Source organism: Podarcis cretensis (genome assembly GCF_951804945.1).
Source record: "Podarcis cretensis genome assembly, chromosome: 1".
In the NCBI taxonomy this organism is placed as follows: Eukaryota; Metazoa; Chordata; class Lepidosauria; order Squamata; family Lacertidae; genus Podarcis; species Podarcis cretensis.
Window position 1 is genome coordinate 92,393,103 of NC_137170.1, and position 282,291 is coordinate 92,675,393.

General features: G+C 41.6%; 5 protein-coding genes and 1 long non-coding RNA gene across 13 annotated transcripts; 4 read left to right on the plus strand and 2 right to left on the minus strand.

Moving 5' to 3' along the window:
* Window positions 1–13,510: 13,510 nt before the first annotated feature.
* On the plus strand, window positions 13,511–99,587 carry PTPN4 (protein tyrosine phosphatase non-receptor type 4). Of its 3 annotated transcripts, none has more exons than XM_079968751.1 (27): window positions 13,511–14,268; window positions 41,550–41,704; window positions 44,342–44,449; window positions 48,236–48,278; window positions 48,392–48,470; window positions 53,432–53,476; window positions 54,113–54,165; window positions 56,011–56,131; window positions 56,828–56,915; window positions 58,375–58,463; window positions 61,618–61,681; window positions 63,570–63,742; window positions 65,052–65,120; window positions 70,592–70,726; window positions 72,513–72,671; window positions 74,837–75,002; window positions 75,925–76,008; window positions 76,090–76,146; window positions 76,788–76,944; window positions 81,433–81,599; window positions 84,389–84,479; window positions 84,570–84,631; window positions 85,306–85,452; window positions 86,142–86,270; window positions 87,549–87,697; window positions 89,709–89,861; window positions 91,630–99,587. In XM_079968751.1, the coding sequence occupies exons 2-26, from the start codon at window positions 41,567–41,569 to the stop codon at window positions 89,818–89,820; spliced, it is 2,685 nt and encodes an 894-aa protein (XP_079824877.1). In that variant the 5' UTR covers window positions 13,511–14,268; window positions 41,550–41,566; the 3' UTR covers window positions 89,821–89,861; window positions 91,630–99,587. The 3 variants fall into 3 exon arrangements, with proteins under 3 accessions (XP_079824877.1, XP_079824878.1, XP_079824876.1); XM_079968750.1 differs by having other exon boundaries at window positions 13,513–14,268; window positions 89,726–89,861; XM_079968752.1 differs by lacking the exon at window positions 70,592–70,726 and having other exon boundaries at window positions 13,512–14,268; window positions 89,726–89,861.
* On the minus strand, window positions 87,706–106,278 carry LOC307212477. The gene is made up of 3 exons (XR_013837005.1): window positions 106,194–106,278; window positions 105,523–105,666; window positions 87,706–87,811 (listed from the first exon to the last, which is right to left on the minus strand). It is a non-coding gene; the product is annotated as an uncharacterized lncRNA (long non-coding RNA).
* On the plus strand, window positions 106,176–162,462 carry EPB41L5 (erythrocyte membrane protein band 4.1 like 5). The gene is made up of 26 exons (XM_079968805.1): window positions 106,176–106,300; window positions 110,858–111,042; window positions 115,618–115,722; window positions 120,349–120,391; window positions 122,141–122,219; window positions 123,509–123,553; window positions 124,287–124,339; window positions 126,997–127,117; window positions 127,642–127,729; window positions 128,943–129,031; window positions 129,645–129,714; window positions 131,177–131,346; window positions 132,526–132,632; window positions 133,499–133,526; window positions 134,802–134,844; window positions 135,113–135,228; window positions 145,857–146,029; window positions 146,410–146,498; window positions 150,336–150,464; window positions 151,589–151,650; window positions 153,213–153,326; window positions 154,924–155,017; window positions 156,194–156,271; window positions 157,177–157,218; window positions 157,988–158,121; window positions 158,739–162,462. Exons 2-26 carry the CDS (start codon window positions 110,863–110,865, stop codon window positions 158,794–158,796), a joined length of 2,310 nt encoding a protein of 769 aa, XP_079824931.1. The 5' UTR covers window positions 106,176–106,300; window positions 110,858–110,862; the 3' UTR covers window positions 158,797–162,462.
* Window positions 162,463–162,728: 266 nt separating this feature from the next.
* On the minus strand, window positions 162,729–183,058 carry LOC307211973 (leucine-zipper-like transcriptional regulator 1 homolog). Its single transcript, XM_079969117.1, has 8 exons — window positions 182,810–183,058; window positions 175,757–175,983; window positions 174,278–174,357; window positions 171,661–171,739; window positions 170,375–170,421; window positions 167,764–167,884; window positions 166,379–166,559; window positions 162,729–165,245 (listed from the first exon to the last, which is right to left on the minus strand). The coding sequence occupies exons 2-8, from the start codon at window positions 175,917–175,919 to the stop codon at window positions 164,534–164,536; spliced, it is 1,383 nt and encodes a 460-aa protein (XP_079825243.1). The 5' UTR covers window positions 175,920–175,983; window positions 182,810–183,058; the 3' UTR covers window positions 162,729–164,533.
* A 14,072-nt stretch (window positions 183,059–197,130) lies between these two features.
* On the plus strand, window positions 197,131–228,767 carry RALB (RAS like proto-oncogene B). 5 transcript variants are annotated; one of them, XM_079969553.1, is made up of 5 exons: window positions 197,131–197,280; window positions 223,349–223,505; window positions 224,805–225,013; window positions 226,006–226,183; window positions 227,207–228,767. In XM_079969553.1, the coding sequence occupies exons 2-5, from the start codon at window positions 223,392–223,394 to the stop codon at window positions 227,324–227,326; spliced, it is 621 nt and encodes a 206-aa protein (XP_079825679.1). In that variant the 5' UTR covers window positions 197,131–197,280; window positions 223,349–223,391; the 3' UTR covers window positions 227,327–228,767. The 5 variants fall into 5 exon arrangements, with proteins under 5 accessions (XP_079825679.1, XP_079825680.1, XP_079825682.1 ...); XM_079969554.1 differs by lacking the exon at window positions 197,131–197,280 and adding an exon at window positions 214,775–214,904; XM_079969556.1 differs by lacking the exon at window positions 197,131–197,280 and adding an exon at window positions 215,017–215,157.
* A 28,128-nt stretch (window positions 228,768–256,895) lies between these two features.
* On the plus strand, window positions 256,896–269,826 carry INHBB (inhibin subunit beta B). Of its 2 annotated transcripts, XM_079995923.1 has the most exons (3): window positions 256,896–256,910; window positions 259,854–261,720; window positions 267,027–269,826. In XM_079995923.1, the coding sequence occupies exons 2-3, from the start codon at window positions 261,306–261,308 to the stop codon at window positions 267,800–267,802; spliced, it is 1,191 nt and encodes a 396-aa protein (XP_079852049.1). In that variant the 5' UTR covers window positions 256,896–256,910; window positions 259,854–261,305; the 3' UTR covers window positions 267,803–269,826. The 2 variants fall into 2 exon arrangements, with proteins under 2 accessions (XP_079852049.1, XP_079852048.1); XM_079995922.1 differs by lacking the exon at window positions 256,896–256,910 and having other exon boundaries at window positions 259,706–261,720.
* Window positions 269,827–282,291: the final 12,465 nt, after the last annotated feature.

Sequence of the window (282,291 nt, forward strand, 5' to 3'; positions counted from 1 at the left end):
AGGTGAAGCCTGGAAGGCTTTTTGTGGGGGACAGGTTTCCTGTGCCTTTAATGCATGCATGGAAAAGTACATATTGGGCAAGTGCCTCTGCAGCCTATGTAATTATTAAAGGCAGAGGGGGCTGGTTGCCACATTTAAGTTTGCAATCTACCACCCTGGTGTGCAGATGACCTCCTCATAATAAGAGCAGGAAGAGAGTCCTGCCCCCAGTAACCCTGGATATAAGGGGAAAGATTAAACACAGAACACTGAAGAATTAGAACATGTGCAGAATGCCCTTCACCCCCCATACTTGGCCACCCAGCAGAGATCAGCTAGTCCTTAGTTCATTCTGCATCCCCACAGAGTTCAGGGTATAGCGGCCAAAATAATTCATTCACGTAACTATAAGTCACCATAAGTCTTGCGAGTTCTACTCTAAAAGAACTGAATCTCCCAGTGTGATTCCATGGGGATGCAGTTGGCTGGCAGTGGTATTAAAAGGCTACATCTGATGGCACCCTAAGCAAATTTAGCCAAATACTGAAGGCCTGCCAAAGCAGCATCTGCCCAGTAGCCAATAAAGCATTTGTTCTCTGCTCCATTTAATAGAGCAGCGCTTTCAGCTCCGTGAAACAAACGTCTCAAAAGATGGCCCACAATCGCCTTATGGTTTCTGCTGTACAACTTAACAATCGAGGCAATTATCTCTAAGGTACCACAGCTTTCACCCACAATCACTTTCTTATGTAGAGAAATGAGAGTGTGGCAAATAAAATATTTACTCAAATACAGTACAGTGGTACCTCAGGTTAAGAACTTAATTCGTTCCGGAGGTCCGTTCTTAACCTAAAACTGTTCTTAACCTGAAGCACCACTTTAGCTAATGGGGCCTCCTGCTGCTGCTGCGCCACCATGGCACGATTTCTGTTCTCATCCTGAAGCAAAGTTCTTAACCCAAGATACTATTTCTGGGTTAGCGGAGTCTGTAACCTGAAGTGTCTGTAACCTGAAGCATCTGTAACCCAAGGTACCACTGTATTTATTAAAATAGGCTACTTGGAGTAATATCAGCTCCAAGGAACATCACTGGATGCTTGATCCTCAGTTATGAGCAGTGGCGTAGCGTGGGGGGTGCAGGGGGGGCCGGCCGCACCGGGCGCAACATCTGGGGGTTAGGGTTAGGGGGCGCAAATCCACGGGTTAGGGGGCGCAAATTACTTGCCTTGCCCCGGGTGCTGACAACCCACGCTACGCCACTGGTTATGAGTACAAGGAATTAGAAGGGAGGGGAGGATTCCCTCCCCTTTACTTGTTCTTTGCAATGTTACAACTGGTTCCCCTTTACCAAAAAGCACCTGTGCATAAAACCATATCCCCAATAAGAGTTTTATCTCCCCCTCCAACCCCCACTGAGCTTTGCATTTGGAATCTGGACCAGGCTCTGGGCCACTACAGCATCTCTACAAAAAGGACTGATGACCCTCCCCATACTATAACCAAAGACATGGCCATTCAACTGTGATCACCTTTATGTTGTTGTTGTTGTTCAGTCGTTTAGTCATGTCTGACTCTTCGTGACCCCATGGACCAGAGCACGCCAGGCACTCCTGTCTTCCACTGCCTCCCACAGTTTGGTCTGGCTCATGTTTGTAGCTTTGAGAACACCGTCCAACCATCTCCTCCTCTGTTGTCCCCTTCTCCTTGTGCCCTCAATCTTTCCCAACATCAGGGTCTTTTCCAGGGAGTCTTCTCTTCTCATGAGGTGGCCAAAGTATTGGAGTCTCAGCTTCAGGATCTGTGAGCACTCAGGGCTGATTTCCTGAAGAATGGATACGTTTGATCTTCTTGCAGTCCATGGGACTCTCAAGAGTCTCCTCCAGCACCATAATTCAAAAGCATCAATTCTTCGGCGATCAGCCTTCTTTATGGTCCAGCTCTCACTTCCATACATCACTACTGGGAAAACCATGGCTTTAACTATACGGACCTTTGTTGGCAAGGTGATGTCTCTGCTTTTTAAGATACTGTCTAGGTTTGTCATTGCTTTTCTCCCAAGAAGCAGGCGTCTTTTAATTTCATGACTGCTCTCACCATCTGCAGTGATCATGGAGCCCAAGAAAGTAAAATCTCTGACTGCCTCCATTTCTTCCCCTTCTATTTGCCAGGAGGTGATGGGACCAGTGGCCATGATCTTCCTTTTTTTGATGTTGAGCTTCAGGCCATATTTTGCGCTCTCCTCTTTCACCCTAATTAAAAGGTTCTTTAATTCCTCCTCACTTTCTGCCATCAAGGTTGTGTCATCTGCATATCTGAGGTTGTTGATATTTCTTACGGCAATCTTAATTCCAGCTTGGGATTCATCCAGCCCAGCCTTTCGCATGATGAATTCTGCATATAAGTTAAATAAGCAGGGAGACAATATACAGCCTTGCCGTACTCCTTTCCCAATTTTGAACCAATCAGTTGTTCCATATCCAGTTCTAACTGTAGCTTCTTGTCCCACATAGAGATTTCTCAGGAGACAGATAGGTGATCAGGCACTCCCATTTCTTTAAGAACTTGCCATAGTTTGCTGTGGTCGACACAGTGAAAGGCTTTTGCATAGTCAATGAAGCAGAAGTAGATGTCTTTCTGGAACTCTCTAGCTTTCTCCATAATCCAGTGCATGTTTGCAATTTGGTCTCTGGTTCCTCTGCCCCTTCGAAATCCAGCTTGCACTTTTGGGAGTTCTCGGTCCACATACTGCTTAAGCCTGCCTTGTAGAATTTTAAGCATAACCTTGCTAGCGTGTGAAATGAGTGCAATTGTGCGGTAGCTGGAGCATTCTTTGGCACTGCCCTTCTTTGGGATTGGGATGTAGACTGATCTTCTCCAATCCTCTGGCCACTGCTGAGTTTTCCAAACTTGCTGGCATATTGAGTGTAGCACCTTAACAGCAGCATCGTTTAAAATTTTAAATAGTTCAGCTGGAATACCATCACTTCCACTGGCCTTGTTATTTGCAGTGCTTTCTAAGGCCCATTTGACTTCACTCTCCAGGATGTCTGGCTCAAGGTCAGCAACCACACTACCTGGGGTATATGAGACATCCGTTTCTTTCTGGTATAGTTCCTCTGTGTATTCTTGCCACCTCTTCTTGATGTCTTCTGCTTCTGTTAGGTCCTTTCCACTTTTGTCTTTTATTATGGTAATCTTTGTACGAAATGTTCCTTTCATATCTCCAGTTTTCTTGAACAGATCTCTGTTTTTCCCCATTCTGTTGTTTTCCTCACCTTTATACCGTGAACTAAATATTGTGTCATTATACATGCAGAAATGCTACACAGGGGGGCAGAAAGTCTCCGCCGAAGAGCACTGGAATCCGAATCTGTTTTTCTAAAGCACAAAGCACTTACCGTATCTCCTGAAAATCTCCAGCAAGGCCACACCCTGAAACATTTCCCTAAGTGGCAGTGTAGGCAAAATTATGCAACACTAGAGAACATAGTTTTCCTTGATCATTTGTATAATGCTAATGACCCAGGAGATTTCATTGAATGCAACCTACACTTAGTCATATGTAGGTTGCTTTCTGATATGGGTATAGGAGTGGCTGAATGAGTAAATCCTTTGAACTGAGGAATGTCACATTCCATTGTAGTTACAGATATGGGGAAATGGGTCTTCTTGGTGGATTATTCCAAACGTTTGAGACTGGCATACAATAGACTTCCATCTGACCTCCTCTCAGTAGTATCATGAAATTTATAACAGCTAATTTGTTCCAGGCATCTGGCCGTTGTTGTACACAGCAGAATAAGTGGCCTTGTAGTAATCAGACAGTTGGTATATCTAGTTTAATCCTTTCTCCTCTGTTTCAGGAAGAGATTTTCCCCAGCCCTGCTACCCAAGAATCTTCATGGGAGAGGTTAGGAACTGAAGCTTGGATTTTATTCATGTGCCCTACACACTTGTAAGCACAGGGGGAACAAACTCAAGCTTCCCCACTCACATTTTATCCAGTCAGCATTATCTCCTGAATCCTTTCCAGTCTTCTATCCTTCTCCCCTGTTTCCTGCATCTTTTCCATGGTTTTAAAAAGTATCCTCCCCATTCTATGTAACATTAGAACAACAGGAAGGGACAATATATTATGTGATAAAAACTAATGGAAGTATTCCACACCCTTTTTTCATCTGGTTGTATGTATGGCTTGTAGGAAAGCTTTTATTTCTCTTCAGCTGTCTTTAGTACAAAGTGAAGTGTGTGATGCTGAAGTCAGAAAGGAATAATCCAGTGAAGCCCAACAGGGCTCACCTCTGAGTAAACTAGCATAAGTTTGGGATTTCTCATCGGAGGCAATACATGCAAAAATGGAAACAGCTCTCTGTAGCTCTTGACTAATCGACACACCCAGTTTTGTGCACTGCCACAAAAATATGCAGGACTGAATTAATCACTCCGATGTTGCAGCAATTGATCTGACTGACAGACATATGGGAACCAGATCTACTGGAACACTGAATGCTTCTGTGGCTCTTAGAACTAGATAATAATTAACAATGGCGGCTGCAGTTTGCTAACAAGAACCGTCCTTCAGAATACACAGCCATTAATAGTAACCTGTATTTTTGTGAGAGTTCAGGTAGCGATTTTGGCCTTTCCAGTGCACCTGTATGTATGCTACATCGTATTATGCTCCTTACCTGGAATTCCAGCCTCTTGTGAGACTACCTTTTACTATCTCCTTAAGCCTGTGTTCTTAAGTGCTTCTCTTATCCATTCATCTTCCATGGTATGCTCTTTTACGTAACAATGATCCAGAAGATGTTAGGTGTACAGAGTAGCTAGCATTATGACCAGGCCAGTAAATGTGTGCAGGGTGTCTAATATATTTCTTGATAGAGATGATATTATTATTATTATTATTATTAGGAATTTTAAAATACATAAATACTCAGGTTTAAACAACCACATACTTAAATTTCTTCAGAACCATTTGAGTGATTTAAATATGCACATATTACTTATCGCCATGCTATACTTCTGCACTGGAACCACATAAAAGCTCATAGAGTTTGTGAAGCTACTATTGTGGTATATGGAAAGTCATTACAATTTGCCTCATATATTTTTGACTGTATGCGTGCAGGCTTTAACATACCAAGCACAAATGTAATACATGGACCACTGTGATTTCTGCCCTTAGTGTCCAGTCCCAAAGAATAATTCCAAAGCAAATGTTGGTGCTTACGTTATTCAATTGAATTTCGATGTTAGTCCTTACTGTCATAAGGAGCATATGAACGTAATATGTGAAATGCTATCTTAAACTGAAGATTCAAATTCTGAATTATTTTGGCAAAAAAATAAATAAATCCCTAATAGCTGAAGGTCACTTTCAAGCTCTGCAAGAGGATTATAGGCTGAAACGATGGCTAATTTAGCTCAAGAAGAACCATCGCTAGTTTGAAGGTAAAGACATTATTCAACCCTCTTCATTATTCTCTTTCCTCTCCTGTGGATTGACATGTGTTGCCATCTTGGCTTGCAACCAGCTTCCCTCGATTTCCTGACTAAACTGCAACAGCAGAGCAACTAACATCGGGGGGAAAGGAACACATTTTCTTTCATGCTGTCTGCAGTTTCCTACTGATGTCAATGATGCCTCACTAAGCCCTGCATGAGAAATACAGTGGAAGACAGATCACAGGATTTGGCTTGGATTCCATCTGGCAGAAGACCAGCACTGTACTGCGTTCACTTCCACCAAACCTACCAAAAGGAATTTAAAAAGGTTGGTACATGAGAATGCGCAATAGATTTTTTAGTGTACGTCTTAACTTTAAAGGAGAAAAAAGTTGAGCTTTTAAAAGATAGCTCCGCCCTGAGGGTGATTCCCTGCAGTGTGGTCAGTGCCGGATTTATGTATAAGCTAAACAAGCTATAGCTTAGGGCCCCACTCTCTTGGGGGCCCCAAAAAAATTTAAAGGGGGGAAAAAACTTGGATGTACATTTCCGAAATATAAGATAAAAAACAAATAAAATAAAACCTACATACAGCAACAGTGTTTTGTGTTGTGTAGGCTCCCATGATGTAAGTAATGGCCCCCGCCTGCTAGCCTGCTCCCTAAAATAGCACTGATATTAGATACCTATTAGGTCCATAAATTACCATATAGCATATATTCAACACAAAAAACAGCGACAAATTGTTGTTGATAAAGGACAGCTGGACATATAAAGGGCCCCATTACCTTCAGTGGCTTAGGGCCTCATCAAACCTAAATCCGGCCCTGAGTGTGGTCCACAGGTATGACTGAAATGAATAATATTAGGGTATGCTGTCCAATCACCTGTCCCCCTTAAAAATTGTAACTGGTTCTGATTATCAAAATCACATGAACAGGGCATTCCCCTTACTAAACGGTACCCGCAAATCAATGTACTCCAAAGTTGAAAATCTTGCACTACAAGGGGTTAGGCTAAATGATCCTTGAGGTCCCTTCCAACCCTACAATTCTGTGATTCTATGATAAAGAGTTTGATCTCTCTTCCTTATCTTCATATTTTCCTGGCCTGCGCATTTTTGAGCTACCACAGTATCTCTACAGTCTCGTAACAAAGACATGGCCATTCACCTATTTCCCATAGTAGCCTTTTGAAAAGGAGTGTAAGTGCACAAATAGTATGCTGGGGACTGAAGCAATTAACTGAGAATTGGCAGCACGTGTTTTATCTACAAGGCTGTCTTCCTGGAGGTATGCAAAGCCATTCGATTTTGTTTAGAAGGAATAAAACACATTTCAGATGGGAATTAAGAGTTGCATTGCTGTAAAATCATAAAGACAAACATTTATTGTTACAATGCAGGTAATTATTGCTTTTAAAAATTGTCTTCTGCCACATAATCAAAGCTCTCTTGCTTTTATTATTCTGAAGATTATTCTAACTTAAAAAAAGAAATCCATTCAGTTTCATTTCTTCCAAATCAATGATCATCAGAAAAGAAAGAAACATATAGGGGTTTTTTTGTTTTTTGTTTGCAAAGCCTTTGAACCCTCTCAATGCCCAAGAGCAGATTTTCAAGGGTGCAAGAAAGAGGCTGCAGCGGGAAGGAGCCATCAGTGAAACCCTCCTCTGCTTTACAGCTGCAAGTGCATCTGTTCAAGAGACACTCAGGATTCAAAAACCATTATGTGAAATGGGGGAGGGGGCAGCTGAAGCACCAGGTGGATGGGGCCCCTCCACATCACAGGATCATTCACCATCAACTGCCTGATGAAAAGAATCCCAGGAGATTCTTGCATGGAAGCACGCGAAGTTTGGTCCTGCTCCAGCATATCTGGTATTGTTTTGTTTTATGTGCATAGGTGTGAACTGATTTGCTTCATTTTATTAATATTATGGCTGCACTGTTCATTAAACAAAACATCTTCTGCAGCTTGCTGCCAACACATGCATACTTTCACCACTGATCTAGTGGTATTTTCATATGCCTCTTGACAATACAAGCAAATGGTGTTACAGTGGTACCTCGGGTTACATACGCTTCAGGTTACATATGCTTCAGATTACACACTCTGCTAACCCAGAAATAGTGCTTCAGGTTAAGAACTTTGCTTCAGGATAAGAACAGAAATTGGGCTCTGGCGGCACGGCAGCAGCAGGAGGCCCCATTAGCTAAAGTGGTGCTTCAAGTTAAGAACAGTTTCAGGTTAAGAACGGACCAGCGGAACAAATTAAGTACTTAACCTGAGGTACCTCTGTATTTGAAAATGAAGTTCGACAAAAGCCATTTTAGAGCCCTGGCTATTGTTATTATTTATTAAGTTTGGAGTGTTTCATGTGAGACAACAGGGTTCCGGTGCTACTTGTTGGATGCGGCAGCACCTCCTTCACACGCACTGCAACTCTGTATATCCCTCAGTTGCTCCAAGGATCTCAAGATGGCATGCATTATTCTCCCCCTCCTCACTTTATCTTCACAACAACCCTGTGAGGTGAGTTATGTCAAAAGACAATGACTGGACCAAGGTGAGCTTCATGGCTAAGTTGGAATTTAAACCCAGACTCTAACCACTAACCACTCTACCATGTTGGTATTAGGCCTAAGTTCAATGAGGCAGGTATCTATAAGGCAGCTTGCATGCAGAGATGCTGTTTAAGATATCATCACCTCAAAAAAGTCCACATTTTGCAATCATTTTGGGACAAAACCGATACTATCTCTTTGATTATGAAACACCAGGTGCAAGCTATAAAGGATGACTCATGCTAAAGGTAAGTATTGCCATTATAACAGAGCATACTATTATGCTCTGTTCAGTGGCGTAGCGTGGGGGGTGCAGGGGGGGCTGGCCGCACCGGGCGCAACATCTGGGAGTTAGGGTTAGGGGGCGGAAATCCACGGGTTAGGAGGCACAAATTACTTGCCTTGCCCCGGGTGCTGACAACCCACGCTACGCAACTGGCTCTGTTATATATGCTTCATTTCACTGATGCCTGTAATATTCCTTCCTACTTCACACAATAAAAACAAACCATCCCCATCGTCCTACATGAGTTGGAGGAATACCTTCTTCAGCAAGGAGTCTGTTCTTATTGTGCAAATTCCCTGTACAAATTACAATCCTGGAAAATCAGAGTTCCATGTTGCACAGTGAACCAAAATTAGGGTTGTTGTTTTTTGTTTTTGTTTTTTTTGAAAAGGAGACAGAGCTAGCACATTCATCTTTGCATGTTGATTTAACTCAGAACTAGAGTGCTATGGCTTCATTATTTATTTACCGTATTTTTTGCTCTATAAGACTCACTTTTTCCCTCCTAAAAAGTAAGGGGAAATGTGTGTGCGTCTTATGGAGCGAATGCAGGCTGCGCAGCTATCCCAGAAGCCAGAACAACAAGAGGGATCACTGCTTTCGCTGCGCAGCGATCCCTCTTGTTGTTCTGGCTTCTGAGATTCAGAATATTTTTTTTCTTTTCTTCCTCCTCCAAAAACTAGGTGTGTCTTATGGTCTGGTGCGTCTTATAGAGCGAAATATATGGTACTTACTACAGTTATATCCCACCTTTCCTTCAAGGCGATGTACATACTCGTTGTCCCCATTTTCTCCTCACAACAATCCTGTGAGGTTGGTTAGACTGACTTAGTGACTGGCCCAAGGACACCCAGTGAGTTTCATAGCTGAGATTGCTTGATCGATATCTTAATTTTGTAAACCAGCCTGGGAACCACCAAGTGAATTCCCTTTAGCCTCTGGCTGCACACAGTCTGCAAAACCAGTTCACACAAGGTGAACAGAGAACCATTAGCAGAGACTGACCTGCTGTGGTAAGAAAGAGAAAAATATAAGAATCGATAGTTGTGCTCAGAGCACAGCCTAGCCACCTGTCTCCAACAACAGCAAACCCTAGTAGTAGGAAGAAACATGCAAGAGTGATTCATCCCCCATTTCCCTTGCAGCTGTCAAACTTCGAAGGTTGAAAGGGGCCCTAAGCACAATAACCACATTTCATGGTCACATTGTTTAGGCCAGCCATGGAGAACCTGTGGCTGTCTAGTTGCTGGTTATACTTACCATCCCTGATGGCCAAGCTGTGCAGAGCTAATGGGTCTTCTGAGTCCAAAATATCTGGAGAACCACAAGTACCCCATCCTGGCTTATATTCTTCACATATCTTTTGAGGCTGCAATCTATTTTAGCAAAGCAAATTAGGAATTTCAGCATGCATAACTGCAAGCTAAATATATAACTGATTGTAACTAAGCTTACTCAGAAGTAAGTCCCACTGATTTTATTGGGAGTTCCATCCAAGTTAGTTTTAGGCACTGCAACTGTAAGATTGGTACTGGCCACCCCAATCTCTGCTGAGCTGGTGCACAAGATTCCAAGGGGCCTGGGTTCCTTTGGGGGAAATGAGGTGTGGAGGAGTCTGCAGTGTCTTTGAAATATGATTTATTGACACATATTTGTACAAGAAGCTTTCAATGGAAAAGAGATTTCGCAGCATTCACATCTCAGCAGGAGCCCGTCCTTCACAACAGCTCAGCATTGGTTTCCCAGACACCTCTGTGCCTCTCTCCCAGCCTGCCCAAATGGTTACAGAGACAGATTTAGGGGATCAGAACCAGTTCGGTCGCATTGGAGCCTCAGCAGAGCCTATGGGGTGCTGCAACTATAATACAGAATGGAAGGTGAGAGGAGAGGGGTCCCTGAATTTTGGCATCACACAGGGTGCTGCTGAAATGAGACTCAAAGGTCCACCACTGATGGTTCTGGCCTTCACAGCAGCTCATAAGAGCTCTCCTCCTTCTTCCCCAACTTCTAAATTTCAAAAGGACACATTTTTCCTGTGTGACATCATGACCCCTGCCTCCATGGCAACCTCCTCCTCCCACCGGAAGAGCCTCCAGTCACTGATGAGTTAATGACTTGCTTCCAACACATTTTGTCAATGACTTCTTTCTCAGGTGAGGCCCTGGCATCTTCCCTTCAATACTCATATTACTAAATTCTGCAATTTATTAATTTCTAACATTCACAGACTCTAGCAGTTATGGGTGCCTTTGCACCTCCAAACTCTGCTACCTCAGATGTGTAACAATATTTTAAGGAAACATGATACAATATTGTATCCTACATACGGGCATTTGTGTGTGTGTGGGGGGGGCGGAATCTCACATGTGCCTGGTGTGAGACCTGTTGGCTCCCCAGCACTCTTACACAACACCTGCCTTGGGAACTGTTTTTTGATCCAAAGGTAACCAAATATTAGCTTTAGAAATAAACTGTAACAATGACATGTCATGGAAATCCTAAAGTACCGTAACTGTAGCTAATGTTAACAATGTTTTGTTTCTGAAGACTGTTTCAGAAAAGCCATAGCTAATATTAACTACAGTGTGTCAAGTTCAGATGACAAACTAAGCAAGACTGGAAGTCAAAATTTCTGTTCTTCTTGCAGCTGCACCAGAGTAGGAGGCAAAGCACATGAACCTAAGGTTCACTGTGGCTTGTTCTCATCATGCTAAATTATTGCCATCCCAACCAGAAAAGTCTCTATAAAGTATAGAGAGGCAAGGCAGTATTTTACCTGTTTTATTGTGATCTGCACTTCCCAGCCCAATTTAAGGTGCTGAGTGGCCCTAAGTGATTTGGGGGCAAGATATCTCTCGTTATGTATGCTGACCTGGTTGCATTTTTGTACATTATTTTCAGCTATACATGCATTTTCATGCACACTTCCCTTCAAATTATGCATTTTGGTATTCATGACTTGACCAAAGCACTGCACTGCAAAATTCAGAGAAGTGTGAATTTCAAAGGATTTCTGCATTTCAATTCATGTATTGTTTTGGCAGGTTCACCCTCAGAGGCAAACTGAATTGAATCTGCCCCACCATCCTTAACAATAGTAACAACACAGTCTGCTCCAATTCCCCACATCTGTCCACCCAGCATTTGTGGGGAACTGCAAGCTGAGCATCGCACAAATAATGCTGTTGCCACAAGACCCTAAACGTATCACAATATATTCCTGTCCAATGCAGCAAAATACAGGCAATCCTGCTGAGCTCTCTGAACTTTCATTTTAAGGCAGCTGAGTATTTCAAACCCATCACACATAAATATGGAACTAAAGCACCTTTGTCTGTTTAATTTAAATCGCTATTCATTACATAGTGCACCGCTGTTCCTGGGTTCAAGTTAAATCATGAAGTCCTCATGATTTTACCAAGGATTCTCACATGGCTCCAGAGTCACAATCCTAAGATTTGAATATTGGACATAGGTGCAACTTGGGAATTCTTAAATCAGTACTTCTGCACAGTTGAGCCTGTCTTTAGGATGTTAAACATGTAGGCTACCTTTGAACTACAACTAAACCAGAATGCAGCAGCTAGACTAGTGACTGGGAGCATCTGCCGAGACCACATAACACCGGTCTTGAAAGACCTACATTGGCTCCCAGTATGTTTCCGAGTACAATTCAAAGTGTTGGTGCTGACCTTTAAAGCCCTAAATGGCCTCGGTCCAGTATACCTGAAGGAGCATCTTTACCCCCATTGTTCTGCCCGGACACTGAGGTCCAGCTCCGAGGGCCTTCTGGCGGTTCCCTCACTGCGAGAAGCCAAGTTACAGGGAACCAGACAGAGGACCTTCTCGGTAGTGGCGCCCACCCTGTGGAACACCCTCCCTTCAGATGTCAAAGAAATAAACAACTACCAGACTTTTAGAAGACATCTGAAGACAGCCCTGTTAGGGGAAGCTTTTAATGTTTAACAGACTACTGTATTTTAATATTTTTGTTGGAAGCCGCCCAGAATGGCTGGGGAAACCCATCCAGATGGATGGCGTGTAAATAATAAATTTATTATTATTATTAATAATATTATTATTGGGGAGGACATAATGTGTGGTAGAATAAAGTATCAGGATTTTTATTTATTTATTTATTATTATTATTATTATTATTATTATTATTATTAGCAGCTATGGATCCACTTTCACTGTGTTTTACATAAAAGAGTTTCCCTTCCTATACCTGCTTCCTCAAATTCTTAGAGAGCTGAATAGGGCTTATTTCCATATCAGCATGAGCATCATTACAGCGTAGGAGCGCAGTCCTACAGATGTTTACTCAAAAGTGAATCCCATGGTGGTTTTTACAGCGTTATACTTGGAAGGAAGAGTTGCAGCTTCACCGCTTAACCCTATGCATGTCTACTCAGAACTCACTCCCAGGGACATGTGTCTGCAGGGTGGCAGCTTCAACAGCTTTACGCAAGAATATATTATGGCGATGTTGTAAACACGTCCCGCAAAACAGGCACATATTCAGCTCGCCCGCCTTTGCAATGCACGGTGCCGCTTTTTTTACACGCGATTCTGACTACAAGAAGAAGAAATAATGAGGCTATGCGAGTTCTGCAGCGATTGCACATCACAAATAAATGAAAATTGTGGACAAAACACCTAAAAAAGAAGGAAAGCTACGACGATCCAAAAGCACAGCCGTAACGAAGGAGAATGATCACAAGAAAAGAAGGGCGGGGGAGAGAACTGCGCTAGATCCAAAATAAAAAGCTGGTGAAATGCACAAACTGCGCTTCCAAAAAGAAAAAGGAAAAGAAGAAACACCCGCGACCCGCAAAATAAAAAAGCCCAGGATGAAATTGCCAGCAGGTGTCACTACAGCTCTCATTCAAGCAGCCGCTCTCCGTCCCCTGCCTTTTGTAAGAGCCTGGCGAAATACTGCAAAAATCCACCCTTGGTTGCTCTGAATGAAGCCTCAACTTCGGAGAGGCTTACGGCCGTGACGGGCGCAGTCTCTGCCCTTGCAGCGACGGACGTCCCGGCCAGCCAACCGCCTGCCTCGGAAAGGGAGACGGGCGGGGCTTCAGCCGGCGCAGCCAACCCCGTCGCGTGATTCGAGCCAGACGCTAGGCAGCGACAGAGGAGAGGCGAAGGGGCGGGGGCGCGAGAGCGGGCAGAGTTCGGGCGCTTCTCGCGAGAGCTTGCCCCCTTCCCACTTTCCGCTGGGTGACTGCGCAGCTGCCATGTTGGTTGCTATGCTGCTGCCTGTCTGAAGGCAGGCTGGAGGAGAGGAAGGAGGGAGGCAGGCTCTGGGGTGGAGGAGGGGGAGGAAGACGGAGGAGGTGGCGGCGGCGGCGGCGGCAGCTGCTGCTCGTTCTCGGCCCCCCGCTCAGTGCAGGCAGGCAGAGCCCCGGTGTTTAGCTACCGCCTCTCCCCCCCCCCAGCCTCGGCCCCACGGCTGCAGGAGAAGGAAGAGAGGGGGAAGCCTCCTTGCGGGGCGGGAGGGAGGAAAAGGTCCGGGGGTGCCTTCCCCTCAGGCAGAGGGGGTGACTGCTTGAGACCCCTTCCCCCCTCTCCCCCTCCCTCTATTGGAGGGGGTGCCCAGTGGGTGGGGAGGGGGGGAGGCTGCATTGCCTTCCCCCCTCCCTCCACCTGCTCACCCACCCACCCACCCACCCTTGCCTTTCTGTCTGCGGCAGGAATGTGGGGGGGCTTTGAGTTGAGAGGGGGGCGCTCACTGCAACGGTTGCTGGAGACCCCCATCCTATTCGCTTGCTGCTGCTGCTGCTGCTGCTGCTCGCGGGGTGCAAGAACTCGACTGAACTGAGCCTTTTCTGCGGGTTAAATTGAGCCTTTTGTGTGTGAGGTGTGTGTGTTGGGGGGCAAGACCCCCTTCCCACCTCCACTTTACCTTTTGGCTTCCCTTTTCTGGGTTGCTCCCTTGCTCCATTTTCATCCTCTGGAAGGACGTGGCTGTTATATGAAGGTAAGAGGATATTACTGGGGGTTTCGGTTTTAAGTTTTCAAGTTAGAATGGGGGGACTCCCTCTCTTCCAACATTTTTTTAAAAAATAATAAAATTGTTACATGCTCTCATTTCAAATGTTGGCTATGTGATATCCTTTAGGTTAAGGATGTAGAGTTAAAAATTACCAGTCCACCCCCTAGATCGCTGTGGGTCTGAGTGCTAAATGTTGGACGACCCAATAGATGCAGAGGAATGTGTGGCAACAGGAAAGGAGGTGGGTGGGTGAATGACTGTTAAGAGTTGCCAAATCATAATTATCCAAAGTATTGATCTGGGGAGTGTAACATTTATTTACAGTTGTGGATTTGTTGAATTATATAGTGTATATGGTGCTCCTTAAAAATGCAATATGCCTTCTTTGAGTGTGCTGTTTGCGCTAGAAAGGGAGTTAAAGAGATGGTAATGTTAATGTTATTTTAGGTCAAGCTATTTTTCAGTTCAGTATTGGTTCATTGAAGATTGGGAAGGTCCTGAAGTAAAGAGGGTCTTTCCCCCCTACCTTTGTTAGTCAAGCTGATGTATTTACAGTAGATGCAGACTGGTAACATTTGTATAAATGGTTTCCTAAACCCAAAGGTTGTGCATGGTTGACTGGGTTGTGTTAGCGTTCTATTATGTTAGCTGAAGAAGCAGCAGGATTACGTTATTCTTAGGGGGAGTGGAGCCATGACAAAATTAGGTTGCGTGAAGGTGTGTAAGGGTCCTGTCTGGGTTCTTGATTGCATCGGTATTTGAAGAAATGCTTTTCTATCACCAAGGCATTCAAATAGGTTCTGAGATCAAAATGTTGCTCTGTTGTATTCCATTAATTTTTTTGCAGAATTATGATGTATGAAGTGTTACGTTACATTTGTGTATTTTAAAAAACTGAAAAGGCCAGGCATCAGTTACTTTGAGGTATATTTCCAAAAGACATTCTGTAAGATCAAAAGTCAAGCTAGAATGTGTTGCATTGTATTTTCAATGGGTAGTTGCCTGTATAAAAGGTAAAGGGACCCCTGACCATTAAGTCCAGTCGCGGACGACTCTGGGGTTGCGGTGCTCATCTGTATATGTACAGAAACCGAGGTTCCACTGTAGTATGAATGATCTTGTATCTATCCTGCTTCTAGCAGCACAGTTAAGGGTGCATTACTGTGTGTCAATCTCAAATCAGCCATTCCTATAACTGTATGCATATACTAAATATGCAAGATAGTAACTTTGAAAATTAAGAAATTATAATTAAAGGCTTTTGCAGCTTTCTTTTCATTTTGATGTAGTTCCAGATGATCTTAAGAACCCTAGGGTTACACTTCTTTGGGGGATATGACACCTGACATATCTCATGTAAAACTCTCATTTGGCATCTTCCCTTTGAAAAAGCTGTCATGCCAAATCAGATGCCAAGGTTTAAAATGCCATTCAGAAGAACAATAAGGATAGTGGTAGTGTTTTCTATTTATGGCCCTAATTGATTTTGCAACTTGATTTTGCTTTCTGAAATTACTTTTAAAAGTTCATAGCATAGATTCACACTGATGAATTGGACCAGGGTTTCATATCAATAAGGTGGGGGAGAGCTCAATTGCAAGTTACTTTGTTTCTAAATTAGTGTATACAATTATCTTATTGAAGGGGTTTATGTTATAACAAGCAATTGTTACCTTTTCTATATCTTCTGAATATGCTCTTGTATGTCACCTGCAGAGGAAAGAATGTTCATGAAGGTTTTTCTACTGGCTAGTTTTTAAATGAAATATAGTTTGACGTTATCGAATAAAGTAGCACTATTCATGTAGAAATAAAAACAATAGAGTTATATGCATGTAATAAATTGTACACGCAGGTGGCGCTAGGGACGCAGGTGGCGCTGTGGGTTAAAGCCTCAGCGCCTAGGGCTTGCCGATCGAAAGGTCGGCGGTTCGAATCCCTGCGGCGGGGTGCGCTCCCGCTGCTCGGTCCCAGCGCCTGCCAACCTAGCAGTTCGAAAGCACCTCCGGGTGCAAGTAGATAAATAGGGACCGCTTACCAGCGGGAAGGTAAGCGGCGTTTCCGTGTGCGGCTCTGGCTCTGGCCAGAGCAGCGATGTCACGCTGGCCACGTGACCCGGAAGTGTCTCCGGACAGCGCTGGCCCCTGGCCTCTTAAGTGAGATGGGCGCACAACCCCAGAGTCTGTCAAGACTGGCCCGTACGGGCAGGGGTACCTTTACCTTTACCTTTAATAAATTAATAAAATTTGCAAAATTAGTATACTTAACATTTCTCTTGCTTTTTATGCTTCTGAAATCTTAGGCTTCAGCATCATTCCAGATTCAAAATAATTCTTTAGGCATTTCCTCATCTCATGAATTACCCAGTCTAGAATACTGTAGTAGATTTATTTTCTTCACCTTTGTTTTGTCAATGGTTAAGTAATGCTTTGTAATGTTGGAGTCAATATTTTCTGATACTGTCAGATGTTTTGTAAGCCAGTAAATCACCAGTGTATTACAATGATATGACTTTGTCAAATGAACATTTCTGGAGCAGCATAGCTTTACTAGCTAGCACGCTGCATAAAGATAACATAGCACTTACTATAATTCTTCTGTCCAATGTACTTTTGGCATCCTTATGCTTAATTTACTTTAGTTTTTCCCCCCTTAATACATTTTAATGGAATAACAGATGGTAGGCCTATTCAGAAGTAAGTCCCACTGAAGTAAGTGTGCAAAGGACTGCACCCTAAATCCAGAATCTGGTATGTTATACCATCCCTTATGATGGTATGCATATTTAGAATGTCTCACTTTTTGATTGAAATTCTGTCCTGACTACTTCATTTAGGACCTATCCTGGGTCTTGCATGCCAATCAATAAATGTTTAGTATGGGCTAAATTAATTTTTGGAAATGCACAGTAGTACAGGCCATTTAAAAAGAACATAAAGACATTGAAAGCAGATATGTTGGTTGCATGTGTTTAAGTTCAGTCACGTGCTACTTCGATCCATTAAGGGGTAATTCATATGTGCAAGCAAGTTTCCATGTACAAGATGCCTCCATTGCATACTCAAATGGTTGTTGTGGTCAGTGTTAGAAACTCAGGTAGACAAGTTTGGCGCCACATGACACCTGAAAACTAGGTTGCGGGTGCACTAACAGAATGTCTAGGTGATTTTATTATTGTTGTTGTTGTATAACAAGATTACAAAGCTGCAAATGAATGAACTCCAGCCAAAATCTTATGTTAATTTTTCATATGATCTAGTCCTCATCTGAAGACCGCAGAAAGCTCCCCTAATATTCTTATGTGGGTCCCTTCTCTAGTCTTCAGAGAGTGGTTGTAAGTGGGAAGGCAGAAAAAGGTACTCCATTCCTTCCACTCTGCAAACAAGCTCTTGATTGTCCCTAAACCCCTTTTCCTTCATATTATATAATTTTTCTGGCAAACAACAACTAACACTTATTGCAGGCCTACACAACTGATAGCATAGACATCCACCTTGAGTGACCAGTTTGCACAACCTAAGACTTCAGTGTCCCTCAATGACCCCACTCCAAATTTTATTTAGATTTTAAGCACTACTGTGATAGTCTGAGGTAAATTGCACTTTAACCGTCATAAACTAACCAGATAGTATATTTCAAATTAAAAGCATATCATATATTATGCCCCACGTACATTAAACCAGGCAACTAAAACTTAACCAAAACATGTTGGGTTTAAAACACAAACAAAAAGTTCTGGAAAGCACAAGCTCAAGGAATGAAGTTTAATCCCCAAATACCTTTCCTTCTCAGCAGATGTTATCTGATATTGTTCCAACTTCCTGGACTCACCAACCATCCTAATAATGGGGTGTTACTGGCAAAACTGTCTCTCCCCACCCCCAATAGGTACACACATAGCTCTTACATGGCACCTAACCCCTACATCCACTACTAACTTTTGCTTCTGCCAGAAAGCCTTTAGATAAACTCTTAACTGCTTCCCAGTGCAGCATCACTCCTAACATCCATCATGCCTACTCACGTTCCCTTTCTCATCTCCAAGCTGACTCCTGGAATGCCAACATATCCTTTCCAGTGAGTTATTCCACATGTACCCCCCCCCAACTCTTTCTTTCTCACACATGACAAGGCTTAACACGACAGGTGATAGCTCAGTTGGTTTAATCTTGGTGCTGATATTGGTGCTGGCGGTGCCAAGGTTTCAGGTATGGGACAGCTGCGTATTCCTGCATTTCAGGGGGTTGGACTTGATGATACTTAGTGTCCCTCCCAATTCTACAATTCTATGATCCCTTCATGTTTCTCCAAACCACATTGTCCCCACATGCTGATACTCTTCATTGCCCTTCCTCATGCTCCTTCCATGTTTTGTCATGTCTTCTTGGCACTTTTAATAGTTGCCAGCTTTAAGAACCTTACCCCACAGAGGTGTGTGCCCCATGGGCCATTATGGCATGGCTGCAGCCAGGCTAGGTCCCTGCAAAAGTCCCAGGGCCGGAGGAGGAGGAGCAGACAATGCCACCAAGGCAACCAGAGTGGGGAGAGGAAACCCACTGCAGCCAGCCATAGGGAACTGAGCTGGGTGAGGAAGTGGGTGGAGGCAATGGAAGTCAGGCGCTCCGAGAGCACCCCACAGAAAACGAGAAGCAGTGATGACTGGCTGGTGGCTCAGAGCAATCTGCCTGGCTCTACCATCAGAGCCCAGCCAGGCCCTGCAATAGGGCAGGGGGAGGGAGGGAGAGAAGCACCTATCCGGGTGGCCTGGCCAGTTCAGTGTGGCTGCTGTGAGATGCCATGCACTTTGGCTCATGCTGCAGCGTACACTGAGGAAGTTTCCCTCAGCAGTAACAATTTTACTTGTGAGTCGCACAAGGCTGCATTTTGAGTTCTGTGCTGTTCGCAGTGCTATCCGGGTGACTTACGATATGGTGCAAGCAGGGGTAGTATCTAACAGCAGTAATTTTACTTGTGAGTTGGGCAGGTCGGCACTTTGACTCTCACACCGCTCACAGCACCACCCAGGTGACTTGCGCTGCAGCATGCGGGTGGGGGGCGTTTTACTCTTGAGTCTCATACACCATACTCCATGATGCAAAATGTTCTTAGTACCCGGGGAGTTTGGATGCTGGTTGTGGTGGTCCAGGATCTCCCTAATTCCATTGCCTTGTCCTGTACAGTCTATTCTGGACGTGATCCAGAAGAATGTGTAGCAGGAGATTGTTCTGCTGCTGTTCTTGGGGAACTCCATTCCTTCTGTTGGAAGGAGGGGAACATGGTGCAAACACCTCCTTCCTGCTTTTCGTCTTTTTGGGGTGGAGAGGGGAGAGGACTGCAAGTGCTGCTCTAGTCATAGAATTGTGAATCTATAGATGACTGAAAAACTAATCCCACTGATTTCACTTTGTGGTTTTCGTGCAACTACAATATAGTGGAAGGATGAGTAAAGACAACAGTGTGCCTGGGGAATGCCAGTGGCTAAAAGCCAAAATCTCATTTGAAGAAGCTGTGTATACATGGTTATTTCTGGCAACATTTATGTGTCTTTCTGGCTTCACGTAGATCTTTTTTTGGGGGGAGGGGGTTAATTTACCTTAGTGGTATTGTAGAAACATCTGTATTCCTGAAAAGCAGAATGAGTGATGTTTTTGTGCATGCACATTTCTTTCCCTATCTACTTTTCTGATATATTGGGCTTGGATAAATTTGTATTTAAAAACAATTGTAGTGCTACAAAAATATTGTGCATAGTTTTGTTGCTCTAGCTTATGTTTACCTTTCTGATTCCCAGTTTTTGTAGTTCTTCAAGCTTTGACATTAGAAGGGTAGAACTATCACTCGGTATAGATATCTCAAGTACACCATGAACAATGTCTGGATTTTATTTGACTGACATCACTTTCTAAACATGAAAATGTCACTTAAGGTTGCATATTGGCTAAGGATGTCTTTTTGGTTTTAGCCTCTGTATTGCAAAACTCGTACAGGGTGTATGTGGATTTCATTACAGCATCTCCAGTTGGGTCTCTGCTGTAGGCACTCCTACATAAACAGGCTACAGAGATTCCCCATAAGTACTGACATGGGGAATCTCTCTGGCTTCTCCTTATAGGAGATCAGGCTACGCCATAAGTGGCCAACTTGCAACAAAAGCTAGTAAACCAGTGTAGCATGGCCTGCTTGCCTGATACTGGCATGTCATGACTAAGTGCTTGTCTGCCTGTTCATCTGGCTCAAAGAAACAGTAAGAGGCAGAATGTCAAAGGCAAATCAGGTTGCATATGTGCTTCAGTATGTTCATCTAGGATAGCATTATCTCATTGTTGGAGCCTGACTTGTGGCACTTACCCACAATAGTTGGATGGGGATGTTATAGCATTAACATCTAGGATTTGGTAGGATTGGGTGTAAGCTAGCACTGTAAATACATACTTTTGTGTCTGTGTGAAATTTCATTGATTTCTACACATACACATACATGAAGCTGCAAAATATTAAGACGGATTCAAATATTATGTATTTTGGTGCACAAATAGGCATATAACATGTTACTGCAGCAAATGTGTGTCTTATGCATATAGTCATCATGAATCCAGAATGGGCTGCAACTCCATGTTGTATACACATGCTGGCGAACTAGTATGTGGAATGGTCCACACCTAAAGCAGTTAAAGCCATTCCATGAAAATGGTGACTTACACAGATGTGCATTTTTATTCAATATTATAGCATTTTTAACAGATCCTAGTAATTTAGAGTCATTGACTATGATAGTAGGTTGTAAACAATACATGAAACAGCATGAGCTATAAGTTAAAGTGCATTTGCAGGGAGCAGTTCTGAATACACGGGACCTTGTTTATAGCTGAAATATAACAATTCTGATGTAGCTAATAGATTGTGACTATTGTGTTTTAAGGGGGAGGAGCAATTCATTATATCTCAGAAAACTTTGCAATATTATTATTATTATTATTATTATTATTATTATTATTATTATATCCTGCCCACTCTGGACTGCTTACAGCATATATAAAAACACAACCAAACATCAAAAATTAAAAAACAGAATATTCTATGCAGACAACAAACCAATAAATCAATGGAAATCAATAATAACAATAATAACAGCAATAATAAACAGTTTACAGTTATACCTAAATTAAAATAACCACAATAACCCCAACTAAACATTTAAAGATCCCCAGCCCAACAAAAACAAAAAAAGAGGAACCAAAATTAGAACCATCTAAAACATTGTAAAACATTTTGGCCAGCTGCCCCAACCCAAGAGCTGTTCTTGCAATGTCTCAGTGGCTTCCCAGGAGTCTCTTTTGGCTGTTCACTGTGAGTCTGGGCCCTGCCTCCTAGGCCAGGTAAAAATGGGCCTTGCAGCAGGGAGCAGTCTTCCTTCCAGCACTCATGGCAGTTGCTGTATTGGCCTTGGAAATAAGATATATTTTAGTCATATGTGACTAACGCCATTAGTCTGGTTCCTCAAGTTGCAGTACAACTGTGAGGCCCTGTTTTTGGTGATCTGCTGCTTACTACTTACTTTGGTGATCTTAGCTACTTGGATTTCTCATCCTGAGTGCTTACATTTTGATAAGGGATTGGGTGATATACAGTATTTTTGATACTAAAAGCTAGGTATGCCAATGGTTGATAACTGGCCATCCTTCTATTCTGGCTGGTTAAAATTCTTTGTAACTGAGATACTCATAAATTGATCCAGCAAAAGGTATTGCTTAACACTTTTTGTACTTGGCATTATTGGGTTGGATCCAGCTTCTACTTCTGGAAGCTGCCTTAGCCTGATTTTCAGGGCTTCTCCCTTCCCCCTCAGTCCCCATGCCACACCCCATCATTTTCAGCAGGTTCTGCTGACCTCTGGGAGAGCCTTTATAGTTTACAGGGAACTGATAGGGGAGGGGGGAAATCAGTCTGACATTGATTTTTCTCTGAATCCAACACATTCTTGTATTATTAAATTGGCTTAATGTGTATCTTGCACTAACAAATATTCATATGCTGTAATGTTGCTTTTGTCTAGGCTGGCTGCTTGGCTAAGAAGAGTTTCACACTTCCAAAGTTAAAAGATGGCTTGGATTCTCCAGAAATAATCCATTAAGAGTAGTAGTTTGAAACCATTGGCTTTAAACATATATGAAAACACACAATCTGTTGTTGAGGTTACCAGGAATTGATTTATGCCACCCTGCTTTTCACACCAGTCCTTTTCTGATTTTCTCATTTACTGATCATGAGCCTTTGGATTTTCTGTAGTACCTACTGTCCAGGCTCCCCCGCCCAAGCTACAACATGGTTGAACAAGCAAATCTTTCTTTTGAGACAAACAACTGTTCTTTCTTTTTGTACCATGTGCATTCTGGTGCCATCACTGCTTACAAAGTGATGGAAAGTCATCAGTTAGTTTCACCCTGCCTTTACTCAAGCTGCTGTGAAATTGTTATGTACAGAAATAGTCATGCTGCAAGTGTGCAGCGGGAAACTGAAGAGTGTACTGTGGTGTCATGAGGAGGGACAGGGTCACAGAAAGGTGTGGAACTAGGCAGCACAAGTAAGCACAGCTGCTGCCTGTCCCCTAACACTATTTGATGGCATTGCTATAGCTACAGTACGTATGAAACAGTGATTCATAGGCCACTTATGATAATGTAGTCTTATTGATTTCAGTGAAAGTGCATCAGAGTAAATAGTTTGCATATGCCAGGGATACCTTGTTAGCTCTTCGCAGATTTTAAAGAGTACAATATAGTGTTGGCCATTTGACTTGCAAAATGAATACAGTAGTCAGTAATTCAGTCAAATACTGGTCAGTTATGCTGTACAGTACCTGCAAACAAGGAAGAAGAGGAGACTTCCTGATAGATTTTCTTACACCATCCTCATCTTTCCCACTGGGGTGAGGGAAGCCAGCAGCAATGTTGTATCAGCTGAGCAGGGTGGAGGGAGTCATCCTCAGTACCTTAAGGTAAAAAACATTCATTGTTTTCCCTTTTTCTGATAATGGAGGCTTCAGAAAACTTGACTACCCATAGCAGTTTACTGGTACAGTGGTACCTCTGGTTGCGAACGGGATCCGATCTGGAGGCTCATTCGCAACATGAGCAGAACGCAATCTGTGTGTGCGCGGTTTTCCACTTCTGTGCATGCACGTGGCATCATTTTGTGCTCATACGTGAGCGGCGAAACCCCGGAAGTAACCCTTTCTGGTACTTCTGGGTCGCTGCGGGACGCAGCCTGAAAACGCTCAACCTGACACAAACGTAACATGAGGTATGACTGTATTGGTACTTATCTTAAAATTTTAAATTATTCTTTTTTTTCTATAGAGAAAGTATAGGTTTAAATAATTACTGAAGACAACTCCCCTGAACTTCAGGTTTAACAATTTTCGCAGTAGAAGGAATTGTAATTATGACTTAGATGAAGAATGATCTGTAGCTGTACAGAGGAATCTGGAAAAAGAATTCTCACTGATGCTTTATCAGTGTATGAGGTACTGGGAAGAGGAGTTCACGACATCTTTGTATCTCCCCCTCCCCTCACCAGATTAAATAGAAAAGGTGGCTTTATTCACCATTTGGGTTGATTGCTAGTCTTGGGAGTTCTTGGCACAATCTCCTCGTTCTTGAAAGCCTTTTTTTGCTTCTTTACATTTAGCTTTCCAAGTTCTCTACAGCATCTTCTTGTCCATTATTTTTTTCCTTTCCCCCCCATTTGACCTGCCTTGTCTCTCTCACTAAAGCAATAGAAAACATGTTGTGATGTAACTTACCTTTATTGTGTTAGCACACCAGTGACTTGTTAAAATTACTACTTTCCCCTGTGATAAGTAGGTAGGATTTGGTAGCTGATTTTTTTAATACTTTGCTTAAGAAGCAAGGTCTACAGTTACGTTGTGATTTCTAGGAATATTTTCTGTGAACTTTCTTGCTAGCGAGAAGTTCAGTTGTACTCTCAAGTCACAAGTGAAGTGTTGTTTCAATTCATTCTTCAGTGAATAATCAATGGATTTTTAAGAGGATGCACATCTCTGGAACACTGTCAGACTTATAAATATTTATCATGTGGAGGGAAAGCACAGTGGTTGTGCTAGTAATTTTTAATTGCTTGGCTCTTTTTATAGCTTAAAGTCTTCTGATTTCAAGCTAATCAGTTAAAATTAAATATTCTTGTGGAATACCTTCTCTTCCAAATTTTACAGTGTGTTTTATTATTTCTAGACTGGTCCATTTCGGATTTGTTCCATTGTTTACATGTACTGTTTTGAAGTATGTACAGTTTTAGTGATTCTTCACTTACATGGGAGATATCCAGTTGGTGTCCCTCTGCTGGCAGAAAGCATCTACAAGTTGCATGGGGAGGGTGACAGTCTTCAGCAGTTTCCCTCCCCCATCTGCTCTGGATAACTGCTCAGCAGATGGAGGTTGGGGCAGGGAACTGCAGGAAGAGAAGGAATTGCCAGACATTGCCTCCTTTCCTGTTCCTAGATGCCTTCTATAAGCAAAGGGACACCAATTGGATATCTCCCTATCTGTCATTTCTCGTACTGCAAGATTTCTGGGGATAATAAATTTTGGATAGAGAAGAATAGAATGCTAAAGGTGTCTTTTGGCACATTCAGGATATGTACTTGTTAGGAAGAGCAGTGCTGATATAAACAGTATAAAATTTCCACGTCTGTATTTGATAGTTGAAAATTGTTTTAGAAATTTGCTCTTACTTCTACTATTAACCCATATGTGTGCATCAGCATCTAAGTACACTTCTCTTAAATGAGTCACACTGATTTCACTTTGAAAGAATGGCATTCTAAATAGAAATCATCACAATGCATTTATTCATTGCTAGTGCTGATTCCACTAAAATATTATGCAAAATAAATATTCAAGTAAAACTGCAGCAGGTATAATTTATTTATTCATTTTGGAACCACCCATTAACCCAAAGGTTCCCATCCAAAGCACAGTGGTAATATATAATACTGATATTTCAAGTCCTGATAGGTGATATCTGACAAAGTAAGTTAGTGCAAAGACTTCTGGCTGTGCAACAGAACTTATTGTTCCTGCATGCCCACTAAATTTGCTCTAGGTTTTCTCCAAGCCCTCTGTAGCAGATTATAGAGAAGTGCAGGTATAGTTGGGCTAGTGCAACAGGGCTTTCCTGCCCCTTCCGCTCCACTGCACCCTAAAAATCTCTGGAATGACATGAGACCAGCAGCAGAAAGGGAGCTGTAAGAATTCCAGTGATGCAAGCCATCTTTTGCATTCAACCCATTTTGCCTTAAATTCTGGCTTTGGTATTTTTGTGTGTCTTAAAAGTATTTATAGATTTGTGTAGAAATCTTAACTTGGTGCATTTTATTGAATTCAGATCAGTTTAAAAATATTATTGGGATTTCATAAGCTAATCACTTTCAGAAATGCTACCCTATCCAGAAAAAAATGCCAAATATATGGCTATTTGTTATGCTTAGTGCTTTTTTTCCTAGAAAAAAATGGTGCTGGTACTCACTGTGAAGTTGTTACACTAAGTGTCACACTTTGAACAGTAAGTACAAGATTTAGCTCCAACCCGCTGCACCCAGGGTTCATCTTTTTTCCTCCTTCCACGCCCATTCTGACCAAGAAATACTGAAATACAAATTATTCCACACCTAGAGACTTATAAGTATAAAGTTGAGACCAACAGGTTGAGACCATACATCAGCCATACCCAAAATAATGTGCTTCTGCCACCCCTGATCATTTGTCATGCTGGCGAGGGCTGATGGGAGTTGCAGTCAAGCACATTTGGATGGCTGAGGAAGGCTACTTTAAGGACATTTATTTCTGTGGGTCTATTCTGACTATGGGTTAGGTGGTTAAAACCACATAAAAGTAATGTATTGGCCAGCAAGGCATTAATTCACAGCTTAAAACTCTCCCTGTAGCTTGTTAATTTAAAAAGAAGTGTCTTTGATTTATAGTTAACATGGCAGTTTATGAAAAAGTCAGCGCAGACAGAACAATTATATAAAAAAATACATTTTGGGACTAGAGGAAATCGTGCATATGCCTCAAAATGTGTTAAGCAACAGATTTTTGGATCCTCTTTCATGAATGCAATATCAGTATCAGTTCATTGGAAGTCTGCTGTTCAAATAAAACTGTTCCAACATAAAGCAACCAATTGCTTATCCTAGTATGCACTTGATTTTTCTTAGATTAATACTGGCTCACTCACCTAGTTGCTATAAGTCTTTTTGCATCAGTAAAACTAGTAGAGGCATTCTATAAAGCATTTGAGGATCTGATGGCCCCACATATGACTAAACTATATAAAGATATTCTAACCTGGGGGCCCATTACCACCAATCTGGAAACAATTGAGAATAGTAGCAATCCCCAGATAATACAAGGAACCCCTCAAACGTAGAATCTTACTGTCCAATTTCCTTATTTTATTTGGATTATAAAATTCTTACAGCAATCGTGGTCAACAGAATAAAAAAAGGAAAATATATTCACCTGGATCAGGCTGGTTTTGTTCCAGGATGTGAGATTACAGACCCAATTAAGAAGCTATTAAACATAACTTATTATAGTAAACAGACCACTTCACTAGCATGCCAATCATTAGATATATTTAAAGCATTTGATTGTGTGGAATCAAAGTAAATTTTTAAAATGGATTTGGCCCTAAATTTACTAAATCATTAGGGAAAATTTACGATATAGCATCTGCCACTATTGGAATAAATAATATAGATTCACCAAAATGTCTTCTTGGCTGTGGGCAAAACAAGGTTGCCCACTATCACTTCTCTTATTTGCTTTAATTTTAGAACCTATAGCAATAAGGCTGTACCAAACTTTAGCTGGAAAGGGGGTAACCATTAACAGATAGGAATACCTATTTGGACTTTATGCAGATGATATTTTATGTACATCAGATCCAATCAATGCTGGCAGGATATTAAGGGATAAATTAGAGGCTTTCCCCACTGTTTCTCAACTTAAAGTAAGTTTTCAAAAAACCAGAAGTAATGTTTTTCCATGCTTCACTACAGAAAGAATTATAATTACAATTTGGCACATTGTTCAGAGGACTCTTTTCTCTTGGGTTTGAATTTATTTGCTTCTGTAAAAGGAAATGGCTGCAAGGTGCCTTTGTAGTGTGATTATTACTACAATGACAGATAATGGTTTTTGACTTTATTGTGAAGGGGGAGAGAGTAAAAATATGAAATGTGTTACATAATAGAGTAGGTAGACCATGGCCATGAAGAGGCAAAAGCAGCTTGTATGGCAAAAGCAGCTTGTATGGTGAATTTTCTATAGCTTGATTAAAATATGGTGGGAAGTGTAAGAGAAACTTGCAAAAAGAAATTTCCATTACAACAAGTTCAAAATATATATTGCTTTTTAGTATGTGGTATATAAACTGCAAAGTTCATCTTTATAACCAAGGGTTTTGTGAGGTCATTTTTAAAATGAGTGATTGGATATGCTTATACTGTTTCTGTCATAGAATCAAGTACTCAAAATAAAACACAGGTATACAGATGAAAATGTACAGGTCTTTCTGTATGGCCTGTATATTTTCAAGAAGGCAAATGTTTCCAACGCATTTGTTTCTGCTTAGGTTTTCTTCCTTGTAGTTTAATAGATTGTGATGAAGAAGAAAGCAAAGAGAGGGGATAGATTAGAATACAGTGCCTGTAATCCAAACACTTTCATCTGAACTAGAGAAATTTTAAGTTAGACTGAGATTAAGACAGGCATGTCCAAAGCCCGTTTCGGGGTCTAATCTGGCCCGCTGGTGGTCTAATCCAGCCCCTGTGGAAGTTTATTTTGGGGGGTAAAATCCTTTAAAAAACCCCACAACTTCTAACTTCAATCTTAAAAAAAAGCTCAACTTTGGTTGGCCCTTTGGCTGGCCCTCATGGCCATTCACTTCATCAAATCTGGCCCTCTTTGAAAAAAATTTGGACACCAGTGGATTAAGAGCTTTATTCTGATCACAACAATTGAATCAATTAACACATGTGTATAGAGGCCTGTGACTTCATCTAAATATCTAATTCACCTGATATATCCAGTTATATCACTGTTGCTGCTTTCAAGTGATAGTGTTTGATCAAGTATCTAGGGCACAATAACTAATTTTTGCATCAGAAAAAGTATCCCAGGACTTAAGGATATGTGTGGAAATCCGATAGTTGGATTCTACCCCAGATTAAAATGAAACAAAGCAAACAACCCCCCCCCCCTATGTGACGGGGAGATGTCTAAGTGCGAATTCCTGCCCTTGGTATGGTAGTTTGTTGCTTGTAGGCGAATTTAATTGGGGGGGGGGAGCTTTCAAACACGTGCTTCTTTCCCCTGATTTTAAAGCAATGATGAGGGAATTGTTTGGCTTGATTGGTAATTGGGTTTGGCAAAATAGTCTCTGATTGTTGCCACTACAGCAGTCTAGAGGTGCCACGAAAGAAGGGACAAATACAAAGTACTTTTGGATCCCAGGAAATAATGTTTTACAGGGCACCTGATGTCCATGTTAAGGATTCAGACATCTTGAAAACTACATTTATTCGGGCTCCTGGTTGTTGGCATGAGTGTAGAAATGAAGCAAATGACTCTCCAATGACACTTTGGAACCATTGCCAAGAAAGCTATTAAATTTCCGGTTTTGGCTCCCTTTTTGAAACATAGTCAAGCATTGACTTCTGAGTTGCGACCTAAAATGAAAACTTTGGGACACTACTATTCCAAAATGGAGCTGTTGCTGGAGAGTAGTATTACATGCATATTTCTTCTCCATGAATGTTTAGATCAACTTTCAGGTACTATGTGTATACCAGCCTATCATAGCTGGTTTTTGTTTTTTAACCAAATACCAGTATCTGATAGCTTTCAGTTTAACCTTTTTATTAGACTTTCTCCACCTGTACAGACATGCACAGTCCATCAGCATACAGATTGCATACAGTCTAGACACCATGAAACATCAAGTTTATCCATCAGAATAATGATATTATTAAAAATATCCCAAAAGGAACATGGATGTGTATGTGGAAAGACATCCTGCTGTATGTATGAATCTTAAGGATATATATATATATATATTTTTAAAAAGGTATTTAGGTGGCATTTGTCTCTGTTTAGGTTGAGCGATATATACAGATAACTTTTTTCTTTTCTTTGTACAAAGGAATTGTACAGAGAATTGTGTGTGTACATGTTGGACGGTTTTCTCAATGGAACATTTCAGTCTGAATGTTTGCACAGGTCACAAAATCACTATACAAATGTGTTTTTTCACAATAAAAGGTTTCTAGGTATTTTCTTAAATTTATTCTTTCTTTTCAACCTATTTATTTATTTAGTCTTTATTTATTTAGTCATTCCCCACTTCTCCCCCTGACAGGGATTCTGACATTGTATACCTTCACAAGTAACATGTTTAGCAATCCTGAGATACAAATTTGGACTCACTTCTACCATATGAAATAAACTTTTCAAGTTTATTGAAGTCCTAGTTTAAATGATTTTTTTTTTGTTTGGATTTCTCTTTGTATTAGAAAGCACATCAAGCACAAGCTGTGATGTATGTTTCCAAGATCATATAGAGTTCACAGTTCATACTAAATCTGTCACTTATCCCTGCTGAAACAAAAGTGATCTTACTATCTTTTGTTTGGTTCTTAGCAATTGCCTATTGGCTTGTGTCTCCCCCCCCCCCCCCCAATAATTCATGGGATTTAGAATATCTAGTAACATGCAGATATTTAATTATTCAAATTTAAACAACTCCATTCATCCTGGGAAATATTTACTAACATAATTGGGAAACCTTGTAATAATAACAACAGATTAGATTAGGAACAGCTAAATCTCTTTTTTTGCTTGATCTCTACACCTTCAATTTTCTCTCCCCAGTTGAGTTCTTTCAATAATCTCTGTTAATGTTAATGGGAATAAGAAAATGAACAGTAATTAAAAAAATTGGGAGAACTCAAGTCTTTATAGTTGAAATTCTAGAATACCAGTATAATTGAATTCTTCTCCACCTATGAAAAAAATTCTCAAGTTTTTGAACATGGTCATAATTTTATGCATGATAACTGGCATAACAGGTGAGAACCGAAAGTGCACAAATATTTTGAAAGCCCGAAAGGAGGATTTGCATATGTCATGTACCATGCATATTGTTTTCAGATTCCCAGCCTTCCTCCAGGATCTCAGGTGGTGATTTTCCATCTCATAACTCTGTGAAATAGGTTAGACTGAGAGGTAATGACTTGCCCAAGGCCACCTACAGAGTTTCATACTGTTCAGGGATTTGAATATGGATTCCCACAAGTTTAACATTAACCACAACATCCCACAGTGTCCCAATGTTATATTGCTCGACAGGAATAATTGAGGAGTAGATTAAAACAGAAAAATCACTCTTTGACAGTTTCATAGAACAGGAATCTTATGTAGAGAGAATCATATGCTTAAGTAATATAAACGTGCTCTCACGGCCGTACCTTCTACTGCATGTTTATTGGTAACTACTAAAACTACTGGGGACGCGGGTGGCACTGTGGGTTAAACCACAGAGCCTAGGGCTTGCCGATCAGAAGGTCGGCGGTTCGAATCCCCGCGACGAGGTGAGCTCCCGTTGTTCGGTCCCGGCTCCTGCCCACCTAGCAGTTTGAAAGCACGTCAAAGTACAAGTAGATAAATAGGTACCGCTCCAGCGGGAAGGTAAACGGCATTTCCGTGCGCTGCTCTGGTTTGCCAGAAGCGGCTTAGTCATGCTGGCCACATGACCCGGAAGCCTGTCTGCGGACAAACGCCAGCTCCCTCGGCCTATAGAGCGAGATGAGCCCGCAACCACAGAGTCGGTCACGACTGGACCTAATGGTCAAGGGTCCCTTTACCTTTACCTTACTAAAACTACAAAGAAACTGTTTCCCATATGGTAGTGACTATTGCATGGGAAACTTCATTTGCAAAGCAGTCTCAAGATATTACCTTTGTGTGCAGAATTGGAAAAATATTCTAAAATTGGCTGGATCAGCCAAGTGGCCCATCTAACTCAGCACCCACTTCTTATGGTGTCCAACCAGATGCCTGTGGAAAGCTGTCAACAGCACTCTCCCCTCCTGTTGCCCCTTGCAACCAATATTTAGAAACATATTGCCTCTTACAGTGTAGGTAGAATATATCAATCATGGCTAGTAACTTCTGATAGTTTTATCCTCCATGAATGTGTCTAATCCTCTTGACACAGCAGGAGCCAGTGTGGTGTTCCACAGATACTGCTTGACTACAACTCACATCATCCCTGACCATTGTCCATTGACCATTGACCATTGCTGGCTGGGGCTGATGGCAGTTGGAATCCCAGCTACGTGTGGGAGGTACCCGTCCCCATTTAATGCCATTAAAGCAAATGAAATGGAGCTGTACACTGATCTTTAAAATTGTAAACCACCTTGAGTGCCTTCGGCAGAAAGGTGGTGTATAAATGGAATGAATAAACTGAATGAATGAATGAATCTTCAGTTAACACAGGAAGTTTGAATTTTGTAATGATTGCAATATAGTCAGAAATAATGTCACGTGTGTGAAGTGGTTCTTAACTGAAGCAAAAATATGTGCCTCCATCAAAATTATATTAACCACTAAATCATAGAAGTATAGGGGGAAATGTACATTGCAAGGTTCGGGCACGATCCCTATGTATATTCATTTTAGTTACATGAATGGAAAATGGGAGACTAATCTGTATACAGATGTAATGTTCAAAAATTTAAAAATCACAAGATCAGCAAAACCTGACATCTACAGAAATAATAGGCTTTGTTTGTTCATGGTAAATAGAAATATGAACTGCATAAAGCATAATAGTAGCAGAAGCACTGTTTCAAGAACTCATGACAACAAAACATCTGTAGCTTAAAGTATGCAAATAAAAACATGGTTTATGTCTGAGGCTTCAAATCACTGAATTTGAAGACTTTGGAAGAATAGAACTTGGAACTGGCATTCTAGTCAGTGTCTCGTTATTTAAGCAGACTGCACTAAACTTGAACATGCCCAATCAAATGTCTTAACTGAGAGCATCATGCAGCAGAACCTAAGATGTAGGTTTATTTTCTTGTTTATTGCCCCCCCCCCTTTTTGCTTTCTTGTACTCCTAGCACTTTCCCCATTACTTTCCAGGTACTGAGTTATGCTTGTTCTCTAGAAGTGCAGAGATAGGGAGGAAACTGCTAGAAAATCAAAATCATGATTATGTTCAAGGGATGTTAATGGAAAGAGCTTAGATCACATTTTTTGATCAACTGAAATGCTAAGTTGCAATCTGAATATTGGCTAATCATATTAAATAACAGGAGATAATTAGTTCTTTTAGATGTAGCAGGTCCTTATAGCAAGCAGCTGAAAGTAACAGCAACTTATTACAGAAATATCTGTGTTTCTTGTTCAGGGAAATCTAAGACAAAATTTATTCAAACCTGAAATGCAGAAATGAGAAAACAGAGGAGTAATTTGTGTTGTTTTTAAAAGAGAATTTAATCCTATCTCTGTCCATGTGCATGTCTGTCCTTAACTCTGTTTTCTGTTTGATTTGATTTACAGGTTATAGTTGACAAAATTAATGTTATCTTAAAGCATATACAAAGCTGGAAAATATAAATAGCTATAGAGCCATGTTTACAGAGTAGTTTAATAATAGTCTGACCCTTGGCTGCATGCATGGCAGCTTAGATCAGCATCACACACATTTTAGCCTTGAGTTTTACTCCTCAGGAGAAACCTTGAGCCATGTTGCATTACTTCTGTGCCTTGCCACATGTTGGCAGTCTTCAGAATCTTGAAAATCTGGATTGTATTAAGTATGTAATAACTCTGTGATTAATAGTAAATTAATAGATTTTTAAACACAACAGGCCTGCTTGTGTTTTTAAGGTGAATTTTGAAAGTGTTAAGCAAAAATACAGTAAATAATCTTCATTTAGAGTTGCATGAATAGAAATTTCTTCATTGTTATATGTCATCCTCTCATGTAATATATCTATACTTTTTGAAAGGCAGGCATTCAAATATATTTACAGTGGTGCCCCGCAAGACGAACGCCTCGGAAGACGAAAAACTCACTAGACGAAGGAGTTTTTCATTTTCTTAGCCGCTTCGCAAGATGCATCTCCCTATGGGCTTGCTTCGCAAAATGAAGCTTGCCCCGCATGCTCCGGGGATAGCGGGGAAGCGCAGCGCGTCTTCCCCGCTGTCCCCGGACCTCTTTTGAAGCAAGGGGCGGTGGGGAGAAGATTGCTTCTCCCCGTTGCCAGCCCTGCAATCTCCGGGGACAGAGGGGAAGGCGCGCGCGCCTTCCCCTCTGTCCCCGGACCACTTTTGAACCAAGGGGCGGCAACGGGGAGAAGCGATTCTCCCCGCTGCCCCTTCCCTTGCTTTAAAACAGGTCCGGGGACAGAGGGGAAGGCGCACACGCCTTCCCCTCTGTCCCCAGAGATTGCGGGGCAGGCAACGGGGAGAAGCAATCTTCTCCCCACCGCCCCTTGCTTTAAACAGGTCTGGGGACAGAGGGGAAGGCGCGCGGCGCTTCCCCTCTTTCCCCGGACAGTCTCCATAGGAACGCATTGATTGATTTTCAATGCATTCCTATGGGAAACCGTGCTTCGCAAGACGAAAAACTCGCAAGAAGAAAAAACTTGTGGAACGAATTAATTTCGTCTTGCGAGGCACCACTGTATTTCTGTTAAACATCATGTTCCATAGCCTCAAGGCAAATGGTGACCTTATTCTGCTTATTATTTTAGTTTTCTTATTACATACATTTGCATATTAAAAGGTAAAGGGACCCCTGACCATTAGGTCCATTCGTGGCCGACTCTGGGGTTGCGGCGCTCATCTCACTTTTTTGGCCAAGGGAGCCGGCGTACAGCTTCCAGGTCATATGGTCAACATGACTAACATGGGGAACCAGAGCAGCGCACAGAAACACCGTTTACCTTCCCACCGGAGCAGTACCTATTTATCTACTTGCGCTTTGACGTGCTTTCGAACTGGTAGGTTGGCAGGGGCTGGGATGGAGCAACGGGAGCTCACCCCATCGCAGGGATTCAAACCACCGACCTTCTGATTGGCAAGTCCTAGGCTCTGTGGTTTAACCCACAGCACCACCCGCACCCCTATTTGCATATTATCTTTCCTTAAATACATTTTTCTCATAATGCTGTTTTTCTGTCCTTGGCTTTTAAATGGGTCATTTAACATGGCAGCTAAGATCCATGCATTAAACACTTTTAAAAGAAGCTAAGAAATTTTCATCTTCCAAGTAGCACTTTTGTGGGATATGAAATTGCGTGTCCCTCATGTTGCATGTCCCTCATGTAGTCCTTCCTTCCTTTTCTTTTCTGGGGCATGTTAAGCCCTTATGAAGTAGCTTATGATTATGTTCACTTTCTTTTGACAGAGGAGCAAATTAAGCTCTTATAACTCTTAAACTTGGATATATTTTTAGGATTTCACACAGATTGCTTATAGTTGTACTTTTCAGAATCCTTATGGATATTTAGTTTGATTGCCATAATATATACTGAAGAAATGTGCAATATTTGCCTCCCTCTCTATTTCTGTTTCTTCTGTGTGCTGCTTTCTCTTCCCCGTCACCTTTTTTATTGGCTGCAGACTTTCCTTCATCTCCCATGTTGAAGGCATACACATATTTGGGCTTCCATCTAAACAGCAGGGGGAAAAAAACAATTAGCTTTGAAGTCTGTGTGTCCTTTAACTATATATATATATATATATATATATATATATATATATATATATATAAATATCTGCTTTGGTACATCTTTTCTTTTAAAAATAAGTATAATCTTTGGTCATTATAAGTACAGTAATAGCAAGAAATATATTCATTTCATAGAGAGATGTAGGGAAGAGAGACCTTGCATAATACATATGGTGTTCCTTTGGGAGGAAGGCAGGGATATAAATTTAATAACATTGCCACAAAAACATTTAGGTAAAAGAGACCCCTTTTAGTAACACACAAAACATATGTAACCATGTTGTATTATAAGAAATATATTCAAAAGCTGGATTAGGCCAATACCTTTCTTAGGGCCACCAAAAAGTCACAAATAGTGAGGAAGCTTTTGAGTTTTCCAAAACACTCTTATCAGGCTGCATGTTAAACAAAGCCAGTGGTGAGGGTGGGGAAGAGAAGAAAGTTGCTGCTGTGTGTATAACTCAGAATCACTTATGGCAGTGAAGGGGTGAGTACTGTGGGAGTGCACAGACCATAGATTTCAGTTCAGATCATGATTTCGCACTTCTGAAAACAGGCAGTGTCTCCCCAACATGCTTATTAGGATGTCTGTTTCATTTTACCTTGATTATTCACTATTGATTTTCTTATGGCCGTAGCTTTTTTTCTTCAGACAGGAATAGATAAAATTTGCAGGCACACCAGCCCCTCTGGGGTGAATAAGGCTTGGCAAATTATAAACAAATATGTTCAGGGACTTTTGTGTTGGGCAAAGTTTAAAGTTTTAACTTTTTAAAAAAGGAAATTTCTAACTTTATTTTGCGATAGAATTGAATGACATTTGCAGGCAAGACCAACCTTCTGAGGATGTGAATCCTCTGGACTGATTTCAGAAGGCTAATGGCAGTGGTTTTCTGGAGGGGCAGCCATTACAGTTTTAGGAACCCTTCCCCCCGCCCCAATCTTATCTTACTTACTATTCTGTGGACATTGGTCTGAAAATTGCAGACTGGAGGGGTTTTCCTGTGTAAGAAACCTGCCAAATTGTAAGCAAATAGGTTCAGGGAATGTTGCTCTAGATTTTATTGGGGGAGCTCAAAGGGAATCGCTTTCTGGGTGAAATCATTCCCTCTTATTAGAAGCTTGACCTGTTGGTCACAACAGAGCTCTAGTGTTTAATCTCCCTTCCTCCAACATTCATCCCTATCATTGTGTTAAGCTTAGAGACATTTATTTTCTTTCAGCAGAAGCTTGTCTGTAGTGCTTTGTTCTTATGTTTGGGTCACCAAAGCACCATGGTCCTTGCTTCAATTTGTACCACCTTGTATAGCTCCCACTTCACCTCAGACTAGCCAAAACCCCTTGAGGTGGTATTTTCCCTTGAAATTCCACATTTGCCTGACTCCAGTGTAAACCACTAGTGAACATACAAAGGGTGAGCACATACAAAGGTGAGACTTCTCCAACTATAAATGCTTCTCTGTTAGCAAGTATGTAAGGTACTACAGTGGTTCCTCGGGTTACATACACTTCAGGTTACATACGCTTCAGGTTACAGACTAGCCCAGAAATAGTGCTTCAGGTTAAGAACTTTGCTTCAGGATGAGAACAGAAATCGTGCTTCTGCGGCGGCAGCAGGAGGCCCCATTAGCTAAAGTGGTGCTTCAGGTTAAGAACAGTTTCAGATTAAGGACCTCTGGAATGAATTAAGTACTTAGCCTGAGGTACTGTATACAATATTCTGTAAATAGCTCATAGTTGTTGTACAGGGTGCTAGCAGCTTATACTTATTTGGGGATGAATGACGTCCTGTTTCCTGTAGCATTATCTGCTGTGCTAATGCCACAGAACTTAGCTTTTGGGGGTTTCCTGCTGTGATAGGTATCACAGATGATGCACGTCTCTGTTGTTGCTCACAATATATTCATAATTGAAAATGAATAAAATGATGATACCTCTGCCTCTTCATTTTCTGTCTTACTTATTCCAAACGGTGCCATGAGAGCAGTGACTTATATAAGAAGTATTGAAATAGCTGTTAAACTAAGTTTGCTGTGAAATAACCTTGAAATCCTAGTGTGAAGTCCTTGGGTACTTTAGGGCGTGTAAATTTGGCAGTCAAAGAAAGTCAAAACAAACATTCTTAATTAGTAATTCTAGAAGACTAACCTTGTATGCAGAAGCAGAAAGATAATGCTGCGGTACCAAAGGACTTGAACATGGTCATCCGTCATCTACATTTTAATTTATTCACAATACTTCTGCTTGTACATGCAAACCTGTCTGCTTGTATTTTATATTTCTGAAGGATAAATATGCTGTAGCATACACAAGGGGAAAGTGTGAACCTCTTCATAAGAAATAATGCAGTAAACAGTTTACATAGCAACAAGGTCTGGGTGTATGGACCACATGGATCAAGTGTACATATACTGAGTTCTACACTACCACTTTGGAAAGTATGAATAGCAGGAGCTTGGTGCTGCCTTTAGCACAATCTGTTTGGCTACCTGTTGTGTGGTTTCTAAAAATTACAAAAATAAAATAAAAATATGTACACCAGCCAGTTATGATACACATGGAGACACCTGCAAGCAAAGTGAGCTGACAATAACTTCCATAGATATCTGAGTTCATCATCAATAATGGATCCAAAATATACCAAGAAAATAGGATGAGGGAAAATGTAGAATAAACCAAGTTATAGATAATGAAGCACCAAAACAAACACAGCAGCAAATTAAAAATTAAAAATAATGCTTGCTGGCTCATTCCCAACAGAGACAGATTTCTTGTGCATCATAGTCTCTTTTTTTCAGCATCCCTAGAAAGCACACCAGTGACTCATAACCTTCCTAGTGTGTCTCCCTCTCGGCTTCCACTGCCCTGAGATCTGATCAGCAGCTAAAATGCAGCAACTAGGATTATGCTTACTTCCAAATCAAATGGGCCTTTTGGCAGCTCCAAATGGGTCTTTTGGCAGCATGTTGCAAGATACATGTGCCCCAGCTTAAGTCTGTTGCACCATCAGTACAGAGAATTTCATTCAAACATTTGTTCATGTGGCTTATTTTTTTAAGCCTAGACTCACTGCACTATATTGGATAGTAGTTGTTGGTTGCATTTATTTTGACAATATACTTCATGGAATCTTGACACAGTATATCCAGATCTACAGCCTGTGTGCTGCATAACCTTGAACCCTGTAAACAAGAACAAGTTATAGTACAGTTGGACACTACACATTCAAATGAGTGTCACACAGGTCGAGGTTCATGATGGTCATTGCATGTATCTACAGTGGTACCTCGGGTTAAGTACTTGCAGTGGTGCCCCGCGAGACGAATGCCTCGCAAGACGAAAAACTCGCTAGACGAAAGAGTTTTCCGTCTTTTGAGGTGCTTCGCAAGACGAAACGTCTTGCGAGTTCTTGCGAGTTTTTTCCCTCCCCCCCTTTTTCTTAGCCGCTAAGCCGCTAATAGCCACTAAACCGCTAATAGCGCTAATCCGCTAAGCCGCTAATAGCCGTGCTTCGCAAGACGAAAAAACCGCAAGACGAAGAGACTCGCGGAATGGATTAATTTCGTCTTGCGAGGCACCGCTGTAATTTGTTCCGGAGGTCCGTTCTTAACCTGAAACTGAAACTATTCTTAACCTGAAGCACCACTTTAGCTAATGGGGCCTCCTGCTGCCGCCATGCCGCTGCTTTGCAATTTCTGTTCTCATCCTGAAGCATAGTTCTTAACCTGAGGTAATATTTCTGGGTAGCGGAGTCTGTAACCTGAAGCATATGTAACCTGAAGCGTATATAACCCGAGTTACCACTGTATACACTTAGGACGCTAGCTTTCATATACATACACACATCATCTGGGCAGTCTACAACATAAATATTACATTAAAATAACAAATAAATACAACTATTAAATCAATCAATTGCAAACTGAGTAGAATGAGCATTTTCTTAAGTACAAAATAAAATATAGGAGGGACTGAAGCTACAACTGTCTGCTGCATACAGCATTATGTAGTAGAATCTCCCATTACTTTTCTGTACTGTATACATACTCCAGGCAGGTAGAAATTGCTTGTGTAGAGCGTTCTAGCTCCAGCTAGTAAACTTTGCCCCTGCTGGCTTTGTGATCACTCGGGTGTTGTGATCTGGAAAAAGAATCAGCTCTTTGCCTTTAAACTGCTCTCTTGCAGGTCCATGAAGGGAAAATAATTCTGTTGAATTTCCAAGGGGCTCTTTCCTGAGCTTTGTGGTTCCCTGCCAACAAGCATCAGTGTAAACTTACGGAGTGTTGACTTTCATTTAAGAACAAGTAGTGGTGCTTCTTCACAGATGTGTGTTTGTGTGAGAGTGTGTGTGTTCTAAAAAAAGCTTAATTTTAAAATTTAAGTATGAGTTAATTTATGTAGTTTTGAGCTGAATTTAGCATGTTAGAACTGAACTTTTAGTAACTAGGGAGGAAGCTATTGTATTTCTGAAATTATAATGGAGGGATAGCTTTAAACAAATCCTTTTGGAATTAATTAATATGTCAAGGCTACATAGAAATTTTTAAAAATGTTTTACTCTTTGCTAATATAAGTTTAAGCATGGGTCTAAAAAACTACTGTATTTTTTGCTCTGTAAGACTCACTTTTTCCCTCCTAAAAAGTAAGGGGAAATGTGTGTGCATCTTATGGAGCAAATGCAGGCTGTGTAGCTATCCCAGAAGCCAGAACAGCAAGAGGGATTGCTGCTTTCACTGCGTAGCGATCCCTCTTGCTGTTCTGGCTTCTGAGATTCAGAATATTTTTTTCCTTGTTTTCCTCCTCCATAAACTAGGCGCGTCTTGTGGTCTGGTGCGTCTTATAGAGCGAAAAATACGGTACTTTTGGTACCTGCAATGTATCTCTTTATCTTCTTTGAACAACAGATCCACATGCCACATCACAAATTTTCTTGGTTTTCAGAAATGGTTCCCTTATGACGGGGGGGGGGGGCTGCTCTTTGAGCAACAAAAGTTTGAAGACTCCTTGTGCTTATTGAACTAGTGCTGTGATACTCTTGTCCTTATTCTCAGTTTATAACTAGCAGGGAATAAAACCCATTTTTGGTTCTACAGTTGTTCTTTTAGCTTAATCTCTATTTAACTTCCTGGGGCAATTCTGGTTCTTCTCTAGTAAGAGTTCTTTCAGCAAAACAAAAAATGTACTTAGCCAGTGCAGAACCTTTGATCTACTCTATTGACTTTTATATTTTGTTTAACTCTGAAGATTAATTTGTAGTTTGGCATGACAAGCTTTGCTTACATTTATATTTATACTGTTTGCGTTTTAACTTTATAACCTGCATTTCTGAAAGCTTTTTTAAACTCAGTGATGTTTACTGTTGCAACACTGTAAAACTCTACATTTGGGTACTTGGATTGTGTTTGATGTTACATGCACTAAAAGAGTTAGCTTTCCATGTTCATTATGTTAAGTTTGTTTTCTGTCTTCTACACTATTCATAAACCTTTATAAAGCAGTTGTTTGAAGAAATGAGCCCAGTAAGTTTGCAAAATACATATTGGACATAGTACTTGAAAACCTCGTCTCTGGAAAGGTGGCTACTTAAAATTCCACCTTTCAGAATTAGATGTCAAAGCTATAACTTAAATAAAGGAGAGAGGTGGTACTTAGGATTGCTTTAAACATTAATTTACTGCTGTGAACTAATGTGGGGAAATCATGAAGTGTGCCGTGGCTTTCATTCTGTTTAGGACACAACTTCATTCTCATTTCCATTATGTTGCATAATATATAATAAATTTAAAAGGATAATTTACATTATAGGAGCACATACAGATTAGAGTGAGATGATTGCCATCCGAACCTCTTGTCGTATGGCTGTGTATGGTTGTCGTAACACATTTCATAAAATCTCCATGGCATTGCTAGCAGCTTTTCCAAAGGTGCATTGCTGCCATGATTTTTTCATAGTAGATGGGTGGTGTGAAATTTGCTTAAAACAACAGTATGGATCCATCACCATATGGAAGCAGTACTTGGATTTTACACTACATACATGAAGTTGGCCCCTCAAAGACAACTAAGGATTTTACAGAGATTGCCCCATGATCTGTGCTTTATTTGCTCTTGCCTGCATTTTCCTCCAGAACGTTTGGATCTATTTTACAACGCAGACTTTCTAGACTTAAAAAAATAAATTTTAGAATATATAATTATGGGTGGCTGTGAGATAATATTGTAATGTTCTTTCCTAAATAAGAAAGGGTCAAGTTATAGTTGGCGCTCAAGGATGGCTGAAATTTGCTAGTTTCAACTTGAAAGGAAAAATACATGTATTCTGTAAAACTAAGTAGAATATATTTGATACAATAATTGGGATTAGCTTTTATTATTAAACCCAACTTCTGAATTATCAAGGTTAAAGTGTTAATTATCTTTGTTCCCCCCTTAAGACGTTGTGTGGACAGTAATGACCGCACGTTTCCGATTGCCTGCTGGCAGAACCTACAATGTACGAGCATCTGAGCTGGCACGAGACAGACAGCATACAGAGGTGGTCTGCAATATTCTTCTTCTGGACAATACTGTACAAGCATTTAGAGTTAACGTAAGTATAATATTTTAGGAAACATGTTGTATCTCATTTAGAATTGCCTCATAGTAGAGTCCTAAGCTTTAGAAAACATGCTCTTGATTTTGCATATTTAGTTAATCAATAGTATACATTAGCCATCCATTTACTTACATTAACATGATCATTAATTCAGAGTCCTTTCCTAAGGGCCTCCTGTTTTTGTTTTGTTTTTTTGAAGAGGCTTCTCAGCAGGGAATGGCCTGAGGAGGATATGGGAAATTCACCTTGCATGAGTGCTGGCACTAGGTACATACATGTATATAGTGTTTTAAAGACTTTGCAGAACACCGTATTTTAGTAGGAACCTTTGCAACAAATAATATAGCTAAAAATGTTTTTCCTCTTGTTATACCCTGAAAATGATTCCTTACTTAAATAAATATGATGAGACCCAAATAAAGGTCAATATTAAGCTAGAATAAGAATAAATTTGAATGTTATATATTTTATATTAGTGCATTCATACAATTTAGAAATTATTATTTATTATTAAAAAGAGTTTAAAGCAACTTACAGTTACAGAAATAAGGTGGGTCTTAATTCATCTCAAGTGTTAAAAGCCAGAGGTGTGTTAAAATGCACTCCTTTGGACATTGTCTCAAAGCATCTTTTGCAAAAGACATTTGCAGTACAGTTCTATGCAGATTTTCTCAGAAGTCCCACAGTGTTCAACAGGACTTACTCTCAGGGAAGTGCACATATGATTGCTGCCGTAATGGTTTATTCTGATTATTGTAACCTTATTTCATGTATTCAAAACCAAAGCATATAACTACAAATAACTCCATATTTAACAATTTTATTAATGCTCCTTGTGTTAAAAGTCAAATGGAGGCACTATTCTCCCTGCCCACTGAGTGCTGGATACACATATATTTTAAGGTTGCTTTGCAAATAAGTTTGAGCTTTATGAATATTTCAGCAGTAGCCAATAATTTAACCGGTCTGTCAGTAATAAACCTACAGAGATGACCTTGATCTTTGCTGAATGGAGGCAGCTTATGACTGATTTAGACCAATGATGGGTTTTACAATTAAAACTTAGGAGCTTTATCAAAACACGTGTCCAAATAATGCATCTTTTTGTAATGAGCAAGCTATAGAAATGCATTAACACAGAGATTTGTGGAAAAACAAAATGCCAAAAGACTACTTAGGGCACTGTTCAGACCCCTAAAATTTACAAAGGGAAAATGTATTGTGAAATAGCTTTTCCGTGTCAAATCTTTCTCAACTTTTTTGGTCCTCGGCATTTATTGTGCACAGAAAGGAAGTTCTGCATAAGTAACTTGGCCAACAGGCCAAAGCATGCAAGGTAGCGTGAAAGGAAGCACATAGTCTGGAATGCGTGAAAGAAACAAAGGAGTGGTTAGGAAGCAAACCTATGTGGTTTCGGAGGTAGAAACATGACTAAAGTATTTTAGGCAGGGGCAGACTTGCTTAGCATTTTTATGGCCACAAGGCTGCATTGTAATATGGTGGCAGTAGACAAGTCATCTGAATTTGAGACATATAGGAACATGTCATCTTTTGAGCAAGCCAAACTTGGCTGTCACATTCAGTTATACTTTGCAAATGAAGACATGTTTAAAATAAATATTTTGAAATATGCATGCTCTTTTGTTTTTATCAGACAGTTTGTATTCTTGGGCCGTGAGTAGCTGACAAGAGAAATTGTATGTCAATCTGGTCCTTTAGCTTTAAGTAAATTAAGAGGTTCTTTTCAGATGCTGTGACTGATAAAATATCAGGGAACTGTTTTCAGAATTGGCATCACTTTGAAAGTCTCAGCTCCTTGCTTTACTGGCTTTATAGCCACAAAAGACAAGGTAAAGCCTGTGCTATGGAAGCATAATGTGTTTCAGAATTCAAAGATCTGAAAGATTCACACTAGGATTAAAAATGCATAACTGGCATATATATAGTCATGTACCTGGTTTGGTTTCTGTAAATGTGAGTTTTCAAAATGAATATCCAAGCCACTCTTCCTAAATTGTAGTCCAAAAATATAAACCAAGAGACAATGCAGTTGAAAAGTGGAACTGGTCTCTTGTTTACATCATAAAACCTTCCAAAGGACCAGAGTAGAAGTCTGGTAAGGTTTGTTTCAGCTTAAACAACAGGAAATTGCTGTATGGGTTATTTGGAAGGAAGGGCAGGATATAAACTGAATTTAATTATTAATGATGATAGTAATAATAATTCATATCCCACCTTTCCCACAATGATCTCAGTGTGGTATTACACCCCACCCCCAGCATCTTGTTCTTGCAACAGTCTTGTTAGGCAGAGAGAATGACAGATACACAAGGTTATCCAGTGAGCATCATGGATGGCAGGAATTTGAACTCTGATCTTTCAGGTCCTAGTCTAACTTTCTCAACTACTTGAGTATACTGGCTTGAAAGTGGGAAGAAGTCAAAGTTGAAATGCAGATTTTCAGGTTAAGGACAATAAAACTTTCTGGTTTAAAAGTCTTAAGGTTTTCTCAGAGAACCAGTTTCCCTCTCAATTTTTCCAGGATGGGTAGCGATTAGAGACAAAGTAACCTGCTTTGGTGGTGGTTGAATCATTTTGAAAACATTTTCATTTGCTATTTTCTTCCTACAGAAACATGATCAGGGACAAGTTCTGCTGAATATAGTTTTCAAGCATCTTGATCTGACTGAAAGAGACTATTTTGGTTTACAATTGGCTGATGATTCTACTGATAACCCGGTAAGCTGTGTCTGTTTTCTAAACAAATTCCTCTCCAAGTTTGAGACTGCAAGTTCTACACTTCTAAACGCTTGCACTAAGTTTAGTTTGCTGAGGGAGAGGCTGATGTTGCAGAGTCGTTTGTAGGAGAGCTCTGTTGCAGAACTAAGCACTTACTTACTTAAAAATGATTCAGTAATTTTTTGGAGAGCCTGAAAAACCTGATAAAGTCTGTTGGACCTTACAAGGGATAACTAGGTGTGGCATCCCACTTGAGCAGCAGAGTTTTGATTCTGCAAATGGAACTTACCTTTCCTTCTCCCTTACAGCTCCCCATGACCCCCCCCCCCCATTTATGGGGTTGAAAAATCCTCTGTTGTGGATTGGAAGAGTCATGGGGGCTGCATGGTACCGAAGAGGAAGCCCTATTACATTCATTGTCATGACATTGGATTTCACCCAAAATGTTGACACCTCTGTTACAGAAAAAGATGACGAGAATCTATTCATTTCACTTATTACTTATTCACTTATAACTATAGTCTTTCCTTCCCACCCCTAACTTTTGATTAATACATAACAAGTTGCAGATTTGCTTACATGCTCTAGAAAGGATATACTGGAGAGAAAATGATCAGTACAATCATTCAGTATCCCTAACTTGGTTTTATTTCTGTCACTTTTATTTGTGACTAGTTCCTGACATGCAAAGCAATCATATTTACCAGCAGAAGTTTGGATCTTAGGGTATAAATACAAGCCATTACCTGGTTCTGTACCAGATATTCTGCAGAAATCACAATCCATTGTAATGCTAATACTAATTGTAGTTTAGTAGCTAGGGAATGTTATTAACTTATCATCTGAAGGCGGGCATTAAATTAAGTTTTAGTCTCCTGGTTCTCTAGAATGGTTTTATATGTTCTTTGACAATACTTCAGATAGTTAATATTTTGCTATAATATAGTGGTTGTAATGGGAACTTTGAATGTCTGGTTTTGTTTCAGCTATTTATAATCATTAAAAATGCTTATGCAAGATCTTATTTAATCACTTGCAAAGTGATTAGTGATACAAGATGATATATGCTCATAGTATCATACAGAATTTCCAGGGTTCAATGACCACATCAGAGTGACCTTTTAAAAAAAACCCAAGGCTGTCAACCTGCAGAATAGTCACAACTTGCAGACTTGCAGCATTAAAATAAATTCAACAGTGTAAATATGTTTTGATAGATGTAATAATGGAAAACTGATTGGTATAGTTTTTGTAAAATATGCAGGGATATAAAATAAGTAAAATGAACCAGGGAAAGAGAAGAAAGGAAGTCACTGATAATTTAAATATGCAAAATGTTTATCTGAAATTGAAAAACAGAAAATTTAATAAAAATCATAAATTAAAAATCAAGGCTGATTAAAACTGGTAGATCTCTAAGCAGATTTACCCTTCATCAGTTGTCTTAGTAAGGTTGATTGTTTACTGTTGCAAGAAAACTTGATGATAGTATTTTGTAAATGAATGCTAAATATGCAAGTGTGCTGTATTTTCCTGGTTTTGAATATATTTTTTCTCTTTAACTGATCTGAAGTTTGAAGAATCATGCTAAAGTTAAGGCAATGTGTGTCATGGAATTTCTTGAGTTAAAACAAAGCATTTTAGATAGGAGGAAAAAAAATAGATGTTAAAATAAGCTTATATGAAGCCCTTCTTTCTTACAAGGAGAATGGTGAAAGAAGTAGGCTTCATTTATTCACTGCATTGAAGAAAATAAAAATTGTATACCAAGACAACTTAAGTAAAATGTTGCATTGAAGTGAAATTCAGATCCGTGCATCAGCATCTGACAAATAGCAGTTCGTAGAAACAGGTCATTCATTGTCCTCTGATATTGGTAGCATTCAAGTGGCAGCTATATAGTGTTCCAGGCAGGTTAATGCCAACTGAATTCAGAAAGGGTTTAGTTGGAAACTGGTAGTGTTGAGGGGAATAGAAAAACAGGGCTGATCCCAGATTTGAGGGGCCCTAGACAAAGTGTATTCTGGTGTGCCCGTTCTACAGTTGATGGTCCTTGCTTGGTTTACTTGGCTGTGACGGCTTTAAGCAGTACCAGACATCCTGGGACCTTGGCAGCTGCCCAAGAACACCAGATGCTAATGCCTGCATTGTGGGAAAGTCATATTCCTGATTTCTGTTACATCCAGGCTGCTGGACATCCTTCAGAAGGCATAAGCTGAACAACTAAACACTTATTTGTGGATGCAGCATGCGTATTTTCGATCCTATATATTCCATCCAGATTGTTAGGCAAGCATTTTTTCAAAGAGAGTAAGTGAGCTGAGAATATCGGCAATCTCTGTATGTTAAGTGGAATTTTTTTCCGTGGCGAAGACTACATCTCTGCTTCTTGCCCTTGGTTTGATTCTTGTCAGCAAGCTGGCATTGCATTTGGTAGGAACCAGCTTTCTTTGATCTTGTTTTAGTCTTGGTTATTATTATGCCACATAAGGCAGGGTTTTCAACAGGAACAGTTTTTTTTATTATTGTTGGCACGTCCACGTTTCTATTCCTGTTCATTTCCACAACATAAAGCTTTTTTACTGTTGTAATATTTTTACTGTGTTGTAGCATTTACTTCAAATTCTCACAGATTGTAAGAACACTCACAGTACATCATACATTCTTTCCTGTTGCACCATCAGGTGACATGTTAGAACAACGTGGTCCTTTTGTTTACTGGTTCTTATAAGAATACAGTCATACTGATTGTGCACTAGCTTAGATGACAGATCCTTTGTGATGATAAAGCATCTTTTCCAGCTTGCAGAGCCTAGAAATCAGTGGCCTAGAAAGCAATTCTTGAATGTTGCACATATGGTTAGTAACACACCCCTTGGCTCAGTGTTCATGCTGGCTGTTTCAGAGAGACAGAATTGGGCAAGCTTAGTTTCCTAAAGAAAATATGGCTATTTTAAACAGGACGCATGTGGCCTTTTGTTCTTTCTAATATCAGCCTGCACATCTTTAATCGGTGAAGTCTGGCAACTGATTTTTATTTTCATGCTTGTGACACCATTTATCTTAGCTCATTTTCCAAACCCCTGCTAGCTCTCCACTCAGGAATTAGTGAGTGTTTGTGAAGTCTACATCTTTGAGAAAAAGTATAGACACCTTCTTTAATTGTATATGTTAATACTTGGAGACATAATATATTGAAAGCTTCCCTGCCCGGTTTTGCTCTGTTAATATGTGAATGCTTCTAACCAAAGCCCCTTCCAAATAAAACTACTTAACTTTATTAATCCAAAAACAGGTGTGGGGTGGGGGAGAGGTAGTTTCATTCCAGAATTGAAAAACAGTTCTTGGACTAATAATTGGATAAATGAGATATCTCATTCAAGGTGTTAAACTTAGCTACAGCATCTGGAATTATCTTACCTTATAGGCTTCTCATTATGCTCCCTCTAGTGTTGAGTTCAATTGCTAATTTTTATAGTAATGTGACAGATTGGCACTTAAAATGATTTATTTAAGAATTAGAGGACAATCGTCACTGCTATAGGGTGTACTAAAAATGTGTAGTACTCTAAATAGAAGTCTATAAATGTATTTAAGGACTTGGAACCGGGTCCAAAGAGCCCACCTTGGACTAGTCATCAAGGAAAAGTGTGTTTTGTGTCTAGAAATTGTGACATATGGTAAAAACATACATATGTACATTTGTTTTGTTAAGAGACGTGTTGCAATAAAGCTTTGTGTTACTTTAGAAAAACACATAATGAAGTAATCTTTTCATTCCCCCAGAGGTGGCTGGATCCAAACAAGCCAATCAGGAAGCAGTTAAAGAGTGAGCAAAAATATTTTTTTATCTATTTTGAATGCAAATGTTCATTAAATAATGATAAATAAATACTAAATTAAAGTTGTAAAAATCTAATATGATATTTTGGTTAATTTTAGGAGGATCTCCTCACAGCTTGAACTTCAGAGTCAAATTTTTTGTAAGCGATCCTAATAAGCTTCAAGAAGAATACACACGGTATCAGTCTCTCTCTTATTTTAATAAGATACTTTGATGTTCATTGCATAGGAGTGTCTGCAATTGATACAAAAATGTGTATACATTTTGATTTCATCTGAGGAACTTAGGGATTTTTTATTACCAGCCTATCCAAAACTGAAAATTATTCTTGATTAGCATGTATTCTGTGTAGCATATATTCTGAACATACTTGAAAACAATTCAGTTGTGTAGTTCATGCCTATATCTGGATTTAGAACTTATACATGCTCTTGAACCCAAGTCATGCACAATTTGACAAAAAGGCACAGTGTTTTAAGTTGCATTGTGTTGAATATAGTCTGATCCTTACCCACTCATCCCTCCCAACTCTTCGTGCTCTTTAATATCTATATATTAGGGAAAGCTGTTGTTTAAGGGACTAACCAGATGTAAGCATGTTTGTTAAACATGGGTTTAACTATTCATTTATAAAGCAGGGAGGAGAGTGCAAGGAAGTAGTGAAATCTTCTACTTCCCCACTTTATCTTATGGTGCTTTCTTGCTTTACAGGTTTTATTCTTTGCCTCCCACGCTCCTAGCATGAAAAGTTAACCCCCACTATTCCTACACTTTATTAAAAATGGGCTTACATCTGATTTTGTACTCAAATTGCAAGTTAATTATTTTAGGGTAGATAAATATGTGTCCAAAGGCATACTTCAATACTATACTCAAGTGCCTTGCTAATGAAAACCATATTTTTACATTTGAATTAATCTGTTTTTAACATATACCAAGTAATGTAGACAAAAGGTTATTTTTGTTCAATTGTTTGTTCACTGAAGAGTTCAGAGGACTGTTGCAGCAGTTTTGCAAACGCTGCTTTAAAATCAATTGGTTTTCCAATGCAGAAGTGGTTTGCAATCTACGTTGTAAGTGAAGTTCAGGCAACAACTAATTAAGCTCCTTTTGTATTTGAACACACACAGAGCTGCATTCACTTCATCTGACCCTATCCTCCCCTTGCCCCACAAAAATATCTCCCAGGCAGCAGCGTCTTTCAGCCTATGACTACAACCAAACAGTCTACATACAGAGCAGCTCTAAATTAAGTCCCTGCAAAAGTGTAATGCTACACTTTAAAAAGCACCCCTAATATTTTAAAGTTATAAATAACAGCACTGCAAATAGAGAGCGGTATTGAAGAATACAGTTTGGGTTTTAGCAGTACAGAAATCACTCTGCAAATCATTGTTGATATAGTTGATGAAATTGGTATATAATTTCCAGAGTTCAACTTCCATCATCATGAAACAAGAAGTTGGGGATTTGGGTATAACTTTTTTTAAATTGTCAATTTATTTTCATTTACATCCTGGGGAGTTTGAGTAATGCAGAATAGTTGGGAGGGACTGATTTATGTGATCCTTGAGTGCTATTTTAATGTAGCTAGAAATCACACCACATAGGGGCACCCACCTGTCAAAATCCCTCCTGCTGCTTTGCAAGTCTTTCCATGCTTCCCCTTCAAACCCAATTTCAGAGGTTTAAAAGAGGAGCATGGGGAGATTTGCAAAGTGCCCTTTGAAGCAGCATCCATTCCATTCTTTAAAGGATGGAGTTGAAGTTGCTTCAAAGGGCACTTTTGTCAAGTGCTTTAAGATGCTTTAACTCTGGTGGATTGCTACTTGGAAAGAAGGCAGGGGGGGAAAGCTCTCTTCACTTTCCTCATTGCCATACAACTGGTACTATTATGTACTCTAGTATATGTTTGCTTGTCCTCACAGCAACCTGTGCTCTAGTAATTGTCAAACTTGTTTGTCACCCAAAACTCAGAATGCCAAAGAGCAAACCAGTCCCCACAGCAACAGAGAATGCACTTAGATACGATCTTATTGATAGCCTGCTGCATCTCACAATTCCATGGCAAGATCAGGCCTTTGACAGGATTGTCATCTCTGTCCCTTGGAAAATCACTCAGAACTGTTGCTGGAAACTTTGATCTGGCCAGCCTAATGCTGCATTGCCATTCACCTCTGCCAGAAAACTGCTGGAAAAAACTACTTTGCAAATTTCCTGCTCCCCTCTTTTCTGCTTTTCAGCACATGTGTGCGTGCACACGCAGACATACAGAGATAGAATAAAGAGGGGGTGGATTGATCCATCTGCTAAACCCTGAAAGGAATCAATAGGGGTGCCAGGGTAGGGCTTCCTAACTTAATACTCCTGGACTGAGCTTTGGCTCTGAGAATCTGCTCTTTAACTACCAGTTGAGCTATTTGTCATGCACGCCCACCAAGCCACCCTCATCCATATGTCAGATGGAAGAAGAAAAGAAGAGAGCAGCCTGGCTAAGACAGAGGAGAAAGTGTTGTGCATGCAATACGAAGCAGTGGGAGAAAGATAAGGAGCAAGGGGCTGATGAGTGCCACAACTAGAGGCAGAGGCCAAAAGAGACCCAGGGAGAGTTACTAGCAGCACTAGAGAGCCTTGGCTGGTTTGGATCAAGTTCCAAAGACTTCCGTGCTTCATAGCAAAACCTGAATGACTTGATCTTTGGTATTGGTTTGTTTAATATTTTTTAGACTGCTTACACCTGAGTGGTTTAAAAGTAAAAACCATAAAAATCAATAGAATACAAATGAAAATGAAAGTAATAGTGTCAATAGAAATCCAGAAACATAACACTGAACAGTGCAATGTAAAAAATAAGTAAATGTCCAGACAAGCAAATATATTTAATAGGCATAAACAATGTGTCACAGTTGACTCCCCTTGGCTTCCACGGAGGAGGGTGTTCTTGCACTTTGGTCCTCCAGATGTTGCTGAACTACAACTCCCATCAGCCTTAACCAGCGTGACCGAAGGTCAAGACTGATGGGAGTTGCAGTCCAACAGCATCTGGAAGGCCATCTACTGCAGAAAAGACCATGTTGATACTAGCCATGGTGCAATGTGCAGGGCTTCCTTTGGTGGTGGTTAATCTATACAGGGAAGACAGTCTGCCACATACCTTGCAGTTGTTCAGGGCTTTATATATTAACAGAACCTAGAATGTGCCTTGGTAGCTAATGGGCAGCCAGTCCAGTTCTTTCAACACAGGTATAATAGATCTATAGCTAGATACCCCACTCATCATGCTAGCGTCTGTGCTGTGTACTAGCTACAACTTCCTAACGTCGCCTCACCTAAAGCACATTGCAGTGCATGGACCTCAGTGGGCAGGGTGTAGTTGCTGAACCAACTGAAGTTGGTGGTGGGTGCTTCATTCCACCAAGGTCAAGTGGAGTTGTAATACCCCAAGAATACCCTCAGATTGTGTACCTGCTCCTCTCGAGAGTGTCCATGTCTGTTCAGAACAGGTGAACAGAATTCCTGTGGCCTGGGAACCACTTACTCATAGGATCTCTGCCTTACCAGGCTCAGTCCACTTGCATCATCCTTTGCACGTTTGAATGGCAAAGAAAAGTAGGGCACATTGAAAAGCAAGGCTTGCTTCAGGCTGTTCATCCTTCTTTATTGAGAAAGCCTTTTCACCCCACTTGTGGCTGAGGGGCACTCTCTGGATGTAAAGATGGCTGGAGCTTGTTTCACTTCATAGCACACCTGGCTATCCTATACTTAAAAAAAAAAATGTTTTTAAAAGGTCACTTGGGGATCTCCTGGACTGTGAGGCTTGGACTTCTGACCTGAAATCCAGCCTTAATGTATCTACTGCCATCTCCTGTTCACTATTGAGAAGCACTCCTGAAGGAAACATTTTGGATCCATGCCTATGCTTAATCCACACAAGTTTATGCAGGGGGTGGGCACAAACTACTATATAAAAGTAAATTATAAATGCATCGCTTAAGAGTAATTCACAGAGAAAGAGAAATAAAATAACATGACTGTGTTTGTGGGTAATTGCAATAAAGTGTGTCATTCCACAACCCTTGATTTAGAGGATCAGCTTCCCTTATGGAAGTAGAAGGAAGTCTCTGTAAAGGCCTGTAAGATAAAAACACTGCAGTGTCATACCAGAATGTTTGCTACATGGAAATTCATGCCTTTCAGATTTTATTGGTGACTAGAAATACTTTAAAGGTAGATTAGAATTCTAAACTAATTTCAAACCGTCACTTCAGGTAAGACATCGTGAGATAGAAGGGCCAGAATTAATACGCATTCATCTCACAAGGCCTATTTGCTTGGAGGTACATTTCAATAGATTGTTGATATTCATGGGTATTATTATTGTTGGAGGCATGCCAGTGTGACTAATCACATTTTTTTGGCATGGGTTAGAGATGGCAAAATGGAACTTGCAATGTTGCAATGTTGCAATAGGGAGGGATGAAGAGATAACAATCAGAAATTGTTTTCTATTAATTTTTAAATATGTCCAATCCCATTAGTTTGGCTTTCAAAATACCACACAGAACAACATTTGTCAATTGAGGCATGAAAATATGATGTAGATGTACCTGAGTCCAATCAATGGATCCTAACCTTTTATTCTCCCAGCTCCTGCCCACCTAGCAGTTTGAAAGCATGTCAAAGTGCAAGTAGATAAATAGGTACTGCTCTGGCAGGAAGGTAAACGGCGTTTCCATGCGCTGCTCTGGTTTGCCAGAAGCGGCTTAGTCATGCTGGCCACATGACCCGGAAGCTGTACACCGGCTCCCTCGGCCAATAAAGCGAGATGAGCGCTGCAACCCCAGAGTCGGTCACGACTGGACCTAATGGTCAGGGGTCCCTTTACCTTTACCTTTAACCTTTTATTGATTATATAAATTCTAATGTAAACTGCATGTGTTACAGCAGCACCAAACTATTTGGATTTCTTATGTTTATATGACTTTGAACTCAGTTTAATTTCTGTGTCTTGCTAGCCTGAAATAATGGTATATGGTGAAATGCAGATGCTGAAGTCAAAAGGTGATCTTAATTTTGTTAATTAAAAATACAATAGTAACTTTGTCAACCTGTTGTACTGTGTTTACTTTTTCTTTAAGGTACCAATATTTTTTGCAAATTAAACAAGACATTCTTACTGGAAGGTAAGATTTGCTTGCCATGAAGACTTGGGAACCCTTGCAGACAGTTGTGCAAAATTATTTAGTAATTCAGGGAGAGGGTGGAGATAAATAGTGTGATCGAATGCCTCAATCAAGTTATGAAAATATGTATGTGGCTGCTGACTTCCCACATGCATCCCATGGTAATTGGCAATCCTATAATAAAGCCCATAGAAAAAGGTGTTAATAGATCTGGTTGCAGTGCTAGGGGTTGTGCGTGCAATATTTTATCAATTAATCAGGAACTATGTATGCAATGCCAAATGAGATTTGGATCTGCCTCCCATCCATCTTAAACAGGTGATTAGTGGAGTCAGAGCTGACAGTGCCAGCCATTCATGTAAGCTTTTGTGATCGCATACCTCTAGGTTGGTATCCAGATGTTTAAATCTCTTTGGATACTAATCTAGAAGCATGGTTTCCTTTTTAAAGCAAATATCTAAAAATAACAGCTGGTGTGTTTTTAGTTGTGTCATTACATATTTGCCTGCCTTAAAAGGGAAGTCTTGTCTATTTGATGCTTCAGTGTTTTTTTGTTACAGAATTCAAATAAATGGGTAAAACTAATTGGCTCTAAAGATTACTGTATTGAAGTGTGTTGGTTATTTCCCCTCATAGATTGCCCTGCCCTTATAATACTGCTGCACTCTTGGCTTCCTATGCTGTTCAGTGTAAGTAAAATATTTAATATTAAAAAATATGTTCTTATATTATGCTTCTAATTTTCCTGATGTTGTTACTTTTCTTTTGTGTTAAGAAACACTAAACCTTCAGGAAAAATATTTGAATAGACTGTGTTGTGTAAAGCTGATAAATTTATAAAAACAGTTTGTATCTTACCCATGTACAGTACAATTCTACGCATATCTACTTAGAAGTAAGCCCTATTGAGTTCATTGAGGCTTATTCCCAGCTAAGATAGTATAGGATTGCAGCCATAATATTACCTCTGAAATGTACATTGAAAATATGAAACTGTTCTTATACCTAACATGTAAAACATATGACAAGATAAATACATTGGCAGAGTTTATCATGGCATTTGTCATCAAAATATGTGTGGCTGTTAATGTAAAGATTGAGTGGATTTCCCACCTAAATTAGTAATAAATAGAGTTAAGATAAATGTATATACCTTGAAAAACATTTTTCTCTTGGTTAGGTTAGCTTATTACTATCAAATTAACATGCTTTGTGAACTATTATTGCTAAGATGGGAATTTAACAACCTCTAAAGCTGCAGTTCTAAAGGGGAGAGGGAAATAGTACTCAGAGTGGTTATTCCATCACATCCAGCAGCCTGCTGGACTTGCTCTGGCAGGGTGTCGGTAAAGGCACAGCAGCACATTTCTGTTCCTCTGTCCTTTTTATTTTTCTTGCTTTAACTTTTTCCCTATTCTCATGAACAGTGGGAGCAAAATTAACCATACCAGCTCCAGAGATGACATAGCTTCCTCCCTGATTTGGGGGTGTGGTGGGGGATTCCTGTTGTCCCTACCCATGTTGGAGCTCCAGTGTCAACAGGGCAAGGACTATGGAAGCTTCTGTGGCAACAGGGAGGAGGCATCCAAGGTTACACCTCTCTCTCTCTGCCATCCAAGAGTGAGATCCCATACTTCTTACTGGGGAACCCTCCCAGGGACCATAGGATTTTAAGGTTAGGGTGCCTTTGCCCCCCCCTTTTTTAAAGAAGTGATGCATATTGTTGCTTCTGAACAGTTTTTGATAAGATTTTGTATTTTGTCAGCCCTGAGTGCCTCTGTACAACCATTAAAGTGGTAACTGTTTCCACAGTTTAGCAAGAGTGTGCAAGGGTTTTTGGAAAAACAGCTGAGAAATCTGGCATACCGCTATGTCACAGAACCTGATTTTTATTTTTGTAGAAAATGCATTGCTTCACATAAAAATATATCACCAGTACAAAAATAAAATTCCTTTTCCAGAAGTAGATCACATCAACAAAATTATCCGTATATAATAAAATGGTACAGGTGTAATCACACTGCACTTTGTGTGACCGCCAATAGGAGCCTACCTGACAACTTTTATCTTCCCTGGCAGGCCAAAGATCTGGCCTTTGGGCCAGAAAAGCTTCTTCACCCCAGTCTAAGGGGAAGATGGGGGTAGAGAGGTTTGGCAAACTATAAGGGGGGGTAGTGGTATGGAGTAAGGATGCGTGTGGTTTTGGGGAGAAGGTGGCTTTGGTGAGAGGAGGTGGTAGGTAGGGTTGAAGAGTAAAGCAACCAGGGGCAGCAGCCCCTGGTTGTTATGTTTCTTGTCAATCTTGTGTAGCTATTTAGTTCTCTTGAACTATTTAGTTCTCTAGTCTTGAAACTAGAGTGCTTTCAGTTCATAGAAACAACATTAGGTGCTTTTGTACAGTTTTAGACTGAAGTTGTTTCATATGTAATAAAGGCTGGTGGATTAATTTTTTAATTTTTTTACCTTTCTTATACTGCATGGATTGCAAGGTGCTGAAATGGGGCTGTTGCTAAATGGTTTCTCTTAACTTTCAGCTGAACTGGGAGACTACAACCTTTCAGAGAACTTCCCAGGCTACCTCTCAGACTATTCCTTTATCCCCGGCCAGCCTCAAGAGTTTGAAAAAGAAGTGTCCAAACTACATCAGCAGCATATGTAAGCATAAAAGAAAGAAGAAATAAGGTTGCAGCCTGAAGAACTGTGTAACTAATTTAAACTACCCTGAGCTGCTTCTCTGTGTGTAAATTAAAAGTAGCTCCTTACATTATAACCCCAGGTTACTGCATGTGTGTCTCATCTAATCCTTTTGTGGAGAAATAACTCATTCAAGATCAGGTAACTGCTACAGAGAGAACTAGTGGTGAAAGATCACTAATACTGTTTAGGTTTTAGACTTAAAATGAATGCATGCTTTCAGAGTACATGCATCTGAAAATACACTTTTACAATCATAATTGTATTTTGAATATTAAAACTATATGCTTGGAGCAGTGGCGTAGCGTGGGTTATCAGCACCCGGGGCAAGGCAAGTAATTTGCGCCCCCTAACCCATGGATTTGCGCCCCCTAACCCGTGGATTTCCCTAACCCCCAGATGTTGCGCCCGGTGCCCCCGGCCCCCCCTGCACCCCCCACGCTACGCCACTGGCTTGGAGTCATGGTGGGACTGCTCCTCTTTAGCGAGAGAAAAACCAGGCAAGGAAGCAGGGGCAGTTAAACTGCTAATTGCCCTAAAGCCAATATAACTCCCTCTTTCTCTTTGGGCTCCAGTAAGAAAAGTTTTTAAATAAGGACCCTCGGGTTACTTTAAATATATTTTGAGCTATTTTATGTTCTTATATTGTCATTACAGAGGTCTGTCTCCTGCTGAAGCAGAATTTAGTTATCTCAGCACAGCCCGGACCTTAGAACTCTATGGAGTTGAATTGCACTATGCAAGGGTAAGCGTCAGTTGATTAGTATTAATCACGCAAATAAACCCAAAACAAAACATAGCATTGTCTGAATGGTCAATAGTTCTCTTCTTAGAAATTAATTTTTAAAATGTATCATAATATTCAACAAAATTAAAGTAAATCTGATTTCCATAACGTTACTTTGAAAATAATATATAGTTCTCTATTTAATGTTGTTGATGGGGATGGTATCTGTATGTCTTGAGTGACAATGGGGTGTGGCTCCCGGGGTGAAGTCAAACCGCTGGAGCATCACAGCACCTGCTATGGCTGCAGAGACCAGTAACTCATAAATGCTGCCTCCCATGTTCTTTTTGCTGTGTTAGCACCGAAGTGAGCTCTCTGGGGTGCAAGCCTGGGCAGTGTCTATGGAGGTCCTGGGCTGTCCACACGACAAGACTCTTGGCCTCACTGATGTGGTCCAAAGGAAAAGCAGAGCAATACAAAAGGCACTAGCTTGGCTGCAAGACCTGCCAGAAAGTGGCGTACAAGGCACTATCCAGCCGTCTTAGCCCTAATTAATTGGACCCATTTCCCCTTCCCTTCTAAGTTTTTTTTTTATTTAAAAATGTATTTCAAGCATTTGTACCCTGCTGTTCAGAGCTGCTTACATACAGTCAAAACAAGTCAGTCCCTGGGCATACAATCTGTATAGGGGAAAAGGACAGGGAGGGAAGACAAAAAGCAAAAGCAAAATTTAGGCACTAGTTTCTAAACAGTTCTTCCTATACTAACCAGCTGGCAGAATTCAGGTGCAGAAGGTGCCTGATGTTGCTGGACCTCAGCAGAGTGAATGGAATGAGCCTTCCGCTTCCTGTCTCTCCCACTGAGGCAGTCTGATGGAATGGCTGCCTGCAGGGGACAGCTGAAGGGAGAGGAGGCCTCATGGAGCTAGCCTTTCACAGCAGAGCCCATGTCTCATTTTACTCAGCCCTTCTTTCTCTGTCCCTGAGACTCCACACCTCTGTTGCCATTAGTTCTTCTCCTTCAACCACCCACAGAGTGCTGAGGTTCTTAATTCAAGCTGCTTTGTTGCATAAGATTGCTCGTCAAGGCTGGGGTACTGAAATAGGGTCATGAGAAATCTTCACATGGGTGTCTGCTACACTGAAGAGTCCCCTTTTGATTAACAATTATTTCTTATCCATTCTAGCCATTGCCAAAGTCTGTCTAGTCTCTCCCTTTGTTGCTCTGTTGTATAGTAGAGTTTCTTTACTGAGGCGGGATTGTGGGAGGGCCTCAAGGATGTTGATGGAAGGATCAGGACGCAAGGTGAAGCAAAGTAAAGAGACAGGAAGTGATTGTTGAGGCAACAATGTTTCCTTCCTGTAAACATTCTAGAACTTCATCTTGCATGTTTTCGGGCAATAAGATCTGCAAGACGGCGATATGAGAGAACAGAAGAGACATAAGCATTCATTTTTTTCCTGTTCTTTTTTTATAGGATCAAAGTAACAATGAAATTATGATTGGAGTAATGTCGGGAGGCATACTAATTTATAAGAACAGGGTACGAATTAACACCTTTCCATGGTAAGGATGTGTTTAAGGGAAACATTTTGTTTGCCACACACTTTCTTAAATCTGAATAACTTCTTCATAAATTGCTAAGTGTACATCAACTCTAAATTAGTCACTCTAAAATGTGGCCTTTGATATATCCAGTGGTGTCTCTTGTGTGGCAATTAGCTTTTGAAAATATCCCTACAAAGTTTGCCGCATAATTGTAATGTAATGATTGTAATGGAAAATTTAGTGCACTTAATTTTTATTCAGCTAGAATATTTTGGATTATCCTTTATCACACTTCCAGAGTTACGATTCAGTATAGCAGGAGTGAAAGGGGAATACCTTACTATACATGCACCGTCTAGAATAGACAAGTTCTCATCCAATTTATTATTCAGTGTATTCTGTATAGGATGTAGGGATGACAGTAAAAAGACTGTATTAAATACTTGGGTCCAAAGAGCTGTGGGCAGGGTTCTGTTCATGTAGCAGGGCTTTTCCACCACTCCTTCCTGCTGCTCCCCCCAAAAAATTCACTCCTGAATGGTGGAAATCAGCAGCTCTCTGTCCAAGAGTCACCTAATGTACCTTTGATGTTGAGGAAACCCAGATAACATCTGCTGAGGTGGATCTGTATGTATTAATTTGAAAATCTACATACCGTCTTTCACACCGGCATCAAGACAGTCACAATGTAAGACCAGGTACATTAAAGTTCCATAAAAATATAATAAAACAACAGGCTCCTAACTACTGAACAGAAAAGAATTAGGAACCAGTAAATGCTCAGGGTCTGATTCTTACGTTTATGTATCCCACTCCGGAGGCCAACTTTCACGGGTGAAAGAACACTGTTTACCATGCAGTCCTATTTCAAAAGCCCTGAATCTTGCAAAACTTTGTCTTCTTTAATTGATTTTAACTATGGCATTTGAATATTAGACTGACAATGTCTTGTGTGTGAACCACAGTGATGTATCTAATTTTATGGTGCTTTCTTACTTACATGCCACAAATTCATGTATTTTTTTTAGTTAGATGGGGAAAGTAACATGTATTCCCTGCAGAAACTTACTTGCTCAACCAACAGAGTCTGGGAAGCACTTGTCTGAAGTTCTCATTAGCATACAAAGTTACAGTTACACCCATGCATGGAATCCTATTTAAGACTGCATATGTTTTGATGAAATAATTCAAATGGGGTGAGGTTTATCATGAACGGTGTTTATTTAGCAGCACTGATACTTTTACAATGTGACAAAAAGCACAGCCCAGGTGCCAAGGAGATTACAATCTAGAATTTGATAAGGAGAAGACCTATGCAGTCAGAGCAGTTGCGCATACTTAAGTTGGTTTTCAAGGCCTAAGGGGTTTGTTGAGCCAAAGGTTCACAGAAAAGGTGGATTTGGGGGGAAGATTTGAAAGGAAAGAAAGGCAGCAGCATTTAGGATGGGGCTGGGCAACCTTTTTCTATTGAGAGCCACATTCTCACAGGGGTAATTACTGGGGGCTGTTTACTGGCAGTGAGTGGAGCTAGAGCAAATAGAGGATGGAGCCAGAGAAAAATGTGTTTCAAAGTAATAAATGCTTCAATTTTCACCTCAGCTTAGAATTTTTGTGGCAAGCATAAGAGAATGTGCCTCTCTCTCCTCCTCCCCCCACATGTACTTTAGGTTTTCTCCTAACCTTTCAGATAATATTTCAGGGCAGTGTTAGGGTTGGACAAAAGTTGTTGAGCTTTCTTCCTTCTTTTTTTAAGTAAAATCACCCAAAACAACACCGCCAACATGCATTGCTGTGCGTCTGGATTATTTTCACCCCAAACACTGCTTTTGATAGCAGTATTCTGGGTATGTCCGGATGTATGGCAACCCTAGGCAGTGTGGGGGATAGCTCAGTTAGTAGGACCTGAGACTCTTAATCCCAGAGTTGTGGGCTTGAGCTCCATGTTGGTCAAAAGATTCCTGCATTGCAGGGGGTTGGACAAGATGTCCCGCGTGGTTCCAACGCTTCCAGCTGATTTTGTGATTGAAACAAATCATACTAAATATTTTCATAACTTGCTTATTCACAGAACAGTGTGGGAATATAGCTTCTCCTTGGGAGGTTAGAACAGTCCTTCAGGGTGGTTTGGCCTACTTATTTTATTTGATGTCCCTGGGAAGTGATACAATCTTACAAGGGAGTCAATATTTGGATAGGTGTGATGCTATCTAAGCTGTCTTGTTGGCCACACATGTAGTAAGAACAACTCTGGATCCCAACAATAAATTGATACTTTGATGTGTTGTCATTCATTAATAGCACAGCAAATGTGCTTAAAATAAGGAATGCATACTACACAGAGACTTGCTTTAATTGAACAACTTGATTCTATAATCATGCCTGCTTAATTGCAGCCACACCACTTTCATCATCCATGCTCATCAGTATCTTATCCTTCCTTGACAGCAGCAGCACAATTAATATGTTAAAAGTAATGTCGCAGCAGTAACAACCAATATTGTCATCTTGCTTACAGACAACTCTCCTAACTGTATGTGGAAAGTGCCAATTGTCTTACAGGTGCATCACAATTTCAGTACTGGCAGTGCTTAATCAATTCCTTGAACCTCTTCCAGAAGTTGCATTCTGATACTCGAGGATTCTTGTATGTGATCTTATCATATGCAAATCATGTGCTGGAGGAGAAAGAATATTACTCTTGCTTGCATGGCTGAAATCACCCTCATTCTGATAAAAGCCAGACAGGAGCTAGTTTTGCAGCATTTTATTCAATTTTTATGAAACAAATACTCAAAAGCTAAGGTTGCTATGTTTTACAAAGGATAAGGGAAATATCCTTTGGCCATTTGCTGAGATTAATTACCCATTTCTCCCCAACCAGGCTCTAGTGAGTTTGAACCTCCCTCCACTTCATTCACTTCATAAATTGTAGCAATCATATATTGGGATCATTGATGTTCAAGGAATATCACTTTCTGATTGTTTTGCCTTTCTGGTGGCTGTTTTGGGGAACTTCATCATGAGCAGAACTGATATTTACCCTCTCCCATTGATCATAGTGGCATTGGGCAACAAATATGCTTGTCAAAACCTGTCCAGATCCCTTTTGGTAGATACCTTTTATGCATTTTAAAGAAATATTACATCATTTTGATTTTTTTATTTCACTTAGGTTGAAGATTGTTAAAATTTCTTTTAAGTGCAAGCAGTTTTTTATTCAGCTTAGAAAAGAATTGGTGAGTACTGATATTAACATTTTTATCTGAAGTTGCAAAGTGCTTCACTGTTGTCAGAGATAATTTCATGCAAGTTACGTCTTTGGAGCTTCATACATGATAACACTACTTCACTAGTGTGTTGTTCATTATAGAATTATCTAGTGGCAGATACTACAGTTTAAATGGTCCCTATTTTATGAAATAGTGTATTAGATATTTTAAAGTTAGAGCTGTAGTCTGACTGATAGTCACTTTTGCAGACTGAAAATGGGAGGTGCAAATTCTCTTTTTTAAAAGTTCTTAATATAGGGTTGCATGAGTACAGATCCTCACGTGTCTTTGTCTGTGTCTGCATCTGGTGGGTAAAGGGGAAAGGAATTGAAGGCTGCATTAAGACAGCAATGCTATGAGTTTCTTGTCTGCTCACCTCCATCGATTTGCAAGTGCGATTCAGATGCCAATAACAAACAGGTTCCTACCATCATTTTTTGCTATGAGAAAGGCAAAACTCTGGTTCTTAGCTGCCAGTCAAGTAAAACAGCTTCCCACCCCTTCAGTGAGTGGCTTAACAGGTTGCCCTTGGCAAATAAGGTGCAACCATGAAAGAATAAACTGCATGATGTAAGAGAGTTAGCAAGCACAAAGAGCACTAGCCAATGTCTAAATTCAGCTTCATTTACTTTTCTGGAGCTGAGCTGGGTAGAATATTCTGGGTTAGTGTGCATCAGCCAATCCTGCCTTAGCCCTGGGGGTGAGATTGAAGCACAGAGAGTATTGATTCCTTAAGAAACATAGACTGTGCTGCTGCTTTCTACCTTGCAATCCACTTACCACAGAGTCAGTGTGAAAGGGCTGGAGTGAAGTTTGGCAGGACTGCTATAAAGATTGAAAAACTGTAGTGTAGAGCAGTGTTTCCCAATCTTGGGCCTCCAGATGTTTTTGGCCTACAACTCCCATCATCCCTAGCTAGCAAGACCAGTGGTCAGGGATGATGGGAATTGTAGTTCAAAAACAGCTGGAGGCCCAAGGTTGGGAAACACTGGTGTAGAGCATTGTAATCTCATTACAACTCTACACATTTTGTCATGCCGTAAGTTAATCACAAGATACAGACAGATGCAAATGTTAGGGAGAAGATGCACACACTGTGTGACTACCCAGATAATACAACAAGCTAATTTTATATAGAAAAATGCCAGAATAGATGGGAGAACTCTTGAATGTGGAGTATGGGACATAGAGGAATGCAATCCAGGTTTTAGGAGGGAAAGTTGAGACAAGGTGTGGAGTATAAGAAATTGCAAGAGAAGAAAGGCAAAGATGGGGATTGTCCACAAGGTTTTATAAAGAGAAAGGGCAATGAAGGAACCTGGCATGTCCTGGTTGCATATTATAGGTTTTGTCAAACTGGTGGGAAACCCTTTTGTTCATTTGGAAGCCGAATATCAGCAATAGTGGACATATTTCTCTCAAATGTGGATTTCCTAACACTACTGATGATCTCCTGTAATGAGTAATTTAAAGAAGAAGGTAAATTCAACAGATTTGGTCAGTGTCATATATGAACTGAATATGTGTCCTCGAACACAGGATTTTTATGACAGACATGCAGGTGTTCTATAGCAAATAAACCAATATGAAAAGGCTCTATTTAAGGCAGAGGGTTTGAGAACCACCATGGTTAAGAATATTGTCATGGGTTGTTGTTTTTTTAATGACTGGGAGTTGATTTAACAGCCAGGAGAGAGAAGGAATAGATCCCTAATTACAATGTTCCTTAGATAACCAGAAGGTCCTTTTTCTTGGAATATTTGTGTGTGTGTTTTGAAAGAGAACCATTTCATAAGAACTGTAGCCTCAACTACATTTCAGAATGCAAGGCTAATTTTATTAAATTTTGTCCCAGCATGAATCTAGAGAAACGTTACTAGGATTCAACATGGTGAATTATCGAGCGTGTAAAAATTTATGGAAAGCTTGTGTAGAACACCACACTTTTTTCCGGCTAGACAGACCACTGCCCCCTCAGAAGAACTTTTTTGCACACTACTTTACTTTGGGTTCAAAGTACCGGTACTGGTAAGTTTGGGCCATATGTAAAAAGAGGGAGGGATATCAGCATATTGTTAAAGAATAACTTACTGATAGATCAGATGAAGCGCCTGTTGATTTTTAAACATTTAATACTCCAGATTTTTATGTTGCTCTATAGCCTGCATAGACGTCTAGTTAAGTTAGCTTTCTTTACACTGCACTGTGCCAATTTTATTTTGAAAATGTGTGTTCTTCAGTATAAAACTGTTGTTTGAAGTATATCCCTGCCTCCCATAATTTTTTTTAAAACGGCTTAAAATGCTAAGTTCTATTAATATTTGGGGGCAGGTATAGAAATGCACCAACTCCATACAGATTGAGGCGAACATGTAGAAAGTGTCCCAGATGGCACACCTTTCCTTTTATAAAGGACAGTCAAACAAATTTCCTGGTGCACAGTGAGAGAAAAGTGAAACTGGAAAAAAATAAAATAAAGGAACACAGGGCATGATTGTGAAGAAACAAGAAAAGGACTAGAGAAAACCGCAGCATCTTCTATAATGCTATTCTTGCAGGTACCCTGCTTTCATTTGGCACAGCATTGAAGAGGAGAGCAGAAACTTCCACCTTCATTTTAAATTAACCACAGTATAAGAATACATCTCAGCCCTAAACTGTGGCTAATCTTAACTAGGATTAGTGAAAGCAAGTCAGCTTCCAAAATTCTGCTTTGAGTTTGGTTTGTTTGCATTAAGACTAAATGCAAGTTTTTCCTGGGTTTGGATGTTGTAACAAGTAGTAATTAGTCTGAAGCAGATGCAAAAGCCTCAAGGTGATGGGGGGGACGGGGGACCGTATGAGCTCAAAGCTCATGACAACTAGCCAGGATGGCCATGTTCTGCCTTTGAATATTAGTTGCTGGTAATCCCAAAAGCAGGAAGCACTAGTACAACTAATTGCCGCTGTTAAAACAGAATGCTGGACTAGATGGAACTTTGGCCTAATAAAGCACAGCTTTTCTTATCTTTATGTATTCACCAGACAAAAAAATCTCTGTTGTTAATCCCTGATTACAATGTATTACTATTTGACATTTTAAAGACTTGGAGAAATTTTGTGGCCAATTATCAGTATCTGATAATAGTGTCAGTTCAGGTAAGAATTGCTTGGCAATTAGTAAAAGTATCCTAGAATATGGAAAGCCCCTGGTTTCATCAGGTCTAACATGCATTCACTGTTAGTCTAGTAATTTTACTGTTGGACTTGGATGCACCGGTGTGCTCATATTTAGGCAAAATATTTTTCCCCACACTTCCACCACTATTTTCTTGACAATCTCAATATTTTATTTCAGTGGGAGAACAGAAGTCCAGTCTGTACAGTATGGTAAAGAAAAGGCAAATAAGGACAGGGTATTTGCCAGGTAAGCAATTTCAAGTTATTTGCATCCTGTACTATTGTCTGTGGATTGTTACAGTAGCTTATTTTACCTGTTTTGAATTCTCTTCTTCCCTCAAAATCAGCAAATTACAATAGCTTTGTGCAGAAATTACTGTGCAGATTTTAATGTATGGTGCAACATACTACAAATTAATTCTGTACCAAAGTGAAATACATTAATATGTTTTCATATTGTATCATCATAATACATATTTCCTTAATGCAAATTCCCTTTTTACGCATACTTTGAATATGTAAACTGTGAAGACAGGCTATGCTTGTTATAATAGGCCTTCCTTGGTGTCTGTGCGTTCATCATTATACTGAATCTGTTACAGTGAATGGTCTGAAAATCTGATCAGCTAGGTTTCTGGATCACACAGTGGAACTGTAAATACATGTCTCTACACACATCTGAACCTATTTTCTGTCCAGCTACAACAGGGAGCAACAACAAGCTGAGGCAGTGCAGCTGCATCCAAGAGCATTGAGAGAGTGAAGGGGTAGTAGAGACCAAATAAAAGAATGAGAATTTGTCCTTCAGTTTGAGAAAGATGCAAGGGGGAAGGAAGGGTGAAATGCATCCTCAGCAGGATAAATCCAAGAGTTGGGGAAAGTGGGTTTTCCCAAACAACATCACTGGGCAGAATGCAGAGGTATCGAAACAGGCAGCAGATTGGGAGCTTCCAAAAAGATCTACATTGGCTCCGTGTAGGCTTCTGAGCTCATTAAGTATTTTTGTTGATCTTTAAAGCCCTCAGCTGCTTTGGCTCTGTATACCTGAAGGAGCGTCTCCACCCCCAACATTTAGCCTGAGATCTAGCTCTGAGGGTCTTCTGCTGGTTCCCTCACTTCGAAAACTGAAGTTACAGGGAACCAAGCAGAGGACCTTCTTAGTAGTGGTGTTCGCCTTGTGGAATTCTCTCCTGTCCAATGTCAGGGAAATAAACAACTATTTGATTTTTAGAAGACATCTGAAGGCAGCCCTGTATTGGGAAAATTTTGACGTTTTATGTTTTATTGTGTTTTTAATATTTTGTTGGGAGCTGCCCAGAGTCAGATGGGCAGCAAATGAATAACTGAATTGAATTAAAGTTGAGCATAGTGTCTGCCTACAAGATTGGAAAACAGAAAACCTGGGTGTCTGCTGAAATAAATTTCCCAGAAGGAGAAAAGGACTAGAGATGTCAAGGCTACTTCCTGAAAAGGGCGCAATAGGTGCTTTATGCTGTGTTTTGGTACTAGGTAGAAGATCACAAAAGCACTCAAGGTTCAGGGGGTGGCAAAGTGTTGCCTTGATTCCATTAGGTTTCATTAGGATGCAAGGGAAATTGGCTTTTGCATGTCCAAGCAGCTCATAACCCAGGGCATTTAATGGTTATTTTTTGTTGGGAGCTGCCCAGAGTGGCTGGGGCAACCCAGTCAGATGGGCAGCATATAAATTGCTATTATTAGTAATATTATTATACTTTTCCATTTCTGTGGAGGATGGAGGCTAGTTTGGTTAGATTGTTTTCATTTTGTTTGACAGATCTTGCCTGCTTAGCAACTGTAAACAGACAAAAAAGAAGCTGAGGGACAAAATGGAATTGATATGGCAACAAAGGCCCATTTCACTCAAACACCAGTCTGTGAACTGCAGGCACTATTAAATGTCATATTCACACAAACTTTGGATGCATCTAAAGCATGCTTACTCAGCAGTTCAAAGGGAATAATTATTTAACTCCTTAAAACTGTTTAGGATGGTAAACAGAATGACAGCATGAACAGTTTTCAAGCATTCTGCTGTTTGTACCTTTGCAACTTTTTGGTGCTTAAGCAAATGTTAGACTGGTGCTTGGAGGTATTGAACTAAATGGGGCAAAAAAAAAAAAAAAAGGAATAAAGGAGAAGAAACTGAATCCTGAAGAGATAAAAGTGTTGTGTATATCAAGTTCTCACATCTAGAAATTAGGGAGGTGCCATATTCTGGACCGGTTGTACTCCCATGGAAGGAGCAGGCCTGCAGTTTGTGAGTGCTCCTGGATTCAGCACTGTCAGTGGAGGCTCAGGTGGCCAGGAGTGCCATTTTGTAGCTTCAGCTGGTCCACCAGCTAAAAGGCAGAAATGCTTTAACCACCATACTCAATGCTCAGGTAACTTCCAGATTGGATTATTGCAGTGTACTTTATGTGGGGGTGTCCTTGAAGACAACTCAGAAATTTCCATTGGTACAAAATGCAGTGGCTAGATTACGGGCTGTGGTTCCATTTACATCTCACAGAACCCCTGTTTTAGAATAACTGCATTGGTTGCCAATTAATTTCTGGGCCCAAGGTGCTCACATTAGTGATTAAATCCCTAAATACCTGAAAGACCACCTCCTTCCCTACAGTCCCTCTTGGGTGCTAAGAGCAGCAGAAGAGAGCCTCTTGGTAGTTCCACAGCTCTCAGAAGCTCAGGTGGTGGTGATGTCCCAGGAGGGAGCATTCTTTGTAGTAGAAGCTGCCCATAGAGATGTGTCTTGCAACATCAATATACAACCTTAGGTACATTCTGAAGACACACCTCTTCACCCTGGCTTTTGATACAGGATGTCAGGGAACTGCCATCAGGTCAGAGACGAGAGGGGGAAGGGCAGTTGTGTTAAAGGGAACCTCCAAAGATCTCCCGAAGCAGCTCCTCCTCTGGCGAGGAGGAAAGCCCCACCTCCAGTGGAGAGGAGGTGGTGGGACCAGGGGATGCTAGGGAGAGCCTCAACGCCGAGGCTGTGCAAGCCGGAGGGGAGGGAAGTACCCCTTTGCCAGTGTGCTGGTCCAGGGGGGAGGTTACCGTGGGGCGAGGTCCAGGACCTGAGTTGAGGGTCGGCAGACAGTCATCCTCGGGCAAAGCGGGGTCCACAGCGGGAAGCCGGGCAAGGACAGGAACTCTGGGGGAACAGGACTGGATGCTGGCCGAAACAGCTCATCAACGATGTTGCTCCCGCAACCTGGGACCGGGCTGACTGGCCTTTATATTCTCTGAGGCCAGGGGCGGCCCCGGCCCCCAGGAGACCTGCCTCTCCTGGCCTTAAGGCGAGCACTCCTCCTGGGAGAAACCAGTTCCCTTCGCCTCTCTGCCCTGAGCCTCTGCTGTTCAGGAGAGGCTGAAGGGTTACTGGACCCAGGGGGAGACTCACCTGCAGGCACTGAGGATCCGGCACAGGTGCAGGCGCTTCAGAATCCAGGCCCTGCCCCAGTTCAGCCGGCCCTGGAGGCAGGGACTCCTGTGCAGGCTGGGATTCCTCCGGTTCAGCCTCTGAATCGGATTCCCAGGCCATCACAGCCAGCGCCCAGTCTGCACAGTAGGTTTCGGCACAAGGAAGGGAGGAGATGGCTGGAGGTCACGCAACTGTTATGCTGGGGGAGGTACAAGGACCCGCCCACTCCCAGATTCTGCTAGCAGCTGAGCCGGACATGAACTTGCAACGCTCTTCACTGTAAATAGTTTGCACTAATAATAAAGCCTGGAAAAGACAGGTTGGAGTCTTGCCTGTTTGCTCTCGAGTAACCACATCACCACCTGACACATGAGAAATATGTTTTTAGCATACCTTAACCCTTGGTGAGCAAAGCTACCTCTTAGTCGAGAGTACCTCTTTACTAATAGTGCATCTCTATCTTAAATCTATTAATCCTCTAAAATACAGTTGAAATTTCAAAGCCAAGACTGGTGTCCCGAGGAAATTGTCCCCTGTACTTGTTAGATAATTTCCCATAACCTAGTTAATGTGAGATGGAATTGAAATTAAAATCTCTGCAATGTTTTGAGTTACCTAAAAGTAAATCATAGAAATGAAGCAGTTAGTATTTTTTTGACATGTGCACTTATTAGAAGAGGAAGCCCTGGGAAGTGTATTGCTGCAATGTGGTGAACGTTTCTTTGAATTGCCACAAAGAACAGGAAGCTTAGGTAACATGCGTAAGTGGGTGGGTCTCCAAGGTTAAAACAGTTAATAATCAAATGTTCAAAATACAGTTTGACAGTTAAATGTTTCTGCTGTGTTGGCTGCTGAGGGGCACTACTACAAATACAACTTTTCACTTAGTAATTAAGGTGAGTGCTTCTAGGAGTTGCAATGTTCCTAGAAAGAGAATTCAAGCTCATTCAACCTACAGAAATCCCTTTTAAATGCAACACGTCTAAAGCCATCAGCATTTGGATGTTTGCATTCTTATAAAGTCTTATTAATCCTTACAGGATTAATTCTTTCCTAGACTACAATAGATATAGTTGTCTATCGTACACCTTTTTTATTCTGTTCCCAAAAATTTTTCTTTAAAAGCCTGTGAAAAGTTGCAGTCAGAATCATGTTATATTTGCAAATTATTTTGTTCATTTTAAACTAGAAATCATCTGGCTAAGTCGCAGAGAAGTCTTGCCTATTTAAATTTCATATAGATGTACGGTACCCCCCCCCTCTCTCTCTCGTCTGTCACACGGTTTGCTGTAGAGATGAATGGTTGTTTCATTAGCCTGGTTGTGTTTCTCTTTTGATAAGAAAAGTACTTTAATGCAGCTGTTTAGTTTAATGTCAGAAACTATGGACTAGTACACATAGTTGCATAAAACATAGTAGTTGTGTGTAACAAAATCTGATTGCTGTTTTTGAGGAAAAGCAGCCGGGAAAGAGGGCAATACTTTTCTGCTTGCCTGTGTTTCACTGTAATACCACTTCCACAAACACTTCTCCTACACACACACACACACACACAGAGAGAGAGAGAGAGAGAGAGAGAGAGAGAGAGAGAGAGATGTTTTCCTACTGGAACCTTAATATCCTCCTTGTGGGCTCTGCTCCATGTGTCTGTGAAGTGAAGTGGGGCAGGTGGCTGCCAAAGAGAGGGCCTTATTAGTTGTGAACTAGCTACAGAATAGCCTTTCCAGAAAGGTTTGTCTACTTCCTTTGTGGTCTTTTTCCGGTGTCAAGTAAAGACCTTTTAATTATCTAGGTTTTTCAACTAAATTTACAGCCCAAAATTTAAAACAATCTTACACTGCTTCAGTGCGTGGATTTATTTTTTTTTTGGGCTGCCTTTTATTAATTGTTGTTGGCTTTAATTATTATTGTACACTGTGTTTTTAATTTTTTGCCTCCCAAATGTTCATTAATGGGCAGCTATATAAATCTAATAGCAATGATAAATAAAGTGGCATATCTGAATTCATAGTGATTCAGTATTGTAGTGAGAAAGCCACAGCACAAGCTATGATTTGGTTGTTTATATATTCATTAATTTAGTGTTCTGCATCACGTTTCTTTAGGTGCTCTGAAACCCCTTGCACTATTTGGAGGAAATATTTAAATAACAAGTCAGTGTATCAGCCCCTGTACAGGGGAAAGCTAATGCTATTTTCTTGTTCACCTCAAATCCCAATTAATTTCTTCAGAGAACTTCCAGATACATATTGGTAATTTTTGTATTGTTTTAGATCCCCAAGTAAACCTCTGGCTCGCAGATTGATAAGCGGGATGGACTGGGAGGTTGTCAGCAGGAATTCAATGTCTGATGACAGGTTAGAAACTCAAAGTTTACCATCCCGCTCTCCACCTGGAACCCCTAATCAGTAAGTAAAATTGAATAGTCCCTGAGGCACTAGTTACCTCTTATTTTTATTTTCTTAAGGAAGGGAAAATACTTGAGATCTGTTTTTTTGGAGGGATGTGTGTTGAACCATAGTTATTTCCATACTAAGCATTTAAAAAGAAATTGTGAGGCAACACAGAGGCAGATTGACCAAAGTGTATGTTATAATAATCACATATAAAGAAAAACAAACAAACCTTGAATTAAATTATATTGAAGAAAAAGCAGTTATGAATTTCAGGATGTGCTCCGAGATTGAGTCCTGCACTGGTTCTACCTTCACCCAGACACTTTTCATTGCATCAGAAAAACAGGCCTGGTTCTAAACCATAGTTTAAAGCCATTGAATGGCCTGAGTGAGGCTTGAACTAGCATGCCTGTCTCTCCTTCTTCCTCGTTGCCATGAGGAAGGGATTGGAAACATTCATTTCCACATCACAGACTATGGTTAGTTTAAGCTTTGTTTCTGATCCTTGCTAATTTCATAAAGCATATATCAAATGCACTGCAATTTGCATTTCGGATGTAACACAAATTGTTACTTGTTTAAATTGGGAGGTGGTGCTTGCTATCTCCTTCTTGTGGCTGTTCTGAAGGAGAGGGATGTGTTTACATAGCACAACACTATGGTTTACATCAGTCTGTGTTACTGTTGCAATGAAACCTCTAGCTCTCTACAACTTGAATGTGTGTGTAGGAAATCTAATGTGACCCAAATGAGAGGGAAGTCATGTTTCTGAGTTAAGTGCTGTGTGTGTGTACATATGACTTCTTTTATAAAAAACTAAACCACAGTGGGGACCTTTCCACATAGGTGGAAAGTCAGGTTGTGTCAAAAGAGGAAATAACATTTTTTTCCTGACGTATATTGGCCTTTTGCCTCCATTTATATCTGGATTGCTGGGTTCCTACAGGAAGAGAAGCAGGGTGCTGTATCCAATGCTAGTCCTGCTCAGAGTAGACCCATTGAAGTTAATTGACCTGAAGGTTTGAGCCAGGTAGCCCCACCCTGTTGCTGTTTCCAGGCAGACGCCTATTTATTTGGAGGCTGCTGTGGGTTTAGAGGCAGCAGATAGCAATAATAGGACCATTGGTGGCTTGAAGGTGAATGCCAACTTTATCCTTGCTCCTGTTCCTGCACCTGGAGAATGCTGCCTGTTGAGGAGTCAGGAATCTGAGCCAGCTAGCCTTGCCCTGGAGAGCAAGTGTAAGAACTTTGCTTTGGCTGTTGCTGTTTCTAAGGAGGAAGCAACTGCGTAAGCAGTTGTTTGTGAAGGGCAGCTGTGTCTATGGGGAGGATGCAAATGCAGCTCATGACTGTAGAAAGTGTGGTTCATGGTGTGCCTAGGTTACTCCATATTTCAATTTTTTCTGGTTTATTTTATTATACTTTTGTATTTGTATTTGCTGTAGTTTTATTGTGTGTTCTTTAGTACTAATCTGTTCAGTGTTTTGGGGGCCTTGACCAAAAAGTGGTATAGAAATAAACTGATGATAACTAACTTGGGTACATGAATTTCAATAGGTCTATTCTATTGGGTAAAAAGGAGTAAAAATCACCTCTTTCCTCATCTCCCTTCTGCCAGTGATAATGTGTTCTAAACAAGATTGATTTGGGGGATGTTCCTGCCAGGAGTACTATATCTAAGACACAAGAAATTAGAGGGATAGATAAGTTTTAGAAGCATTTTTTTAAAAAAGCGTAAATCATCTAAGTCTTGACAAGCATACCTGCAATTATTGAACAGTGTTCTTTTCCTGATTAGTCGCAACTCTGCATTTACTCAAGAGGGAAACCGTTTACGGCCATCTTCAGTTGGGCATCTAGTAGACCATGTGGTTCATCCTTCGCCAAGTGAGGTTTTTGCAAATCATCGATCTCCTTCTTCCACCCAAGCCAACAGTATCATTCTGGAATCATCACCGTAAGCATAGTTTTTATAATGCTTTATTTTATAGGTTTTTAAAGGCTACACCTAAAAATAATCTACATTTTGTGTTTTTAATGTATTGTATGTTTTGATGTTAGCTTCCCTGAGGCCGGTCCTGGCTGGGGAGGTCAGGGTATAAATAATTTATTACTACTACTACTTTTTTTATAGGATGACAGCCCCATTCTTTAGTGATTGCTTTGCAAATGAAAACTGATGTAGCACAATTGTAGCATTTTTAAGAGAAGCATAATATAAATAAACAACATGTTGGCAAAGACTTGGCTACAAATCGGGAGTTGCTTGTTCATATTTCACCTAGGCTGTCAGGTGGGCTTAGGTAAGCAACTCTCTTAGCTGCAACACACACACACACACCTGCTGCCATTAGTACATATTACACCATTAGTAATATGGGAAGAATAATATTAATCTGACTTAAACTGACATGCTGTAAGGAGCTCAGTAATGTACATGAAACCTTGTGTTCCTTACACTATATACATGTTAAACATGCAGTGAGTAATACTTATTATTTTTTATAACTATTGTCCATCCTGACTCTTGACAATATAGTTGGCCATAACCAGTGTTAGTTTGTTAGAGGTTCCTGCGTTCAGTTCCTGGCATCTCCAGTGGAAGGGGGTTTAATTCGGCCCTAGTTCACATTAAAAATCATATGCCCTATGTGTACAAATAGTTGTGTGGCCATTCCAAATGATTTTTGTCAATTGAAAGGTATGTGTAGTATCTGTAATTTTTTATTCATGAAAGTGGCAGTAGGAAAAAACACACATGCATAACAAGCAATCCAAATGTGTTTTTAAGAATCCTTTCTCTCTCTGTGTGTGTCAAATATGAAACTATGTTATTTTACACAGCAGTTTAGATATATTTAACACAAACAGAGCTTATTAGAGTAGGGGTTTTTCCTTTTTTATTTGATTATGCAAATTGCTGGATGCAGTAATACAGAGGGCTGCTTTGACTGCAAAATAGTCTGCTTTCACATCTATTGTCTAAGCATTCATAAGGAAATTCAAAGCTGACTGGGCAAATATAAAGCAGGCAAGGTTTTGCCCAAAGCTTCATCCCTAGTTCTCACAATTCATTATGGTAACACATTACAATGTGTTACACTCACAACCAGTGTGTTACTTTACCTAGTTTCAATGGTAGCTTATTACTTCACATAGTCTGTTTATAAACAAATGCATAGTTCCTTTATTGCATTTTTAAAAAAGAAATAACTTTATTGTGACTTTAGTCATGCACATTGTGTTATAACAAAAGTGGGTACTGATCAGGAGTTGGGACAGACCACAGATGAAGCTAGGACTTTCTTAGGTAACACTGACTTGTTTTGCATGGATGAGAACCATTAGTCATTTATCATTAGTCATTTAGTTTTGTATGTTTGTGGATTTCACTGTCCCAATGGTGAATTAATGCTGATTTGAAATGTTTGACAGTGATTCAATGACAGCTGCAGTGACTATTAATTTTTATTCAAAATACAAAGTAATAATATATCAAATCTGTCACATTTGCAAAGTTCTGTAGAAATTTCCAGTATGGATAAGTACCCAATTAAATTCATGTACTGTAAATTGATTATCCACTTGAAGAAGTCACTGACCAGTGCACATGGGTTTAAGCAACGTCAGGTGTTCAAACATGCAATAAAAGTGGGCTTCCTGCTTCCACATCTTGATTGAGGATCTCCTCCTTTCTTATCTGTAAAATTTGTGCCAACTAGTAAGTGGGAGAGTTGAAATTTTAGAATGAAATCCCTTACCTAGGACTGCTCTGTGTTTTTAAGAAGATCAAAGCAACAAATGATTGAGATCTCCTTAATTTGAAGGCCTTGTGAATTAAATACTTAAGGGAGAGGTGCATAACATTCTTTTTGAAATGATCCTATATATTAATAGCAAATTCATTCTCTCAAATGTGAACCTTGCCAAAAGACAACTCTCCTGTCAAAGAGTAATAGCAGGCTTGGGAAAACCCCAACTTTTGCAGAAGTACAAAAAAAAAAAATAGTTGGGGAACCATAATTGAGGTTGCAAGCCAATGATGTCCAACGCACCAAAATTCCAAAGTCTTTTTATTGGTAGTTTCTCTTTTAATGAGATTTCTTTTCATTTTGTTTGTAGATCTCAAGAGACCGCTGTAGATGGGCAACCACCTGCACTGCCACCTAAACAATCTAAAAAGAATAGTTGGAACCAAATTCATTATTCACTTTCTCAGCAAGAATTGGATAACCATATTAATGAAACGTATGATGATGATTCTTCTTCATCGCCTGAAAAATCTACAGTAAGAAGCTACTTTAAATTTGTTTGTCTAGTTTGAGTCAATATTCTTCGTGGAGGGAGGGGGAAAATTAATCAGTATTAGTAGGTCTGATGGAAGTAGATTCAACTAGAGTGAATTAATAACATATAAATAATGGTCCTCAGGTTCCCTACCCCAGTCCATCATGCTCTTGGTGAAATGGAACATGAGTCTGAAAAACCGCTTTTAATAGAACTCTTATTTCTGATAGAGCTAAAAGTATAGACACAATGGAAAGCAAATCCTGTGTAACGTTTTCATGGTGTAGCTCTGGGATGTTTTATAAAATGTATTAATTTGGAATAGTATTTATTTATTTGATCTATTTATTTTCCATCTGAAAAACCTTTAAGCAGTATAATAGTTATGAGATGTCTTTTCAAAATATTTGCATAAATCATATTCCCAAACTGTATCTTTATAGTACACAATATAATTCCCTTATTTGCACATACCCCTTACCGTTTCAGTGAGCCACGCAACTTTCATTATACTTATGCAAACCAAAATGGTAGGTACTTGGAGCACACTTCCTGGTAATGAATGCACTGCTGGTACTTAGGTCATTTTTGCATCAAACAAGTCAATAGTAAAACCATTAGCTTTGAAGAAAATTCCAACAATGTCTCATGGAAACTGAAACTTGAAAATATCTTCTTATATGAATACTGGTTTTCAGGTAAATGTGTTTTAGGATTAGCTATAAATTTCTAGTCTGTCTGTCCCCCCTCCCCGACTCGCTTTCTCCCTTTCTTTTCTTTCAGTCTTAAACAGTTATGTGCTCATTATTAATGAGAGACATTAACTAGCTATGCAAGAGATGATGAATTATGGATCGCTTGGGGTTTCAGTAGTGCCTATAGAAATTCAGGTATGGAGAATAATGCTGTGTTTTCATTTACAGCCCAATGGTGGGATTCCACATGACAATCTCGTTCTGATCAGAATGAGACCAGATGAAAATGGAAGATTTGGTTTCAATGTAAAGGTATTAAGACCTACCCTTTTAATATATCTTTGAATACAGCTTGAGCTGTACGTTCTTTAATTATTGCCCTTTCCTTTAAAGGGTGGATATGATCAGAAGATGCCTGTCATAGTGTCCAGAGTGGCTCCAGGAACACCTGTAAGTTGTCAGAGAAAGTTTGCAGTGATGTCTACTTAGATATATTATTTCAGAGTGCTTTTTATTTACTTTGCTTATCCCCTGGCTGTATGTAGCAATCTAATGTTCAAAACATGCCACTATCATAAATAATCTTAGCAAAGGACTCTAATAGAGAATCTCCAGTGCTTTAATATAGAAGAATTCATGATTTGCTGTAGTATATATCTGATCAAAGATCCTATCCTTCACTTTTCTCCTACAATATACAATGTAGAGGTTGAAAAATCCTGTTTGTGTGTGTCGTCCTCTACTTCCCAAAAAGTGTATATTGGCATATTTAAAGCTTAGTTTAAATTCAAAAATGAGATCTTTTAATTCGCAGAGATAATAATTGTTTATAGGATAAAAAAATTGGAAAATTAAACTTTTTCTTACCAACAACAAAATGGTTGCACTGCCAGAATTCTGGATAAACCAAGGTTCATAAATTATTTATCAGGTCTGAGTCTTTATTTTTTCATATATTCAGACCCTAGTGATTAAATCTTCAGATCAGAACTGCCACAGTATCTTGATACTGAGTTCTTCGTTACTTAAAAATAAGACAGCAAGCCCTATTTGTAATATCCACTGCATTAAACACTTGTTTCATGTTGCAGGCAGATGTTTGTGTTCCTCGTTTGAATGAAGGAGATCAGGTTGTACTGATCAATGGCAGGGATATATCAGAACATACCCATGATCAAGTTGTTATGTTTATTAAAGCTAGCTGTGAGCGGCACTCAGGGGAGCTTGTGCTCCTAGTTCGACCCAATGGTGAGTAATTTTATCAGTGGAAAGCATGCTTGCTTTTTGCTGTTTTACCATGTTCCTTTCAGGGCGTTTGTTGTGTCTCCTACTATCCTGATACTGGCTATGCATTTTCTACAACTGTGTAAAATACCATAGAGAGGGTCGTGTTAAATGAAAGAAGTCAAACCATCTTTTAACAAAATAAAAAAATTCCTTCCAGTAGCACCTTAAAGACCAACTAAGTTAGTTCTTGGTATGAGCTTTCGTGTGCATGCACACTTCTTCAGCACACAAAAGCTCATACCTAGAACTAACTTAGTTGGTCTTTAAGGTGCTACTGGAAGGAATTTTTTTATTTTGTTGTGACTATGGCAGACCAACACAGCTACCTATCTGTAACTACATCTTTTAACAAACATTGTATGACACAGGCTTTTGTGGACTCAATCCCACTTAATCAGATGCATGAAGTGCAATCTTAGTTAACATGTACGTTAAGAAAAAGATTGTAAGGTGGGCATTGAGTGGTAATGAGATTTTAAAAATGTAGTCAGTGATAAAATACAAAGTTTCCCTGTATTAACAACAAGAATCCAGTAATTATTTCCTCACTTCCAGGTGTGCCATACATTTCATTGCTTCCCTTGCCCAATGCCCTTATCACTCTTGTTAGGTATATGGAATTTCATTGGCTGACCTTAAATTCCAGTATTACGAAAGAGGAAGTAATATTTTTCTGTCTGCTTTCTCTGTGCTGTTCAGGGTGTTATACGTGTCTTGTCATGTATTTTGTTACTCACCTTTTTCCTAAGCTAAGAAAGCCAAACATTTTAGCTTTTCCTCATAGGGAAATTGTTTCAACATCATTGATCAGTTGAGTTCCCTTTTCTGTTTCTTTTCTTACTCAGATAATTAGTTTTTATTTTAATTGGATGGCCAGAACACAAAATTTCAAATTCAGGCACACCGTGGATTTAGGATACCAGTGGACTTATTTTCATTCTTTCTTAATTTCTTTCCTTTGCCAGTTTATTTCAGTCATTATTTTCTGTTTAGTCACTACTAATTCAGACTCCACCTGTGTATATGAAACTAGTGTTTCTCCTGACCTCCCCCCTTGTTTATCTTTCTACTCTTAACTTACATTGAATCTGATTTGCTATTTTGTTGCCTATTTAACTACTCTGTAGAGATTCTACTGGAGTAACTCCACCTGGGTTTTCAGCAGCACTAATACCTTGGTGTCATTTTCGTACTTGGCCATCCTGTCTTCAAATCACTTTTCAGGGAACCCCCATTTCCCTCTACAGTGATACCATGGTTTACCAACTTAATCTGTTCTGGAAGTCCGTTCTTATTCTTAAACTGAGGTGCGCTTTCCCTAATGAGGCCTCCCGCCGCCGGTGCCCTTCCACCATTCGGATTCCATTCTTAGACCAAGGTAAAGTTCTCAAACTGGGACACTACTTCCGGTTTTGCAGAGTTCATAAACCGAATCGTTCATAAACAGGACTGTTCTTAAACCGAGGTACCACTGTATTGTGAAAATTCCTGAATTTTGCTTGTAGCTCTTCAACCAGTTAGATTCCTAAGAGGAATTGTCCTCGTATCCTACGGCATAGTCATTTACTCAGGGCCCTTTGTGAGCAACTTAAAAAAACAACTGTTTGGAGGTCCAAATATATAATGTCCGCCAAAGTCTAATATTTGTTTGATACACTCAGAACATTCTGAAAAGCTTGGTGTAGTAAGAGAAGTCTTTTGTAGTTGTCAGAGGTATTCTCAATTCGCAACCTTAGTTCTGTATGTCTTAATCATGTGAACTCTTAACAATGTTGTCCACCAATTTATGTGGGACAGATTAAACTAGTGAACCTGTAATTTCCTGGGTTTCAGATTTCTGGCATAGTTACTGATTTTAGTGAGTAGCATATTTCCCCCATTCAGGTTCTAGAGAACCCTTGAATTTTTGTCACCCACACTCAGAGACAGGTTGGTTTTTAAGTATTCAGTTATCGCCTAGAGTCACCTTGTATTTGACTTAGTTCTTCAGATTCCCTCCCCTACCAAAAAAATTCATTTGGGTGTGTCTGTCTTAACTTATTCACAGTGAAGAACAGCATAAAGTTCATTTAGCGTCTCTGCCGTCTTTCTGTTCTCTCCATGATAAATCATTTCACACATTGTCATCTAATGGTCTGACTTCCTCTCTTGCTCATTTCCTGCTTCTGATGTATTTATAGAATTTTTTGCTGTAATGTTTTTGTAGCAATATAATCTTCAACATAATATTTTTGCTTGTCTTATCAACTTGAATTATTCTTACCAAAGTTTGTAGTCCTTAATTTTTCTATTGTGGGCAAAACTTTTTAAAGCATGCCTTTTTATAAAGTATCTTGGTCTCTGTTTATTGACTCGTGTTCTAAAACTAGCAGTCCTAGGCACACTTCTTTGGGGGAATTGGTCTCATTTAACTTAGTGGGACTTACACTAACAAGGAAATGATGAATTAGATCTGGCTGTAGGTGTCACAGTTGTAGCTTTCTTACAAGCCTCTCCTGAGGGTTGGGAAACCTTGTTTTATGGAATGTGGTGCAAGAAACTGAGGAAAAGCTCATGGAAGCTGCCCAAAATCAGACACTGAGGTGTGTTCTACATTTATGGAAGACGCCTCTTCCTGATTTTCAGGGATTTTCGCTGAACCTTAGAAGACACGTTTTGGAGGGCTGCTTGGAAAGGATGAGGTGGGAAAGTATTCTTTCAGCTACTTCTGTGGGATGGTGCTCAAGCTCCAGCTCTATCTGTTTTTGCATGCAGTCGGTAAACATTTATTATGGAGGTATTTGCACAGGTCACTGTGCAAGTGCAACGTAAGAACTATGTAGCAAAGAAATGGGATAAATAAAAGTTCTTAAGCAGAACAGTTGAAACTGGCATAAAAACCTTATTCATTTTTTTAAAAAAAATCATATATTTTTTAGTTCACCTTTATTGCATCCTAGTCCCAGAAAATAAATTAAGTAGGTGTTTTGATTTAACTTGCCAAGCTGATGGACTCTCTGTGTTGATTGTTGTATTAGTTTAAGACCTTGAAATTGAGAATTTAGCAGACAGCCATGATTTCCTCCTCCAATTTTTTTGCAGATTTATTTTAGTTACAAGCATTACTAATAAAATATGTTTGTATTCGGCAAATACTGTCTGGCATGTATATAACACATGTTGTTTCCGGGCAAGAAATGAATGCAGGGTGATTGTTAAGTCATAACAGCATGTAAAAAAAAAGGCCTTTTCTATCCTTAATTAACAATCACACCACTGGATAATAAAATGTAAAGCCAAATGTTTTCCAGGTACAAAGGAGAAGGATACCAGAGGTTTTTTTTATTGTTTTAAATGTGTGGATTGATATTACATAAACAAATTCAATCTAATACATTTTGTATCAATAAACCTCTTGTTAAAATTGTAGCTAGCTTGGGGTTTTATCTCTCTGGTGCAGGGTGTTTTGACAGGAGTTCCTTTCCCATGATGTGATCGCACAGTAGTGGGAGAAGAAAGCAACCACCTATATCAGTTGCTTGGAATTTTTGCACTCAAGCACACCCCATCATGCAGAAAAGATCCATGCATGTGTGTTTCCTTCATGTGCTCTCCCTGGTCCTGAATGGGGGCAACTGTGCCCCTGAATGACCAGGTGTGCAGCCTTGGAGTCATTTTGGACTCTAAGCTGTCTATGGAGGCACAGGTCAATTCTGTGTCCAGGGCAGCGGTCTACCAGCTCCATCTGGCAAATACTGTCTGGCAGTGGCATACTGGTGCATGCTCTGGTTATCTCCTTCTTGGACTATTGCAATGCATACTACCTGGGGCTACCTTTGAAGGTGACTTGGAAACTACAACTAATCCAGAATGTGGCAGCTAGCCTGGTGACTGGGAGTGGCTGCCAAGACTATATAACACTGGTCCTGAAAGACCTGCATTGGCCCCCAGTGTGTTTCTGAGCACAATTCAAAGTGCTGCTGCTGATCTTTAAAGCCCCAAACTGTCTTGGCTCTGTATACCTGAAGGAGCACCTCCACTCTCATCATTCAGCCTGGACACTGAGATCTAGCTCCGAGGGTCTTTTGCTGGTTCCCTCACTGCAAGAATGTGAGGTTCCAGGGAACTAGGCAGAGGGCCTTCTCAGTAGTGGCACCCACCCTGTGGAACATCCTCCCATCAGGTGTCAAGGAAATAAACAACTATGTGACTTTTAGAAGACATCTGAAGGCAGCCCTGTATCAGGAAATTCTTTATGTCTGATGTTTTACAATTTTTATATGTGATGTAAGCCACCCGGAGTGACTGGGGAAACCCAGCCAGATGGGTGGGGTATGGATAATATAATTATTATTATTATTGATTTATTAATATTAATGTTAATTAATGTAAATTAATGGATGAAGCAGCTGTCCGCAGTTTTGCAGAGTTCTCTTCCTCAGTAATTATGCTACTTCTTGTTTATTGCAGCTGTTTATGATGTGGTAGAAGAAAAGCTGGAGAGTGAGCCAGACTTCCAGTACATCCCTGAGAAGTCCCCACTAGATGGTGCCCACCAGGATGATATTGCTCTGAGGGAATCGATGTTTCAACTGGCAGAGGGGCTTATCACGGGAACTGTCCTGGCTCAGTTTGATGTAAGTAATGTATTTCCTGGGGAGTGTGTGCTTCTTGGTTTGCTTTCCAGCTGAAAATCCTTTACTCTTGGGGCTAGGAGATAACCTACAGCTAGATCCACATTACTTTGATTAGGTCAAGCGGTATACTGGCAAACAGTTTGCATTCCTCCCTTGCCTCTTTTCTTCCTTCCCTCATAAACATTTGTGGGCTCCATTTAAAAATCAGTGTTATTATCTAATATCTGTTTTTTCTGAGTAAAGTTGAGCCTTTCTCAATAGCTATAGACAAACTCCTTCTTAGTGCTTCCTGGTCAGCTATTGCATCTGTTTCCCTTCAGTATCATGGCCCAATGTGGGGTAAAACGCTCCTCAATTACTATTACGTACAGCTTCCATTTCAAAAATGTGTGTTGTGCTAACCATATAGCCAGAGCTGTAATCCCAAATGCACTAGATAGCTTTTGGCAGTGATGCTCTATCTCAGTACTCATGAATAGACTGTTGGCATGGTCAGAGATGGCACTGACCATATGCTTGGAAGGTGCAAATGGAGAGATCTGGTTCAAGTCTTTGCTTTAGACCAGGCTTCCTCAACCTCAGCCCTCCAGATGTTTTTGGCCTACAACTCATGATCCCTAGCTAGCAGGACCAGTGGTCAGGGATGATGGGAATTGTAGTCTCAAAACATCTGGAGGGCCAAGGTTGAGGAAGCCTGCTTTAGACTAATGATTTTCTTTTGCTCAGGGACAGCTTTTTGTCAACTTGATGCCCTCCAGAAGTTTTGGAGTACAACTCCTATTAATCCCAGCCAGCATTGCCATATTGTCCGAAAATCTGGAGAGCACCAGATTGGTGAAGGTTCCCATATGGAAATAACTAGTTAATTGACTCTCTTTGTAAACTATGCCAGGTTTTCAGTCTAATCTGTTGTGAATGAAATATTAAACATTTAGCATTACATAACACACGCCATTACACGATAGATTGAAATATGTACCAATGTAGTACAAATTTTGGTCTGCCACTCATTTTTCTGTCTAATCTAAAATGTGTGAAAGAACAATAGTTATTTCAGCAAATATTACTAGAATGTTGTCAACATCAGTGAGCTTCATTTTCTGTAGATCTATTAAAATAATTGATTTAAGGAAATTACAGTGGTACCTCGGGTTACATACGCTTCAGGTTACAGACTCCGCTAACCCAGAAATAGTACCTCGGGTTAAGAACTTTGCTTCAGGATGAGAACAGAAATCGTGTGGCGGCGGCGCAGCAGCAGCGGGAGGCCCCATTAGCTAAAGTGGTGCTTCAGGTTAAGAACCATTTCAGGTTAAGAATGGACCTCCAGAACGAATAAAGTACGTAACCAGAGGTACCACTGTAATTTCATTTCAAGTATTCTTTCTTTTTTGCATCAACACATGCATATACCAATTAGGCACTACACTCTAATTTTATAAAGAAACAAAAATGAAAATAGTAGTTGGTGACTTTCGGTTTATTCCTAATATTGCTGGTGAGTTTTTTTCTTTTGTCGCTAAGTAAGTAGAGGAAGTGAATTGGGTGTATATTGCTTTTCTCCAGCTGCTGCCATTCTTTTGTTTCAGAAATATAACTGAGTATATAATTCCTTTACCTTCAGAGCATATTGCTCATTTTGATTACTTTAGTAATGCATTTCTCTTCTCCCCTAGCCCTAAGGCATTAAGAGGAATAAACAATATGGTTTATGTTCTGCTTTATGCTGCATAGGGACTCAACTGTCTCTCATTCAGGCTTCTTCCTATGACTGTATAAACCCACAAAATAGGGTGTTACTTTCAATTTGTGTGTGGAATGGAAGAAAACATCAGGGGTACCTTTACTAGCTAACCGGCAGCCAGTGCAATTCTATCAGGAACAGCATAAAGGATGGCAGTATTACACCCTAGTGAGCAGTCAAGCCGCTACATTTTACATTAACTGCAGCTTCCCAATCATAGGTCACATAGAGCAGATTGCAGTACTTAAGTGTGGAAGTCAGCCTATCCCAGTCCAGAAACAGCCATAGCTGCTTTACCAATCCAAACTGGTAAAAGGAACTCCTAGCTAGTGAGGTCACTCTAGCAAAGGAGGTGTGTCCACGAGCAGCTCCAGTCTGTGAAGCTTTAGGAGAGCATGTCCCTGTCCAGTTGACAAATTATCCTGACTTTGGAACTTCCCAACCACAGTGCCTCTGTTTTGCCGGGATTGAGTGAGTTTATTGTCCTTCATCCAGCACACCACTGAATCTAGGCATCAGGATTGTTAACTATATAAATCAAGAACTGCAGTTTGTAGTTGGTGCAGAGAATAGGGTAACCATACCCTTTCGTTTGAAAGACACAGCAAGCCAAACATTGGTGTGACAGTAAAAAGGACTGAAAAGGAGCAAAGTGGCTGCAAACTCCTCTCCCATTCATAAAGTCTCAGTAAGCCACAGTTTGGCCTACTGTGCCATGTGAACCAGGTCTATATATATATCTTGTCATTTCAGGTAGGTGATTCCACATTGCCTTTTGCTCGTGGCTTTTTCCCTTAAAGCAAGGATTATGCAGTTGCTATACATGCCAGCCTTCAGACATGTTATTTGATGCAAATTTTAGGGGTAAAGTTAGCTTACTGAAAAAAACTGCAAAAGTGTAAAGTGCATGTGATGCTTCTCTTTTCCAAGCAGGGAACAATATGTTCGTGATAAATGTGTTTTGTTTTGTTTTGTTTTGTTTTTGTACCATGTCTCATGTCTCAGATTCTGCTTGTTACAACCTGCCATTTTTGTTTCTGTTCAGCAACTTTACAGGAAGAAGCCTGGGATGACAATGTCTTGTGCCAAATTACCTCAAAACATTTCCAAAAATAGATACAGAGACATTTCGCCTTGTAAGTGCTTACATGGATATCAGTTAATGCATTTCATTGGTTACCATTTGGAGAATTTTACATAAGTGTTTGTTTTTTTTTTTTTCTCAGATGATGCTACACGGGTTATTTTAAAGAGTAATGATGATTACATCAATGCAAATTATATAAATGTGAGTTGGAGATTACCATTTCTCTTCATGTTAATTCCATGTTTGGATTCAGCAGTGAAACAATTAGCCCTTTGGATTTTAAAGACGCACAAAGATTTATTTTAAAATTTCATTTGATATCGCTTAGATATGTTCTAGTTGGTTAATGCAGTTGTAACATAGATGGAGAGAATCCTGCTCATGTAGTTCCTCATGTCTGTTGGAAACAGAAAAGTTAATAATTTTTCTGGGTATTCCTTCCCCAGGTGTTAAAAAGTCCTTGGATGAACTTCCAATTAAAATAGTGGTTAAAGAGGAAAATATCTTGATGTTTGGTCAAACTGTTTTAGAGTAGCAGTTGACAGTTAATTATACAGTAAAACAAATTTCTAGCTTTCTGTTTATTTCTAAATATACTTATATACTGCAATTTCATAAAGCACTTTAAAGCTGTTTACATTGATTATATCTATACAATACAAACCACATTAAAAAAACTAAATTCACAGATCATCAGTTGACTATTTACAGAATAGGTTTCCTTAATCGTCATCATAAGCCTTGTGGCATAGAAAAGCTTTCAACAAGCATTTAAAGGTTAAAATAGAAGGCACCTGCTGAAGATTACATATGATTTAGGCAAGAGTACACAAAATTGTGAAGTTACTAAACACATTCTGCAATTTTATTTTTAGATGGAAATCCCTTCTTCCAGTATAATAAATAAATACATTGCTTGCCAAGGTCCTTTACCAAACACTTGCCCTGATTTTTGGCAGATGATTTGGGAACAAGGCTCATCTATGGTTGTAATGCTAACTACTCAAGTGGAACGGGGAAGAGTAAGTCAGTCTGTAATTTTAACTCTTAAAAGCTTGTAATTCCAATGCAATGCATCAGGAAGAAATTAATGTGGCCCATGTTTTAACCAACCTAACTCACACTTCCTAAACCAACATGTGAACTAAATATTGTTCAAGAGGATTGTCAATTAGTTTCAAAGGATAATACTATTCATTGACTAACCTGTACTAGGAACAGCCTAGTGAACTGGAAAGAGAAAAGTTGTATGTGCTGAGAGAGTCCCTGTTTGTTCTTCTGTTGTTAGGGAGTCTACTTTAGCAGTTCTAGTTTAGATAAGATTTTTTTGGGGGGTGGGAATAAATGTAAATATATTTTATTTCTTGCATTTGCATACTGCATTGCAAAGTACTAAAATAAGCAAATGTTATGAAATAAAAAACAGAGTCTTCTCATACTAAGTTATGTGATTCTACTTTTTATAGTAATCATGAAGTATCTATTTTCATGGTCAGAATCGGGTTTAAATATGAATAGAAACAAAGGAAGTATCTTAGCTAAAATCTTTCTTTGACAATTTTTTTTAAAGGGCTCTTATTATTTCCTTAAAACAGTGTACAAGAAATCATCTTATTGCATGTTTCAGTAGCTAAAATTGATCCAAATGCAACTTTTGGAATCTAAGTAGAAACTTTTATTTTTTTAAACAAAAACAAAAACCTGTTGACAGGTGAAATGCCATCAGTACTGGCCAGAGCCCACCGGAAGCTCCTTGTATGGGAATTTTCAGATCACTTGCCATTCAGAAGAAGGAAATCCTGCCTATGTCTTCAGAGAGATGACAATGTCTCATCTGGAGGTGAGAGAGACCATTCACTGGCTATTTATGTAATTTTGTGAAGCCCTTTAAAACTAAAACCATCTCACTTCAAAAAGTTCACTGCAACATTAATCTTTTGATTTTTTTTTTAGACTCCCTAGAGAAATGGCCCACTGTGTCACTATTCCTTGTTACCTTTTGTTGCCGGGTCAAACTTTTGTTACATTCCATTTGATCCAACGTATTAAGCTTGGGGGTGGGCAGAAATCCATGAGACTGTATGCTAATTAGCTATCGTAAATACATTTTGTTTAAGATAATGAAGTTGATGCTCTTTTTATGATATGCAAGGCTGTCATAAAAAAACTAAAATGCTGGCTGGGGTGGATGGGAGTCTAATAACACATGTTGGCTACTGCTGGCTTAAACATTTATCACTGTGAACTGTAACGTAAGAAAATTGTAAGTTTTATTCCAATTTTGTTGTTGCTCACGGAGCTAGCACAGCTGCCTTGTGGATCTGTTGATTCTCCACATACTTATTTGTGTCGAATACAGCAACATATTTTTGTGGCATTTCAAAGACTTAACAAAATTATTATGCCATTAGCTTGTGACTAGTTATACACTAGCAGCTCAGGAAACACACATCAGTTGAAATGGACTCTAGTTCATGCTGTAATAAATTTAAGACTTTAAAGGTCCCGTAAGAGACTCTTTGTTGTTTTTCCTTCAGCAGACTTAATATGGCTACCCCTATGGAAATAAAGATACAAGGCAGAAATTAGGTGAAATGGTAGACTAGTGCTTTTCCTCAGGAGAAACAGACTTCTGCCAGATGCATGCGAAACACAAAATCTTGTATGCACTTACGTCTACATAAAGTGGCTCGATAAAATATGTAAATTTACCTGTTTTGTATCTTTAAAAGGGGGTGGGGAAGCTGTGATCGCCCAGGTGTTGTCGGAGTCTACTTCTCAGTCCCAGCCATGATCACTAACAGTCCCAGATTATGGGAATTGTAGTCTGCCCACATCTGAAGGACCACAGGTTCCCCCATACCTGTTTTAAGGATTATCTTACCTTTAACCTCAAATCAGCACAGCATATGGCCCATGGGGTCTATTTTTGAAAATCCACAGGACACTTTTTAATGATCTTGCACTTCGTTTAAATGGCATGAAGCATCTAGATATTTATTTTGTGACACGTGAAAGTAGAAACTTGAAACCGAGATAGGTTGACTTCGACAATTAAACTTGTTATAGGAAAACACTGAAATGATCTATTGCATTTGAACAAATTTTGTTTTGCTAGAAAAATGAGGACCGTCAGCTTACTCAAATCCAGTACATAGCATGGCCTGATCATGGGGTTCCTGATGATTCCAGTGACTTCCTGGATTTTGTGTGTCTCATCAGGAAAAAAAGAGCTGGCAGAGAAGAGCCAGTTGTTGTTCACTGCAGGTATTTAGCTTGTAGGGAAAACTCACTGCGCCTCCCCTCTCAAGATTTCAACCAAAAACCTTATTTCATTTTGTAGCCACCTTCCTTTTCAAATATAGAGCTGAATTCTTGTTTCTGTTAGATTAAAAGAAACAGTTACTTGCTGGGTTCTTTTGACCTTCTGGTTTTGAATGAGAATAGCTTTGCCTAATTGTCTGGAAACATGTTTTCATGCTTCATAAAGCTATGATGTCTTTATGTGCCAGAACTGGATAGGAAACTAATTTAGGAAGCTGTACTAACCATGCATGTGAACTATGAGGCTAAAATAGAAATGGCTAAACTGTCTTAAAGAGGGGTACCTTACTAGTAGTACCGGTAATTGCGCATTGTATTGTTTAATACATGTTGCCAGCAGCATCCATGGCTTCTTTATTCTTCCTTCTGGCCTAATAGCCAGTTCTTCAGTTTCTGTAGCTTTTTCATCTGTACAGCAGCTACAGCAGTTCTGTCCCATGCTGCTGCTGTGCTTCTAAGCTGTTTCTGGTCACCTACAAGTGGTTTTCACTCAGAACAGGTAAATAGGCTAGGGCTCAGTTTCAGGAGCTTCATTAACTAAACATCAGCTGCTGGAGACTGTATAAGTGGGTTCTCCCATTACACTGTAGGTCAAAAGCATAGATACCAGACTAGAATTATTTAATTCTTGTTTGGAGTTCTAACTGTTTTCATATTCAGCTTTGGATTTCAGCGTCATCAGAAGGTCTGAGGTTATCAGTCATGCCTCATTACAAAAATGAAATTTATTGAAATGTATCGATGCCACATTGTCTGGTCCATATTCTTTTGCTCCCCTTCCTATGTGTATGTGGATGGGCTTTGATTTGATAATTCAGTAATAATTGACTGCCATCTAGTTGAGACCTGGCACATAAAGCATCATGGGTGGGATCTACCTAATGAGCCATCAGCGGAATGCAATGGGGCTCCCCCCGCTCCATGCCCCCTGAAATTGGCTCTAGGGTTATTCAGTGAACTCCCAGAACAGCACACACAAGGGGGAAGCTGAATGATTGTACAGACAGAACATTCATTCTAGTGCAATGCTGAATTCCATCTAGTATTCCAAAAGATCTATTCTCTTGCTGAGCTCTGGAGTGGAAATGGGTACAGTCAAACCACTGTTCCTGAACACCTCCGTGATCATACGTTTCGGCTCCCGAACACCAAAAACCCAGAAGGAAGTAAATGCTCTGGTTTTCAAATGATTTTCAGAAGCCGAACGTCCGATGTGGCTTCTGCTTGAGTGCAAGAAGCTCTTGCAACCAATCGGCAGTCGCGCCTTGTTTGTTGAACATTTCGGAAGTTGAACAGTCTTCCAGAATGGATTACATTCAGCAATCAAGGTTTGACTGTATCTGGGCTGATAATCCTGGGAATTATGCCCTATTTTTCTCTTTATCCAGCCATCAGTGTTTGCTACCACAAAAGAAAAAAGTTACATAGAATTCTAAGAGACAAACTAATCACCAAAGGATAATTATGGATGCAGGAGCGCGCCAGAGCTCAGGAAGACCTTGTTACTCAAACCAAGTTGGATGGAGCCAGAAAGAGCAGCTCCTGGCTATTCCTTGAATATTAAGAGATCTTGAATATATACTGTTACTCTGTACATTCTAAGCATGTTGATGGATCACATGGGTTCTAGTAGCATAACACCCAAATAAACTACATAAGTCTGAAGTTAGCATACCTCCACTCTAAAGCACTGCCTTTGAAGCGTTTCCTAACAAGTTCAAACCTAGCTGTTTGCCTATTTGTGTGATGTGGCTGCTTCCCAAAGAACAACAGTTATAAGTACATATATATTATTTCTCATTAAATCTACTATCTTTGTTATGGAAAAAATGTGTTCCTTCAGTGGAAAATGCTGCTGCTGTATATGTCAGCTAACTCAGAAAAGTTTGACTTAGGCCACTTAATTATATATGTCTCCTAAGTGCTTTAAAATATTAAATGTGATAAGAAGCAGTCCTTTTTATTTTACAGTGCTGGGATTGGACGAACAGGAGTTCTTATCACTATGGAAACAGCTATGTGTCTCATTGAGTGCAATCAGCCTGTTTTTCCCTTGGATATTGTGAGAACTATGAGAGATCAAAGGGCCATGATGATCCAAACTCCTGTAAGTTATTGATACATTAGAACAAACTGCTTCCGGTATCACAGATGCCTAACAATGACTTTTAAATAGGTGACACTTAACTGAATTTTAAAGAGAGAACCAATTTACATTTTTAAATAAGTATTGATTTGTATGTAACTTGCAGCATCTGCTTTGTCAAACAGATGTTGTTTGTTGCTGGTAGTGGTAGACAGTTATGAGAGAAAAAGATACAAAACTTTTAGCCATACATATAGCCCCCTTGTATGAGGGAGCAAACAAACCAGGAACTCTTCCATTAATTATAGTTTCTGATGTCATGCATGCTGGGAAGCCGTGGTTAAAGCCATAGTCTGAAGTTGGCCTAATATCCTGGCATTTTCTGAAGCCTATATACCATGGGTTTTTTCCCCATTTTCTCCAAAATGAGAAATTATAGTTAATGTAAGACTTTGTTGATTGCTCGTTCATTTGCGTTCTAAGAGGAGCAAAGGGGCTATGCATGGAGCTAAAACATTCACTTGTATTGGCTTATGCTAGCCTGACCCCAGCCGTTGTGTCTGGTGTCCAACACCTGCTTTCCCCTCCTTCTGTCAAACAACAAAGGAAATGATTAGCAAGGTCAGAGCTGATGCTATTCATCTTCTGTGCACACAGTACAGGAACACCATCTGTGGACTCCAGATGTTTCCTCCCCTCTTCATAGCACACTTCCATGCATGGAGTAGGAAAAATGTACTTGCAAGAATGTTTCTGCTTACATATATCTTTTTCTGGATCAAGGTGCACATATTTGATGCAGAACAAGCAGTTAACCATACGCGAGTTTATTTAGAGATCATGAAATGAAGTGAAGGTTTGCTTTTACGTTCAAGAAGGAAATTAAAACACACATAGGAAAAGTGATTTAGTGTTTTGTTATCACCATCCTAAAACTGAAATCTGAATCTTTCCGTTTCCCCTGTAAATGTTCATACTTCCACATGTTATCCACAAGGTGGCATTGTCCTAGGTTTCATGTTTTAAATGTGAATTTAGATTCACCCTATATATTAGAAATTACGTAGCTATTGTCTTGTGCGAACACAAATTTCTTTTTAGACCTTTGTTCCTCTAGGTGCACTAAAGACTGATTATATGCTAATAAAAACCTGAAAATGTAGCCTATGGATATTATAGAATATAGGATGTTATAGAACCTAGAATTCATATGTATTCTAATGATCAGAGTGAGCAACTTGAACAATATTTAAAGAATATGTCAATGGGAGAAAATCTCAAGGCTGCTACTTAAATATAACTTTCACATTCATTTTTTGTTTTTTGTTTTTAATTTTCAGCCCTTGAAATGTAAGTTTATATATTTGTATATGAAAACTTTTAAACTGTTGTATCAAACAGTGTCACTCAAGTACTGAAGACTTCCATCAGCAAAATGGAGAGAGAAACAGTTTTTAATTTAGCCCCATAGCCCCCCTAAGGTTTTCCAGAGCAGATTTAGGAGGGTTGAGAGGAGAATAAGGGAGATTTTTAACTATTGTTTGCTGATGGATGCCTTACCATCAGGTTCCACAGGGTTGGAGTCGGAGCAAAGCACAGAGGAAAACTAATCCCGCCCCCCCATCCTACCCCCCGAAGCCTCTCCTGCAGCATGCTGGTCACTGGATCCATCCTGTAGTATTTTCAGCACAAAATTCTTCAAGTCTTTTAAGTTTATGCTGATAGTTCATTGTTGGTTTCTCCAGTTTGTTTTTCTGTGACTTATAAATTATTGCACTGTTCTTTCTAGAGTCAATACAGATTCGTTTGTGAGGCTATTTTGAAAGTGTATGAAGAAGAACTTGTTAGACCTTTAACGACTTCGCTGCATTAATAGAAAACAAAAGATACCTTTCAGAAGAATCCATACAAGACACTGGTGTGCCATAACATTACTTGCAAGAAATGGTGTCTGAAAACAATGAAGAAATGAAAAGGACATGGAAAAAACTTCAGCACTATTGCACTTTATGTTGAAACTGAAAATCTCTAAAACACTATGATTTTTCTGTGTTGGAAGACTCTTTCTTCATGCTTTGCTTCGAACAAACCAGACTTAAGGAACTCCATGACTTTCCAGACATCATTGTAGTGCCATACAGTCCCTTTTTGTTTGAACTGCTACAAAAAAAAAAAAAAGGCTTGGAACACTTTTCACTCTTTGGTTGACACCTATGTCTTTTTAAAGCAACAACAATACACACAAAGCCATTTCTTCCAGTGCTAAATTTTGCTGTGTTAAGATCCTTGCTGTTTTGTTTTGTTTTTTATTTTGGTGAGACATTAGCAATATTACTACTACTAGACACACTGCCTACTGAAGCAGCACATTTTGCCCAATGCCGTTCTAAGGATCTAACCTGATTAATAGTGGAAAGCTACATTTTCGTCTAACTCGGCAGTAGCTGCATAAAGGCCCGTTTAACCAGCATCTTATTTAGGGTGGGATAGGAGGGGCATTTATTTTTGACCTGGTAGCTCTGTTTCTCAGCATGTCACAACATTGGTGTGTTTTGTAACATCTGACAACATTACCTAATGGGAATGAATGCATGTGTTTTGTCTTAACCCCTTAAGTGCCTTGAGACTTACAGTGTATGTCTTTAATGACAAGGCACTTGTATTGGCCCTAAAGGGGGAAGTATCATCATTGTAACATTTACTTTAGCAGGTTCACACTTTAAAGCATGGCCCTTGGTGCTTAGAATATGGTACTTAGAATACAATAGGGGGTCACAGAAATACCATTCCTTCTCTTTCTACAAGTACCTGCATGCTACTATGGGTAGCAAGAGCACCCCAGCCTATTAAATAAGTAATAATTGTTTACTGCTATGAAATGAAGTGGGAAATCTGACACATTCCTTTCAACTGGTAAAATATTTGCAACATCAAATGTAAAGCCAGTAAATAGTTTTAGAATTTCTTTCTTTTAGCCTTCCAGTGAGAAAAAAAAGCTTTGTAATTGAGTACGCTATACCTTTTTGATAGTTCTGATAACTGTTTTAAAACTTCAAGGTAAGCTTTCCCCATGACCTGCTTGCCAGTTACATTTCCTGAGTCCACATTTGTGCTTTCTTGAGTCATGTTTGTGCTATACTGTGTTATGACAAGACAAAAGGGGAGGAAAGTGCATAAAATGCCATCAGCTTGTTCCCAAAACATTTATGCTTTCCATATGTTCTTTGGGATCTCTGTGTTCTTTTGTGCTTTTTTATTTGTGTGCCTCTTTTTTTGAGGTCATTAGCATGTATGCAGTTGGAGGCACTTAATTGATACAGAATCTGAACTCATTCTAGGGTCATGTAAAGGTTTTTGTCTCCTTTTTATTAAAGAAGAAGAAGAAGATCCGAGACAGTTTCTTGCACAATATGCATTTAGGATTCAGTTGTTTATTTATGAAAACCTACGCTGCCCTGTATTAAAAAGGTTTGAATAATTACTGATTTTTTTAAAAAGCAGAATATGCAGACTATAGATGACAATATGAGGTTTGCCTTTTCTTTAAAAAAAAATTATCTATATGTACTGGGAGGGGCTGCAAATCTGCTGTATAAAGTTTGTACCCAATGCCCTGAAATTGGTGGTGCAAAGTTGTAGCAGCTCTTCATCATGATACCAAATGAAAGAGAACCTTTATTTTTTTCAAAAAAGCAAAACCTCATCTGCTGGCCTGTTTGTTTATTTTCAAAGCAAATCCAGTAGTCTCCATTTCTGGTTTTGAAATTATTGCATTATTATCCTTTTAATATAACTTCTTGAGTCAGTGTAGAGATGAATGCTAGTGTCAATTCCTTTCATCCAAACTGTAGTTTCAGTAGGATGAGGTGTAATGGGTTTCTTAAAACAGACACACACACACACACACACACACACACACACACCTCAGTCTCTAACTGAGCATTTGTCCAGGGTGTAGGAATACACTTTTGTCTGCTCTCACAAATTGGAATGAGTGCTTGATAAACTGCTACTTTTGACAGCTCTGAAACTGAAGCGGGATAGTGGATTCAAATGTTCTATTGATATTCAAATGTTCAATTGATAATTGAAGGATCCAGTGGCTTTTAATAGTTTGTTTCTGTTCAACACAAAATGAAAGGCTGAAATGCATTTTTAAATTATGCTTCAGACAGTTTCAGATTACCCAGCACAATGTGAGTAACTGCTAACAATATTGCATTGCACTCTAAACCATCCTTAGATGTTAGTGCAAGCAATGTAAAATCCTTTTTATAGAAAGCCTCCAGTAGTTCTACCAACCAGTCAGGTGGCAAATAGGAATATAAATAATGCTATATACTGCATATTCATATTCTGTTTTGAACCGCTTACTTCAAAAATGGTTTAATACCTAGAGAAGGCTTTCCTGATTTTAATTTGGAAATTGTTCTGTGCCATAGTGTTGGTTATTTGCAGGACTAATTTAAGCATTTGTAACACATTAAAGTAAATACTAAATTACTGCATCCATTCTAGTGAAACATATGTTACTATTGCCAACATATGTTACTGTTGCCAACATATAAATGAAAACAGCATTGCCCATTTTATAAACTTATACAAGGGAAATTACTAGAGAGTTGTATATCATTGATATTTTAAATACGCTGATTTTCTTATGTGAGGTTGCCAAAGCAATTTGAATCCATGAGAAACATTTATACCACAATGTATAGTTTTGTTGGCATATATTTTTGGTACTTAGGATGTTGATCTGACATATAGGCAGAAACATTAGCTGCCTTCAGGCCTCCATCTCCCCTGATATAAGCTGATTTAGAGCTTGCTGGTTAGTGGCAATGAAGAAATATGGAAAGAGATTAGTTTGGTAGGGTAAGCAGCAGATAAACAAGCCACAGGAATTTCCCTCAAATGCACACATAGTAAAGAAAGGATAACAAATTAAATCATTAACATGCCATAAAAGTGGATCTTCACAACATGCATCTTCCCATAGTGGTATAAATAGCCTTTTACAAGTATTTTTATATGGCCTAAAAGTTAATACTGTTCATTGCTTTGCATTGGGTTATGAAGATCTGTATCAAGCTAAAAAGAAAAGGGAAAAAAATATTTTTTGTATGTTTTTTCATTCTGTACAAAACATGAATGTATGTTTCAGGAATAATGACATATAAAATGATGGGTGTTATGGATGTTGGATTTTATGAATAATTATTTTCTTACTATTTGCTAAAAAAAAGATGGGAGAGAAAAGAATCATATGTAACACTTCCTGTTGTTGTTGTTGTCGTTGTTGTTGTTTTAATTCAGGTTGTTTTAATTGTAAATAAGAACCATAGGGAAATGGTTTAGTGCCAATGTATGTTTCCGATGTATGTTTTTTGTGTTTTTGTTTTTTATCTTAAGGACTGAAAACTATGATTATTTAAAGTACTTTTGAAGGTTTCTAATGCAGAAATCTAGGACTCTTGAGAGACTTCTTAAAATTGCTTTTTTGCCTTTTTAGGTGTGTGGCTTTTGGTGTGGTAGAGTATACCTTGGAGAAAGTTAAATATTAAGTACCCTCAGTGTCAGTCATTCTCTGAGCAGCATGACTTTAAGTGTGCCAGCTAATCATGCCACTTAGAGCGTAGTCCCTCCAAATCATTGGAGTAGACATCCACTTCCAGTGCTGCAGTAATGTCCCTGTGTTAACATAAGAACAGGATTCCTGGTTGTCCCTTAGTGGTTTTCCTATACATCATCATACATGCATCATTTGAAACCAAGATCAGCATAAGGCCACAAATTAAGTCTAAAATATAAGACATCTTCACTGATGTAATAAAGCCTATCATATTAATACATTGTAATCCAGGCTATTAACATACTAGAAAAATAATATCTTATAGGGTAGCAGTATCCCACAGCTCCCAATTTAGAAATGCTGTCCTATCACAGAAAGCACAAAATGCAAGTGCAGAGAGCTGGGGAGAGGTTTTTAATGGAAGTATAGTATGGCTTGCACCTTGCCACAAGCGATGTGCAGATTTAGGTTTGTTGCATCTGTGGAAGGTTGAAAAGCAGCAGAAATGCTTCAGTTGCAGCTGTGCATGAAGGCCCAGAAGAAGGAAATGTCGTATTGTAGAATCTCAGCAGTTTTTTCCATCTGATGGAGCAGAACTCTATTATTTTGGGGGGAAGAGTCTGCTTGATAGGGGGCAGAATTACTAGAGTGTAACTAAGAATAGGCAGTGCGTGGTTGGCAATGAATGGTTACCCAAGCTCCTGAAAGTCTTAGGAGTTCTTGCCATATACTGTATCTTGCAGGTGCTGTTCCTCAGTCTTTGACTTGGCTGTTGGAAAGCAGTGGAGACACCTGGTACCACCTGCACTTTTTAAATTTCTGGCCTTAAACTTGCCTGTACAGTTAGATTCACAGATCACTTAGATCAGCATATGCTGTGCAAGAGAAAGTTCAGCATATTTTCTCCTATTTTTATGTCCCAGCATGTAACAAAATACAGACTGAATCCATGGCATTGTAAATATTCATGCGCAGAGAGAGGGGGAGGAAGCAGCCCGAGAAAGCAGCTTGGGATGTGCAGGGGAATTGCTCATTGCACTGGTTATTAAAATAAGCCTCTGGATGTTATCCACAAGGCTCTTGGGGTGTTGAAATGAAGTTGTATGTTGACCAGAGGGTTCAATGAATTGTGTCTCCTTCCCTTTTTGCAGTGCAACTGTAAGCAGTTGATATTCTTCACTGCAGTCCTTGTTGGGCTGAGAAGCTGATTAGGGTGCGGGGGGGGGAATAGCTTCAACCAAGTGAAGTAACAGATGCCTTATATGAATACAGTGGCTTGGATCCAAAGGCATTCTTGTGCAAGTGGCAAGCACTTGACCACAATTTCTGCTGATTTTCCTCCTACTCCTACAGACCCTGTACCACATCACTTGCCATGCTAGAAGGTCCCTTGACCCTCAGGAGTATAATTTGGAGGCTTTGGTGAAGAGGAATGGTGGGAAAGCCCATATCTTTGGATGCAAGCTGATAATTAAAAGTCTTGTAACTTACAATCTGGGAATCATCTTAAATTATGTGTCCTAGATTTCCTGCAGATATCCCTTGGGTCTCTTGTAGTAGCTTGTGTGTATGTGTGTGCATGCATGCTCTTCCTAATTTTAATACCCAGCTGCCATGTAGAAACAAACACAAGCCTTTGTTTCCATTATTATGCAACACTAACTTTCAGTTTGCACTATTACCACTTGCAATGGAGGAAAGGAATTTTGGGTACAGATGTTAAATTGTAACCAACAAGTTCATTGTATAACAAAGCAGTATATTGATTTGTTAAAATTGCAGAGCCAAGTATGGCAATACTGGAAGTGACGTACAGGAAAATCAATATGTTCGCTTTGATTTAGTCAATGCCGCCAGATTAGAAGAAATACAAACCAAAGTTAAAATGGTTGCTTCTCAGTCTTCGGAATGGTATAGTAAAAAGATTAGGAGAAAGTCTTCTTTGCCTATCCAGAACTTTGAATGCTTAACTTTAACAACCCATAGGCTTTCACATCAGTTGCAATCTGTGTTTTTAAGAAAGTTTAGAAAGTATGTGCTTTCAATCATTGGAGGGCAAGTGGTGAAATTGTATTGCCTTTAAACTAGAGGTGACTAATCTGTTGCCCTCCAAGATGATGTTGGGACTCTTAATTCCCAACAGCCTCGGCTAGTGTGGCCAGTTGTCAGAAATGATGAGTGTTGTAATTCAGCAACTTCTGAAGGGGAACAGGTTAGCCACCCTGCCTCAAACCCAATGTTTTGGCCTATGAGAGATTTGAAGACCACTATGTTAACGCTTTGGAAATGGCTCTTTGGAAACAATGTTAGTACTATGGAAATGAAGAGACCTTGATGGACATTATTTGGTGGAATTACTTGATATTTAACACATTTTAAAATACTTACTTTTTGCCTAAATTTCTTGAATTTCAAATAGTAGCACTTTATCTAATGCTTTACTACTGACAGAAGTTTTGGAGAAAATAAAATTTGCTACCAGGTTGGAGAGAGAGATACTTAATTGTTTCCTGTGCAGAGTTGATTGGGATTGTTCCTCGTGTGAATTTGTTTTATCGGTGCGCTACGCTTCTGACCTGTTTTCATCTGTTTTAAAATGCATTCTAGTAAGCTAAACACTGTGTACACTACCACACAGCATACGGACCTTAAATATCAAGGCCTGAGTACCATTCTGTAGTTCTCGTATAGCATCCTGTTTTGTGGTATTATAGCAGTGCAACTGTTTATAAACATATTTCTGGTTTAGGTTTTAAAACCCTAATCATCATCATAATTATACTAAAAGTAACCCCCACAATGTAGCTGCTTACAAGTTCTGATTGTTTTTTTCTCAGTGGATTTCATTTAATTTAGTAGTTTACTGTGCCTAGGGTCTCCTGGGTTGGGCAGAGAGTTTTTCTATGTGCTGCTTCTTGGCTCCATCCTTGTTGCTTCCAGACTTTAAAGACCTTTGGGAGTAACCTCTGAGGAAGAATAGGGAGTTGTGGTTAGGGGGAACATCAGTGCATACTTGGAAGTACTTCTGTGTATCCAGGGAGCTCTCTGAATCCTGGCTTATATATTTATAGCTGCTTAGCATTACTAATATTTGCATAAAACTCTGGAAACCGGGGGTGGGGGTGGGGGTGGGTATTTAAGTTGTAAATTATAAAGAATAGATAATGCACAAAAATAGTTTTTAAAGGGAAAAAGTTGCAATTCCTTATACACAAAGGCTATAATATGGTTGGAGCAGTTAAAACAATTGGCACTAAGTTCCTTTGTATTCCTCTATAGGTGTATGTCCACAAACTTCCCGGTGCAATTTGAAGGGGCTGGGCTTCAAATTTAACATGAATTTATATGGCTCTGGTCGTCCTAGCAAATACTAAAAAGAAAAAGAAAAACGTGATTTGTCTAGTTTCCCCACCCCCCCTTTCCTGTCACAGGTGCTATAGTATATGTGTAAATGTAAACCTAATACTGTGTCTCGATCATAATCCACAATCCTTTTGGGTGCCCAAATTAATTTATTTTTGTTGCTAGGGGTAATGAATTTGCATCCCCCCCCCCGTGACTTTGCATTGTCCAATTCAGTTGGGTGTTTCACTGCCCAGTGAGCTGGCTTTGAGCATCTCAGTAGGTCATCTCTAATATAATTGTGCATCTTCTGTTTACTACACAAGTTTATCTGATATAAATAGATTTGTCTTTTGAATTTATGTGTTTATTTTATTTTTAAGGAAAAAAAACACTATTTAGCTAAGAACCTCTATGCTAAGCAGCAGGAAATGTGCTCCATTGAAAATGACATGCACTTGAATTTGGTCAACACTGGACAATGAAAAGAATTCAGCATTCATCACTGCAGCTACTGTATGCTTTAAAAGGGCCTTATGTATCTTGCCTGCATTGGGGTAAAATGAGAGTTCTTGCCATTAATAAAGTACACTAATGTTCTACATACTATACCAGCAGCTCCCCAGAAATAAGAGAAATATAACATTTAACAAATCTTGTTTTTAGTCTTAAGAGCAACTTCATTATGTGAAATATATGCTGTTATACATATTTTGTGGATATATTTAATTTTGATTGACAAATAGTTGTCTAGGTACAAACTTGAAGAAAAAAACATAGTTTACTTGTGGATCTTAATTGTTTAATTGCAAAATAAAGATGTGCTTTAGTAATTTAAAGTTTGGATATTTTTTTTATTACTTAAAGTTGCTAGGTATTCTGCAGTACTGATAATTATCAGTGGGTTTTTTGATCTTGGTCTTTGGACAGATTTTTTTTGCACGCAAACAGCAAAGGAATTGCTGCTTCATTTGGTTGTAAACTTATAGTATATGGAAATTCAGTGATACTTAAGTATTGTTGATCCCATTGTGAACATGCTGCCCTTACCAGAGTTAATACTAGAGGTGATCTAACCTTGGGGCTAGTGTGTGTGTGTGCGCGCGTGTGTGTGTGCGCGCGCGCACACACACACACACACACACACACACCTCAGTAGTGATAGAAGAGTCTCCTGTATAACATGCTACTGCTGACCACTTTGCTGTTTGATCATGCACAGTTATCCTAATGAGGAATAGTAATACTAGTTTGGCATATCACAGATAAAGACAGAATTAAGTTGAAAATAGTGAAAAGCCAAGGCTATGTTAACAATGAGTTTATTCTGTTTTGGAAACTCTTAATGTGTTTGCTTGTTTGCATTTATTTTCCATCCCCAAGCTCAAGGTGGCGTACGTCCCTCCCTCTCATTTAATCCCCACAACAACTCTCTGAGTTAGGTTAGGCTGAGAGGCAGTGACTGGCCAAGATCACCCAGTGAGCTTCATGGCTGAGTGGGAATTCGAATACTAACCACTATACTATACTGGCATTAACTATAGAGAAATATCAGAAGACCACAGCAGGGTTAAATTCCCTTCCACCCATGCCGTGTTTCTATTCATGTGTGATGATGAGGGCATACTGGCTACTATAATTAAAAATCAGCTAGACAAGGCCAAACAATGTGACAAATCAGTTTCTCTACCTTTTGGTTCCATTTGCCTTCTACAAATCACAGGTTTCTGCTTCTTCAGGATAACTGGGGAAATATTTGAGCAGGGGATGGAAGACTACAATGCTCCATTGCCTTACTTGGTGAATCATGTGTAATTTGCCAATTATTTTTATCTTAATATTTCAAGAAAAAATCTCACATCTCTTACCCTATTTTATATACAGTGGTACCTCGGGTTAAGTCCTTAATTCGTTCCGGAGGTCTGTTCTTAACCTGAAACTGTTCTTAACCTGAAGCACCACTTTAGCTAATGGGGCCTCCTGCCACCGCCACGCCGCCGGAGCACAATTTCTGTTCCCATCCTGAAGCAAAGTTCTTAACCCGAGGTACTATTTCTGGGTTGGTGGAGTCTGTAACCTGAAGCGTATGTAACCTGAAGCGTATGTAACCAGAGGTACCACTGTATATATATTTTGCCACATCTTCATTCTGTATCCCTTCTCAGTAGAAATAGGTTCCGTGCAATCTAGTCCTGAAATTGTTTCAAACAGTTCTTCCAGGTATTCTGCTAAATTGGTATAATCAACCTTTTAATACCTTATCTTTACCCCTATATTTCTCTTTTGTCATCCAGTTCTTCAATTATTTCTTGTATTTTATCTTTTTTCCCTTCATTTCTTCCTACAAGTCTTCAGACTGACACTTTCACCTTAGTTACATGTTGATCAAATACTTTAAAAATATTCTTGCATTGTGTTTACAGTGTGTAGAACTAGTGCAGATTTGACCTTGATCTCACAGTGCCCAGCCAGATGCCCACAAAAACCTGCAAGCCGGACATGAGTGCAGCAGCCCACCTGTGCACCTGGTGCAACTGGACTTCTCCGCAATCCTTCCCCTCCGCAGGGAGGTGGGACCGATTCGGATGGTCCGCCCCCACCACTTAATGGATCCAATTGGCTTCCAGAGAGTGGTAGGGGATGCTTTATCCCAAGTTGATGGCCTTTCAGCTGATTCCCTGGTGGCACGCTGGAATGCGGAGTTAACCAGGGCTATTGACTGTCTGGCTCCGAAGCGCCCTCTCCGATTGCATGGAGCCCGGACAGCCCCGTGGTTTTCCCCGGAGCTGAGGGTGATGAAACAATCGTTGAGACGGCTAGAGCGCCGGTGGCGGAAAACTCATTCTGAATCAGACCGGACACGGGTTAGAGCTCAACGTCGAGCCTACCAAGTGGCAATGGCGACGGCGAAGAGGGCCTTCTTCGCCGCCTCCATTGCATCTGCAGAAAACAGCAGCAGGAGACTTTTTCAGGTGGTTCGCAGTTTATCGGAACCACCTGTACCACCGGGGCCTGGTAGGGACCCCAAGATCTCCTGCAATGCTTTTGCAAAGTTTTTTGCAGATAAAATCGCTCAGATTCAGAAGGAGGTAGACTCCACAGTGGGAGCAGGGCCAGGGCGGGAGAGTGCTAGAGTTCTGTCTGGTCCTGTTATATGGGATCAATTCCAATCTGTTACCTCCGAGGATGTGGACAGGCTGCTTGGACGAGTGAAACCGACCACCTGTCTCCTTGATCCTTGCCCATCCTGGCTGATAAAAGCGAGCCGGGAAGGGCTGGGCGATGGGCTTTGCGGGGTGGTGAATGCTTCCCTCTGTGAGGGAGCCTTCCCAGACCCGCTGAAAGAGGCGGTCATTAAACCGCTTCTTAAAAAAACATCTTTAGACCCGGCCAATTTGGCCAACTATCGCCCAGTCTCAAATCTGCCATTCTTGGGCAAGGTGATTGAGCGGGTGGTTGCTGAACAACTCCAAGCACGCCTGGAGGAAACGGACCATTTGGATCCCTTCCAATCGGGATTCAGGCCTCACCATGGGACTGAAACTGCCTTGGTCGCGCTGGTTGATTATCTCCGGCGGGCTAGGGACAAAGGTGAGAGCTGTTTCCTAGTTCTGCTGGATCTCTCAGCGGCCTTTGACACCATCGACCATAACATCCTTCTGGACCGTCTAGAGGGGTTGGGAGCTGGGGGCACTGTTATACAGTGGTTTCGCTCCTTCCTCCTGGGCCGTGTTCAGAAAGTGGTGGGGGGGGGATGAGTGTTCAGACCCTTGGGCCCTCACTTGTGGGGTACCTCAGGGTTCCGTCCTCTCCCCCATGCTTTTTAACATCTATATGAAGCCGCTGGGAGAGATCATCAGGGGGTTTGGACTGGGTGTTCATCAGTATGCAGATGACACCCAGCTCTACCTCTCCTTTAAATCAGAACCAGTGAAGGCGGTGAAGGTCCTGTGTGAGTGCCTGGAGGCGGTTGGAGGTTGGATGGCGGCTAACAGATTGAGGTTGAATCCTGACAAGACACAAGTACTGTTTTTGGGGGACAGGAGGCGGGCAGGTGTGGAGGATTCCCTGGTCCTGAATGGGGTAACTGTGCCCCTGAAGGACCAGGTGCGCAGCCTGGGAGTCATTTTGGACTCACAGCTGTCCATGGAGGCGCAGGTTAACTCTGTGTCCAGGGCAGCTGTCTACCAGCTCCACCTGGTACGCAGGCTAAGACCCTACCTCCCCGCGGACTGTCTCGCCAGAGTGGTGCATGCTCTGGTTATCTCACGCTTGGACTACTGCAACGCGCTCTACGTGGGGCTACCTTTGAAGGTGACCCGGAAACTGCAATTAATCCAGAATGCGGCAGCTAGACTGGTGACTGGGAGTGGCCGCCGGGACCACATAACACCGGTTCTGAGAGATCTGCACTGGCTCCCAGTACGTTTCCGAGCACGATTCAAAGTGTTGGTGCTGACCTTTAAAGCCCTAAACGGCCTCGGTCCTGTATACCTGAAGGAGCATCTCCACCCCCATCGTTCAGCCCGGACACTGAGATCCAGCGCCGAGGGCCTTCTGGCGGTTCCCTCATTGCGAGAAGTGAGGCTACAGGGAACCAGACAGAGGGCCTTCTCGGTAGTGGCACCCGCCCTGTGGAACGCCCTCCCATCAGATGTCAAAGAGATAAAGAATTACCTGACATTCAGAAGACATCTTAAGGCAGCCCTGTTCAGGGAAGTTTTTAATATGTAATGCTGTACTGTTTTTAACACTGATTGGGAGCCGCCCAGAGTGGCTGGGGAAACTCAGCCAGATGGGCGGGGTATAAATAATAAATTATTATTATTATTATTATTACTGTGATTTCCAGCAATTGGTATTCACAGGTACTATGCCTCTGACAATGGAAGCAGAACACGGTCACCTACTTGCTACTGATAGTGTTGTTTTCCACAAATCTGTCTAATCCAGTTTTAAGGCCAAGTTGGTAGCTATGACTGCCTCGTATGGGAGCAAGTTCCATATTTTAAACTATGCAACTAATTCAGCTCCATTCAGATGTCCACTAGTTCTAGTGTTAGGGAGAGGAGAAAAACTTCTCTTTATCCAATTTATCCATGGCGTGCATAATTTTATAAACTTCTATCATGTCACTACTTTATTCCCACTGCAATCCTAACACTGCAGGGGAAGGCTGGTGCACAGCCAAGGTAGGCAGGTGTCTGTTCAGAGATGTAAAAGATTTTGCCATGCCTCTTGGGCAGCCCAAAAGACCTCCACATGTATTAATGAGAGAAATTTAATTATACCTGCCCTTTAAGTCTCAGGTAAAGGGCACAGGTGATTAGTTTGGACTTCAGGCTCTGTATCACTGAGAAAAAGGAAAGTTCCAGAAATGCTGACATGCATACGACTTTCCCTACAGCATAAGGCACACTGTGCTGCCTTGCTTACCTTCAAATGGTTTAATTGAATGTTAGGCTGAACACACCTTTTTGGCTGGTATCTGCTAACACAAGAAGCAACATTACTATTTGCTGAAAATTGCCTTTGGATTTGGGTAGTAGGTGTATGGAACTGGTGCATGTATTTGGCATGCGTGAGGGTCTTCTACACCATATATGGCAGCGAACCCACTTTTACCAATGAATGTACATTCAAAAAAGTGAGGTGGGGCCAATCCTAAATCTCTGAGTGATCAGGGATGGAGAGCCTGGGGGTTCTCCAGCTGAAATAGTGAGTATGCCCCTACTTTTCTAGGTTGCTTCCAAAGAACTTGTTTGTTGAACATCCTAATTTGTTTGCAGGGAGCTTGTAAGACACGTGTTTTATCAGGTGCCGGGCTGTTATACAGTGCCATGTCAAGCAATTGTCCTGCGGACTTTCCTGTCATTCATCACAGAAGCCTGGGTTTTTGTGGAAGTGGGTTTGTTGCACAATAGCACCAAAGTGACCCTCCATGGACAACCTGAATTTGCCAGTACAGTGGTACCTCGGGTTACATACGCTTCAGGTTACATACGCTTCAGGTTACAGACTCCGCTAACCCAGAAATAGTGCTTCAGGTTAAGAATTTTGCTTCAGGATGAGAACAGAAATCATGCACCGGCGGCGTGGCAGCAGCAGCAGGAGGCCCCATTAGCTAAAGTGGTGCTTCAGGTTAAGAACAGTTTCAGGTTAAGTACAGACCTCCAGAACGAATTAAGTTCTTAACCTGAGGTACCACTGTATACAAATGAATCGTAGCAGCAAAACAGAGAATGTTTGGAAGTGCTCCTAATAAATTTTGCTTAATATGGGTTCATTGCCCCTTAACATTGTCGTTATGGTATCATATATAGCTGGGTGGGTGTGAATGTGGTAATCCTATGCACATCTACCTGTGGGAGAGTAAGCCCCCTTGAACCGCACGTTTACTTCTAAGTAAATAGGCATAGGATTGTGCTGTAAATATTTTTTGATCACATATGCTGGGGCAAGGAATTTCTGGGCTAAGAGACTGTTGCTTCCTCAACCTAATTCTATGTGATTTAGGGACCCTAGGGAGGCGAAGGGGGGCACGGGATGGGCCTTAAGCAAATGGAAGGAGCCCTCTGCCAGCTATGAGGTCAGGCTTCTGGCAAAAGGGATCTGTCCCCCCTCCTCCCAGTTCTTCACCCGCAGCGGCTGCTGGACGAGGGGCGGGAAGAGGAGGGATGGCCCTGCCTACCTACCACCAGGATGCACCGCCACGGATTATCCGCCAGGGAAGGCAGTCTTCCATGCATGCAATATATGCGTCTTTACCTGCGTTTTTTGCACGATGTATTCGAGATGCACCGCGTTGGGCCGCGTTTCCCACTTGTTCGTGTTATCCTGGGCGCACTGCTTAGCATTTTAATATAAATCGTCGGCTGCGAGAGCTGACTCGGACAGTGTTGCTTCTTCCTGCTGATTTAAAGTAGAATATAATAGCGATCGGGTCTTGCAAGGGAATATTTAACCCCGGACTTTTTCAACTCGCCTCCCCAATTAATTGATTGATTGAATTTATATACCGCCCTATATCCAGAGGTCTCAGGGCGGTTCACAGAACACGGGTTTAGCCCCCCTATACCTGGTAACAGTAGGGCTGCATCTCCAATATAAGCAAGGGAGGTGCTTTCCCCCTATGGGTAAAATATCGAGACCTGTTCGGAGCCGGCAGAGTGTCTTAAACAAACAAATGCATTTGGATTTTTAAAAATGTGACCGGGGGGCGGGTTCGTGTGATGCAGCCAGGCTGCCTCGTGCTTTCAGGAAACGAGAGGTGGTTGTTGACCTGTTTGTTTCGTTGCTGCCTTTCCCTTCTCTCTCCCTCTCTCGCGGCGGGAGCTGGGAGAGGAGGAGGCCCGAGCAAGGGAGGGGAGGGAAAAAAGAAACACAGGGCGAGGTGGAGGAGGAGGAGGAGGAGGAAAGAGGCGGCTCCTTGGCCTTACTCAGCGGCCATTTGCCTCCGCCCCTCGTCGCTTAGCCGGGAGTCCTTCCCTTCGGAGGCGACGCGCCGGTCGGGAAAAAGCGCAGGAGAAGAAGAAGAGGGAGGCTGGTAGGTGGCTTTGGGCGTCTGGGTCTCGCGGAGGCTGTCGACCGTTTTTTGGAGGGGAAAGGCGGGAAAATAATGTCCGGGTTGGAGGGGGGCCGGGGGGGGGAAATGTGCGCTGAGAAGGTGCGTCTCTCTCTCTCTCTCCTCCCTGTTGCGTCTCGCCTGTTGCTTGCCTGGCGCTTTCCGAAATCTCTCTTTATTTAAAAGCAACATCCAGCCCTCTCTCTTTCTCTCAGGGTCTCGTTGCCCCCAAGCGACGCCTCGTACTTCCCAGGCGTTCCCGTGGCTCTCCAGCCTTTAGCGCCCGCCCCATAAGTAGGCTATGCCTTTCCGAGTGTGGGGCGACGACGACCGCCCGCCTTGCTGACGCTGCCATGCCTTTTCCCAGCCCCTCCGTCCTCACCTTTCCCCTCCCTCCCGTCCATCCGCCTCCCCCGGCCAGTTGTAAGTTTCTGCGACCTAATTATCACAGCCATAGGAAGCGACGACAAAAAGGGGGGGGGGTGGCGGGCGTCAAATCCCGACAAAGGGGGGATTAAGGATGGGTTGAAATGGGAGGCGGGGGCAGAAATCTGTCAGGAAGGGTTAAAAAGTGACCTTTTTCATGGACTGGCTTCCTGTTTACCTTTCCCTGTGTCTTAACTCCCCTATAATCAAGCGCTGTGTTTTCATCGGCTGCGTGTTTAGGTATCTCATCTGAGTTTTGACGTTGCCCTTAAGCTTCCTACCTTTGTTCCCTTCATGTTGTTTGGGAGTGATACTTTAGTTTACTCCCCCCCCCCCCGACAACGCTACCATCCTTAATATAAGGGGTGTATTAATCCCTGTGTATTCCCCCCATCCACCCAATTTCCATTAGTGCATAGCAACCATACTCATTTGCTTCATATTCCCCATCTTTTAACTGTGGAGGGGAATAATGGAAGATGTTTCATCACCTTAATGTCTAAACCAAGAGGTGTCATTAGTTCAATCCCAGCTCTGTGAGACCTGAAAGCATTTATTTCCTTGAATGGACGTGGATGTAGTTAGTTATGATGGAAAGGTACTCTGTACTTTCTTGGGCATTATTTTATTCACATGGTCCCATATCTGTTTCCTTTCTGGTGTCAGGATGCTATGGCCTTATTCTGAATGTGTGGTCCTCCCCACTATAGGCAGCAAGTCATAAACTAAATTTGGCTTGCTGGCGAAATAAACCACAATGCCTGGTTTGGGCATAGCAACAAGCCAAACTTCATGGCTGCTTGTTCGTGCAAGGAAAAGAGTGTAGTGAAGCAGCTGTGATCATGCAGTGAGTTCTTGTTCATAGTAAGCCATTAACCATGTAGTGTGCAACACTTGCCACCTCCTACCCCACCCTGCTTCTCATGTATATTCATTTCCTTTGTCATAGCCAAATGAATTTCCACTTACTTAAAACTAGGATCCTCAAAATATGAAATGAGCCCCTATGTGGAGCTGAACAGGTTTTTTTGTGGGGTGTGGAGTTCATCATGACTCAGTTCTTACTGATTACTTGAATATGCAAGGAGGTAAAGCATAGAACACTTCTTCCCAGTTTCCAGTCATAATATAGACAGCTCTGAGGCAACCCCTTTGTTTTGTTGACAAATGATGCAGAGACAATACTGCCACCCCCCTTTAAAATGCTCAGTTTTTGCAAATAATTTTTAAAAATCCCTCTTCTTGAAACCTGGTTCAGAGTGATATTTTCCCCTTTTCTAGAGACCAGCCTTGTGCCTGAAACAAAAATACACTCTGGACCCTTCTTGTCTGGTTATAGTTAATGTTTGGAGAGACTAACCATAGTCTCGAGCTATATATTGAGCCTCTTCCCTAAACTGTATTGTTTGTTATTCTTACCTCTACCTCTTGACCTGTCCTGCTATTATCTGTTGGGTATTGGGGAAGTGGTCCTTTTTCCAGTACTACTTTAGCATCCTATACATATCATAGATATGCTGTCCACGGTTATGCCACAATAGTAAAAATATTGTGTGTTGTTCAACCAAGTTTTGCTCAGAGTAGACCTGTTGAAATGAATGGACCTAATTTAGTAATGTTCATTAATTTCAGTTGGTCTAAGTCTGTGAAACTTAGTTGAATGCCACTCATTGCTGTTATGTGGGTTTCCTCTTTTACTTTAGACATCATGAAACATCTTGTCAGGAGAGGAAATTTAAGCTTGAACAGTTCAAATAGTTGCAGTGCAAGCTGTTCTCTGTTTTGAATATTTGTTGAGGGCTTGTTCAGAAACAATAACATACTGTATGCTTGCCAGTTCTGATATTTGCAGGCTTCACAAAACAAAACTGATTTGTTGGTTGCCTAACCTTGAAATAAATTGGCAGTGTTGTTCAGTTTCTTTAAAAAACAAACAAACCACAGAAGAGGTCTTAGTTTTTATTGTAAATCACCTTGGAACTTTCTCAGTGGAAAGTGATGTACAATTCTAAATCTTGGGGAGTGTTGAGGTTATTGTGCTTGAGGTTTGGGGGGTACATTTAAAAAAAAAAAAATAGGGAGATTTGAGGTGGCTTTGCAGTATGATGTTGCACTGACTGGCAGACCCCAGACCTAATTCCAAATTTTGTTCAGTGCTCATTATTGGCCTTTAAGAGCCCCTCTGAAGTTCCATATCAGTGAGACACATGTGTCTTTATTTAATAAACACACCAGTTGCACAACTGGTTACTACAATGACTATGTCATTTCAGCTTTAGCTTGTTCACATGTTGAACAAAATTCCTTGCATGTGTTTTACTGGTTTTCTGAGCTGCTCTTTCATCAGTTTTACATATCACATAAGAGATCATACTGTAAGATATGTGCATCTACCTCGAGGTGAAAAGATGCTCTCGGCAGGTGTGAGTTCCACATCATCTTCAGTCTATGTGTTTATGGAAAGGGGTACAGGGTGGCTCAGCAAACAGGTGTGGCAATGAAAGTGGGTCAGGCATTCTAGTATCTGGTAGTGAGTACTTGTCAGCCTCAGGTTGTATGATGTGGGAGGTTGCACAATAAAGGGCTTTGAACAATGAAACGCCTTAGAATAAATACATGTTCTTGTTCTCCAAACCTTCCACTAGCTATCCTATATGGGAGGGGACAATAGTTCAGTGATGCAGCAGGTGGCAAGCATACATAAATGCCAGCTTCAGTTCAGCTTCAGAAGCTTGAATGAAAGAACTTAGCTAGAAAAGATCTCTGTCTGAGACCTCTCAAAGCTTTGCAAGCCAAAGTAGACAATATAGAAGCAGGTGAACCAGTTTCAGTATGAGACCGCTATGTATATGTATAAGAATTCAGAGATGCTATTTTCTAAGCTAGAGTTATTTAAAAGCCAAGGAACAAACACAGAATTAAAGGAGATAAATGCTTCTTCTCTTTGGGCAGAATTAACATTCTGAATAGAAGTAGATATTATTGGATTATATTGATATTACTAGGGGCTTATGCCATAGTCAATAAATCTGGAGTAGTTTAAAATTTTAATCTTCCAGTTGTGCTAATTTAACCTTTTAAGAATTCCAGCCTCTCACAGTGATAGCATGTGGCAGGCAAGCCCAGACAGACAGAAGGTGGAAGGCGTATGTGCCAGTTTATCCTTTTTGGCTCATAGTGGAGACTGAAACTTCTGTCAAGGGTCCAGATTGTTTGGATTCAGTTATGAGTCATGCAAGGTGTAAACTTTTGAGTGCCCTTAATGTGTACTGTATGTGGGTGGGCTAGCTTCCCTTGTCCTTCCTCGAAACCTTCCTGTAATCTTTATGCAGACAAAATCTGCTTTGTACCAAGCAGAACCTAACATGTGTGAGCATGCTCTTTGTTCTTGAAACAGAAAAGTGAATGTGGAGGCTGATTTTGAAGCCTCTAGGCCCGCTGTGTCCAGTAAGCTGTGAATTCCAAAGTATTCAAGAACAAATGTTGAACTATTTAAACAACTATGTACCATGCTACTGAGAGGTATATTTGTCTTCTCATTGTGTAGGGTGTAGCTCCATCTTACTTGTCAAAAAGTTGTATTCTAAAACATGCATTTAAAGCGGAGCCTCCTTAAGTAGCCCTTAAAATGATTTCCTAGTGCCATAAAAGTATGAGAGACACTGTGACCTACCTACATTCTTTCTCTCCCTCTCTGCCTTATGGGATTCTGTTGTAAATCTGAACTTCCTTCTTCTTTGTCCCTAGTCCTATTACTAATGTTTTGCAGTCATGAATTGCATGGGTGCTGCAGCCTCAGAAGGATCTGGGCATGCTTTTGAATCAAGCACCTGCAAGTTGACAGCTGAGTTCTTGAGATGTCTTATTTCCAGGTGGTGTCTGAAAGCAGCACTTCTAATTGCTGTAGGGCTGCTAAGTTCTCTTGGCAGGGGAACTGACCCTTTCAGGAGCATTACAAATATCTGCTTTTCTGCTTCTTTTCTATAGTGCATAATTACTTAGAAATTTAGTGAGATGTGGATATTTACCTGCCTTGATTTTGAAATAGTTCATTTGAAAGCTGTTAGACTTTTTCCTTTTGAAACATTCACAACCTTTTATTGGCCTGTTTAGTAACGATGCTGAGTTTCTTTCGACGAACGCTTGGGCGCAGGTCTATGCGCAAACATGCTGAGAAGGAACGGCTAAGAGAGGCCCAGCGAGCTGCAACTCACATCCCTGCTGCTGGAGATGAGAAATCCATAATTACATGCCGTGTCTCTTTGCTGGATGGAACTGATGTCAGTGTGGACTTGCCGGTATGATAATTACATTACTTTTTCAACATGGTTGACTCATGTTTGAGAGAATGATTGTGTTCTTCTTTATCTCAGAGTTGAATTAGATCATTGTGCTCATGTCATGGTTTTCAGCCAGAGTAGCCACAGTGAGCTGTGTATTACTGTCCTCAAGGTTGGATTACTGTAATGTGTTGAACGTGGGGATGCCCTTGAGCAGCAGTTAGTGCAAAACATGACAGCTAGACTGCTGTATGGTGCAGCCTGCTGAAAAGAAATTAATAGTCGTTTGGGACTGCCAGTTTGCTAAATTCAAAGTGCTTATACAGTGGTACCTCGGGTTACATACACTTCAGGTTACAGACGCTTCAGGTTACAGACTCTGCTAACCCAGAAATAGTACCTCAGGTTAAGAACTTTGCTTCAAGATGTGAACAGAAATCGTGCTCCAGAGGCGCAGCAGCAGCGGGAGGCCCCATTAGCTAAAGTGGTGCTTCAGGTTAAGAACAGTTTCAGGTTAAGAACGGACCTCCAGAACGAATTAAGTACTTAACCTGAGGTACCACTGTAATTGTAACAGGATATACATTTTGTGTAGTTAATGTGCAACACACTAGCAGATTGAAATTTACACATTTCAATTTGTGCTCAATTTCTCTCTTAATCCAATGCCTGGACATTCCACTTTATGAACTTTGATTTCCAGCCTAACTGAAATTAACAAGGAAAATATGGCATAGCTCCATTCAAGGGACACAGTTAATTTCATAATTTCACTGTTTACTATGTACAAAGGGCACCAATATAAAAGCACTTTGACAAACATAAGAGATTGAAGCACAGGGACCAGCCTTCAAATTTCTGGTTTTTATTATTTTAATGTTTTCCATGTTCTACTCTGGAAACATTTGAGTTGACGGGTTAATACACACACAAAGATACATCCATGTTTAATATCCAGATAGATAGATAAATAGATATCCTTGTCTATTTTTATTGGTTCCTTGGTCTGATTTTAGAAACTGCAGTGATGTGAACCATGAAGTCATACCAACACTGTACTGGTATATGGAAAAAGGGAGGATAAGTCGATAGTTACATAACCCTATATTTGTCATTCTTGGCAGCAAGATTTGGAACTGGAACATCTGGCAGGAAGCTGAGCTGACCTAGCAATATTGCACTGGAGAAGCATAGTATTTGCTCTAGGAAATATTTGCTTAAGCCAACACATAAGAGAGTGGGCTGCCCACTTAACCGAGGCAGCTTTCTGATCACTGTTCACTAGTGAATATTACTGATCAAGCTACATACACCAGCTTAATATACCGTATTTTTCGCTCTATAAGACGCACCAGACCATAAGGCGCACCTAGTTTCTGGAAGAGGAAAACAAGAAAAAAAAATATTCTGAATCCCAGAAGCCAGGACAGCAAGTGGGATCGCTGCACAGCAATCCCGCTTGCTGTCCTGGCTTATGGGATAGCCGCGGGCAGCCTCTCCCGGGCAGGGGATGAAGGCTCCCCTTGCTCGGGAGAGGCTGCACGCAGCTAAGGCTCCCCCAAGAGCTGCGCTCCCTTTAAAGAGTGGGCGGAGTGTGAAACGTATGTAACCTGAAGCATATGTAACCCGAGGTACCACTGAATATAAGTGCAATTCTTTCTTTCTCTCTCTCTCTGAAGAAAAGTGTATAGATTGTGCATTACCATTTGCCTGTGTTGTAAGCTACAGTGGTACCTCGGGTTACAGACGCTTCAGGTTACAGACACTTCAGGTTACAGACACTTCAGGTTACAGACTCCACTAACCCAGAAATAGTACCTCAGGTTAAGAACTTTGCTTCAGGATGAGAACAGAAGTCGTGCGTGGCGGCAGCGGGAGGCCCCATTAGCTAAAGTGGTGCTTCAGGTTAGGAACAGTTTCAGGTTAAGAACAGACCTCCAGAACGAATTAAGTTCTTAACCCAAAGTACCACTGTATAGAGCAGGCACGTCCAACTCCCAAGAGAATGCAATCTACTCCCAGTACAAAAAAAGCTGGCAGTGATCTACCCATTGTCATTGCTAATAGTTGTTAAGCTTTTTTGGGGGGGACAAGCCAAAGTTATTGAGCTTTTTGGAGGGCAGCGCTACAGACAACATTGCTTCTACTTTCAGCGTCCTTTTACATTTACGCCAGCTAAGCAGACAGCTAGCACCAGGGGCAGAAGGCGGAGTCATTACTAACCCGCGATCTAACACTAACGTGAGGCTATTGATCGCGATCGACCTGTTGGACATGCCTGCTATAGATCAACCAAAGAGGGCTGCTTTGTTTTAGTTGTGACTACCTGCTTTTTTCAGAAACCTCAGGAGTTGTTAGTAATGATGTGGTGTGGAAATTTTTCCACTGTTTTGCTGTTCCATTGAAAATGTTCTGTTTATTATTATTTCACTGGTAACAATTATGTGTGTTGTTTTGCCTCACATTGTAGAATGTATAGTTACCATTTTGACAGACAAAGGCTTGTGGGGTGGGGTTATATTGCAAAACCCATAGGATTGCTGTATTTAAAAAGTTGAGGCACAATACACACAAAAGATCACTTGCATAAAATCTTACTGTGGTGAATGCAGAGATTGTGAATTACTCTTTTCTTTTTCCAGTAAATACAGCCCTGTTCTCCATGTCAATTACTTTAAACTTTCTGGCCACAAACTTTGCAGTATTTTTGTGGGTTTCCTTTCCTTTCTTTCTTTCTTTCTTTCTTTCTTTTTTGCTATTTAACCTCTCTGGGTGGCTGGGCATGGGAAAGAGCAGGCCGGAGATCAAGGCGACCCTGGGTGGAAAATTCTAGTAGCTGCATTGTGGATGGATGCTTAGGGACATTCTTTCTTTCCTCAAACTTTTTAACATCAGTACCATTTTTTCTGCACCCAGCTAGACGTTTTGAAGCATCTAGGAGCAATTTCACAATGCAATAAAACAAATTTTAAAATGCATCTATAAAAACAATTTCAAATCCAATACAGATACTGACTAAGATAAAACTCTTCTCTCAGAGGGCTTGTTGAAAGTGGAAGATCTTAACAAACACCAAACAGGCAGTAGAAGTAGTGCCTGATATGACCTGATAAGATGGTACCTGCAGGAGGCCCTGCCCTGCAGAGCACAATGGATGATTGGATATATAAGGGAAGGAGATGATATTTTTGTCCTGGTCCTCAGCTGTATAGGGCTTTGTGCATCAGTACCAGCACCTTGTAACTAGCCGAGTAGTTAATTGGCAGCCAGAGCTGCAGCACCCATTTGGAATAGGGTTCTTAGCCTTCCTGAAACAAGCTATTTGACTATTGTGGGCTTTCATGAGTGCAATGTAAAGTTTGCTGTCAAACTTAGCGTCTCAAGAATTGAGACACCAAGAACATTGTCAGAGCACTGAGAAACATAAATATTTTTGGTGACATCTTTAGATTTACTCTTCAATTCCGTTTCAAATGAAGTGATTCTAAATGAAGTCATTGAGTGTTTGTGAGGTTATGTTGAGCAATTCGTGTGGCACTGCAAATCATTTTGTTCGGTGTTTTTGCCTACGCATATTCACATTATTTGTGACTGTAGAGGCCAGAAATGAAATCTGCAATTCTGTGAAGTTCATAGGTTGAAGAAAGGGCCTCTGGACCTCCAGAATTACAGGCTGCATATTGTTCCAATGAGTTCTTAAATGTTTAATGTGTTTATTTTTTCAGTAACTTTGGATTCAGTAATGAATATTAAAAGAAGTTGGGGCAGTGGGAGATTATAGATGAGGTAAAACAGTTGGGAAATAACAGTTATCATGCAGTTCATAAGGGTGCTGAGTTTCAGGACTAGATCAGTAACTTCTGGTTCGTTAAGGTCAGCGATCTAGAGATAGTGATTGCTGAGATTGAGTTTAGGGGAGAAGAAAGATGCTCATGTAGTCCTGAACCTGGCAGTCACAGTGCTGGGAAGGAGGTGCTTTCCCCTCTACTATACTTTTGGGGAGAGTGGGGGTGGGGAAATTGAGTTTACAGGATCCATATATTCATGGTACGCATCTCTGAACCCTAATTCCATCTCTGGATAGTTTTAAGCTGTTAATTTTTCTGCTGAACTGGGCAGGGAGTTATTAATCAGAATTGGAAGAAGCACCCCCCCCCTTCTCCACTGATATGATTTAATTTTAATTGTGATTTTGATGTAGTTATATTAATTTTTGTGGTTTTAATATATCTGTAAACTGGAGTCTACACATGAAGGATGGCATAGAAATTAATCAGATAAATCTTGTGCTTCCTGGAGGGCAAGAAGCATGCTCAGTCTTCTTGAGGCTATTTTTGTGTATATGTGTGAGAGAGTATAAAGTGAATATGCAGAAACCATTGCCTTCGGTTTTGTTACCAAAATGATAGTCAAAGGCTATCAGGTTTGCTATTAGAAGTAATATAAGCAGTTGACAGAATTGGTGTCTAGAGAGTAGCAATGCATTATTGTTTTTACTGGAATTTCTGAATGCATGCAGAATTGCCCTCAAAAATAAGGTTAATCATCAACTAATCAGCCTCTTACTAACACAAGTTCCTCTTGTAATTTCAGAAAAAAGCCAAAGGACAGCAGCTGTTTGAACAGATCATGTACCATCTGGACCTCATTGAAAATGACTATTTTGGATTACGATTCATGGATTCTGCACAAGTAGCAGTGAGTGGCATGAGTTGTTTTTTTCTTCTTACAGTAGTAAAGTTAATTAAATCATACCAGGCCAAACACAAGATTTGTGCAAGTGTTAAGTTGTTCTTGGTACAACAAAATTTATAGATGAGTTTAAGAAATTGTCCTGAAATTCAGTATAAAATCAGTTTCCCTTTTTCATGTCCTCTGTCCTGGTTTTGATAGATAAAATTATGGATCAGAGAGTTGTTGTTTCTAATTCAAATCTCAAAAATGAGAATATGTTTAATTCCCCCCCCCTTTTAATTTGTATTGAAGTAAATCAAACAAATCAAGACAATAAAATAATAGAAGTTCATGACTTTTGTTTCTTTCATAGTATTAAAAGTATTTTTTTAGTGCCTTGGAGTCTTTGTTGCATGTAATTCATGTTACATTACACACATGTTTATTGGATCATAGTTTAAAGGTCCTGGTTTAAAGGCCATAGTTTAAAGGCCGCTTTGGACAGAACCATTAGAAAGGAGGGTCAGAGGGGGGTAAAAACCCATTGGGCTTTCTGTGGAGGTGTGTGTATGACGTCTCAGTGCCCCAGACCTGACCCATAAAATCTTAATGCAGCATCATAGAAACTTTAAGGCAGGGGTGGGAAAACTCTGCCCCTCCAGGCCATGCTTTTAAAAGCACACTTATCTGCTGGTCAACTGACATCACTCTGATGGGGGAGAAATAAGTTGATTGGTGAGGGGGTTAATTTTGGTGTTGCCTTCAAAGCTCAGTGTCACCTACCACCACTATGATTTGGCCTTCCAGGGGTGAGGAGATAAGGATCTGGTCCACGAGGCAGAAAAGGATCCCCACCCCTGCTTTAAGGTCATCTGAGAAAAACTATCATTCCAAATGTCAGATCTGACTTCAGTGCAGTTGCAGTTCTGTGTGTTCTGAGAATGCAGGGCTCTAGTAATCCCATCTTCCAGGATTGTTAGAAATCTTTTTTGGTGTTCTGGTCAGGCACAAAACCTTTCTGGTTTGTGTGTGTGTTGCTGGACTGTTTCTACCCAGTCTTAAATTCATGATTCAGTCAAAAGGCATATGCACCAAGCACACACAATTTAGTCATGATCTTGGTTAATTAAGTGTGTCTGTATATATTACATAGAATTTCACAACTGAGATTATTTTGGTAGTTCTTCATTGCATTTCCACCACCTCACATGCCAGTGCAATGAAAAACTCTTCTGACCTTTTCTTGTGACTTGTTCTTATAGCCTAGGGTTCCATGAGCCTCACTTGATACTGTATGATTTACTTGCTTTAGGCAATTTATATTTGTTTGCATTCAGCTGGTCATTGTGCACTTGGAAGAGTGCATTGCTCAGTCTAATGCAATTGCTTCAGCTTTCTGTTTATTGTGATGCAGTGCTAATGTTTGTCAGGTATATAAAAATGGTGTTAAAGACCATGTCTTTTTTATTTTAATGAGCTCTGCCTTTTATACAAATAGTTGAATCTTGAATGATGTTGATGTAGTACAGGCTAATTCTGTGAGTATAATTTGGGAGTTGCCTTTAAAATTCAAGAGACTTTTTTGTTCCAGTGTCTCTGTTGCTTCCCCCTCCCATTGTATTTTTGGTTAACATTGAGTTAGAAGGGACCCTAAACAACACCAATGCAAATAATTCACCTTAGTGCTGTATATTCAACCTTAAACCTACTGCCCAGGAAATCATCAAAAATCATAAAAATCATCCCAGGAGGAAAAAGGCTTTTGCATGTATTGATTTTGTAATTACAGCAGGAGGTTCATGGCTTGCAGGGATGGCTAGCAGCCCAATAGTAGGGAGATCTGTGAGTAGCTTGGCTCAGGCCAAAAAAGTTGCAGGACACTTTCTCAGATTGTAAATTTTTCAGTAGGGAGTATCCTCTGGCTTAATCTTTTGACCCATTACTCTTACCATAACCTTGCCTTGTTTCGTGAAGTGTGTATTTCTGCAGGATTAGAGTTCGTGCCTGACCCTGCTGAATTTGACAGCTGCGGTAGGAAAAGTAATATATTCCAAGCATTGTGTTGCAGTTTACTTGGAGTAAAGTATAGTTACCAAGTGCAACTGCAACATGAGATCAGGTCTCAGTGTCTCCCAGGCTTTGTTCTGTAAAAGTAATTCCCTCCCCCTCTTCTGTGTGCCAGTCAAGCTGAACTCTTGGAGATGGCGCTGGTGTTAGGAACTGAGTTGAACTAAGTGGTGTCGGTGCCTGTCTCTGGTCTGTTAACTGCCTTTCTGTGGAATGTGGAGGAGGTGAAAGAAAACAGATTGGAGATGAAGCAAACTTATACTTTGCCCTACAGTCTGGGAACATCTTTCTTTTTCTTTTTCTTTTTCTCTTTCTCTTTTCTCTTTTCTCTTTTCTTTTCTTTTCTTTTCTTCCTTCCCTGTCCCTATTGTTTATGTATACGGCACCATAGCACTTGTAATACTCTACTTTGGTGGATTTGTTTTCTTACCAAAGGAAACTTATGTTGGATGGGTGCAGACAACTGATGGAAAACTATCCAAAGAAGGCATGCTTATGGTATAACTTCCTATAATTGATTGATTGCACTGAATGAAATAATTTTATTTCGTTCCAAAGCAGTAGGGCAGTTCCATGAAAATATCAACCAACAGGCCCTTTTTTATCTTCCTATATAGTTAACATGCTATGTATCTTTTTAAAGATAGTTTTCCAAAGTTTTATTATCTGGCAACAGTTCTACTACACATGAGTGAAACATCCAGAAGCAGGGCATGCAGAATGATTCAGAATTTCTCTTAATTTTTTCACTAACTTTTAGCTAAATACTTTTCAATTCATTTAACAACCCGTTATTTTATTGGTAGTTTTGCTTTTGCTTTTGATACCTGAGAAGAAATGGTATGTTAGGAATAAATATTAGTGAGGTCTTGTTTTGTAGGTTGCGTGTGAGTGAGTGACTTGTTCACAAGCAATGTTGGTCACATTAAGCTGGTCACAGAAAACGTTTTCCCCACAGGTATAAATAAACAGTATGAGAAGTTTGACACTTGCCCATGAAACATTAGCTGTTTTTGTATGTGGCTGCAGATGGGGAAAATTGATTCACACTTTAAGAGAATACAGTTATCTAAGTTACAGATATATTCTTGAAGTTGCAAAACTCTTGTGTTGGTCAAATACTTTAAAACACAGTTCTAAAAAGGCAAACGTTAACTATTTCGCATGCTTCTTGGTTTTTGTAGGGAAGATCAATCCAGTTAAACCACAAATAGTTTAATGTTATTTGGAGTTCAAATAATATTAGTTAACACACAAATTATTATGTAAACAAGCTTACAAATATAATGGTGGTAATTACGGAATTACCTAACAACAACAACAAGAACAACAACAGCTGTCATTTAATTATGATTCCACTACTGCTACTCCATTGGTATAGTTCAGGAACAGTTTAATCATGTGGTCTTTGCTGGTTTAGATGAATTTTGTCAAGTTTCCCAAATGCCTAGAAATTTGATGGTGTAAGATGGGTGTATGTTGTTTCATACTGCTTATAATGTATTTTAAATTGCAATCCTGGGGCTTTGGTATATTATTAGTATTAGTATCATCAACATTTGCTGCAGGTGGGATTAGAGTTGCTATAGCTGCTGTCATTGTGAACATCCTGTGTTTAGAGGTGAGCCCATATTTATCACAGGGCTGCATGTGCCATTTTGGGTCAGTCTCAGTCTGGGGGAGTGAGGATTAGGTGATGTCAAGTTGTACTAGCATCAGGTCTGACAACCATCTCCATTATAAGATGCCTGTCGGCACACTATTGACTACAGCATGGGGTGGAGAGCCACGTAATGTATTCTGAATGATAGCAGTGGTATTTAAAGGAAAGCCTGAGGCCGCAGGTGGTAACTCTACAGTATTATATCATTACATATAAGGATGTTATCACCTAGGAAAAATACTTGGCAGATTTAAGGAAATACCCAACCCGTAGTTAACATATTTTGTGAACTTAGCTGCTACATCCTTATGTTCTGAACTTAATGTGATCTGCAAGTTTTTATCTTGTACTGCTTGCTTCATTCCAGCTGCTGAGCTCTCTGAGAGGAACTTGTATAAACAATTCATGCTAATGCTTGTGTCAGCACTTGAAAGAGACAATGCATTCCACAATACTAGTTTTTAAGCATAACTGTGAGAAAGTTTGTGTGCTTGAATAGAAAGGATGCACTTTTAAGTGAAAAGTTACATTGGCATGCCTTTTCCTTTCGTAGATGGGAGATATAATCTTTTCCATATCTCTTTGGTAAGATGGCAGCCTGAAACACATTGAAACATATGTTAGAATTCTGACAATCCCTGCAGCTTTCTGGCTCTATGACTTGCAAAGATACATTTGTGCTGCAAATTGCAGATCATGATTTCAGTGCTTGAGAAATTATTAACTTGCCTCTTGAAACGTATTCTAGCAAGCTGTTACAGTCAATTAACTGTAGGTCAGGCACACTGAATATGTTGCTCTTAAAATGCTTTATACTGCTTGGAACTATTTTGGCTTGTTCTGTTCTATGAGTTTCTAATTTGCATACTATATTTTTGTGTTGAAAGCATAAAGTTTATTATTATTAATTTTTCTTTCAGCACTGGTTGGACAACACAAAGAGTATTAAAAAACAAGTTAAAAGTAAGTGAAGTTTGTGTTTTTAAAAATCTGATTTACTTGAGTATCGACGAAGACTTTGTTTCCCCAAAATATACCATGGCAGTATGAAACTGTTCAAAGAACAATGTTGTAATGCCAAGTTTCTGGCATTACAAGTGATCTTTGACTCACATTACATTTACTACATGACGTATTGAAAGTTAATTCAGTACAGGGCAAAAAAGAAAAGAAAAAAGGGGCTCCAATTGTTTAAAGATTCTGTAGCACATTTCTTTTTGCACTTTCTGCTTTATGAGTATTACTAAAATGGATTTGGTGAGCTATATTTTGTGGTTCGAGGACCCGTACCCCGCGCAGTGGAATGAAACACAAGGACACGTGATATAACGTTAATGGGCAAGAAAAGGCCACAACTTTATTGATTACAGCAAGTGAAAAGGTATTGGCTTAGGCATTGGATTACGTCAGCTGACTCCACCCACTCGGAGAGGGGTGAGTCTAAAAAACAAGGGGGGTTTATTCACCAGTAGGTGGAGCCTGTTGTTGCTAATCCAACTATAAGCTCTCCCCAGATGTCACGGAGGGTCGTGCCATGGCCTCCCGCCACGCAGGCATTGGACAGAATACACGACCGCTGGATTCCTTTAACGGAATACCCAAAAATTGAAGGCGCAGGCGATGGCCGCACCTAGCCCTTTGACACCACAACACAGTATTCCAATGCCTAACCTACCCACCAATACCATGAAAGTTGTGACAATTGCTACGAGGTAGGCGAAAAAACCAAAAAGCCTAATGCCAAATGGAAAAATTCCTACCAGGCCACCCGAACAACCAGGGTGACCAACCTAAGGTCCATAGCAAGGCCAAAAGAAAACTGGAACCCTGCTCTAAGGGAGTGGAGGGTGGGTGACTCACGATGGGACGACGAAAAGTGAGGGCTGGAGGCTGGCGCCGCAGCAATTTAGGCTGCTGTACACGCCCCCCCCCCTTGAAGGCACCTGGTTGGGTGCCTGCCCGTGGGTGTGGGCGCCAGCCAGGTGAGTGGGAGGCAGGGGGCAAACGCCCCTCGCTTGAGGCGGAGTCCGGCTCCCGGCCACAACCACTCCCCTCTCTTGCAGGGAGGAGAGTCTTTAGTAATCTTTGCTTTGCTGACCTATTGTGATGTGTATTTGTATTTTTTCTGTGACTGATATACATTGACTTTTTTAAAAGGAACTGTTCTAGTAATGTAAATCAAAAGGGGGAAGAAACTTTGAAGATCTGGTATTACGGGTGACCTGAATCAGTGGGTGTTGAGGAGGTGCATGAGTAACATCATATTCCTGGTTTAGAATTTCTCTCATTGGAAGGAAATGAGGTGTGGAGTCGGCCGCAATAAAATGTTTAGCTAGCTGTCTTCCTATGACACAAACTAACAACTGGAGGTACTCCCCAAAACTTAAGACTGCCTGGGCAAAGTTTATAAGGATTTGATTGGGGTAACAAAGCTGAGATTGATGGATTTCTCAGTTCATGGAATAGAGCCTTGTAATATTGGGATTAACCTAGATTTGTCTGTTCTTCTTGGCAAGACAAATCAACTTAATGTAATGAGACTGAGTTGGCTTCTGGTATATAAAACTACTACTGTTTGTTTAGCATTCTCTTTTTTTGCTAGTGTGCTCAGTATTACAGAAGGGATTCCCACCCCCTTTGAATTCTTATTAGTGAATATATTTACAAAATAATATCCTTGCTGTCAGAAACCTAATATATTCACTTTTGTAGTTGGTCCACCATACTGTCTACATCTTCGTGTAAAGTTTTACTCTTCCGAGCCAAACAACCTACGTGAAGAGCTCACCAGGTACGTCGTATTCAGTGATACAAACTGGAGATCTCAAATCCAGTACAATGACCAATTTATGTGCGTCTATCACACACACCTGGGACGCAGGTGGCGCTGTGGGTTAAAGCCTCAGCGCCTAGGGCTTGCCGATCGAAAGGTCGGCGGTTCGAATCCCTGCGGCGGGGTGCGCTCCCGCTGCTCGGTCCCAGCGCCTGCCAACCTAGCAGTTCGAAAGCACCTCCGGGTGCAAGTAGATAAATAGGGACCGCTTACCAGCGGGAAGGTAAACGGCGTTTCCGTCTGGCTCTGGCTCTGGCTCTGGCCAGAGCAGCGATGTCACGCTGGCCATGTGACCCGGAAGTGTCTCCGGACAGCGCTGGCCCCTGGCCTCTTAAGTGAGATGGGCGCACAACCCCAGAGTCTGTCAAGACTGGCCCGTACGGGCAGGGGTACCTTTACCTTTACCTATCACACACACACATGCACAGCACCAAACCTGGAAGTGACCCCAAAACATCACTAAAAGGGTGGGGAGGGGAGGGGTGGAACATTTTACATGGGCGCCTCCAATGCATGCAAGGGTCAAGAACATAGCGTCCTGTGCAAAACAAGGATTGCTTGCTTGTTTGCAGTACATTTGCTTTTTGTGCTGTATCTGTCATACTAATCTGAATATGATTGTTGGCGGTCTCTCTTTTCCCCCACTCATAGTTGAATCAAAATTCCAATCCACCTGGTTATATCTCACTACTGTAATGTCCCTGAATGATAAAATTGCAGGGAAGGCATTTGGGCAGAATCTCACATACATTGTCACAGTTTCAAGGTGTTCCATTCCCACAGTACAGTGAATACAGTTCCCAACACTTCAGGGAACTGGTAGTTCTTTGGTGCTGGGCGTTTTCCTTTCTGCTGTGAGTAATCCTTATACCCAGTCCTTCTGCTCTGGCCTTTGCTGTAAATTGGGTCCTGATAATCTTTACAAAATCATTAATGAACTGTAGTTTTGAGGAAACACTGAACTTTTATAGAAATATTTTTAGACATGTTTGGGAAATCCATCCAACCCCTTTCAGTATTGCACACTAGGAAATCAGAGAAAACAGAAACTACAAATTGGATATTCTTTTATTAGAAGTTCATTCTCTTGCGATGAAATATACTGCTCCATGTTTCCATACTTGAAATGAGAGACCACAGTGCGTTATCTCATAATTAAGTCTAGCTGCTGATATTTGCTGCTCTTCTCCAGTGCTGGAATTGTTCACAAACTCACGGATGTTTCTTGCTCTTTCTTCCTGAAATAGATATTTATTTGTTCTTCAGCTAAAACAGGACATTTTGAGTGGCAAGTAAGTACTGTTGATAATTACGCTAAATGAAGGGGGCTTGTCTCTTATCAAATATGTGCGGGAAATTTAGGATACAAATATAGAACATGTGCATCTCCAAGATGCTGAAGGTATTAGTAGCTACTTACCATGCTTTGTAGCAGTGGACATTAATGGACTCTGGTAGTTATAATAAGCCATTTGTTTAGATTCTTTGCTCAGATTTAGTATTTAAAATTCACAATTGCATCTTAGAAATCTTCATAATTTTTTACCACCTAAAGCAGTGGTTCTCAAAGGGTGTGGCCCGGAGAAGTAAGTTTGAGAACCACTGGCCTAAAGACTATGGTCAGGTTTCTGCAAGGATGTACAAAAGAGGAGAATGGGGATGTGCTGTTGCATGTGGTGCATAACCTGTGTGATGTCAGTTATTAATGGTTCCTTTAATTCAAATGCAGTCTTTTTGGGACAGATTTGGTGTGGCGTAATTGAAGAATATATTAATGATTCCCCAGTCCATATAGTTGTAGGATCTAAGCTGACTTAGGCAAGCTTATTTGCTCCTTTAATGTAAACCATACATTTCCAAAAATCCAAGTGCTATAGGAACATGTGCTTTAAGTATATTTCTGAGTAATATGTCAAGTTCGCTGAAACGGTTTACTACATCTGCCCCTTCCAAATCGTTGACCCATAATCATTTCCTCATACTGCCGTTAAAATTTGCTTGACATTCTTTTTTTTCTCATTGCAGGTTGGAGTGTCCATTTGAAACAGCTGTGCAGTTGTCAGCTTACATGTTACAAGGTGAGCTGCCTTAAGGGAACAGCCTTTGTGTGGGTGTATTGCTTGAGGTGCAGGACTGATTCGAATAAGACAAGGTTTCCTTTACAGATAGCAAACCTTATGTAAACTGCTGGTCACATTAATTGCCAGGGATTCAGATAAATTACTGTACTTGAGCTATTTCTGGGCATTGTTGCTTTTTTGCTTTAGGGATATATTTTGTAGCCAGAGGATTATAACAGCTGATAGGGCTCAGTCATGTGAGGCTTATCACTAAGATCTTAGCTTTTTCTTGCTACTGTACAATCTAGCACAAGTGGGAAGTATGAGTGGAATCCTGGGGTGTGGACTACCTTATAGTCCTTGTGTAGGAAAAAGGAAGGCAGGCGTGAGAAGAATTAACTTGCTTAAGTGAAATAATTATTTTTCCATAGATGCCTCAGAGCTTTGGTTCCATTCAGAAAAACACTGTGAACCTCATATTGAGATTTGTTGGTTATTTTGGCAAAGCAAGCTCAGAATTCTGCACTTTGACCTCTACATTTGTACTTACTGAAAGAGATGTCAGCTTGGAAGTGTTTATTAGGGATAGTTTGCAACAGAAATTAAGTGTTTTCTTGATTACCTTGCATGATTCTCTCTCTCTCTCTCTCTCTCTCTCTCTCTCTCTCTCTCTTTCTCTTTCTCTTTCTCTTTCTCTCTCTCCCTCTCTCTCTCTCTCTCTGTGTGTGTGCACGCGCACACACACACCTTTATGTCAACAAAATCCTGATTTTATTTTTAAGAGTAATTGCATTACAATGGGTTGTAGTTGCACAGCCGTTGCCTATTTGAGGACTTTAAAATCCTTTTATATAGAAATAAGTCCAACTGCATTCATTCAATGAAACCTCTAAGTAAGTGTGTCTAGAATCATTATTGCAAGATTGTTACTGCAGAGCAAAAGGAATTTTCTGTGATTCTCATAGTTCTGATTGTAGATAACTGTGTTGGAAGTAGATACTCATAAGTTCCTAATCAGTGATCAGTGGCTGTTAGTCTTGTATCAAATGTAGTTTTAAAAGTTATCTATATTTCCTGTGGGACTTAGAATCTTAGAAAGTATTATATATGCCTGCCAGGTAAAACAGTATGTCGCAAAAAGATACTTCCCCACACAAAAGGAGTGGGTGCCACTGTGGTCTAAACCACTGAGCCTCTTGGGCTTGCTGATCGGAAGGTCAGCAGTTCAAATCCACACAACGGTGGTGAGCTCCTGCTGCTGTGTCCTAGCTTCTACCGACCTGTCAGTTCTAAAGCATACCAGTGCAAGTAGATAAATAGGTACTGTTGCGGTAGGAAGGTAAACGGCATTTCCATGCACTCTGGCACTCGTCAGGGTGTTCTGTTGTGCCAGAAGTGTTTTAGTCATGCTGACCACATGACCCCACAGCCTTGGTACAAAAGGTTATATATGTGAAAATATTTATAAATTAATGTTGATCATTTTTTTAATGTATGAGGCAACGAGGAACACACACGAAATGTGATTTTCTGTATTGTTTAGATAGGAGAGGGGGACAGACTTTGTGATGTATTCTGACAATCTTTCAGAGGAATTCATAAATTTGCTGTTTGATTTTTTTTTTTCTACTAACAATCTATAGATAGTAGTGTTCAGTTGACAGATAAGAACTCAAGTAACACTGGTAAGATAGTGTTGGAAGATACTGGGTTTGATGGTATGGGCAGGCAACTCATATATCCGTGTAATAAGAGAAGACACTTTTGAATCAATTCCCCAGAAGATAGTAATTTCGCAACATGCAACAATGAAGTGTTGGTATTCATGTTTCTGTAGTGGTGGGATGCAGAGATCCAACTCTGTGAAGAGGGCTGCAGCAAAGCCTTAAAGAATTCATGCCTTGATCCCATTTTGGCATAGATTCTGTTTATAAATTTGCATGACAGTAAATGTTCGATTCCAGGCTTTGATGACAGTGCCCAGTACTCAGTAGAAAGCTGAGTAGATCCTATTTAAATTAGCTGGAGGTTAACCTAGCTTTGGAAGCAAGCAAGCATCAAGTAAATTATGGATTTAGAAACTTCCTTAACTTCAAATTGAAAGACTCATGAAAATGCAGCTTAAAATATTTATTCAATAAGCTCAGTTGTGTTCAAGACCCAAGAAATCTATTAAAATATTTACATAGCACAAAATTTAACAAACATGTTATATTATTCAGTGCTTCTTCTTACATTTCCAGCTGCTTCTTTTTACATTTTAAAAGACTGCATTAAAAATTTCATGTTTGTGATGGTAAAAAAAGAAAGTGATCTCACTAAGCACCTGCAAGTCTGAGTATCTTAAAAAAAGAGGAATGAAAGAAGTTAAATAACAAATGCTAGTTCCCCCGCCAACCTACAGTTTCAGCAGTAAATGAAAATACTCTTCCATATAAGTTCTTGTTTGTGTCTGTAGTTCTTCCAAAGCTGATTTAAGATTCAGTTTTAACATACCTGTACTAAGATCAAAATACTGATTTCCTATTAAACTGTAAATATTTAAATGAAGTTTTAATTATCTTTGAATAAATGTTCAGTGTGTCAATGAAATGAGTCATTGTAGGCACTTCGGATTTTGCCATTTCCAAATTTGCTTTTGCTAGAATTTTCTTGAAGTATTCTTCTCTTTCCAGCTGAACTTGGTGACTACGACCCTGCTGAACACATCCCTGATATAGTTTCAGAGTTCAGGTTTGTGCCCGAGCAAACTGAAGACATGGAACTTGCCATTTTTGAGAAGTGGAAGGAATACAGGTAAAAAATCTCAAATTGTAAATTGCCACATCCATCCAACGCATACCATTGTATGCATTGCTTTCTTTTGCTGAGAGAAAGGGGACTTTAAATTCCTATGAATACCTTCCTGAGTGTTGGTGTTGTATTTCTGTTGAGACAAACTAGAACATAGTCCAAAAGCTGCCTTCATTTTCTGAAGCAATCACAGCAAGCTACAAGACACATCTAAGACCAGATAGTATCATCTGGACAATAGGGTATGCATTTTATGCAGTCTACAGCCTTAGCACTTCTTGATGTTATCAATACAGCTCTGTAAGCTTCTACAGCTTAATTTAGCAGTTCAGTATTTTCTTAGCCCCTTGATTTCAAAACAAAACTAAAGTTGGCCATTATTAAAACTAAGTCGAGATGAGCACTATTTGGCTTGCTCTACATATATCAAGTTCCCCTTTTTTGTATTCTTTCTGTAACCTCTCTTTTTTATCAAGGCATGTTATTTTTAACTTCATGTGATTTTTGTGTAATATAAATCATTTCAGGGGGCAAACACCCGCTCAGGCAGAAACAAATTATTTGAACAAAGCAAAATGGCTGGAAATGTATGGAGTAGACATGCATATAGTCAAGGTAAGTTTATGGTTGTAGGCCGTGCTTTTGGGAACGTTATTTTTAGTACTTCTATAAACATAAAAATACCTAAACTTGCAGTCTTTGTAGCAATGAGTGGGATCTGCTTCTTATAATAGCCTAGTCTGCTTACCTATACAAGTTACGGAGGACAATTTAGTTAATACATATCTTGCTGTGCATCTGCCAGAAATGGCTGTGATCTGAAGCTACTGCTTATATACCCAGCTGCTATAACAACAACCACATTTGTGAGCTTACCAAAGGTGGGCTGCATGGCTGGGTGGGGACTTTTACCCTGGTCTCCCATGTCAAAGTCCAACAATGGATCTCTAGACCAGACACAGTGAATTTATTATCCCAGTGTATTTTGTAGCTAAGAAATGAATTGCTCTGAAATTCTTAATCATAATGTTAAACATATTCAGAATAAATATAAATCGTGGAAGTCTTGAGAGATGAGTGCTGAAAATAAACTGAGATTTAATATTGTTTGACTTAGGACCAGGTTTGCAGCCTAATGTTAAGTAATTCTCAAGAAACCACAAATGATAAAGCATAAATGTAGCTTTAAGTGTAGATTAATATAAGTGAAATGTTCTATGAAACTATGTATGTTTCTAGAATTCATATCTGTCAGCTTGGCTTGATCAAATCCTCAGAGCAGCAGACAATGCCCTTATAAGCAGTGAAAATAATATCCAAAGATAAAATATTTAATAAAACAAAAAATAATAATAGAATAAATGCTTGGTAAGGGGCTTGTTAATAACATCTGTGACTAAGGCCTTTAATTTTGCTGCAGTATCTTAACAGTGAATGAAAGTATAATTAAAGTAACTTGTACAGTGGTGCCCCGCAAGATGAACGCCTCGCAAGACGGAAACCCCGCTAGACGAAAGGGTTTTCCGTTTTGGAGGCGCTTCGCAAAACGAATTTCCCTATGGGCTTGCTTTGCAAGACGAAAATGTCTTGTGAGTTCCTGCGGGTTTTTTTCCTCCCCCCCCCTTTTCTAAGCCGCTAAGCCACTTATCAGCTGATCCGATAAGCTGCTAAAAGCCGCTAAGCCGTCAATGGGCTTGCTTCACAAGACGAAAAAACCGCTAGACGAAGAGACTCGCAGAACGGATTAATTTCGTCTTGCGAGGTACCACTGTACCAGCATAAAGTCACATCTGTAGGAATATTCTAATCTAATTTGTATCCCTCTTAGGCAAGAGATGGAAATGATTATAGCCTCGGACTAACACCCACAGGAGTTCTTGTGTTTGAAGGAGAAACTAAGATTGGATTGTTCTTCTGGTAAGCAGAATAATTTATAAAATAAATTATTTTAGAGTCTGCATCCTAGCCCTAGACTAGAATTTGTAAGTCTTGTAAGCAAGCACGGTTCTATGTTGGCATTCTCTGTGATTTGCCATAACAGAGCTCTAGGTGTATTGTGAATGGGTGGAATGATTCTTGAAAATGGCTGTACAGCTATTTAGTTTGGGCTTTTTAGAAATTAATGTCTGTGTTAGGCTGCGTGTTTATATGTAAAAAAGAGTGGTTTTTCCTGAGAGTGCAGATATATCTGGGTATGGGACATTTATTCAGTAGGATGAGTGTATACTTCTCATTCACTGGAAGGAACTAAGAAACTGATCTACATGAATCAAGCATAAACATTCAAAATCAGAAAATTCAATTAGAATTTCCCTTTAAAAAACTCATTTAACATTGACATTTGTGTTAAAGCACCACATGGTTAAACTTGTAATTTTTAAATATTAATTTATAGCACAAGAGAATAGCTGGTGTTCTTGCCGTTACATAGGTTTTTGTAAAATATGTTTTTACTAGGTGCTGTATGAATTGTGGTGCAATTGCAGTAAAGTACATACATCTTTTACATTTTAACTTTTTCCCATTGCAGGCCAAAGATCACTAGGTTGGACTTCAGAAAGAATAAATTAACACTAGTGGTGGTTGAAGATGATGAACAGGTAGAAGGAAGTCTTTGTTCATCTTGCTTCTATTGTTGTGAGTTAGTTTAAGCATAAGTATCGTAGCCAAAATAAATTAAGGATGGTTGTGGGTGATAACGTAAACATTTTTCCTATTGATTGTAATAGGCACTTAGTGAAAATTATTGTTTGAAAGTGAATAGTGACCTGTCATATTCTGAAGAGACTGTCCTTAAAATTTATTTTTCTACCCAAGAATGAATAATGAATAACTATTACAGATGGTTGAAACATTTACCTAATTGTTGAAACATAATATCATTTTAACACCAACAGGCATTGTTCATCTTCTTGAAGTAACACAGTGTTACTCGATCTCCTCCACATACAATATTAGTATTCTTGTATTCCATTCTTCCACCAAGTTACTCAAGCCAGCACTCGTTTGTTCATCTGCCACCCCCTCCAACTTTATCCTCATAATAGTCCAATGAGATATAGGCTGAAAGTTACTAGCCTAAGATCAATCACTCAGTGAGAGCATCATGGCTGAATGAGGATTTTAACCTGGCTACTTCTCACAGGGTAGGGTTCAGTATTCTAATCACTAATAATACACTGGATTTCAAGAGTGATCTTTAAGTTTCTACCAATAGTAATGTGAGGTTTCTTCCTCTTTGCATTTGATAAGGCATATTGCTACAGAAGCAGCACTACCGTTCTTTGTTTATATTAAGTATGGAGAAATTTGGCTGACTTTGTATTACTTCTAAGTAAAAATATGTTGGATTTTAAGTGCCTAATTAGTGTGTGTTGATTGATTTGGTAAAGAAACTAGAAAATCAGCCTAGGGGAAGGCAGATTGTAAACACTGGTACTCCAAGCCTTCTTTAAAAAGAAGTAAAAAATGGTTTTAATAAATAAATGTCAACTATCTTGAACAAACCACTTGGAAAATAGAAATGCAATCTTTTGCATTCTGTTTGTCTTCTTCTTGTCAGGCTACTCAAGTTGTTGAAAACCATTATTCTCCTCCCCACTCCCAATCCACAGTCAGCACAAAGTATAGCAGCTCCTATGTCAAGAAGGCAACATATCGCTCAGCAAGGTCACATGTCTTCAGTTGTGGCTTGGCATTTTTAAAGAGGTTGTGCAGTTTTCCCTTTAAGTGACTAGCACTGTATAACATGTTTTATAATTGTAATGCTTAATTCTGTCATAATAACAAAAAAGATAAACTGATCCTCTGCTATTTATATTTTATCTCTCTGTCTTATTCTGTGTCAAGGAAACAGGAAGAACTTGTTATATCAGTAATGCTATAAAATACTGAGAGCACATTGTTCTCTTCAGTATTTTATAACATTCTTGGTTGAACTTACCTTTGAGTTATGGGTTCTATGAATGCCTGCAATTTGTGACTGTAGCTGTGATAATCTGAAGGTAGCATTCATAGTAGTTTTCTAAATGCTCCTGTGGCGGTCCTTTCCCCCCCCCTAAGGGCAAGGAGCAGGAGCACACTTTTGTCTTTAGGCTGGATCACCCAAAGGCCTGCAAACATTTGTGGAAATGTGCAGTCGAGCATCATGCCTTCTTCCGCCTCCGTGGACCCGTCCAAAAAGGGTCCAGTCGGTCAAGCTTCATTCGGCTGGGGTCAAGGTTCAGATACAGGTCAGCAGTCTCTTTTGTTCAATACCTTCTTCCCTGACTTTTTCTCAGATAAGGCACAGGAAAGAAAGCTGGTCCGTGGTTTTGTTTGTAGTAGTCACTACTCTAGATTCCTATTGGCATAAAGGGAAAGGATTGAAAGAGGCACTTAGCTCAGTCAAAATAGTCTGTAGGCATGGAAAATCTGCCGCGTGTTAAGCCTTTCTGCTGCTGTGTTCTGCGAAATACCAAAGCCTAACTTTTACCTTGGCCAAATCCAGAAAAGACTGAATTTCTAGATCTCGTGATTAGAGAAAGAAGCCTGAACTGTTTTTGCATATGCTTATTTATTGGAGGAAATGGATCTGTAGTTACTCAGCTCGAGTATACATTCTTCCCTACTTTCCCTCCCCCATTTAGGGGATAAAGCATTAAAAAACATTAAACTGAGCCCATGAACAGATTGGTAGTCAGGGGAGTCAATGTAATATTGGTGTCTTCAGATCTGATGATTGGGCTCCTGTCAGCAGTTCAGCTGCTCATTTTGAACCAATTAAGTTCCCAAATGCTTTTCAAAGGAAGCACAGTGTGGAACACATTACACAGTGATCTAAGATGGTTGTAACCATTGGATGTGGAACTGTGGCCATTTCTCTTCTCCAGTAGTTATAACTGGCTCCCCAGTTGAAACTGTATTGAAAAGGGCTATGTCAAAGAGCACTCCCATTCTACAAAACTGCTCTAGTAGGTACTAGTGAATCCTTGAGTTTTCTCCACCGCGTCTTTTGGCTGACTCGCACACAAAGTGTAGAGATGATTTAATGAAAGTGGGGGTAAAGTTTAGCTTCTACAGATGTAGATTTTTGTGGTGAAACTGATATTTTTGGTACAAAATATATACAGTTGCAGTAATTATCAGCTGAGTGCACATGGACTATGGTTTTCATCCTATTCACGTTTCTTGTTTCATTCCATTTTTCCTTGTCTCTGTTTTGTTCTTGGATTTTATACTATATCATCTGGTAAGGATGATGTCTGTTTAATAGGATTATAGAAACTAATAGTATGTATATGACTGGCTTTAAATAAAACAAAAGCACATGAGAACTAAGCGTTTAGAAGAGCAAGGATAATTGGGTGCTGTCGCTTACATCAACTTTTCAAATATAAATGTTTTCTCTTGTTCTTTCCACTTCAATCTAGTGGGAAAACAGAGTACCAGACAACAAAGACCAACAAAGCCAGACGATCGGCATCTTTTGAAAGAAGGCCTAGCAAGCGATACTCAAGGAGAACGCTACAAATGAGAGGTAGCTTGACTCATTGGTAGGCGGTGCCACTCAACTTGATCCAAATTACTACTTTGACTTACACTAACTAACAGAAAACCTGATCCCCGTGCTGTAGCTTAAACTGTTTTTGAAACTAAAAGGTGCTTAATAACTATTGTGGCATGAGTATAGAGCCTGATGTTTCAGAATATCAAATCCACCCCCATGAGTTCCTAGAGCCAGTGTCTTTGGATCCTTGCCCGTTCTACAAACAGCATACAATATTGTTAATGGGGCAATTGCCTGGACTTTCCTTCCCTGTCTTCCGACTTATCCATTGTATTTACTAGGGCTGTGCCAGGCACCCGCAGTTCGGCTCAGGGCCCAGTTGGTGATCCTGATCTTGCTCAATCTGGGCTATGAGCTGGACTTGGGGCCTTTCATAGTTCTAATGTTTATTCAGCATTTGAAACCCTAATGAACCATGTGTTTGATGACAAGGGGACTCTTACCTGCATCATCTTCTCTCCCCCACCTGTTGCTGCCTGAACACCCTCTCCCCTTTTGGCAACCCCAGACCACTCCAGGTGAACCTAGGGTGCTTGGGGCTGCTTCAACCCAGTCTAGACAAATCATGGATCTGCCAGAATCCATTTGGAATCTTGGATTTGTCTGGACTGGATGCAAGGCCCTAGTATTTAGTGGAAATGTCTGTGAAAGGTGGTAAAGCTGCATGATAGGTAACCCTACAAATAGGATATACCTATTTCCCCGCACATCTAAGTTTTAGTCTGTTTTAAAGCGTGACCCTAACTCTTTGCACAAGTATCTTTGGAAAAAAATAATGCAAGCTTTTTGATATTGTGTAATTGATATATTGGACATTTTTTTTTGTTTTATTACAGGAAACACTCATAAATCTGAAGAAACTAGGTAAGAGGACCTGTCGGCATTAGGCTTCCACAGTAAAGATTTATTCCATGAATATGTCTTGGTCATCTCTATAGGATTATCAGGAATATTCTCTGATAATATGTTAAAAGCCCCTTTCCTGTTGCTTACGTATTTTTTCATGAATTAGACACCATTCAAATTAAACAGTAAAACTCATGCAAGTCAGAGAGCTTAAAAGCTCTTTCCATGCCACATTTTCCTGCCATGGAAAGAGTTTTGTAAGCTCTGCCTTGCTTACCAGGCTCTGAGAAGGTCTTGCACAGACTCTGGAGATCTCACAAGACCTTGGAATAACCCTGCAAGATTTCCCAACCTCCCAGTGCCCAGTACACAAAACCTGTTTAGTGTGCTGGCTTTGGAAATGTAGGCATGGTCACACTGGGCTTGTTCTGACTATACACAATTTTGGCTTCACATGCTACCCCCCAGAGTGTAAACCCCCCCCCCCAAGATGTGATCCTACTGTACTTATTTTTTTACTCCTTTTCTTAGTTAGTGAAAGAGGTAGGTAGCCTCATGGGAGTCTGCCATCTTCCCTCTACTTATTTTTAATGGTGGTATTAGGATATCATGGTATGTTCACCCTAGAGCTAATCAATTCTATGTTTGACTATGCATGCTAATTAACATTGCTGATTAAAATTGATTTTAAAAGATGCATGTTGTTTCACTGAAAGTTATTAGATCAGCAGTGAATTTTTTGCTGTTGTTGAAAGAAGTGCTCTTTCATACCTGCTTTTTATGGTGTGGTGTTTGACTTAACAGATCTGTGCAAGTTAGTTTCATGTGGAAACCACAACAACCATGCCTTGATGGAACTGGAAACATACTCAGATAAGATAAATTAATGTGTTTTGGTTCCAGGCATCAGGGCTCAGTATTTCACTCTTTCCATCGTTGAAAATTTGGCTTTGATTTATTGCACTCCTACCCCTGTTCATGCAGATTGATAAGATTTGCCTTGATAAGTTCTGCCTACCAGAACTTCATATGGATTATGATGGCTTAGGAAAAAGTCCAGCATATGTGTGAGATCTTAGTGTAAAACAGTCAAAGTAAGGGCTGCTTTGGAGTCAAGTGATGCATACAAATGTAAATACAGAAAATGCTGGTTTGGCCTCAGTTTTATTTATTTATTAATGTCCCTGTTGCTGATCCTACTTGGAGCTGGCAGACCCAGATAAGCCTTAAAATCCTAACAGTTTGATCTTTGATAAATTAACTTTAAACTATTGGTTTTTTCCCCCATTTCAGCCTTCCAAATAATGTTTTCAGCCAAAATAATGGATCACAGCAAGTAAGTTTGTCTAAGCTGTTTACTTAACATTTTTCTAAGTCTTTGCGTCAAAAGTAAACTAATCTCAAATGCAGTTGCCTTGACCTCAGAATTTAGAACCTGTAGTAAATGGAGAGTTGGATCATTTGGTTCTCTTGGCCATAAATGTTAAGCTAATATGAAAATTTACAAACCAAAGTAGAAAACCTTGTGTTCTCATTTTCAAGGTTTAAAAAAAAAACCCAATGAAGGCAAAACTACATTTTTGCTTTGTATTTTGTCTTTCAAGAACTGGAGTGCAATGCCCGCCCTACCCTCAGTTACAGCAGTTCCTTCTGGGCCAGTCTTAGTTGAAATAGAAAATCTCCCACGGAGTCCCGGGACCAGCCAGCAAGACAAGAAATGGTGCGTCACTCTGGTCTCACTTTGCTCTGATTTGGAAATGATGAGTTATTGGTCATTTCACATACCTTTCCTGCAACTGATATTGTTCATATTTGTGTCTTCTAAGAAGAATATATTGTTGTGGGGGTCATAGATTGTTCTTTTCAGCCTAATTTGGATACTTTGTCAATTCATAATTTGCAGTCCCAGTGTTGCTGGGTAGCACCTTGCTATTGTGCACCCTCATTATGTGCTCCCGCAGTGAAGTGAGTTGAATGACTTGTCCTTCAACCAGGATTGTGCTCTAAGTTCTGGCCAGATGAGAAAAGCCATACTTTTCATTACTGCAGGCTTTTCTTCAAAAAAATTTATAAAACCATCAAGCTTCACAGCTGCAGGTTTTTGGTTTTTGGTTTGTTTTTTGCAGTGACCAGGAGGGGTTCACTTAAGAAAATGGAAAAGGTTGCAAATAAGAGCTTATGTTTCATTTAAATTCCTTTTCCTGATGGTCCAGGCTCTGGCTATCCATCAAGATAAGACCATATTACTTAGCTTTCAGCCCCATTCTGGCTCAAAAATACTTTTTGCTTCAAAGGGGACAATTTAATCTTGGAGAAAAACTTTTAATTCTCTCAGACACTTTGAAAAACTGTAGCATTACAATGCAGTAGACTTAAAATTTATCTTAGGCTGTTCCATCCATGCAGTGAACCTTTGACATGTGATCATAATCTGATTTGTTTTGCTTTTGTACAACTTATTTATTTGATCTCATTTAATTTGTATGCTATTTAATTGTAAAGAAACATACTTTGAAGTGGTTATAACAGTGATACAGCAAGTATCACTCATTTGTGGTCCTAATTGTTCAGATGTATTTGTCTTTTATGCAAACTTAGCTAATTGTATCTGTTGACTTAAAAATGCTCTTGACTTTGGCTTTATATCTTGAAGCTGTTCTGAGCTATGATCAAAAACATAATCAAAAGGTGCTTTCTCTTTTCTCTTGCCCTTGATTTATCCAGTGTCTGAAATTGGAGGTTTTTCTCTTGAGCTCTTGGTTGCTCTGTCAGTTTCTTCCTTCCCACTGGTGGTGATTGTAAGGTGGTGATACTTTATTTTTTAAATTCTGTTTTGCCTTATTGGTATGATGGCCTGTCTTGCATAAGCTCAGTATAACTGCTGTGCACATGCTTTTTGGTAACATTCTTGTGTGTGGTCTTTAGACTCCAGCTCCAAACAGCTCTGACTATGCTTTAACAGCCTTCTAGCGATTTATCAAGGAGTTGCTGCTTCTAAGAATATAAATGGTGTATTTAGAAATGTGCACAGCAGTGATTGTGCTGTGAATTGCAGAATTTGGAAAACTTCCATTTGCTCCCGTTCTCCTTCTAAAATGGGTGGGGAGCTGTGGACCTCCAGATGATGTTAAACTCCAAATCCCATTACCCCAAACTGTTACAGTCAGTGATCAGGGATGGTGGGAGTTGCAGTCCAGCATCATACTGCTCGAGAGGTTTTCCCTTTTTTATACCCAGTACAATTGCGAAGAAAAGTAAGTATGTGGTAACTTCAATTAAGGCTATTGCTACATGTAGTTCCCTTCATTAATATTAATTAAAATTTCAAAGTGTGTATAATCACATATAGTATATACACATCTCCTCCACTGAGAGAAATTGCCAATTTGGCTTCCCACCACAAGAGCCTGCTGTAAAATAGGCATATATGAGTCAATAGGGCGGTCAGATACAAAAGAGAGCAGAGTGCCTGCACTTTTAATAGCTGTGTAGAAGAAGAAATTAATTATAGCAGGTACAGTTGGTTGCCCTAGATATACATATGGGCTACACACTCCTATACCACTGCTATGTAAAAAAGGACCATTTTGGAAGTACGGTAGCTGTTACAAGCTACAGAAACCTTAATAGATAAGAAAGGGTTGTTTTTCACCATAGTTCCTGTTCCATCAACCCCTGGATATTATAGCTTTTCCATCCATGTGTTGCAGTGGTCTATTCCAGACCATAGTGGCACAAAGAGAACTTTTTAACAGTAGCAAACGTGCATGTTCGATAAAACTTGTCACACAACCTGTCTGTTTATCCTCGCCCTGTGTGCCTATACTGGCTCTGGGCGCTTGGAGGGAAACATGGACCATGTGTTCAGAACTTCAGGTGTAAGTTCGCTTCAGCAGTAGCCCAGTATGTGATATGGGCAGTATATTGAGTAGATCCTACATCACCTTGGGATTTTGTGAGGAAATCTGCATTCTTCCATTTCAGAATTAAATATTCATCAAGCAGCCTACATTTTTTGTTATTCTGCATGTTACGGCCCAGTTCACAGATGATGTTAAAACATTAGTTTAATGCAAACATTAAATGCTCATTTTTGGCTTACTCCTCATAGTAAGCCACCAGTGATGGTTCTTGCACAGCACTAAGCCAACATCTGGTTTTGTTTAATGGTGGAACAGCACAGCAGCAGTGGGAGAGGAGTAAAATGGACACTCATGAGAATCCTGCCCCAGTATGCTGCTTGTTCACATTAAACAGGTGTTTGTTTCTAACTATGATTTAATGTTATACATGAACTCGGCATGTATGTATGCATTTTAACAGGTTGTGCTGCTATTCTCAGGGGTCAGGGGAAGGGGAAGCAGTAAAGAATTGTTTGGAGCTGTATGGTCAGTCAAGTGTGTTGTGTTCAGTCTGAAGTTTGGAATGAGATTAAGCTGGATGCATTGATGGAATGTGTGTCTCTGCTTGGAGGAGAGCGACTTGAATGTCTCGATGCTGCCTATGGGGCTTTCCTGCATCAACCTCTTATCCCTTTTAATTGGTCTGGTCCCACAGCTTGGCTTTGGTCTTGCTTCCTTTCACTTCATCAGCCTTCTTTAGAGAATTTTTATTTAAGCTCAAAATTGTTAGAACTATGGTGCATTGAACTTCTTAATTTGGTAAAGGATCTGAACATTTTTAAAGGAATGGTTCTTTGCATGTATGGAAACGTGGCTGTGTTTCATTATGTCATTTTTAGACATAATTTGAGCTGCAGTGCTGACAGTGCCACTCAAAAGGATAAGCAATGCAACACCATTCAGAGAGTTTACTATGAGTTCACATTTTTTATTGTGGAGGTTCCTAATCTATTGATTGTGAAGACAAGGATATTCAGTGTAAACTCCAAAGTTAGGTTTGCACTTAGGTTTTACAGGATCGTCAAGGTTAATTCCTGATCATAAGGCACTATTGAAATCTTGCTCTGTGTTTAAGGGGCGAATGAGCAGCCTGTGTCTTCTCAAATTCACATTCAATTTTAAACATGTTTGTTGCTGCCTTGATAGTGGAACAGAGCAGATGTGGGGCTAGGATGTCAGGTGCTGGTGATCCATCTTCAGGGATTACCAGCTCCCATGAGAACAAAGAATAGGGTCATCTTGAGCAGACCTGCCCAGATGTTCAAAGTTCCACTCCTACCCTCCATTAGGCTAATAGACATTAGTCTAGGCTAATAGTGCGAACACCTGTAGGGCCTTGTGTAGCTGTACATGCAAAGACTTCCACAAACTCTGGAACCCTGAAATTTATTGCTGGCAGCCATTATGATGAGCTGTTCATAAAATAAAGGTGGTGTTTGAATTCATACGGCAGTGAACCAGATCCTCAACATAAGAAACAGAAGTTGATTTGATTTGAAATTGCTTCTAAAGAAGGCTTCTTTGCAATAGGCTTGGTATCTTGCATGCTTTTCAAATCTCCTTTATTCTGATGTGCATATTCTTCCTGCGATGCTGCTTGATTGCATAGTGATGCGATTTTAGTGGAACATTACAACAGACAGAACTGTCATACTGTATTTTCCAAAATGGAAAAGTTGATCAGTAGCGGTCTCACAACCATACTGATAGGCTTTCCCCCAGTCTTCATTGGATAGTTGTTGTACTGTCAGTAGAACTACAGGCTTTAGGGCACAAGCTTTGAATATGGTTAAATATTCAGCACACACATATACATGCATACACCCACACACTCCAGAAACCAGCCAAAGACTATCAGATACTCAAACTATCTAAGAAAAAAAAGCCTGAGAAAACTCCCCTCGTGTATACAGTAGCACCAAAAGTGGCATGGTACTGTTGAAAATAATAGTCATGACTGTTACTAATTATTAGATTGAAGAATTTAAGAATTCTAAAAGTCTTGTTCAGTTGAGTTGCCTTCCTTAGCTGGCTTTGGCAGCAACACTCAATTCAATCAAGTGTTCTGATCAAATTTAGTAGGAGTAAGTGTGGGAGACAGGAAGCCAAGCAAAGGTTTTTACTAATCTCCTGCATTCTTAGGCAGTTTCCTGGTCAAAACCCCCACAGGCATTATAGTTATCTTTTGCTGTCATCCAAAATGGGCCTTCCTAAGTTTTCTTTGAACACACTAAGCTTTTGGGAAGTGCTTCATTCCATTTTAAAATCAGTGGTTATGCCAATAGGTAGGTGTAGAAGTTCAGATCTATAGATGCATTAATGCAGTTAATTTTAAAATACTTATTATTAGGAAATTTGGAATTCAGAACATAAAAGAATGTGATTCTGAATCCAGCTAAAAAGCAAACTTCCTTGATGTGTAATATTAAGGAACTAAGTGTCCAAGATATCTTCAATATGGAGCAACTCCAGCTATGCTCATAGGCATTAATTAGCAGTAGAGCGGAGGAGAAAAAACTAGCCCTTCCTCTTTCTGAAGCGCTAAAGATTTTCTGTCATAACAAGATGGTTTTCCAAGACCATGCACTAATCAGAACTGGGCAAGTCCAGGACAGCTTCATTCATTAACACACTGTGTCTGCGTTAATGTTGAAAATTGTGCATATTTAAGAAGATTGATTTTGCAATTTCCTAAAATGAAATTTGGGTACAGAAAAAATGGCAGAAACCATGCCAAGCAAGCAGGATCCAGATCAGTTAATTCTGAATAACATGTGCATGAAATACTCTTGTTTTTCCCTGGCCATGTTCGCATGCCATGTTAAACCATGGTTTAAGCATTATGTGGATAAGCCTTCCTGAGCTCAGAGCGTCAGGCTTCTGCATTTTCCCCCTCCCCTCACTTGTGCAGCAAGGATGAAGACTTCTTCTGTGTTATCTTTGCTGCTTACCATTGCATATGAACCAGAGGTCCTGGTTTAAAACAAACAATACAGTAATTAGTTACACACGCAAACTTCATAATCCATGGTTTGAAGTTGACTTGTTCAGAAACTAGTCATGCGAACTGGGCCACAGTGTTTATGGTGAACTTCTTTATCGTTCTTCTTTGCTTCAGACTCAAAAACTATTTTCTGATACGTCAAAGTAGTTCTCCTGTTAAGAATAGTATGTTTGTCCTAAATGTTTAACAGTGTCATTTAAATCCTTTATTGCTGCTGTGCCTATCAGGTATTTTGCTTAAAAAAGGAATATAGTGTTAAGCCTGCACATTTAGGCAAATCTATAGCCATTCATATTATAGTAAGCCATGATAATCCAGCGGGCTGGATAGGTATCTGCATTCATTTCCAATTTCATTTTCTGAATGGAGTAGATGCCATGTGAAAAAGTGGGGGAGTATTCAAATTAACTGTTGCATTGGTCACCCTGAAACCAGCATGACGTCGTAGCAGCCGTGGAGGGTTTGACTTGACAGTCTACAGTTTCATTTCATTAAACCACGCATTGTGCTTGCCGCTAAACAAGTTTGTTCTTGCTAGTCTGCCACTTCCTCAGCTACCTCTTGCTCCTTCCATTCTCTCTCCTCATTTGTGTCTAGATACTAACTGTGCCTCATCCCATTCCCCAAACCAATCCAGGCCCCATGATGCTGGTGACTGCTGTCAACGTGGTGGAAGTGCATGGAACGCGTGGTCCCCACCCTCGGCCCACTCAGTGGATAGACACCACTACCGTGACTTTGTCCGTGACCGCAATGTGAAGAATGCAGGAATGTACAGACAGGCTTTTGGTTCTGGTGTCCAAACCTCTGTGACTGACCTGTAGGACTTTTGACCTTTAGGAAGCCTTGATTGTTCCCTGTGGCACCTTGGAACTTTGAAGGACAGGAGAAGACATCTTTTAAAAATAATTAACCTATGTGCTGAAACACCTGAATATGAAGGAATAGCTTTCTAGGTATTTCTCTTTCCACTTAAGAGAAAATACCTTAAGTTTTTTCTTAGTGGAAGAAAGGTTTAAATAGCTTCCTTGGTTGTAACAAAGCTGCATATTCTAACCATAGAAACTATATTTTGTTCTCAAAGTGTTTCAAGTAAGCATAGCTACCATGAGCAGTTTAATTGTGCTTGACATGATCTTTTAACTGTTTTATATTTTTTAAAAATAGAGGAGATGGCAACTGGCAGGTGAAGGCTGCTCCTTTTTAGTTCTTCTGCACTTTTAATAATGTGCCTAACTGGATATTAAATAGAATTATACTTTTGATATTAAAAATAAAAAAGCTTTTAAGGAAACCTGAAGGACCTCTAAGTAGGTTGTCTGAGAGTGTCTTTCTGAGATGTTTTGCTTGAATGCAAAAACCTGTTCAATTGTGTTTCCTGGAAAAGCATGTCAGCTTGCCAGTATCCTTATTGGTGTGACCAGTTCAGGTTGTATGATGTAGCTGCATGTGACCAGTTTTCTTCTGCTTCGAAAATGCTAGTTCAACAATGCAGTAACAGCAAAAACAAAGAGGTGCCTCCCTGCAATCTCAGGGGCTGAGAATCACGAGCCATTTACATCTCCTTCATTACTCCCTTATCTTCTTTGGAAGAAAAATTGTTCTGCAGCCTTCCCAGCTTCCCACATGTCAGTTTGAAGTCCATGACATTAGATAATTCATCCCTTAGAGCTTTTCTAATTTGAAGGCACAGGCATCTAGGAGGCTGCAGAGCACTGGAAAAATGTTTACTCCAAAGAAAAACACAGAAAACTAAAGCCAGCTTGCAACAATAAACTAAGTTCAATCCTGCACCAACAAAATTCTAAAGAAAACAGAAGCCTCTTTTGCAAGGGAAGAAAAATTAGGAGGGCACAGATGTTGGCACAGCTCTACTTTACACTGCATAGATGCAATGTTAAACCACCTAGAAGGGTTGTAGAGGGTTTATTTGTATTCACTCCATTGAAATGTCAGATGATGCATAGCAATGATTGCTCTGGATTAGAGAAGCTTGGAGTTAAACAATAACAAAGCTTAAAAACAAAAGTTGAAAAATAACCAGCTTTATCAAGCTGCACTTCGATTGTGGTTATTTGCTTAAAGATAAATAAACATTAAAAGGAGTCCAGGGCATCTAAGCCAAGTCAGTTACTAGCCTCACTTTCTGCCAGCCCCTAGAGGTATCAAAAGACTTAAAAAGAGGCTCATGCTACCCTGAGCACAGGGCAGGGTTGGATTAGAAAAATGTGTCCCTCTCCCAAATCCTGCTACCCTCTGCCCTCAGTGTTACACTGCCTGTGCGGAGCTCCCTCTTCCATTTTGTTAGGGGGATCTCTGCTTATGGAAGTACACAGATAATCCCTAAATGGAGTGTTCCAGGAAGGGGGCTGAGCTGACCCAAAATCTTCTGGATCTCAATATGGGCCCGCTGCGATCACTTGATGCTTTTGCCGGCCTTCTGCCCAGGCCAGTTTAAGTGATGTGGCTGTGTACACACTTGCAAACTGCTCATCATTATGATTGGAAGAGGGAGACATTGTGAAACATAGGAACCTTAGAGGCTACAACACATCATTTCCCCATCCTGAATGGAAGCCTGTGCACACAGCACAGAATACTTTCTCAACATTTGTTAAATAGTGTGCATTCTAAATGTACTGTACCTCCCAAGTCTTAAAACCCACCGGCAGCCATCTCTTTGGCGCATACCTCTTTATATGTGTGGATCGGGGCACTAATTCAACCATGGTATTAGAAATGTACTAGAAAAATCACACCGCGTTTTATTTCCTAATATCAGCCAGCCATGGTGGATATGATGAGAAGCAGATATTGTGGTCAGAAGTTCCCTCTCTCACACACACCATTATGGTTAGCATAGCACTTTGTGTATCTTTGCCGGCTACAGGATGTTCTCCTCCCTGTTAACTATACTGTGCATTCTCTTGCGGGGAGAGTGCACTATAGTTTGGGAACCACAGCACTACAAGGTAATGTATTAATCTCCATTTTGTGAAAATCAACAAATGAAATGGAAGTTGAGAACCAGTGAAATCAATAAAGCAGCCTAACTTCTTAGATTGTTTTCTATGGGAGAGCAGCAGTTCTCTTCATCACAGAAGATAACTTCTTTCCCATTCCACCCTCTGGGTCTCCTCCCTCCCTACTCCCCACCTACATAAAATGTGGCTGAGATCTGCAAGTTATCCACCCCAGACTTGCACAAAGCTTTGGTGAGAATTGCACTAGAGATTTGGGTTGGGATGTCATCAATATTCTGATGACACTTGGCTGCATCTTTTGTGTACATGTTTTGATTCCAGAGCAGTGGTGTTTCTGAAAATAGTGATTAGTATCAGAACTAAAGTGGATGGGGACAACCAAACTTAAAGCAGACATGATAGCAGTCCTGTTGCTTAGAGGGTCTGGAAGTATGAGAGTAAGCTGCTCTGGATAATGTTCCAGTCTCTTAGAGATCAGGTTCACAAGTTGCATTTGCTTCTGGATGTCCCAAGTGGTGGGGGTGCTTTTTATCAGCTTTAGTTTGTATACCAGCAATTACTGGTTTTTTCAAGTCCTTTGCCCACAGATTGTATGCCATGTATAGTCTCTGTGCTATTAAAAAGTGGAGAAATTGGGTGGGTGGGACATACAGATGAATTATGCATAATGATCTACAGCAGGTGAGTGGATCTGACATTTGCTGCTGCACTGCAACATGCGCAGGTAAACTGGGTCAAGCAACCATTAAAAATAAAAGTTAAGATGGCAGGGATGCCCACCCCTTCCAGTGCATAACCACGTCCTTTTTCTTTCCCCACCTTCTGCAGGTTGGAGAATGAGCTTCTGAAACAGGAACCTTTTGTACTATTTGGCTTCCCATAAGATTTAGAACCCTGGATAATCAAAGTTCTAAGTCATGGGAAACTCCATGAGTACAGGATCTCCCTGCTTTAAAAGTTTGCCCTCATGCACCTTTGGCCCTCCAGACATTGCTGAACTGCAAGCATGACCAATGACCACAGGTGGTGGGAGCTGGTAGTTCATGAACATCTGAAGAGCCAAAGCTTCCCCACACCAGGGGATAGAGTTTTGAGCCTTCCCTTGCTCTCCTTAGCTGTTTGCTATATGAAGAAACTGAACAGCCAAATAGAGTCAGTGAAGAAGGTTTTTCTTTGATACATGGTAACTTCATGAGATGATCATCATGAAATGTAATCAAAGGTTGCAGTTTTCCCAGTCTAGGTTGGGGATGGTATTATAGCAAGGGTGGTGTTTTATCATGTGTATTTGGGAAGAGTGCTGCAGGAAAATGGAAGTGAAAGATGTTACCGCAATAATTATTGTGACATGAAGAGTAAAAGAGAAGTGCTGTGTACTAAAGATTGTAAGGAGGATGAACAGAACACTTTCATTCTATTTCTTAGAATTGTTGTTGTTGGCATCAGTCTATCTTGAAAGACAATGGAGCGCACCTCTGGGGGCAAAGCCAAACCGCCAGAGAATCACAGCTGTGGTTGTGGCTGCAGTAACTACTGCCTCCTACATTGTTTTTGCTGTGTTAGCAGCACCAAAGTGATCTCTCCAGGGCGCAAGCCTGGGCGGTGTGTATGGACGTCTTGGGACAACATTAATTACATAAGATTGCCATCTGTATCCAGATCTTTTAAAAACAACTGTGAAAAAGCATCTGCATTATTAGCATGCCAGCTTCATTACAGATCAGGAAAAGCGCACATCAGTGGTTGCCAAATTGGAGTGCTTTGTTTAAAAATGCAAATAATCACTTGCTTAGGTGTTCGTGGTTTGCCTAACAGGAAAAGGTGGGTACCACAAGAATGTTCACATTCTAGAAAATAATTGTGTAATATCTGAGAGGGCCTCAGTCATAGATAGCACAGTGTTATGCTATTTATTTAAAGGATTATACTCTGCCTGGAGGAAAAAGCCCTCTCAAGGTAGCTTACAGAAATCTTTAAAAGCACATGCAAATGCCTGACCAATCCATACACTTTGTGATTTTTTAATTTTTTTTTTAATGCTGGGTTGGAGCTTAAGGAGCCCTGCAGTTGTACTTGCATAGCACACAGCAGAAGGAGGGAACCCTTTTTCAGCTTGAACACCACATTTCCTTGTTGGCAACTTTTGGGGGCGCTGCATGGTGGATGGGGCAGAGCCATAGGTGAATGGATATGACCCTTCTCTTTTCTAGTCATGCAGAAGTCAGAGGTTTCTGAGCACTCATCTCTCTATCCAGGCAAGTAAGAGGCATTGTCTCAGTTCAAGGACTTCATTCCAGCAAAGCAAAACGACTTAGGGAGGGCCTAGATCAAAAACGGTGGGTTGTCCTGAGGGCTGCATCAAGAGGCTCGTAGGCCTAAAGTTCCCCACCCTTGCTGCAGAAGCTTGCTTTGAATTGTTCGTGCCTAAAACCTTGTTTCCTTTTCATATCCCATGTAGTGTGCCCCTGGTTGTTGATTTACTGGATAACAAGGAATTGTTGGAAACTTGTATTGACAATACTACTGATTTTCCTCCTGCCGGAGGGTCAGCTGAAGCATTGGAACAAACGGGTCTTGGCTTCACTCCTCTTGGCACAAAGGAGCAACCCTCCGACAAGGCGGATCCTGTTGGTAAGGAAATGCCTGGTAGAATGGGAATTATTAGGACATTTAAAATACCTGCTTACATTTCTGTGATACTGCAAAGTATCTGATGTGTATCTGGAACGCTGTAACGTTCAACAAGGATTGTGATCCTTCCTAACCTACCAGCGTGAGCTTATCTGCAACAGACCACAGTTCTTAACAAAACAGTAGGATTTCCAGATGCTTCCAGCTGGTGCATATGCAATACTCATGTATGGCTGCACAGACGATGTTAAAAAAGCGGATAAATTACAGAATTACAGAAAAGTGTAATCCTGGTTTTAATAATTGACAGAAATGACAAAAGATTTTCAGAGCGCCATTCCAGTCTTAGGTTGACTTATATCCTATCTCTATTTGAGCAGGTGAGGATGCATCATTGAAACTCAAGCGGCTGGAAGCAGAACTCAACCCTTTGCTGGTTTCCCAGTCCAACATAAACATCAACAAACAGGTACTGAGTGTTCATTCCTCCCAAAGTTACTGAGTGTAAAGTTTAGGTTTCAGTGAAATTTGTTACTTTCCTGCTCTTTAGCCCTGCCTATATTCTGTTTTTGGAAAACCCCTGTAAAAGCTGACTAGATGCATGTGTGAATCTGATAGAAATTCTCTGGGATCTTCCTGAATAACCTAGACTGGTTTACAGTCTGAGAGGTAGCAGTTGGCACCATATCTTGTTGGGAATACAGCTCCTTTAATTGAGAACAAATTTCCTCCTAAGACAGACAGCTTCTGGCAGGACAATTTCAGCCCCAAGGAGTCTCCATGCTAGTGCATGAGAAAAACTCCAGGTTACTGGCTCCCTGACCAAACAGAAGAACCAAGTGCATTTCCATGAGTGATGTGGAGCTGAACATCTGCTCCCACTCTGAGGCCCAGGTCATGTTCTCTAAAATAATTCACATGCAACAATCCGTCTTAGCAGCATCAAGGAAATACTGTATGCGCTGACAAGGTCCACTAGATGCCAGCAATTCATGGGAACACAGGGGATATTTTTTCGTTCCCTGTGCTCATGCAAGTCACCATCAGAAACTTTTGGGGTTTCAGCAATTCACAACACACTTTTTTCTTTGGCCTGGTTTGGTGGGGATTTTGGTGCTTTAAGTCTACAAACAAGCATGTTAGTGTGACCCTTGTCATCCAGCTGCATGCATACCTTCTGCAGCCAACAAACAGATTATATCAATGGGGGAGAGGGAAACTGACATCATATTCCTCCTCCACTGTTCTTGGAATCAACTCCAGCACAGAATCTTCTTTCTTCTAGCTAGCAGTGATAATGAAGGAAAGCCTGTGACTAGTTACTCCTCCATCATTCCTAGATCTAGCTAAAACTCAACAACAGCAGACAGAATCCTGCATGGCCTTCTAATCATTTAATTGCTGTGAGACCACCGTGGGAGCCAATTTTTGGTTGAAAAGCAGGATGAAAAGGGAATGAGCTAATAAATAATGGGTCTTTTTTGCTCGCTCTTTAGTTGGCAGGAGTAGCAGAGCATTGTAGCTTACTGAGAGTATTGAGGAACATGCAGGTCCTCATGGTTGTTTCTGTTTTCTGTGTTGAAGCACCTCACAAGGAAAAAGTAGTTACTTCTGAATGCTCACGTTTTCCTCAATGGCTTTCATCTGCCTTGTGCACAGTTCATGGCTAGTGTATTATAAAGATTACACAGTCTAAGAAGATTAGCCTTGGGGTTCTTTTCTGATGGCTCTTCCTCATAAACAGAAGTAAACACACTCAATCCTGATCAGTGTCTAAGTCTGTTTTTTATTGTGCTTCAGCTTTAAAAAATGAAGAAAACAAGACCTCAAGTGATTAAGGAAATGAAGGTGTCTCAAACGATAATTAAACTACAAATATGCGGACCCCCATGAGTATAGGTTATTTGTTCAACTTATGTATTCAGTTTATATTAACAAACAAATGCCATATGAATAGAACTAATGATTTTGTGCATGTTGGTACTTGCATAAACTAGGTTCTGTGTTAGGGAGTCTTACACTGTGATTAAAAAGTGTGGAGGGTTATAGCTGCCTTTGCATAACTGATGTGTGGATTTTTCAATATCAGACTATCCTATGCAGGGAACCCTTAAATCCAGAACAGATCAGCATGTACTTAACCTGTTTTGTTACCATTAAATGGATTCTTTTAAGAGTGCCAAGTTATGTTTTCCTTTCCTCAGTGAAGGTGCAACTCATTTAAGCTTTATAAATCATCATTTCCTTTGCACCCAGAAGCACAAAGTAACACAGGAACCCTGTGTTTCAAATGCTTACAAAATTGTGAATTTAATGCTCATATACAATAATGCAGATGTGGCCTAACTTAATAGTAGCTTTTAAACTTTTTAGAAAAGTTTTTTTGCAGAAATGCTTGTATGTTTTATTTCATTTTGTACCTTTTTCCATAGGCTGGGGGTGGCTCCACAGCCATTTGTAGCGTCTGTCCCTCACTGCTCAACTTATTTCCTTCCCACACTAACCTTAACCCTCCTTATGTACAAAATATTCATATAGCAAATAAGCAATTGTACCCGAGGGCTAAAACTTGCTAATTTTCTGGACTTCTCAAAATGGTTTAATATTTTACTATTACTTATGATAGCATAATGTAGGGATAATGCTGAAGTCTTGTGGGAGGACAGACCTTCCAACAAGCTCAGCAACAAGATGAGAACCACAAACCATTGGCTCTCTATTTAGCTGTAGAGGTTTTATCTCACTGCAGTGGGTCCTATAACTTCCCCCCAAATGGCATTCTGAAATACCTTCAGATTCCTTTCATAAACTGATGATGCAAATAGTTTAAAATTCAGTTTGCTTTGCCAGCATTTATTTTCTTGCGTTAGGACGGCAGTGAAATATTTTGTTGGAAAATAGTCTCCCTGTTTCATGTTTGAAACTGTAGTATGAATGGCCCTATTCTTACAAGAGAGTTGCTGTTGTTTTTGGCAGCTTGCTGGACTGGAAGCTTGCAAGGTTGGCAGTGCCAAGATCTAGACAATCATGCTGGCACTGAAGGGAGCAATTAATTTCTAAATGCACAGGCATTCCAGTTTCTTGAGTTTCTGGAATGTAGGGAACAATGCAAGTAAAACTTCATTAGTGATTTTTTAAAAAATTGTATTTTGTAAGATAGATACTGAGCAGTAGGTAGAAAAAAGTAGCTTGAAAACATGACTAAACTCCATAAACACACCCACAGCTGGAGAAGCACATCAGAACGACTCTGCTGCTCCTGGGACCAAGTCAGCTCTTCTGAGTCCTGCTTTCTCTCTGGAACCCTTTGTGGTTGAGTTCACTTTTAAGGGCATTCTACTGGGGAGGGGGTAATCGTTCTATTGAAATCCAACTCTTGGAAGATTAAATACAACAGCAGACAGATTAAATAATCTGGACTTCGCTCAGCAACCATTGTGTCTACAAATCACTATAATTCTGGTTGGAAGGCAGAAAGAAACCAGAGAGGCAAAAAGAATATTGCCTCTCCCCATTTGGACATCAACAAGGAAGAGGAAGGTGAAGAGGAGGGAGCTCATTTGGATAAAATAGTATCTTAACAGGAAATGGATTTTTAATGTGGAGGTAAAATTGGAAAATTACTTTTTACTACAAGCATTTACAAAGTTTATGGGAATCAAAAATTTCCCCCCTCACCCTGGCCCCAGTACCTTTTATTTTGTTTATTTATCAATACTTTATCCCGCCTTTGCTCCCAAGGAGCTCAAGGCAGCATATACAGTTCTTTCTCCCTATTTTATCCGCACAACAACCCTTAGGTAGGTTAGCCTGAGAGACTGTGACTGGCCCAAGATCACCCAATGAGTTTCATGGCTGAGAAAGGATTTAACCCTGGTCTCCCAGGTTCAACACTCTAACCACTATACCATACTCACTCTCTGTGTTTCCCTTTTTATCCCAGTTGTATACCTGCACTAATAAGCCTGTGTTAATGAGCATGTGCCCCTCCGGTTTGGCTCTGGTTTCTTAATACAGTGTGTGTTCCAAAACATTAGCAAGCAGACCTTGTTCCTAGTCAGAGCTTTTGCAAAATGTTCCAAATTATTTATACTGCAGTTGAAACCACACATCTCTGATTGCACAGGCTTTTCTCCAGTACACTATGTATTCAGTCCTGCTTGTCTGTTTGAAGCATAATTATTTACCGGTTCTGGTTTTGTGACCCCTGTTTGTGTGTCCTCTGTGCTGCTCCCGGTGGCTATTAATCTACCTAGATTCTCCCTAGAGAGATGCTGCTAATTAATGCACCTCTGTCACTTTGTAGCAGGAGGTGGTGAAGCTGACAGAGAAATGTCTCAACAATGCCATTGAGAGCCCAGTGAGTGCCTCTGTACGGCTGCCTCCAGACATCAAGAGCAACATTCTGAAGGCCCAGGCCGAGGCAGTGAACAAGGTAAGTGCTGTAATCCAAGTATTTGCCTTTGTGATCAGTAAATGCACATTTCTGCAGTATTTTCTTTGAGTGACTTAGATCTTGCTAATATTCCTTGTGCCTGGTATGCAGATATTTTTTGTGGCTCCAGTTTTTGGAAACCTAAGAAAATCCTGAGGGTGAAACTAATCTCTGTCATCTTGCGCCCTCCCACTTTCTGTCTGTGGCTCTCATAGAATATTGAAGAGTAAAGCTTTCCATTGTAGATGGCGTGCAGACTTTTTCTTAGCAAGTGGTGGCTTTTTTTATTTAGCATGAGAAAACCATACTTTGGCCCCTCACACCTTTCCACATGGTAGTGTAGTATTTTTCTTCTTTGCTGCTCCCCCATTATAAGTCACAGATGATGCCACATAAAAAGTTGCTGCATTCTCTAATTCTCATTTCCAAAGCTGTCATTTTAATATTACTCAGGAAATTATATTTAACAGGCGCATTGTAGGATTCAGAGCCCAACTTGACTTTCAGATCACAAGTGATTGAATACGAATAAGTACTTGGGGTCATAACTTGATGTGCTCATGCTATACAGAAGCATCAAAGTGAGATATCTCTGAATGCTAATCAGGCTACAAGATACAGTATGGTTTTCTATCTCAGTATCCGTTCTGTGCAGCCTGGCTCCCTTCTGGTTTTGAAAGTGTAATAGTAATACTTTTGTTATTCAGGGCATTTGGAGATAGCTATGGGGAGTGAGTGATTTGTATCTGCCTGTTTTTGATGCAACTATTTTGACCTTGCTGTGTGGTTGGTGTTTTGTTTTTGTTTTGTTTTTTGTCTTTCTTACTTTTATTGCGGAGCTTAGTATTATACTTATTTTGTATTGTAAACCACTTTAGAAACCCTAATAAGATGCAAAGGTGGTGTTTAAATTTTAAAATAAATATGTATTGGGATACGTTGCCCATGTAAAATGGGACTGTTTCAGTTCTGATCATTAGAACTATATTCTGTTTCCTTTTCACAGTAAGCATGTAGCCTGTCCTTGACCTGTTGCAGAGGAATGGCCTTGCTTTTTATAAAATCATAAATCTCTGCAAAATTCTCAGTTTCTGAAGTGTTCTGTTATGTCTATTTTCTTTGAGGTCATGAGGGAGGACAGCATGTCCGGCAATAAGAACACCAACCTTCAAGATGCTGCTGGCAGGTATAGGCACTGAGGGTGAATTGTGCTGAGGGATTCAGGTATAACTACGCTCATGGCAGTGTGGGCAGTTTGCTTCAGTTACTCTGTGAATCAAGAAGCCACATGGGAAAAGTTCCCATAAAATTTGAATTAGCTGGTAGTTTAGAAAGACTACTATTTCTGTTGTTATCATGAATGCTTAATTTACAAGTAGGCTTGACTGCTTGTCCCTTGAATTTATGAACCCAATGAAAGTGCTTAGCCCTTTAAAGAGAGAGAGAGAGATTACTTTTCCTCATTACTAGATTGGGAACCTGAGAGATGGAGGATATCACCACCTGGCCTGCAGATCAAATGCAAGTATATGGAGGGTAGAGGAATTCCCATGGCTTAGTGTCACTTCTTGGCCGCCCTTCTGAGAGAGGCAGAAAAGGAATTAGTTTCAGTGCACTGGTGTGTGATGTAAATGCCATGGGAAGTCCTGGCACCAGCAACTCTTGGCTTCCCGCAGGCTAAGGATTTGCAAAGATTTCTGTCTGCTAAATTGGTACTAGATTGGGTGCATAAGATCATAAGGTGGAAAGAGAGGTGGAATTCTGCAATTCTCTAATCTTGTACAGCTCCAGTGTAGAATTCAGTATCCTGAGAATGTTCGCTTTAGTTTTAAAATACTCTGTTTCTATCCACTCAGGCTGTGGGGATCTGTTTGAATGCATGTGGGCAATTATATGAGTGTGGCATTTTTATTCCACCTTGCATAGAAAACGGTCTTATACCAAAACACAGTGTTTTCCTGTGTAGCCTAGTATTACCTATTGTGATTTAACAGCAGCTGCCGAGGGTCTCAGGCTGAGATACCTCCCCTGCTATTGGATTCTTCTAGCTGGAGATGTCAGGAATTCAACCAGAAATCACCTCTATGTGCTCCCACCACTGAGCTGTAATTTCTCTAAGATGTTCAGGGCGGTGCTACCTTTATTGTCAGAACAATCCTCTGAGGCAGGCTAGGCCAAGCAGGTGTGACTGGCCCAGGGCCACACAGGAAGCTTCGTCACTAAGAGGAGATGTGAGCTTGGTTTTCCCTGGTCATAATTGAATACTGCTCAACTCTGCTATACATATAGCTCTCTCGAATGTGTAATCTTTCCCTCTGTTGTCTAGCAGAAGCATAAAAAATTACACAAAATAAATTTGTTCCTGGTATATTTATATACAGTCAACATTATTTCATTTGCTCATACTTACTTCTCCCAGCTTCTAGCAGAATTATGCTTTATTGAAGCATGGTTGAAAATAGCCTAAAGCAGTGTTTCCCAAATATGGGTCTCCAGCTGCTTTTAGACTACAACTCCCATCATCCCTGACCACTGGTCCTGCCTAGCTAGGAATGTTGGGAGTTGTAGTCCCAACAACAGCTGGAGACCCAAGTTTGAGAAGCACTGGCCTGCACCTTGGCTTTTTATTGCTAATGCAAAGGTATGTTCACTGGAGAATAGTGGCAAAGGTGGTATGATTTATATATATGAGATCTTAGAATTCCTGTGACATGCTCATAGTCAAACTTTTGGGTCTGGTTTGTTCAGGAGCATTCTTCTGTCTGGAAAAGTTCAGAACAGCCCTCTGAGAGCCCACAGCCCCGTGTTCCAGGAGTCGAGAGAGAGGCTGAAAGTGATTCCTATCTCCAATGCCTTCATTCCGTAAGTCCTCTGGGAAGGGAGTATTCTTAAGGCAGGGAAACAGCAGGAAGATTGCATAGAGATTAAGTCTAGGAAAGAATAAAACAGCTCAGCATTTGAGTGGCTCACTCAGTTAATCCTAGCAATTTCTAGCCAGGTTAGTCATTTTGCTTGTCTGCCAGAAACCCAGGAACAATTAGTATGGTTTATTTATTCACAGTCTAAACAATCAATACCAGAGGAACAGAACTCAACCTCTTAGTGGAGTGCTTCCTCTGGGACACTGTTGCGGTCCATCCAGCCCCATAACAGTGTTACCATCCTATTTATAACACAAAATCAATACGAGAAATAATTTTTAAAGGCATTATAAATTCAGTTTTGCATTTCTTCACAGCCTTTTCACTTGTGGCACCCAGAATTTGGAGCAACCTTCCATCACTGTATGCTTTAAGAAAAACAATGAAAATAGTTTTATTTCTGTGAGTTTTTTCTGGGAAATTGTTCTTTTTCATGGATTCCACCACATCTACTGCTCTGAAATTTGATTGTAGCTACTCCTGGATTTTTGTTTATTAGCCACCTTTATGCAGAAAAGTGGATAAAAAGCCTTAGGAATAAAATAAAATCTTAAACTCCCTCAGCTTTCTGAAGAGGACCAGTATTGTTTCAGCTGTAGCCCTGCACTACTTAGTAAAGGGCAATATCTAAAGATAAAAGATTGTGCTGGTGTGCTTCAGGGCATATTAGAATTGCTTCATTCTAGCTGCATCATTGCTTACTTCCATGGAAACCAATATGCTAATGAAGAGTCTTCGTATCTTTACTAATTGAGTTCTCTCATACATTCACTGAATACTCTTCTCATGGCTTATGGTTGGAATTATAACCAACTCTGCTGTGCCCCTAATTTGCTCATTTTTTTTTGTTTTGTTTCTAAACCATTAGTCCTTTATTTAATAACATGGTCCTTGCTGAGTTTGTAAAAGGCAAAGGGTTCCTCTCTGTCCTCCCCTTCCTCCTGCCTTTTTACTGAGTGATACAAATTTTTACACCCTGTAAACCCAAAGAACGGTCACATCTGAGGTTTCACTGCTGGGAGGAAAAGAATCATTTGCGCATAAGAAGGAATGAAATGATTGAATGCGAGAGAATGTAAAAATACAGTATCAGTTAAGACAGTTGTATGAAACCACGGTGATTATCAGTCTTTTCATGACTTCATATGTTAAATAGATCTCTGAAAGCATTGTTGCCATATAGATTGTCCTTTTTGCATGTGCCTGAGAGTGGACAGAGCTTTTGGCATCCACTTATCTGGCCATTACTTGGATTCCTGTAAAGGAGTGTGTGCTGAATACTCTGGAATAATGTCTTTTTGCAGCCATCTGTCCACAGCACAATACATTTTAGGGGGCTTGCCTGAGGCAGCAGGTGCTAAGATTCTGTCGTTCACATGACAAAAGACTTCAAAGGCACCCTTTGCTCCCAGGCAATAATCTTTTCTTTGCCATGAGGCACAGTGATCATTTGTCATGTCTTCAGATTGTTTGTGAAGAGCAACACTGGTTATTTTGCACATGCTGTGCATGATGGTGGACGTGTTTTCATCTTGCAGGAATGAATTAAATGAGGATAATGCTGCCTCTAGCCCTGAGGATTCTTTGAGTCCTCCTAATCTGGCTCCTACAGAGGAGGCTGCTATTGTAAAGGTATGTTGTATCATTGTGGGGACTAGTGGGTTTTCCTGCGTGAGTCAGTTACAATTGCAGCACAGAAGAGTAGGGGCTGCATACAAAACACTTGGTTGTGCATTGAAACATGCAGCAACATTCCTTTTCTAACTGCAGCGTTTCTTGATTCACCCAGAGACTTTGGCTTTGTTCAAGTATACCATTAAGCCATAGCTAAACATTACTGTGTGTATGAACTGTATGCACTCCCCTTCTCGTCTCTCTCTTATTCAGGGAAAGCCACAAGAAGATTGGGTGCATCTACTTCTGTTTCTAGCTAACTGCAGTTTATTATGTATGAACTCTGGGACAAACCATGGTTCGTGTTATCTATGGTTTATTGAAACAAGTCAACTACAGATTGTAGCAATTTTGACTTACTTGTTTCAGTAAACCACAGTGCTAATCATCGAACTTCCAATCTCCTCCTCTTGGCTGTGTCAAGGGAAGAGGGTTCAAGCCCAAGGCTCATGCAAGAAACTCATAAGAACATAAGAAGAGCCTGCTGGATCAGACCAAAGTCCCATCTGGTCCAGCATTCTGTTCTTACAGTGGCCACCCATATGTGTATCAGCAGCCCTCAAGCAGGAACGGAGCACAACAGCACTCTCTACACTTGCAATCCCCAGCAAAGAGAGGCATATTGTATTCTGACAGTGGAGGTGAAAACAATAGCTATTGTGGCTATTAACCATTGGTACCTTTATCCTCCACTGATTTACCAAAACGTTTTAAGCCATCCAAGTTGGTGGCCATCTCTTCCTCTTGTGGGAGCAGATTCCATAGTTTAGCTGTGCACTGCGTGATGTTTAAAATTTTGGACAAACTAGGATTTTGAAAGCCTTCCATAAAAGTCACTATTCTCTCAAACTGAAGAGCTTGTGTATAGGAAACCTTCTTTACATGTGGTTTGAGCTCCCCATTGCATGCAGTTTAGGGTAGCAACAGTGGGATTCTTTGCTACTGTATTTTATTGTTTCAATGGCTTGATGAAAAGTGTATTCTTGTATACCAAACCAACATATAAGAGGAAAAGATTCACAAACTTCATCCTCACAACTTGCAGCTTTTTCAAAAGTGGGTGAGATAGTAGGGGGGAAAACCAGCAGTTCCACCCGGTGACAGATTGTAATTTAATTAACTTGTGTTTTGCAGAACTCTCCAGAGGACTTAGAGATTTTGTTAACATCACAGGCAGAGAATCTAATTGACTTTACAGAAGCCATGCCTCGGGTAAGAGTGGAAATTAAATGGAACTCAATGATTTCATTGTGCTGTTGATAATTTTAGAAGGAAAACATGATTGATTTATGCTTCCATCATTTGCACACAAGGCATCTGTAGTTCCAGTTGATACTTGTCTAAGCTGGTTTCTCATGTAATAATTCTCTTCTAAGTGAGCCTTTGGGCTAGTTGAGTTACATTAGAATACTGTACTACATGTTCATGCAAGCAAAATTCTGGACTCGGTGCAAGTCCTGCCTAGGCAGTAATTTTTTTTCTGTCAGCCCATGACCCTCCTTTCTTACTGGTATCTTTAAAACCTTCCTTTGAGCCAAACAAGGATCTGACAGAACACAATGTCTACACGTGGTGAATGTTAAGAGAGCTGTTGAGAATTACATTACATGCAAACCAATGGAAGGAATGAGTCCCACTGCAGCTGGGTGGTTTTGGGATAATTTTCTGATATGAGCTTGCTTCATTGTAAGAAATCTGATACAACTATTCTGTGATTAGTACTTAGAGTAGAACCCACTCTCCTGATTCTCCATGAGTGAAGAAACAAGCCATGTGTCTGCTCTCTTGGCTTCCCTGGGCTCCTTTGGAGAATAGGGTGCCACCATTCATTCATTTGCTTTTCCGCCAGGGATTTAAGGCCATGGTTAGTCTCTTCAACCTCAGTGATGTATAGAGAATGTGGCTACCTCTTGGGATAGCCTTTCTTCTAGCCCTAGGCATTTTGAGGAGGAGCTACCAGTGACACTGCCTGTGCTGCTGTTCAGCTATGTGATCTCTTTGATGTAATGAGGTGATATAAGAGAGGAGAGAGCAGTGGAGAGCCTTAGGAGAGCAATAGACAAACACTTCCTATGTCTTTCTGTGTTTCTAAGATCGTTTTTGCTTCTGGGTTTTAGGTGTCTTCACCACCAACAGTTTTGCCCAGGTGGTTGGTGCCAGTAAGTATATTCACTAATTCTTAAAAGTGATATATATGCTTTTATTTTTAAGCATTCATTCAGGTGATTGTTTAAAAATAACTCACGTCTAACCAATAGTAACAGTAACTGAACAGTATATTTTAACCTGAATCGTGGAAGTCCCTTTTAAAAAAAGAAAAGGCTTTACTATAGTTCTGTGCAATAAATTTCTCAAAACCCATCACTTATATTGCATTGCACTGAAGAGTAAAAACTGCTTTTGCCATTCTCGTTTCATCAGTGTTTCCTTTTAGTGTGACAGTTATGGTGCCCTGGGAGCCTAGCTCTACTCCAAAGCAGCTGTGCTTTCTCTATATTCAGGGTTTTCCTTCTAAAGTAGACGCTAGGGCAGTGGCAGGCAAGAGACAGTGACATTTCATCATCATGAGAGGACAACATCTGATGATGTGGGCAGCTCCTCTTACTCATCTTCACGATGCTGTCTTCTTCAGTGACCAGAAATAACCCTTCCTGGCAAGTTCAGTATTTCCTTCCCTTGCCCTCCACCCTTGCAAATCGCCTCCATGACTTTTGTCATCCAGAGTTTGGAAATAAGCCCAGCTGGGAAAACCAAAACAAGGTTGGGGCACTTAGCCTTCTTCCAACCCATCGGTCCACCTCTGTAAGCATCTCCCTGTAACTGCAGTATCTTGGCAAACACATTTTTGGGACCATGTACTTGAGGGAATACATGGACCAGGTTGCTTTGTGTGACCTTACTGACCTTCCTTTGGTTTTTGTTCTGTAGAGCGGACTGGTTTCCAATGGGCCTTTAGGGAATGATGTTGCCTTAGCTCTTAAGGCAGTGAAAGGCAGCACTGAGGCACTGACCATCTCTGCTGGCTCCCCACCTCCACTTTACTCACCCGAAATCATGCCCAGGTAAGTCTTTCTCCTTGCTCCTACATTGGGTTAAGGGAATGCTATGCTACTTGAATTCTAATTTGAATTCTATTTTATTCCATGTGGGGGGGGGGGTTACTAGTCCAGTTCTCCTATTAAGCACTGGGAAGCACAATAATATTTTGCAATTCACTATTCTTTTACCAAGCGACTTTTACCAGTGGCTTTCTGTCAGTCTTTGGGGCTCAAATTTGTCAGTCTATGTAACTGCTGCTGCATTTCAAAGAAATGCATGTACTACTGGGGCATTTTGTCAGAAGTGAGCATTGTAGGCATTCCGCTTATCAGCATATGCACTTCACTGCAGATACTAGTAAAGTTTTATCATTGTTGGCTGTATGTAGCAAAGATGATTCTACTAATAGCGGACAGTTCTTAATTTGATCGTTACAATATTTACCCTTGGTGTTTCCCATGTAAAATAACACTGCATTGGCTCTGATAGATATGAATTACCTTACCTCGTTTGGAATTGTTTGCTCTCCCATCAGGTTATTGAATTGATTGGCTGAGTTCATTCAGTTGCAGGACCCCTCTTCTGAGTAGGACCCTCCCCTTAAATCTCCCACACAGATTATGTGTTGCTTTCATTTCAGCCCTGCTGCAGAAGATGTTACAACAAGGCCGAAATGTTTACTTACCACTGAACTCTGAGCTTTGACAGAGTCTCATCTTCCTAGCATCTGCAACGTGCTCCTGGAATGGACTTAACCTGGAATTGACCCATGCTCAGACCATGGTTAAAGCAAAATGCCTGGCAGTTTTACTGTGGATTCATGCAACTGGAAATCTAGTATGAAGAGCTGCTGGGAAGCCTGAGCACCTTTTGTAAAGTACACTGGAACACATTCTGACGCGTAATGAAATCTGCAAGGTTTCCATCCATAGCAGTGCTTTTGTCTATAAAGCTATTTGCTGCTTTAGGGGTATAAATAAAGTCATCACTGTGATGAACGAGTTAGTAATGGGGAGGATAGGAACTTCTAAAGCCACCTGCTGGTTGTTGCTATAAAAAGCAAGTAGTGCTAATGGTGTTTTTATAGAGCAAGCTCTTCTTTCTTAACATCTCCTTTGAATCTTCTTTTGTACTGATATCTGTCAAATGTTCTTGGCCTTAATCCACTTTCTAGACTTTGCACTTTTGCTCACCATGAATGAAAGAAACTGAATTTGCAGCACCTCGATAGGTTACCCAACTGGCAGGTTCTGCTCTCTCTAGTCAAAGAGGCAAAGCAATTTTCTACCAAACACTTTTAGGCTACCATAGTGTGTGAGTGTAACTGTTCCACATTTAGTCCCATTCTCTATAACATGTGTCTAAAATACTGCTAGTGTGTAAACTTCTGCTGAAGAAGAGCTTCAGAATGGAAAGGCATGTTCCCTTGCAGCTTTTCACTGGCTTCTGTTTGGAAAGTTCCTTCCAACGAAACTGAAAATTGTTTTAAGGTATGTTCTATGAACTTGTCAATAGCTGATTTCTGTACTATAAGTACAGACTAATTAGAATTACTGCCTTTTTCCTATGTTCCACTACAATTTTTTTCTTCAAATGAGGTTGCAATTGGCAGGTTTTACATCTTGATTTTCTAGTCTTGTTCAGACACATTCCAGTAGTTCACCTATCTTCTTCAAATTAGACCAGTGAGTGGACATTTAGTGAAAGAGTCTCCCTCAGTATATTGAAGTGCTAATAGTTTTGGACCAGTGGGGAAATTTTTTCTACTACAAACTCAGGGAAATTGCTGTTCATTGGTGGAACTACGTGAATCGCAAGTTTAACTCATGCTTACCATTTTTTTTTTTATTTTTTTTTGTGGACCAGTTTCTCCATGGGCATTGAGAGCAAACAATAAAACTTGGTAGGACACAGTTATTGGTTAGGACACGATTCTATTGTTAATGTTCAAAAAATAACTATTCTTTTGGTTTTCAAAAAAGTTAAAAAATGTAGAAATGTGATCATCTTTATCTTCCCAAAATGGCTCTCAACTTGCTGCCCAGTTGGAAGGGTAGGTTAAAAGAATTGGAGCAAGTTCTCTTAAACTTGATTTATTTAGTGTTGTATCTGTTTCAAGAAGCCATTTTATGGTGCAAGAAACCTTCCTTGTTTTGGGGGTGGGTTGACACAGGCTAATGAACCAATACACTATGAACAGCTTGATCACCCTTCCCTTTCCCCATTCTTTACTTGTTAATTGCTGCTTTTGAAATAAGAGCAGTTGCAATGCTTTTTATGTGTAGCATTGTGAGGACCAAGTTTCATGTTTAAAGTAGGCTCTGAGTGTAGATCTGAACATTTCACCTTTACCGGTAGCTGAACTCCTATGTGCAAGATGCATCAGATTAGCATTTGCCTTTGAGATATCCTTCATTACTATCAGCAAACTGGAGAGGAAACTGCCTAAACCATTTCAAACAATCTGGAGGTAAAATCCAAATCACCACATGAGTTTTATCAGTAATTTTAACAGAAGAGTGTATTTTAGATGCTACAGTAATTATTTTTTAATATACCCCCGATTACAAGAGAGTGGAAGTAGAAGAAAGGTTAATCAACGGTTTGCTATCTAGAATGTTAGTGAAACTTCATTGAGTTTCCTAGATTGCAGGTATAGCTAGTTTCTAAAATGTTGCATCTTAGGGTTGTTAGAGAATGATTACTTAACAACAAAATTTATGTTACTCTGTGTGATTTAGAGTCCTATGCAAGCCAAGCCAAAAACAAAGGAAAAATGGAGAGATGCTCAGATGTAAGAAATTGTTCTCATTTCCACTACTGTAAAATTCTGAGTTACTAGAAAGTCTTAGACTGCAATATTGCTGACCACTATAGCTATCAAATGTATTTTAAAAATATATATAGCCAAAATTGATTATTCATTTGACTGATGGAGGAATACTGTGCAAGACACAGATCTCATGATCTATATTTATATTTTATTTAACGGTGAACCTACATGTCTTGCAAAGTAGACAGTCTTTTTCCTAGAAACAAATGCCTATTCCTGTTCACAGTAAGAAACTGGGTGTGGTATATAGCCCTTGTTATTGCCATGCAGTTCATAATGAGATGTCAATGGTTGCGTTGTACAAAAGAAATAATGCTTATTGTGTCATGCAAACAGTGTCATATGAAAGGTGCAGTTATCACAGAGGGAACTCAGTCTTTCATAAATGCAATATGTGTCAGTGGAGGTAAGCAGTAAAGTTGCTCACCTGAGCATTTGGCTATAAGACACTGGCTTTAGGGGTTAATTAAGGTTGACGGCATATTTGCAGATTACTGTTACCTGATGTTAGAAGGATTGTACTGGTTGAGAGCAACCACCATATTGATAAATGCTTGGAAAGTAGCTTTTGTTCTGCCTATTGCAGGGGTGTGGAAACTGGTGCCCTTTAGATGTTGCTGGACTACAAGCGAGACATCTGAAGAGCCACAAATTCCCCAACCCTGGCCCAATGCATGTAGAATTGTACTTTTGTTTACAGCAACTGCTCATAAACTAGTTTATGGGCTGACCATGCTTAGAGTTCATACATTTACCAAATGGCAATCCTATCTACATGCTAAAGGAATAAGTGCCAGCCTTGGCCTCCAGCTCCCCAAACCAGTAATGTGTGAAGCAACAGCTTTAGATGGAGTCCTATACATGTGTAAAGCCAATGGAGAATCATGCCTCTTTGTAGAGTCTGTAGACCACACATCTTGTATGTTACAGTACATGCACAGTAGAGTTTGATCTATCTATCTGGTGAGCTAGACCTTGTGTTTCACTAGTGATTATAGCTATTTTGTTCTCTGGTGCAAACACTGAATAGCAACAGTCATCCTCCTGGAGCAAAATGTTCAACTTTTTTCTAACTGTGAAATTGATGGACCTGCGGGAGGTATGGCATTCCGCATTCATCAGAGAATAGGGAGCATTCTACTGCAGCACCCCCAGCAGAAAGGTTTGGTGACTGATTTGTTTATCCTCTTACTTCCCTCAACTGGACAAACTTACTTTAAAGTATGTAAGATTTATTATTTTGAGTTAGAGTATTTTGTTTGTTTTTTAAAAAATCACACCCACTAACTGCTGTATTTGTAATTCTTTTTAAATGATGTAGAGCTTGACACTAGCTCTGAGTATAACTTATTTGTTTTTTTAAGTATTATATATAAGGAACACTGTGTTTCATGGTAACATATATAAACTGTGCTATACAATAACTGCACTGAACTGAACATCTGTATATGGGAACTGTGATTTGTAGTCCACTTGGAATCAGTCACAAACTGTTGTAGTTTATTTCTAAATATAACACAACTGTACAAAATGACTGCCTCTACCTGTTTTTCTTTTACAATAATTTTGCAATGTGCAGACAATCTGCTTCATTCCTGCATTTTTGCCTGTCCCTGGCAGCCCCCTTTGTCTTGGATGAAGTTCTGTGTTTCTCATACAGAACTGACAACACACTATTTTCTGCTGACCTCTCATATGAATGATAGCAAGTAATAGTTGCACCCAAGGAGAGAAGTTCAGTCTTAAGATTTCTACCCACAATTTTGTCTGGAAAGTGAATTAATTGACTTGCTGACCTAGAATTAGGCCTTAAATTTTATTCCAGAATCCAAATTGCTTCTTAGATCAACAAATTTTGACCTCCACTTCATTCTAAAGGGGTACACTGATTCTTAAAAGTGTTTTTACACAATTGCTACAGGCAAAGTGCCACATTAAGTCTAAATCAAATGGTGACTAATAACCAGCCATATTGCCAACAATTTAATAATATATGCTTTTGTAATTATTGTCCAACTTTAAATCCTTCATCAATCATGCATTGCTTCTCAGATACAAACAGCATACATACAAAAAATGATGCTTATATAGTTTAATCACAAAAACATAGTAATATAATTTTATGTAGTTTTATCATAAAAAATAAATGTCAAAGTCTAAAAATATAAAAATAAGATCACTTATAAAGCTCACCATGTGCTGTTTAGTGGCAGCTAAACTTTTAAAGACAATTTGAAGAGCAGCACTTCTGAAACTGATAAGGCATACGGCAAGCTTTTGCAATAGCTGTGTACTTTGTAATCTTGTTTTCTGGAAAATGTCAGGAAAGGTTAACTTCAAGGGACCATTTTCCATCTCTGAGCACAGCAGATTTCAAGATTCACCAGTGGGAATGGCCAAACAAAAAAATATCCTTCCTTGGGGACCAGCAAAGTACTGTGATACTCCCAAACAAGCACCAGAATTGATTTTCAGCATTATATTCAGTTACTATAGAATTATAGAATTGTGTAGTTGGAAGGGACCACAAGGGTCATACAGTCCAACCCCTTGCAATGCAGGAACATTTATACCCCAGTGTGGGGCTCAAAGCCCCAGCTGTGGCATGCACATACCCCTTCTGCAATTGGTTTTGAAAAAAGCTAGGGGGAGATTATCTCATTTCCCCACCTAAACTCCAAGTAGATCACATCTTCCAATAGACTGGCAGAAGGGGGGGGACACCCTCCCCCCATCCAAAGCCTAGCTACTGGGGAAGGATGGAGTGAGTGTATGCACATCTGTGCACTCTGCCCATTAACCCTTCCCTGGCTGAGGGAGAAGCCTGCTTAACTACAGGGGAATTAAGTTAATTTTGGTTCTTTTTCTAGGAGTCATTCTACAGAGATGATGGAGTGATGTAGATTCAAGTGGTATGGCAAAGCAGCTATGAACTAAGTTGTCCACTGGTTTAAACATGCCCTTATGTACACCTCTAAAGCAGTGCTTCCAAAACATTTTCTCATGGACCACTTGAAGGTTGCTGAGAGTCTTGGTAGACTGATTAAGGATTTTTGTGCTGTTGTAGCAACTGTAATGTGCTAGGCTGGCTGCAGTATGATTTTTAATTGTATTTTTATTATTCCTTTTGTTTTCTGTATATTGTATTCCAATTCATATGCCATAGATTTCAAATTGTAATTCAGTAAGAATACAATATAAGGCATAAAAAACAATTAAAAATCAACACGACTATTGATGTTCCATCTTCAACTACAAATCCAGAGCCATGCTGCAGACCACCATGGGCCACAATTTGAACAGCTCTGCTCTATATAAATAAAATAATTAGCTGTAGGAATAAGCAGCAGGTTTACTGGACGCTTTTTCTGCATTCACAATGAAGCTGCTTAATCCAAGTATGCAGGCCCAAACCAGGTCATTGAAAATAGCAGCATGGTTTGTTTCCCTGAGTGAGTGGCTCCATGAAGTGGTAACGCTGTCATTCTCAAATACTTAAATACTTCATATTCACATGACATTTTGGTTTCATGACAAAATGGGTAAAATACAACAGGGTGTATTTTTTTTCTCTCACTCCTTAGTGTGTGTATATGCACCATTTAAATTTTGTCTAGCTCCATTTGCCAAAATGAAATTGAAGAGGAACTTGACAAAGGTTTACCTCCAATAAGCAGCAGCACAGCAGAAGACTCACTAATGTCCATGGAGGCAGAAGAATTGCAAATGTCCACGGAAGCAGGTGTCAGATCAATGAAGCTTGCATTTTCCTCTGTAAAGTCAAGAGTGGCAAACTCCTGTTCGCTTGGTAGGTTTAGGTTGGATGTTCTCTCTCTCTCAGACAATATGCATGTTTTCTCATTTGCACTCAGTTCTGAACTCAAAGTGGTTTGGCGTGAGCAAAATCCTGGCTCCTCCCGAGACAGGCAAAATGTTTTCATTTCAATTTCAGTGCTACCGTCATTGCTGAATGTTTGGTATGAGGGCTCCTGGTGAATATACTCACAGAAACAGGCATGCTGCTTAGAGATGGCCAGTAGCTTTGAACAACCCATTTCTTTTTGATGCAAATAGCTGAGTGACTTCCTTGAAGAACCAGCAATCCCTTGGAAGCCATATCCAATCCCCAACATGCAGTGAAAAGCTTTGGATGAAGGTTCTGTTGTCCTAGCCAGTTGTTTCCACATCTGAGATGGAAAATGGTATTTCCACAGAATACTGCTTGGCCTGGTATTAGAAATTCCTCCACCAAAGAGCAGCATGGAATCTTCAAATATTAAAGCTGAGTGCCCCACCACTTTAGGAGGCCCGTGACTAAACACAAGCACAACAGAGAACAAGGAACACAGATCAGTAATGTTTATGCTGATGAAAATGAGGTAGGATTTTAGTTTCTGTTTGGTCAGCACTATACAGCATCATTAATTACATAATTTAGAAGGAACTGCACTGAATGAAGGTATCTGAATATATAATGCTCCCTAAATTGACAGTTACGGATCATTATGCAATAATTCTTGGTCAGCCCAAGGTGAATATACTTTCTTTTAAAAAGTACAAACATTTGTGAAACTGCCCTAATTTTAAAAAGGTACCTCCTCAAAAAGTCTCTGCCTGATTCTGCCAGAAATGTGTGGCTCAGTATATAAATGTAATCCTCCCTTATCAAAGCATTGTACCAGTAGTTTTGCATATCAGGGCCTGACTTCCCACGGCAGCCTCTTCCAGAACAGGAAGAAGAAGAAGAGTTTGGATTTGATATCCCGCTTTATCACTACCCAAAGGAGTCTCAAAGCGGCTAACATTCTCCTTTCCCTTCCTCCCCCACAACAAACACTCTGTGAGGTGAGTGGGGCTGAGAGACATCAGAGAAGTGTGACTAGCCCAAGGTCACCCAGCAGCTGCATGTGGAGGAGCGGGGAATCGAACCCAGTTTACCAGATTACGAGTCTATGGCTCTTAACCATTACACCACAGGAGACCTTGCGCAAGAAGTGCATTAGAAATGCCTTCTGCTTTTCAACAGCGTTCTTTGGATCACAGAGAATGTGACTAGAATGATGTGAACATGTGCATTATTAAAGCATGAGTTCAACAGCTTATAAGCAGAGGTGGGGAACTTTTGACCCTCTGGGTGTTGCTAGACTACAACTCCCACCATCCCCAATGAACTGGACACACTAGATGGGGCTGATGGGGGTTGGGAGTCCCACAGCACCCAGAGCACCACACATTCCCTACCCCACGTTAGAAAGGGAACCAACTAGCTGTTCCGCAAAGTACAAATACAGCTTAATCCACATCCCTCAGAGGCAGCCGTCATAGCTGCCTAGCTCCCCGAGACACACATATTTTTAACCTTTCTAATTTTGGGTAGTTTTATCTACTCCATTCTCAAAACTACAGCTTACTGAAACTGCTGGTGAATAGCTCTCAAAAGATTTTACCTCGTTCTGATACTAGACCAGTTGGCAGCCATGAAATCCCACTTCCAGAAGTCCTTTTGTTCACTCAGACCCATCAGCCCTCCAAACAAGTACATGTTGTTGCCATGAACCACAGCTGAGTGGCCATGTCGAGGGCCTGGGCTACCACCGTAAGATACAGCTGGTGTCCACTGTTTTTTATCTGAAGGAAGAAGATTACAGTCCATTTCTGTTTCAACATAGGGGCAGGGAACCTTTTCCAGCCCAATATCTACATTCTCTTCTGGGGCTTGCATGCCAGTGGGGTAGGACCAGAGACAAAAATCAACAGATGTGACTAAAGGCTGTGCACAGTTCCCCAGATCCAAATAATTTCAGGTGGTGAGCTGATGTTTAATAAGGGTTTGCAAAACCTAACTAAACATACGGTTGGGAGCAGGGGAAGAAGTTGTGTCTTGTCCCCTTTCTCAATGGAGAGCAGGAGGGTTTAATCCTGCAAAGTACTCCTTCACAAGTGCCTTTACCACAGGAATACAAAGTTAGAGATTTCTACATATACGCCATCCTCCTTCAAGGCATGTAAATGACATCCTGTTGCCGTTACACATTCCAGACAGGCATAAGCACTCGAGGAGGGCATGGAGCAGGACTCTTAGATGTGTGGCATGGGAAGAGTCTAGAGGACCAGGTAGAGAGGCTTGAAAGGTCATATTTGGTCCATAAGCTCCCCCATAAGTTCCCCCATTCCTGGTTTAATTCAATACCCAGATAAACATGGAGCCGAAGCCAGCTACAGGATTGCATTTTCATTCTAGACGTTTCAAAAGGGTTTTGTATCATAACCACCAGCCACTTCAGTATGGATGGGGAGCAGGATCCAAAATTCCCCTACCCACTGCTGGCCACTTTGACAGAACTGTCCAACTGCCAGTCACATGACATCAGGGGATTGAGTTTCAAAGGAAGAACCCAAAGTACACTCTTAAATTCAAGTTGTGGCTGCAAAGAATCAAAGGAATTTCTAGCTCTTCCCTTTCTAACTAATTGGGTGGTTGCTGAATTTGAAACACACACACACACACACACACACACACACACACACACACACACAATACCACTTTGACAGGTGGGTAGGGTGACAGAAAAAGTGCAAAATTCTACCAGCAGCTGGAAAGCAACAATTGGAAGTGCACATAGAGTGTACTACCAATTATTCATTTTCAAGATGGCCCTGCATGTTTACCTGTCTGTCCCATGGCTGATGCCATATGACACCAAGTGGTGGCTGCAGTTTGGGCCAAATCACACCACAGCCCAAGGAGCATGCCCGATAAGCCTAATAAGGACACAAGCCCTCACTGCTGGGTTGCAGTAACATGCCTACAGAGAAAGCTCAACTTACTTACTTAGACATAAAGTCCAGAATTCTTGAGAAGCACCCTTAAGGTCAACGTATCCGCCATACATGTACATGATGCCTTTGTGGACAACTGCACTGTGGCCCTTCCGATTAACTGGAGCCGGTCCCTGCAGAGAGGAAAGTAATGAAACAACTACCATTAACAGTTGTTGCCATCACATCTATCCAAGCAGACTCCCCCCCCCCTTACTAAAGGTAAAGGTACCCCTGCCCGTATGGGCCAGTCTTGACAGACTCTGGGGTTGTGCGCCCATCTCACTTAAGAGGCCAGGGGCCAGCGCTGTCCGGAGACACTTCCGGGTCACGTGGCCAGCGTGACATCGCTGCTCTGGCGAGCCAGAGCCGCACACGGAAACGCCGTTTACCTTCCCGCTGGTAAGCGGTCCCTATTTATCTACTTGCACCCGGAGGTGCTTTCAAACTGCTAGGTTGGCAGGCGCTGGGACCGAGCAGCGGGAGCGCACCCCGCCGCAGGGATTCGAACCGCCGACCTTTCGATCGGCAAGCCCTAGGCGCTGAGGCTTTTACCCACAGCGCCACCTGCGTCCCCCCCCCCTTACTACTTCCACTTAAAAATGCATTCACACTGGCCTTGTAAAACACCAATAACTGACACCTTTATGAACATTGGTACAGTGGTACCTCAGGTTACAGACACTTCAGGTTACAGACTCCTCTAACCCAGAAATGGTACCTCGAGTTAAGAACTTTGCTTCAGGATGAGAACAGAAATTGTGCAGTGGCAGCGGGAGGCCCCATTAGCTAAAGTGGTACCTCAGGTTAAGAACAGTTTCAGGTTAAGAACAGACCTCCAGAACAAATTATGTTCTTAACCCGAAATACCACTGAGCATTTCTGTTCATACAACCACTTGATGGGTATGGGACAGGGGCTTGTTATCAATTGAAGGAGTAGAAAAAAAGCAATGAACAGCCACGAGAGTTACTCATATTCCATTGCACTGCATAAGCAAGCATGATGGTGCCTCTGGAAAGGGCATACTTTCCAAACATTTCTACCCAGGAAGGCAGAGTTAGTTACATGGTCACTCTACTCCAGAATCCCCTACGACTATAAAAATTAGGTAACAGAAAATTCAAGTCCAGAATGAGCAGTAGGAGCACTTCTAATAATAAATAGCTAGTGCAATGAAGTGCAAGAAATGTATTGTGTCCATACAATGTTTCCACCAGAAGAAACCATCCTAACTATAGAGAAGGGCATCATCTAGGAAAATAAACCCCTCTCAGAAAAGGATGGATTAGCAAATAGTTGGGGGGGGGGGGGGAAACCTGCATGTTAAAAGTGGCAATTACGTCATAGTTGAGGCTGTGACTCAGGTTTGTTTGATAGTGAGTCTTCAAAAAAGTCCCTGAAAAAAATGATAATACAGCACTGTTTGCAAAGCTGGTTAGGACAAAGTATGTCTCATGGAGGATGAAAGCAGCCTGGAAGCTCTTTACAACATAGAAGTAAAGCTCTGGTACCATTTCACAGGAATAAAAGTTGGAAAGGCAAGGCTGCCTCTGTTCAACCCTTGACTAAGCCCCTTGCAACATCACTACTACTACTGCTGCTGCTTAGGAGGGAAGGTAGTTCAAAACTTGAAGGAACAAGTACAGGCTGCCCCCACCACACAAGACCTTGATCCTTGATGTTAAGAGCTGCCTGAACCTAAGCTCTTGGTTGTGTGTGCTTGTCTTCATGAAGTGTGGCAGCCTACACTTCCCTAGTGCCGCATGCTTCCAAATGGTATGCCTGGTTTTCACCAAAATATTCTTTAGTACCTATATACATGAAGAAACCCTGGTATTTATTAATGAAAAATTATATAGCTACCCTTTAACATTATCTGGGCAGCTCATAATCTATAATTAATAAACCATAAGTAATTTGGTATAGAGAGCAGTTATAAATGTGCTACATATTATAACCAAAGAAACACTCATGGGTTGTGTCCAACTGTGTTGCTCAGCTGGCAGTAAAGTCAGTAGAATGAGGAAGGAAGCCATTTTCAGCTGTCCCCCAGGTTAAGAACTTAATTCGCTCCGGAGGTTCGTTCTTAACCTGAAACTGTTCTTAACCTGAGGTACCACTTTAGCTAATGAGGCCTCCTGCTGCCGCCGCAGCACGATTTCTGTTCTCATCCTGAAGCAAAGTTCTTAACCTGAGGTACTATTTCTGGGTTAGCGGAGTCTGTAACCTGAAGCATCGAGGTACCACTGTAATATGCTCCAGTGTGCTGGGGGACCCTTCAAAGCAGATTTTGAAGGGTGCCAGAGGCTGCAGGAGATGAAAGCTGCTGGAAATTTCTTCCTTCCCTGTATTGACAAAGGCCAAGTGATACACCACTCCTATTTTAAGATCCAAAAATATACATGCTATATAGATGATTTAAGAATATAGAGGAAATAAGTATCCCTCCCCTTACAGTGAAAAAGTGATACCAACAGCATAAAATTACTCTGCTGCTGCGTTTCCCTGGATGAACCCAGTCTGGAACAGTTTTCAGAACATATTCCTAAGCAAGCTGTTGGATCAACAAAGCAACATGTTTCATGTATGATTCACACATTTCTGTTTTCCAAATTTCTTACCTCACTCTCCCCTGCTGTGAGTTGGCGCTCCATCCACTTAGCTGAATCTGCAGTTTCAATAAAATATCAGTTACAATACTAACCACAAGAGGGTACTCCTGCTCTATTTGTAATGTCATGCAAGGCCCATTGAACTGTGGAGATGGGAACCAAGAAAGTTGTTCAGTTCTCCTTAACAGCAACTAAGGTAGCTTTCATCTGTCATAAATATCGCCCCAAAGTAGCATCTCAACAGTGTTTGTCAGAAGTGACACTGGCAAAAAATAAGAAGTACCCATGGCTCAGTGTCTTGCATATTTAATGCTACAGGTTCAATCCTAGGTATATTCAGTTATTAAAAAAAAAAATCTGATATCATGGCAAAAAGAGACCTGGGGGAGCCACTTTGAACCAGGATAGACAATATTGGATGGGACAAACCACTGATCAGACTCAGCTTCCTATGGTGAAAAAATACAACCATATTTATTGTCCCCAATCCAAAGAAGATGATGAATGTACTGTTGTTATGATGTTATAGTATTGGCTGGTAAGGCTTTGTGTCCCCACCCACCATCCTTGGGAATATGCAGAGATCTCATCTTGCTTTCTCATGAGGCCCGGACCTAAGAAATGTTTTGCATACACTATAGCAAAAGAGCAGACCCCTGGTTCTCAGACACAAGCCAACTATATCTCTTCTGTAATGTTTGAAAGGTATTAGTATGCCATTAAATTGGCTTGAGGCTTCTGGCTGCAATTCATGGTTCCCAGGAACTGATCAGATGTGCAGTGATCCCTGCCAACTATACAGAAAAGACATGATCAACAAATGGAAGAATGCTAGGACTGTCCTGGCCCCTAATACTCCGTGTTCTGTCACAAATATATAGCTGAATTACTAAATTTGTGTTTAGTGAAACATTGATTCCAACACAAAGGTAGTTAAGTGGATTTCTCAACCTCCTCCTACTCCTGTACTTTTGCTGGGTAGTTTTGCTGTGAATAATCCTATAGTGAATGACATGGGGGAAGCTTCTTGTTAAATAGCCTGGTGTTTCTTTTTCTGTAGATACGTTTACCTGAAATGTTAAAACATTCTATACTTCAAATGGATTGACTATTGATCTTACTGGAACTTGACTGGAAATCTGATGCTTCAAGCAAGCTCAGGCAGATATACTGGCAAACAAGGCATGTCAAAAGTTTCTCACCTGTCTACTCCACCCAAACAGGCTGCCCTACCTACATAGTTATCAAATCTATATGCAATCCTGTTTAAAGATGTTGCTTTTCTAGTTCCATACCAGTGTCATACATCCAAAGAGGATTCTTTCTCAGTGTGAAAGCAGAATCCACCATTCCACCAAAGATATAGAGGATACCCTGAAAGTAAAATAATGATGTTCTTGTAAAACATACTTGTATCTTCCAAAGTCAAATGCAATCAAGTGAATTCATTGTAAATTTCAAATCACAATCTAAGCTGCACTCCAGCAACAGACATATGGAAGGAGTAATGGTCCCATGCACCATGCTCTACATATACATACCCCCCCAAAGAAGCTAAAACCATACTCCAGTCCGGCCTGCAACGAATCCTCAGAAGTGAATGTTGTATGTTTCAATGGAGAGAGGCGCAGAATGGGCTATGCCAACTTTTGTGATTGCAAGCACACTTAAATATTGAACACACAGAATTAAATCCAAAAGGCTTGCTTACTAAGGCAAATCCCACTAGCCACTTCAGGGGGATAGTACTGTGGTCACAGAACATTTATTACAATATTTGTTGACAATGAACCTTTCTGCAAGGTGTTAAAGCCTACAGCCAGAGTGGAGAACCCTTTTCAGCCCGAGGCTACATTCCCTCGTGAGCAACTTTTGGGAACCACATGCCAGTGGTGCTGAGAGGGCAAAGCCAGTGGGGCAATGGATTTGACAGGAGGGCTACATTCCTGTAATGCAAAATGCCAGGCAAGCAAGAGGCATTATCATGGGGAAAAGAAAGACAGGGCACGGAGCAGTGCCAGTGAGGGGAGAGGGCTAAGAGAGCTTAAGTGCCAGATAAAAAAGGTAAGGGGACCCCTGACCATTAGGTCCAGTCATGACCAACTCTGGGGTTACGGCGCTCATCTCGCTTTATTGGCTGAGGGAGCTGGCATACAGCTTCCGGGTCATGTGGCCAGCATGACTAAGTAAGTGCCAGATAGAGTGGCCCAAATGTGAGTTTCCTCATGCTTGGCCTGTAGGAATGACAAAAATATTTTAAATACACTATTGTTGGGGGTATCTATAATGTCTACTGAACAAATAATAATTTTGAGGCACATCTTTTAAGGGGGCTGTGCAAATTGATTTGTGGGACATATACTTGGGGCTGATTTGAAATGTTATGTTACCTCCACAGAGGCTGCAGAAACACATCAGGTGTAACATTTAAAATGGGTAGTGTCAGCAGTCACAAAGATAACTGAGGAACATGGCAGATGCTGCACATACTAAGCAGACACACAAGATAAGATGTTTTTAAAGTGTCTGCTTGCCAGCCAGAGCACCACATAGATGTGCTTTTTGACAGCTTCCACATAGGCCAGCTGTAAGGTTTCTAATATTTAAATCAACCCTAGTAGGTAAAAATAAATTGAATAACGTTACTGAAAGGAATGTCCTCCTACAGCTGACTGGCTGTTTCATTGTCATTCCCTCTCAACGAAACAACCTTGTCACTAACAGAGAACAATATGCCAAAAAAAGCCACCTGCAAAAAAACCATGGTACTCTGTTCCTTATTTCACCTAAAAGGAGAACAGCAAACCAAATGCTTGTTCACCTTATTTCACCTAAAAGGAGAACAGCAAACTATCATCTTACTCCAATAATAACACTACCCACTCACTAATTTAGTTAAAGAAAAACAACAACCATACATATGTTTGCAAGTGTGTGTTTGTTCAATCACACTTTGTATTTATAGGTTTATGTCTCAAAAATGTGATCAGTGAAAGGAGGCCCTCAAAGAACACAGTAGCAGAACCTCTCTAGGAAAGAAGGGTTGTTCCCTCCCCTTCTAGAGTTCTTTCTGCTAACAACAGTTACCTGACCTGTAGGAATACAAGTGTTACACATACCCAGCAGTTTCTCGGGGGGGGGGGCTGGATATTTTTGCTGCTGCAGAAAGAAGAGAATAGAGATTCTTACCCTGAAGCAGAAGTCTGAGCCGACCAGGAAACTAAACTACAGAACAGCACCAGCCACACAGACTATAATGGGGAAATGACAGGTGGAATCTAGACACATATACAAAACACTGTGAAAATGCTTTTTTAAGAAGTGTCTTGAAAAATATATTGAATTTGCCATAAGCTCACCATCTAGTGTCACATTTGTATAATGCACTTAAAATACACTTAAAACATTATATTTGCAGCTGTATAGCTGAGTCCACAGTAGCAAAGAAGAACTAGTTATTGTATTGTACAGGACTAAATCAATTCAAACCATAAAGAAGGCTGATCGCCGAAGAATTGATGCTTTTGAATTATGATGCTGGAGGAGATTCTTGAGATTCCCATGGACTGCAAGAAGATCAAACCTATCCATTCTTAAGGAAATCAGCCCTGAGTGCTCACTGCAAGGACAGATCCTGAAGCTGAGGCTCCAATACTTTGGCCACCTCATGAGAAGAGAAGACTCTCTGGAAAAGACCCTGATGTTGGGAAAGGTGGAGGGCACAAGAAGAAGGGGACAACAGAGGACGAGATGGTTGGACAGTGTTCTCGAAGCTACAAACATGAGTCTGACCAAACTGCGGGAGGCAGTGGAAGACAGGAGTGCCTGGTGTGCTCTGGTCCATGGGGTCACGAAGAGTCGGACACGACTAAATGACTAAACAACAACAAGAACAAATCAATTCAAACTTGCCTGATAATCCACCATTGTGTGCTCCTCCAGTTCTTCAGGGCCATCTTCTGAGTTTTCCAGTCTCTCCCATTCATTATTCTCTAGAAAGTGTTTTGATTAAGATTGTCAAGGTGTGAAAGGGACCCATGAAATCACCTAACCTGTCTTTCTCCCAACATGGAGCAGTTATTTATATCAAGCTCTGTTAAAATTCCACAGAGATTAAGCAAGTAAAACATGGACTGTCATCCTCTGTGATGCATTGAAGTGGATACCTATGGGTCCCTGTGTATTAGAAAACAAGGCAAGAGCTTCAGCTCTATGGACAAGTTTCACAATGGCCAGTCTGCAGCGCTGGAAAATACTGGCTCCATCTGCTTGCACTACTCTCCAACAAGACTTGTCTGTTAAAAAGGATGTATGTTACTGGACAAGCGCAGTCTCGGTTTGCATTTTATTGAGTCTCTCTCAAACAGTTGCTGGCCACAGACAAAACACATGGCTGAGGCAGAAAATGCACATCAGAAATATGGGCTGCCACCAAAACCAGTCACCACTTACCAAGTTTCATCCTTTCCCTCCATAAACATAGTTTAACTTGCTTAGCACGAGAATGCAATGAGACTTCCTGTCCCTCCAGTGTCAGCTGATGTAGAACAGCAGCAAGGAAGTGTATATATTTTACTATATGTTATAGAGGCAGCGTGGACTGGACATATGACATTTTGGCAGCAGCTCGATTTTTGATAATGTGTAATTAAACTGTGTATTTATCCCATGGCCTACTACCCTGTGACTTGATATAAACTCAGCATTCTCCTAGTTTCTGAAATGGTAATGACATAAAAGCTGTTGCACTGGATCACACAAGAGAAACAGCAATGGTTTCTGAACAGGTATGTTCACTTTTCCTTATCAACACAGGAAACCAAGGGTATGGTTTACCAGAAAAACAAAAACATTTGCCTGCAAGTGCCTCAGGTAGTTATCATAATACTTCTACATTATTTTTATTTTCATATGTGGAAAAGGTTTGTGTTAGCTTTCCATAAAGGTGGGCTTGAATGAAGAATCCACATAATGATCATTATTATTATTGTAATCTTGTTAGGGTGATAAAGTTTCATTAATCTTACTTTGTTTACTTGGATTGGGGGGGGGGGCAGGAATCTGCTATAGAAAGAATCTGGTGGAAATTTCATCAGGTTGTCTCGAGATAATTGTTACCACCAGAAGAAAAACAGGTTTGTGTGAATACAGCATGTAGATTTGGTTTAGTCAGTGGCATAATGATACATGTAACTACAATATATTACTTTTAGACAACATCTGAAGACAGCTCTCTATAGGAAAGTTTTTAATGTTTGATGTTTTACTGTGTTTTTATAATTTGTTGGAGCAACCCAGTCAAATGGGTAGGATACAAATAAAACTTATTATTATTATTATTATTATTATTATTATTATTATTATTATTATTTGGTGAACAGGAAAACTTACCTATCTTGTATCGCCAGAAATCATTCAAGCTAGTATTTTGCCGTCCACCATAAACATAAAGAAACCCCCTGCAGATGCAGCAGGCATGCTTGAATCGGTCACATGGAGAAAATTTGCTCTGTAGTACTGGCTTCCATGAATACTCTTCTGTTTTTCTTTTCATCCCTGGGTTAGCTGGAAGGCATACCCATGTCAAAAAGATTTCTCCAGAGTATCACAGTCCTAACCTGAATACAGGAAGAGAAAGTCAAGAAAACAAAGATGGTTGATGGGACATACTAGAATGCTAGAACTTCCAGAAATGACCAAAATGTTGCTAGGTTCAAACTGGTTATCTAAGGGTTTTATGATACAAGTTAACTCATGCACCATGATGCACTGTGAGTCTCAGATCTGTAGACTTACACTGGCTTTACTGAAACTTCTCTCATTGATTAAATAAAATAAAAACAACTCTGTCAAGGAGCCAAACATTAAAGACAGTTCTACAACAATGGAAACAATTCTTATTATTTGAGCCTGCGGAAGTAGAGAAGTTACTACAGAGAGACGTGCCTCCACAGATTTATTAAAGTTTTGATGATGATTCTATTATTTGCAACAGAAGTACAAACTCAAAGAGGAAAATGGGTAATGTGACAAGAACAGCAGCACTCCAAAGTTTGTTAAATATTATTATAGTTTATTGTCATAACAAAAAAATAAAATTATATTTTTCAGAAAGAAAAAGAAATAGAGGAGATTTTGAAAGTGAAAGTTCAATGCAGTAATCAAGAAATGTGTGAAAGGGGACTCAAAGAGGGAACAGAATTAAGAAATATTGAACAGACAAGGTGCAAGGACAGGACAGTCCTAACCATATCTAACTCAGAAGTACCGTATTTTTCGCCCTATAGGACGCACTGGCCCATAGGACGCATCTAGTTTTTTGGGGGGAAATAAAGGGGGAAATTTTTTTTTCCCCAGGTGCGGGGCTGGGGTGGGGGAAGCCCGAGCCTCTCCCGACCCCAGCCCCCAGAACAGACTGCTATCCGCAAGCCTTGGGAGCCCGGCGGGAAGTCCTGCCGGTCTCCCCAGGCTTGCGGATATCTGTCCACCGAGCTTGTGGGGCTGGCAGCCTCCAAACCAGGTCGGGGAACAGCGGGATGGCGGTGCTGCACCTCCCCGCTGTCCCCCGAGCTTGTGGGCTGCAGGCTGCTGCCCGCAAGCCTTGCAAGCCCGCGGGAACTCCCGCCGGGCTCGCAAGGCTTGCGGACACCTGCGCGAAGCATGGGGCGCCCTCCGGAGGGCGCCCCATGCTTCGGGCTGCAGGCTGCTGCCCGCAAGCCCTGCAAGCCTGTGGGAACTCCCACCGGGCTTGCAAGGCTTGCGGATAGCTTCCTGAAGCCTGGAGAGCGAGAGGGGTTGGTGCGCACCGACCCATCTCGCTCTCCAGGCTTCAGCGAAAGCCTGCATTCGCCCCATAGGACGCACACACATTTCCCCTTCATTTTTGGAGGGGGAAAAGTGCGTCCTATAGGGCGAAAAATACGGTAAGTCCAACTGAATTAAATGGGGCTTACTTCCAGGTAAGCTGGGTCAGGACTGCATCCTAGATTAGGAGAGAAAGCACTTTGACTTAGTTAGAGACAGAGCAGATAAATGGAGAAATGAAGAAATGAAGAAATAAATAGTTTGAATTCATCAAGAATTACTGGTACTACTTTTCTGATTTGAAAAACAAACAAAACCTTACACTGTTTGCTCAAAGGATAATACACTGCACAAAATCATCCTGTAAAACCAGTTTTTGGCTTCCATTTTGGCAAAGCAACAGTGGCCAAGAATGTTCTAATCACATAAACCTTTGGATAATTTCAGGTTCTTTGCTATAATAATTAGTCACTGTATGCTGGATCTCTTACCATCCCCTGGGCACTGCGAGTTTGGCTATATACCTAGTCAAATGTGTTAACATGTGGTTAGGTTTGCTGCCCAAATTGGAGCTGAAACTTCTAGTTAGTAGTCAAACTCTCTAGACATGCCATTTAACATGTCACCATTTTTAATGTGGCATCCATCCACAGTGGATTTCTTATGTTAGCATACACAAATAATCAGTAAGTATACTTTCCTTTCTGAGAGAGTTGGCTCTTAGAAAGATTTGAACCACTTTGTGAAGTTTTCTGGGGCTGAGGTCCCTTCATCCCCCCCCCCAATACAATATTTGAAAGGGGGCCCAAGTCGATGGGCATTGCCATTCAAATGGTGTGCATGTCTTGTGATCAGTTCTGTAGGGTGGGGCTGCCCCCTTGTTAGATAATCCACTTGCTATGTTCAAGAAAAGAACACATACTTCCTTTACTAATTAGATACCTGCTAACAAATAAACTTTTGGCTTCTATAGGAATAGACCACAGCACAGTGGTACGGCACACACTTTGCATATAGAAGGTTTCAGGATTCAGTCCCTGACATCTCCAGAAAAATAATGATGATGATGCATGCTATGTGAAAACACTTTGCTAAGATCCCAGTAAAGGTAAAGGTAAAGGTACCCCTGCCCGTACGGGCCAGTCTTGACAGACTCTGGGGTTGTGCGCCCATCTCACTTAAGAGGCCAGGGGCCAGCGCTGTCCGGAGACACTTCCGGGTCACGTGGCCAGCGTGACATCGCTGCTCTGGCGAGCCAGAGCCGCACACGGAAACGCCGTTTACCTTCCCGCTGGTAAGCGGTCCCTATTTATCTACTTGCACCCGGAGGTGCTTTCGAACTGCTAGGTTGGCAGGCGCTGGGACCGAGCAGCGGGAGCGCACCCCGCCGCAGGGATTCGAACCGCCGACCTTTCGATCGGCAAGTCCTAGGTGCTGAGGCTTTAACCCACAGCGCCACCTGGCCAAGATCCCAGACAGCACTGCAAATCAGAATAGAAAATACTGGGCGAAGTAGACCATATCTTGGCATGGTTCAAGGCAGCAATCTATGTTCTTACAGGCAGCCCCATGTAGAGTATATTACAGTAATCAAGTCTGGATGTACCAAGCACATATAACATAACCAAGGCCAAAGTTGCTTTGTGCAGATAAATTCACAGGTGGTAAAAGGATGTCAAGAAATTAAGGAAGCAACACTCTGATTGCGGGGTGGGGGTGGGGGAATCCACAGACTTGGACACAAGCTAAAGTGTTTTGCTCAGGGAATTTTTAGAAAATATTCAACATGGGTCAGATCATTCCAGAGCTGCAATACATGTAATGCCCAATAATAGTTCCAGTGATAAGACAACATAGGAAGTAGAAAGGTTGTAGTTGCACAAACAAATTTCCAACTTGTTTCTTCTCTTAAGGAGAACTCTTTATCATTGCTAAGGTAGAACTACCCAAAGTGACAGTAAATAACTGAGTATAGTATAAGTATATCAGTTTCCTCTCTGTTTCCTTTTAAGGTTGCTACACCTAACACCAAGATGATTGCCAATAAAAAGTCAAGCCCTATATTATTTATTTAAGACTATTACGTAGCAGTTCCACTGGTTAACACTGCATTTCTAGACCCACTCCAAACTGCTGGTTTTACTCTATAAAGCCTTAAATGGTTTTTGTGAGCAGGTATTTTGAAATAATCTTTGTATGAACTGTATGAACCTGCCCATTCCTTAAAAACGGCATCTGAGGCCCTGCTTTTTGGCCCTCCTTTCATTGGTAGGCAGTGATTCAATCTGAAGTCGTTTGTAATCAGAGAACAGAGATCTTTATAGAGAGATAGCAATAAGATACTTAACATTAAGGACAAAAGTCACCACAGTGGTTACATTACTATTGCTCATATAGCACCATCAATGTACATGGCACCTTACATCACAAGCAAAAATTGATAGGTGCCTGCCACCAAAGACCTAACCATATAAATCAGATATTGGAGAAAAGAACAGAGCAAGGGGAAGAGAAAGAGAAAGAGAAAGGAGAAAGCCTGAATGTGAGAAAACACACATATAAATTGTTAGGAGCAGTGTTCAAAACCATTGTTCTAGGCACATTTTGCGACAGGGAATTTCATTAGTGTGAGCAGTTTCTGAGCTCTGGGCACAGTACTGTGCCTAAGATTTCAGATTTAAACTGCAGAGTGGAAGGAAAGGAAGACCTTTTTCTGTCTCCCCACTTCCAGCTACTCTCTAAAGCAGCGGCCAGCAACCTTTTCCAGCTGTAGGCCATGTGGTGGGCCGGACTATTTTTTTTTTGGGGGGGGGAGGATGAACAAATTCCTATGCCCCACAAATAACCCAGAGATGCATTTTAAATAGAAGGACACATTCTACTCATGTAAAAACACGCTGATTCTCAGACTGTCCGCGGGCCAGATTGAGAAGGCAATTGGGCCGCATCCAGCCCATGGGCCTTAGGTTGCCTACCCCTGCTCTAAAGGCTGGAGAAGAGACCCTCTTAAGAATATTAGGGGGGTGAGCAGGGGAAGGACTAGACCACGTGAAAAATGAACATATTTTAGCTGCAGTTCATTCATTTTCAGCTTTGTATTTTTGTTATAAAAAAAGTGCACCTAGACATTCTGCTGTTGCACCCATAACCTAGGTTTAAGGTGCTATTTAGCTCCTAGCTTTCACATTTCAGTTTCTAACACTGGTTAGGAATTAGGATTCCTCTAAGTACAGCGGAAAGCTTGACAAGCACTGGAAGTCTGGACCAAGCATCAATAAGGGAGAGCAGAGTCAAGAGAAACAGAGCTTAAATTGTCATCCCCTGATGTACCTGTACTACAAGACTGCCGAAGCAGCTGCTAACTTTCCAAGCAGAGCATAGCAAGGTAGCCCTATCAGTTCCACTCCTTCCTGCTCTGTGACAATGTTGGCACCCAGAAACAGAGTGGCTACAGAAGAGGGCCCCCTCCCCAAGATTGGACAGGGAAGTATGAACAAGAATTCACAGAAAAAGAACCATGCCTAACGCTAAGGGGAGCAGGTGTGGGGACTGGATGTGGCCCTCCAGACCTCTCTATTTGACTCTCAGGAATCTCCTAGACCCTACCCTTCACCAGTCCTGCTCTAAGCTCATCTGAAGTCCTGTTGCCTGGCTGAAATGCATCCTTCAACCATAACAATGTCTCTTGCTTGCATGGATGGAGAGATTTGTGTGGGTGTGTAGGTGTGTAGAAACTTTCAACTTCTACATAGTTGGAATGCAGCCTACTCTACAAAGGGAAGAGTCACATCTGGTGCTATACCCCCATTTGCCTCTGGGGGTGCCCTACATGCCCTACATGCCCTACAAGCGGCCCCCAGGTGACTATCCATGAGGGAATACTGGAAAAGGTATCCACCTCTGCTCTAAGCATTAGACCAACCATTGAGGTAGCTGGAAAGCCTATATAATCAGATTTAACCTCTTACCTGCTTTGCTGTTCCTTCCTGCATTGTTTTTGTGTGTCAAAGGTATGTGGCATTTCAAAAATACAGTTCAGCTAAGAAATTATATGCCCTTTAATGTCGCACTGCATACCCAAGTGTCACCTGAGTTTGATCACACTCTCCTGAAATCCCAGTTACCTTGGAAGCCCATGAGCAAAGGAAAGTTGTGAAGGACCCTAGTTATTTCAAGAAAGCATACTCTTCCTGGCCCACTGACTTCTACACAAGTGAGCACCAACTGCCAGTGTGAGATAGCAGGCAGGCTTTTAAGTTTGGAAGGAGTTGCATGTCCATTTAGCTATAAATCACCAAATGGTCTTGGGCAAGTACTGTTTCTCAGCTTCACAGGCTTATTTAGATAACTGGAAAGCATGCTATACCACTATAAAGTTCTACAGAATATATTACAAACCACAGGCTACGATCCTGGCAGATTTAAAAGCAGACAACTGTTCTGCATTAGTTAACAGAAAGTGTCAAGTCACAGTTTGCAGGTCTACTCTTATGGCACTTTATTTTTGTACTCCTGGCTGCGATGGTTTCAGATTTCCTTCCGATTAATAGGATGTCACTGCCTGTTTCCCAACAGAGAGGCAAGCAGGATACAAAACGCCTGTTTCAAAATCAAGTGTTGCTCCTCCACTGTCCCCTCCTTTCTATTAAGGGGAAGAGGGGTGGCTGTAGGCAGTTTGTTAAAAGGGTCTGGACTGTTTCCTCCTAATGTCCCAGTAACATAAACTAAAACCCAGTGAATGCCCTATGGCCCCGTAGTACAACCCTCAATCTTTTTCCTCTCCCTCTCCCCATGCCAGGGCTCAGCTGTGGAGCAAAAGATGACAACAACAGAGAAGGGAGTGCATTCCCTCACCAATAAACAACTGTAAGCAGCTGCCACGCAAGTAGGATTGGGGAGGAGGAGCAGATATTGACAGCCAGGAGTTGTGCCTCCTTAGTTAGAAACTGAGCACTGCCTATTCCTTGCAGCCATAAAAGACAAGTCCCAGATGGTTGAACTTGAAACCCATCCTTACAAAGATATGCAACAGAGAAAAGGCTGGAAATGAGGGGAGGGGGGTAATTGGAGGACGGCACAGTTTCCATCCCATCTCCCCCCTTCCCCTCACCCCATATAATAAGCACAACAAGCTGGAGGGAACAGGAAGAACAGAGCTCTTTATAAGAGAAATAAAAGTTGCACGCAGCTCTCTCCCCGCCTCCAATTCTTTCTTTTTCTCCCTTTAACTACCTCCTCAAAAACGAGCTGAGGGAGGGGCAGAAAGCCCCACAGACTGAAAGGAGGACATAGGAGACAAGCATTCCTCTCCACAAACCAATATTGTTAGACACACACACCGGGGTTGGAGTGAAGGTGGGGAGGGGAGCTCCCTCTCCAAAAGAAACAGTCCACCACCACACAACAATGCAGGATTATTTTTAACTTCGAGGAGCTGCAGTATCAAACCAAAGTATCACTAGCTGTAGTCAAGCGCAGACGAGGAAGCCCGACCAAGCTCTGCGCCCCAACCCGCCTGCCCCTCTGCCCCTAAGAGAGCAACATGCTCCGCTCCTGCCCCTTCTACTGGCAAGGCCCGCAGCCCCCTCCCCTCACAAGACACCCCCTCATCCTTCGCACGCTTTCCCCGTTATAGCTTACGGTGCTTGCCCGCGCTCGCCTTGGGCGTTCAGGAAGGCGCGTGCCCGTCAGGGAGAGCGCGCTCCCGCGAGCAACTGTTGGCCCGAGGTCAGGAGGAAAGGCGTCGCCTCAGCCGCCTCCTTCGGGCCCCTCAGCAGCTTGGTGCTTGAAGGAACCGGGCCGGAGAGATACTCATGCTCAAGTTGACTTAGCGCGGATTTATGTTGCGATGTCCAATTCTCTCTCTCTCTCTTTTACACACACAGAGATATTTCGGAGCATGAAATTTAAAGGGGGGGGGGGGGGGAGGAAAGCACACTTCGTGGGGAATATCATGTGCCATTAATAGGACTGACTGAAGAGGGAGCCTGCTTTAGGGTCGCGCTTCCAAACCCACCTTGCCATCAGCCCAGACTGCTCAGGGTGTCTAAACTTTAAAGGAGGGTTGGCTGGTGGGGAAAACACACGGGGGCGGGCAATAAGTTTCCTTTTCTGGGGAGAAAGTGCAATCGGGGCAAGTGTATGTCCTGTTGAACTTCTGGGTACATAGTGTAGGTGACATAGGTAAAGGTAAAGGTACCCCTGCCCGTACGGGCCAGTCTTGACAGACTCTGGGGTTGTGCGCCCATCTCACTTAAGAGGCCAGGGGCCAGCGCTGTCCGGAGACACTTCCGGGTCACGTGGCCAGCGTGACATCGCTGCTCTGGCGAGCCAGAGCCGCACACGGAAACGCCGTTTACCTTTCCGCTGGTAAGCGGTCCCTATTTATCTACTTGCACCCAGAGGTGCTTTCGAACTGCTAGGTTGGCAGGCGCTGGGACCGAGCAGCGGGAGCGCACCCCGCCGCAGGGATTCGAACCGCCGACCTTTCGATCGGCAAGTCCTAGGCGCTGAGGCTTTAACCCACAGCGCCACCTGCGTCCCGTAGGTGACATAGGTGGAGACTTAATTGGGGCCACAGGATCTAAACCTAAGAAATTAATGAATGTCGGAATCTAGCTAATATTTAGGATAGGAAGGGAAAATGCAAGCTGCATAACTGTGCCAGACAAGGAGGCTCATGCAAACCAGCCTGGCCAGGCTAGTTAAGCGCATAGCCTTAAAGAAGAGTCCTGGGCCGTTAAGGGCCATTGGCCATGCAAAAGAGCTGCCCTCCCCACCCAGCTCTGAGGAGTTGGCAGAGCAGAAGAATTGGCAGGCTACCAAAGTGATGGAAGGTTGATGGAGAAAAATGTCTTTACAGGAGGCTTAGGATTTTGGCAAGAGGTGTGCTGGGAAGGAGGAGGAGAACAAAGGTCAAAACTATCTTGGGTGCTGACTGGAGAGACTGTAACCCAGAGACTGAGGAGCATGGCTGGCTGATCTGGACTCATGCTGGCTGAAGCTGTGGGAGAAGCAAAGAGAGACTCTCTGGAGATGTAATGCTGTGGATTTTCTTTCTCTGTGTGTAGATTCAGGTTTATATAGGTGTAAAATAAACCATGTATCTTAAAACACTACAGCCTCTGCCATGCCCTGAATTCACAATGGAAACATGACCCTGGGCAAGTGTTTTGCTACCTCTCAGCAGAGATTGGAGTGGCATGTAATGATACAATTACAGTGGTACCTCGGGTTACAGACGCTTCAGGTTACAGACTCCGCTAACACAGAAATAGTACCTTGGGTTAAGAACTTTGCTTCAGGATAATAACAGAAATCACGCAGCGGCAGCGGGAGGCCCCATTAGCTAAAGTGGTACCTCAGGTTAAGAACAGTTTCAGGTTAAGAACGGACCTCTGGAATGAATTAAGTTCTTAACGCGAGGTACCACTGTATAATCCCTTAAAACAGAGGTTTTCAACCCTTTTGAGTCCACAGCTCCCTTAACAAACTACATTCTTTCTGCGGCACCCCTGTGGGGCTCAGGAGCCCATTTACTGTATGTCACCCCTTGCCTGCAGAGCTGACAGCCTCTCACCCTTTTTTGAACACCCTCCCTTGTGGAGTCTTCCCTCAGCCTCCTCTCCTCTCCCCTCTCCTTGAGAGTCCTCTGGGCAGCTGCTACTGCCACCCCGGTCTCTGAGCTGCCCAGTCCCAGAGAGAGGTGCCTCCCAGAGGCACCATTAGCTTCTGGAGCTCATAGCCAGAGTTGCTGCAATAAACAGCTGTGCAAGCCTTTGGGAGGCAGAGACGCAAGAGGGCAACAGAGGAGGGAGGGAGGGAGGGAAAGAGGGACAGAGGCCAGTGTTGCCCATGGCACCCTGACCATCATTCAAGGCACCCCAGGGTGCCACAGCACACTAGTTGAAAATCACTGCCTTAAAAGATCAATCAGAAAAGCAAAGGCAAACAAAACATAGCACAAGCAGCAAGGGAATAGTCAAATGCATGCCAAAATAAGAAAACTAAGTGGTATGAGACTGATTTTACTTCCCAGGTTGTATGCAAATACATAATTTTAAAAGACATATTCTTACAAAATATGTTTCCTACAGATGAAAGTGGGATGATGCAGATCTCCCAATTAGCACCCCTCTTTTAAAAAATATTCAGTTTTTGAAGGTGGGGTAGCTATTGTCAGTTTCTAATAGCAGTTTCCAATGTGTGGAAGATTAGTCCTACAATTAGCTGGGAAAGGATGAGGATCAGAAAACAAGCAAGAAAAGGAAGAAGGGGGACGACTTACAGATTTATAATCAGGGTGTGCTGTAGCCTGACAGTAAGCACTGATGGTTAACAGCTTCCAGGCTGAGATCTAAAGAACAAAGGGCATCAAAAGCGGGAAGACAGCAAAGTACAAGGTTCTGGAGACTTTGGAGCAATCAATAGCCAGCTTGCTAAGAAATGACTCCTGTAAGGAAAGTGTTAGCAGCTGTTAGGTTCCTTACTGCAGTCTATCTAACTGCTGTAGGGAGGCATCTTTTCCTTAGCCATTTAAGGTTTCCACAGTGGTCATTATATTGACTCCACTGTTAGAGGCAGTAAGTCTCTGAATACCAATATGAGCAGAAGAGTCCCACACATGAGTCTTGCTTGTTTGACTCCCTATAAGATCTTATTCACATCAAGAACAGACCTTTTCAAACTTTTATTTTACACACAAGTTCTGTCTTCAATCCAGATTTTAGCTGGGAAAGCTTTTCCTTTTTCTTAAACATACTTCTCACCCTTCCAGCACTCCATTCATTTTCATGTCCAAAGTGATTTCTTATGCCCTTGCTAGAGTTCCCAACTGGATTATAGGGGGGGCACCTGCCCTAGAAGTGGAAGAGGGGGAAAACACCGGGATAGGTTTGGGAATTGTACCCTACATATGTGGGGCAGGGAAGAAGGCGAAGAACAGAGAACAGAGCCTCCCCCAAGTCATTCTCTTGAGTTGGGTAGGCAGAAATGAGATCCAAATTCAGGCCTTTGTGACTCATCATTGAGCCTACATTGTACCAGAGGTTTTTCTTATAAAGACTTCTTTCCCTCCAGGCCTTCCCCGATCTATAATACTGAACACTGTTTTTATTTGTTTGAATTAATTGAAATCCTGTTTTTATTGGTTTTTACATGCTGTTATACTGTGATTTTACCAGGTTAGTGTTGTATGCTTGTTTTAATTATATTGTTTATTATTTTTACATTCTATAGCATGTAGAGTTGTGTGGTTTTTTAAACCATCAAGCCATTTATAAATTACTGTAAATAACCACATGAATAAAAGTTCACATTAATTGATCCTGAAGCAAATACCGTACTGGACCTAGAAGGTATATTTCAACTAAAAGAGAACTTTTCAAACCCTAGCAATCCTAGGTCTGCTATACCCAGCCCAGTGGATTTTGTCCTTCAAGGCAGGAACTTGACAATTTAAGGCAGTTTATTGAGGTCTTTGCTGTAGTAATCAGGTGCTGACACTTTCCCTGCAGAGAAAGCATTTGACTGCTCGGGAATTTTCTGTATCACACTCTCTCAGCATTCATGCTATCTCTGGACTGAACGTAATGGATTTAGTTACGGTATTTCCATCCAGTTCCAAAACTGTCACCATGGAATCTATTTTGGATCTTATTAAGTTGTCTGGGGACATAAGTCAGGGCTGCCAATTATTTCTTCTGATTCTAGATCTTCTAGTATGTGCAATCTGGCAGACAGCAGATACTGAAGGAGTTAAGATTGGGGAGATTCAAACCCTGGCGTACATGAATGGAAAACACTCACATTCACACTGAGAAGAAACATGAAAAGGTTCCTTCCAATAGCACTACCTCATTCCTTACAAAGGACCACCCTGGAATGGCCCCCAATCTTGAGTGTTTGAAGAGGTGGTCCCCTATTGCTTAAAGGGGTGACAGCAATAAAGCCCCTCCATGACAGTTGAGCAACAGCAAGTGGCTGGATTTCAACTCATATGTTCAAGTTCCTGTTTTATGCTAATGATGCATTTTTGTTGCTTTCATATCTCTAAATATCTCTGCCAGCCCTGATTAAATGCAATATGAGATGCTGAGAATCTCACTGGCTGTAAAATAAATTGGGATACATCTGTTGTTTCTCTGATTAGCAATTTCAGTTTTATTTTGCGTTTGGGTGAAAAAGTGTTTAACATTTCAAATGACTATATAAAACACTTACAAAGGAAAGGTCGCAAGGTTGTTAATCATATAGTACATTTCCATATGAGAACTGTTTTGGAAAATATCTATCTGCACTTGCCCTGAGTTTATAGAGTGAAATTGGTATCTTGAAAATGAATGGGTCATTTATATTCTTAGAGATCTCCCTGCCCATGTCCCTCAATTTTATTTTAAGAAAATTGATGTTCTGTTTCATAAATCCTTATGCGGACCTGAAAGAACACTACACATTCATTTTAAAATATACAATTCCCAGTGGAACCTGGAAGCTCTTGCCTTCGTAACTATCAAGTACCATAGTGCTTTTTAATGCTTTTCTTCTGTCTGATGGAGGTGACTGAATGGGCAAAGATAGAAATGTCACAATTAACTCCTTTGGAAAAGTTGGCATTACTTAATCTGAATTTCCCTAAGACCCCAAACCTAATGGCTTCTTTGGCTGGCCTGGAAAACAATTAATATTTCCTTAAACGCAGCCCCTTTCCCCACATGGATCTGAAATTGGCCTATCACATGCAACATTAAATCCTTATTTAAAATCAACAATGTTTTAACACTCAAAAGGACTTTGCTTCTCCCCCCGGCCTGACTTTGCAACCACATGAGGGAGGAAACAAGCCAGAAATAAGCTAGTCATGACATGTGAATCTAGGCTTATGAACTGTTTCCTCCAAACAAACCATGAGTAATATGGTAAGAACAAACCTTGGGTTCCCCTTGTTGTTTGTTTGGAGAAAAGAAAACCACAAGCCCTGGTTCACATGTTAAAGGTAAAGGTAAAGGTACCCCTGCCCGTACGGGCCAGTCTTGACAGACTCTGGGGTTGTGCGCCCATCTCACTTAAGAGGCCAGGGGCCAGCGCTGTCCGGAGACACTTCCGGGTCACGTGGCCAGCGTGACATCGCTGCTCTGGCGAGCCAGAGCCGCACACGGAAACGCCGTTTACCTTCCCGCTGGTAAGCGGTCCCTATTTATCTACTTGCACCCGGAGGTGCTTTCGAACTGCTAGGTTGGCAGGCGCTGGGACCGAGCAGCGGGAGTGCACCCTGCCGCAGGGATTCGAACCGCCGACCTTTCGATCGGCAAGTCCTAGGCACTGAGGCTTTAACCCACAGCGCCACCTGCGTTCACATGTTAGGACAAGCCAAACTCTGGCTTGCTTCCCGGTTGCACAGTCAGGCTTCTAGGAAGAGTAAAGTGCTCATGATCATTAAACCACAGCCTATGGTTTAATGTTGTTGCGTGCCAGTCCAGCAACTCTTGAAAAACTCCAGAGATTTGTACTTGAAGCATGTCAGTTGTAGAGGCTCGATTGGTATCTCTGCTGATTGGATCATATAATGTTAAGAGCTGCTTCAAGCAGAATTGAATTTGCCTCCTAATATGCTATGGCAATATTTACAATTGCAGTGTTGCTTGGTTTCTGAATCATATCCTGAAGTCCCGCACTCATTTTTTCAGGTGTGGTCTGAAAACATTCAGGAAAACCCGGTCCATATGAACAATAGATGTCCTAGGTTTGGGAATCTGTGGCTCTGCAGATGTTGTTGGACTCTAACACCAAACCCTACAAGTGCCCCTGTTTTCCAGGAATGTCCCTGATTTAGAGAAGCCGTCCCAGTTTCTGATTTGATCTCTGAATGTCCCGCTTTTCCTTAGGATGTCCCTATTTTCATTGGAGAATTTTTGGAGGGTTTGTAACACTCTTTAAACCTGGCCATTGGCCATGCTGGCTGTGGCTGATGGCAGCTGGAGTCCAAGTTCTGGAGGGAAACAGGTTACCTGAAGGGCAATTTAGGCGCTTTCTAAATATGAACTTTCAGTTCTTTCATATTGAAGAGGATAGTATTTCAGCATTGGCAGTCCTTTTGCTTTTCTCATATTGATCAATTCTTAAGAGGACAGGTTGTAACTCAGTGGAAAAGAAGTTGCAACAAATGTGAGGTTTCTGATACCTACAATTTAATTTAGCAGAAATATGTTTGCTTTTGAATTATGGTGCTGGAGGAGACTCTTGAGAGTCCCATGGACTGCAAGAAGATCAAACCTATCCATTCTGAAGGAAATCAGCCCTGGGTGCTCACTGGAATGACAGATCCTGAAGGCTCCAATACTTCGGCCACCTCATGAGAAGACTCCCTGGAAAAGACCCTGATGTTGGGAAAGATGGAGGCCACAAGGAGAAGGGGATGACAGAGGACGAGATGGTTGGATAGTGTTCTCGAAGCTACCAGCATGAGTTTGACTAAGCTGCAGGAGGCAGTGGAAAACAGGAGTGCCTGGCGTGCTCTGGTCCATGGGGTCATGAAGAGTCGGACATGACTAAACGACTAAACAACAACAACATGTTTAAGCACAGAGGCCTATGCATGTTCCGTCTGCCCCACACCCTTTCCCATTCTTTCTCTCTGGTTTTTTCATTATCCTACTCTTGAAAATGCATTCCACTTAATTTTCCCATTTTAAAACAAAGGGAAGTTTATAATGATGGCTGATTTCCATTATTTGGATTGCTCTGAAATTTAGCAAGTAAACTAACTTCAGTTGTTTACATGTTATAAATCTGATTCTCTCAAACAAGACTGAGTGGTTTCAGATTTATTTGGATTTCTGAGTGGATTTACTTAGACCCACCACTCACCCTTTAAAAAAGGTATTGTTGTTGCTTCTACTGGAATGCTGTGAGAAGCATCTCTCAGCTCTGCAAGGATTATCTTGTAGCTGTGGCCTTAGAGCTCTGAGTAATTGAATTTCAGCTCTGAAGTAAAATGAATGTGGAAGACTAAAATGAGATCGCTGCATGAAATTATTTAATCTGTGAGCAATCAAGACAAACTAATCCATTAATCACTCTTGTGTTTACATGCTTCTATAGATGCAATAACTACAAAGGGAAACACTACTGACACAATGTGGGGCTGAAATTAAAGCAGATTACAGTCAGCAACAACAACATAGAAGGCTGTTTTAAAAAAAGGAATAAATAATTACTGCCACCTATTTTTTTGTTTTTATTATAGCACAGATATATATCATTCATATCTATTAGTTCCAATGGCTGTGAATGGCTCCTTACCCTTTTTCTCACTAGAACAGGGTCTCTCAAATATTATACTGAAGCAAAATATACAAGGCTAGAATTTTACAATTGAAATGCACTTATCTATCTTACTTCTTGATGTTAGGAAACACATTCTCACCTTAACCTGCTATAAATTTTGTTCCAAACAATTGCTCCTGGCAGTATACCTACAACAAGCATTTTATGACCACACTGGGGGCAATATTGACCCAGTGTTTATGAATCTTTGCACTGCCTTCAAACATTATTCTAGACTAGTGAGGACCACTTAGCGGAAATGGTGCACACAATCAGCCTCACTCACATTTAGATCATTTAGATCAGGGTGGAGAACCTAAGGCATCCCAGTGTTCTGAACTACAATTCCCATCATCCCTCACCATTGGCCATACAGGATGGAGTTGATGGAAGTTGGATTCCAACAACACCTGGAGGGTTCCAGGCTCCTCACCCCTGAGTTAGCTCCCACTCCTGGTCATGTAGACAAAGGTTTCTACAGGAAGCACCTTCGATAGCACCATTACTAGAAGCTCACTGATCATGTAAGGAGACCTTTTCTTAATGGCTTCGTATTTGAAGCCTCATAGTAACTCATATGACCTCATTGATTAACACTGAATTTGAGGGTAGGGTTTGTGCTCTTTCCTCACTGTCCTATTATCCCAGCTGATTAGGGGAGTGGGGGAGAGTTCATGGAAAGCAGCTGTTTTATTGAAATTACATTTTTCTGTGCTAGAAGATACAGATGTTCAGTTCTTTCATCTTCTAAAACCAGTGCCTTAATCTCAGGATTCTTGCAGGCTTTAGCAGGCTTCATGCACACTATTATGTGCAAGGACCTCCAGTTCATAGGCTCACACAGAGAACAAATGTTTGGGGCCAGTTTGTGGGGCCCAGGAGTAAGTTTATAAGAGGGGCCAGATTTTTAAAAGCTTGAGAATCACTGTGCATATGATAATCAGAACAAACTAGGAAAAACTTGAAAGTGACAACGAGCAGCTGATGCTGTCAAGAACAAAAATCATAGCACTTGTGCTACAGCTTTGATGATGCTTTCTCTAGTTTATGAAACACCTGAAACCTGTATTTTCAACTTCCAGCAGAGGGCCTGCAAGCTCCCTGTTTTCAACTCGTCCAGCAACACACAGCATGTCCAGTTGTCACACTACCTGGTAGTAGTATCCTGTCGTTAACCATAGGGGGGCTTGGATGGAGGATCTAAAATTGGCAAAAGCCACACTGCCTACATTGGCTGCCATACATCTGGATTTTCCCAGACATCTAGCCAATTTCTGCCTGGACTGCTTGCGGCCGCAGTAATCCACATATGTCCAGGTAATTCTAGATGGATGGCAACCCATTAAACTCTGGGATTAGATCCCCAATTTCTATTTAGGCTTATAACACCTCAGAAGTGTGTACAGACCTATTAAATGAAGTTCAGAACATTCCTGTGTTACTCAGAAAAGAAGAATATTATTCTATTCCTGGCAAAAACACTCCAGGTGGGTGTAAGGTTCAGGACGGTGCACCACCTAGAGAAAGTCCTGAGTGCCAAACATGTGGCCCACAGGCCTCTGATTTCACACCCCTGATCTAAATATTTGTATATCTGAAATACACAGTGGCTAATGATATATAACTGGAGAAGGAACTGGCAAACCACTCCAGTATTTTGCCAAGAAAACTCCATGGACATAAAAAAGGAGAAGCTTTGAGAAGAAAGTGAGAGTTTCCAAGGCATGCTCTGGTTCATGGGGTCATGGAGAGTCGAACATGGCTAAGATGACTAAACAACAAACAACAATGATACATACATTTTGAACTGCAGTGAGATAGGATCAGATGTGCCTCTATACACTGAAAAGGCATGAGTGAGGTGGCCGCAGGCCTGCTTTGGATCAGCCAGCCACCCTGCCAACACAACCACCCCCACCACACTCATGCACAGGTTAAATGTGTGGTAACCAGGAAAAGGGGCCGTGCACATGTACATCAGAGTGCACTCAAGTGAACAAGCATACCCCACAGTGCTGGGTTAAACCCTGTGGAGGCCCCTAGGCAGTCAAAATATTGGCCTCCCCCTTGCAAGTTATCTCAAAGCTTTTACTCAGCTACTCATGAATATTCTACTAGGATCTGGAGTCATTGGGAACATGTGACACATTCACAGAAAGCTTCTTATCTGGATGTTTCTCGTGTGCACACTCCAGTGCAATAACACTGAACTCAGAAAGATTTATTGTAATTTTCTTTCAAGATCAAATCAATAATATTTTGAACTGTTGTCACAGGGCCCCTAGAAGGCATGGGACCCAAAGGCTGGTGCCTACTCTGCCTATTTGGTAATCCAGCACTGATACCCCACTCCCATTTATTGCCCTGCTTCCCACTGAACCCTGTGTAATATAACAATTATGAGTGGCTAATTCCAATAATCACTTTCTAGTCCCTAGTTCCCCATCATGAAGCAGAAATGCTTCTGTCACCCTTTTTCAGAAAAATGTCCACTTTTCTCTGCAACAAGTTCCTTGAAATGTTGCCCAGAAGGCTCTAATAATGAGGAAGGATCTTTTGTCCAGTTTATTTCCTTCCTAATCCACTCATGTCTATGTTCCATGAAGGAAACGAGCCTGTGCTGGGCAATTATTTTGGAGAAGAAAACACAGAAACAGCTCTTTGCTCCACTGAGCCCTGTGCTAGGGAGTCCTAAAGAGGTCAGACCTTGACTCAGAGAGGAAGTTTGCTGCAGGCAGATAGACTGGCGGAACAGAAGAGAGCTTGATGGGATGGGGTGTGCTGCAAAGGAACTTCCTGACTCTTGCTCCCCCCCCCCCCTGCCCCAACTAAAAGTTTTATGCTATTTCTAGCTGTTCCAAAATCCAATGACAGAAGAAACAAATCACCACAGTGGGAGGAATCTTTAATCACAGCACCCTTACCCAGCAGATGCTGGTAAGCTGATCTGTATGAAGTGGGAGGTCAATGCTATTTGGTGGTTCTGAACGCCAATTCAAGACATGCTGAGATGCTTTCCCTGCCTTGACATTGCCCATCACAGTGTTATATCTGCTTGTATGTCACAATTGTAAAAAAATCTATCTATCTATCATCTATCTATCTATCTATCTATCTATCTATCTATCTATCTATCTATACCACATAAAACATTAAGCATTATGCTACACCTGCTACTTCAGATGAACATGACGGTGGGCAAAATTGGAATTGGGGTTATCCAGTGTCCAAGGTGATGGATCTGTGCTTCAGTAAGAGCATTCAAAAGTGCCCATCCTTTTATGTAGGTAGTCAGGTACATATATTAGCAGTATTCAGCTTCAAAGTTCTTTGGAGAACTTATCATGCTACTCAGATGCAAGTTATTTTGATCACAGTTAATGCTCCCAGGCAACAGAGATTTCTGTCAAGTTATAAATTTCTGGGTATTACTGTGCAGTAGGAGGTAAAAATAATTTGCCAGCATACAAACAAACTCCGATAAGCATAAACTAAACCTAAAAAAAATAAAAATCATCCCCCTCTTATTGTGCTTAATTCTCCACAGTTCACAGTGTGTTTTAAATGGCTTTTAGGAAGCTTGAGGCCACAATGCTAGAGTCTGCTGAATCAGCATCAGAAACTGGAGTGAGTGGTTGCTGGGAAGAAGTGATGGATTTGGGGTAGCAGAATTGCATGAGGTGAATGTCAGCATAGCAAGCTACTTAAATGAATCCTGGAGGTGGGGACTTGAATCAACTGGAGAACAGGGATAGGAAATCTGTGGCCTTTTAGATCTCATTGAACTCCAACTCCCAGCACCCCTGACCATTGGCCATGCTGGCTTTTGCTGATGGGAGTCAGAGTCCATCAACATCAGGGAGGGCACCACACTGGTGATTCCTGCCCTAATGTTTAAAATATTACTGGGCAAATTGTGGGAATTAGACTTTAGTTCCCATTTGCACAGTATGCAGAAGACAGCCCTGGGTTAGAATCATAGAATCATAGAGTTGGAAGAGACCACAAGGGCCATTGAGTTCAACCCCCTGCCAAGCAGGAAACACCATCAGAGCACTCCTGACACATGGTTGTCAAGCCTCTGCTTAAAGACCTCCAAAGAAGGAGACTCCACCACACTCCTTGGCAGCAAATTCCACTGTCGAACAGCTCTTACTGCCAGGAAGTTCTTCCTAATGTTTAGGTGGAATCTTCTTTCTTGTTGTTTGACTCTTTAATTAGTTCTCTTTTTCCCTCCTATAAAAACCACGCAAGACACTCTCTTTTAAAGTTAAACAATAAATACCGCAACTTTTCCTTAGTGTATGTGCAGTTCCTGCTTAAATATACTATGCAGGTAGGTGATGTGTATTCTGTAAACTGCCCTGAGACCTGTGGGTATAGGGCAGTATATAAAATCAATCAATCAATCAATCAATCATTCCCAGGCTTCTAAAAAACCAGTAAAAAGAGTTAGGGGAAAAGATCTGCTAGAAAAATCCTACTCCTACGTATGGTTCTCCATTTTTAACCCCATATGGTTAAAAATCCTACTCTCCACAACTTGAGCAGTCTCATCCCACACATGAAATTTTACTTTTCACTGTTTGGGGGCCACTAAAATGATGATTACCTATTCATTATCGTGTTAAGAGACCTCTTCCTACAGGAGCAGACCCACAATGTGCAAAATAGCTTCCCTTCTCAGTGATGTGGCCTCTCCAGCAGACATGAGCTGCAGAGCTAACTAATGTTTGCTGTCTGTGTGTGGGATTTGTCATTTTCCATGGTTATTCTGGTCTATATTCAGTGCTTTGGAACTTTTCTGCACAATAAATGGCTGATTCAGCATGCCCAATGGGTGGTGAGGTGAGTCATACTCATGCAATTTAAGTCAACGTCCCCAGCTGTAGGAGATGCAGTGTACTTTGGCCATGGCAAGAAAACAACAGTCATTGCTGAGTTAACCGGAGGGAGAGGAAGCAGAACTCAGAGCTCCACCAGATAACCTGTTTATGGAGCATTCATCCTGATTTGCTTGCACAAAGCTTACATGGTGGTTAGAATATGGTCTGTCTTTATTGGGCATGTGTTTTGAGTTGTTTACAATGCGGTTATATGACGATGGACATTTACCTGCATCCATTCTGATTCGCTTGCGAGGTGTTCACACGTCTTCCCAGTAATATTTATCTCACACTTTTCAGTCCATGACACCGACACTTCCCAAAATGCAAAAAGTCTGTTTTCGGGTTTTTTTTATTAGAGTGAATTTGTTCCTCTAGAGCCAACTCCCAAGAGACGGCGGTCTACTCACAGAGTTAAAAACTGGCAGTGATCTACCCCTGCTTTTTGGGGTTCAGGTCAAAGTTGTTGAGCTTTTCTTATGGAAGAGGAAGGCCCGTTCTTTAGGGGTTCAGTTCAAAGTTGTTGAGCTTCTTTTTATGGGCTGAAAGGCTAAAATGTCTAGGGGAGCCAAATTCCTTGGGCTTCTTTGGGGGGAGCCAGTGATCTACCACAGACATCCAGAGATTTACCGGTAGATCATGATCTACCTGTTGGACATGCCTGCTCCAGAGCAGCTTTTCTTAACCTTGGGTTCCTAGATGTTGTTGGACTACAATTCCCATCGTGACCAATGGTCAGGGATTATGGAAACTGTAGTTCAAGAACATCTGGGGACCCAAGGATGGGAAAGGCAGAGAGGGAGAGGGAGAGGGGGAGAGACTAAAGGCAGCCTCAGGCATCCCTTCAGCATGCCTATACAGAGCTCCCCTCCCTCTGGCTACCAGCTGCCCCTGCTGAGGCCATCAGAGGAAGAGAAAGCAGCACTCAGGCATGGCCAGTGCTCAGGTTTTATGGGAATGGTAGTCCAACATCTGGATGGTATTAAATTGGAGAAAGCTGCTCTAGAAACATAGCTGGGATTTGGGGTGCCCATTGATCAAGCTGCATCAACAGCAGTAACCAAGTGTGATGCTGTTTATGCTGTCTCCTCACCCACCCACCCATGGGTGTTGAGGTTAGGCAAAGTTTGCATTAGTTCAGGTTAATCTCCATGCACAGCTAACGCTGAAGCCACTTTCCATTAAAGCCCCCATTTGAATGGCTAGAAAAGCCTTGGTAAATGGCTCCCCACAACGGCACACCAGATCATTTGACTCTGAACATTTGAGGATGGGGCGGGCAGGGGGAGCTTTTGTTTTCAGTTCAGTGGAACAAATTGCATCTCTCAGTTTTGTATTCTTAAGCATGTTTGCATACTCAGCAGCTTTTTATTGGAGACTTTCTCCTATAATTATAATTATCCAGCTTTCTGGGAAAGAGGAAGTCAACACACGGTCCAAAGGTTTCAGCAACAAAAGCACGACTCTTTGGGGCAGTCACGTGCACTTAGGGACTTCCCTGATATTTAAAATTACTTCCAAATTATTGCCTCCAACAAATGTTGAATGACCTCTCTCTTATTTTTTGGCAGATGGAACAATGTGGAGAATGTTTATGATAAGATCCACTCCCTGATTCTCAAACACTAACCTTTCGTTATCTCTGCTAGTTTCCTTTAAAAACAAACAACAACCCCCCCACACACACCCAGGGTGCATGATGTCATATCCTGAGCCCTCCCCATTCCCTGCCTGTCTTTGAAACTCTTACAGAAAGCTAGACACACTAAACAAGTGGACTGCTCTGTTCTGAACATAAGACAATTTATGTGTGGCTTTTGCCTGTTTCATTCAGTCCTGAAGAATTTGATTCAAGGAATCTGAATTCACCACAGTTCAAAGGAAGGAAGAATCCCAAGCACAGTGAGTACAGCAACGTAGTATGCTTTGAGTCATAAGGAGGGAGTTTAGAAATTCAAATGTGTGTTGCAAACGTGGAATTGTCTCTATTGCGAACTCAAGAAGGTTGTTCGGTATGCTGAAAGCATCAGCTTTAATTAAAAAAACACATGTATAGTTCTAAATCTTGGATTCCTTAAGATGTGTTCAGTGCTCTGTGTGTGTGTGTGTGTGTGTGTGTGTGTGTGTGTGTCTCACAGTCTCTGTCTCTCTGGGTTGTTGTTGTTTGCGGGGGGATCCTCGTTGAAAATATCTAGCAAAGTAGACTAGAAGTCAGAAATTTTCACTCAGAAAACCTCTATCACATATTGGGGGGGGGGGGGAATAAACACAACCTTCTCAAGTTTTAAGATTGTGCAATATGGCTTTGACACAAATTCAAAAAAATCCTCACAAATATCCACAATGTAATTCAGCTTCAGCACCTAGATTTTGAGCCTAACAATGACAGCATTCTAAAGAGCCTGTTACACATTTGGTTGCAAGTATTTTAAAAATTAGTTGGTTCAGTAAAATGGCACGATTTTCATTTTGTAGGATCAATGAAACCACTAATGTCCAGGACCCAACATTCCATCTGTGTACTAGACTTACTTTCATTAGTGCAGTAAACACAGTGGGTTTGATCTAATCTAATTGTGATTGCATCCCAAAGAAATCAGCATGAAATGTTAATCATGGCTTAGATTCCATTAATTCCAAAAGGAACTTACAATGCAATCCTAGGCATATTAAATCAGAAGGAAATTCCACTATGTTATATAGGACTTAGTCCCATGTAAGCATTGTGGTCTTAGTGCAACTAACTATGGCTGCAATCCTATACCCATTTATCGGAGGGTAAGCCCCATGGAACTCAATGTGTGAAGAGATATGTACAGGATTGCATGATTACTCTAGATCTATCTCTATGTATGTATTGGCTCAATGCTTCAATTCTGTGCACACTTATATGGGAGTAAATTCCATTGAACATTGTGGAATTTACTTCCAAGTAACCATGGACAGGATTGTTCTACTTAGGAGTAAGGATGGAGGATAAATTTCATTCAGTTCATATTTAAAGCTAAATGTATCAAATCTGCACTTTTTGAAACAAAATGTGAACCAAAACACAGCTGTCCTCCTAAAAATTGCACTTATCTGAATTTTGCAATGTAGTTCACTATCCAGTGTTTGCAAAATTGCATCTATTAGGAGAAATTGTGTATAAAAATGAAGGCATTGGTGAAAATAACATACACAAATGCATTATGATAGGGAAAACTGCTTGCAAAAATGTGTACATTGGTCAATAAAATGTAAATAAAATGTGTTTATTAGGAGAAAATTACAGAAATATGCTGCTGAATTTTCATGAGAATTTTTTAAAATTGCAAATTGCTGCAAAGTATGGAGAGCTGAATTTAGACTGCTTGCTTGCTCAACAGAAATCTGCTTACCCAACAGAATTTCTGGTTTCTCCCCCCCACCACCACACTTCCTCCCCATGCCCACCCAAACCTGGAGGGTCCCCCAAACCTCTGGAGCAAATTTTGAAGGGACACACAGGGGTGTAAGGGAAGGAAAAGCCCCATTCTGTGAGCAGAAATACTGTCATGCTACACTGGAATTCACCTCCTGAAATGAATGGGATGTACATTCCAATGATGTTGCTAAATATCTCCTAATTTCATTGTACAGCTCCAGCCAAAGGAGCCGTGCCAGATGATTTAGTGTGCTGTCTGGTTCTCAGAATCATTAGTGGAGTTTCCTATCAGCAGTTGTGTCAACACACTGCTCTTCCTGCTGATTCAGGAACAAACAGTTTCATGCTAAGTGATGAGGATTCCATTGAGAACATGATTCTGTACTAAAGTGCTCTGATGGGCACCTCTTCTCGCAGAACATCTTTCGTGGAACTGATAAGTCAACTAAGCTTACCAGAGCGAAACAAAACACATTATTCAAAATGGTTTTCTGTCAGTCTCAACTCATTTTTAAAGCACAGAGGCTGAGCAAATGCATCAGTGTGAATTGTTGACATGGCTTAGCACAAGGACAAAAAAGTTCTGGTTTGGGGAGCTGTGTGGACTGAGGGTGGGTATAATATTATACTCTAATCTAAGAATAACTAGGTAGCTGCCAGGTTGTATGTGTGACACATTCTAAGGACAGAATTCAACAGACCTAAGGGGGGGGGCCTGCCAGGGCAGGACTTTGGGGCAGAAGGACATGACCCCACCCAGCCAGGATGAGCAGAATGGTCCCCAAATGCTGCAGGACTGGCTTGCCATAGAAGTGTAGATTTAGAAGGTACCTCAAGGGTCATCTAGTCCAACCTCCTGCGATGCAGGAATCACAGCTAAAGAATACCCAAAAGATGGCCATCCAACCTCTGTTTAAAAACCTCCAGTGAAGGAGAGTCTACCACCTATGAAGGTGGTTCATTCCACTATAAAATAGCTCTTAACCACCAGGACATTCTTCCCAATGTTTAGTCAGAATCTCCATTCTTGTTACTTGAATCCATTGGTTTGGGTCCTACCACGTAGAACAGCAGAAAATAGGCTTCCTCCATCTTCCATGTGACAGCCATTCAGATAGCTGAAGATGGCTATCGTATCAACTTTCTGTCATCCCTTATCCAGGCTCAACATACCCAGTTATTTGTAAGAATCCTTCGTAAGTCCTAGTTTCCAGACCCTTTGTCATCCTTTGCACATCCTTTGCCAATATCCTTCTCAAACTGTGGTGCCCAGAATTGGACTCAGTATTCCAGGTGGGGTTTCACCAAGGCGGAATGGAAAATGCAGAAAGTAATGCAGAAAGAAACCACCACCACTGTAAGTCCATAGTGTGAAATTACCCAACTGCACCCCTGTGGGGATAGGCTAGTGCAGGGGTATGCAACCTAAGGACCGGGGGCCGGATGTGACCCATTCACCTTCTCAATCCAGCCCATGGACGGTCCGGGAATCGGCGTGTTTTTACATGAGTAGTAGTAATATTAATAATAATAATAATAAATAATAATAATAATAATAATAATAATAATAATAATAATAATAATAATAATTTATTATTTGTACCCCGCCCATTTGGCTGGGTTTCCACAGCCACTCTGGGTGGCTTCCAACAAAGTTTTAAAATACATTAAAAGTAGAATATGTGCTTTTATTTAAAATGCATCTCTGGGTTATTTGTGGGGCATTGGAATTTGTTCATTTCCCCCCCAAAATATAGTCCGGCCCACCACATGGTCTGAGGGACGGTGGACTGGCCCATGGCTGAAAAAGGTTGCTGACCCCTGGGCTAGTGTGACTGAATGCTGCCCCATAGGAAAAACAATACAAAGAAAATTGCAAACTAGTACACTGGGGAGAATGCTAGATTGAATCTTTTTGTTTGGCGTGTCGTTTTTCTTTGTGGAAGGGTTTTTGGGAGGGGTATAGTGAACCCTTTGATCACGTCATGCTGCACCTGCATTTATAATTTTGCAGTTTTACCTCCCCAGTGAGAACAAGGAACTATTTTTAGGGTAGCAAATAGATTGTTGTGCTTGGACTAGGTAGCCTACTGCAAATAAAGGCACTTCTGGCACAGTGCATAAAAAGTCAAATACAAGGGAAGGGTGGAGAGAATTTGCTTTTCTGATAGCACATCATACAGTAAGCAATTTTGCTTTCTTCCTGTCACCCTTGGAAAGAACTTGCCTTTCCTGGAAAGAACTCATCAATCTGTTTTACTCATCCAGTATCTTCCTTTAAAAAAACCCAAAACAACAAAAAACACTTATGTTGGAGAAACAAGCACTCTTTTCTGTTTTTAAATAACTTTCTCCATTCACGACTTATGAAATATTAAATATGTTGTATGACTTATAAGTGGGATAGCAAGCACTCCTTAAGAAGAACCCTACCTTGTTGCTGAGCCCCCAGATCTTGCAAAGGAAAGCAGTCTCCTGTCCTTTAAACAGTTGTGTGTGGATTTTGGTAGGTGAAAATGCTACACTTCCTGCAATCCCTCCCACCCATGAGACCCCGTCTTTGAATAATACTGTGATTATGATTTAATAGATAGAAGATAGGGTGCAGCAGAACGGGAGAGACAACAACTCCCTGGAAAAAGGGGTGGGAAGTTAATAAAAATAAGAGAAAAGATCCCAGGCTGGGGTAGGGAGATAACTCTGTATTTGAGTGTGATTGCTCTTTAAATCCAAGGGTGTAGGTGCAAATGTCACTTAATGCAGATTAGTTACTCTTTAACACAAATTGAGCACCCTTCTGTTCATGCAGATTGGATTTCTCCAGAGCAGAGCACTCACATGAGTTTCTTTTCTCCACTCTACAAAATCAGGAGGGAAGACACCCTTTCATCTGTTGGAATGTTCCCATTTTTCCATGCTTCCTTGACACTGTAATGTTTCATACACAGAATTTGCATTGCTAGGTCTAAAGTCATCTGTACAGTTTGGAGCGTTTATGCCTTAACAATGGTAAAATAACAAGCTGATTCTTTGATACCCAATGTATCTCTGTCGTTCCCTAAGGAAGGCAGCCCTTCTTGGGATGCTGCATGCTGATTCATGGATTTAACACTGCCCTTATGTTGATCTGAGACAGATTTCTTTCCCCAGTAGATACCCAGTTTTGCCCACAAATAGAGGAGGAAAATTCCAGCTTTTCTGTTATATAATATATGCTCTTTAAAATATTTACACAGCCAGCCACAGTGGAGTCTTCCAGGCCTAAAACTGTATCTACCTATCTATCTAAGTACAAATACTCTGTTAGGAACAAAGAATGTAATCATTCATTCTGCAGACACCATTCCAGTAGAGCTAAGCAGGGAATGGTTAATAAACCCAGGGAGAGTACATTTCCTGTTGCTCAGTGGCAATTGCTGAGGAAGCTTGCTTAATCCATCAACAGAGCTGAGTTAACTCTTGATGGAAGGGAAACGATTGTAATTTCCTTTAAGGTATGTCTAAAAGAAAGAGAAAAATAAATCCCAAACTGTATCAAGGCCTTTTTTTGCACATAATAATTCCAGAATGGTTACCCAGATTGTCCATTCTGATACAATTTTGTTTTTCTTGGGATTTTGAGTTTCTTATCTGCATGAACACGGAATTCTCAGTTTTGCAGTTATGCCTCCTTGCTGATCAACTCTGGTTTCTCATGTGTTACGGTAGCAGAATGCTAAGAGCAGCACTGCAATATAGCATTCTCTGCTTACACCTTAATAAACTGACCCTGTGTTCTGATATCATCATAATGCATTTTTTCCTCATTTTGAATAGATGCCATTTGGGGCATACACTATAGTATATGTGAGAATTCCACCCAACTGTTAAAGGTTTAGCTGGGAATCATTAATGCACTCTTCCCATCTGCTGTACGTAAAATGCAGACCTGTATCTGCTGAGTAACAGGCAGAAATCTAGCAGGTACAGGTCTGCATTTCTATGTACACAGAGCTTCTGTAAAGTGAAAAAGGTGGTGTCTTTAGAAACCAGCTGTTTAAAACAGCAATCCTAGCAAGTTTCTAGCACAACTTTCAATAGGGGGTGGAGGTTATGAAATGTATGCCATGGGTTAATTTCTAAATAAAGAGAATATGCATGAAATGATAGAGCGGCAGGGTGTGTGTGTGTGTGGAGAGATTATTTGGATGTCTGAGCAACTAGTGGTTCATTGTGATACGCACAAGCTGCAGTGGGCCTTGTGTTTACAGGCTTCCTGTTCCAGGACAGCCACAAGGGAATCATGGACATTTGCTTTAATTTTTTATTAATTGTGGTGTATTATTTTATCTGAACCCAACTAATCAGTTTAACTTAATTGTGGTTTGTTTGAAACAAGGAATCCTCAAGCCATGGGTTGTGAATCTGGTTTCTTTCAATAAAGCATAGTTAAGATTAAACACTAAACTGCAATTCATGAAAAGCAGAAGTGATTTCTCCTTGAGGTTGTTCCAGAGGAGGAGAGAGGAAATATACACACCCAAAGCTTACTGCAGATCCCAGGGCCGTCTTAAGCATTTCCGGCGCCCCCCTCCTTCCTAGAGTTGCCAACCTTTTTTAGGGAGGACGGCGCTGCTGGTGACGTGCCCAGCTCTGCGGGGCTGGAGGAGGCAGGCAACGGCTGGAGGGCAGCTCCTCCATTGGGGAAGAGGCAGAGGCTGGACGCGGCAGCTCCCGGCTCAGCTGGCCGCTTCATGCCGTGGTGGCTATGGCAGGCAGAGGCTCTGGGCGCGGCGCTGCTTTGGCACTGCATGGCGGAGGTGGGCAAGGGCGGTGAGCTGATGCTGGGAGGGCGCCACGTCCAGCCTCCGCCTCTTCCCTGGCACCCTCCAGAACTTGGCACCCTGGCGCCCTGTGCCACTTGCCTCTATGGGTAAGATGCCCCTGGCAGTTCCTTCCCATCACTATAAACTATTATTTGTAGCAATGTCTGAACTGGGCCAGACTGTGAATGTTCTGTAGCAAGGGAATCAGGCCTCCAGAAGCTCCCTTCTTTATTAGAACTTCCCATCTTGCCAACCAAATTCTGGCATTCAGAATAGTTTCCAGGGGTGATCCTGTAAATGCAGCCTCAGATCAAGGCCAGTAATACACTTTTCGAGCTTCATTCCAAAAGAAGCCCTGCTGCCCAGAAACATTTTGGGGAATGGGAAAAGGCAGCTGGGGTGGAGGGACAGTTATATTTTTTCTAAAATTTATCAGATCAGACCATGAGCCTCCATTTCCATTTTTGCTGCAGATGCTTTACATGGCTGTGTAGCAGACTTGAATATATCTGCATAAGAGATAGCTGGACTTCCTGCCAATGTCTGTATCAGTTTGATAACAATAGTTTTGGAAGAAGCATGTCAGGGTCAATAAAAGAAATTTGGCCTCAGGAAAGTTGTAAACAAAGAAAAGAGTGGTTCCTCTCTTTCTGTTTCCTGTTTCCTTGACAGGCTGCGCTTCCTTTTGTTTAATTACCACATCATGCGGATATGTGCATCAACACCTAAATCAGAAGTGGGCAATCCTTTTCCAATTGAAGGTCTCATACCCTCCAAGGCTATCTGTGGGGTGGGGGGTGGGGGTCACATGCTGGTGGCAGGCATCCCTGCTTTTGACTTTCAAGCATCTCTTCAAAACTTTTTTGCACTGACAGGCCTTCACAGCTGTTTAATTTTTGATTAGCCAGACACTTTAACGGTTATCTGCATTTTAATTTTTTTAATGATGTTTTATAATGTACACTGCTTTGATATTTTATGATTTCGTGGTGCAGAAATACTTCTCTATATAAATGAAGGCCAGGACTAAAGCCCAAATTGGATAGGTTTGCTGCTTTTTCTTTCTCTCTCTGCCACCACTTTCTCTCAGTCTGTCCCCACTCCCTCTCTATTATTGCCTTCCCTATCCCCATCTTTCTCCAGTAGGCTGACAAGGGAGAGACAAATTGCTCTTGCCAGAGGCTTGAACTGATCACTTGCAGAGAACTTTTGAAACTGGGTCGAGGGCACAGGTTGCATGCCGCTGACTTGCTTGATCAACAGCTGGGGCAGCGCTGACTTGTCTGTAGGAAGCCTGGGCAATGGAAGCAGCAGGGTATCAGAAGATAAAAATCTGGGTCACCTTGGAGATCTGAGACTCAGGAAAAAGGAAAGCAGCTCACGTATTGCGTCTCCTGCCAGAAATTACCCCAGTAGCACCATCTTTCAGTAGGTTAGGAAATTGTGACTTGCATGCAAGGACACAAGAAGGGATTCCCCCTCCCCCCTGTTCCGCCCTGTATTCATCACACACAGCATTATTTGTGCTCTACTACAGTTCACTTTCTGCCAAAAACTAAGTTACTCGTCTCACTTTCCACTGCAGCAAAATTATGTAAGTAATCATGTAAATTATGTAATCAGTTTGTTATCGAACCCCAAATCTACACACACAATGAAAATGGGGTGTGTGATGTAATCAATTTCTTATCAAATGGTGAAAATGACAGTGAATACAGATTGTATTTGGTGGACTGAATTTACAAGTAATAATTACTTTTGCACTGGAAAAATAAAAAGTAATGATATGTAAGACATACCACACATACCTCTTCCGGAGGTGGCGCGAACGGCAATGGCGGTCTTCTTCTTGTTGTGAAGGGGAAGCTTCGCGGAAAACGGGTCGTCCGCTACGGCGAAGCGGAGACCCGCATTGAAAACCCACAGGCAGCAAGAGCCTGTGGTCGTGGGACTCGGCAGGCGCCAGAAGCGGCTCCCGAAACGCAGAAGGGACCCCGTAAGGGGCTCCGGAACGTGGAGGGGGTATCGTGGCACTGTGAGTCGATCGCTATTCCCGTGGAGTGAAGCCGCACAGCCGCTGTCGGTGAGCGCTGACCTTTCTTCCTGGAAATATCCGATCTTCAAAAAGCAACAATCTGTGAGTAAGAAAAAGACTGTAAAATCTAAGCCTAAAACTACTACAAATTCGGCTAAAAGCGGAGAGATGTAAACAGGAAGTCCGTCTTCCGCTGCTGCTTAAATTTCAAAGCAAAAGACTTTGACGTTTGGAGCCTTTGAAGAGGCGTCAAAAATAACTGATCTGTGCATTCATTGAAGCTGCCTGCGTGTAAGTGAGGATTTTATTTATCTTTATGATTTATTTTTTATTTGGACTGTGATAAACTTCTTCTTTTGGAACTACAATTTTATTGAGAAACCCAGGTATTTGGACTGCCTGAAATAATAGAGCTGTCAGACTGCAGATTTTGACACTTTGTAATTGGGATTTGTTACAATCTGAGTGTCTGTGGACTGGTTACAAAACATCATTTTGGCACTTGTTAGAGACAATGTAATGCTTTCCAAGCCAACTCTGCTAAATACAAGTTAAGTTGAAGGTCCCTGGAAACCAAATTGGATTTTATTGACTTTTATTGACTTGGCTTCTTCCCTCAAGACATTTTGAGCTCCCTCTAGAGGATTTTGGATTTACAGTTGTGACTTTATTTTACTTTCTCTTTCCTTTCCTCTTATTTGACTGTTTACTCTCTGGGCTGTTGTTTTCCCATGGGAACAACTTAGCTTGACCTTGACTACTAGACAAAACTGGAATGAGCGGTGCAAGAAAAAAAGAGGTCAGAGTAAGAACTAGACAAACAACCTTAGCCTTAGCCTCACAGGCACGCAGATCTTCTGTTCCTACTCTGCCGTCGGCAGGGGGAGAAGAGACTGAGCAATTAATGTTGGAAGATATGGCTGCAGGAGCATCTGGCTCAATTCTAGAGAAAATCTTTGAAAAATTGGAATCTTTGGATAAGAAAGTGGATGAACAAACGGCTAAGATTGACCAAAATGCAGCCTGCTTAAACAAAATAACTGAACAAGTGGCTCTGAACGTACAATCAATTGGACAGTTATCTGAGGCCACTGCAGAAAACCGCAAACTGGCTGAGGCAACTAGCCAAAAAGTTGAAAATCTAGAACAAGAGGTCAAACCACTGCATAAACAAGTTGGCGAGCAACAGATGTACTTGTCTATGATAGAATTGCGGAACTGGGAAAACAACTTAAGATTGAGGTCGATACCAGAACTTGAACAAGGAAACTTAATTGAGTTCCTGACTAAAGAATTTTCTAAATTTTGGCCTTTAGAGGAGGAAAAGGATTTTAAAATTGTGTCGGCTTTTAGACTTGGAAGGTTGGCAAGGAAAGACAAGCCCAGAGACTGTTTGATAACTTTGAGATCGAAGGAGGAAAGAGATAAAATACTAGACCTACACTACGAAAAGTCACTGAATATTTCGGATATAAGAGCTGAAATTTACAAAGATATTCCGAAACAACCTCTGGACCTTAGATCCACCTATTTTGAATTGGTCAAGCTGCTGAGGAGCAACTCAATTATTTTCAGGTGGGAGTTCCCCCAAGGACTATCTTTTACTTTCAGAGGGAAGAAGGTTAAAATTAAAACAGCTGAAGACAGAGATAAATTTCTGATTGCCTACGGAGAGGACCTTCAGAAGGGGATTGAAACACCCTCTGGGCCTGGACCGTCATCTATACCTGCACCTTTGGAACCCGAAGACCCAGAGAAAAAGATACCACCGCCAGAGAAATAACAGATTTATTCAGGATGTCTCTGCAACTTTTGAGCTGGAATATTAACGGATGCAATTCTCCGGAAAAAAGGAGGAAGTTATTTTATATATTGAAAAAGGAACAATTGGACATTATTTGTTTGCAAGAAACACATGTGACTAGGCTCTATAAAAAAGTGTTAATAAACAAAAGATTAGGCCAAGAATTTATTTCTTCAGATCGAGTGAATAAAAGAGGAGTGGTGATCTATGCAAAGGAGAGCCTGTCACCAAAATTTTTATTTAAAGATGAGCAAGGAAGAATCTTAGCAATTGAGGTACAATATCAAGGAGAGAAGCTTTTGATATTAGGAATTTATGCACCAAATGAGGGGAAATCGGAATTTTACAAGAAGTTGCATGAGAGCATGCTGGATTATCTGGACTATGACAACATCATTATGATGGGAGATATGAATGGGGTGGTATCAACCAACATGGATAAGTCACAAAGCCAAAATGTGACAAAAGATGGCAGACTACCCAAGACTTTTTTCGAGCTGACTGACAATATGGACTTGATTGATATTTGGAGGACAAGGAACCCCTTGGGAAGAGAGGGAACATTCTTTTCTGAAGCCCAACTGACATGGACAAGAATTGACCAAATATGGACATCTAGAGGTCTGGCACCAAAGATCAGAAAGGTGGAAATCTGCCCAAAGACCTGCTCCGACCATAACGCAGTAAAGATGGACATGAGACTACTACCAACCGGCTCCTTCAGATGGAAGATGAATGACAATTTGTTTAGAGATCAGGAGATTATCAAGAAGGCCCAAAAAGCTTTGAAGGACTACTTTGAGATAAATTTGAACACTACGGTGGAAAAAAGAATTATCTGGGACGCAAGTAAGGCTGTGATGAGGGGGTTCTTGATACAACAGAATGCTGTAAAGAAAAGGATACAAAATGAGAAAAAAGACAAGATTCTGAAGAAAATTAAAGAATGTGAGAAGAAGCTAAGATTAAAACTGAAGTCACAGCTGATTCTGAGAGAAATTAAACTCTATCAAGCACAATATTCTAAATTGATAAACCAGGAAATAGAGTGGAAAGTCAAATTAATGAAACAAAGAACATTTGAATCGGCAAATAAATGTGGAAAACTGCTAGCATGGCAGTTGAAGAAGAGACAAAAAATAAATACTGCACATGCAGTTTGTAAAGGCTGTATGAGCTGCATGAGCATGTCTGATCTCCACACAAATCCAATGCAGACATGCCCTTATCATTTTCCATCGCACATTAAGCTCCTTTGGGCCCAACTACCTTTAACATCCACAATCCAATTAATTAAGTATCCATTGGCAGGTAAGGTTGGAATGAAAGCATCTCTCTAGCATGCATATGAAAACAGCAAAGATTCTAACCCATAATCTATAAGTGGGTGTGATGCCTTTCCCTTTGATTAGAACGTGGGCTGGATATGTGGATCCGATTAAATTTCATGAATTTAATTTGAGAATGGGTAATTTGGGCCCCTATTGGCTACTGTAGACTAATTGGATGACTGAAATATAGCCTAATAAACTAAGAGCAACAACAGCGGAGCTGGTTTTTATAAAATCCACTTTCCTGTGAACTGAAAGTCAAACAACAACCCCCACCGCTGCCCAGCCCTGTGATGAATGGGAAATCTCTGGGGGAATTTGTGGGAAAGTAGCAGCTATAAACCTGTGCAGAGAGACTCAGTGGATTATGGCTGATGCCAGAAAAGCATCCTCTCACTTGCTAATAAAAGATGCAGCAGCATGTTCAGAGGCTTTGGGAAAGGTAAAGCACAATTGCTGAATCCGACACGTACAAGTCGTGATTACTGCAATCAGCACCTGCCTGTGTGCCTCACCCCACAAAAAAAGCAATCAAGAGATACTTCATTTATGAAAGGCCTTGAAAAAATCCCAGCACAGGTGGGGGATGGGAAAGAGGAAGAATGACAGCCTGTCTTACTCTCTCCTTAGGCTGCAGGCTTTTAGTTAATGTGTGGAAGGCATTGAACACAAAAAAGTAACTAAATACTAAAATATCTACAATCTGAAGGAAACATATAATTATGTGGGGGAACCAAGAAAATACTAGTTGGAGCAGGGCGAACCCCAATGTTTTCCAACACAATTCCCAGTTTGAACTCTGGTGACATTGTGTGGATGCTGTAGAAAAGATGTGCATGAGCAGCACCAATTCCAAAGTAAACTCCCATCTTGAATCACCTGTTACTTACAAAAACAAAAGTGGATGCTTTCTATCTCTGCATTTGATGTACAAAATGGGGGCAGAGGAGAGCATGTTCACCTGAAGTTTGAACAGGTACTTTCTCATAGCCCCAAACTACCACTTCCTGTTTCAACTGAGCTTGCTGAAAATTTTCCTAGGCATGTTAACCACTGATACATTTGAAGTGTATCTGCATCTGATCTCAGGTCACTTCCAGACCTGTTTATTGAACAGTCATCCTAATTTATTGGTGGGAAATTTAGATGATGTTGGTTATCTATTGAGCATTCATTCTGATTTGTTTGCCGGGAACTTAGATGACTTAGATGACAAGCAAATGTTATCCCACGCTTTCAAGGATGTTTTCCTGTCAACTTCCTTTTTGCAAAAAGTCTGATCTTCTGATGTTCACTGTGCAAGATGTCCAAATCAACTCTGATTTCACAAGCTGAATTTGCCAGTTTGTGATTGAATCCTACCCCAAAAGAGTGACAGGCTGGAAGTGGTCTCAGTGCAGCACTGCTGCACTACATTGGAAACACAGAAAACATCCAGAAAAGGGCAGATAGTTCCCCACCAGGAACTTGACAGAGAATTTAGGAAGTGAAGCTCACTCACACTTAGCTTCATTCCAGGAGCACAGTTTCATTCTGCTTAATTTTCTGCATTTCAAATTCCTCTTAAGGCAGGACAAAAAAAAGAAAATGGCAATCTTGATCCAGCTTCTCTTCCTTTCCCCATAAATCATAATGAGCAAAGTTCCTCCCAATTTCAGAAGGGCAAAAAAAAAAGAACACCCCCCAAAAAAAACCTGTATTCTGCCAGTCCCCCCAAGCACTCACTCAGAATTCTCAGTTGACATTGGCCAGTGTCAAAATTGTAGAAACAAGTCAGTCTGGATTCCTGACCTATCAATTTTTCAGTATGCTATTTCACTGTTGGGCATAACTGACCTTTTCATTCACTTTTTGATCAGAAAATGAATGCCGATGTACTTGTCAGAAGATGTTAGCACATTAGAACAAAGCGTGAGAACAGAGGATGGAAAGCAAATCCAAATGAAAAATGTCTTACTGACCCAAGGAGAGGCTTTGATGTTACACACAGAATAATTACTTCTCTGTTGTGCTTGCGCCTGTTTACACAGGAGCTGAAAAGACTCCGCACCTCACTTGTGGTCAGTAGGTTACATTCTGTTCCCCTATCTCCATATGCTATGCTTAGAGTCCAGGAATTAAGTGGATGACCTATTCTGAAAGGACCAATGGACCCATTTAGTCCAGCATCCTGTTCTCACAGTCGCTGACCAGATGCCTGTGGGAAGTACACAAACTGGACCTTTGGGGGGGGGGGAGCAAGATAGGAAATAAATAAATAGTGGACAAGCCTGATGAGAGGATTTGCTGCCAGCCCTAAGTGAAAGAAGTGACAGCCTGGCAGGGAATTGTCTAGAGCACACCATTACATCTGACCTGGTCCTGTGTCTGCAGGAAATATCCCAAGCACCTTGTGAACAAATCACTCTTGAGGTGCCTCCTCGTAATACGACAGTGCCCAGGAAACACTTTTCCTGCTTTCTCCACTTTTCTTCCTTCTGGCTTTATATTGTTGTTGTTTAGTCATGTCTGATTCTTCATGACCCCATGGACCAGAGCACGCCAGGCACTCCTGTCTTCCACTGCCTCCCGCAGTTTGGTCAAACTCAGGCTGGTAGCTTCGAGAACACTATCCAACCATCTCGTCCTCTGTCGTCCCCTTCTCCTTGTGCCCTCCATCTTTCCCAACATCAGGGTCTTTTCCAGGGAGTCTTCTCTTCTCATGAGGTGGCCAAAGTATTGGCAGCTCAGCTTCACGATCTGTCCTTACAGTGAGCACTCAGGGCTGATTTCCTTAAGAATGGATAGATTTGATCTTCTTGCAGTCCATGGGACTCTCAAGAGTCTCCTCCAGCACCATAATTCAAAAGCTTTATGTTAATGCATCACATTAGATAGATGGGAAGTTATTTTTGCTAATGCTGGCAGGTAGATCCTACAACATTGCCTTAAAAGCTGTGCTGCGCACACACCTTACCTTGACTTTTCACAACACAGTACTTTCCATGTTTACTCCGAAGTCCCACTGAGTTCAGTGAGTACTTCTTTGACTCAAACCCCAAGTCTATTTGCTTAAAGAGGTTAACTTCCAAGTAAGTGTTAACAACAGAACTAGAGCCTACCTTTATTGATTTGGAACTGAAAGCCAGTGCAAAACAAGGCATTCAGCAAGGTTACATGGTAAATTTCAGTATCAGCCTACCCTACTCACAAGATAAGTGTTATAAGCCTTGAGACACGTAAATGGCTCATTAAGCAGTAGAGTTAATTGAATGCCTGAGTGAGACCATTATAGACAGTGTGTGCTAGTGATTTACCACTGACATAATTAGCTGGTGGTAGTTTGGCTTCTAATGAAAATATAATTTCAACTGCTGCTGACAATTAAAAAAAACAAAAACACTATCTGCTGTAAACCGATTAAGAAGATAGCAGAGCTGATCTACAATATTTGTCTAACACAGAACCTGTTTTCTTTTAAAGCACGCTCTCCCTTTTTCTGCCCTAAAGCAGAAAAAAATGTAGCTCTGGCATTTTAATATTTTAATATGTGAAGGAAACCAAAGCTGCATATCAGATGGTGTGGAATCACCTTCAATATGTCTTTGTTGCAATAACGGAAGATTTCCATACATGCCCATTATTTATTTATTTACTTTTAAAATATGGTTATGCCTGTACGTATACAAGAGGTAAATATACAACATACATATATATAATAAAACTGTAATGATAACAAAAACAGCACAGCTATATTCTTCCTTCATGCTGCTATTCAGGGTGATAAAATCATAATGGTCAAGTCAGTAAAGAGTTCTTTCATATGTTCGGAAGTTGTCACATTAAGAGCAACGGAACCTCTCTGGGAAGATTTTGGTTTAAGCCTGTTTGGAAATGTAAAAAGTTGGATATTATTTTCATATGTTCTAAGAGTTTTCCAGGTACCTACTTCCTCCACCTGCCTTTTTCTTTTCATTTTATTTAACACATTAACTGTAGAGAGCAAACATTGCTGTGTATCCTCACGTCCTAATATGAGTGCTCCATCTCAGAGTCTACCTAAACTTTGGGGACACTCGATTCCACCAAGCACCCCCAACTGACTCTCTAGCCCTCCAGGCTACTTAGCATGCTCATTCTTCAGTAAGATGTGATGTAGTGTAAGTGTGTTAAAAATGGTAGTTCTACTAACCTTGGGATTCCCCGAAACATGATACCACCTCTCTCTTGTTTCAGTTCCAGTTTGGTTGGCACTCACTACCTATGCATTATGCTACTGGGAATGATCTGGAATGCCAAGGAACATATTTCCAGAGGGGTAATTGTGTGAGTCTCTTGCACCCCCCAAAATCAAAGCCTCTTCTGGAAACTTAAAGACTAACAAATGTCTTGTGGACTCAAGCCCAGTTTGCTCTTATGTACCCTGATCTCCAAGCAGTTTCAGTTCATAACCTGGGTTGTTTCCATGGAATGAAGCCACTAAAGGTTTGGTGTCTCTTTGTGATATTTACGCCTTTAGGTGGAAATCCGCTTGAATGCCAAAAGATGCCCCAAAGTTCACTGCTTCCCATTGGATTTTGAGGGGGATGCAGCCAACCCACAAATTTTTGTTAGCTCCTACCACCTAGTACTCAAGCTTCTTTCTCTGACTCTGTGTGCCTCTTGAAAACTATGAGTTTATTATACTCTGACAATCTGATGACAGCACTTCCAGCCAGGGAGGAAGAAAGATATGCTGACGTTTTACTACACTGCCTGTCATTTTCCAGAAGTGTGTCCAGCAATTCAGTTTCTGTGCCACAGGCCAAGGCTATTTACTGAAGAAAAGAGACATTTTAGCAGACCTCTTCTGCAGACCCCAATCTTACAATTATACAGGGTGTTCAAAAAGTAACTATACACCTATGGGCAATGTAATACATAGTAGGTGTATAGTTACTTTTCGAACACCCTGTAGAATCACAAGTTTGGAGGGGACAACTCCAGCCCATAGCAATATATGTTATAATGGATATTATTTTTTGTTATAATGTAACAAGTGTTCAGATTTCCTAACTATACAGTACATGCAGAAGTGTTCACAGAAACTTGCATATCTACTTGAAAACTAAGAAAGGGTGATCTAAAAATGTGCATGTGTTTTTTGGTGGGGAATCTTTTTTTCTAAAATACCAGTACCTTCTTGCTACTGGTACTTAACATAACCAGCTACCCAGTAACATTTTCACTTGGAAAAAGGAATTTCCTTGCTATGAAGATGACTTATTTCTCTTTTTACATATTACACATTGCAGTTTCCTATTTAGTTTAACCTATTTTCCTTATTAAATTGGATTACCATTTTTGAATACCTGGTTGCACCTTTAATAAAGATCTGAGGCGATTAAATGGTAACAATTTTTATCTATATGCAACAAAAAGCTTTACCTGCTAACTTCTGCTGATAAAAACACAGGGACTGTTGCTGCTGTTGGACTACAACTCCCATCATCCCTAGCTAGCAGGACCAATAGTCAGGGATCACACGAGTTGTAGTCCATCAACAGCTGGGGATCAAATTCTGAGAAACAATGGACCAGACTTCAGCCTTACATCCCTTTTCAAGGCACCCAGGAAACGCGTATTACGACATATCGCCTTATAGGCTTGAGATAAGAGTGAAAACCGTTGCAAATATTGAGAAACCTCCCATTGCATTAATTCAAACTCTATCGGCACTTATTACTAGAAGTTGTCATGCCCATTTATTCCTTTATTTCGCAGCATTGTGCACGCAGCTCTACGCGTGGCTTACAATAAATAAGGCAGAAGGGTGAGTTGGGGGGAATGCTCCAACTTAATGACCGGGGGGAGCGGACATCATCCCTGACTTCTTCCTCTCCCACTCCGTTCTCCTCGTTTTAAACGAATCATGTGAATGTGTGAAAACGTCCTCTTCCGCCTCCGATTGGACAGAGCGTGGCACGTGACCGCCACCAACGTCCCGCCCCGTCCCTTGTACGGAAGGATCCTGGAGGTGATACGAGGATGCGCGTGGGAAGGACGTGGGCGTGAACGCGAGGGTAGGGGCGGGGCGGGATTCCTCCTCCCCTTCCTTTTTTTAAAGGAACACCCACACGCTGGAGATGCGGCGTTCGCTGGAAGTCGATTTGCTTGCTCCGTGGTGGTAATGGCGGGGGTGGGGTGGAATCGCGCGCGCGCGCGCGCTCAGGAAGGTCTGGCGCTCGCGCTCGCGGGCTGGTGTGTGGGCGTGTGTGGCTAGCGCGGAGCCGCGCTCTCACTGATTGGGGCGGTCTTGCTGGGAGAGGGAGCGCGCGAGGGCGTGCGGGTGTGGAACGCGCGCAGCACGGCAGCGGCACCCGCCCCACTAAGAAAACCGAGGCGGCGGCGGCGGCGCTGGAGGTTGCCAGCCCGGGGAGGTGAGGGGAGATTCGTTTGCTCCGGAGGTGGGGAAAAAGAAAAAGAAAAGCAGCAGCGAGGTGAGGGGGCGGGGTCATTTAATTATTATATGCATATATTCCAAAGGGTTCCCCTCTTTCTTCCCAGGCAGGGAGGATGAGGCGAGAGGTGGTTAGTGGCGTTGTAGTAAGTAAGGGCGGCTGGCTGGGCTGCTCCCGCTGCTGCAAACTGCGAAAGGAAAGGGAGGGGGGGGGATATTGAGCTTCTTTTTCATTCAGTGCCCTTGTTTCCAGGGTGTGATGTGTGTGGCAGGGGGGAGAGAAACTCAGCTGTTGACCTGGGAAAGTTGTCCGTGTGGCGCGGGGTGCAGGGGGGGGGGGAGCTACCCCATCTGGAGAGACTTTTGCCATCTCTTTGCATAGCTCTCCGTGGGGTTGCTTCTGGCGGAGAGATGGAGGTGCTGCTGCTCTGTTTTTAAGCACTTCCCTTTTCTGTGGAGTTCCGAGTGTTTTCCTTGGTGGCGCCACCGAAATGGTGTCCGCCTGGGCTGCTTCAGCAGAGGGGCGGGATTGTGCGGCTTCTCGACCTCAAGCCAGACGATGCCTTGGGGGGTGTTCAGAGGCAGGATACCTTCGAAATAGCATGTGCTGGGGGCAAACAACAGGTGGAAGCTCCGTGGCATCGTTGTGGAGAGTTGGTGTAATGCAGAGATGGGAGGCCTTTGACTTTTCAGTTGCTTTTGGACGCTATTCCCATCAAGCCCAGAGAAGCAGGTTAATGGTCAAGGGCAGCAGAGGGCCACAAGTTCACTGGTTTAGTGTCTAACAAGCTAAGGCTGCAGTCCTCAGTTGATCCCATTTGATTCACTGAGACTAACTTCTGTGTAGACATGGTTAGGGGTGCCATGAACTGGGAAATCCCAGGGTCACTTTCAGGTCTCCGCCATCTGCATTTTGCGACACACACGTTGCATAGAATATTATATGAATTGTAAATATTATCCACTTCCTGCGTGTGGACCCTGTAAGGTTGGCTAGAAGGGATCTTTGTATAGTTGTCATTGGGGTAGAGCTGGGAACGCTTTGAGACAAAGTAAAGAGTGTAGGGAAAGAGGGGTCATTAACCAGTATATCTGGATTACGAATTGTGAGAAAAGAGGATTTCCCCTTTCAGTTACTGGGGGAGGTCAGTAGGCAGGAGCAGACTTTGGATCTGCCAAGGTTATTGTAATGAGTTTGTGAGTGCAGGGTATTTATAGAATTGGGCAGGAGTACTTGAAATTCCTCCTCTCTGGCCAGGTTATAATTGTATACATCGATTGAAATATGATGTGGCCAAATTGTAAGTATAGCTGACTCAATTGTTTGGGCTTGTCTGGTTCTTCAGATATGGATTGGGGTTCTGTAACATGGATATGGCAATACTTGAATTGCTATTGCTCTATCCTGGCTTTTGACACCTGTTATATGGACCCACCTTATTTTTCATTTAAATTGTTCTAATCGATTTTAATACTGTATTTTCATATTGCTGTAACCTGCTCCGGAACCTTGTGGTAAGGGTTCTTAAGAAATACTGGGTACATATATATTTTTAGTCCCATGAAACTCTTGTTCGGACAAAAATGATAAGAATATGTGGTGAAAGACATTGAGAAGCTGCTGCTTATAGATGCAGCTCTTTTTGCCCTTGTTATTCTTTTCCAGAGGCCCAACAATACTTGCTATCAAATCTTGTATGGAATATAAGTTGAAATGTTGGGTGGAGAAGACTGGTCTGCTTTTATGGTCACACTGCCAGATCCATAAGTATGTGTGATGGAAAGGTAGTTGTCTGTCTTCAGTGCAAGTCCTTTCACTGGGCACATTTTTTGCTGTGGCATCCTAGCTGGGGCTGTTTAGATGCACAATGTTGATTTTGAGCTATGTGGAGAAGAAAGCAGCACAAGAGATTCTATGTAAAGGAAGGGATAGACAGGCTTGAGTTAGGGTGCTTGTGATGCCAGTGAAAACTGCTACTTGAGAAGACTTTCCTTTCCCACTGGATTAGGAGCTGACACAGATTGTCTAAATCTGAGGGTTGCTGTACTGATTTAAAGCCCTTCTCCAGAAAGGCATGATGTTTATGCAGATTTTAACCGAGCATGTGATAGGAGCCAAGCATTGAGTCATTGTTAATTGGAAACTTAATACTCTTTCTGCAGCTGCACAGAAACACAGTGGCTATTAACTACTGCTTATTATTGTTAATCAAATACTTGCTAATTTGTGGAGTTTCCTTTTCTTAAAAAAAATCTGAAGCTGGCAGGCTTAAGAAAATTCACTTCTTTAAATCACTGTAAAAAGCTGCAATGGATATTGTAGCTGAGGTTATTTTCTGTAAGGTTGCTGCTCAATTTAATAGATGAATACATCATGGTAGAAGAAAAGAAGAACAAATCCAAATCTCTTGCCAACAATCTCTTTCCTACTGGTGCCAGCCTTTCTCCTGGTAGTAAATTTGAAAGTTTAAATGATTTACAGTTTCAGCTTGTAGAGGAATTATTCCATTAATTGCTAATGTAAACGTTTTTCGAATGGCAAGCTTGTGTCTACTGTTCTATCAGGTGGTGCTGTGTGATATGTGTGTTACTTACATTCCCTTCATACTGTAGCCTTGACTGTAGCTTTGCCTACAAAGTATGATGATAATGTAATGTACCTTAAAATTGGTAGAACTGTGCAGGATGGATTGGCAGTTACTGGGCATGTTTTCCAATTAGATGGAAAGTAAATTCCCATGTTGGTTGGTTATTACAGTACATACTACTAATTTTAAAACTGAACACATCCTTTCCTCCTTCATCCATCACATCTGTGATGGATGGATCCACATTTCCTATGGATCTTCCTGATGTAAACTCTCAATTTAAGCCAGTGAGAAAGAATCTGAACTGAACATTGAACCAAACTGGCCTACGGTTATAAGGTCTGCAGTGGGTTGTTTTGTCTGCTGGATAGGTTCTTGCTTTGTATCTTACGATAAATGTGCAATCCGATGCAGAGGAGTGTTTTGATCTGAATTACACTTCCCTTCAGTGTGATGCACATTGCAGGTTCATGACATGATTGAGATTCAGGTTAGTAGGTTAGTGGAGTAAATAAGCAGTGCACAAGCTTGGATTAGAAGCCTAGAATCACATTTGGTGACTGTAAGTAAATGTTTTAAATACAGTGGTACCTCGGGTTACAGATGCTTCAGGTTACAGATGCTTCAGGTTACAGACTCCGCTAACCCAGAAATAGTACCTCGGGTTAAGAACTTTGCTTCAGGATGAGAACAGAAATCGTGTGGCAGCAGCAGGAGGTCCCATTAGCCAAAATGGTGCTTCAGGTTAAGAACAGTTTCAGGTTAAGAACGGACCTCCAGAACGAATTAAGTACTTAACCTGAGGTACCACTGTGTGTGTTATGTTTCTAGTGTTATTTTTGAAGCCTAACGAATATTTGCTAGCGTGGCTGCAACTAGAAACCGGGGTTTTGATTTGTTTTTTGTTTTTAAAAAAGCTTAGTTGTCTCAGTTGTATATATCAACTTGATGTAAACATTCAGCCTTGTCAGTCTGAATAAATTATTTCTTAAGCACACACAAATATGACAACTTTTAATCTCTTATTTTGATGAAATATGTAGGCTTCTGCCCAAGGCAAGATTTGAAGGTACTGGTGGAAGAGAATGTACAATTATGTATATATGTGAAAATAGCTACTGAGGCTTTTGCATAAATGACTGCTTCGGAAGCTAAACTGGGCGTAACAGTACAGATAAATTTAACAAAAGAACAGAATTCTATGGTCCAGAGATCACCAAGCTTTTGTGGGGCTTGTGCATGTTTGCAACCCAGAGAAAATGTTGGAGAAAATGTGCATCACACAAACACCCCAACCAGTTACACACTGCATCCTACTATTTTGGCTGGTCTTATTTCAGTGAGTAGATGGGATTCTGTTTGTTCCAGGAAAGGCCTCTGCAGACGTACCTGAGGGTGCCATGTTTGCAACCCCTGCTATAGTCTCTGGAGTGGCATCCCAGGACAGGAGAGGGAGAGTTGCTCTGCCTCTGCTGGTGGGAATATGCAAACCCTCCTGTTCCCCTAACATGATGCCAGAATATTGTAGGGGGCAGGGGTAGGAGAATGCCGTCCTGGAGCAGGCATAACTTATTTTTCCTCCAGCCATGTCTATATTGACAAACATGAGAGAGGCAGGGCTTTGGATTTCCCCATTCTTTTGCTGCTGTTTCTCCCTTCCCTGATGCTTTGAGGAAAAAATGGCAAATTCCTGGATTAAAACACAGTTTACTGTTTTAAATAAATATTTAAACTATTTACGTAATAATAAATTATTTTAGACTTGCTATCATATTGCTAAAACAAATGTCTAAACAACAACAAAAAATACTTAGCAGCTTCCTGATGATTGCATATAACCTACCAAGGTATAATAAACATTTTACTTGTTTATTTAGTTCATTTGTGTATTTTTGTTTAAATTAGTAGTTGTACCTTTTTGAGGCTTCATGGGAAATGTACTCAAAGTATTTGAGACTCAGAAATAGGCTGTCCCAGTCAGTGGCCGAGCAATATTGAGAAATTTCCAAAACAGTTACTCAGGTTAATGAAAACAGGGGGAAATGAATGCCTGCCACACAATGTTGCATCCTATTTTGGCCCGGGCTGCATTTCCTTATGCTTGACTCACTGCTTCAAGATCAGAGCTCTGTGGAGTTGATGGTGACTTGATATAAACTAGTTTTTCCTCTTTGATATGCCAGTTTTGATTGTATCACTAATGAGCCCAGAGCATGTATTTCCCTAAACTTTTATATTTGGTCACTGAGCAAGCTTGACTGTTTATGTCGACAAAAAGGGTAGAATGCTCCTTTAGATTCAGTGAATAATATTATGGTCCCAAGAAAGAAAGCAGAATGATGGCATGTAGCCATGGCAACAACATTTTGTGTGTGGGCTTTTTAATGTAGGAGGATTCAGGTATCCTTGGTTATTGCTCAGCATTTTTTATCTAGGTTAAGGAAGAAATTTGCATTTTTAAACAAAATCAGCTTGGGAAATGTATGCACTCTGTTGCTCAGAATGCATACGTTATTATTATTTTTAAAAAAGGACTTGGCTTGCAATAGAAGGCTATCTTCTACATAGGTTTCAATTAAACTCTTGGGACTCCAAGCCTGAAGCTATTTGTGCCTAATACTGAAAGGCAAAATATTCTTTCTGTTTAACATTGAGAGATAAGAATAGACAAAAAAGTGCCTAGCTTTGTTCTAATTTAATCTATCAATACACTTCTGTCATATAAAGCATTACCCTTTGGGCTTTCTTAATGTTCTGACCTATTGTTCAAGGCTAAGTGATGTGAGGAGAGAAGCAAAAATAGCTGTCTAATTTATTTAGATATAAAGAGCAGCAAAAGGTAATCATTTGAACAGCTGAAGTATCTCTTCATAATATAAATCATAATATAAATGGCAATCCCTTGACTTAAACTTAATAGTACAGTACTTACAGCCTGGCCCAAGTTTTATAGCTTGCCTTTGAATGATTCACTTGAATAAATGTACTCTTGAATGATTAAAGGCTGCTCGGCCACCTCTCTATATCTCTCTCTCTCATGTGGCAAACACAGTGTTCTTAAATACATGGTGACTAAACCGATCACTTGTTAGTACATGTTTAGTGCTTCAGCTTTTCTGGTAGTTAGTCACAGTAGACTATTAGTGTTGTCACCTGCCCTGGCATAACATGCACACACATTCTCTAACAATGTATATATGAAAATTGTGTGGTGATCTGGTGGTGGGAGAGCTCCTATACATGCTTATTGGGAGAACATTAGAACAATTAGGCTTGCCTATAAGCTCTCTTTGATACAGTGGTACCTCGGGTTAAGAACTTAATTTGTTCCAGAGGTCCGTTCTTAACCTGAAACGTTTCTTAACCTGCTGTACCACTTTAGCTAATGGGGCCTCCTGCTGCTGCTGTGCCGCCACTGTGCAATTTCTGTTCTCATCCTGAAGCAAAGTTCTTAACCCGAGGTACTATTTCTGGGTTAGCGGACTCTGTAACCTGAAGCGTCTGAAACTCAAGGTACCACTGTACATGGATTTGTTTTATGCTGATCAGAGTCAGGGGGTTACCAGACAGTTGAAGTTGTCACTGGAACATCTAGGGTCCTCAATCCTCCAGGTGTTTCTTTTTCAGTGGTCTTTAATTACTCTTAAGAACATTATTATATTTTGGTAAAACTGCTAAACATGTTGTTAACTCTGGATCTCCATAATGTATGTAACTTGAACCATGTGACTTCATAGTCTCTGTATCTTTCTGTGCCATACATGAACTATGAAAATACAAAATACAGCACACTACAGTATTGCAATTTATACAGAATATATTTAGTTTAAAATTTCAACCAATAATTTAGAAGTTGGCTACTGGAAGGGTTTCACAAAGGAGTTCTGTTTGTATCTGTATAAACTAAAGGCCCTCTGAAGAATGGCTGCTTTCAGTTGCATTGTAGCTGGAGAAAGTCTGTAAACGCGAGCTGCATGGCAAGTAAAATGAGAATGATTGAGCATGCTCGCTTAACTGTAGTTTGCTTCCTACTTCACAGATTCTATTTTAAGATACTAAGTAATGAAATGGAAAGCAATGGACTCTTGAAGCCATTTGATTGTTTTAAAATTGATTTAAGTTGTACTGAAATAATGTAATATCCATCTCTTTGGGTGTATTTATATAAACATTGCCTGCATAAAGAGCCTCATACTACGAAGCAGCTTCTAAAAATGTAAGGTGTCTCAAGGAAATTTCTGTTCAAGGGTTAAGGGAAATGTGTGGTTTAAGTGAATGCAGAGTTAATGCTTCTTAAGCAGTGATAGGAAATCATCTCAAAGGTGTCTTGCTTATCCTGAGTTCCTATAAACTGGATATGCAGGAAGGGTCTATAGATATGTGGGGGCACTTTACTCCAGTGGTTTGTTTCCCTGAGATGGTTATACCATGCAATATACCTAAATTTGGTGTAAAATGAGTTTGACAGTTTCTGGTCCATTCCGAAACACAGCCTATGGAAACCCTTTTTATGTATTCTGAATTGGGCATAAGTCAGTGCATGAAGAGAGGAGAGCATGCAGTAGCTGCACCCTACCAAACCGTGTCCTTTTAGTCCTCCATGGGGTTGTTTTATTTTTCGACAGACCTTTACAGCTCTAGTTTGATATTTTAAACTAAAATGTATGTCCCTGTTTAGGAAACACATCTTGGTGGTATCCATTGTAGTAGTACCATTGGTGCAAGGGTTTCCATTTGTACAACAGAAATTCCCTACCCTCTCTCTGTGTGCCCCTCCCCATATCTGCTGCAGAGGGTTGGAGATAACCCAGAAGAGATTTGGCAGCACACAAAAAGAGGAAGAAGAAGGTCCATTACACAGCCAGAAGTCCTTGAACTGATTGTACTACTTCATTGGATCCCGCCATTAACTGTAGTTGGTTGAAAACAAGTGGCTGCTTCCAATCTCCACCTGGTAGATGAGCCAGACGAAGAAGAGAGAATGGGGAACACACAAACTTGAGACTAGTTAATGTGGCACTCTGGTTCGGTGTCATGTTGTGGCCAGTAAAATTGGGGATAGTTCATAAATGCTCCTTTGGTCTCTTCACTTAACAGTTGCAGGTTGTGTGTTGAGCTGTGTGTTGGAGTTGCTCAAATTTTACTTGCTTCATTCTGCCTTGGCTGCAGCAAAGAAAAACAAACCAAAGGGCTAAATTAGCATCACATGTCATGTGATCCACTACCTGTGACTTGTTTTTCTCCAAACAAACCAGAAACATAAACCAGGGCTTGTTGCTTCCCACTCATGGTTTGTTTGAGGGACAGGAATGCTGGTCTGCCTAGTGTGCCAAGCCTCATGACCTGTTTGCTGCAGTTGTAGGCAGGGCTACAGTTGAGCAGGGTGAGCAGGGTATCCAGCAATACTGCTCATTCATTGTAAGCCATAGTTTATGCCTGACTGTAGCTTACCAAGGTGTGCACTGTTAATACTGTAGAGCAAAAGCATTAATCAAAGGGTGTTGTGATAAATCTCTACACTGATTCTAAATTTTAAATACTTGATTTACATACCAAACACGTTTTCTGTTTCTTACCTTTTAGCTCATCAGTCTGCTTTGGTGGTGCTTGACAACAGTGCAGAAAAATGGCTGCTAACAAGGCAAAAAACCAGAGCTCTCTGGCCCTCCACAAAGTAATCATGGTTGGCAGCGGAGGTGTGGGCAAATCAGCACTTACACTTCAGTTTATGTATGATGAGGTAAGATTTGGGATCTATGTGTACATTTTCAATTACAGTGGAGTGGACCATTATTGGATCTGCACTTTGCTTCCTTAATATGAAATAACTAAGCACAGCCGTAGATTGGTTCAGAAACACAGGAAAAAAGCATTATTCTTCAAAACTGAAGTTTCTTCCTAAAAGAGCTATAACCCCATTAACTATAGCAGGGCCAGTAAAACAGCTGATTTTATATTGTTGAATTCTTGCATTTACAGCTTTAGTTCAGAGATTAAGTTCCTCTTTCACAAAAACTTGGAGGTTCAAGTAGGCTGTTCTGCTCTTATCTGTCTGAAGCACTCCAGAGAATTTGTTGTGCTATATATAAATACTTTATGATAACAATAGTACATCAAATGTCACTTAGAGCTGTGTGTGTTCTGTGGTTCCATGCTTGTGCTGCAGAAGCACAGAATCTGACAATTGGGTTGGCGCCTCAAGAAAACTTCTATCTATAGAAATGACCAGGGCGATGTTTGAACAGTGTGAAATCTCAGAAGCTGGGTGGGAGCTTGCAGGGAATGATATTGTCCTTTCCCATCACAAAAAGAAACATAAATATTTTTAAAATGTTATATATCTTTTTGCTGAGAATCTCATATTCCAGCCCCACCCGTATAATCTCTTAATGTCTTACTGCACAACTCTAATTCCATAGTGAAGGAAGCATTTTTAGCATTGTGTCCTGTGCTATTTAGAGTCAAAACCGCAGCCTTAAAATAGCACAACGAAAGAAAATACTTTGTATCCAAGAAGCATGATAAGATTTGATAGTTGGTTTCCAACATATTTTGCTAAGAGGACGTATAAATAGTATCTTGTCTTTCGCTTGAGACCTACATGTTGGTCACAGTTCATGTGGGTTCTCAGATGTTCATAGAATTGTAGAGTTGGAAGGACCCTGAGGGGCATTTAGTCCAACCCCCTGCAATGCTGGAATCTCAACTAAAGTATGCTGGACTGTAGTTCTCATAATCCCCAGTCACCTTAGCCAGCAATCAGGGATGATGGGAATTGTAGTCTAAAAACATCAGGGCACCCAAGGTTGAAGAACACAAATATAAGGTGGCTTATAAGGTAAAATATTTTGCTATATTGTTCCCAGAAGTCACTACTGATAATTTGATAACCCATCCATATTGGTCTTTGATGTCTAGTCTTCTTGGCATATGGGCTGAAGGAATCCTTATTGGCATATGGGCTGAAGTTGACAAAAATCAGGTATCAGAAGCTGAGTATGGGTACTCTGCAGTTAATTACTCCTCTTATAACTCTTAGTTTGTTGAAGACTATGAACCTACGAAAGCTGATAGTTACAGAAAGAAAGTAGTTTTGGATGGTGAGGAAGTACAAATCGATATTTTGGATACAGCTGGACAAGAAGATTATGCAGCTATTCGAGACAATTACTTCCGTAGTGGAGAGGGTTTTCTCCTAGTTTTCTCCATAACTGAGCATGAATCCTTTACAGCAACAGCAGAGTTTAGGTAAGTAGTGATATCTAGGCATTTTCTGTATTTGTGTGTCAAAAAAGGAATATGGTCCAATGAACTGAATAATATGCCAAAGTGAACATCATTTTACAAGTGTAACTAATAGTGAAATTGAGGTGGTTACCTGGGTGGAATTCATTTGACCCAGGTAACACAGACGTTTTCTTATTTTTTGCCACTGAAGGGTAAAATAATCTTTGCCCTGCCCTGCCCTGCCCTGCCTCCCAGGGACAACATTTTAAGTGTTGAGCTTCACTTTCTTAATATTTTGTTCCTGCAGTTGGAACAGGAAAATAGTGAGCACATCTGAAGGTATAAAGGCTACAAATGAACATTAGCAATATTTGTGTTAAGTATGTTTAGATGTTTCTTGGGGTGAATGTTTGCAGCAGAATCTTAGTTTTGGAAGGGACCTCAGAAGTCATCCAGGCCAACCTCTGTCAATGCAGGAAACACACTATTACAGTATCCCTGTTTGTTTGCTATTGAGCCTTCTCTTAAAAATGTCTAATGAAGAAAATTACACCAATTTTCAAGGAAGTCTGTTCCACTGTTGTAACAGCTTGTACCATCAATAGGTTATTCCTAATGTTTAGTTTTATCCTTTTCATTTATCATTTGAACCCATTGGTTCATGCCCTACTGTCTGGAGTGAACAAAAGCAAATTTTCTTCATCTCTGTGTGGCAGCTCTTTGTATAGTTGAAGACGTCTATCATAACCTCTGGCTAAACTTATCAAACTCGTTCAACTTTTCTTGGCCTTTGTCTCCAGGCCCACACTATCTCTGTCAACTTCCTTGAGACACATTTCTTTTGTAGTTTTAGTTGAGCGAAGAATTTTAAACCTCTATTTATTTCAGAAATGCTCCCATCATTTCTTGGCATGTGAAATAATAAATTGTTGTACATTTTCCATAGTTTTAGACTACTGGGAAATTGCTATGATAGCCACCTCAGTTGCTTTGTGTTTAATATTTTTTACTAGGGAGCAGATCCTGCGTGTAAAAGCTGAAGAGGACAAGATACCTTTACTTGTGGTGGGAAATAAATCTGACTTGGAAGACCGTCGGCAAGTGCCTGTAGAAGCGGCTAGAAGTAAAGCAGACGAGTGGGGAGTGCAATATGTAGAGACATCAGCAAAAACCAGAGCAAATGTAGATAAGGTAAAGTACTAAGTTGGTTTTGGGCAGCAGCCTTCTAAATGTGGTTACTGACTTGCAGTTGTGGATAAATACAAAGCAAGAAACTTCTGCCCTTTGAGGACTCCTTTTATTATGGAGAATTTGAGGGGAGTTGTGTTTAAGAACTATAGGGCTCTCATTCGGATAGCAAGGAAACTTGCTACTTTTATGTGAGAATACAGGATTCCTGTCTTGGCTGCTGGTTTTCCTCTTAAATTATGCTCCGACTACAAATTGTGTTATGTGGCTGGGTTCAATGAATATTAGTATGACCATGCTGAACACATCTTGTAGTATATTCATGGCATATAATGACTTGGCATGAGTTTAATTGAGAAGCACTGGTTTCCTTGCAACCTTGCTAAATGCCTTCCAAAGGTAACCACCTCAGTTGCTCTTGATCACCAAAACTTCTTTAAAAAGTGCATTGGGGGTTATTGCAATATAATCTGTGCTTCAGATCTCATTTCCGAAAATCTTGTCAGCAAATTCAGAAGCTCACTAAGATTGAATCCCAAGTTCTTCATCCTAAATATGTGTCATTAAGCTTTATGTTAGTATGCATAAAGGCTAGGTCTCCATTTAAACTTTTCGTGTGTCCATAGGAAAATGTTCCTATAGAATTCTTCTAGATTCCACGTATTCTGCACTAAATTTGGATCTTCATGCAAAAGTAATAATTCTAGATTCCACCGTAATCCATGTATTCCGTGCTAAATTTGGATCTTTATGGGAAAGTAATAAAAAAGTGTGTTGATTTACTAGTCATTAAAACGCTTCATTATCGACAAAACGTAATATCCTGTAGATACCTGTTGTATCTATTTCCATTGTGTTCTTGTGTTTAGATTTTAAATCTATCTAAAACAACGGTAAAAAGGTCTATTCCTGTGGTAATTTTAACTTTTATTATAAAGCAAACAACATATTGTATATTATTATTATAGGCTGAATCCCTGTATGCTAAAAAAAATTCTGTTATTAATGTGCAGTTTTTCATTTTAGGTATTCTTTGATCTAATGAGGGAGATTAGAGCCAAGAAGATGTCGGAAAACAAAGACAAGAATGGCAAGAAGAGCAGCAAGAACAAGAAGAGCTTTAAAGAAAGATGCTGCTTATTGTGATCTTTAGGAACTGTACATACAGGCTGCGGAATTAATAAGACATTTACCACTAAGGGTAGAGGACTGGATGAATGAGGAGACCTCTTGATCCAATAAGCTTTTCCACTCACATAATAGCCTTTTTGAAAGTGCAAAACTTGGTTTGAAAAATTATGAAGTTCAACGAATCCATGTATACTGAAAGGGACAATTCTTGAAAGCAACTGTCCGTGCTAAAAATATTGCCAGCAAATCTTATCAGCAGTATGATCACTCTGAATTTCTCTCCTGATGTTTCTCCCAATGTTGGCACTCTCTCTATGGACTCTTCCTCAGTCTTATGCAGTGGCTAGTTCTGATTGAAGTTCAACCAAAGTTACCTGCCTCTCCTATGTGACTTCAGTTTTGGTGCTCCTAATAAAGGCATAAGCCTTTAGCCATTCTTTTTAAAGGGAAAGTTAAGACATACTGAGATCTCTCTGGTCTCTGAAATTTGCACACAACTGTATTAAAGTAGGTTATGATGCTACTATTTTGCCAACATATTGGATGGACGCTATAAGGACTTAGTCATTCAGAAACAAAGACTCAGTAGTGAGTTGGTGTTTGAGTCATCACAGCAGTATTCCTGAATTGAGCCTATAATTTCAGAGCGTTAGTGGTTATATTCTGGCACTCTGTATTTCCAATTTATTTCCTCCTTCATTCCAACAGCTTATTCGGGGTAAATGGACAAGGCATCTTTCTAATATTGAGAAATTCAAGTAATTCCATCCTGTCTGCCAAATACTAGACTTGCTCCCCCCCCCAAAAAAAAAAAACTTGAACATTCTATTTGTGGTGTAGCAGTGAGTTTGTAAACATGTATTGAATCTGTAGAAATTGGTGCATTTTTACTCTTTCATTGTTTAACAAGGGAATTTGTTTCTTTTTTTTAAAAAAAAATTGTAGGGCCCACACTGAAATCTAGTGAGTTTCCATTCAGTCTCATTTAAAGTCTGAGAGGACCATCCATGAGTAACTAACTCTGCACACACTCAATTGAAATTAATTGTAATTATGCAAATCTAAGGCCCTTGTGCAGCAGAGTCCTGGGGATTGTGCCATACAGAAGCACTTTGCTATTTAACTATGCTGGGTTTTCCTTCCCTTTCTGTAATGAGTTATTGCTGTATTTGTAATTTCAAGAGTTGCATTTGAACACTCAATACTATTTTGCTAAGAGCAGGGGTGTATGGGATTAAAGCAAGTGAAATGAGTGATCTTTTCAAATCTTTACACTTGCCCCTTTAAAGTGACATCTGAGCTAATTATGTGAAGTTGCCAAAAAGCCTGACCCTTATTGTTGTTGCACAGGTTGTATTAATTCTGCTGCTGCAAAACTTTTTTATATAGTTACTCAATAAATCATGGGGAGAAGTCTGTATTATAAAGGCAGCTAAATATACGCACTAAAAGCTTTTTTTCTGATTTTGTCACTACTTCATTGTTAATGTTGTGGATGGAAAAGCATGTGAAGGTGAGCAGATGAGCTTTTGAAATTATTTTTTTGCAGGCACAATAGGTGAACAACTTGGGTGTGATCATACAGGTGATCATTATTTTATCTGATTACAAAATAAGTTCAGAATCCACCTGGGAGAAAGTTGTGCATGGGTGCTCTGATATAGCAGCAGCTTTGCGAAATCAGCTGCTGCTTATAAATATGAGAAGAGGGGGCAGCAGTCTGGAAACTGCAACTAAGAGTAAGTGTGTCTGGATGTTTACAAAACTCGGTGTTTCTCTTGCATAAGGGCAGAGGTTAGTTACCAAATAGGACTATGAGCGAGCTGCCAAAGTAAAGAAATCTCAATTTAAAGCTGCATACATTTGCATGCAAATGAAACAGTACTAAAGTGATAAATGAACATGTGGCAATATTCACCCTCTTTAGCTGCATTTTTCCTATGCTTGAGATAAGGTTTTCAAGCTTCTGGTATCTCTAGATGTTTCTTTTCCTGTGTGATGGCAAAACCTGTTCAACCTAGCCTCTGTACAGTTGCTGAAAACTGCATTTTGGCTGCTGGTGTCATCAGGGTTAAGTCCTGCTCATGCAGCAAGTCTGATTTGCCAGCATGTCATAGCTTCACCTCTCTGTGCCTCATCGAAGTACCATTTCTCTCTCACTTGCAGCAAGAAGGCCAAATGCTTCCGGAACAGTTGATTGTTTCCAGATCAGGAGTGTTGATTGGGAAGACAGAAAGCTGTTCCCCCACCATCACCACAGTTGGTTTAGAAATTGTTCATTGGGGAGATCTAGGAGCATATCTAGAACTTGAGGGAGAAATCCCCATTCCAGCTTACCTGTCATGAAGGACAGCTTTTTCACCCAACAGATCCTATTTCTTGGGCAGATTCTGTTTCTCAAAGTGGGAATGAGTTAACACATCCCTAGGTTTCATCACCTCTGATTGTTCCCTGCCTGAAATAAATGACGTTTCCCCACTCTTATGTAAGGACTCTCCAGAGTTGTTTACCAGGTCCAGTTCTACAATCCAGTGTTGACGGACCACCTGTGCAGAGAAACAGCCAATTTACTTGGGCAAGTACTTCCCAATAATTGATGGAAAAATTATAAGTCAACCATGTTCCCTAGTGTTAGTGAAATCTTTTTTTTTCTTTTCAATCCACCCAAGTCTTTGGAAAGAAACAGGACCTTGACTGTGCAATGAGTCTTGGATGTGAGACTTCTGGGTACAGCTTTGTTTTTAATCTCTCATAAAATCACCAGCAGCTAGTAACTCTTTCATCAATTAGCTGTGACATATCCATCTGGATTTACAGCCACTCTTTCACCAAATAAAAGCGATAGAATGGTAAGACTATTTTTTTAATGGTTAGTATTTCCTTAAATCATAATTACAGGAGGGCTATATAGTTAACATTGCTGTGGTTTAGGAGGAATATGGCCCTTAAATTGAAAAATTGACTGCTCTCATTGCAGAAATGGCAATAAGAGGGAAAGCAATGGCATGATAATGTGCTTGGGTCACATTGCTTCTTAATGTTGTTGGGGAAAAGGTTTCTTAATATAAGGAAAATAACTACAATAATAAGTTTAAAACCAATATTGAAACAATTACAGATGCTTTTTGGAAGAGATAAGAAACAATGTTACAAAACAAATTGTCAAGGCAGATCAAATCAATAACAATGAAAATATCAAGCAAGACCAATAAGGCACAGTAACCCATCAGTGTCAATAAAGGGCAAATGGTTCTGATATTGCTGAGGATTTGTCTCTTCCTTCCAGCATCCCATTAATCAGGAATGAAAGCCAATACTAAGTAAAGATTCTTATCTAGATCTCTCAATTGTTAGGTTCGTTCAAGGTGGTCCCACATGCATCCCAAGGGCCACACGCAGCCCTTGGGGTCGTTTTTTGGTAGCCCTCAGCAACATTTGACACTCTCCCCAGCCCTTTCACTGCCTTTCCAAAGCCAAGTAAGCAAGGTGCTGGGCTTGGGGAAGGAGGTGTGAGGGCTCTGACAGGATCCTGCCTCCTTCCCAATCCCTTGTTAGCACTTTTCCAGCCAGAGCCTTGTGCCTTCTCTTCCCAAAGCCCAGCCCCAAGGTTTCCTTTTCTTAAAGGCCAGTCATCTTAATAGCTTCATTTTGCTAATGTATGCACACTAAGCAATGTTGTGCATCACTGAATCTGTCATGTTTCCGTATTGTGCAGTTGCACCCACATACACATCTGTGTGCGTGCATTTTGGATGTAACATCTGTCAGACACATCTAACCCAAAGGGTGGCTTCCAGCTGATGAGCAGAAAGACACCAAATGACTTGTGTTTTTGCACTGTCTGGGCAGAGGAGCTCGTATGTAATATTTACTAGTGACCAAGGCTGCTAATCCAGTGTGTGTGCGCGTGCCTATGTGTAAAGCAACCACCAAAGTATCAATAAAATTTGCATAAATGGGAAAGTGTAAATCACTTGCTATACAAAGGAACCAATTTCTCTATGCAGTACTGAAAGTCCTTTTTAGTCCCAGTCAGGCCACACATCTCCAGGAACTGGCCTCCTGGGTTTTAGCTGTTCCTTTTAAAAAGGCCAAGCACCAGGTATTTATTTGCATAGACCACACACATCAATCTGATTTTGGTATTTTATTTTTTCCTCATCGTCTAATTCATGTACTGCCTTGCCTAATGAAAGAGTTCAAGAGAACTCTAAAGCTTGCCCCACTTCTGTGACATTTTGGTTGGTTCCAATAAAGCTTTGCCCAATTGGATTTTGGAGGCTTTTAAAATTATGTACCAACAAAGCTCCTTTTTGATTCTTTAAATATAAAACATTGCATGTTCTTCAGTATGAACATAGGCCATTTTGGAACTTTACAGTTTTGGGACCTATTCCAAGCCCTTGCTTTGCTGCAGAAGTGAAGGAAGGACTCATCTGTTTGCCCCTCCAAAGTGCTTCCAAACCTCTCCCTACATTCCTTGTCTTGGAGCTAAATCCACTTTAATATCCACACCCTTTAAATGCTATTTGAACATCACTCTGGTGTCACATCAACGGTGCTTGCAACTATCAGTGCAAAGCCTTTTTGGCTTTTCCTCCCTGTTTCATGGCTTCATAGATGAACATTTCTATTGCTAGACCTTATGCTTACAGAGATTACTTTGAAAAGTCATCAAAGATGCATGATAAACTGATTTTTCTGAATAAGCCCTTAAATGTGTACAAGCTGGCCAAATGCATGTTGCTTACCATGACTGCAGTGTAAGAAAAACACTGGGGCCTAATTTGATTAGTAAAATGTATGGCATCTGGTGGGCGGGGCTTTTGTGCTGTGCTCTGGAATCAGCCCCTCCCTTCAGGTGTTCAGTTAAATTCAGTCATTCTTGCCTCATGATGTTGTTTTTCGTTTCTCTCAGTATGTAATTGCGTTACAGTTTTCTGTACTGTTGAAGCTTTGTTTGACATATACGTAAGATGCTTACTTTGCTGAAAGAAAAGAAACTCTGCTGAAGAATGGTGGAATATCCTAAACTGGGTGAGTGAGGAGATATTCCCAGTCTGACAGAAGGATTGCTTTCTTTAATCACCCCCACCCTCCACAACACACAGAAGACCCTAGCTCTTCATCTTAGTCAAGATCTGTCTAGCGATTAGTTTTAGGATAAGGGACAAAAATAAGGTGTGTTAGGATCCTATTGTGAGAGAGGTGGAAAGACAGGATGCAATTGTATTAAATATCTGAAATACAACTTAGTTGTGCATAGATCAAATCTCCTACAGAACATGTCTCTCAGAAATCCTGAATAGGTGGGTTTTTTCAGCAGGTCCATCAAGCTATGTGCTGAGTAGTATGCCTATTACAGAGGCTGCATTGGCTGATAAATGTAGACATAGACCAGTTCCATTTAATGGTTTGAATGAATCTCCCTGGTAATTAAAGTATGCTCGCTTGGGGTGTGATTAAAAAGCCTGTGCCCCGTGGGCTTTTTCAAACATTTTCAGGTGTTGTCATTAGACCCAGACATATTTATTCATTTAAAGGAATGTGGAGTTACTGTTGTTGCATATCACAAGGACCCTGTAGGATGATGGTGAGTGGTTCCCAAAAATTGCACATGAGGAGTTTTTGGTTTTTTAAAGCCCTGCAGTAGAGCTGAAAGATCTGAGCACAATGTTTGACATTGTTTCATGTCGCTGATGCGATCCCAGCTGCATCGAAGAGTCTTTGGAAAAGCAAAATAAAGTACTCTGTGTTGTTAGTCATTTACGTATAAATGGAACTGACGCACAGGAGAAGGAGTTGTGCACTCTATCAAAGATCTTAAGCCATGTCCAAAATCTTGGATGTATATAATAAGCACTTTAGGTGGAACAAATTAATGAGATACCCATTAATTGTTGGGAATGTGCTTGGAAATATGATGGACACACACACACACACACACACACACACACACACACACACACACACTGTCTCTCTGAAATGATGAGCAGAATCTATCACTTTGCCTCCTATCCCTTATCAGCCACCACACTGTTTGCCTATAGCCCTGAACAGTGTGTGTTTATTTTGCTTGTGCTATCACACAGTTGGGTGTCCAGGTAATAGCTATACCATTTCTGACTTCTGTACGTCTGCATTCATATTGACCTTTTCATTTCAGCGGAGGCTCAGTGTGGCTCAGTGGTAAAGCACCTGATTTGCATGCAGAATATCCCCTGTCCAATCTCTGGCATTTCCAAGCAGGGCTTGGAGAGTACCTAGTCTGAAGGTACCCTGGAGAGTGGCTGCAAGTCAGTGTAGACAATATTGAGCTGACCCAGTATAAAGTAGCTCCCTATGTTCCATACCTTACATATGGAAATTATTGCCTCTCGCATACAGGTTCCTTTCAAGCATAGTTGTTTAAGTGGGCACTCATCACAGTGGAATGGCGATCTGTAAATACGAGACATAAATCATTGTTTCTCTGTTTCCGTCTCCAGAGCATCTCAGCATATTGATTAGCAATCATGTTTTAACTGTCATAATTAATTATATTATGCTGTTGCTTTCACTGATCCTCAGAGGAGCAGGACACATAGCTGCCTAAGTGCTACAAAAATGGGGGGAAGCCAAGGCAAATATGAATAGGGGTTTTTATCTGAAGTGGGGCCAGTTGTTCACTATGCAGGCTTTTGAGTAAGCAGCTGCTTATCTGGGGCAAACTACGTGTGACGCTATCTGCTTTACAAAGTGCAGCTGCAGAGGCTGTAAACTAAAGCAAAAGATGTGTGGCGGGGGAGGGGATTCTTAACCTTTTCCGCCTTTCGCTTTTGTTGCTCTTAAATCTTACATTAAGAAAAAAACATACCTGTATTTTCCCCCCTTCTCAGTGCTCTTTGCCCACAAGGGTAAATCTTCCTCTTTCTGCAGAGCAATTTCATAAGCCAAAAGGGTTAAGAACCCGTATCCTGGTCTTGCACATTGGTTTGCTGTCTCTGTGCCTGAATAGTTGTGTAGTTGGCTGTAAGTACTGATTGCAAATGGCTGTGATAAGAGGCAATGGATTGGTACAAAATTTGACAGATCCCATTTGAGGGTGTTGTTGTTGTTTAGTCGTTTAGTCGTGTCCGACTCTTCGTGATCCCATGGACCAGAGCACGCCAGGCACTCCTGTCTTTCACTGCCTCCCGCAGTTTGGTCAAACTCATGTTCGTAGCTTCAAGAACACTGTCCAGCCATCTCGTCCTCTGTCGTCCCCTTCTCCATCTTTCCCAACATAAGGGTCTTTTCCAGGGAGTCTTCTCTTCTCATGAGGTGGCCACAGTATTGGAGTCTCAGCTTCATGATCTGTCCTTCCAGTGAGCACTCAGGGCTGATTTCCTTAAGAATGGATCGGTTTGATCTTCTTGCAGTCCATGGGACTCTCAAGAGTGTATTTACATGTGTGACTGTAGTTGAAATGCTTTGTTCTCAACACTGCTTGTAACCGGGCTGATAGGTCAATTAAAAGAAGAAGTTAGGACCACTAATCTCCAGCAGGAAACTATGTGCATGTTTAGATTCTAACTAAATGAGCAGTGCTTTCAAAAGAACCACTCCATTGCTTTCTGTTCATGTCTTTGGAAGCTAGATGGCAGAATGGTCACATGGGTAATGGTAGTTTAACCAGAATGTATTTTCACTGAGCAACTGAATCATCTTGTAGAAACCCCTTCAGAGTTTTGGTTATAGATATGGGACAAAACATATTTGAAAAATATCTCCATTCCCTGAAAGCCCTGATGAGATGGGCCTTGCATATTTCGTCTAGTCATTTGTTTTGTTCTTACATTCTCAACATTCATTGTCTCTTACTTTATTCTAGGTGTTTGCATTCTATGGCCTTGAACCCTAAGATAAGTTAGCTTAAGGTAGTTCATGGAAGGAAATGCTCTCATAGCTTCCTTCTCCCTGCAGTCTCTGGCACCCCATTCTACATTGTTCAGGAATGCTTCTTTAGAAGCTCTTTAGAGAACCTGAATGGCTGCAGGAGGTTGGAGGAGACTATTGATGCAATATTCAACACCATTCACAGCGCCACAAGCAGCCTCATTTCTCTGAGCATTTCCAGACGACCAGTTTGTTGAGCATTCATCCTTATTTGACAATGTTGGCTCTTTAACAAGCACACATTCTGATATTTTGTGTAGAGGTTAGATGATGGGTGTGTTCAGACATGGAGTTAATTGCATTGCTTCCCCAGATTATAATGCTAGTGCTTCTGTCCTGTTTTCTAATGTTCCTTTCACAGTGTAGTACCTGTCGCATTATGAAACTGTGGCTTTTTGACCACACTAAGATTCATTCACACTAGTGGGTGTGATGTGGCGCAACAGCGTACATCATTGGACATTTTGCCACTTTTATGTGCACACATGCTTCTGTTCCCCCATGATTCTATTGCAGATGTTAATATTGCACAGCATGAAGTGACTGGATGCATAAGAACTGACTCCTTTTGGATATAAAGCATTATGCAGACCTATAACAATTTTTCCGATTGTACTTGCAAAGCTTTCTATTAAAATGTAACAGAAACATCAAAGATACATTCAAAACATCCATGCAGTGCTTCTGCTGTCTAACACAGGCTCAGTATCTTAGAAATAAAAGATAATTCCAAAAATCTAAACTGTGTCACTCTTTCAGAACCTGCATTCCAGCCTCCATTGGCCTTAGGCTATGCAGCTGTTGGAGAACCATTTACTTCACTTTGTTCCCTGTGGCGCTCAAAGAAAGACTAACAGCCACCACCCTTTCAAGATGGCTATTTTGCAACTCAATACCTTTGTCACTTGATCTAAGGTTACAACACCAACATGTTAGCTAGCAGGAAACAACAACGGTTATTTATCAACTAGTTAAAGCTCAGAGACAGCTCTTTTCGGAAGTCCCCATGTCACCTCTCTGTCATCTATAATTGTTCAACTTGAATTTGCCCGCATGTGATTAACATCCCCCTCACAAAAAATAACAGCGGTCTGAAAGTGCCCTTTGAAAGTGAATGCAAATATAAATGAAAGGTGGGACAAAGAGAGGGGATGAGAGAATTTAAACTTTCTCAGCTGATGGGCAAGGCGTGTCTTCCATGCAGCTTGACAACAAGGATGAAGTGATCTCCCTGCTAGTCTGCAGGCAGCGCACAGCTAGTATCAGCATAGTTTTCAGAATGCTGAAAGAATCATCAGGCTAGAGTTAGCTACGCTTGGCTGAGATTTTATTGTTCTCTAGTGACCCCCTGTGGATAAATCATATGCCTGATGTAATCCTTGAGACACAGCACCAAAAAGGGTGAATTCTTACCACATGTGATGAATAATACTGAACATGATATCTGGAAAGGTTATTATAACCTTAAGAGTTTTAAAACAGGCAGTAGTTCTGTAACAATCACTTGGTTTTGTGTGCAATCACAGTTTTAACCATACCTCCCCCCTGCCCACCTTTCATTGTTATTTTGTCACAATTTCTGCATGAAATTGTTGTCAAAGGCTGACCAGATGTGCATGCTTGACTCTGCATTATAGAAAATGAGAAGCTGCTAAACTTAATAGGAGTCTCCAGTCTTACTACTTTACACCTGGTGCATCCTCAAAGTGCATGGGATTCACCTAACAAACCCCGTCACCAGAAGCCCCGCTGCCTCAAATTTCCCATCACAGGCAAGTGCCCTGTTTGCCCTCCCATAAATATAACTCTGAATATCCTGGAAGATGATAAGGTACCCACATAGCTCAGTCAGTAGAGCAAGAGACTTTAAATCTTTGAGCATCATGTTGAGCAAAAAGATTCCTGCATTGCAGGGAGCTGGACTAGATGACCCTCATGGTTCCTTCCAACTCTATGGTCCTGTGACTGGTTGACTGCAGACCTAAACAGGAGCACTATTCACTGCAACATTTTGTTGCAAGCCCCAAATGTGACAAGTACGTATAATCTACATACAGTGTAGCTCAAAGAAGGGCTGGCCCTATCATGGGTGCTGTGAAAGGGGAGCAGATTGGTAATCGTTTCATTTATTATTATTGTAGTTTTACTGCTAGGGAGCAACCAGGGTATTTGTGGGATTATCTTCCTGAGGTGCTAAAATAACGTGGCTGGCCATAGGTATTACATATCTTAAAAACTGATGGGAGGAAAAGTTTCTCTAGATCGGGGTAGGCAACCTAAGGCCCAGGAGTTGGATCCAGCCCAATCGCCTTCTCAATCCGGCCCACGGACAGTCTGGGAATCAGCATGTTTTTACATGAGTAGAATGTGTCCTTTTATTAAAAATGCATCTCTGGGTTATTTGTGGGGCACAGGAATTTGTTCATTTTTCCCCCTTCAAAATATAGTCCGGCCCACCACATGGTCTGAGGGAGGGTGGACCGGCCCACAACTGGAAAAGGTTGCTGACCCCTGCTCTAGATCACATTATGGACTGGCCTTGGTTCAGACTATCTCCTATGGCTCCTCTGAGAGGTCTGGCTGCATTTGAACAGCAGTTCATTAAATTCCCCTGATGTTCCCTAACTGCAAATGCCACTTCTGGAAAACTATTGGTATACAGTGTATGTTTAGCACCCATTTCTATGTTATCTAATTCCAGAAAGAATCAGTTTGCAGCCCAGAAGCATGGGGGAGTAGCAACGTTGTCAATTGATGTTTAATAGAATCATAGAATTGTAGAGTTGGAAGGGACCATGAGGGTCATCTAATCTAACCCCTTGCAATGCAGAAATCTTTTACCCCACGTGGGGTTTGAACCCACAACCCTGAGATTAAGAATCTCATGTTGTTGTGTTACAACACGCCCACTGGTGTCAATGAAATTTAGCATGATACACTAGTATATCAGTCAAAAACCCACCGTTCCACAACACAATGAGTACCACAGTGTGAAAGGAACATTAGAAAATGGGACAGAAACACAAGCATTATAATCAGGAGAAGTAACATAATTTTCATGACGTTTGAATGTACCCTCAGTAAATAATGGCTCAAAAGTTCACATTGTATGAGAGACGATTCACTCTTCCTGCTCAGTACCAGTCTGCACTGGCTCAACCTCTCTAACGCGTCCCCATGGCAGCCATTTTGTTTTATGCCACACCATGGCAGCCATTTTGTGACAGGCACCCACAGCACTTTCTCAAAATTCCAAATGTGCCCACTGACCCCCCAAAGGTTAGCGACTGCTGCTCTAAGCCTGCCACTGCACTAGTCTTGATGAGATGCAGTCTTGTTATTTTGCCAAAGTGAGCATACATGCCACAGATTGTGCCTATTTTTGCTTGTGCTTATCATGAAATATATAAATTCGGAACACTTGGCAGTCATTTAGCACCCATGCTTCTCCAAGGTAAACAAGAGACTTCATATTTCAGCACAGTTCATTTTTTAACATCAATGCTAGCTAATGACTGCACTTTTGTTTTAACTGGAAGCGTATATAAACCCTGCAGCATTTACATTTTGGCAAAACGTCTCTGAAGAAGCCAGTTTTGGTGGTTTCAGTGATTCCTTTTCCAATGCCAGCCCCACTACTTTCATTCCGAGGCAAATAAATCAACACAGATATACTTGTAGTTGCATCCAAATGTGCTGCAGGAGCCACTTAAAATGAAGGCCTTTTGATTTTGTCCAATTTCAGTGGAATAGACCACGTGTGAAAATCTCTCCCACTGAATGGAACTAATGCTTCAGATGGGCTTGTTCATTCTGTGAGTGGGAAGAATACCCAGTGTGTCGCATGTTTCCTACCTGTTATTGACTGGACAAATGAACAAGTGCAACACCTATATACAGACCACTGTCTGCTTTGGGAGGCCTAGGTGTACCTTCCATGTGTGTAGTTCCAGCAGCTCTGTTCTTCTCAAGGGTCAAACATACAAGTTATTCCTGCACAGGACACAAATAGCCCCTGTGTGCACCTCTAGGCACAAGTTAGAAGATGACTGAATTTCTCTTTATGAGGAGCATATGGACTTCCCATAAAAGGTAATGGCTGATGCAGTGCACCCTGTATGCAGCTGGTTGAATGCTCATGGGAAAGTGGTGTGCAGGAGATGATAGATTTCGCTCATTGTTCGGTGTCATTTCTTCCGTAATTCTGCAAACAACAGGACTTTTTTCTTTTTTAATTTTCTGGTGTTAGATTTTCCCATTCTACTCTAATACAGTAATACTAGCTTTTTTGTGACAATACTCAATAGTATGGAGTACCTGCACCTCTTTTTTTGCTGCCTGTGGCAGCCATTTTGTGTTGGCACCCACAACACTTTCATTATTTTTACCATAAAAGCACTCTGTGTATAAAAACAGCAAACAGCACTTTAGAGAACCTTGCTCTGAATCGCTTTTAGGATTCAGTTAAACACAAAAATAAAATATACTGTACGTGTTGCTGTGATTAACAAAACAGAATTGTTGTTGCTTTATTTATGTGGCAGAACATTTCAGCTTCTGTTTCCATCAGCTGTTCTGGTAAAAACGAAATGATGCTGTTTCCAAGGTGGCAGTTCTAAAACGCTGAGGAGGGGATGCTCAGAAGGGCTTCATTCACTGATGCTAGGCAATGCTTAGGCTCACTGATAATATACACATCCTTTTTCTTGATGTCCTCCTCACCACTGAGAACAGCAAAATAGCCACTGACCTCTATAAGGAATCCACTGATGCCCACAGCTACCTATATTGGGAATCTTGCCATCTCAAACACATACAGAAAAGCAATGTCTACAGCTTGGTTCTCATAATCAAATCCATTTGCAATAACAAAGATGAATACCAAAGAAGAATCAGTGAACTTTAAAAAAAAACACCTTCTCCACAGAGGATACCCAGTATTAACCCATCCATTGAGTATTGGCTGCAAATTACAGATTGAGAGCAACCATCAGCCATTTTGGTGATTATAAAATTAATACCTGCTCTTTTAAAAAAAAGTTCTTTGAAGATTCCCCCGCTCATGAAGAAGGGGATCCAAGAGGGTGTGGAATGTGTTGAGGTATCTTAGGTGTTGAGGAATGAATGGCAGACCCAACTGCATGCCATCTGCAATTAAGGTTTGAACTCGCCATGTATACTAATAAATCTCTCATCTGCGGGAACATTGGATGAATAAATCATATTTCGAGCCACTTTATTAATAACCTATCTTCCATGAGGTAGTAGTATTGGAATGTCAGTAATGAAACTTGCTGCTAGCAATTTTGGATAAAATAAAATAAAACATGAAATGAGAAGTGGCTCAATATATCAGCCAAAAATTTATGATGATAAAGTAAAAACTTTGTGATGAAAGTTAACTGGTGAAGTTGACATGTTTGTGCTGACTTTGGCGATACTTACAGGGTAGTCACTGAGACAATAGGAACTGGTTTGAAAGAAAGTAAGGATAGAACGGCCTTTGCCAACTTGGTGCCCTCTGGATGTCCTGAACTATGGCTTCTATCAGTGCCAACTTAAACAGACAGTGGTGCACCCACTTCTTAAGAAGTCTAGCCTGGGCCCAATGGAGTGTAGTAACTACAGACCAGTAGCCAACTGCCTTTTCTTGGCAACGGTGGGAGAGAGGGTGACTGTGGAATGGGTATTCCTGGATAAGAGTGATTACCTAAATAAGAGTGGTGCATGCTCTAGTTATCTCCCACTTGGACTACTGCAATGCGCTCTACGTGGGGCTACCTTTGAAGGTGACTCGGAAACTACAACTAATCCAGAATGCGGCAGCTAGACTGGTGACGGCCGCCGAGACCACATAACACCGGTCTTGAAAGACCTACATTGGCTCCCAGTACGTTTCCGAGCACAATTCAAAGTGCTGGTGTTGACCATTAAAGCCCTAAACGGCCTTGGCCCAGTATACCTGAAGGAGCGTCTCCACCTCCATCGTTCTGCCCGGACGCTGAGGTCCAGCGCCAAGGGCCTTCTGGTGGTTCCCTCATTACGAGAAACAAAGCTACAGGGAACCAGGCAGAGGGCCTTCTCGGTAGTGGCACCCGCCCTGTGGAACGCCCTCCCATCAGATATCAAAGTGATAAACAACTACCTGACATTCAGAGTACATCTTAAGGCAGCCCTGTTCAGGGAAGTTTTTAATGTGTGATATTTTAGTGTTTTTTGGTTTCTATAGAAGCCGCCCAGAGTGGCTGGGGAAACCCAGCCAGATGGGCGGGGTACAAATAATAAATTATTATTATTATTATTATTATTATTATTATTATTATTATTAATCTGGATCCACTACAATCTTGGTTCTGACTCATTTTTACAACTCAACCTGGTGGCTGACCTATATTGTGAAAGAGGCAGGGAGCATGCAGCCCTGTTACTTCTGCTAGATCTCTCAGTGGCTTTTGATACAATCAACCACGGTATCCTCCTGGACCTCGTCAGTGGGATAGGTATCAAAGGCATCGCATTACCTTCATGGCCATGTTCAGCAAATGCTGCTCTAATCAGTCCGGGTTCCTGCTTCACACCAGGCTAAAAGATATTTTTGGAATTAGCTTCCAAATTGCCTCTCACACTCCTGAGCCTTTGGTTAGAAGCATCAGCTCTTATAAACTCACTGAGCAGGGAAGTTAACCTGGGAGCCTTTATCTGGCAGGGTGGCATGGGACAGGGCCTATTTGCATATTCCCAACTTTTACAGTAAAGAAAACCTGGTGCCCTCCAGATGTTGTTTGATGCTATCCCCAGCCAGCAAGGCAGATGCCCATGGATGATGGGAACTGTAGTACAGCAGCATCAGGAAGGTCACAGGTTCCCCATCCTTGCTCTAAAATATGGGGAGATAAATATTTTTTATAGCACATCTGAAATCACATCTATGATCAGGGAAGAAGCCTTCAAGCACTTACTTTCCAGTGTAAGAAATCCCTGAAGCTGAAATGTGAACCTTCAGGAGACGTTGACCATTCCCTTCTCTGATTATCATTCATTGCAGCAACATATTTCCACCTTCTCTTGAAGCATGCTTCCCTAATTAACTATAAATACATTTCCCCATTGGTCACGAATCTGATCTTTCTCTATTTCCGATTTAATTTTTTTAAGTATTTTAGCGTTTCAGTCTGCATTTAATGAATCAGGCAAGCATGACCCTGAATAAACTGAACACCAGGCAGCTTGAGATCGCATGTGCGAAAAAGGGGGGGAAATCTATACTTTCTCAGATTAGTATAGCACAGTGAGCAACCTAAGAAAGTGAAAGGGTGTTGGGGAGGAGGCGAGGAGAGGGGAAACACCAAGAGTGCAAAGAAATCATCCTGCTAATAGTTCGGCTTCTGTGCATATGCAGGAGATTTTGCCCTGAGGGAAAGTGTTGAAAATTCAGAGGAGGCTTGAAATTAGTCTTCTTTTTAAAGGGCACTTTCACAGTTCAAAAGACCAAGTTGGGCTATTTCATACCTGGGAGAATTGGGTGCTGCTGTCAAATTAGAAAATGTGTATGCATGAAGGGTTCCATAATCTTTGCCTTTTTTGGGGTGGGAGTGGGAAATCTGAGAATAATTCCTTTCCAGATTAATGGAGGATATTGTTTGAGATCTGCAGGAGAGTGTGAATGTGAGTGTGTGTGGTGGAAACTCAGAGGCAGAGGACAAGCTTGCATGAAAAAGGCCCCAAGTTCAGTCATCAGCATCTCCCCTTAAGCTTGGGAGTGTCCTCTGCCCGACACCCTGGAGAGATGCTGTCAGTCTGTGTAGGCCGTATTGATGAGTCTGATTCAGTATAAAGTGACTTCCTATGTTCTTATGGAAAACATAACAGGGGTGGGATCTGGTCTTAATTATTATCATCTTGGGGGGTCTCAGTATTTAACCATTAATTTGTAATATGTTAACATACACAAAGACCTATTAAGAAAATTAACATTCAGTTTATTCTAATCAGAATATATCCACCACTGTTATAGCAGCTCCAGAATTTCTCACATTTATTTATTTTTTGCTGTATATTTGTTTGAATTGCCTCTTGGCCTTGTTGCTTAATGCTGAATGACAACCTGTGAGGAGCTACAATGGGATGTAATGGAAGCATCAAGTCATCTGTTGAAATTCCACCCCTAGAAATCTAGAGAAAACTAGTTCACATAAAGAAGTTTGTGCTATGACCTATTAAGAAATCGTTTTTCATAGCCCTGTTTGCACTGCATCCTACAGATGTGTACCAAATCTCCTTATTCTGTTTCCAATCAACATTTTTTTTTATTGTAAGACATCCATGCATCTGAGGTTGTGATCCTGTTACCCTTACGTGAGAAAAGGTCTTATGGAGGTCAATGGGAGTAGACATGCACTGGATTGTGCTGTTAAAACTCATGAGCTACATGTATATGTCTGAACACAATGATAATATCAGTAGGTTGTCTTGACAGTTACAGTGGTACCTCGGGTTACAGACGCTTCAGGTTACAGACTCTGCTAACCCAGAAACAGTACCTTGGGTTAAGAACTTTGATTCAGGATGAGAACAGAAATTTTGTGGCGGCAGCGGGAGGCCCCATTAGCTAAAGTGGTGCTTCAGGTTAAGAACAGTTTCAGGTTAAGAATGGACCTCCAGAACAAATTAAGTTCTTAACCAGAGGTACCACTGTATATCTAAATGGTGTGCCAGGAGTGACTAGCTTCTAGCTCTGGTGGTGGGTCAAGGAACTCAAGCAATTTTATCTCCCCTGTTGCAGGCTATAAATTGTGGTGGCAGTGGCAAAAAGAAAAAGAACAGATGCAGAGAAGTTTGAACTCTCAGTCCAACATCCTGATGGGGATGAAATCTCCCTTTCCCCAGTCATCAGACTGACCAAGTTGGCCCAGGATTTTTTTAAGCAAAGACAGGACTAGAATTCCAGTCCTTTTAGAAAGAACCCATTTCTTTTTTCACAGGAGCACTGCTAGTGTTCCTTCTTGGCTTGCTCCACCGATGTAAGCAAACACTTCCTGTATCTAGAGATATTATAGACACCCTGCCCTCTGGCAACATAATTTGATGAATGTGTAAATCATGTGCTCCAACAGGAAAAAGATGTGCAAAAAATTCTAACACTGTTAATAATGTGTCTAATTTATTTAATTGCTTATGTTTGCTTTTCTATCCTCTCCATGATTTTATGGCCATAGATGCCTATCAACTTCTTTTCAACTTCCTCCTTGGCCAAATTAATAAGAAAGTATGAACCCTAAGGGTACAGTGGTACCTCGTGTTACAAACACCTCAGGTTGCAAACACTTTGGGTTACAAACTCCACTAACCTGGAAGTAGTATCTCGGATTACAAACTTTGCCTCAGGATGAGAACGGAATTCGTGTGCCGGCGGCACGGTGGCACGGCGGCTCGGTGGCAGCAGGAGGCCCCATTAGCAAAAGCGTGCCTCAGATTAAGAACAGTTTCGGGTTAAGAACAGACCTCTGGAACGAATTAAGTTCATAACCCGAGGTACCACTGTAATTGCACTCAGATTCCCAATCTAGACTCAAGAACAAGGTGAAGAGAGACCATAAGAAAAGCCTTGCTGAATGGCCCATCTAGTCTAGCATCCTGTTCTCACAGTGGCCAACCAGATGCCTCTGGGAAACCCACCACAACCAGAACCTGAGTGCAACAGCGCTCTTGTGAATCCCAGTAGCTGGTATTCCGAGGACATACTGCCACTTGATTACTCGTAAACTTGCTGTTTTACTCAACAGCATTGTCTGTGGATAGGGGGCTTGCTACATATGAAGGTGCAAATCTTCCACAGATGATTCAGAAAAGCAGGAAGAAGAACCAGCTATATTCAATTCTGTAGCCATATCAAGATCCATCCTTGGGCCACTCAAAATACCACAAAATAGTGCGAAAGCTTTTGAGTTCTCCAGAACTGTTCATCAGGCTGAGGGAACCTCAGGACCAGGGGTCAGATATGGCCCTCAAGTCTTCTCTGACTGGTCGTCAGAACTCTCTCTCCCCCCCCCCCCCCCAGGCTACACCTACCTGCTCCACATTCTCCTTGAGTGCTCTTGCTTGGCTAGATTGTGTCCTTGAACTGTGACAATGTCTCTAACTTGCTGGATGGAAAGAGAGAGAGAAGAAACCTCTGATTTTTGCATGGCTCGAATGTAGCTTATTGGACATATCCGTTGCTCCACCACCGGCTAGGTGGTAGGCAAAGCCAGGACAAGGAGAAGAAAAGGTAGCAAATGGCAAAGTCATGGGAGCTGCATCTGGTCATGGTTCCAAGATGGAATAGGGGAGGAAGTAGCAGAAGTTCAAATGAAGCTCTGTTAGATGCTATGCAGGTTTCACATTGCACCAAGGGATGCTGGGAAGAAGGAACATGCAATCTAGTTGTTACCTAACTAAAGATGGGAGAGAAATTTGGTTTGGGCTGCATTTTGATGTGAACCTGTCCAATTCTTCAAAGTTTGTACTTTGAATTTTGCAATGCAGGTCTCTCCCCAAATAAATCATGCAAAAATGAATAGATGCATATACAGTATTGGAGAAAGGCTGCATAAAAATGCAAATATTGGTGAAAATGAAATACAAACATGCATTATACAGTGGGAATTTCTAGCAAAAATGTGTGTGTGTGTTGGGCACAATTGCAGACAAAAATGTCTGTATTAGGAGAACTATGCACCAAAATGCTGACAAATTTTCATGAGGACTAATAAAGAGAGAGAGAGACGCAAACAGATGCAGAAATGTGGAGGACTAAACATCATCCTCATTTTTCATTGGAAGAATGAGAAACTATGAGAAACCAAAATGGACAGGTTCATCTTTTCTTATCCCTAACCCAGGTCAGTCTCAATGTCTGAGAGAATGAATTCAAAGCAAGGAAGCAACTTAAGAACCGTTCTACTGTGAAACAGACTCCCTTTTGGAAGGTGGTGGATTCTCCTTCAATGGAGGTTTTATTTATTTTTATTTTTTAAAATATTTATTAAGATTTTTTAAATACAAAAATGCAAAAGTGATAAACAATATAACATATATCGTAACGTATTATCAAAGCTTCTTTGGACTCCCTCACGTCTCCCGCTCCCACTTGCATCATTACAAAACTTTTTCCAGCAATTTATCAACTTATTTACATTCTTAAGTCTTATTCATTTAATTTAGTCTGATGATTCTCCAAAAGGTTTATATTTTCCTCAGTCTCATTTATCATCCCGATTACATCTAATTTAGTGGTGCTCAATTGTTTATGATCTGGCATCCTTCTTAACATTCAACCAAATTACAGTGTTTTTGTAAATAAATCCTAAATTTCTTCCAATCTTCTTCAACCTTCTCTTCTCCCAGGTCTCGGATTCTGCCGGTCATCTCGGCTAGTTCCATATAGTCTATCAGTTGCATCTGCCACTCTTCCAGTGTGGGTAGATCTTGAGTTTTCCAGTGCTTAGTTTTAAAGCAGACGTTGGATGGCCATCTGTCATGGATGGTTTAGTTGAGATTCCTACTGCAGGGGGTTGGACTAGATGACCCTTGGGGATCCCTTTCAACGCTATGATTCTGTGATTCTAACTTGGATTTTGGAAGCAAAGAAGAGCAGTTCATCTCTCAGAGATGAATTTTAAAGGACAAAAATTCCAGAGTCCTCTGGATAATATTATTAAGTGCTCTCACATGAATACAGGACCAGAATCCTGTTCATAAACACAGACCATAATTCAGAGGTAAATCTTCCAGAGTTCCATAAGGATTACTCCGAAATGAGTGTGGATAGGCTTAAAGCCATCCCATACCCTAGTATTTATGAAGACTCAAGTTAGATTTCAAGAGTACACAATATTAAAACCAAAACCTGAGCCTACTGGTCACTTTCAACCACAGTGACTCATCCATCTGATCAATATGTAAAAAAGTATCATGACATTGATTTATTTGGATTTTCATGTTGGGATATAAAATGCCAGCTTTTTGTATTTGCTATATGAGCTGTAAATTAGATTACAGATGTGTATCTGCAGAAGCTGTTAATACTTGCAAATGGGGCGTCAAAAGGAAAAAAATGGGTGGGGTTGAAGATGGCAAGTCCTCAGCTAGACTAGAAAATGAAATCATATTGAATGATATTAGAACCTGCAGCAGAAGTGATAATTTCCTAAGTGTATCAATATGTAACAGCAGCACAGCAAGGCAGCCACCTTCCCCTCATCATCATCAAAACTTTATTAGCAAAGCCAACAGGCCACAGCTAGACAAGAATTAAAAATAAAAATAAAAATAAGAATAAAAAGAAGAAAAGAACAGGCAAAAGGGGGTCCGTCAGATGAACAAGTCTGTCACTCAGATGGTGGCCCTCAATTTCACAGCTCTCTCGATGTACCTCGCGACCTTCTCTGTTATCTGACTATCCGTATCAGATAAGAGAAAATACAGTGTAATGTCTGGTGAACGGCCGGGGTTGGAGAGAATAAGTGGAGTAATAATCTCATTCCTTAGGTCTTTGTAAATAGGGCAAGATAGAAGGACATGGGACACTGTTTCCGTGTTACCATCTCCACATGGGCAGAGTCGTTTTTCAAATGGAGTCTTTTGGTAACGACCTTCGAGTACGGCAGAAGGAAGAACATCCCATCTAGCCAATGTAAAGGCACGTCTGTATTTTGGGATGGTTAATTTAGACAAATATGAGGCTGGGGAGTTAAAATGAGAAGGGGGAAAGTAGGTATACCATGGGCACAGTTTCTTTAAGATGGTCAGGTTGTTTTGCCGTTCAATGTCTTTCAGGCGCTGGCCAATTAGACTCTTTGCTTTAATGAGGCCCATTGATAGTAGGGACTGTGAATGCAAACCGCATGTAAGGAGTTTTTGATGCACAGTTTTGAACCACTTGCTTTTGTGAGAATCTTGCATTACTAGAGGCAGTAGACCAGGTGGGTTTAGATTAAGACGAAGCCAGTAGTTGAATGTTCTTTGCCAAGTCTGAGTTTCTACAGATGGAAGGCAGGCCTCGAGTCGTAATGCTGCGTTTGGAACACAGGGGGGGACGCCGAATATCTGCCTTAGAAATTTAGACTGAACAGTTTCAAGACTGGAGCAGTGGTTCCCCGTCCAGATTTGTGCCCCATACAGTAACTGCGCCAAAGGTTTTGCTTGAAAAACTTCAAGGGCTGCTGGGATGTATCTGCCCCCCTTTGTGTAAAAGAAGCGGGACAGCATCTTAATACTTTGAGCTGCTTTTTCTTTGGCACATTTTTGATGGACATCCCAGGACCCGGTCGACTGGAACACGATACCCAGATATTTGAAGGCTTTAACCTGTTCAATTGTCTGGTTATCCATCCTCCAGCTGTACTGTCTGTGTTTCCTTGCAAAAACCATAATTTTGGTTTTCTGATAGTTTATTGCCAGTTGCTCTCTCCTACAGTATGCTGAAAATTCACCTATGAGCCTATTTAAGCCTATTCTTGTTCGAGATAGGAGTATCGCATCATCAGCGTACAAAAGTACTGATATTGATTTGTCAGCCAGTTTGGGGGCGTGGAAGTCCGGAGATGACAAACAGTTAACCATATCATTGATGTAAAAGTTAAATAGAACTGGGGCCAGGATGCAACCTTGCTTGACCCCCTTGCTGACAGGAACTGGTCCTATAAGATGGCCATTTAACGAAGTTCTTACATGCAGCACCGTGTCTTTATATAGACAGCTGATCAGGAATAATAGTCTTTTGTCTATACTTGATGTGCTCAATTTATCCCAGAGTCTTGCACGTGGAATTGAATCGAAGGCAGCCTTTAGATCGATAAAGGCTGCATATAGCACCCCGCGGGATTTTTTGGCATATTTATCAATTAAATAGGCTAGGGTGAAGCAGTGGTCTATGGTGGATCTGCCTTGCCTGAAACCCGCTTGCTCTTCCGCTAGAATAGCTTCAGTTTCCAGCCAGCTAGTTAGCTTAATATAAAGATGTTTGGCATATAGTTTGCTGGGTATAGGCAGAAGGCTGATTGGTCTATAGCTCGCCGGGTCTGGCGTAGGTCCTTTTTTGTAGATTGGAATAACTATTGCCTCAGTCCAACCATCTGGAAGTAAACCCGTTGAGTCGATCCAAGAAAATAGAGACGCCAGCAGGGGGGCCCACCAGCCAATGTTGGACTTCAGAAGTTCGGCAGGGATGTAATCAATCCCTGGGGCCTTGTTGTTCTTTAATTGTGCGATTAAGTTCTCAACTTCCTTAACAGTTACTGGTGGCCAGTGAGGTAGGTCCTCCAATTGAATACATAATTTGTAATGTTGGGCTTCCTGGTCATAGAACACAGATTGAAAATGGCGCAACCACTCCATTGGTTCCACTGTACAGATGGAATTAGTACGCTCCTGGTCCAGTAGACCAGAAATGGTTCGCCAAAAGCAAGTGGTATCTTTCTCGTGTGATGCCTTAACCAAACTGTGCCATGCGGCTCTTTCAGCTTCCAGTTTCTTTCTCCTTAGTAATTGTTTGTAAGACCGTCTCAGATCAATATAAGCATTAAGTAGGGGGGCAGTCCCTGATTTCCTATATCTCTGGTAGGCAGTTCTCATTTGTCTCCTTGTTTGCCTGGACTCCAGGTCAAACCAGCTAGCTCCGTCCTTTGCCCTTTTTGTAGCGGCGCTATGTATCACTGTTGTTAAATGGGATTTCAGTCTTTCCAAAAGTAATTTAAAGCGTTCCATAATCACATCTACTGAATTGCCTGACACAATAGCGGAGCGAATAAGCTTTAACTCCACTGACTGAAGAAGGAGGGTTAGGTTTTCATTCAGTATTGGGGACCATTTGAGTCTTTTGGGAGCAGGTATACCCAAATTTACAGAAGGTATATATTGTGGCTCGGCAATCGAATAGTCAAAAGGCCGACCTGCAAGCTCTAAAATTAGAGGTAGGTGATCACTCAGAGTATTGTGGCCCACTAGGAACTTCCTTACAAAGCTGTGAGCAAATCTTGAGATTAGAATATAATCTATAACGCTTCCCCCAGCCTTGGAGAAATGGGTATATTCCCCGGGGCGATCCCCCTCTATGTTGCCGTTTAATATCAGCAGTTCCCTCCGTCTGGCAGCCTGCACTAAGCAGAGACCTGAAAAATTACTTCTGCTATCTTTGGACAGTCGTGTCGCACCAATATCCGTCAGTTCTTCAGGGTCCATAAATAGGTTGAAGTGAGTGTATAGACTGTTGTCATCTGTTCCTATGCGAGCATTAAAGTCTCCACACACAATAGTCAGGGCAGACGGGTAAGTAGATTCGAGAGGCTCTAAAAACGCCTCTAGCTCAGCCCATATAGCCTTGACCACGGAGTTTTTTTGGCCTGGGGGAATATAAACATTGACCAGCAAAAGAGTAGTTCTCTTGAAGCTAAGTAGAGCGGCTGTTGCTAAAGAATTGCAGCTGGGCAGGGCTGTTAGAGAGTGCGCCAGCTCCGTGGAAATGAAGCAAGCTAGGCCACCACTAGATCTGCCGCCCCTTAGAGATGGAGAGGCAGGCAGGTAGTGGCAGTTATACCCATTGAGAAATATAGGGTCATTCTGCCATGTCTCCTGAAAGAGGATGATGTCAAATTGCTTAAGGTAGCACAAAAATTGTTGAGTGTTTTTCTTGGCGTGCCAACCCGCGATATTCCAAGACAGCACTTTTAGGCCCCGGGCCCTTCGGGGAGCTGGGTCTATGTCACCACCACGTCCAGCAATTCTTTGGTGTCTAAAAAAACACACCCGTTGGCTCTTTTCGAGGATGACTGCTTGGAGAGAGTGTAGTGGTCCTCTCTTCTTGGTGATTTGGGGTTAGATTTTGGAGTTGGGGGGTAAGCTAATTCATTCGGAGACAATTTAAGATAGCTGTGCCAGGAGCTTTGAGATTTCACACCTTGATTTGGTCTTACTTTATTGTACATCACAGGGGGCTCAGATTGTAGTTCCACGTCTACGCATTTAAAGGTGCCTCCCACTGTCTTCTTATCCACTAGACATTTGGGAGATATGGGCTGCACATAAAGGTCCTTCATTGTCTCACCTTGGTCATCCTTTTTTCTAGTCTGCTTCGAAGTAAATCAAGTCTTTTCAGGATCTCAGTTTGAGCTGGTGGATGCAGTGACCAGAATCGCTTTATCAGCGAGAGTTCTTCCTCCAAAAAGGAGTCCTCACTATCACACGTGGGAGGCCAAATGCCAGTTGGATGTGGAGCTTCCTTTTTATCATTTGATACTGTTACCTAACTAAAGATGGGAGAGAAATTTGGTTTGGGCTGCATTTTGATGTGAACCTGTCCAATTCTTCAAAGTTTGTACTTTGAATTTTGCAATGCAGGTCTCTCCCCAAATAAATCATGCAAAAATGAATAGATGCATATACAGTATTGGAGAAAGGCTGCATAAAAATGCAAATATTGGTGAAAATGAAATACAAACATGCATTATACAGTGGGAATTTCTAGCAAAAATGTGTGTGTGTGTTGGGCACAATTGCAGACAAAAATGTCTGTATTAGGAGAACTATGCACCAAAATGCTGACAAATTTTCATGAGGACTAATAAAGAGAGAGAGAGACGCAAACAGATGCAGAAATGTGGAGGACTAAACATCATCCTCATTTTTCATTGGAAGAATGAGAAACTATGAGAAACCAAAATGGACAGGTTCATCTTTTCTTATCCCTAACCCAGGTCAGTCTCAATGTCTGAGAGAATGAATTCAAAGCAAGGAAGCAACTTAAGAACCGTTCTACTGTGAAACAGACTCCCTTTTGGAAGGTGGTGGATTCTCCTTCAATGGAGGTTTTATTTATTTTTATTTTTTAAAATATTTATTAAGATTTTTTAAATACAAAAATGCAAAAGTGATAAACAATATAACATATATCGTAACGTATTATCAAAGCTTCTTTGGACTCCCTCACGTCTCCCGCTCCCACTTGCATCATTACAAAACTTTTTCCAGCAATTTATCAACTTATTTACATTCTTAAGTCTTATTCATTTAATTTAGTCTGATGATTCTCCAAAAGGTTTATATTTTCCTCAGTCTCATTTATCATCCCGATTACATCTAATTTAGTGGTGCTCAATTGTTTATGATCTGGCATCCTTCTTAACATTCAACCAAATTACAGTGTTTTTGTAAATAAATCCTAAATTTCTTCCAATCTTCTTCAACCTTCTCTTCTCCCAGGTCTCGGATTCTGCCGGTCATCTCGGCTAGTTCCATATAGTCTATCAGTTGCATCTGCCACTCTTCCAGTGTGGGTAGATCTTGAGTTTTCCAGTGCTTAGTTTTAAAGCAGACGTTGGATGGCCATCTGTCATGGATGGTTTAGTTGAGATTCCTACTGCAGGGGGTTGGACTAGATGACCCTTGGGGATCCCTTTCAACGCTATGATTCTGTGATTCTAACTTGGATTTTGGAAGCAAAGAAGAGCAGTTCATCTCTCAGAGATGAATTTTAAAGGACAAAAATTCCAGAGTCCTCTGGATAATATTATTAAGTGCTCTCACATGAATACAGGACCAGAATCCTGTTCATAAACACAGACCATAATTCAGAGGTAAATCTTCCAGAGTTCCATAAGGATTACTCCGAAATGAGTGTGGATAGGCTTAAAGCCATCCCATACCCTAGTATTTATGAAGACTCAAGTTAGATTTCAAGAGTACACAATATTAAAACCAAAACCTGAGCCTACTGGTCACTTTCAACCACAGTGACTCATCCATCTGATCAATATGTAAAAAAGTATCATGACATTGATTTATTTGGATTTTCATGTTGGGATATAAAATGCCAGCTTTTTGTATTTGCTATATGAGCTGTAAATTAGATTACAGATGTGTATCTGCAGAAGCTGTTAATACTTGCAAATGGGGCGTCAAAAGGAAAAAAATGGGTGGGGTTGAAGATGGCAAGTCCTCAGCTAGACTAGAAAATGAAATCATATTGAATGATATTAGAACCTGCAGCAGAAGTGATAATTTCCTAAGTGTATCAATATGTAACAGCAGCACAGCAAGGCAGCCACCTTCCCCTCATTTGTTCCTGACAAATCAGGTGCAATGTATGCTGATGTTAGAGGAAAATGAGAAGTTGGCAGGTTTCAGGAAGGAAAAATCTTCTTACGATAATATATTTTGAGTCTTGCATGGTAAACCTGACTACCCTTGCCCTGTTTCAACCAGTCCTAAACAGGTATTTGTTTCCATTGTGATTCCATTGAAATAAATGTGATGCACAGTGCAAGCCTAAGCATGTTTACTCAGCGGTAAGCCACTGAATTCTTTATGCCTAAGAGAGTGTACATAGAAGTTCCTCCTTGAAGCAATCTCTCTCTTTTTGTGTGCCCATGGTTTCTGCCTCTTGCAATCAGTGGATCATCTTGTTTGCTACAAGCACTGAACCTTTGCACACACTGGGCAGGGGGCACTATCCATTAACATGGTGTGCATTAGTTTGTTTTTCCAAGTAAATATATTGAGAACCAAAGCATTAGCCTAGTTGGTTAATCTGGTTTGAGTGTGGGATGGCATCATGCTGTGAAGGATCCGGAACTTTTAACTCTGTGTGCAACACAGCAAGGAATGGAAGTTAGTATATAGGAAGTCATATATTGGTACAATTGGAAGGGTCGACCAGGGTCATCTAGTCCAACCCCTGCAATGCAGGAATCTTTTGCCCAACAAGGGCCTCCAACCCACGGCCCTGAGATTAAGAGTATCAAGCTCTACCAAGCAATGGACCAGTTTCAACATCACTAAACTACAGTACTTATATAACTTATTTCTCCTCTGGTGTAACTGCAAAGAAGAATTCAGAAACACTGGCCTCAGCTTTTAAGTTCTCTTATTACATGTGAACTCTGGTTAGGCTAGGCTTAGTGAACAAGCCAAGAGAACAAACCATGGTTTGATCCTGACTCACTGATTGTTTAAGCTGATTGTTTAAACTGGCCAGAGTTTCCCCAAGTTCAGATGTAACAAGGAACTCAGATAAGTTTTAAAGCTGAAGTGAAACTTTCCAATCTCCTCACATTGGCAGTTCGAATCCGCACAACGGGGTGAGCTCCTGTTGCTCTGTCCCAGCTCCTGCCTACCTAGCAGTTCAAAAGCATGCCAGTGCAAGTAGATAAATAGGTACCACTGTGGTGGGAAGGTAAATAGCGTTTCTTTGCGCTCTGGCTTACCTCACTGTGTTCCGTTGCGCCAGAAGCGGTTTAGTCTGTGGACAAACGCTGGCTCCCTTGGCCTGGAAGCGAGATGATCGCCACACCCCATAGTTGCCTTTGACTGGACTTAACCGTTCATGGGTCCTTTACCTTTTTACCTAAACCATAACTTATTGCTGTGTCTGAAACTGGTGCAAGAGGACACAATGATGCCAGCATATATCCAGCTAACATACACTGGTTCTGTAGTGACTTCTCTCTGCTGAGCAGGTGGGGAATTAGTAGACCCATAGTCCCAAAGGGACTGTGTAGTCCTTGTTTCCTAGGTATAGGGAACAAGGCCAGCTATATGCACAAGAGGGCAGGCATCTTGCAAAAGAGGGAAACTCAGCATGACAAGTTACAGCTATTAAAGGTTTGGGAGCCTTGTGTCCACTTTTGTGGTAGAATGTTCAGCTTTCTTTTAAAAAAGTAAATATGTAGCCCTTTTATTTGTGAGTGAGTAAGGAAATGTATGTATGCAGTATCCCGCCCTGGCCAATAAGAAGTAATGCAACACTAGCACATATATTTGAAGGGGAAGGGTTGTAGCCCAGTGGTATAAGCATCTGCTTTGCATGCAGAAGGTCACAGGTTCAATCCCTGGCATCTCCATGTAAGATTGAGAGAGGCCCTGGAGAGTCTTTGCCAGTCAATGTGGGCTGGACAATCACTAGATGGAGTGATTGACCAGGTATGAGGCAGTTTCCTATGCTCCTTTATTATCTTACCTGTACACTCAAGCCGTTACGCAACTATTCCTCACCTTTTATGCCCTCTCATCACAAAATTGTTGGCTCCTGGCCAGGAAATAAGCAAGCCTGGAGGTTCTAGGAAGATGCCAGCCATACGGGCTTCATTGGTTTTGCCTCTAACCCTTGTAAAAATGCCTTTGGTGTATACACGCAATAGTGTTTATATTTTCCATCTGTTTCTTTCTTGCAGTTTCAGACCCCAAACCTCAACGTCTGCCAGAGGGTAGCAAGAGAGTGCTGAGCTTTCAAGGTGAGGAGGGGCAACGAGGGGCGGTCTGCTGAAATTTTGCTGTGGGCTGGAAGATAGTCTTAAGAAGCTTCTGATCAGATGTGATTTAATCTGTTTCTGTCAAGTGAGTAGAAATCTGATCTGGAGATTGGAGATTAACCCAGATTTCTGCTAGGAGGGTCATAGCACTTGACCCAATTACCTCATGCAGGTGGCACCTCTGGCACCATGACCATGAGGGAGGCTGGGAAGACCCAGTTTCACCTCTTCATCTTCCTTACACTTTGCTGTGTAGTGGGGGGGGGGGTTCCTGCTGAAGAAAGTCAATGATGATAATAATAATAATAATAATAATAATAATAATAATAATATGCATTGCAAGAAGCTTCCTAATGCAGGTTGCTGTCTGAGAGCACTTTTAGGAGTAAGTCCGTGGGACTTTTAAAACCCCTAAGTGGTGCTTCTTCAGGATAAACAGGCTTAAGTAAATGACACAGAAAAGCATAGGAGAGGGATGGAAATGGCACCGGGCTGCCTCTGCATCAAGGAGTAGCCAGCATCTCTCCAGATGTTGCACTCCAGCTGCCACCATCCCAGACACATTGGCCATATTGGTTGCAGCTCATGGGAGTTGTAGTCGGGAGAGCACCACCTTGGCGACGCAATCTAGATTGCACAATGAGCGCACGTGTGTTCACGCGCGTGCAACTTTATTATTAACATATCTGTTTGCCATCACACGCCTCGACGCGGCGCCGATGTTAACATAAAACTGCCCTAGAAGGAGAGGGAGAAAAGGCGCATTCAGACAGCTGGCCCATTTCCAGCTGTAAGCGACAGGCGGAGCCCTTTGCCTAAAGTTTCCATGCCAGAGGCTGCCTGCCGCCGCCGCCACCGTGGTATCGCGAAGACGATCGCTCGCCTGCCTGTGCCCGGCAGCGTCGCTTTCACCTGCTTTGTAAAGCAATCACCCCACCCGGGCCGAGGCTTGAGCCCCAAAGGGAAAAGGCGCCTGCCCTGCCCACAACAGCAGGTGAGCAAACTGCTGTTTCTACAAAGCGCAGAGCCTTGGCAAACTCTCTCCCCTGCCTCTGTTACTTAGCAGGTGTGATCGCAGCTCTGTCTGTGACGCAATATGTGCCCCTCCCCGCCAAGCCTGTCCCGGGAATGCCCTTTGAGTTATGGGCAACGTGTGAATGTGCGTGTGAGGAGAGAGAGAGAGTGTGTGTAGTATTTCTTCGGTGTCACCCTGCCTGTGCGTCCTTCCTGGCGCGTTGTGTTCTGTGGCGGCCTGTCCGAGGGAGGCGCTGCTGGTGATGCTGAGAACCGGAGCGCTCGCCAAACAGATCTAAGCGGCAAAATGAAATAGCCACGCGAGCGCTGCCTGACTCCGGATCAGCTGAAAGCCTCGAGACAATCCGAGGCATATTTACTTGGAAGTAAGTCCCGTCGAACTCAGCGGGGCTTGATTCTGAGTAAACGAGCTGTGGGATTGCTCTGCAAGTCTCTTTCCCCGGGAGAAAGCCCCATTGCACTCAATGGGTCCGTACTTCTGCGTTGACCCCTATAGGACTCCGTGGCATGTCTGCTTTAAATCACAATGGTGGGAACATTTCTGAAAGGCGCATGGACGGAGCCGAATGATAAAGAACGATCGTAAAAGTTCCAGCACTTTGGTTTAACTCACGTGCGTGGTTAGTTACAGGTAGCCTCCTCCGGCATGAGCGTAGCCAGGATTTTTGTGGGGGGGGGGCAGAACCTCAGCTTTGTATTGATGAGGGGCAGCTGCTCCCTGCCCCTCCTCCGGCTATGCCCCCCGGTGCTAAATGTGGCCATTATAATATCAGCCACCCAACTTCACTCCCCGAGAGAGACGGATGCCAACCATTCTACTAGCCACAGAGTTGCCAAGCGATCTGGTTTTGCATACTGCAGGGGAGGGGGAGCCTGTGCGTGCAATTGGGCTGATGTTGTGTTTAGGCTGTGCGCTCTTTTTGTTATTACTATGGCTCGTAAATGCTGCTTTGCCGGGAAGGACTGTTGGGGAAAGTAGACTGGAGGGGGAAGCGTGCTGAGGATGTGACGTTGCACCGTGTGTGTGTGTGTGTGTGTGTGTGTGTGTGTGTGTGTGTGTGTGTGTGTTTTCGTTTCTGGCCAGCGCTCTCTCTTCGCCTTCGGGGAGCGCTCGCCTTTGTGCGGTGTTTTGTGCGTGTTGGCTTCGTGCGCTCGCTGGGTGGGTGTTCGTTTCTTTTGGCTCGCTGTCGCCCGAGCTAAGGGCAAGATTCCCACTGGCAGTGCCAGGTGCAAGCGCAGCGCCGCTTCTCCCCCCCCCCCCCCGTTCCCTGAGTTTCTCGGCCGCCCCCTCGGAGCTCGAGGCTGGCCATTAAGGATTCCGCTAGGCAAGCCAAAGGGACGCACAAGGCTGCACAGCCCAGCGCACTGAGGCGGTGCCAGCCTGGGGGTGGGGTGGACAAGCAGGCCAACCCCTCCGCCCTCCGCATTAGATAGGGAGAGAAAAGGACCGGCGCTGGGTTCCAAGGAGGTGGGGGAAGCACAGCGGAGAGTTGAGAAAAGCCAGGGATTTCCCCGAGGAGAGAGGAGAGGCTCAAGAGGCAGCGGCGACCGAAGCGAGAATGTCCCCAGAATATCAACAAGCCGAAAAGGCGCGCAGGGCATCAGTCAGCCCCTCGCCTTCTCTTTCTCTTCTCCCTTTCTCCAGTCTTCCTCTCCACTTTTAGGAGCCTAGCAGTGGTTCCTCCCCACGCTTCCTCGTTGCATCTGGATAGGTAGGGACATCATTCTCGAGGTCAATTCTCTGAGCAAAAGCGACCAGAAAAAACGGGAAAAACAAAGCTTGGCGACCCCTTTGCCCAGTGCCAGACCTCTGAGTAGCGGAGGATTAATTCCCACCCTGCTATTTTCCCATAGAAAGAGGCGGTATATATAGATCTCATGCTGAGCGCATCCACCCACGTGCAGTTGCGCCTTGTTGCACTTCCTACATACAGGCAGCCTCTGCACACCTGCGTGCAACTCATGGGCGAGGCCTTCTTCGGACACTGGCGATGAGCTTTCCAGGCTTGTAATGCTCATCTCCAGTCAAGAAGGGTAGGGGACTGTTATTTCTATTTTGACATATGGGGAACAAGGCGGAGTGACGTGCTCCAGGCCACCCAAGCTGCCAGCCCCCGCACCCCGCTGCAATGGGATTTGCACCCAGGTCTCAGTCTCCACGTAACCATTGATAGCATGCCCGCCGACACACGGGTCCATAGACCGAAACATCATACTGAACATACTTCGGCTGGAACTGCACTTATCAGTATGCTGTGTGTGTGTGTGTGTGTGTGAGTGAGTGAGAGAGAGAGAGAGAGAGAGAGAGAGAGAGAGAGAGAGAGAGAGATTGAGGGGGGCGGGCGTGGGTGTGCTTGTTTAGAAGCAGGAATATACACTACATTTGAAACTGCTTTTGCCAAACGTGCTCCAAAACAGACAAAAGCAGCGCTCCTAGAGAGAGGTCCCAGTCCTGAAAAACTCAGGGGGCAGCTGGATGATCCCCTCCAGATGTTTCTGGACTACATCTGCAATAAGCCCGAGGCAGCATGGTCCACGAGATCAGGGGGCTTGTATACCATAAGAAACTGTTTTAGGTTCTGAAAGTGCCACGGATCTCTTCCACGTTTTAGCCACCCCTTTGGGCATTATTTCAGCGATCCGAGCAATAAAACTGCTAGCACATTTGCAAAGCTAAGCAGCGTCAGGTATGGTTTCAAACGGGATGGGGAATCGCGTGTTGAGATTTCTTGGACTAGCTGACCCTCAGGATCCCTTGCAACTCCACAATTACCTGATTCTATGATTCTGACAGCCCTGCAAGGTAGGCTAGTGCTATTGCCGCTCCCCATATCGCACAGAGAGGACCCTGAAAGGGGAGGGCGAATGCGGCTTCCCCGAGACCACCTCGCTTCGACTGAGCTGGAGTTTCAGCCAGAGACATAGCAGCTCATGCTCTCAACCACCGCGCCATTCACCGGCTAATTAGTTTAATTGCGCTGCTGCTAACTTTATCCGGATTCCTCCTTTTCGCTGGCAATGAGTGTTGGACAATGAGTGTTCCACGTAATATCCTTCTCTCCCTCTCAGTATTGAAGGGCTGTCGCGGGGTGGGGGTGAGGTGGGTGGGGGCGTAGTTAAAGGAACAAGCATAGTTAATATTTCCACATCAGGAAGTTGCTGCTGCAGAAGCCTGCAGGCGAAAATGCTTAATCTCGACAGTGCAGAGCCTGTGGCGCCTAGTCTCTTATAGGTTGGAGATCCCACGTGGTTTTAACTTCTGTATAAAAGTTTCTGTAGAAAAGTGGCCCAATGTTGTGATTTGGCAGGTCAAAAAGAAAGAAAGAAAAGAAAAGAAAAAGAAAGAAAGAAGAGGGGGGGGGGTTAAACCCGTCGCCAGGAGATTAGAAGCAGATAAGCGAGGGAGAACAAGGCGCTTCTCCAACCGAGACCTTCCACTTGGCGATCGGAGGCGGAACGTCAGGTTCAGGAGCTGGAGAGAGAGAGAGAGAATAAAACACAAGAAGGCACAGGCAAAGATCAACAGCGGCAGGAAGGCAGCGCGGTGGGTCTGCCTTTTTACTCACGAGAAGCCCAGTGCCAAATAACAAGAAGGGCGGGATTTGCTGAATGCGAAGGAAAGCCTGAACAGACGGCTACTTTGAAGCAGGACCTGCTGACTTCGATTTCCAGTAGCTTCTGGAGCTTTTCTTGCCCGCTTTCTTTCGGGGCTTTAAACACTGCTACTACCATTACTACTTGTATGTTTTTTTATTTAACTGTTTTAATGTGGACAGCTGCATGATCGCGGGATCTCCAGAAAGGGCCCCCATCGGCTGGGCTGGAGCCCCAACTTGACCCCCCTCCCGCAAAAGAGGGGAAAGTGTGGGGGAGAGGGAGTACCCGCCTTTGTGGATCGGACTGAGTGTCACCCCCCGCGCGCGCCGCCGCCGCCGCCTTCCCCTCCCCTCCTCCTCCTGCGCGCTGCCCGCTCTTGGCTTTCAGGTTAACTTCGCTTTGCCAGAGGCGGGCGAACCGAGGCTGCGGCGGCGGGCGCGGAAGGGAGAGCGAGCGAGCGAGCGAGCGAGCTAGGCAGGGCGCGCGCTACCCGCGCCGAAGGAGACGCGGCCGCGGAGCGCAACTAGGGACCGCTTGCTTCGCGCGGACGAGAGTTGGCTCGCTTCCCCTTCTCTCCCACCCCCCCCCCAGCCTTGTGGCAAAGGGACAGAAGGAGGCACCGCTGCCGGGAGTGCGCCCAGCTCGCCGCGATAAATTGGATTGACTCTCTCAAGCTGCCCAGTTGATCCTCCGCGCCACCCCTCCCCCCTCCCCTCTGGCCTTCCGATGACTCTGGACTAAAAAAGATCGCCCTCCTCCCCACCCACCCCCGGTGTCCGCACTCCCCCCACCCCTCTTTTTCCTTTTTGGCTGGACTCTGCGCGAGCTGGAGGCGAACAAACTGAAACCATGAAGCAGGAGCTGTCGGCTTCGGAGATGCCCGCTGGCAACTGACCGCCGGGAGGCCGCCGGGGGACTCGGGCTCTCCGGGATCGCCTCCTCTCCGCCCGCCCCCCGCCCTGCCCTCTCGGCGGACCGGCTCCCAACTTGCCGCCTTGCCTCCCGCCGACCTGCTCCCTGGCTGGCCAGCCGAGGGGGACGCCCGGATCCGGCTCGCCGGCCTCCCCCTGTCCTCCCCAACATAGCGCCCCCTTGAGCTCCGCGCACCCCTCTCGGGCGCTCGCCGGCTCGGATCGCCGCGCCGGACCTGCCTGGAGCTCGGCATGGACGGGGCGGCTCGGAGGGGGGCCCTGGCCGCGCTGCTGCTGCTCCTGCTGCTGGCCGCCTGCTGGCTGGTGCTGGGCGCCGGTGCCTCGCCGACCCCTCCCGGAGCCGCCCCGCAGCAGGACACTTGCACCTCGTGCGGCTTCCGGCGGCCTCCCGAGGAGCGCGGGGCCGTGGACGGCGATTTCCTGGAGGCCGTCAAGCGACACATCCTGAGCCGCCTGCAGATGCGAGAGCGGCCCAACATCACCCACGCCGTGCCCAAGGCGGCCATGGTCACGGCGCTGCGCAAGCTGCACGCCGGGAAGGTGCGCGACGACGGCCGTGTCGAGATCCCCAGCCTGGACGGCCAGGCCAGCGGCGGCCCCGCGGCCCACGAGCAGCTCTCCGAGATCATCAGCTTCGCCGAGACAGGTGGGCCGCCCGCGCGTCGACCTAGCCCGCTTTGACCTCTTTGCCCTCCGCGCCCATCACCTACCCTCCTCGGTCTGTATGCCCTAAGCATCCAGTCTCCCACCCCCAGCAGTTTCTTGACCTCCAGCAAACCCTTCTCGGCCTCCCACCCAGGCACATGCCCCCGCCCCGCACCTTGCAACCTTGAAGTTAAACATTTCTGTTTTGGACGCAGTTTGTCCAATCCAGCACTGTCTACCCGCCCAATCTATCCTGTCCTATCCGTTTTCGTTCTTTTGCCGATTACTTTCTGTTAGCTCACTTGTTTAGTCGTGTCCGACTCTTCGTGACCCCATGGACCAGAGCATGCCAGGCACTCCTGTCTTCCACTGCCTCCCGCAGCCTGGCCAAACTCATGTTGGTGGCTTCAAGAACACTGTCCAACCATCTCGTCCTCTGTCGTCCCCTTCTCCTTGTGCCCTCAATCTTTCCCAGCATCAGGGTCTTTTCCAGGGAGTCTTCTCTTCAGGATCTGTCCTTCCAGTGAGCACTCAGGGCTGATTTCCTTCAGAATGGATAGGTTTGATCTTGCAGTCCATGGGACTCTCAAGAGTCTCCTCCAGCACCATAATTCAAAAGCATCAATTCTTCGGTGATCTTCTTTGTGGTCCAGGTTTCACTTCCATACATCACTACTGGGAAAACCATAGCTTTAACTATACGGACCTTTGTTGGCAAGGTGATGTCTCTGCTTTGTTAGCTCACTAGCACCCCATTAATTTATTTGCCCTGCAGGCCGGATTCCTGCCTCACTGGTTTTTATGTAAATCTAATTCTTGCCTTCATCCCTTCATTTGTTAGCTTGTCATGCAGATCAAGTCATTGTCTCTTTGACGTGTACAGCACCCTTCTAGACCAGGGGCGCATCCCTCTCACTTACCTTGTTTATTCATCTGCATTAGTGGCTACACTTTGTGCTCTCCTCCACTTTACTGGTCCTTATTCCAGCACATCTACTGTGCCAGCTCATTCACCCATCCATCTAAGAAGAGCCTTCCCTTCCCCAGACTTATACATCCATACAGGCTACTCTCAGGCACCTCTCCTATACTCACATGGGTATATCCTTCCCATGACCCATTCACTATCTCTCATGCCACCCATCTCTTCTTATCCGCCTCCTTATCTGTTCCTTATCCACATGCTCCATTTTCCAGTGTCCTACGGGATAGTTACCCTTCCATCCCTAACATTGTGTGACTTCTTCTCTTCATCCAGTAATCCATCCTCATACCTTTTTGCATCCATCCATCCTCCTAACTCACCCATGGATTCATCTCCTATGCTCACTTCCAATACCAGTCAGGTACCTGTCACACATAGGCATCATTTTATATGCCTGTTCAGTACACCCACCTATTTACCTTTCTACTAACATCCCACTCATTCAGTCACCTCCTTCCGCATCTCATTTAACCTCAGGTATATTCTTCTCTTCCTGCCTCTGCTGCACATACCTGTCCAACCCATGTCATCTAATCCCCTTTGTTGACCTACACTCTCCATGTATTCTAAATCTTATGATCTTGCATACAGTACCCACTTGGTGATCCCATCCATCCATCCATCCATCCATCCATCCATCCATCCATCCCACTATATATCATGCTGAGTTTTATATGCACCCCTCTATCCTTAAACCTATCACATACCTCTTTATTGTTTTCTATTTCCTTATTCCATACTCATCCATTCACACACACTTTCAAACTATGCATAGTAGTGAATTGGTACTGAACCAGCCTATTTATTTATTTCCCACAAATCTACTGTATACAGTCACCCCTGTTGTATTTGCCCATGCACTATAATTGCCACATGTGACCCACTCATCAACAATATCTGTTCAACTTAATCTCAGTTTCTTGTAACATCCATTTTGCTTCTTTTGGTACTATGCCTCTCCATGGTTCTTTAATGGTAATCTAGTCTTTATAGCATTGCCTCCATTCACCCACCATTCCTGGTTTAGTCAATCTAAGTTTGGTTCTGAAACAGTCATTTCATCACTCTCAGGCTGAATTTCACTCATCTATCTAAAATGCCATAAGTATCGGCTCTCCATCTTCTTTATCCACCCATCCTATCAACTTGAGCAAGATGCTCTTGCTCAGTAACCTACCCTATACCATATCTCCTTTGGTATCCCTAACTACAGAAGTGTAGATTTTCTTTTTAATGTATGCTTCTTCAGTTAGGTACTACAGCTTGTTAGCTAGTCTACCAGAATGCTTTAGTTTCTCTCTGTCTACCTCTAAGCTTCTCCACCAATGCATACAACAGATTATCATTTTTGAACTGTTTTACAGTATAACTTGAGGGTTCATTGGAAGCTTATCAGGGAATTATCAGTGAAGTTCAGCAGTGGTGAACAAGCTCTCATTCCTCACAGAATGCAGCCACAATGTTTTAAGCTACATTCTCAGTTTGTCTAGGGCTGGGCTGGGAAAGCTTAGCTGGTCCAGAAGTTCCATCCTTTATGGCCCATCTGATGAGAGTTGGTATCAAACAGCATCAGGAGGGCCACTGATTCCCCATCCCTCACTGTGCCCACACTAGCTGAGTTTGTGCAAGGCATGTGCCCCTAAATTCATTTCCATGTTCTAAGAATCTATGGCAGATAGCCAGGAATCTTTTCAGCAGACTACGTGACATGGGAAAGGTTCCATTAAGGTAGAAAGTCCAAAAACCACTGTAAGAGCTGCAGGTTCAGGGGAGAGGATAGCTGAATGGATGAAGAGACGTGCTGCAAGAATAGATAGGTGGATGGTGGATGGCTCTATTAAACCTATTAGTTCTCTTTCTCTTTCTCCCTCTTTCACTTCATTTATTACTTTCTCTTTATCACCATCAAAAATACTTGGCTTGTTTGTTTTGCTTGTCCATTACTTGCTTACTATATTTACAAGTTTCCAAGCTGCATGCAGGTCGAGAGCTACGCTTTGGATGCCTAGAGGACAAGAGAGGTGGCTTTCCAGAGGCTGTTCAGCTCCAACTCCCAGCTGCTCCAGCCAGCATGGCCAAGAGTCCGAGAAGATGGGAGTTAGAGTCCAACAACACCTGAAAGGTCACTAGTTCCCTATCCCTGCTATAGGGTGTAGGATGCCCAGCGGCATGGCGCTGAGACACATACAGTAATTCATATGGTGTACAAGGTGTTCTTTCTGCCAGGGTCCCAGAAGGCACATGATAAGAATACATGCTCATTTGAAATGATAAAGTACTATGAGAAGATCACAAGAACTCAATGATTAGGAGCAGCTGAAGCTGCCTTATACTGAGTCAGACTATTGGTTCATTTAACTCACTGTTGTTGATACTGGCAGTGGCTGTCTAGAGCTTCATGCAGGGGACATTCCCAGCCCCACCTGGAGATGCTGAGGATTGGACCTGACATCTTCTGTACGCAAAGCTCAACCACCCAGCTAATTGTGCCTTCCCTTTTGGACCAGATTTAAATGGCACTGTAACAAGGATTCGGTAGTTCTAGATGACAATGGCAGTGCTGAGGTTTCTATTTCTGGTATACTGGATGAAATGGAATTGAATGAAGAATATTGGGTGAAGCCATGATCGGACCAATCCTGTGCATGCCTATTTAGAAATCAGTCCTGCTGAGTTCAATGGCACTTTCCTAGGTAAGTGTGCATAGGATTATAACCACAGGGGTCAGAAAGGTTTAGGTTAAGAGATGTCAGTGACATGTTTGACAGCTCCTCCCATTTATTGTTCATATTATAAAAAATAAAAGTGCAAATGAGAAGGTAGCAACCAAATGCTGTAGCATTTGTTTTTTGGCTTTTCATAGAATCATAGAATTGTAGAGTTGGCAGGGACCAATGCAATGCAGGAATATTTCAACCCATGTGGGGCTTGAACCCACAACCCTGAGATTAAGAGTCTCATGCTCTACTGACTGAGCTATTTCTTCCATGAAGAGATACCAGGCACAAGTCAGCATTGCTTAGCTCACTGAGCAATATTAGTGGGATTTGTAATAAGTCATTATGCTTGGGGTATACGCTTGGTACCTGTGGTAAAAACACACACACACACACACACACACACACACACACACACACACACACCATTAACTTTTCGAGGAGCAGTAGAGGCTGACCCATTAGCTGAATGGGGCACTGCACCAATAGCCTCCATCTTCCCTCAGGCAGCACCCATTTGCCTGCCAGTCCATGGATGGCATTGCATGTCAACTTTCTGGCTGCTGCTAGCTGGTGGTGGGTGCCTAGAACCTGTCCCCTGACACCTAGTTATGTATCTTCATGATGTTTGCATGGTATAGCATGTCTCCACCTGCAGTTCAGTACGGGGCAGTCCAGATAGACACTGATTTATACTTCAGTAAGAAGGTGGCCTAGTGGGACGCGGGTGGCGCTGTGGGTTAAACCACAGAGCCTAGGACTTGCCGATCAGAAGGTTGGCGGTTCGAATCCCCGTGACGGGGTGAGCTCCCGTTGCTCGGTCCCAGCTCCTGCCAACCTAGCAGTTCAAAAGCACGTCAAAGTGCAAGTAGATAAATAGGTAAACGGGAAGGTAAATGGTGTTTATGTGCGCTGCTCTGGTTCACCAGAAGCAGCTTAGTCATGCTGGCCACATGACCGGGAAGCTGTACACCAGGCCCCTCGGCCAATAAAGCGAGATGAGCGCCGCTACCCCAGAGTCGGCCACAACTGGACCTAATGGTCAGGGGTTCCTTTACCTAAGAAGGTGGCCTTAGTTAACTGGACTAGTTAAGAGCCTGTATTTCCCAAGGATCATGGGGCTGCTGGGTGAGATTACAGCACATCTAAATTGTAACCAAATCCTTTCTCTGAAAAATGTTCTCTGATTGTTAGCAACCTGTGCTTTCTGGGAAAATTATACATGAAGTCTGCCTTTGCCAGGCCAACACTTAAAAAAACATGCCAGTAATTAGCACTTATCCAGGTGCTCACAGAGTTCCTTTCATGGTTCTCAATCTCTCTGACCTTAATTGCTGATTTCTAAGGATCTGGTATTTTTTTCACCTATAGCCTGATTAGTTTCTCTCTGGGAACTCACTTAGCAATGGGTTTATAAATACTGACTCAGCCGCCAAGCTCACTTTGCAGTTTACACCAATTCATTTACCTTTGGTCATTTTATTTATTTACATTATTATTACCTTTTTTGGCATCTAGTAATTTGCTGCAGATATTTCCTTTAAAAGCAAAGCAAAGCAGCACACCTTTTTGAACTTAACGGCATTTCTTCCCCTTGCATCTTAGATGACCTGGCTTCCTCTCGAGTTCGCCTCTATTTCTTCATTTCCAACGAAGGGAATCGGAACTTGTTTGTGGTTCAAGCCAACCTGTGGCTTTACTTGAAGCTGCTTCCATATGTCTTGGAGAAAGGCAGCCGGCGGAAAGTAAGAGTCAAAGTGTATTTCCAAGACCCGGACACTAGCAGCAAGTGGAATGTGGTTGAAAAGAAAGTTGATCTCAAAAGAAGTGGCTGGCACACATTTCCCATGACAGAACCAATCCAGGCTCTGTTTGAGAAAGGGGAAAGAAGACTGAACTTGGATGTTCAGTGCGAAGGCTGCGAAGAGTATTCAGTGCTGCCAATTTATGTGGACCCCGGGGACGAGTCTCACCGGCCTTTTTTAGTGGTGCAAGCTCGCTTGGCTGACAACAAGCACAGAATCCGGAAAAGAGGCCTGGAGTGTGATGGCAGGACCAATTTATGTTGCAGGCAACAGTTTTTCATTGACTTTAGACTCATTGGATGGAATGACTGGATCATAGCGCCACATGGTTACAATGGGAATTACTGTGAAGGGAGCTGCCCGGCCTATTTGGCTGGTGTCCCGGGCTCAGCTTCCTCTTTTCACACCGCAGTGGTGAATCAGTACCGCATGCGAGGGCTGAACCCAGGCACTGTGAACTCCTGTTGCATCCCAACCAAACTTAGCTCGATATCCATGCTGTACTTTGATGACGAATACAACATCGTGAAGAGGGACGTTCCCAATATGATTGTGGAAGAATGTGGTTGCGCCTGATTTGGGGAAGGGGTGTGTTTGACAAGGGACAGGAGGTCTAGGACATTCCCATACAGAAATGGAATTAGAAGGGTGGTTTTTGCTGAATATTATTCCAGGCATGGATGTTATATATATATATATATATAAATCACCACAGAGAGGCAACAGCAGCAAGGAGCAGAGATTACAACAGCAGCAAAGATATGTGTATTGTTTCACTCTGTTGTCAGGGCCGTGGCAGTTCGTGGTTCTCGGACACTAAACTATGCTACCACTTATAGACTAATGCTATGAAGTACCTTAATCCCACCCACACACCCAAGGACACAAAGCACACACACACACGCAGAGAGAGAGAGAGCGATACACACAAACACACACGGTTGCATGATGCAGATTGGAGGACAGAAGCAAGTTTAAACAAAGAAAGCAAAGGGAGTTAAATGTCTGCCAGTGATTAAAAAACAATACAGTGGGCCAATAGCCATTTCATCTGTCAGCCAGCCAGCCATGTGTTTAGAATGAAACCACAGGGAAGCACAAAAAGAGAAAACAGTCTAATATATTCGCATACGCAGGTATTTAAGTGACCAAACGACCAACCTTCACCTCTAAGGTCTAAAAAAAGGGGAAGGAGTAGCCGGCTACCTGATTTACAGCATGATGAGCCCTTCCTCTTGAGGTTAAACATAATGTGTATATATATATATATTTAAAGAAATCACAAATGGCCTATAGCACTTCCAGAGTAGAATATTGCTACGAGAGAAATATACTTAAGCAAGTACCATGAGCTTAATATAATCACAGTTGCTGTATTCTTCTGAATGGTATGTTGGCATGATTTCATGCTTTTAATGGGCTATGAGATACTCCCATCCTCACCCCATGTGGGATCGGTATCCTGGCCGCATCATCTCAAAAAGGGCTTGGGTCCATCCTGTCCCCATTTTTTGTTCGCTATTCATCTCAACAGTCTTCACCTTCTCAGAACATCGGCGACATCAAAAGTTGCAGCTTGTGTCCCACGTCAGGGGAATCAGCAAGAGCAGGCTTGGAGCGGCTGGGGAGGAGTAACAGGGAGAAGAGGAAATGGATGGTGGTGATGAATTATAGCCACACAGTGGATACATTTTGAGGGAGTGTATGCGGGTGTGGAAATGCAAGGCGTTTTGTAACGGTTGAGGAACATTGGAGAAGACTTACGGATGGGTGGGGGGGAACAAGAGTGGGGAGAGGGTTTTTTTAATTAAAAAAAAACCCTTCCCAGAATATGTCAAGGATGGCTGCAGAGCTCAAACCCCACCCCCCATGCTACAGCATAGCACTCGCAAACTGCTTGAATGCACATTATTATAGCACTTGCAGATTTCAATGCCTTGAATGGTTGGGACTTGATGGTGCACTTCTCTTTGCTCACTTATCTCTAGGTTAAAAACAAGTGCCGCATGAGCTATGCAATTTTTAAAAAAGTGTTGACCCGTACTAGACGAAACTGGACTGAAATGAGATGACTTTTTAATATTTTTTTTATACTTGAAATTAAATCTTTTGCTTCTTTTTTTTAAAAGCGAATGATTGCTTTTCATGTTTGCACTGATGTAGTTGCACGACTTAGTCAAGAGAAAACTGCCATTTGAAGAAGAAGAAAAAAGGTTATTTTTATAGCAGCAATAATAATGATGATGATGATGATGATGAACACAGTGAAATGTATTATACATAAGATTTTGGAACCAAAGAGGCCAACATATTAATTGTAATTTTTATCAGATGGCAAGGTCATCATATATCTATATATCATGTAATGATACTGAATACTCTGCTGTGAGGCCTACCAATTTTTTTTTCAGGGTACAAAATTGATTCTGTGACATTTGGGTCAGTGTCTTTTCTATACCAACAACACATAGCAGACGAGATGTGCATCCTTTAAAAAAGAAGAAGAAAGAAAGAAAGAAAACCCCAGTTGTTGTTTATTTAATAAAGTCCCTTATAGGTTCTGTTCCATAATAATTTAAATACAAAACAACTTTCACTTAGATTTTGCTGTCAGAGTATTTTACATTTGTGTACAGTTTAAGTAAATAAAATGGAGCGAGAGAGAAAAAAAAGTTTGAGGGCTGCGGCAGCTTCTTGCAGTTTTCCTGGCCTGTTTCAGAAACCCCTTTGTTACAAAGTATATCCAGAGCTGGAGAGGACCAAAGCCTCATCGCTGAAGATGCTTACATGCCACTGAATGGGACCACGCATGCGTAACTGTTTGTTGGATAAACCAAGGAGTGCAGGTGCAAGCCTCGTTCAATTCCACACATGATTAAGGTTAGGCACACACAATCTGGGAGCAGGTGGGACACAGCCGAGGGCCAAGATTAACTGGGAAGGAGTTTGCTTTTTTGCTCTCACCCTCCCTTTCAGAATATTCCTACAAATGCATCTTGCACCATGACAATGGCTTTCTTTTTTTTTCTGCAGGGGGTGAAATAGCCCATAAGAGCTGGGCTGGTGGTTTTCAAGCTGGTTACGTACAGGGAATGTGTTCCACCTTGGCTTGTTTGCTGTGGGACCCATGAGTGTCACCCATAGGATCTCTGCAGGGGATGGTATGTGTGTAGTTTTAGAAAGCACAGTCAGTAGCTCAGCATGCTGGTCTCCCAATCACCTTGTGTAGCCTGAGTGAATGCTTGGTGACCTGACTAGGGTGGTCACTTACAGGTGAAAAAGAGGAAATGAATCGCCCCTCAAAAGAGGACAAAAAACCATCGCCACCACCCAGATTTGAAATAAATAAATAAATAAATTCCAAATTCAATAGCTGCAAATGTAGAAATAATTATGCTAATTTAAGCAGAAATGCAGCACATCTCACCATAGCAGGGGAGGCTGTGTCCAGGTTCCCTTTATGCCTACCTAGTCTGATGCCCACCTGCCGATGGGCAGCCTTAGGGCATCTGCTCGCCTCTTATTACAGTTCTTCATCATGAAGCTTGACTTGGACCAGGTAGCATTCTGTTAAGTGGGACACAAGGCCACCCAAGACTCCTGCCATGATGCAAGTCAAGGTTGGTAAGACTGGACACACTGTCTTCTAGGGGTGGTTGTGTGATATTGCAGTTATTCTTCCTGAGTTCGTCCTGAACACATTCAGGTCAAGCCTGGGGTCCCGTGGAAAATCAGTGGCCTATGCAATTTCTAGCCTTGAGACAGCAGCTAGCATTTGTTCAGACATGTCATGTTTTACAGAGAGAGGGAGAGCTGAAAGGTACGGTGTCCATTTCCAGACTAGTACTGTACTAGCTATGGTGCAATCCAATGCAGGGCATTGGGGGCTTTCTCCTTAGTCACATGAACACTATTACTTAGGGCTTGTTCTCCGAGCAAAATGCAACCTGTGTTTCTGTTTGCACTGCACAATGTAGATAGTGGAACCGCTTGGCTTCTCCTCAGACTATACCAATAGCCATGGAAGTCTGGCCTTCAGAATAGGGTGTAATCTTGCAGTCGTTTCCTGTTTTGCATTATAACAACTGACTGTGATGCAGAGTAGGTAATTCTGTTGGTGCTATGCAGAATTAGGGCCTAACTGGACAAGGTAATGGGGACTCTTAATCTGGACCTCTCAGTTATTTACAGTTTAGGAAACAGCCACTGAAGTCAAACCCTCAATTTGTATATGGGATCACAAACGGGGGGGGGGGGGGGCGTATTCCTTCCCTCCAGTGATATTTTCCCAATGAAAATTGCTTCCTCACTTTGTCTAAGTATATGAGAGTTTCTCCTGGTGGGACAAAGAGCAGCCTTGAGGTAGGGGAGTTTCATTGGGGAAATAACTTACCCCTGCTATTCCCTGGAGTCATGGTCATGGTCCTGATCTGAATCTGCTTTCCTTGACCCCACCAAACAGCTGTTTCCTAAAATTTAAAGAGATAGGAAGTTCAGTGACAGATCTCTGTTGTCCCATCTACTTAGGCCATTAGAATAATAAAATCATAGAACTTGAGGGTCATCTAGTCCAATACTCCTATCTCAACATGTGGTCCCCCATCCAATTTGAAACCATCCCAGACCCCCCTTAGCTTTGCAAATGTGCTGGCAGTTTTATTACTGTACATGGTATTGTTAAATATCACTGTTTGCGCCGTCAGGGCCTTTAATCAGTGGTGCAGTTAGGCCATTTTAGGCTCTGGGCTTAATGATCTTGGAATCCTCTCCCCATTTTTAGATGGTCAGAAATAGGCACTGCTGTGTTTGGGGCCCTTCTGCTTATTTTGCTGAGTGGATTTCTAACCCACAAATCTTGCCCTGATGGCACCACCACCACCTTTAATTTGCATTTCCATTTATTTATTGCACTTATAGCCTCCTTTCCCCCAAAGAGCTCAAGGTGGTGCACATGGTTCTCCCCATCTCATTTAATCCCCACAATAATCCTGTGAGGTAGGCTAGGCTGAGGGACAGTGACTGGCCCAAACTGACCCAGTGAGCTTCATGACGGCTGAGTGGGGATTTGAACCCTGGTCTCCTGGGTCCTAGTCCGATACTCAGACCACTACTAGACTACACTGACTCTCTTTTAGTGCAGGCAGCTATTGAGTTAAGGCAGGCCGGCCTCCCACCACTCCTCTGCATCAGGCCAATCCATGACAAAATAGCAGAAAACTTACCGGTCCTACAATGCATTAGCAACCATTCAAACTATACATTGGCAGCTGCAGTGTGTGAAGTGCCAGGTAGAGCACCGCAAGATGCCTTAGTGTTCATGTGCATGAATGTACATGAATATGTGCAAGGGATAGGATGTGCCCACACATTCAGATTTGAGACCTGGCAGAACAATGTTAACCAGGGGAGGAATTCTAACTTAAGAAGATGATACTTCAGCTATTCACAGGCAATTATGTAGTGCTGACACAAAGAGGACAAAAAAAAATTAATTTCACATATACGTTCAAGGGGTCTGGAATGGTGGTGATGGACCCAGAACAAGACCTTGAAGTCATAGTAAATAGCTTGATGAAGATGTTGACCCGGTGTACAGTAGCTGTAAAAAATAAATAAATTCAAATTCCATGCTAGGGATCATTAGGAAAGGGATAATTAAGAGGTGGCATGATAGAGCAGGCTTCCTCAAATTCGGTCCTCCAGATGTTTTTGGCCTACAACTCCCATGATCCCTAGCTAGCAGGACCAGTGGTCAGGGATGATGGGAATTGTAGTCTCAAAACATCTGGAGGGCCGAGTTTGAGGACGCCTGTGATAGAAATTCATCAAATGATGCATGGTTTGGAAAAAGTGGCTAGAGATAAGTTTTTCTCCCTCTCTCATAACACTAGAACAAAGCTGAATGCTGGAAGAATCAGGACACATAAAAGAAAGTGCTTCTTCATTCATCACATTGTTAAACCACAGAAGTTGCTGCTATGGGATGCAGTGATGGCCACTGACCTAGACGGCTTTAAAAGGGGATTGGACAAATTCCCGGAGGAGAGGGCTATCAATGCTACTAGCTATGATGGCTATGCCCTGGCTCCACAGCTGGAGGCAGCAATGCTTCTGAATACCAGCTGCTGAAAAGAGGGGAGGGGAGAGTTGCTGTTCTATTCAAAGTCTGCTTGTTGCATGCATCTGTTTATCCACTGTGAGAGTAGGATGCTGGTCTGGGCGGGCCATTGGACCGATCCACAGCTCTTCTTATGTTCTTATATGTTGCTGAGTTCCCAGCAGAGGTTTTTTCCATGGGAAATCCTTTTTTCCTTTCCTTCCTTCTCCTCTGCTACTTTGCCCTCCACACTGATGTCCTCTGCTCCTCTCTACGTGGGGGGTTGGGGAGGTCAGAATTGTGCTGCCTCCCATTTGTAATAAAAACAAACCCCTGTGTTGCAATGAGAACCAGTCACAGAAATATAGACACAAGACGTAGGCTAATAACTGTTCAAGCATATTTAATAGACTAATGATATCATTCAAAAAGTAGAAATAAATCTATTAGAGACTAGTGGCGCAGAACGTCAAGCCATGTGTTCAAGATAGGCGTCAAAGGTCAGTCTCACAGTGGTTATTCAAAGATTTCAACAGTAGATGTCTCAAAAGTCTAAAAAGTAAAGTTTTCTCAATAGTTTTTCAAAAGTTTCAACGGAAGACGTCCCAAAAGTCTCAAGGACAGTGTTTCCAGAATGATACTACTGTTTCATGATAGTCTTCATCAGCTGAAAATACAATACAAAGCATACAACCAATGAATGATAACAGAATTGAGCTACCCGCATACACATTCGTAATAGCCATTCAAAAAATTAACAAAGAGATGCCAAGTCATGCAAATTCTCCAACTCATGCTCCATAAAATGTTTATATTTTAATTTAAACACATTGTTTTTGTTTTATGAAGCTACCTTAAGTAACTCTGGTTTCTTGCTCATGCAGTCATGGAAACCTCCCTAAGACATGCCAGCATTTTAATTTTCTCAAATGCTCTCTGTCCATTTCTATCACATGAAGACATACTGCCTCAGGGCCTGGAGATTTTCATTAAATATGAGTTGCTGGGACAAACAGTAATAAAGGGCTGCTTCCTTCACAGCCTGCTTATAAGCTTACCAGACACTTCTGACTGGCCATTGTTGCAAACAGAAGTCTGGACTAGGTGGCTTCTTTGCTCTTGGCCTGCACCTGGCAATGGAAGTGAAGAGACCTGACTGGGTGAAGGAGGAGACTGGCTTCAGCACACTTTGGGGTCCTTTAAAAATGAGGAAGGGGCAGCAGAAGAGAGAGGAAGACATACACACACAAAAACAAGTCAAAGGCCACATAAAAGTCAAATTGGCAGGTCACACTTCTTTCACTGGTTTAGATCAACACTAGATAGCACAACAGACAAAAACAGTTATAATATTTATGCAAAGTTTTGATTGACCCAGTTGTGTTAGAAACATGGAAAGCTGCCTTATACACAGTCAGGCTGTTGGGCCATCTAGCTCAGTATTCCTACACTGACTGGCAGCTACTCTCAAGGGTTTCAGCAGTGAGTATTTTGCAGGTGTTTGTAGAGGTGCCAGGGATAAAACTTGGGATATGTACATGTACTGTCCTGTTGAGCTGTGATGCTCCTTCCCATGGGTGCAGCCAGGATTTTTGTGAGGGAGAGCAAGCCTTTTGTTGGGGAAGGGGGAGAACCTTAGTTTGCTATGTATTTTTATTGATTTTTATTTGGGGGAGGCAGCTGCCACTGCCTGGCTACGCCCATGTCCCCTCCTGAGCTACTTTCCATTTGATACCAGATGGAATTGGAAAGTGGTGGTACTGTTGTCTCCATCACAGAAAAATTCAGCCCCACTTTGCCCCAGGCACACACACTTTATCTTTCATCATTTATATTACTGCTTCTCCAAGTCAGTAAATGCAAGCTCTGCAGTTCAGCAGATGACTTACAATGAATGCTATACCAGAGCCATTTCATTCACAATACAGTGGTACCTCAGGTTACATATGCTTCAGGTTACAGACTCTGCTAACCCAGAAATAGTACCTCAGGTTAAGAACTTTGCTTCAGGATGAGAACAGAAATCGCGCAGCGGCGGCAGTGGGAGGCCCCATTAGCTAAAGTGGTGCTTCAGGTTAAGAACAGTTTCAGATTAAGAATGGACCTCTGGAACGAATTAAGTACGTAACCAGAGGTACCACTTTAGTGAGATTGTTTTTTAAAAAGAGAGAGTTTGGAATTAAAGCGGGGCATACGCATCAAATTGCCTACGTACATTACTTTCTTCAATAGTTCTCACACTTGTCTCCACTTGCCCAACTCAATAAATCCATATATTTAAAGCAAGTAGCCATCTATTTGATTCTAGTCAAGCCCCTCTCAGAAGTGTGCATTCAGTTAATATGTGCACAAGGCTGGTTGTATGCACATGGCTGATTGGCCTTGGTACTTGCACAGAGCAGGGGCATTTCATGAGCAAACAAAGCCCTCAACTGCACTTCTGAAAGAGGCTGATCTATAACACATACAAATGGTGTCATGATACTTAAGACTTATACAACAAAGAGTCTTGTGGCATCTTAAACATATGGCTGCCATCCTAACCCCAGCCAGGACATTCAATGGGCCAGAGAAGATGGGAGTTGGAGTTGAACAATATCTGGATTCCCCACCCTAGCTCCAGAGCTAGTGGGGTTGAGGAGTGTATCTGATTCATTATCAATCTTCCCAGCAACACCCAGTGAAGCCTCTCCTTTCTGCAGTGCTTTCTGTTGCAATACAGCCTAGCCAGAAATGCACTTGTCCCTTATGAGATCAATGGGAAAACTCACATTAACGTCAGTCAGGCTGTGACTTCCTAAAAAGAATTTTAACAAGAATGTAACTAAATGTGATGACTGAGCCAAAGCAAACCAAAGCAGGTGGTTTTTTCCCATGCCCTGGACTGTGGAATGGGTGTCATGGCTGATGTGAGCCTGAGCCATTGACTTGTGGAGGGGGGGCAGGGCGGGGAGAGAGAAACATGCTGTTTTTGCTCCCTCAGAACCAATATTTGAACATAGGACATTTTATTTTTGAGAGGTTCAAATCAATATATCGAAGAGGTGAAATGTCTGGCACATCCTGGAAGTGATGCTCTTCTTCTTTTTTTAATGCTTTGGGTCAGGGGCCTCATTTCAGATTTCAGTAGGAGAAAGACAAAGTGTATTGTATCAAAGGAGGGGGCACCTACTGCAAGATTCAACACCCCCCCCCTTTCAGACATAAGCACATACAAAGTGCTCTGGCTGCAAAGCTGGCAATTGAATCTTATGTCTGAGTACATTATTTGAATCACGCTTCCTGTATTGAGGGGAACATGCATTGGCTGTTTAGAAGAGCAGCTCTGTTTTCTACACATAGGCATTTACTCAACAGTGGACACCATTTTTTCCTGCAAAGCACCATGGGATATTTAATTCTAACTTAATGGCTAAGATTTCTGGGCAAAGAGGGGATGCCATTCATACAGGCTGCCATTTTGCCCCAGTTCAACGTTAGTATAATTCCATTGTTTTTAATGGCATCATTCCTGACTTGTACCAGTATAGATAGGAGTAAAAAAACCACCACCAACAATCCATTTCTTTAATGTCATTCCAGCATAGATTTTGGAATAACTTCGTAAATGATTCTCTGTTTATGTAATTAGTATAATTACTCAAATTACATAATTGGGGCAATTATTTGGGATCACGTAACCACAGTGTGTAATACGCCATGGCAGAGAACTTTCTACTTGCCAAGCAAGCATGTATCCTGTGATCTGCTGCTCACTTTCAAAATTATCCTACAATCCCGCCCCCACCTTCCAAAAAATAAGAAAATATCTCAATCTGTGTGCAACCATTGCCATCTGATTATCTGATAGGTTTTGCCTTGGCTGTTCCTTTGAACAGGAGGATACGGATTACTAGAGGAAAAAAATGGCTTATGGTAGGTTGTGAAATATTGCCCCCCCCCAATAATTTATTCAGGTTGGCACCCCTGAAGGGCAGTGATATAAACTGTTTCCACACTGCCCAGGGTCCCTGCTTGTCACCAAGCAGCTTTGTGATTTATGAGGTGATACAAAGACAATTTGATATTCAACCAATGTAATGTGCTTGGGCCACACGCGTTATGTTCTTGTTGGAGAGTTAAAATAAAGTTTTTGTTTAACTTTCTGCCTTCAGTGTTCTTAAAACCTTCCATGACGGGAAGACTGTTTCAGGAAATATTGATAAGCTGGAGTCATTGCTTAATGTGACATAGAAGCCAACTCCTAGGGGCCGAGGTCCCTTCCCCCCTCCCAATAAAAATATTTGAGGGTGCTGAGCCCTGTCAAAGTTGATGTCATTGCCATTCAAATGGTGTTTGTGCGCCACATCTTGTGATTGATTATGTGGGGCGAGGCTTACCTGCCCCCATATTTTATTCAATTTGGCACCCCTGTGATTGCTGGGGGGGGGGTAATTAGGTTTGGTGTGTATTTGCATGTGAACCTGCCTAATCCACAGAGTCCAAAACAACATGCAAGCTGAAACACACAACCATCCTTCAAAATTTGCACTCCTCTGTAATTTGTGAGGCAGTTCATGGACCAAAAAGTGTGCATAAAAATGAACATATTGATATAATATTCATAATATACAAAGGTGCATAATATGAGGGGAAGTTGTTTACCAAAATGGGCAGGCAAGGGCCCACACCCCAGCTCCCTAGCTGGCCAAGTGAGGCTCACCAGTTCTGGGAGGAGGTGTGTGGTTCCTCAGCTGGTGTAGGATTGGAACAGGTGATGGTCACATGCCTCATCAAGCCCAGATGCTGCAATCAGCAGGGAAAGTACAAAAGTGAAGCAGAGCTGAAGGGCTGTGCTTAAGTGCTCATGTTGATGGACCTTGATGCTCTTGGACCTCTATGGTGCTGTGCTTTGGGTTTGACTCTGGACTGTTTCCTGACTGTTGGACTTCAGACTTGGCTACTTGAATAGACCCTGGATTGTGTTCCCTGACCTTTGGACCTTGTTTGTGAGGATTGGCACACCCACCCACCCTGGACTTTGGACTTGACGTACTAACTTGCTGCCAGGTAGGCCAGGGGTTCAGGACAGAAGAGGGCAAGAATGTGCAATTATTTCAATTGCACATATTTTGGCTTAGGTACTGTGGGTCATTGGGAAAGCAAGGAGACCTGAATGACTGTGTAACCTGTGTAGATTGTATGGTAAACCGAAATAAATAAATAAGGTGCCCGTGTTTACAGAGTCAAATACACTGGCATGATTTGGCTGCATAAATGCATTCTCCCAGGACTTGCTTACTACCTCTGCTCTTCTCTTCAGCTCTAATAAGGAAGTTTTTAAGCTCTCACCAGGGCCAGTGCATTCGTAGAGCTGCACCAATTGAGTTCACAGGGTTTGCTGTGAAATCAGGCAAGAGTACCTCATAGATAGGCCCTGTGCTAATCTTCCTTGAGGGAGAGAGAGGGAAGCAGGTTGGCTTGCTGACTGGGCAGCACTAGTTGATTTGTGCACCTTTATATTCTGAGACTTGCCTCTTTGGAGAGTGGTGGATAAGCTTTGGGCTAGTGGGGTGCTCAGAGCAGATGGGACTTACCATGCGCATCTTAGGGGCTGAGGTCCCTTTGGTCCCCTCAACAAAGTATTTGAGGGGATTGCCCCCCCCCCAAGTTGATGGCCATTGCCATTCAAATGCTGTGTGTGTCTTGTGATCGGTTTTGTGGGGTGGGGCTTACCTGCCCCCTTAATGTTTTTTTTCAAGTTGGCAATCCTGGCTCCCTCTCCTACCACCTGATAGCTTACTTGTGGCCCCACAAACCATCATGATCGAAGGAGAGGTGGCATGATGGATTTAAATGAGAAGGAGGTTTGTCCTTTCTTTGGGGGTGAGTGAGTCTGAAGGGAAATAAACATTTTGAGGGAAGGGGAAATTGAAGAGGGGTTTTTTGGGGGGTGGGAGAATTAATGTTTGGCTATCCATGTGGGAAAAATGCTCCCTTGTTCCCAGCATCTGTATTGAGAGATATACTGCATCTTACCATGGGGGTTTCATTTAGGAATCCAGGTTGACAGGATAATCTTTAATGGGAGGAGCTGGCGTAGAGCAAGTAAAAGCGACTTTGGGTTGGTGGAACTGATGAGGAAACATGTGACAGACAGTGGCGTAGCGTGGGGGTGCAGTGGGGGCTGGCTGCACCGGGCGCAACATCTGGGGGTTAGGGCTAGGGGGCGCAAATTACTTGCCTTGCCCCGGGTGCTGACACCCCACGCTACGCCACTGGTGACAGAGAATGCATGGCTCCAGGATTTATTCAGGGCAGGAGTGATGTCATATGCCCAATGGACTGTCCTTGATCTGGCAAGTGAATTAGAGGTTAGTATTTTCTTTGATGGTGTTCCTACTTCACATTAGCACTTTAAATGGTAACACTTCTTAGCATTTCAAACTAAAAGCTAAATGTTGCATTTCAGTTAGCTTAATGCTTTTTACAGGCTGAACCTAATGTGGTCAGAAGTACACATCGCTGAGCTCAATGAGGCTTTCCCCAATAAACTACGCACAGGATTGCAGTCATTCTGGTCCTCATAAACTGGGCTATATGTTATGTACTGTTGCTCTTTGGTGTGTATGTACATATACATGTGTGTACACACAAGCATATGCATACATATGCACACACATACACATTCTGTGATGAGTGGTTTGGCAGGATATATGGGACTTGTCATCACCCTCATTTCTGGAGTGCTCCAGTGATTTTATATAATTAAGATTCAGATACTGCCAGTGCTTTAGTACTTTTTTTGGTGATAATACTCACCAGCATGGAGTACTGTCACTCTTTCTTTTTTTTGGTTTCTCATGGCAGCCATTTTGTGGGGGTGCCCCCTTGGTCCTTTTATCAAGATAGGAGTACCAGAGCCTCATTTTTCACCCATCCCGGAAGCACTGGATACTGCTTTCCTAGAGTTGAGATCACAACTGCTGTCGACATGAGCAAAGAGTCCTAGGGTGTTTCAGCCACACATCCTTGCTGACTACTTTGACTCATTCATTGGTCTTTTCTCTTGAAGGCAGCAAAGATTCACCAGAAATAGCAACCTTGAGATGAAAACTTGGTGAGTCAAAATCCTTCATCTTGGAAGAGACAGCTGATTCTCTTTCAACTCCCTCCCAGCTCTGAACCATCCCTGGATGTGGTGTGTGTGTGTATATATATATATATATATATATATATATATATATATATATATATATATATCAGAGTCTGAAGCGAATTCAGATGTTTCAGTTCAGCATCACAGATCATGAAAACAGAATGGTTTAGTGTTATTATGGTTTAGCATTATTTGAATGAGAATCTCAGGCTCATCAGAACCTCCCCCACCCACCTCTGGCACACCTGTGAGAAGATTGAAAGCTTTCACCTCCACTTTCAACTAAGTAAAACTATGGTTATGTTTGAATAAGAAACTGTGGTTAGTCTTAACTATGGTTCATTGAACCAAGCCAATTTCAAACCATGGTTTATGAAGCTGGCTTGTTTCCTTAAACCTTAGTTATGATTAACCACACTTCAAGCTTCAGGTGACTGGATGTAATCAACTGCAGTTAAGTGAAAAGAGAAATGAAAGCTTCCAATCTCTTCTTTTCCCCTTTCCACACCGGAGGAGGAGTCAGAAGGAAGAAGACAGAAGCCCAAGGCTTGTGCACATCATGCTGAACTATAGTTTATCTTTATGTCTGAACCAGGCCATTGTGAAAGCAACAACCATTTGAGAAGACCATATAAAAGACAATTTCATTTGCTAGATACATGCAGACTGTGACAAACACTCTACCTGCTGTGCTGTAATGAGTACCCCTGGCGCATGATACAAAGTGAGATGGTTCCTAGCTAAATCCTCCAAGAAGCCAAGAGGCCACAATAAAGGTGCTTGATTAAAACTCATTTGCCAAGATTTATTAAATAAAATAGCAGTGCAGTTTGGGGAGGTGAGAAGGAGCTGATAAAGAAGTGTCATGAGCCAGCCTACCTGTTGAGACACTCTCTAATTATATATTTATCCAACTTGGTGCTACACAGCTTGCGGGGTGGGGGGTGGGGGTGGGCAGGAAGATAATTAGAGGTTATGAAAATGTCTACGAAGTGATATCATGATACCTAAATATAGTGATTTTTTTCTGAAGCATTTTGTGTTGTTTTAGATAGAACTTTGATGCTGTTCATTCCTCAACACAATACCTGTTTCTTTGATACAAGGGTGGGTTGGATGTAATGAAGTGTAACTCTCCTATAGCAATTTCTGATACAGTGCAGCTTGAAATCTCCCCTTTTCTGTGCTTTTCTAGATTACACCACCAATAGCTAGTCAAATAGTACATTAGCTTGTCCACTCCATTTCCCAGTTCTGGGGTTTTGGTGCATAATGGCCGATAAACAGGGAAGACCACAGAGTTTTCTCTTACAAACTTTTAAAGTATTATCGTGGTTGAAATTCCAAATACTCACATCATACTCCTTGCTCCTCCCCCCAAAATCCCCCAAACTGATAAAAAGAGGTATTATAAATGGAACCACATTTTGACATATTTTTCTGCTTCCCATCAAAATGAGATCTGACTTTGAAACTGAATTCTGAACTGTTTCAGATGACAGGAGATGGACATACAGCTAAGCTTGGTGTACCAAATCAGTCACATCAATACCATCCCTTTAGAAGACTTTTATAATAATTTAACAGTCTTGGGCCCCGCCCCCCAAAGAATACTGGGAACTGTCATTTGTTAAGGGTGCTGGGAACTGGAGTTCTGTGCGGGGTCTCCTAACAACTCCCAGAACCTTTAACGAACTACATTTCCATAATTTTTTTATTTTTTTATTTTTTGAGGGAAGCCATGGCAGCTGATGGGTGCTTGAAATGTATGTGTGGATGTGTTTAATGGAAGGCAGGCAGCCTATAAGGAAGTTTTCTTGTGAGGCTTGT

Coding starts and splice junctions, on each gene's coding strand:
- PTPN4 (XM_079968750.1), top strand. CDS start 41,567: ATGACCGCACGTTTCCGATTGCCTGCTGGCAGAACCTACAATGTACGA. Junction 72,672..74,836: donor ATCATTCTGGAATCATCACC/GTAAGCATAGTT, acceptor TTTTGTTTGTAG/ATCTCAAGAGACCGCTGTAG. Junction 84,632..85,305: donor TCAATGCAAATTATATAAAT/GTGAGTTGGAGA, acceptor TTTTATTTTTAG/ATGGAAATCCCTTCTTCCAG.
- EPB41L5 (XM_079968805.1), top strand. CDS start 110,863: ATGCTGAGTTTCTTTCGACGAACGCTTGGGCGCAGGTCTATGCGCAAA. Junction 134,845..135,112: donor AAAATAATGGATCACAGCAA/GTAAGTTTGTCT, acceptor TTGTCTTTCAAG/AACTGGAGTGCAATGCCCGC. Junction 151,651..153,212: donor CTTCAAGATGCTGCTGGCAG/GTATAGGCACTG, acceptor TGGTTTGTTCAG/GAGCATTCTTCTGTCTGGAA.
- LOC307211973 (XM_079969117.1), bottom strand. CDS start 175,919: ATGAAAAGAAAAACAGAAGAGTATTCATGGAAGCCAGTACTACAGAGC. Junction 170,422..171,660: donor TCTTTGGATGTATGACACTG/GTATGGAACTAG, acceptor TTGAAACTGCAG/ATTCAGCTAAGTGGATGGAG. Junction 167,885..170,374: donor TCACAGCAGGGGAGAGTGAG/GTAAGAAATTTG, acceptor TCCTCTCTGCAG/GGACCGGCTCCAGTTAATCG.
- RALB (XM_079969553.1), top strand. CDS start 223,392: ATGGCTGCTAACAAGGCAAAAAACCAGAGCTCTCTGGCCCTCCACAAA. Junction 225,014..226,005: donor ACAGCAACAGCAGAGTTTAG/GTAAGTAGTGAT, acceptor ATTTTTTACTAG/GGAGCAGATCCTGCGTGTAA. Junction 226,184..227,206: donor CCAGAGCAAATGTAGATAAG/GTAAAGTACTAA, acceptor TTTTCATTTTAG/GTATTCTTTGATCTAATGAG.
- INHBB (XM_079995923.1), top strand. CDS start 261,306: ATGGACGGGGCGGCTCGGAGGGGGGCCCTGGCCGCGCTGCTGCTGCTC. Junction 261,721..267,026: donor CATCAGCTTCGCCGAGACAG/GTGGGCCGCCCG, acceptor CTTGCATCTTAG/ATGACCTGGCTTCCTCTCGA.